Consider the following 286,618-nt stretch of genomic DNA (forward strand, 5'->3'; position numbering starts at 1 on the left):
CCTGGGTTCTAATTCTGTTCCACCACCTGTTTTAACAAATACAATTATCATTATTATCATTATTACCTAGTTGAAAGAACCCGGACAACCTGGGTTCTAATCCTGGCTCCACCACCTGTCTTAAAAAATGCCATCTTTATTATTATTATTGTGGCCTAGTTGACAGAGCCCAGACAACCTGGGTTCTAATTCTGTTCCACCACCTGTTTTAATAAATACCATTATTATTATTATTATGATTATGGACTAGTTGAAAGAGCCCGGACGACCCGGAGTTCTAATCCCGGCCTGCCACTTGGGAAAGGGCAATACCACAATACCCTGCCACCTGATTAATTAACATGATTAATCGGTAATCATGTTTACAGAGCGCCTATTTTTTTCCAAGAAACATCGTGCTTTAGTGGAAAGAGCCCGGGCTTGGGAGTCAGAGGTCATGGGTTCGAATCCCGACTCTACCACTTGTCAGCTGTGTCACTTCTGGGCGAGTCACTTCACTTCTCTGGGCCTCAGTTCCCTCATCTGGAAAATGGGGATGAAGACTGTGAGCCTCACGGGGGACAACCTGATGACCCTGGATCTCCCCCAGCGCTTAGAACAGTGCTCTGCACAGAGTAAGCGCTTAACAAATCCCAACATTATTATTATTATTATTACTTTTGCAAGTTATCTTTTTGGAAGCTTTACAGTTCTTCTTTGCGATGGCCTGCGTCGGGCCGGGTTAATTTTAGGAGTGATTAAGGGCCGGGAATCACTGCCGGTGTCTTCCACGTAGCGAAGAAGAGGTTTTATTCCAACTGTGTGTAGGATTCAGAGTGATCCATTCCCAGCCTCGTTAAAAATCCCTTCTCCTCCCAGTGACCCCCCCAACTAAACTAGAGAAGCAGCGTGGCTCAGTGGAAAGAGCCCGGGCTTTGGAGTCAGAGGTCATGAGTTCAAATCCCGGCTCTGCCACTTGCCAGCTGGGTGACTGTGGGCGAGTCGCTTCACTTCTCTGGGCCTCAGTGACCTCATCTGTAAAATGGGGATGAAGTCTGTGAGCCCCACGTGGGACAACCTGATTCCCCTGTATAATAATAATAATAATGATGGTATTTGTTAAGCGCTTACTATGTGCAGAGCACTGTTCTCAGGGTCATCTGGTTGTCCCACCTGAGGCTCACAGTCTTCATCCCCATTTTACAGATGAGGTCACTGAGGCCCAGAGAAGTGAAGTGACTTGCCCACAGTCACCCAGCTGGCAAGTGGCAGAGCTGGGATTTGAACTCATGACCTCTGACTCCAAAGCCCGGGCTCTTTCCACTGAGCCACGCTGCTTCTCTAGTTTAGTTGGGGGGGTCACTGGGAGGAGAAGGGATTTTTAACGAGGCTGGGGACAACCTGATGACCTTGTATCTCCCCCAGTGCTTAGAACAGTGCTTGGCACATAGTAAGCGCTTAACAAATGCCATCATTATTATTTATTTGTACTGATGGCTGTCTCCCGCCTTTGAGGCCGTGAGCTCGTTGTGCGCAGGGAATGTCACTGTTTATTGTTGCACTGTACTTTCCCCAGCGCTTAGTAATAATAATAATAATAATAATGTTGGTATGTGTTAAGCGCTTACTATGTGCAGCGCACTGTTCTAAGCGCTGGGGAAGACATAGGGGAATCGGGTTGTCCCACGTGGGGTTCACAGTCTTCATCCCCATTTTACAGATGTGGTCACTGAGGCCCAGAGAAGTGAAGTGACCTGCCCACAGTCACACAGCCTCAGCCTCAGAGGGCCTCAGTTCCCTCATCTGGAAAATGGGGATGGAGACCGGGAGCCCCACGGGGGACAGGGACCACGTCCAACCCGATTTGCTCGTATCTACCCCAGCGCTTAGTACTGCGCCTGGAATATAGAAAGCGCTTATTAAATACCATTAATAAATAAATAAATTGGGGCTACGGACATGAGTGGAAAGGCAGCATAGCCTAGTGGATAGAGCCTGGGCCAGGGAGTCAGAAGATCCCGTGTTCTAATCCTGGCTCTGCTGCTTGTCTGCTGGGTGACCTTGGGCAAGTCACTTCACTTCTCTGGGCCCGTTACCTCATCTGTAAAATGGGGATGGAGACTGTGAGCCCAGTGTGGGACAAGGACCGTGTCCAACCCATTTGCTTGTATCCACCCCAGCGCTTAGTACAGTGCCTGGCACCTAGTTTACTTGCCTGTATACTTGCTCTGTTTTGTTCTGTTATCTGCCTCCACCCCGTTTAATAATAATAATAGTAATAATAATAATAATGTTGGTATTTGTTAAATGCTTACTATGTGCCAAGCATTGTTCTAAGTCCTGGGATAGATACAAGCTTATCGCTTGTCATTCGTTCAATAGTATTTATCGAGCGCCTACTATGTGCAGAGCACTGGACTAAGCGCTTGGAATGAACAAGTCGGCAACAGATAGAGACGGTCCCTGCCCTTTGACGGGCTTACGGTCTAATCACAGGCTTACAGTCTAATCAGTCTAATCTAGTCTTGTCCCACGTGGGGCTCACAGTTTTCATCCCCATTTTACAAATGAGGTCACTGAGGCCCAGAGAAGTGAAGTGATTTTCCCCAAGTCATACAGCGGACAAGTGGCGGAGCCGGGATTAGAACCCACAACCTCTGACTCCCAGGCCTGTGCTCTTTCCACTGAGCCACGCCGCTTCTCTGGCACTGTTCTAAGCGCTGGGTAGACACAAGGTAATCAGGTTGTCCCCCGTGGAGCTCACCGTCTTCATCCCCATTTTCCAGATGAGGTCACTGAGGCCCAGAGAAGTGACGTGCCTTGTCCTGAGTCACACAGCTGACAAGCGGCGGAGGCGGGATTAGAACCCACGACCTCTGACTCCCAAGCCCGGGCTCTTTCCACTGAGCCACGCTGCTTTAGACCGCGATCCCGCTGTTGGTCTCTCTCTGTTGCCGAACTGTACTTTCCAAGCGCTCAGTCCAGTGTTCTGCGCACAGTAAGCGCTCGATAAACACCATTGAATGAATGAAGAGTAAGCACCTAACAAATACCATCACCGTAAGCGGCGTGGGGCTGAGGGAGGGGTAAATAAAGGGGGCGAATCCATGTGTCGGGGTGACCCAGAAGGGAGAGGGAGAAGAGGAAATGGGCGTTTAGATGATGATGATGATGATGATGGTATTTGTTAAGCGCTTACTATGTGCCGAGCACTGTTCTAAGCGCTGGGGTAGACACAGGGGAATCAGGTTGTCCCACGTGGGGCTCACAGACTTCATCCCCATTTTACAGATGAGGGAACCGAGGCCCAGAGAAGTGAAGTGACCTGCCTAAAATCACGCAGCCGACAAGTGGCAGAAGCGGGATTAGAACCCACGACCTCTGACTGCCAGCCCGGACTCTTTCCTCTGAGCCACCGTGGATATGAGCGGTGCGGGGCTGGGAGGGGGGGAAAGAGAAAGGGAGCGAGGCAGGGCCACTTTCATATTTCCTTGTATCCAAGCAAAGCGTTTCTCCAGTGATCAATACCTTTCGGGCCGGAGAAACAATGAATTCCGTGTGGGCAGTGGAAGTAAATGAGGGATGACGATCATTTGCCCTCGGATTTATAACTTTTATTAGCTGCTGTTCTGCTCCCAGATGGGTTAAGCATGATGGAGCGTGCTCGAAGGAGCTCTATTTTTCCCCAGACCTTCCTGGTTTTTCACGGCATCTGATGGGTAGCCTCCGAAACGGCGAGTACGCGGGATCAAATGGAGTAAGACGCGGCCGGGGGGGAAGAGGATAACGATAATGTTGGTATTTGTTAAGCGCTTACTACGTGCAGAGCACTGTTCTAAGCGCTGGGGTGATACAGGGTCATCGGGTCGGCCCACGTGAGGCTCCCAGTTAATCCCCATTTTACGGATGAGGTCACTGAGGCCCAGAGAAGCGAAGTGACTCGCCCACAGTCCCACAGCTGACGAGTGGCGGAGCCGGGACTCGAACCCAAGACCTCTGACTCCGAAGCCCAGGCTCTTTCCACTGAGCCGCGCCGACTGATAGGAAGAGTCGATCGTATTTATGGAGCGCTGGCCGGGTTTAGAGTATTCAATCGTTCGGTTGTATTTATTGAGCGCTTACTGTGCGCAGAGCACTGTAATAATGTTGGTATTTGTGAAGCGCTTACTATGTGCAGAGCACCGTTCTAAGCGCTGGGGGAGATTCAGGGTCATCGGATTGTCCCACATGAGGCTCACCGTCTTCATCCCCATTTTACAGATGAGGGAACTGAGGCCCAGAGAAGTGAAGTGACTTGCCCACAGTCACACAGCTGCCAAGTGGTGGAGCCGGGATTCGAACCCATGACCTCTAGTAAGCATTTGGGAGCATACACTGAACGGGCACATTCCCTGCCCATCACGAACTTACAGTCCAGAGGCGGGAAGAGAGACATTAATAGAAATAAATAAATGATGGATATGGACATAAATGCTGTGGGACTGGATTCTCGCCTCTCCCGCCGTCGACCCCTGGCCCACGTTCCACCTGGCCTGGAATGGCCCTCCCTCCTCCAATTCCCCAAACAATCCCAGTTTCCCCCTTCAAAGCCCTACTGAGGGCTCCCCCCCTCCGGGAGGCCTTCCCGGACCGAGCCCCCCTTTCCCTCCGCTCCTCCTTCCCTCCCCATCGCCCCGACTCCCTCCCTCCGCTCTGCCCCCCTCCCCGCCCCACACCACATATGGATATATATACAGATTTATAATTCTATTCATTTAATAATAATAAATAGTGTTGGTATTTGTGAAGCGCTTACTATGCGCAGAGCACTGTTCTAAGCGCTGGGGAGATCCAGGGTCATCCGGTCGTCCCACGTGAGGCTCACAGTCTTCATCCCCATTTTCCAGATGAGGTCACTGAGGCCCAGAGAAGTGAAGTGTCTTGCCCACAGTCACACAGCTGACAAGTGGCAGAGCCGGGATTCGAACCCATGACCTCCGACTCCCAAGCCCGGGCTCTTGCCACTGAGCCACGATTAATGATGTGTATATATATGTATATATCTATAATTCTATTGATATTGATACCGATGCTTGTTTACTTGTTTCGACGCCTGTCTCCCCCCTTCTAGACTGTGAGCCCTTTGTGGGCAGGGATTGTCTCTAATTGTCCCGATTTGTTGCTGAATTGTACTTTCCAAGGGCTTAGTACAGTGCTCTGCACACAGTAAGCGCTCAATAAAAATGAATGAATGAATGAATGAATCAATGAATGAATGAATGAATGAATGAAGCGCTTGGGAACGTACAACAAAACAGAGCTGGTAGACACATTCCCTGCCCACGGTGAGCTTATAGTCTAGAGGGAGAGACACAAATAATAATAATAATGTTGGTATTGGTTAAGCGCTTCCTATGTGCAGAGCCCCGTTCTAAGCGCTGGGGGAGATACAGGGTCATCGGGTTGTCCCACGGGAGGCTCACGGTCTTAATCCCCATTTTCCAGATGAGGTCACTGAGGCCCAGAGAAGTGAAGTGACTTCCCACAGTCAACCAGCTGACGAGTGGCAGAGCCGGGAGTCGAACTCATGACCTCTGAGTCCCAAGCCCGGGCTCTTTCCGCTGAGCCACGATTAGTGATGTGTCTATATATGTATATCTATCACTCTATTTAGATTGATGCTATTAATGCTTGTTTACTTGTTTCGACGCCTGTCTCTCCCCTTCTAGACTGTGAGCCCTTTGTGGGCAGGGATTGTCTCGAACTGTCCCGATTTGTTGCGGAATTGTACTTTCCAAGGGCTAAGTACAGTGCCCTGCACTCAGTAAGCGCTCAATAAATACGAATGATCGAATGAATGACTAGATTAAGCGCTTGGGAGAGTACAACAAAACAGAGCTGGTAGACACATTCCCTGCCCACAGTGAGCTTATAGTCTAGAGGGAGAGACACAAATAATAGTAATAATAATAACTGTGGTATTTAAGAGTCTACTATGTGCCGGGCACTGTTCTAAGCACTGGTGTAGATACGAGCTAATCAGGTTGGATACAGTCGCTGTCCCACGTGAGGCTCCCAGTCTTCATCCCCATTCTACAGATGAGGTCACTGAGGCCCAGAGAAGTGAAGTGACTTGGCCACGGTCACCCAGCAGACAAGTGGTGGAGGCAGGATGAGAACCCAGGTCCTTCTGATTCCCAGGGCCTTGCTCTAATCCACTAGGTCTTGCTGCTTCTCAAGCGGCTCGCTGCGTACGTTATCGACCGATCAATCGATCGATAGTATTTGTTGAGCGCTTCCTGCGTGCAGAGCACTGGACGAAGCGCTTGGGAGAGGACAGTTGAATAGAGTTGGAAGACAATTTCGCTCAGAAGGGAGTTAACAGTCTACAGGGAAAGACAGAGACTAAAATGAATCATTGCTATGTGAATTTCATTTTGTTTGCATGCCAGCGTGATGTTAAGAAGCAGCGTGGCTCAATGGAAAGAGCCCGGGCTTGGGAGTCAGAGGTCATGGGTTCGAATCCCGGCTCTGCCACTTGTCAGCTGGGTGACTGTGGGCAAGTCACTTCACTTCTCTGGGTCAAATGGGGATGAAGACTGTGAGGCTCACGTGGGACACCCTGTTGACCCTGTATCTATCCCAGCGCTTAGAACAGTGCTCTGCGCACAGTAAGTGCTTAACAAAATACATTATTAATCAATACATCACTGATATTAATTGAGGCCCTGTCGATTACAGAGCACTGCACTTCATGCTGGATACTGTATTAAAAGTTAGAAGGAGAGAGGTCAGGGCTGGAGAGGGAGATTTGGGAATCGTCCGCGGAGAGGTGGGAGTCGAAGCCGTGGGAGCGGACGAGTTCTCCGAGGGAGGGGGTGGAGACGGAGACTAGAAGGGGAGCCGGAACTGAGCCTTGAGGGACCCCCACGGTGAGGGGGCGGGAGGCCGAGGAGGAGCCCCCACGAAGGAGATGGAGGATGAGCGGCCGGAAAGGTAGGAGGAGAACTAGGAGAGGACAGTGTCCGGGAAGCCGAAGTTGGAAAACGTTTCCAGGAGAAGGGGATGGTCCACCGTGTTGAAGGTATCTGAGAGGTCGAGGAGCATTAGGATGGAGCTTGGTATTTGTTGAGTGCTCAATCCTCCTCTTCCTCCTCCTCTTCCTCCTCCTCTTCCTCCTCTTCTCCTCTTCTTCCTCCTCTTCCTCCTCTTCTCCTCCTCTTCCTCCTCCTCTCCTCCTCTTCTTCCTCCTCTTCTCCTCTTCTCCTCTCCTCCTCTTCCTCCTCCTCTTCTCCTCTTCCTCCTCTTCTCCTCCTCTTCCTCCTCTTCTCCTCCTCTTCCTCCTCTTCTCCCCTCTTCCTCCTCCTCTTCTCTTCTTCCTCCTCTTCTCCTCCTCAAGCTTCTATTCCACCCACCTCACCTCCTATTTCTTCTCCTCTTCCTCCTCTTCATCTTCCTCCTCCCCCTCTTTCTCCTCCTCCTCCTCTCGTATTCCACCCACTTTACTTCCTACCTCTTCTCCTCCTCCCCAACTCCTCCTCTCCGCCCTCGTCCTCCTTCTCTTCCTTCTCCAGTTCTAGCATTTTACAGGTCACCTTTACCTGAAGTAAAATTACTTGGCTTCTCTGTGCCTCAGTTTTCTCACTTTGCAGAGCACTGTACTAAATGCTTGGGAAGGTATAACACAACAGAGTTAGTAGACACGTTCCCGGCTCCCGACGAATTTACAGTCAGAGCGGGAAACGTACATGAAAATCAATCAGTCAATCGATGGTATTTATTGAGCACTTACTGTGTGCAGAGCACTGTACTAAGCACTTGGGAGAGGACAATACAAGAGTTGGTAGACTTGTTCCCTGCCCACAATGAGCTGACAGTCTCACTTACTCTGATCCTAGCAGCGTGGCGTCGTGGATAGGGCGTGGGCCTGGAAGTCAGAAGGTCATGAGTTCTAATCTAGCCTCTGCCACCGGTTTTGCTGTGTGTCCTCGGGCAAGTCACTTCACTTCTCTGGGCCTCAGTTACCTAATCTGTAAAATGGGGATTGAGCCCGTGAGCCCCACTTGGAACAGGGACTATGTCCAACCCGATTTGCTTGTACCCAGGGCTTGGCACATAGTAAACGCTTAACCGATACCATAATTATTAATATTTTATTGCTATTAGGAACACAATTTGATGCAGCACAAAACTCTCCTTCCTCCTTTTCCTCCTCTTCTTTTTTTTAAAATATGGTATTTGTTAAGCATTTATTATCTGTCACGTACTGTTCTAAGCACTGGGGTAGATACAAGATGATCAGGTTGGACATTCATTCATTCATTCATTCAATAGTATTTATTGAGTGCTTACTATGTGCAGAACACTGTACTAAGCCCTTGGAATGGACAATTCGGCAACAGATAGAGACAGTCCCTGCCCATTGACAGGCTCACGGTCTCATCGGGGGAGACAGACAGACAAAAACCAATAGCAATAAATAGAATCGAGGAGATGTACACCTCATTAACAAAATAAAATAAAATAACGCAGACCCTGTCCCATGGGGTTCACGGTCTAAGGAGGAAGGAGAACAAGTTTTGAATCCCCATTTTGCAGTTGAGGAAACTGAGGCACAGAGAAGTTATGTAACTTGCCCAAGATCACACAGCAGGCAACTGGCGGAGCCATGGTTAGAACCCAGATCCTTCTGACTCCCAGGCCTGCGATTGATTCTCTTTCATCCTTCTCCCCTTCCTCTCCTTCCTCCTCCTCTTCTTTCTCTTCCTACTTCTCCTTTCTTCCATCCACTTTATCTCCTACTTCTCCTCCTCCTCCTCTTCCTCCTTCTCTTAGTCCTCCTCCTCCTTTTCCTCCTCCTCTTCTTCCTCCCCCTCTCCTCCTCATGCTTGTCTTCCACCCACCTTACTTCCTACCACTTCTTCTCCTCCCCAACTCCTCCCCCTCTTCTTCTTCCTCTTCCTCACTTCCCTTCTCCCCCCTCTCCTCCCCTTTCTTCTTCCTCTCCTTCCTCCTCCTCCTCTTTCTCTTCCTACTTCTCCTTTCTTCCATCCACTTTGTCTCCTACTTCTCCTCCTCCACCCCTCCTCCTCCTCTCCTCTTCCTCCTCCTCCTCCTCTTCTTCCTCCTCCTCCTTCTCCTCTTCCTCTTCTTCCTCCTCCTCTCCTCCTCATGCTTGTATTCCACCCACCTTACCTCCTACCTCTTCTCCTCCTCCCCAACTCCTCCTCCTCTTCTTCTTCCTCCTCCTGCTCCTGACTTCCCTCCTCCTTTCTCTCCTCCCCCTTCTTCTCCTCCTCCTCTTCATCCTCCCTTTCACCTCCCTCCTCCTTCTCGTCCTTCTCCATCTGTAGCATTTTTACAGATCACCCTTACCCACTACGTAACTTTGGAAAAATCACTTCACTTCTCTATGCCTGTTTTCTCATCTATAAAGTGGGGATTCATTACCTGTTCTCCCGCTTCTTTACGCTTTGAGCCCCACGTGAGACAAGGTCTGGGTCTGACCTGATTAACTTCTATCTACCCCAGCGCTTAGAACAGTGCTTGGCCCACAGTAAGTGCTTAATAAACACCATAAAAAAGGTCAGGCCCTCTGCGGGTGATAGTGAAAAGCTCCAGCATACTTATCAATCAATCAATTTCATTCAGTGGTATTTATTGAATGGCTTAAAGGGTGCAGAGCACTGTACTAAGCGGTTGGGAGGGTATCCAATAGCTCCTCCAGCACTTGGTAGAGTGTTTGGTACATAGTTCCATGAGAAGCAGCAAGGCCTAGGGGAAAGAGCCCAGGCCTGGGGGTTAGAATCCCAGTTGTGCCACTTGTCTCCTGTGTGACCTCAGCCAAGCCACTTCACTTCTCTGAGCCTCAGTTTACCTCATCTGTAAAATGAGGATTAAGGCTGTGAACCCCATGTGGGACAGGGATTACGTCCAAACTGATTACCGTGAATCTAACCCGGCGATTAGGACAGTGCTTGGAATAGAGAAAGGGCTTAACAGTGACCACAATTACTATTATTGTTAAAAGTAGAAGGAATAATCCCCCTTCTAGTCTCTAAACCCGGTGTGGGCAAGGATTGTCTCTCTTTATTGCTGAATTGGACTTCCCAAGCGCTTAGCACAGCTCTCTGCAGAAAGTAAGTGCTCAATAAATACGACTGAATGGATAATAATAGTTATAGTAGTAAGTGGGTAACGCATACCATAATAATAATAACGTTGGTATTTGTAAAGCGCTTACTATGTGCCGAGCGCTGTTCTAAGCGCTGGGGGAGATACAGGGTAATCAGGTCATCCCACGTGAGGCTCACAGGTAGTCCCCATTTTCCAGATGAGGGAACTGAGGCACAGAGAAGTTAAGTGACTTGCCCACAGTCACACAGCTGACAAGTGGCAGAGCTGGGATTCGAACTCATGACCTCTGACTCCCAAGCCCGGGCTCTTTCCACTGAGCCACGCTGCTTCTACCATAATCGTCACTAAAGTAGGACATTCTGAGCAAATTCCTCTAGACTGGGAGCTCGTCATGAGGAGGGAACGTGTCCCCCAATTCTGTTATATTGTGCTCTCCCAAGTGCTTAGTATTTAAGATTAATAATTGCCTCCCTCTCTAGATTGTAAACTCCCTGAGGGCAGGGAACGTTTCTGCCAACTCTGTTATATTGGACTCTCCCGAGCGTTCAATACAGGAAACGCTCAAAAAACACGACTGAGTGATACGTAATCATCGTTATTATTAGATCGATGCTATTTGTTAAGCAGTTACTATGAATCTAGCACTGCTGGGGGAGGTACAAGTTAATCAGGGTGGACACAGTCCCTGTCCCACATGGGTTCACAGTCTTCGTCCCCATTTTACAGATGAGGGACCTGAGGCCCAGAGAAGTGAAGTGACTTGCCCAGGGTCACACAGCAGACAAGTGGCAGAGCCGGGATCAGACTCTCTCCTTCTCTATCCCAGCCGGCACACTGCGCTTCTCTGATGCCGCTCACCTCCTCCCTGGGCCTCCGGCTCGCCCGGCCCGCCCAAGACCCCCGGCCCACGTCCCGCCTCTGGCCCGGAACATCCTCCCTCTCACATCCTACGGACGACGACTCTTCCTCCCTTCAAAGCCCTACTGGAGGCTCGCCTCCTCCAGGAGGCCTTCCCAGACTAAGCCCCTCTTTTCCTCAGCTCCCCCTCCCGCGTCACCTCGACCTGCTCCCTTTGCTCTTCCTCCCTCCCCCACCCCAGAGCACTGCTGTATGAATCTGTAATTCCATTCATTTATATTGATGCCTGTTGCTTATATTAATTAATGTTGGTATTTGTTAAGCGCTTACTATGTGCAGAGCACTGTTCTAAGCGCTGGGGTAGATACAGGGTCATCAGGTTGTCCCACGTGAGGCTCACAGTTAATCCCCATTTTACAGATGAGGTCACTGAGGCACAGAGAAGTTAAGTGACTTGCCCACAGTCACACAGCTGACACGTGGCAGAGCGGGGATTCGAACCCATGACCTCTGACTCCGAAGCCCAGGCTCTTTCCACTGAGCCACGCTTCTTCATTGCTTTCTGTCTCCTCCCTTCTAGACTGTGAGCCTGGTGTGGGCTCTTTATTGCTCCCTCTTTATTGCTTTCCAACCTCTTAGTTCAGTGCTCTGCATATAGTAAGTGCTCAATAAATATTCATTCATTCATTCATTCAATAGTATTTATTGAGCGCTTCCTATGTGCAGAGCACTGTATTAAGCGCTTGGAATGGACAAAGCGGTTACAGATAGAGACAGTCCCTACCCTCTGACGGGTTTACGGTCTAATCGGGATTAGATTAAATACAATTGAATGATTGAACAAACCCTTTTGACTCCCATTCATTCAATCATACTTACTGAGCACTCACTGTGTGCAGAGCCCGTTGTTGGGCAGGGATTGTCTCTGTTACCGAATCGTACATTCCAAGCGCTTAGTACAGTGCTCTGCACTCAATAAATATGAATGAATGAGTGAAAGTACAGTGATAATAGTAATGATGATTTTTGTTAAGCGCTTACTAAGTGCCAACCACCGTCCTAAGCACCGGAGTAAATACAAGGTAGTCAGGTTGTCCCTCACAGTCTTCATCCCCATTTTACAGATGAGGCAACTGAGGCACAGAGAAGTGAAGGGGCTTGCACTAGGTCACACAGCAGACAAGTGGCGGAACCGGGATTAGAACCCACGTCCTCTGACTCCTACGACAGTACTCTTTCCACTAAGCCCCGCTGCTTCTCTCAACAATGCAATATAACAATAAATAGTGACAATCCCTGCCCAGAATAATAATAATAATAATGGCATTCGTTAAGCGCTTAACTATGTGCCAGGCACTGTACTAAGCGCTGGGGTGGATACAAGCAGATGGGGTTGGACGCAGTCCCTGTCCCACGTGGGCCTCACGGTTTCAAACCCCATTTTCCAGATGAGGTCACTGAGGCCCAGAGAAGTGGAATGACTTGCCCACGGTCACACAGCTGACAAGCGGCGGAACTGGGATTCGAACCCATGACCTCTGACTCCCAAGCCCAGTCTCTTTCCACTGAGCCACACAAGCTCGGAGTCTAGAGGGGAGGAGACAGACAGCAATACAAATGAATAAAACTGCAGCTATAAGGATGAGTGCTGTGGGACTGGGACGGGGGAGAAGAGCAAGTCAGGGTGACGCAGAACCGAGTGGGAGATGAGGAAAAGCGGGGCTTAGTCTGGGAAGGCCTCCTGGCAGAGGTGTGCTCTCAACAGGGCTTTGAAAGGGGGAGAGAGTAATTGTCGATTTGAGGAGGAAGGTGTTCCAGGCCAGAGAGAGGACGTGGGCCGGGGGTCTCCGGCGGGCCGGGCGAGCCGGAGGCCCGGGGTGGAGGCGGGCGGCGGCGGAGGAGCGGAGTGTGAGGCCCGGGACGGAGGAGGACGGAAGGGAGGGGAGGGAGGAAGGGGCCGGAGGATGGGGGGCTCTAAAGCCATCGGTGACCAATTTTTATTTGATACGGAGGTGGATGGGCAACCACTGGAGGTTTTTGCAGAGCGGAGTGACACATCCTGAACGTTTCTGTAGAAAAATGATCCGGTCAGCAGAATAATAATAATAATAATTTTGGTATTTGTTAAGCTCCTACTATGTGCAGAGCACCGTTCTAAGCGCTGGGGGAGATACGGGGTCATCCGGTCGTCCCACGTGAGGTTCGCAGTCTTAATCCCCCTTTTACAGATGAGGTCCCTGAGGCACAGAGGAGTTGAGTGACTCGCCCACAGTCCCACAGCTGAGAAGTGGCAGAGCTGGGATTTGAACCCATGACCTCTGACTCCCAAACCCGGACCCTTTCCACTGAGCCACGCTGCTTCTCGTCAAGGCAGGATAGGATACGTGATTGGATTAACGTGGAGGCAGTTTGGACGGAGAGGAAAGAGCGGATTTTAGCGGCGGCGTGAAAGTGGAACTGACAGGATTTAGTGAGGGATTGAATATGTACGTTGAAAGAGAGGAGTTCAGGGCAACTCCGAGGTCACGGGTTTGTGAGGCAGGAAGGGTGGTGGTGCTGTCTACAGGGATGGGAAAGTCGAGGGGAGGACGGGGTTTGAGCGGGAAGAGGAGGAGCTCTGCTTTGGACGTGTTACATTTGAGGTGATGGGGGGGAAATCCAGGTAGAATTATCTGGAAGGCAAGAGGAGAGGCGAGACTGCAGAGAGGGAGAGAGATCGGAGCCGGAGAGGGAGATTTGGGAATCATCTGCATAGAGGTGGGAGTTGAAGCCGTGGGAGAGGATGAGTTCTCCGAGGGATGGAGACTAGAAGGGAACTCAGAACTGAACCTTGAGGGACCCCCGCAGTCAGGGGGTGGGAGGTAGAGGAGAAGCCCGTGAAAAATACTGAGAATGAGAGGCCGGAGAGGTAGGAGCAGAACCGGGAGAGGACAGAGTCAGCGAAGGCCCGGTCGGATAATGTTTCCAGGAGCAGGGTTTGGGCCTCGGGGCCGAAGGCAGCCGAGAGGAGGAGGAGGAGGAGGAGGATGGAGTAGAGGCCGGCGGATCTGACGAGGAGGAGATCGTCGGTGACCTCTGAGAGGGCCGTTTCCGTGAAGCGAAGGGAACGGAGGCCAGATCAGAAGGGCGTCCGGGAGAGAATTAATAATAATGTTGGTATTTGTTAAGCGCTTCCTATGTGCCGAGCACGGTTCTAAGCGCTGGGGTGGACATAGGGGAATCAGGTTGTCCCACGTGGGGCTCCCGGTCTTCATCCCCATTGTACGGATGAGGGAAACTGAGGCACAGAGAAGTGAAGCGACTCGCCCACAGTCACACAGCCGACAAGTGGCAGAGCTGGGATTCGAACTCATGAGCCCTGACTCCAAAGCCCGTGCTCTTTCCACTGAGCCACGGGAATTGGAGGAGAAGAACTTGAGACAGTGGGTATGAGTAATTCTCTCGGGGATTAGAACTCAGATCTTTCTGACTCCCAGAGCCGGGCTCTAACCACTAGCCTGCGCTGCTTCTCCAAGGCTGTAAGGGGACGGGGGAGCATTAAGAAGGAATCTTTTTAATGTTGCTGAAATTATGTCGTATTGTACTCTCTCAAGTGCTGAGTACAGTCCTCCGTACAGAGTAAGTGCTCAATAAATACCATTGATTAATTAAGTGAAGCCAGTGGGGACAGAGAGGGTCATGGAATCAGAGAAGTCCACCAAAGTGATCACAGCACAGCCTTAATTACTCCAGGGTTTTTTTATGGCATTTAATAATAATAATAATAATGATGGCATTTGTAAAGTGCTTACCACGTTCAAAGCACTGTTCTAAGCGCTGGAGAGGATACAAGGTGATCAGGTTGTCCCACGTGGGGCTCACGTTCTTAATCCTCATTTTACAGATGAGGTAACTGAGGCACAGAGAAGTGAAGTGACCTGCCCAAAGTCACACAGCTGCCAAGCCGGGAAGTCAGGATGGTAAACACTTACTATGTGCCGGGCACTGTACTAAGCACTGGGGTACACACAAGCTAATCAGGTTGGACAGACCCTGTCCCACACTGGGCTCACAGTCTTAATCCCCATTCTACGGATGAGGGGATTGAGGCTCGGAGGAGTGAAGTGATTTGCCCGAAGTCACACAGCAGGCAGGTGGCGGTGCCAGGATTAGAACCCAGATCCTTGTACAGGTCCTTCTTCTTTAAGATGGGGGTTCAATCCCCGTTCTCTGTCCTCCACGGACTGTGAATCCCGTAGGAGAGACAGCACGTCTCAGCGGACAGAACCCAGGCCTGGGAATCAGAAGGAGCTGGGTTCTAATCCCGGCTCCGCCATATGTCTGCTGTATGACCTTGGGGAGTCACTTCACTTATCTGGGCCTCGGTTTCCTCATGCAAAATGGGGATTAAAACTATGAGCTCCGATCGCTTCACAAGTATTAGTGTTATTATTATTATTTGGGGCAGGGGCTGCATCCAACCTGATTACCTTGCATATAGAGGTCATGGGTTCGAATCCCAGCTCTGCCACTTGTCACCTGGGTGACTGTGGGCGAGTCACTTCACTTCTCTGTGCCTCAGTTCCCTCATCTGGAAAATGGGGATTAAGACTGTGAACCTCACGTGGGACAACCTGATGACCCTCTATCTCCCCCAGCGCTTAGAACAGTGCTCTGCACATAGTAAGCGCTTAACAAATACCAACATTATTAGATCCAAATGGCTCAGTGGGAAGAACTCGGGGTTGGGAGTCAGAGGACATGGGTTCGAATCCTAGATCTGCCACTGTCAGCTGTGTGACTTTGGGCAAGTCCCTTCACTTCTCGGTGCCTCAGTTCCCTCATCCGTAAAATGGGGATTAAGACTGGGAGCCTCACGTGGGACAATCCGATGACCCCGTATCTCCCCCAGCGCTTAGAACGGTGCTCGGCACATGGTAAGCGCTTAACAAATACCAACCTTATTATTATTTATCTCGGTGCTTAGAACAGTGCATGGTACATAGTAATCTACATCTGTGGCTCAGTGGAAAGAGCCCGGGCTTGGGAGTCAGAGGTCATGAGTTCGAATCCCAGCTCCGCCACTTAGCTGTGTGACCGTGGGCAAGTCACTTCACTTCTCTGTGCCTCAGTTCCCTCATCTGTAAAATGGGGATAAAGACTGTGAGCCCCACGTGGAACAACCTGATTCCCCTGTGTCTACCCCAGCGCTTAGAACAGTGCTCTGCACATAGTAAGCGCTTAACAAATACCAACGTTATTATTAGAGGAGCAGCGTGGCTCAGTGGAAAGAGCACGGGCTTTGGAGTCAGAGGTCATGGGTTCGAATCCCGGAAAGGCTACTTGTCAGCTGTGTGACTTTGGGCAAGTCACTTCACTTCTCGGTGCCTCAGTGACCTCATCTGTAAAATGGGGATGAAGACTGTGAGCCCCATGTGGGACCACCTGATTCCCCTGTATCTACTCCAGCGCTTAGAACAGTGCTCGGCACATAGTAAGCGCTTAACAAATACCAACATTAGTAATCACTTAACAAGTATTATAATAATAATAACGATATTTAAGCACATCAGAGGTAGTGTCTGGATGAGAGGTCGGCGATGAGAGAGACGAGCTGGAGGCCCAGGGAGAAGGTTGGCGTTAGAAGAGCGGAGCGTGCGGGCCGGGCTGGAGGAGGAGAGGAGGGAGGAGAAGGAGGAGGGGGAGAGGGGATTAAGTGCTTTAAAGCCGCTGGCGAGGAATTTTTGTTTGATGCGGAGGTGGATAGGCAACCACTAATAATAATAATGTTGGTATTTGTTAAGCCCTTACTATGTGCAGAGCACTGTTCTAAGCGCTGGGGGAGATACAGGGTCATCAGATTGTCCCACGTGAGACTCACATTTGATCCCCATTTTACAGATGAGGGAACTGAGGCACAGAGAAGTGAAGTGACTTGCCCACAGTCACACAGCTGCCAAGGGGCAGGGCCGGGATTCGAACCCATGAACTCTGACTCCCAAGCCCGGGCTCTTTCCACTGAGCCACGCTGCTTCTCTAGAGGTTCTTGCGGAGCGGGGAAACATGGATTAAACATTTTTGTAGAAAAATGACCCAGACAGCAAAGTGAACTTGGCCTGGAGTGGGGAGAGACGGGAGGCAGGGAGGTCAGCATGGAGGCTGTTACAATAATCAAGGCGGGAGAGGAGAAGTGCTCGCGTTAATTTGGGAGCAGTTTAGATGGAGAGGAAGGGGAGGATTTGAGTGATGCCGTGGAGATAGAACTGACAGGATTTAGCGATGGCTTGAATGCGCGGGTTGAACGAAAAGAGGAGTCAAGGGTAATGCCAAGGTTACGGGCTTGTGAGACAGGAAGGACGGTGGTGCCGTCAACAGCGACGGGAAAGTGAGTGGGAGGACAGGATTTGGGTGGGAAGATAAGAAGTTCAGTTATAGCCTTATTAAGTTTGAGGCGACGGGAGGACGTCCAAGTCAAGATGTCTTGAAGGCAGGAGGAGACGCGAGCCCGGAGAGAGGGAACGAGATCCGGGTCGGAGATGGAGATTGGGGAATCATCAGCAGAGAGGCGGGAGATGAAGCCGTGGGAGCGAATGAGTTCACATCCAAGAAGAGACATCTTGCTTTTATCCTTCTCCCTCCCCCGTTCCTTCATTTTCCACCTTTCTTTTAAAGGCATTTGCTAAACACCTACTATGTGACAAGCACTATTCTAAGAGCTAGTTAGGCGAGATGATCAGGCAGGTCACAACCCAGCCCACACGGGCTTCACAGTTTTAAGTAGGAGGGAGAGCGGGTATCGTATTTCCATTTTACAGATGAGGAAAGCGAAGCACGGAATAGTCAAATGACCAGAAAAGTGGTGGCACCGAGATTCACTTTTTAACATTTCTTGGTTCTATTTATGGCTCTTGTTCTCGTCTGTCCGTCTCCCCCGATTAGACCGTAAGCCCGTCGAAGGGCGGGGACGGTCTCTATCTGTTACCGATTTGTCCATTCCAAGCCCTTAGTACGGTGCTCTGCACATAGTAAGCGCTCAATAAATACTATTGAATGAATGAATGAAAGGAGGTGCACCTTCAGTAGAGTGGAGGGAGGGTGATTGTCTGGCAGATTTGAGGAGAGAGGGTGTTTCAGGCCAAAGGGAGGACGTGGGCCGGGGGTCGGCGGTGGGATGGGCGAGCGGGAGGCCCAGGGAGGAGGTGAGCGGCGACAGAGGAGCGGAGCGTGCGGGCCGGGACGGAGGAGGACAGGAGGGAGGGGAGGAAGGGGGGGGCCGGGGGGACGGGGGGCTTTATAAAGCCGATAGTGAGGAGCTTTAGTTGGATAAGGAGGTGGATAGACAACCACTGGAGATTTTTGAGGAGGGGGGTGACCTGTCCTCAATGTTTTTGTAGGAAGATGATCCGGGCAGCGGAGTGAATTATGGACTGGAGTGGGGAGAGGCAGGAGGTTGGGAGGTCAGAAAGGAGGCTGATGCCGTCATCCAGCGGGGACGGGACGAGTGATTGTACTAATCCGGTAGCGGTTTGGATGGAGAGGAAAGGGGGGATCTCGGCGATGTCGCCAAGGTGAGACCGGCCGGTTTTGGGGACGGATGGGATGGGTGGGGTGAATGAGAGAGCCGAGTCAAGGGTGATGCCAAGGTAACGAGCTTGTGAGACGGGAAGGATGGTGGTGTCGCCTACGGTGACGGCGAAGTTTGGGAGAGGGCAGGGTTTGGGAGGGAAGATGAGGAGCTCCGTTTTGGACATGTTGAGTTTGAGGTGGCGGGAGGGCATCCAAGTAGAGGTGTCCCGAAGGCAGGAGGAGATGCCGGCCTGGAAAGGGGGAAGGAGAACAGGGGAGGGGATGGAGATTTGAGTGTCATCCACATAGAGATGGGAGTCGAAGCCGTGGGAGTGAATGAGTCCTCCGAGGGAATGGGTGGAGATGGAGACTAGAAGGGGACCCAGAACTGAGCCTCGAGGGACCCCCACAGTGAGGGGGTGGGAGGCCGAGGAGGAGCCCGCCGAGGAGACGGAGAACGAGCGGCCGGAGAGCTGGGAGGAGAACCGGGAGAGGACGGGGGCCGGGAAGTCGAGGTTGGATAACGTCTCCAGGAGCAGGGGGTGGCCCCCAGTGTCAAAGGCGGCTGAGAGGTAGAGGAAGATGAGAGTGGAGTAGGAGCTGTTGGATTTGGCAAGAAGGAGGTCATCGGTGACCTTTGAGAGGTAGAGAAGCAGCGTGGCTCAGTAGAAAGAGCCCGGGCTTGGGAGTCAGAGGTCATGGGTTCGAATGCCGCCTCTGCCACTTGTCAGCCGTGTGACTGTGGCCAAGTCACTTAACCTCTCTGTGCCTCAGTGACCTCATCGGTAAAATGGGGATTTAGACTGTGAGCCTCATGTGGGACAACCTGATTACCCTGTATACCCCAGCGCTCAGAACAGTGCTCTGCACCTAGTAAGCGCTTACCAAATACCAACCTTAATTAATTAATTAGGTTTCGGAGGAGTGAAAGGGACGGAAGCCAAATTGGAGGAGGTCCAGGAGAGGGTTGGAGTAGATGATTCGTTCAAGGTGTTTGGAGAGGAAGGGTAGGAGGGAGATGGGGCCCTAACCAGAGGGAGCCGCGGTGGCACGGGAGGGTTTTTTTAGGATGGGGGGAGAAGTGGGCATCTTTGAAGGCTGTGGGGAAGAAGCCATTGGAGAGTGAGCGGTTGAAGATGGTAGTTAAGGAGGGAAGGAGGGAAGGGGCGAGCGTTTTTATAATAATAACCATGATGGCATCTGTTAAGCGCTTATTATGTGCAAAGCACCGTTCTAAGCGCTGGAGAGGATACAAGGTCATCGGGTTGTCCCACATGGGGCTCCCAGTCTTCATCCTCATTTTCCAGATGAGGTCACTGAGGCCCAGAGAAGTGAAGTGACTTGCCCAAAGTCGCACAGCTGACAAGCGGCTGAGCCGGGATTTGAACCCATGACCTCTGACTCCCAAGCCCGGGCTCTTTCAACTGAGCCAAGGTGTGAAGGAATGGGGTCCAGTGCGCATGTGGAGGGGGTGACAGTTGAGAGGCGGGAGGAGATTTCCTCTGGAGATACCCCCGGGAAGGATGGGAAAGTTGAAGAGGGGCCGGGAGGAAGGGGGATTGAGAAGGGGGAGGAGGGTTTGGGGGAGCTCACACCTGATGGAATTAATTGGAGAAGCAGCGTGGCTCAGTGGCAAGAGCCCGTCGGAGGGCGTGAGTTCTAATCCCGGCTCCGCCACTTATCAGCTGGGTGACTTTGGGCAAGTCGCTTCACTTCTCTGGGTCTAAAAGTTCCCTCTTCTGGAAAATGGGGATGAAGACTGTGGGACAACCTGATGACCTTGTATCTCCCCCAGCACTGGGAACAGCGCTTGGCACATAGTAAGCGCTTGACAAATACCATTATTATTATTAATTTTCTTAATTAAGTAGATGGCCAGATGGTTGGGGGACGAGGGATGGAGGAGGGGAGGGATGGCAGGGGGCCTGAGGGGGGAGATAAACGTCTGGAACAGCTGGTGAGGGGGCCGGGCCGGGGGGTCAATTAGGGAAGTGAAATGGTTTTGCCGAGCGGTGAAGAGGTCTGAGTTAAGGCTCTTAGTACAGTGGTCTGCACACAGTAAGCGCTCAATAAATACGGTGGAATGAACGAATGAATGAGGGCAAGAAAGGACAAACTTGAAGTGGACAAGGTGGGCCTGAGGTTGAGGTTTCAACCAGCCGTAGTCAGCGGCTCCAGCATAAGAGCGAAGGACCCTCCCAGCCCCACCCCACTTAATAATAATAATGTTGGTATCTGTTAAGCGCTTACTATGTGCCGAGCACTGTTCTAAGCGCCGGGGTAGACATAGGGGAATCAGGTTGTCCCACATGGGGCTCACAGTCTTCATCCCCATTTTACAGATGAGGGAACTGAGGCACAGAGAAGTTAAGTGACTTGCCCACAGTCACACAGCCGACAAGTGGCAGAGCTGGGATTCGAACTCACGAGCTCTGACTCCAAAGCACTTATGTCCACATCTGTCGTGTATTTATTCTATTTATTTATTATGGGAAGCAGCGTGGTTCAGTGGAAAGAACCCGGGCTTGGGAGTCGGAAGCCACGGGTTCGAATCTCGGCTCTGCCCCTTGTCAGCTGTGTGACTGAGGGCAAGTCACTTCACTTCTCTGGGCCTCAGTTACCCCTTGAGTCTATTTATCGCCATTGTTCTTGTCCATCCGTCTCCCCCGATTAGACCGTAAGCCCGTCATAGGGCAGGGACCGTCTCTATCTGTTACCGATTTGTCCATTCCAAGCGCTTAGTACGGTGCTCTGCACATAGTAAGCGCTCAATAAATACTATTGAATGAATGAATGAATGAATAAAATGGGGATTAAGACTGCGAGCCTCACGTGGGACAACCTGATGACCCTGTATCTACCCCAGCGCTTAGAACAGTGCTCTGCACATAGTAAGCGCTTAACAAATACCAATATTAATATTATTATTATTAAAATGGGGATTAAGACGGTGAGCCTCACGTGGGACAACCTGATGACCCTGTATCTACCCCAGCGCTTAGAACAGTGCTCTGCACATAGTAAGCGCTTAACACATACCAGCATTAATATTATTATTATTAAAATGAGGATTAAGACGGTGAGCCTCATGTGGGACATCCTGATTCCCCTGTGTCTACCCCAGCGCTTAGAACAGTGCTCTGCACATAGTAAGTGCTTAACAGATACCAGCATGATTATTATTATTATTAAAATGGGGATGAAGACGGTGAGCCTCACGTGGGACAACCTGATGACCCTGTATCTCCCCCAACGCTTAGAACAGTGCTCTGCACATAGTAAGCGCTTAACAGATACCAACATTATTATTCTATTAACGTCTGCCTCCCCCGTCTCTAGGCTGTCAGATCGTCGTGGTCAGGGAATGTGTCTGTTTATTGTTGCATTGGACTCTCCCAAGAGCTTAGCACAGTGCTCTGCACACAGTCAGCGCTCAGGAAGTATGACTGAATGAATAAGAGAGAGCCAGCCCGGTGAACCTGAGCAGGATTTAGCTTCTTGGTCCGGCGCCCGCACCTGCGACGGAAGTTACTGGAAATGGAAATTACCGTTTTTGAGGAGAAGGGAGGGGTAAAATGTCAATTAAGAGTCTTCAGGCTCAGAACCGGAGCCAAAGTCTCTGTCCTCTTTTTTTATTTCTTCAAGTACTTCCAAGCTCGTTGCGGGCATGGAATGGGTCTGTTATATTGTTGGATTGTACTCTTCCAAGTGCTTAGTACAGTGCTCTGCACCCAGTAAGCACTCACATGGTTGACCGCCTATGAAACGCTTACTATGTTCCAGGCACTGGGGGAGATACCAGCAAATCAGATTGGGCACAGACCCTGTCCCACACGGGGCTCACAGCTTTAATCCCCATTTTTGAGATGGGGGAACTGAGGCACAAGGAAGTAAAGTGACAGGCCCAAGGTCACACAGCTGCCAGGTGGAGGAGGCAGGATTAGAACCCAGCTCCTTCGGACTCCGAGGGTCAGGAATCTTTCCACTGGGCCGGGCTGCTGCTCCTCAGTCCAGGGTAGTCAGTCAGTCAGTAGTACTTACTGAGCACTTACTGAGTGCAGAGCACTGTCCTAAGCGCTTCGATTAGACCGTAAGCCCGTCAAAGGGCAGGGACCGTCTCTATCTGTTGCCGACTTGTTCATTCCAAGCGCTTAGTACAGTGCTCTGCACATAGTAAGCGCTCAATAAATACTATTGAATGAATGAATGAAAAGTTCAATATAACAATATAACACAGTCTCTGCCCACAGTGAGTTTACAGTCTAGAGGTGGGGTGACAGAAATCAATAGAAATGAAATTAATGAGAAGCCGGATGGCATAATGGATAGAGCCCTGGCCTGGAAGTCAGAAGGTCATGGGTTCTAATCCCAGCTCTGCCACTGGTCTGCTGTGTGACCTTGGGCAAATCGCCTCACTTCCCTGGGCGTCCGTGCCCTCATCTGGAAAATGGGAATGGAGACTTGTGAGCCCCACACGGAACAGGGACGGTGTCCAACCCGATCTCCTTCTAACCGCCCCAGTGCTTAGCCCGGTGCCCGGCACAGAGTTAAGTGCTTAGCAAATGCTAAAATTATTATTATCATTATTATTGGAAATCGATAAATGACAGATATGGACGTAAGCGCTGTGGGACTAGGGTGGGGGGAGCAAAGGGAGTGAAGGGAGCAGAAGGGAGTGGGAGAAGAGGAAAAGTGGGGCTTAATCTGGAAGGCCTCTCGGAGGAGAGGGGTCTTCAGTAAGGCTTTGAAGCGGGGGGAGAGGAATTGTCTGTGGGATGTGAGGAGGGAGGGCGTTCCGGGCCGGAGGCGGGCCGGGGGCCGGGGGTCGGCAGTGAGATAGACGATGTGGTGGGCCAGGGGGGAGGTTGGCATGAGAGGAGCGGAGCGTGCGGGCCGGGCCCTATTTATTTCGTTAATGAGATGTACATCACCCTGATTCTATTTATTTGCTATTGCTTTAATGAGTTGTTCTTCCCCTCGATTCTATTTATGGCCATTGTTCTCGTCCGTCCGTCTCCCCCGATTAGACCCTGAGCCCGTCAGACGGCGGGGACCGTCTCTATCTGTTACCGATCTGTCCATTCCAAGCGCTCAGTCCAGTGCTCTGCACCTAGTAAGCGCTCACTAAATACTACTGAATGAATGAACGAAGGCAAGGAGGAGAGCGGCCGGCGGAGGGAGGAGAGGGCGACCCCATGGACGCCTTGAAAGCCGACGCTGACGGGTTTCTGTCGCATGGGGTGGGGGACGGGCGACCCCGGGAGGGTCTTGAGGAGCGGGGGAGACGTGGACTGAACGTTTCGGTCGAAAAACGATGCGGGCGGCAGAGGGAAGTCAGGACCGGAGTGGGGAGAGACGGGGAGGCGGGGAGGTCGGCCGGGAGGCTGACCCCAAAAAATTAGAGGCCTAGCCAGCGCGCCCAGCTGGCCTTGGACTCAAAGAAAAGGGTCAAGCGGGGTCTGGGCCCTGGGATGGTTCACCCTGCCACTCATAACCTTCCCTCCTCTCTCCCTCCCTTCCTTCGCCGGGCTCCCCGAGCAGCGTGGCCTAGTGGGTAGAGCCCGGGCCTGAGAGTCGGAAGAAGGACCTGGGTTCTAATCCCAGCTCCGTCACTCGTCTGCTGTGGGCCCTTGGACGACGCTTCACTTCCCTGGACCTCAGGTTCTTCATCTGTAAAATGGGGTTTAAGAGCGTGAGCCCCATGGGGGACAGGGATTGGGTCTGACCTGATTAACTTCATTCATTGAATCGTATTTATTGATAATAATAATAATGTTGGTATTTGTTAAGCGCTTACTATGTGCAGAGCACTGTTCTAAGCGCTGGGGGAGACACAGGGGAATCGGGTTGTGCCACGTGGGGCTCACGGTCTTAATCCCCATTTTCCAGATGAGGGAACTGAGGCGCAGAGAGGTTAAGTGACGTGCCCACAGTCACCCAGCCGACAAGTGGCCGAGCCGGGATTCGAACCCATGACCTCTGACTCCAAAGCCCGTGCTCTTTCCACTGAGCCACGCTAAGTGCTTGCGACATGCAGAGCACTGTACTAAGCGCTTGATCCCTACCCAACAATGGGCTCACGGTCTAGAAGGGGGAGGATAATAATAATTATGGCATTTGTTAAACGCTTACTGTGTGCAGAGCACTGTTCTAAGCGCTGGGGAGGATACAAGGTGATCAGGTTGTCCCTCGGGGGGCTCACAGTCTTCATCCCCCTTTTACAGATGAGGTCACTGAGGCACAGAGAATAATAATGTTGGTATTTGTTAAGCGCTTACTATGTGCAGAGCACTGTTCTAAGCGCTGGGGGAGATACAAGGGGATCAGGTTCTCCCACGTGAGGCTCACAGTTTTAATCCCCATTTTACAGATGAGGGAACTGAGGCACAGAGAAGTGAAGTGACTCGCCCACAGTCACACAACTGATGTGTCAGAGCCGGGATTCGAACCTGTGACCTCTGACTCCCAAGCCCATGCTCGTTCCACTGAGCCACGCTGCTTCTAGTGAAGTGACTTGCCCACAGTCACACAGCTGACAAGCGGCTGAACCGGGATTTAATAATAATGATGTCGGTATCTGTTAAGCGCTTACTATGTGCAGAGCGCTGTTCTAAGCGCTGGGGGAGATACAGGGTCATCAGATTGTCCCACGTGGGGCTCACAGTTTTAATCCCCATTTTAGAGATGAGGTCAGTGAGGCCCAGAGAAGTGAAGTGACTCGCCCACGGTCACCCAGCTGACTAAGCGGCAGAGCCGGGATTAGAACCCATGACCTCTGACTCCCAAGCCCGGGCTCTTGCCACTGAGCCACGCTGCGGGACTGGGGGGCGGGGGGGGGGGGGGGAAGAAAGGGAGCGAGTCGGGGCGCCGCAGAAGGGAGGGGGAGAAGAGGAGAGGAGGGTGCAATCAGGGAGGGCTTCTTGGAGGAGACGGGCCTTCAGTAGGGCTTGGAGGTGGGGGGGAAAGCAATTATCAGTCTGATAAGAGAAGCAGCGTGGCTCAGTGGCAAGAGGCCGGGCTCGGGAGTCAGAGGTCGTGAGTTCTAATCCCGGCTCCGCCGCTTCTCAGCTGTGTGACCTTGGGCAAGTCACTTCACTCCTCTGGGCCTCTGTTACCTCATCTGGAAAATGGGGATGAAGACCGGGAGCCCCCCAGAGGACGAACCGATGACCTTGTATCCCCATAGTAAGCACTTAACGAATGCCATCATCATTATAATTATTATTAAATCAATGATATGTCTGATAATCAGTGGCGACGCTCGGTGTGGGGGCGGGGCCTGGGAAGGGATGATGTCGATGGTATCTGTTAGGCGTTTACTATGTGCTAAGCACCGTTCTAAGCGCTGGGGGGGAGGGAGGGAGGGATACGAGGTCACGTGGGGCTCCCAGTCTTCATGCCCATTTTCCAGATGAGGGCACTAAGGCCCAGACAAGTGAATTGACTGGCCCAAGGTCACACAGCTGGCAACTGGCGGAGGCGGGATTGGAACCCACGACCTCGGACTCCCCACCCTGGCTCTTGCCACTGAGACACGCTGCTTTCCTAATGTGTGGACGGGGCCCGGACGTCTATGGACCGGTCCTGGGAGTCTGCGGGTGGGGGCCTGTACGTAATAATAATGTTGGGATTTGTTAAGCGCTTACTAGGTGCCGAGCACTGTTCTAAGCGCTGGGGGAGATACAGGGTCATCGGGTTGTCCCACGTGAGGCTCGCAATCTTCATCCCCATTTGACAGATGAAGTCACTGAGGCATAGAGAAGTGAAGCGACTGGCCCACAGTCACAGAGCTGACACGTGGCAGAGTCGGAATTCGAACCCATGACCTCTGACTCCCAAGCCCGGGCTCTTGCCACTGAGGCACTTGTATGGGCGGGGCCTGGCAGTTTGTGGGCGGGGGCTTTGCCGGTGTGGGCGGGGCCTGGACGGAAGCAGCGCGGCTCGGCGGAAAGAGGCCGGGCTTGGGACTCAGAGGTCATGGGTTCGAATCCCGCCTCTGCCCCTTGTCAGCTGGGTGACCGTGGGCGAGTCACTTCACTTCTCTGGACCTCAGTTCCCTCATCTGGAAAATGGGGATTAACTGTGAGCCTCACGTGGGACAACCCGATGAACCTGTATCTCCCCCAGCGCTTAGAACAGCGCTCTGCACATAGGAAGCGCTTACCCATACCAATATTATTAGTAGAGAAGCAGCGTGGCTCAGTGGAAAGAGCCCGGGCTTAGGAGCCAAAAGTCATGGGTTCGAATCCCAGCTCTGCCTCTTGTCAGCTGTGTGACCGTGGGCAAGACCCTTCCCTTCTCTGGGCCTCAGTTCCCTCATCTGTAAAATAGGGATGAAGACTGGGAGCCCCACGTGGGCCAACCCGATGACCCCGTATCTCCCCCAGCGCTTAGAACGGTGCTCTGCACATAGTCAGCGCTTAACGAATACCGACATTATTAAAATGAGGATGAAGACTGGGAGCCTCACGTGGGACCACCTGATGACCCTGTATCAGTCCCAGCGCTTAGAACGGTGCTCTGCACATAGTAAGTGCTTACCCAACACCAATATTATTATTAGAGAAGCGGCGTGGCTCAGTGGAAAGAGCCCGGGCTTAGGAGCCAGAGGTCATGGGTTCGAATCCCAGCTCTGCCCCTTGTCAGCTGGGTGACTGTGGGCAAGACACTCCCCTTCTCTGGGCCTCAGTTCCCTCATCTGTAAAATGGGGATTAACTGTGAGCCTCACGTGGGACCGCCTGATGACCCTGTATCTCCCCCAGCGTTTAGAACGGTGTTGTGCACAGAGTAAGCGCTTAACAAATACCAACATTATTAAAATGGAGATGAAGACCGTGAGCCTCACGGGGACTCAGTGGAAAGAGCACGGGCTTTGGAGTCAGAGGTCATGGGTTCAAATCCCGGCTCGGCCATTTGTCAGCTGGGTGACTTTGGGCAAGTCACTTCACTTCTCGGTGCCTCAGTGACCTCATCTGGAAAATGGGGATGAAGACTGGGAGCCCCACGTGGGACAACCTGATTCCCTTGTGTCTCCCCCAGCGCTCAGAGCGGTGCTCGGCACATAGTAAGCGCTCAACAAATACCAACATTATTATCATTATTAACAAATACGAATATTATGAGGATGGTGTGGGCGGGGCCTGCGTTTTGGGGGGCGGGGCCTGTGCGGGTGTGGGCGGGGCCTGCTGCGGCGGTTCCTGCGCCCGCCGGTCCCCGGCCTCCCCGGACGCTTCTCCCCGCCGGAGGCGTCCACTAAGGAGCCTCCCCGCCGCCCTTAGCATCCTTCCCCATCCCCCTGCATCCCGCGCGCCGCCCTTAGCATCTCTCCCGTCCCCCCCGTCCCCAGGCGCCCCCCTCGACCCCCTCACCATCCCCGACCGCAGGCTGCGGGCCGCAGAGCGCCCCGGCGACCGCGGGCGGCGGGGGAGGGGGAGGGGGCGGGGGTCTGCAGCAGGGAAGGAGGCCGGAGAGTGGCGGAGCTGCCCCGGCCTCCTCCTCCTCCTCCTCCCGGTCCTCCTCCTCCCGGTCCTCCTCCTCCTCCCCCTCCTCCCGCCCCGAGCCCGGGTCATGCCGGAGGGAGGGGCTGAGGACCCGCCGACGGCCTGAGCCCGGCGCCCCCCGGCCCGCCCCCCCCCCAGGACCGCCCTCCCCCCCCCCCCCCGGCCGCCCCCCGGACCATGACGGCGATGAAGCCGGAGCCCCGGCCCGGACCCCCCGGACCCCCAGGACCGGCCGGTCCTTCCGCGCCATCCGCCAGATCCGGACAAGCCCCGCAGCAGGACCAGGTGAGGCACACACACACGCACACATAGCGGGACCCCCACCCCAGGAGGTTCTGCCCGCCGGGACCCCCCAGGGTCTGCCCGCCTGGACCCCCCCAGGGTCTGCCCATCGGGACCCCCATTCTGCCCACTGGACCCCCCAGGATCTGCCCACCGGCCCCCCCAGGGTCTGCTCATCGGGACCTCCGGGATCTGCCCACCGGACCCCCCCAGGGTTTGCTTTCCTGGACCCCCCCCAGGGTCTGCCCACCCCCCAGGGTCTGCCCATCGGGACCCCAAGGATCCGCCCACCGGGACCCCCATGATCTGCCCACCGTGGACCCCCCAGGGTCTGCCCACCCCCCAGGGTCTGCCCATCCGGACCCCCAGGATATGTCCACCGGGACCCCCCAGGGTCTTCCCGCCAGGACCCCCAGGGCCTGCCCACAGGCACCCCCCCACCAGGGTCTGCCCACCCCCCAGTGTCTGCCCACCGGGACCCCCAGGGTCTGCAGGTCGGGAGACGGGGAGGAGGTGCGGGGGTCAGGGCCCAGCTCAGGCGATGAGACCCCCTCCCCTTTCTGTGCCCTCCCCCTGCCCGCCCCTCCTCCGTCCTAATTGTCGAGGGGTCCGGGGGAGCTGGGCCGGGATCTCTCGGGGCCCGGGGATGGGAAGGGCCGCGGGGGGCGACAGCCTGGTGTTTTGGGGGAGGGGGCGGCGGGAAGTGCCCGGAATCCGGGGCCCGGGATATCGCTGGCCCACCCCCATCCTCTCCCCAATTTGCTCTTCCTCCCCCCTGCCCATTCCCTGCCCATTCCCTGCCCATTCCCTGCCCATTCCCTGCCCATCCCTGCTCCCTCTCCTTCCTCCCCCGGACTGGCCCTGCTGGAGGCGTCGGGTTTGGACCTCGTTTTCGGGGACCCTCCCCTCCCCCCCCCCACAGGTTGTAGGGGGGTGGTGGGGGGACTGTGAGGGCCTCCACCGGGGTCGGGAGCGAATCCCCAGACGCAGGGGTAAAGGGGTCGTCGTGCAATCGGGGGAGGTCTCCTGGATTCTCCTTCCCCCCACCCACCTGCCTGACATCGCCCCCCACCTGCCTGTCATTGCTCGCCCACCTGTCTGTCACTGCCCCCCCCCCCACCTGTCTGTCATTGTCTCCCACCTGCTTGTCATTGTCTCCCACCGGCCTGTCACTGTCTCCCACCTGTGCTTGTCACTGCCCCCACTTGTGCCTGTCATTGCTCACCCACCCCCTGTCACAGCCTCCCACCTGCCTGTCACAGCCTCCCACCTGCCTGTCACTGTCCCCCACCTGCCTGTCACTGTCCCCCACCTGCCTGTCACTGTCCCCCACCTGCTTGTCACAGCCCCCCACCTGCCTGTCACAGCCCCCCGCCTGCCTGTCACTGTCCCCCACCTGCCTGTCACCTCCCCCCACCTGCCTGTCACCTCCCCCCACCTGCCTGTCACCGTCTCCCACCTGCCAGTCACTGTCGCCCTCCCCGCCCCCCAGCCCTTGCTCCCGGCTTGCAGAGAAAAATTCCCGGGACAGTTCGGTCATTTCAGGGTTAAAGCGGAATCTGCTTTCAACGTTTCCTCTTCCTCCCCGGGAACTCTCTGCGCCACCATCTCACAAGCCTCTGTGTCTCTGTGTGCTTTGTGTGTGCTGTGGCCTGTGTATGTGTGGACTGTGTACTGTGTGTGTGTGTTTATGTGTGTGAAGCCTCCGCCGCCCCCAGCCCGGCAGCTCGGGGAGGGAGACAGGCCTCAGGCCAGTCCCTTCTCTTCCTCCTCCTCCTCCTCTTCCATCTCCCCTTCTCCTTCTGCTCTTCCTCCTCCTCCTCCTTTTCTTTCTCCCCTTCTCTTTCTCCTTTTCCTTCTCCCCTTCTCCTCCTCCTCCTCCTCCTCCTCCCCTTCTCCTCCTTTCTCCTTCTTCTGCTCTTTCTTCTCTTCCTCCTCCTTCTCCTATTCCTTCTCCCCTTCTTCTCCTCCTCTTCCTTCTCCTTTCTCCTTCTGCTCTTCCTTCTCCCCTTCTCCTTTATCCTGCTTTTCCTTCTCCTTTTCCTCCTCCCCTTATCTTCCGCCTCCTTCACCTTCTGCTCTTCCTTCTCCGCCCTCTCCTTTTCCTTCTTCCCCTCTCCTCCCCCTCTCCTTTCTCCTTCTGCTCTTCCTTCTCTTTTTCCTTCTCCTTCTCCTGCTCTTCCTTCTCTTTTTCCTTTTTCTTCTGCTCTTCCGTCTCCTCCTCCTCCTTTTCCTTCTCCCTCCCCCCTCGTTCTTCCCTCCTCCTCCTCCTCCTCCTGTTTCTCCTTTTCCTCGATCTTCTGCTCTTCCTTATCCTCCTCCTCCTCCTCCTTTTCCTCTCCTTTTTCTCCCTTTACTTCTTCTTCTCCCCATCTCCTCCTCTTTATCCTCCTCCTCCTTCTCCTACTCTTCCAGAAGCTCTCCTAGAAGCAGCGTGGCTCGGTGGCAAGAGCCCGGGCCTGGGAGTCAGAGGACAAGGGTTCCAACCCTGCCTCTGCCACTTGTCTGCTGTGTGACCTTGGGCAAGTCACTTCACTTCTCTGGGCCTCATTTACCTCATCTGTAAAATGGGCAATGAGACTGTGAGCCTCACATGGGAGGACAATCTGCTTACCTTGTATCTGCCCCAGAGCTTAGAACATTGCTTGGCAAATAGTAAGCACTTAACATGTACCAACATTATTATTATTATCATTCTCCTCCTCTCCCATCTCCCCCTTCTTCTCCTCTTCCTTCTCCTCCTCCTCCTCTTCCTTCTCCTCTTCCTCCTCCTCTCCTCCTTTTTCCCGTTCTCCTCATCCTCCTCCTTCTCCCCTTTTCCTCTTCTCCTCTTTCTCTTCCTTCTCCTTTCCTCTCCTCCTTCTCTTCTTCTTCTTCTTCTCCTTTTACTTCTCCCCTTCCCCTCCTCTTTCTCCTTCCCCTCCTTCTCTTTAAAAAAATTAAAAAAACAACTGCCCCCCAATCCTGGAGCTGTTTGAGCACCTCTTCTTTCACGCCGAGCTGTGGGTGGGAGCACAGGGCTTTGGGCCCAAGAAGCAAGATGCGTGTGAGTGTCTGTGTGTGTACGCTTGTGGGTTGTGGGATTGGGATCCCTGATCCAAACTGAAATGATTGCGACTTCTCAGTTTCTTTTGTCATGGTTTCCATGCCCAGTCAGAGACAATAAGGAAGGTCATAATAATGTTGGTATGGGTTAAGTGCTTACTAGGTGCAGAGCACTGTTCTAAGCGCTGGGGTGGATACAGGGTCATCAGGTTGTCCCACGTGAGGCTCACAGTCTTCATCCCCATTTGACAGATGAGGGAACTGAGGCACAGAGAAGTGAAGTGACTTGCCCACAGTCACACAGCTGCCAAGTGGCAGAGCCGGGATTCGAACTCATAATAATAATAATAATATTGGTATTTGTTAAGCGCTTACTATGTGCAGAGCACTGTTCTAAGTGCTGGGGGAGATACAGGGTCATCAGGTCGTCCCACGTGAGGCTCACAGTTAATCCCCATTTGACAGATGAGGGAACTGAGGCACAGAGGAAGTGAAGTGACTTGCCCACAGTCACACAGCTGCCAAGTGGCAGAGCCGGGATTCGAACTCATGACCTCTGACTCCCAAGCCCGGGCTCTTTCCACTGAGCCACGCCTCCTCCTCTGTCTCCCAGCCTTCCTAGGCCCCAATCAATCAATCAATCATCAATCATACGTATTGAGTGCTCTTCCTCTGTCTCTGCCTCTGTCTCCACTGCTTTCTCTCGCGCTCTCTCTCCGTCTCTTTCTGCCTTTGTCTCTGTCTCTCTGTTGCTCTCTCTGTCTCTGCATCTCTCTGTCTCTTGCTCTGTCTTGTTCTGAGTCAGTTCACTTCTCAGTGACCTCATCTGGAAAATGGGGATGAAGACCGTGAGCCCCACGTGGGACAAGTCGATGACCTTGTGTCTCCCCCAGCGCTTAGAACAGTGCTTGGCACATAGTAAGCGCTTAAATACCCTCATCATTATTATTATTTCTCTATGTCTCTCTGTCTCTCTTGCTCTTTCTGCCTCTGCTGCCTCTTTCATTCTGTAGCTCTCTGTCACTCTGTCTCGCTCTCTTTCTCTTGCTCTCTCGTCTCTCCATTACTCTCCGTCTCTGTCTTGCACTCTCTGTCTCTCTCACTCTCCGTTGCTCGCTGTCTCACTCCCTCTGTCTCGCTCTCTGTCTTTCTCCACCTCCATCTCTCAGTAGCTTTCTCTCCCTTTCTCCATCTCCCGGCTTCTGAAAAGCAGAGACGCAGCGTGACTCCGTGGAAAGAGCCGGGCTTGGGAGTCACAGGTTGTGGGTTCTAATCCCGGCTCCACCCCTTATCAGCTGTGTGACTAGAGGCAAGTCACTTTCTATATTGTTGGTATGTGTTAAGCGCTTACTGTGTGCAGAGCACTGTTCTAAGCGCTGGGGTAGATCCAGGGTAATCCGGTTGTCAATCCGGTTGTCCCACGTGAGGCTCACAGTCTTCATCCCCCTTTTCCAGATGAGGTAACTGAGGCCCAGAGAAGTGAAGTGACTCGCCCACGGTCACACAGCTGACAAGCGTCAGAGCCGGGATTTGAACCCGTGACCTCTGACTCCCAAGCTCGGGCTCTTTCCACTGAGCCACGCGGCCTCACTTACCTCATCCGTAAAATGGGGATGAAGACTGGGAGCCCCACGTGGGACCACCTGATGACCTTGTGTCTACCCCAGTGGGAAGAACAGGGCTTGGCACATAGTAAGCACTTCAAAAATACCATTATTCTTATTCTTATTATTCTGTCTCTCTGTTGCTCTGTCTCCTGCTGCCTCTGTCTCTCCACTGCTTTCTGTCGCATTCTCTCTGTCGTGCTCTCTCTTCCTCCGTCTCTCTGCCTCTGTCTCGGTTACTCTCTCCGTCTCTTCATTTCTCTCACTCACCCTCCGTCCCTTTGTCGCCCTTTCTTACCCCGCCTCACACTCTCTCTTTCTCTCTGTCTTTCAATATCTCTCTGCCTCTCCATTACTCTCTCTAATAATAATAACGTTGATATTTGTTAAGCGCTTACTAAGTGCCAAGCACTGTTCTAAGCGCTGGGGGAGATACAGGGTCATCAGGTTGTCCCACATGGGGCTCACACACTTTAATCCCCATTTTACAGATGAGGGAACTGAGGGCCGGAGAAGTGAAGTGACTCGCCCCCAGTCACACAGCTGACAAGTGGCAGAGCCGGGAGTCGAACTCGTGACCTCTGACTGCGAAGCCCAGGCTATTTCCACTGAGCCACGTTGCTTCTCCATCTCCCTATGGCTCTCTCTGTCTCTCAATCGCTCTCTCCGTTGCCCTGTCACTCTTTCTGTACCTGTCTCTCTCTCTGCCTGTCTCTCCGTGTCTCTGCCTGTCTCTACGACTGTCTGCCTGTCTCTCTCTGCCTCGCTCCAAATCTCTGATGACCCCCCCCAAATCGAGAACTGGCCGAAGGGGATGCTCAGATAATAATAATAGTGTTAGTTAAGCGCTTACCATGTGCCAGGCACTGTTCTAAGCGCTGGGGTAGATACAAATTAATCAGGTTGGACACAGTCCCGCATGGGGCTCACGGTCTGAATCCCCATTTTTCAGATGAAGTAAAATGAGGCCCGGGGGAGTGAAGTGACTTACCCAAGGTCACACAGCGGACAAGTGGCGGAGCCGGGATTAGAACCCAGGTCCCTTCTGACTCCCGGGCCCGGGTTCCAGCCATTAGGCCACGTTGCATATCACGGGGCTGCGTCTGAGCCTCTCTGGCCCTCGGACCTTGGACGTGACGGTGGCGGTCGAAGAAGCAGAAATGGTAGTTATGATGGGGCAGGCTGTTATCTCGTCGCTAGACTGTCAGCTCGGTGTGGGCAGGGACCGGGCCTGTTTACTGTTAATTAATTAATTGTGGTATTTGTTAAGCGCCTACCAGGCGCCAGGAGATGTACTAAGCGCCGGGGCGAATAGAAGCCAATCGGGTTGGACCCGGTCCTGGTCCCACGTGGGGCTCACGGTCTCAATCCCAGAGAATAATAATAATCATTATGATGATGGCATTTGTTAAGCGCTTACTATGTGCCAAGCACTGTTCTAAGCGCCGAGGTAGATACAAGGTCATCAGGTTGTCCAACGTGGGGCTCACGGTCTCAATCCCCAGTTTACGGATGAGGGAACTGAGGCCCACAGAGGGGAAGCGACTTGCCCAAGGTCACCCAGCGGGCAAGTGGGGGAGGCGGGATTAATAATAATGATGGTATTTGTTAAGCGCTTACTATGTGCACAGCACTGTTCTGAGCGCCGGGGGAGATACAGGATAATCAGATTGTCCCACGCGGGGCTCGCATTTTTGAATCCCCATTTTTGCAGATGAGGTAACTGAGGCCCAGAGAAGTGAACTGACTTGCCCAAGGTCACACAGTGGACAAGTGGCGGAGCCGGGATTAGAACCCATGACCTTCTGACTCCCAGGCCCGGGCTCTGTCCGCTACGCCACGCTGCTTCTATTGTCTTATTGCTTTCTCCCAAGTGCTTAGTACAACGTCCTGCCCACAGTAAGCGCTTAATAAATACGATTGAATAATTGAATGAATCTGTTGAGGGCTTTGTGCGTACCAAGCACTGTGCTAAGCACTGGAGAAAGTACAGTTGTCTTGTTGTTGGTTGGTTTGGTTTTGCTTTGCCGTCTGTCTCCCCCGCTTAGACTGTGAGCCCGTCACTGGGCCGGGATGGTCTCTATCGGTTGCCGAATTGTCCATTCCAAGCGCTTAGTACAGTGCTCTGCACATAGGAAGCGCTCAATAAATACTATTGAATGAAGGAATGAATACAAGGTAACCAGGTCAGACACAAGGAACTCACAGCCTGACTTGCTCCCTTTATTCATCCGCCCGCCCAACCCCACAGCACTTACCTATATCTCTAATATATTTAATAATAATGTCGGTATTTGTTAAGCGCTTACTATGTGCCGAGCACTGTTCTAAGCGCTGGGGTAGATAGAGGGTAATCAAGTTGTCCCATGTGAGGCTCACAGTCTTCATCCCCATTTTACAGATGAGGGAACTGAGGCACCGAGAAGTGAAGTGACTTGCCCAAAGTCACACAGCTGACAAGTGGCAGAGCCGGGATTCGAACTCATGACCTCTGACTCCCAAGCCCGGGCTCTTTTCGCTGAGCCACGCTGCTTCTCCATAAATAAATAATACTTATGTATGTCTGTTCCTGTCTGTCTCCCCCTCTAAGCTGTTAGCTCGTTGTGGGCTGAGAGTGTATCTATTGTTGTGCTGCACTCTTCCAGGCGCTTAGTACAGTGCTTTGACTCCCACCTGTCAGCCGTGTGACTTTGGGCCAGTCACTTGACTTCTCTGGGCCTCAGTTCCCTCATCTGGAAAATGGGGATGAAGACTGTGAGCCTCAAATGGGACAACCTCATTACCCTGTAAATCTCCCCCAGCGCTTAGAACAGTGCTCTGCACATAGTAAGCGCTTAACAAATACCAACATTATTATTATTATCGGAGAAGCAGCGTGGCTCAGTGGCTAGAGCCTGGGCTTGGGAGTAGTCAGAGGTCCTGGGTTCGAATCCCGGCTCTGCCACTTGTCAGCTGTGTGACTGTGGGCAAGTCGCTTCACTGCTCTGGGCCTCAGTTCTCTCGTGTGTAAAATGGGGCTGAAGACGGTGAGCCTCCCGTGGGACAAGCTGATGACCCTGTCTCTCCCCCAGCGCTTAGAACAGCGCTCTGCACATAGTAAGCGCTTAACAAATACCAACATTATTATTATTATTATCCCATCTTACAGATGGGGAAACGGAGGCCCGGCTCCTTCCCTCGTTCACTGAGTCGAATTTATTGAGTGTTTATTGCTTTAAAGCCGATGGTGAGGAGTTTTTGTTCGATTTGGAGGTGGCTGGGCAACCGCTGGAGTGTTTTGAGGAGGGGGGAAATAATTCCTTAATGGTTTGGGGAAAAATGATGCGAGCAAAGTGAAGTGTGGACGGGAGTGGGGAGAGACAGGAGGCAGGGAGGTCAGCAAGGAGGCTCATACGGTCATCAAGGCGGGATGGAGTAAGTGCTTGGATTAACTTGGCGCGGTTCGGATGGAGAGGGAAGGACGGATTTTAGCGACGTTGTGAAGGTGGGACCGACAGGATTTAGTGATGGATTGGAGAAGCAGCGTGGCTCAGTGGATAGAGCCCAGACTTGGGAGTCAGAGGTCATGGGTTCCAATCCCCGCTCTGCCACCTGTCGGCTGTGTGACTGTGGGCGAGTCGCTTCACTTCTCTGGGCCTCAGTTCCCTCATCTGTCAAATGGGGATGAAGACTGGGAGCGTGATTGCCCTGTATCCATCCCAGCGCTTAGAACAGTGCTCTGCACATAGTAAGCGCTTAACAAGTACCAACATTATTATATATTGATTCTGTTTACTGCTATTGTTCTCGTCCGTCCGTCTCCCCCGATTAGACCGTAAGCCCGTCAGAGGGCAGGGAGTGTATCTGTTACCGATTTGTCCATTCCAACCTCTTAGTACAGTGCTCTGCACATAGTAAGCGCTCAATAAATACTATTGAATGAATGAATATATACGAGGAGTCAAGGATAACATCAGGGTTGCGGGCCTGTGAGACGGGAAGGATGGTGGTGCCGTCTACAGGGAGGGGAAAATCCGGGAGAGGACAGGGTTTGGGTGGAAAGACGGGGAATTTCTGTTTTGGACGTGTTAAGCTTGAGGTGCAGCGTGCTTTAGTGGGTCGAGCCCGGGCCCGGGAGTCAGAAGGACCTGGGTTCCAATCCCGGCTAGCAGCGTGGCTCAGTGGAAAGAGCCTGGGCTTTGGAGTCAGAGCTCATGAGTTCGAATCCCAGCTCTGCCACCTGTCAGCTGTGGGACTGTGGGCGAGTCACTTCACTTCTCTGGGCCTCAGTTACCTCATCTGTAAAATGAGGATGAAGACTGTGAGCCCCACGTGGGGTAACCTGATTCCTCTGTGTCTACCCCAGCGCTTAGAACAGTGCTCTGCACATAGTAAGCGCTTAACAAATGCCAACATGATTATTACATATCTGCTGGATGACCTTGGCCAAATCACTTCCCTTCTCGGGGCCTCAGTTCCCTCATCTGTAAAATGAGGATTAAGACCGTGAGCCCCACGTGGGACAACCTGATGACCTTGTAGCTACACCCAGTGCTTAGAACAGTGCTTGGCACATAGTACACAGCCAGTAAGCACTGAACAAATTTTTCTAAAAAAGCATTTAAAGGGGACCGATTTACTTACAAGAACGACACAGAAGGGAGAAGAAGCAGGGGGGATGATGACTTAGGAAAGGCTTCCTGAAGGAGGTGTCTACTAACTCTACCGGACTCTCCCAAGTGCTCAGCACAGCGTCCTGCACACGGTAGGCCGGAAACTCCTTGAGGGCAGCAGAGATCCTGTCTCTTAACTCTAGTGGACTCTCCCAAGTGCTCGGCACAGCGTCCTGCACACGGTAGGCCGGAAACTCCTTGAGGGCAGCAGAGATCCTGGCTCTTTAGTGGACACTCCCAAGCGCTCAGTACAGTGCTCTGCACACAGTAGACTGTCGGCTGCTTGAGGGCAGAGCTCCTGTCTATTAACTCTAGTGGACTCTCCCAAGCGCTCAGTACAGTGCTCTGCACGCAGTAAGCAGAGCCCCATTCATTGACGAAAGTCCGATTCGGCAGGCCGAAGGACCGACCCCCCCAACCTTAGCGGCTTTTAGTCCCCTTCTCCGGCTTCGCCAAGCTTCATCCCGTTGCGATGTTAATGCGAAATATTACGCGCCGACAAAAGGAAACCCTGTTCGATTCAAATTATTTTGGCTCGGTCTGAGCTCGAGCAGATGCCATTAGCATTCCCCGAGCCCCGCTCGCCGAGGGCTCGGCAGAAATTAATTTTCTCCCGTCCGTTTCTTGCGACGGGGAGACAGAATGACATTTGTCAATCTCCTCGTGAAAACCTATTTTAATGTCTTCGATAATGGCTTTCCGTGTTCACGGAGGAAAGGAGAAATGAAATCCTTTAGCCGGTAGAGCCAAGCCGCCAAAACAACTGAAATTAAGCAAGTCCTGAGGAAACGTAGCAAGTCGCGAAGGGAGGTATTAAGCGACTGCTTTGGGCAAAGCCTGGAGGACGATAATAATGATTATGGGGTTTAAGTGCTTACTATGTGCCAGGCTCTGTACTAAGCGCCGGGGTGGATACGAGCTAAGCAGGTTGGACACGGTCCCTGTCCCACGTGGGTCTTCATCCCCATTTTACAGGTAAACCGAGGCACAGAAGTCATCCCTCAATTATTGTTTTAATGAGATGTTCATCCCCTTGATCCTATTTATTGCTATCGTTTTTGTCCCTCCGTCTCCCCCGATTAGACCGTGAGCCCGTCGTTGGGCGGGGATCGTCTCTATCTGTTGCCGATTTGTCCGTTCCAAGCGCTTAGTCCGGTGCTCTGCACATAGTAGGCGCTCAATAAATACTGTTGAATGAATGAATGGATTACCCACTCCTTCCGTGCGGAAGCGGCGTGGCCCAGTGGGTAGAGCCCGGGTCTGGGAGTCAGACGGACCTGGGTTCTAATTCCGGCCCTGCCGCTCGTCTCCTGGGCGACCCTGGGCAAGTCACTTCACTTCTCTGGGCCACAGTTCAAATGGGGATGAAGACCGGGGGTCCCAGGTGGGACGGGGACGGTGTCCAACCTGACTGGCTTGTATCCGCCCCGGCGATCAGTACAGTGCCTGACACGTAGTAAACACTATGTGACTTTGGGCAAGTCACTTAACTTCTCGGTGCCTCAGTTACTTCATCTGGAAAATGGGGATGCAGACTGTGAGCCCCACGTGGGACAGCCTGATTCCCCTCTGTCTACCCCAGCGCTTAGAACAGTGCTCGGCACATAGTAAGCGCTTAACAAATGCCAACGTTATTATTATTACTTCCCTTTTTTTTATGGTACCTTTTCAGTGACTTATCCAAGGCCACACAGCAGACGTGCGATGGAGCTGGTGGTGTAGATCTTGGGACGTATATATCTATAATTCTATTTATTTTGATGCTGATGATGCCTGTCTACTTGTTTTGCCGTCCGTCTCCTCCTTCTAGACCGTGAGCCTGGTGTCGGGCAGGGATGGTCTCTGTCTGTTGCCGAATTGGACTTTCCAAGCGCTTAGTCCAGTGCTCTGCACACAATAAGCGCTCAGTAAATACGATTGAACGAAAGAATGAGAAATTCCTTGGGTTTATTCATTGGTTCAATAGTATTTATTGAGCGCTTACTAGGTGCAGAGCACCGGACTAAGCGCTTGGAATGGACAAATCGGCAACAGATAGAGACGGTCCCCGCCCTCTGACGGGCTCACGGTCTAATCGGGGGAGACGGACGGACGAGAACGATGGCGATAGATAGAGTCGAGGGGAAGAACGGCTCGTTAAAACAATGGCAAATATTTATATTTATTTTATTTATGTATTTTTTTATGTTAGTTTATTGCAAGGAGGTGACTTTAGCGCATTTGGACTGCCCTGCTTGGGTCCGTGAAGACTCTGAGTTCCTTGTGGGCAGGGAACATGGTGACCAGCTCTGTTGTCCTCTCCCAAGTGCTTAGTACAGTGCTCTGCACGCAGTAAGCGGTCAGGTAATACCCCAGGACCGCCGGCATGGTGTAGTGGCTAGAGCTTGGGCCAGGGATCAGAAGAAGATCAGGGGTTCTAATCCCGGCTCCTCCAGAAAATAATGATAATAATAGTGGTGGTATTTATCAAGTGCTTACTATGTGCCAAGCACTGTTCTAAGCGCTGGGGGAGCTACAAGGTCATCAGTTTGTCCCACGTGGGGCTCACGGTCTCAATCCCCATCTTACAGAGGAGATCACTGAGACCCAGAGAAGTGAAGCGACTTGCCCAAGGTCACACAGCGGACAAGCGGCAGAGCCGGGATTAGAACCCACGACCTCTGACTCCCATGCCCGGGCTCCTGCCGCTGAGCTGTTTCTCCAACATCGGGTTGTCCCCTGTGCGGGTCCCAGTCTTCATCCCCATTTTCCAGATGAGGTCACTGAGGCCCAGAGGAGTGAAGTGACTTGCCCGAGATCACACAGCAGACAAGCGGCGGAGTCGGGATTAGAACCCAGGACCTCTGACTCCCAAGCCCGGGCTCTTTCTAAATTTCGGCCCGTCAGTCTGGGGTGTTGATTAAGTGCCTGCTGTAAGAATAATAATAATAATAATAATGTTGGTATTTGTTAAGCGCTTACTAGGTGCAGAGCACTGTTCTAAGCGCTGGGGTAGACACAGGGGAATCAGGTTGTCCCACGTGAGGCTCACAGTTAATCCCCATTTGACGGATGAGGGAACTGAGGCACCGAGAAGTGAAGTGACTTGCCCACAGTCACACAGCTGACAAGGGGCAGAGCTGGGATTCGAACTCATGACCTCTGACTCCCAAGCCCCTGCTCTTTCCACTGAGCCACGCTGCTTCTCTGTCCCTATCCAACAACAGACTCACGGTCTAGAAGGGGGGAGACGGACAACAAAACAAGTAGACGGGCATCAATAAGTAGTAATAATAATAATGATGATGCCATTCGTTAAGCGCTTACTATGTGCCAAGCACTGTTCTGAGCGCTGGGGGGGGATACAGGGTCATCAGGTTGTCCCACGTGGGGCTCACAGTCTTCGGCCCCATTTTCCAGAAGAGGGAATGAGGCCCAGAGAAGCGAAAGGATCTTCCCAGGGTATACAGCCGACCGGTGGCGGCGGCGGGATTAGAACCCACGACCCCCTCTCCTGTTGCCCCTGAGCAACTCTTTTATCTTCTTAAAGCAAGGAAGGATATTCCGACGGGGCCAGATGGATCCCGGGAGCCCGAAGAGAAAATAGCCCCGAGCATCGCCAACAGAAGGAGTTGGGTTGGCAGACCAGCCTTTCATTCACTCGATTTATTCTCACGGCTGCTCCCGTCCCAGTAAGGTGCTATTTCTTAAGCGCTTACTATGTGCCAGGCACTGTACTAAGCGCTGGGGTGGATACAAACCAATCGGGTTGGACCCAGGCCCTGTCCCACACTGGGCCCCCGCTCTTCACCCCCATTTTCCAGACGAGGGAACCGAGGCCCAGAGACCCGAAAGGACCTCCCCGAGGTCCCACGGCGGACCAGTAATAATAATGACGTTGGTATTTGTTAAGCGCTTACTATGTGCGGAGCACTGTTCTAAGCGCTGGGGTAGACACAGGGGAATCAGATCGTCCCACGTGGGGCTCACGGTCTTCATCCCCATTTTCCAGATGAGGTCACTGAGGCCCAGAGAAGTGAAGTGACTTGCCCACAGTCACCCAGCTGACAAGTGGCAGGGCTGGGATAGCCGGGATTAGAACCCACCACCCTCTATCCCGCTGCCCCCGATAACAACGCCTTTATTTTCTCCTGCGGAATTTCTCGTCGAGGCGGAGGCTGTCGAAGGGCAAGTGAATGACGACGGACCCTCTTAAAGACCCGTCATTTCAGGCCACTTAAAAGGAAAAAAAATCGTTCATTTGCCTTCAGAGGGCATTTCATTTTAGGAAGGGCCGAAGATAGATATTTAAGAGCCCAATTTCCCGTTTGTTTTCGGAGCTTTTCATTTTATTGAGCGGGCCCCGCTTTCATTACTTAGGAAAAGTCAGCTTAATGTCAAACGGGAAGACATATGGCATTAAAGATCTGGGGTGAGGGAGAGCCAGAATCCTTTAAGTGAACAGTTTGGATTTTCCCCGCAAAAAACGGAAAACAGAGAAATCAGTGCGGCTTGGGCCTTCCGGTCTAAATCGTGTAAACGGTTTTTATGGTGTTTGTTAAGCATTTAATACGTGCCAGGAACTGTACGAAGCGCTTGGGCGGGTACGGGGTAGTTGCACGGGGCTGCCATCACGTGCGTTGCTTGGACATTTTCGGCATCATCCATAGAGATCTAGGAGCTGGTTTGGCTTTCTTAAGCGCTTACTATGTCCCAGAAACTGTACTGAGCACTTGGGTGGATGCAAGGTAGATACACGGGGCTGCGATCACGTGCGTTGCTTGGACATTTCAGCATCGTCCCTAGAGACCTAGGAGCTGGTTTGGAAAATCTCCTTTTTTTTATGGTGTTTCTTAAGCGCTTACTATGTGCCAGAAACTGTACTGAGCGCTCGGGTGGATGCAAGGTAGTTACACGGGGCTGCGATCGTGTGCGTTGCTTGGACATTTTCAGCATCGTCCCTAGAGACCTAGGAGCTGGTTTGGAAAATCTCCTCTTTTTTAACGGTATTTCTCAAGCGCTTACTATCTGCCAGGAACTGTACTGAGCACTTGGACGGATACAAGGTAGTTACACGGGGCCGCGATCGTGTGCGTTGCTTGGACATTTTCAGCATCATCCATAGAGACCTACGAGCTGGTTTGGAAAATCTCCTCCTTTTTAATGGTATTTCTCAAGCACTTACTATGTGCCAGGAACTATACTGAGCGGTTCAGGTACAAGGTAGTTACACGGGGCTGCGTTCACGTGCGTTGCTTGGACATTTTCAGCATCATCCATAGAGACCTAAGAGCTGGTTTGGAAAATCTACTTTTTTTATGGTATTTCTTAAGCGCTTACTATGTGCCAGAAACTGTACTAAGGGCTTGGGCGGATACAAGGTAGTTACACGGGGCCGCGATCACGTGCGTTGCTTGGACATTTTCAGCATCATCCGTAGAGACCTAAGAGCTGGTTTGAAAAATCTCCTTTTTCAAAATGGTATTTCTTAAGCACTTACTATGTGCCAGGAACTGTACTGAGCGCTTGGGTGGATACAAGGTAGTTACACGGGGCCGCGATCACGTGCGCTGCTTGGACATTTTCAGCATCATCCACAGAGACCTAGGAGCTGGTTTGGAAAATCTTTTTTTTCTGGTATTTTTAAAGCGCTCACTCTGTGTCAGGAACTGTACTGACCGCTTGGGCGGATACAAGGTAGTTACACGGGACTGCGATCACGTGCGTTGCTTGGACATTTTCAGCATCATCCATAGAGACCTAAGAGCTGGTTTGAAAAATCTCCTTTTTTAAAACGGTAATTCTTAAGCACCTACTATGTGCCAGGAACTGTACTAAGCGCTTGGGTGGATACAAGGTAGTTGCACGGGGCCGCGATCAAGTGTGTTGCTTGGACATTTTCAGCATCATCCCTAGAGACCTAGGAGCTGGTTTGGAAAATCTCCTTTTTTTATTGGTATTTCTTAAGCGCTTAACCACTCCTGCTACTTCTACCACTAACAATAATAATAATAATAATAATAATGGTATTTGTTAAACACTTACCACTCCTGCTACTTCTACCACTAATAATAATAATGATACTAATTATGACATTTCTTAAGCGCCTACCGCTCCTGCTACTTCTACCTCTACTGCGACTTTCATTCATTTAATCAATCAGTGGTATTTATTGAGCGCTTACTTTGTTCGAAGCTCTGTACTGAGCGCTTGGGAGAGGACAATAGACTTCTACCGCTTCTGCTTCTTCAGCTACTATTCCTGCTACTTCTACCACTCATAATAATGATAGTAATAATAATAATAATAATGATATTTAAGCACTTACTACTCCTGTTACTTCTACCACTAATAATAATACTAATAATTATTATGGTATTTGTTAAGCGCTTACTACTCCTGCGACTTCTACCACTACTGCTCCTTCTGTGACGTTTATTCATTCATTCAATGGTATTTATTGAGCGCTTACTTTGTGCGAAGCACTGTATTGAGTGCTTGGGAGAGGACAATAGACTTCTACCGCTATTGCTTATTCTACCGCTAATAATAATGATAATACTAATAATAATTATGGTATTTAAGCGCTTACCACTCCTGCTACTTCTACCATTAATAATACTAATAATAATTATGGTATTTGTTAAGCGCTTACTACTCCTATTGCTTCCACCAGTAATACTAATAATAATTATGTTATTTGTTAAGCGCTTACTACTCCTGTTACTTCCACCGCTAATAACAATAATAATTATGGCATTTGTTAACCGCTTACTACTCCTGTTACTTCCACCACTAATAATAATAATAATTATGGTATTTGTTAAGCTCTTACTACTCCTGTTACTTCCACCGCTAATAATAATAATAATAATTATGGTATTTGTTAAGCGCTTACTACTCCTGCTACTTCCACCAGTAATAATAATTATGGTATTTGTTAAGCGCTTACTACTCCTGTTACTTCCACCACTAATAATAATAATAATTATGGTATTTGTTAAGCGCTTACTACTCCTGTTACTTCTACCGCTAATAATAATAATAATTATCGTATTTGTTAAGCGCTTACTGCTCCTGTTACTTCCACCACTAACAATAATAATAATAATTATGGTATTTGTTAAGTGCTTACTACTCCTGTTACTTCCACCACTAGTAATAATTATGGTATTTGTTAAGCTCTTACTACGCCTGTTACTTCCACCACTAATAACAATAATAATTATGGTATTTGTTAAGCGCTTACTACTCCTGTTACTTCCACCACTAATAATAATAATAATTATGGTATTTGTTAAGCGCTTACTACTCCTGCTACTTCCACCACTAATAATAATTATGGCATTTGTTAAGCGCTTACTACTCCTGTTACTTCCACCACTAATAATAATAATAATTATGGTATTTGTTAAGCGCTTACTACTCCTGTTACTTCTACCGCTAATAATAATAATAATTATCATATTTGTTAAGCGCTTACTGCTCCTGTTACTTCCACCACTAACAATAATAATAATAATTATGGTATTTAAGTGCTTACTACTCCTGTTACTTCCACCACTAACAATAATAATAATAATTATGGTATTAAGTGCTTACTACTCCTGTTACTTCCACCACTAGTAATAATTATGGTATTTGTTAAGCTCTTACTATGCCTGTTACTTCCACCACTAATAACAATAATAATTATGGTATTTGTTAAGCGCTTACTACTCTTGTTACTTCCACCACTAATAATAATAATAATTATGGTATTTGTTAAGCGCTTACTACTCCTGCTACTTCCACCACTAATAATAATTATGGCATTTGTTAAGCGCTTACTACTCCTGTTACTTCCACCACTAATAATAATAATAATTATAGTATTTGTTAAGCTCTTACACCTCCTGCTACTTTTACCTCTACTGCGACTTGCATTCATTCATTCAGTGGTATTTATTGAGCGCTTACTTTGTGCAGAGCTCTGTGCTGAGCGCTTGGGAGAGGACAGTAGACTTCTACCGCTACTGCTCCTTCTGTGACTTTTATTCATTCATTCAATCGTATTCATTGAGCGCTTACTTTGTGCAAAGCACTGTACTGAGTGCTTGGGAGAGACCTCTACCACTACTTAAAACTCATGATAATGATAATAATAATAATAATAATGGTATTTAAGTACTTACTACTCCTGCTACTTCTACCACTAATAATAATAATTATTATGATATTTGTTAAGCGCTTACCACTCCTGCTACTTCTATCGCTAATAATAATGATAATTATTGTATTTGTTAAGCGCTTACTATTCCTGCTATTTCTACCTCTACGGCGACTTTCATTCATTCAATAGTATTTATTGAGCGCTTACTTTGCGCGAAGCACTGTACTGAGTGCTTGGGAGAGGACAGTGTACTTCTGCGGCTTCTGCTTCTTCTACTATTCCTGCAACGTCTACCACTCGTAATAACGATAATAATACTAATAATAATTACGGGATTTAAGCGCTTACCACTCCTGCTACTTCTACCACTAGTGGAAAAGAGCCCGGCCTTGGGAGTCAGAGGTCATGAGTTCGAATTCCGGCTCTGCCACTTGTTCAGCTGTGTGACCGTGGGCAAGTCACCTCTCTGGGCCTCAGTTCCCTCATCTGTCAAATGGGGATGAAGACTGGGAGCCTCACGTGGGGCAATCTGATTACCCTGTCTCTCCCCCAGCGCTTAGAACAGGGCCCTGCACATAGTAAGTGCTTAACAAATACCAACATTATTATTATTATTACTAATAATAATCATGGCGCTTGTTAAACGCTTACTCCTGCGACTTCTACCTCTACTGCTCCGTCTGTGACTTTTATTCATTCATTCAATGGTATTCATTGAGCGCTTACTTTGCGCGAAGCACTGTACTGAGTGCTTGGGAGAGGACAATAGACTTCTACCGCTTCTGCTTCTTCTACCACAAAGAATACTAATAATACTTATGATATTTAAGCTCTTCCCACTCCTGTTATTTTTACCACTAATCATAATAGTAATTATGATATTTGTTAAGCGCTTACCACTCCTGCTACTTCCACCCCTAATAATAAGCGTGGCTCGGTGGAAAGAGCCCGGGCTTGGGAGTCAGAGGTCATGGGTTCAAATCCCGGCTCTGCCACTTGTCAGCTGTGTGACTGGGCGAGTCACTTCACTTCTCGGGGCCTCAGTTCCCTCATCTGTAAAATGGGGATGAAGACGGTGAGCCTCACGTGGGACAACCTGATGACCCTGTCTCTCCCCCAGCGCTTAGAACAGTTCTCTGCACATAGTGAGTGCTTAACAGTACCAACATTATTATTCAATAGTATTTATTTATTCAATAGTATTTATTGAGCGCTTACTATGTGCTGAGCACTGTACTAAGCGCTTGGAATGAACAAGTCGGCAACAGATAGAGACAGTCCCTGCCCTTCGACGGGCTTACGGTCTAATCAGGGGAGACAGACAGACAAGAACATTAATAATCATTAATAATAATGATTATGGTATTTGTAATCCTGCTTCTTCTACCACTCATAATAATAATAATGATGGTTCTGGTTAAGCGCTTACTAGGTGTCAGAACTTACTAGGTGTCAGACACTGTACTAAGCACTGGGGTGGATACAAGTTAACCAGGGTGGACCCGGTCCCTGTCCCACGTGGGGCTCACGGTCTCCATCCCCATTTTCCGGGTGAGGTAACTGAGGCACAGGGAAGTGAAGTGACTTGCCCAAGGTCACCCAGCTGGCAAGTAGCGGAGCCGGGATTAGAACCCACGACCTCTGACTCCCAAGCCCGGCCTCTTTCCCCTGAGCCACGCTGCTTCTCTACTCCTGCTACTACTATTCATTCAATCGTATTTATCGGGTGCTTACTGTGTGCTGAGCACTGTACCAAGCGCTTGGAAAGTACAATTCAGCATCAGAGAGAGACAATCCCTGCCCACAACGGGCTTACAGTCTAGAAGGGGGGAGGCAGGCGTCGAAACAAGTCAACAGGCAACTGTAGCTCCTCCTCCTCCTCCTCCTAAATGTATTTGATAAGCACTTACTATGTGCTATACGCTGGGGTAGAGTCAAGATAATCTGGTGGGACACAGTCCCTGTCCCACATGGGGCTTGCAGTAATAATAATGATGTTGGCATTTAAGCCCTTACTATGTGCCGAGCACTGTTCTAAGCACTGGGGGAGAAACAAGGTCCTCAGGTTGTCTCACGTGGGGCTCACAGTCTTCATCCCCATTTTACAGGTGAGGTGACTGAGGCCCAGAGAATAATAATAATAATAATAATAACGATGGTATTTGTTAAACTGTGCGCAAAGCACCGTTCTTAGCACCGGGGGAGATACAAGGTCCTCAGGTTGTCTCACGTGGGGCTCACAGACTTCATCCCCATTTTACGGATGAGGTGACTGAGGCCCAGAGAATAATAATAATAACGATGGTATTTGTTAAGCGCTTACTCTGTGCAAAGCACTGTTCTAAGCGGTGGGGGGGATACAAGGTGATCAAGTTGTCCCACGTGGGGCTCACAGTCTGCATCCCCATTTTCCAAATGAGGTAACCGAGGCACAGGGAAGTGAAGTGACTTGCCCAAAGTCATATAGCTGACAAGCGGCAGAGCCGGGATTTGAACCCATGACCTCTGACTCCCCAGCCCGGGCTCTTTCCACTGAGCCACGCTCGTTTTATAGATGAGGAAACCGAGGCACAGAGAAGTTAAGTGACTCATCTAAGGAATTACTTTGTTTTTTCATCTATTTATCTTACCCAGTCTTGTGCTAATTTTTCTGTCTCCCTCCTAAAACCGAAAGCTCCTGTGGTCAGGGAAAGGGCCTGTTCTTTATTCGGTATTTCCCAAGTGCCCAGTACAGTGCTCCGGATGGGGTGTCCAATAAATGCCTCTACTCCTAATTGGGGGATTGTGGAATTTGTTAAGCGCTCACTCTGTTCCGGGATGCGCTGGTACAAGGTTGGACCCAATCCCCATCCCCCGAGGAACTCATGGTCTCCATCCCCATTTAACAGATGAGGGAACTGAGGCGCAGAGAAGGTAAATGACTCGCCCAAGGTCACACAGCAGGGAAGCGGCAGAGTCGGGATTAGAATCCAGGTCCTTCTGACTCCCGGGGCCAGGCTCTACCCACTAGGCTACGCTGCTCCTCACTACGGTTGCAGAGGAGCAGCACGGTCTAGAGGAAAGAGCCTGGGGCCTGGGAGTCAGAGGTCCTGGGTTCTAATCCCACTCCACCGCTTGCTTGCTGCGGAGGACCTTGGGCAAGTGACTCCCCTTCTCTGGGCCTCAGTTTCCTCTCCTGCAAAAAGTGGATTTAATCCCTGTCCTCCCTCCTTTTTAATAATGTTGGTATTTGTTAAGCGCTTACTATGTGCAGAGCGCTGTTCTAAGCGCTGGGGGAGATACAGGGTCATCAAGTTGTCCCACGTGAGGCTCACAGTCTTCATCCCCATTTTACAGATGAGGGAACTGAGGCACCGAGAAGTGAAGTGACTTGCTCAAAGTAACACAGGTGACAGGTGGCACTTACTATGTGCAGAGTACTGTTCTAAGCGCTGGGGGAGATACAGGGTCATCAAGTTGTCCCACGTGAGGCTCACGGTCTTCGTCCCCATTTGACAGATGAGGGAACTGAGGCCCAGAGAAGTGAAGTGACTTGCCCACAGTCACACAGCTGACAAGTGGCAGAGTCGGAATTCGAACCCATGACCTATGACTCCCAAGCCCGGCCTCTTGCCACTGAGCCACGCTGCTTCGGAACCCCGTGTGGGACAGGGACTGTGCCCGCCTTGATAATTTTGAAGCTTCCCCAGCGCTTAGTACAGTGCTTGGCACCCAACAAACCCTTCCTCAAGTCCATCGTCGTTATGCCGGCTGTGCCACCTGTCCGCTGTGTGACCTTGGCCGAGTCACTTCACCTCTCTTTGCCTCATCTCGAAAATGGGGGTGGAGGCCGTGAGCCCCGGGCGGGACGGGAACCGGGTCCAACCCCGTCATCTCGTATCTACCCCAGCGCTTAGTACAGTGACCAGCACATAGTAAGCGCTTAACAGATACCCCGATTATTATTATTATTTTCGATTGCCGGCCCCTGCAGAACAGATCGTCTGGAAGAATTCTGCCCGAGAATTATAATAATAATAATAATAACGATAATGATAATAATAATAATAACGTTGGTATTTGTTAAGCGCTTACTACGTACTGAGCACTGTTCTGAGCGCTGGGGGAGATACAGGGTCATCAGGTTGTCCCCCGTGAGGCTTACAGTTAATCCCCATTTTACAGATGGGGGTCACTGAAGCACAGAGAAGCCCACAGTCACATAGCTGACAGGTGACCGGGTCTGGATCCGAACCCACGACCTCTGACTCCAAAGCCCAGGCTCTTTCCACTGAGCCACGCTGCTTCTCTAATATTCACGGGAAGGAAGAATGAAGGGATAATCAGTTATTTCTGACCACCCAGGCCGGGTTTCAATATTTTCATAAGCGACACCCCTCCCTATATAGAAAGATTTTGAAAGATTTTGCAATGTAACGTATTGTTGCATTCTCTAAATGACAGCAGGTTGCTTGAAATACTCGCAGCGAGTGGTGATTACCTAAGTAATCATCCAAGTAATGACGTTTTGAACGCCTAACACAGTAAAAAAATCGAGTTCCTGGCTTTTGTCGCGGCTTTGTGGATGGCAAGCTCCGTTGGAAGCGGGGTGGCCTAGCGGAAAGCTCCCGGAGGACACGGGTTCGAATTCCAGCTCTGGCCCACTCTGGCATATGGAGAAACAGGTGGCTCAGTGGAAAGAGCCCGGGCTCGGGAGCCAGAGGTCATGGGTTCAAATCCCGGCTCTGTCACCTGTCAGCTATGTGACTGTGGGCGTCACTTCACTTCTCTGGGCCTCAGTGACCTCATCTGGAAAATGGGGATGAAGACTGGGAGCCCCACGTGGGACGACCCGATGACCCTGTATCTCCCCCAGCGCTTAGAACAGTGCTCTGCACATAGTAAGCACTTACAAATACCAACATTATTATTATTATTATTATAGCCCTCTCCCCGGCGCTTAGTATAGTGCTCCGCGCACGGTCAGCGCCCGGCAGATGTGACGGATCGACCGCCGGCCGTGGGATTCGGGGCAGGTCTCTTCATGCGGGACAACTTCATTACTCAGTGGAAAGAGCCCGGGCTTGGGAGTCAGAGGTCATGAGTTTGAATTCCGGCTCTGCCCCTTATCAGCTGTGTAGCTGTGGGCAAGTCACGTAGCACTTCTCTGTGCCTCAGTGACCTCATCTGTAAAATGGGGATTAACTGTGAGCCTCACGTGGGACGACCTGATGACCCTGTATCTAGCACAGCGCTTAGAACAGTGCTCTGCACAGAGTAAGCGCTTAACAAATACCAACATTAATAACATTATTATTGTATCTACCCCGGCGCTTAGAGCAGTGCTTGGCACATAGGAACTGCTTAACGAATGCCATCAGTATTATTCACCCCTCCGCGCCTCAGTTTCCCCGTCTGTCAAATGGGGAGTTCATCCCTGTTCTCCAGCGCCTCAGAGCGTGAGCTCGGGGGAGTTTATGGCGGTCTCCCCGATTAGACCGTAAGCTTGTTGTGGGCTCGGAACGTGTCTTATGAAAGTCCCTTCACTTCTCTGGGCCTCAGTTTCCTCATCTGTCCAATGGGGATGAAGACTGTGAGCCCCATGGGGAACAGGGACTCCGTCCAAACTGTTGCTTGTAGTGATAATAATAATAATGATGGTGGTGTTTATTAAGCGCTTAACCTTGTGCCAGGCCGTGTACTAAGCGCTGGGGTGGATACCAGCAAATTGGGTCGATCACAGTCCCAAGGGGTGCTCACGGTCTCCATTTTCCAGATGAGGGAACTGAGGCCCGGAGAAGCGAAGTGACTTGCCCAAGGTCACGCAGCAGACAGCGCCCAAGCCGGAATTAGAACCCAGGTCCTTCTGAGCTCTAGCCGCGACGCCATGCTGCTTCTGCAATAATAATAATGATAGCATTTATTAAGCGCTCACTATGTGCCCAGCAGTGTTCTAAGCACTGCATCCACCCCAGCGCTTAGTACAGTTCCTGCCACGAAGGAAACGCTTAACAAATATTATTATGATATTAATAAGACCTCGTAGCCCCCTGAGAAGAGTCCCGCACTTTGCTCTTGTTTTTCCTGGACTTTTGGAGAACAGCGCAGAAGAGCTGTATAAAAGCCGTGTGGCTCAGCGGCAAAAGCCCGGGCTTGGGAGTCAGAGGTCGTGGGTTCTAATTCCGACTTCGCCACTTGTCAGCTGTGCGACTTTGGGCAAGTCGATTCACTTCTCTGGGCCTCAGTGACCTCCTCTGGAAAATGGGGATGAAGCCTCTGAGCCCCACATGGACCCCGGCGCCTAGAACAGTGCCGGGCACATAGTAAGCGCTTAACAAATATCATCTTCGTTATTATTATTATTATTGAGGAGTGGGGAGATGTGATAGATGTGATACAGTCTAATCCCCCGATTAGACCGTAAGCCCGTCAAAGGGCAGGGACCGTCTCTATCTGTTACCGATTTGTCCATTCCAAGCGCTTAGTCCAGTGCTCTGCACATAGTAAGCGCTCAATAAATACTATTGAATGAATGATAATTCGGCAACAAACCCTTCCTACGAGGGGCGAGAATGAACTTCCTCGAGCTCTGCCCTTTTCAGCGGATCCAATTCCATCCACAATTCCCAGCTTCCCACCCACCGTCGCCCACTTGGAAAGACGAGGGCATCGGGATCACGGAATTGTATCTGGCTCAGCCGATCCTGCAGCTTCGCTTAACGTCGCCCGGTGGAAAGAGCCGGGCCGGAGAGTCAGAGATCCCGGGTTCAAATCCCCACTCCGCCGCTTGTCAGCTGTGTGACTTGGGGCCAGTCGTTTCACCTCTCCGGCCTCAGTTTCCTCGGCTGCAAAATGGGGATGGAGACTGTGAGCCCCACGTGGGACAACCTGATGACCTTGTATCCTCCCCAGCCCTTGGAACAGTGCTTGGCACATAGTAAGCGCTTAACAAATGTCGTCATTATTATTATTTGCACCACGCTGTGGAAGATGAGACGAGCTGTTCTTCCCCTCGACTCTATTTATCGCCATCGTTCTCGTCCGCCCGTCTCCCCCGATCAGACCGTAGGCCCGTCAGACGGCAGGGACCGTCTCTATCTGTTGCCGACTTGTTCATTCCAAGCGCTTAGTCCAGTGCTCTGCACCTAGTAAGCGCTCAATAAATACTTTTGAATGAATGAATGAACGAGCACCGATCCTCCCCTCCAAAAAAAGTATTCTGCTAACCAACGCTGTAGCCAGTTGGTAATAATGATGATGATAATGAAAAGAATCGCCGTATCTCTGAAGCAGCACAGCGTAGGGCATAGAGCACGAGCCTGGCAATCGAAAGGTCATGGGTTCTAATCCCCGTTCCGCCGCGTGTCTGCTGGGTGACCTTGGATGAGTCGCGTCACTTCTCTGGCCTCACTGACCTCATCTGGAAAATGGGGATGAAGACCGCGAAACCCACGCGGGACAGGGACTGTGTCCGACCCGATTTGCTCGAATCCACCCCAGGCTTCGTACGGTGCCTGGCGCGCGGGAAGCGCTTAATAAATACCCTTATCATCATCTTCGTCGTCATCATCAAGGTGCGGAAGTCGAGTGACATGCAAAAAAGCCAGAAACAATCTGTCGCTAACCAACTCTGTAGCCAATCGGTAATGATTATTAATAATGGTAATAATAAGGAAAATGATCACGGTGTCTCGTAAACGCTTACTAGGCGTCAAGCACTGTACTAAGCATTGGGGTACATTAGAGAAGCAGTGTGGCGCAGTGGAAAGAGCAGGGGCTTAGGAGTCAGAGGTCATGGGTTCTAATCCCGCCTCCGCCACCTGACAGCTGGGTGACTTTGGGCAAGTCACTTCGCTTCTCGGTGCCTCAGTGACCTCATCTGTGAATTGGGGATGAAGACTGGGAGCCCCACGTGGGACAACCTGATTATCCTGTATCTACACCAGTGCTTACAGCAGCGCTCGGCACATAGTAAGCACTTAACAAATACCAACATTATTATTATTACTATTACATTATTAATCAAGATAATCAGGTCCCCTATGGGGCTCACAGTCTAAGTAGGAGGGAGAATAGGGATCGAATCCCCATTTTGCAGAGGAGGGAACTGAGGCCCAGAGAAGTGACTCGCCCAAAGTCACCCAGCTGGCAAAGAATAATAATAATGATGATGGTATTTGTTAAGCGCTTACTCTGTGCTTAGTATTATGTACCAAGCTGTTCAGAGTGCAGGGCACTGTACTAAGTGCTGGAAATGGTGGAGGCGGGATTAGAACCCAGGTCCTCCGACTTCCAGGCCCGGACTCTGTCCACTAGGCCGTGTTGCTTCTCAGTACGGAGAGTGGGTTGGCGTGAGAGGAACGGAGCGGACAAGTGAGGGAGGAAGGGGTGACTTGATGGACGCCTTTAAAGCCGACGGTGCCGGGTTTCTGTCCGATGCGGAGGGGGACGGGCGACCCCCGGAAGGTCTTGAGGAACGGTGAGACGCGGACTGAACGTTTTTGTCGAAAGACGACGCGGGAGGCAGAGCGAAACGTGGACCGGAGTGGGGAGAGGCCGGAGGCCGGGAGGTCAGCGGGGAGGCCGATCCAGGAGTCAAGGAGGGATGGGATGAGGGCTTGGATCAGCGTGGGAGCCGTTTGGACGGAGAGGAGAGGGAGGATTCCAGGAAGGATCTGGAGGAAGAACCGACAAGGGTTTGGCCACTGCATGAAGGTGTGGAGCTGCGATGCCCCGCGAGACCTAAACTCAGCCTGGCGAAGCCCACAGAGCACGGACTTGGGAGTCAGAAGGTCATGGGTTTGAATCCCGCATCCCCCACTCATCTGGTGTGTGACCTTGGATAAGTCACTCTCTGGGCCTCAGTTTCCTCATCCGTAAAATCCCATTGTTGCGCAGGGATGGTCTCTATCTGTTGCCGAATTGTACATTCCAATCGCTTAGTACAGTGCCCTGCACACAGTAAACGCACAAGAAATAAGATTGAATGAATGAAGAAAATGGGGATTGAGACCGTGAGCCCCGCTGGGACATAGGGACTGTGTCCAACTCGATTTGCTGGTATCTACCACAGGGCCTGGCACATAGTAAGGGCTGAACAAATACCATTATTATTATTATTATTATTATTATCAATGATAATGTCTGTTTACTATTAAATTGTCCTCTCCCAAGCATTTAGTACAGTGCCGAGTGACTCCCAGCCTCCAGGATTTTCTCCTTAGCCACATTGGCCTCCCTGAATTTCCTGAATTGGGAGTTTCAGGGAAATGAAGACAGCCCACATTAATTAATGTTATTTGTTAAGCGCTTCCTATGTGCAGAACACTGTTCTAAGAGCTGGGGGAGATACAGGGTGATCAGGTTGTCCCACGTGGGGCTCACAGTCTTCATCCCCATTTTGCAGATGAGGGAACTGAGGCCCAGAGAAGTGAAGTGACTTGCCCACAGTCACACAGCTGACAAGCGGCAGAGCCGGGATTCGAAGTTAGATTCACGTGTTAGAAGTGTTGGGTCCTGGACTAATCCCTCCGTGCTATTTATTGAGCGCTTATGGTGTAGTGAAGCGGCGGGACTTAGTGGGAAGAGCCCGGGCTTGGGAGTCAGAGGACGTGGGTTCTAATCCTGGCTCCGCCGCTTGTCTGCTGGGTGACCTTCACTTCTCTTCGCCTCAGTGACCTCATCCCTAAAATGGGGATGAAGACTGTGAGCCCCACGTGGGGCAACCTGATGAACTTGTATCTCCCCCAGGGCTTAGAACAGTGCTGGGCACATAGTAAGCGCTTAACACATACAATCATCATTATTATTGTTATTATTATTAAGTCTCTTAACTTCTCTTGTCCTCAGTTCCCTCATCTGTAAAATGGGGATTAAGACTGTGAGCCTCACGTGGGACTGGGACTGTGTCCAACCTGATGATATTGTATCTCGCCCGGTGCTTAAAACAGTGCTTGGCACTTAGGAAATACCATCATCATTGTTATTATAGTTATTATTATTATTATAATTATTATTATTTTGTCTCTTAACTTCTCTTTGCCTCAGTTCCCTCATCTGTAAAATGGCGATTTAAGACTGTGCGCCCCGTGTGGGGCAGAAACTATGTCCAACCTCATGACCTTGCGTGTACCCCAAGGCTTAGAGCAGTGCTTGGCACATAGTAAGCGCTTAACAAATACTATCATTATTATAATTACGGATTAAGCGCTTGGGAGAGGACAATACAAGGGACTGCGTAGACGTGTCCCCTGCCCCGAAGGAGTGCAGAGCACTGGACTGAACACTCGGGAGAATTCATTCATTCAGTCGTATTTATTGAGCGCTTACCGGGTGCGGGGCACTGTACTAAGCGCTTGGAAAGTCCAAACGGGCAACGGAGAGAGACGATCCCTACCCGACAACAGGGTCGCGGTCTAGATGTGGGGAGAACGGTCTAGAAGATGGGAGAATCCAATGGAGTGATTGGATCTAATAATAATAATAATAGTAATCTTGGTATTTGTTAAGCGCTTACTACGTGCCCAGCACCGTTCTAAGCGCTGGGGGAGACACAGGGTCATCGGGTTGTCCCACGTGAGGCTCCCAGTCTTCATCCCCATTTTCCAGATGAGGGAACTGAGGCCCAGAGAAGTGAAGTGACTCGCCCACAGCCACACAGCTGACAAGCGGCCGAGCTGGAATTCGAACTCATAACCTCTGACTCCCAAGCCCGGGCTCTTGCCACTGAGCCACGCTGCTTCTTTGATGTGAGCTCTGGCTTCATGGACCTTTCCGTCTACTGCGTGCAGAGCACCGTGCTGAGCGCCGGGGCGAGGAGAGGAGAGTTAGCAGAGACGATCCCTGCCTTCGAGGAGCCGACGGTCTAGTCAGGCGAGACGCAGAGGTGCCTTTCTACTGAAGAGCTGGTCTCGGGGAGTCAAAAACCAGAGGGAAAAAGGCTTGGGCCTGAATTTCTTTAGTCCCAGGGGAGTCTATGCAAATGTGGAGCAAATCTTTGCAAACGGTAGACGACTGAATTAAAAGTTGACAGAAGTGGTAATTGGCTCCATAAACATGATTTACTGCTGTCTCCTTTGGGCTGCCGCTAGATTCAGCCGCAGCGGGGCTCAGTGGCAAGAGCCCGGGCTTGGGAGTCAGAGGTCGTGGGTTCTAATCCCGGCTCCGCCGCTTGTCCGCTGGGTGACCTTGGGCACGTCGCTTCACTGCTCCGGGCCTCAGTGACCTCATCTGTCAAATGGGAATGAAGCCTGCGAGCCCCACGTGGACAACCTGATGATCTTGTATCTACCCGAGCGCTTAGAGCAGTGCTTGGCACGTAGTAAGCGCATAACCAATACCATCATTATTTACTTAACTTCTCTGGGCCTCAGTTTCCTCATCTGAGAAATGGGGATGAAGACCGTGGGCCCCACGGGGGACAACCTGATGACCTGGTATCTACCCCGGCGCTTAGAACAGTGCTTGGCACATAGTAAGTGCTTAACACATACCATCATCATCATCATTATTATTATTATTCAGCGTGGCCAGTGTTGAAGAGAGGTGCTCTCCTCAGGGGATCTTCAGGCCACTGTGTGCAGAGCGCTGTGCTGAGCACTTGGGAGAGGAGAATAGAGTCACTAGACAGGATCCCTGCCCTCAAGGAGCTGACAGACTACTGTGTGCAGAGCACTGTGCTGTGCATTTTGGGTTTTTTTTTTTACGTAGTATCTGTTAAGCGCCTGCTACGTTCCAGGCTCTGTACTAACCACTGGGGTAGAAATCAGATAATTAGATTGGACACAATCCACGTCCCCCCTTCGAGACCGTGAGCCCGGTGTGGGCGGGGATTGTCTCTCTTTGTGGCTGAATTGGACTTTCCAAGTGCTTAGTACAGCGCTCTGCACATAGTAAGCGCTCAATAAATACGATTGAAGGAATGAATGAATGAAAGTCCCACGCAGGGCACCCACTCTTCACCTCTATTTTACAGAGGAGGGAACTGAAGCCCAGAGAAGTGAAAGGACTAGGCCAAGGTCACACAGCAGACAAGTGGCGGGGCCGGGATTAGAACCCACGACCTTATGACTCCCAGGCCCTGCTTTAACCACCAGGCCTCAGTGCTTCTTTTGGGAGTACACTTGGGAGAGAATAACAGGAGTCAGCAGACACCAATCCTTAGCCCCCAATAATTTATAGTCTACTATGTACAGAGCACTGTACTGAGCACTTTGGAGAGTCCAATACAATTGGGAGACTATGAGCTCGATGTGGGCAGGAATCTTTCTATTGGTATATTGTAATAATAATAATAATTGTGGTATTTCATTCATTCATTCAATAATATTTATTGAGCGCTTACTCTGGGCAGGGCACTGTTCTAAGCGCTTGGAATATACAGTTTGGCAACAGACCCAACAACGGGGTCACAGTCTAGAAGGGGGAGACAGACAACAGAACAAGTCAACAGGCATCAGAAGCATCATTATAAATAAATAGAATTATAAATATATACACATCATTAATACACACAAATAGAATTATAAATATGCACATGGGTTCTCAAGTGCTGTGGGGCGGGGACGGGGGGTAAACGGAGGGAGTCGGGGCAAGATTGGGGGAGCGGAGGAAAAGGGGGGCTCGGTGTGGGAAGGCCTCCTGGAGGAGGTGACCTTTCAGTAGGGCTTGAAGGGGGAAAGTGGGATTATTTGGTGGATTTGAGGAGGGAGGGCGTCCAGGCCAGAGGCGGGACGTGGGCCGGGGGCCTTCGGCGGGCCGGGCGAGCCGGAGGCCCGGGGAGGAGGCGAGCGGCGGCGGAGGAGCGGAGTGCGAGGCCCGGGACGGAGGAGGACGGAAGGGAGGGGAGGGAGGACGGGGCCGGGCCTTGGGGGGCATTAAAGCCAATAGTGAGGAGATTTTGTCTGATGGGGAGGTGGAAGGGCAACCATTGGAGATTTTTGAGGAGGGGGGTGACATGTCCTCAATGTTTTTGTAGGAAGATGATAGGGGCAGCGGAGTGAAGTCTGCACTGGAGTGGGGAGAGGCAGGAGGTTGGGAGGTCAGAAAGGAGCCGTCATCCAGGAGGGACAGGATGAGTGATCGTACTAACGTGGTAGAGGTTTGGATGGAGAGGAAAGGATGGATCTTGGCGATGTTGTAAAGCTGAGACAGGCAGGTTTGGGGACAGATTGGACGTGTGGGGGGAATGAGAGAGCGGAGTCAAGGACGACACCGAGGTCGCGGGCCCAGGAGACGGGAAGGACGGCGGTGCCGGCCACGGGGATGGGAAAGTCTGGGAGAGGACGGGGTTGGGGAAGGAAGATGAGGAGCTCGGTCTGGGAAGTGCTGAGTTTTAGGTGGCGGGCGGACATCCGGGTGGAGACGTCCTGAAGGCAGGAGGGGATGCCGGCCTGGAGGGAGGGAGAGAGAACAGGGAGGAGATGTTGTTAAACGCTTCCTATGTGTCAAACACCGCACTAAGCCCCGGGGTAGAGTCACCCGTCGCCGGGGACGGGTTCGTTCGGAATCGGCGTGGCGAGAGAGAGACAGGCCGGGAACGGAAAGCCTGGGTTTTTGTATAAAATCTATTCCGTGGGGCGAATTGAATTATTTGCTTATTTAGACGCATCGGATCGGCCTTCCCTTTGAGGAGGAATACGGTGATAGAACTTCCCTAATGGAGGAATATACTCGTATGTTACCCGCGTGTGGCCGGACACCCGGGCCCAGCCAGGCGGAACCCACTTATGATTTACTCTGATTTAAATCTGTTACTGATTTGTCCATTCCAAGCGCTTAGTACAGTGCTCTGCACATAGTAAGCGCTCAATAAATACTACTGAATGAATGAACATTATTATGATCGTTATTATTATCCTATCCCACCTTCCCTCCCGGATCAGTCCAGATCCTCTCTCCAGCCTGGAATCCCCTCTCCCTTCATCCCCCCTAGATTGGAAGCTCGTTGTGAGCAGGGAGTGTGTCTGTTTATTGTTGTCCTCTCCCGAGTGCTTAGTACAGTGCTCTGCACACAGAAAGCCATCAATCAATACGATCGAACGAATAAATCCGACAAACCAGCTCTGTCCCCAGCCTTCTCCTTCTCCCCAGTGCCGAAGTCCTTAAATTCTCACAATCCCCATAGAAAATACAGATGTATCGTATGCTTTTTTTACATCTCTGTAATCCATCGATCATACGTTTTGAGCGCTTTCTGTGTGCAGAGCATCCATTCACTCCGTCGTATTTATCACAGCGTGCGGAGCACCGTACTAAACGCTTGGAAAGTACAATTCAGCATCAAAGAGAGACAGTCCCGGCCCACAGCGGGGTCACCGTCTAGAACGGGGGAGACAGATATCAAAACAAGTAAACAGGCCTCAGTAGCATCAATAGAAATAAATAGAATTAGAGATGTAGACACATCATTAATAAAATAAATAGAAGGAGGGAGGCGGGGCGACGGGGAGGGGAGGAGGAGCGGGGGGGTGGGGGGCTCGGTCCGGGAAGGCCTCCTGGAGGAGGGGACCTCTCGGGAGGGCTTGGAAGGGGGGAAGTGAGCTAGTTTGGCGGAGGTGAGGAGGGAGCACTGAACTTCGCTTTTGGGAGAGTACAGTGCAGCAGCGTTTTAAAAAAAATTGCATTATGATGATTGTTATCAGAGTTGATAAGCACTTCCCCTGCCCACTATTCATTCATTCATTCAATTGCATTGATTGTGCGCTTACTGTGTGCAGAGCACTGTCCTAAGCGCTTGGAGACTACAATTCCACAATAAATAGAGACAATCCCTGCCCACAGTGGGCTCACAGTCTAGAAGCAGCGTGGCTCCGTGGAAAGAGCCCGGGCTTGGGAGACCGAGGTCATGGGTTCGAATTCCGGCTCTGCCCCTTGTCAGCTGGGTGACTGTGGGCGAGTCACTTCACTTCTCTCTGCTTCCGTTCCCTCATCTGTAAAATGGGGATTAACTGTGAGCCTCACGTGGGCCGACCCGATGACCCTGTATCTCCCCCAGCGCTTAGAGCAGTGCTCTGCCCATAGTAAGCGCTTAACAAATACCAACATTGTTATTATTCTCTGGGCCTCAGTGACCTCATCTGTAAAATGGGGATTAACTGTGAGCCTCATGTGGGACAACCTGATGACCCTGTGTCTCCCCAGTGCTTAGAACAGTGCTAGGCACATAGTAAGCGCTTAACAAATACCAACATTTTTTTTTTTTAGAAGGTAGAGACAGACATCCAAAACGAGCCAACAGGCATCAGTAGCATCAATAGAAATAAAAGTCTAACGGGGGAGAGGGACATTAATAGAAATATATGAAGGACGGATACGGATATAAGCGCCGTGGGGATGGGGAGGGGGGTGAATAAAGGGAGCAAATCCAATCCAAAGGGCGACGCGGATGGGAATGGGAGAAGAGGAATCGAGGATTCAATTGGGGAAGGCCTCTTGGAGGAGGTGTGCTTGAGAAATCAGCCATTCATTCATTCAATAGTATTTATTGAGCGCTTCCTAGGTGCAGAGCACCGGACTAAGCGCTTGGAATGGACAATTCGGCAACAGATAGAGACCGTCCCTGCCCAGTGACGGGCTCACGGTCCCAAAGCGTTCCCGCTAGAAGGTGTCCAACGGCCTGATTACTGTGACTTTTTTTCTGAGTGGCATTTGTTGAGCGTTTACTATGTGCCGGGCACTGTTCGATTCCATCGTATTTACTGAGCGCTTACCGTGTGCTGTGTTCTACGCACCGGGATTGATGGTATCGATGCCCGTCTACTTGTTTTGTTTTGTTGCCTGTCTCCCCCTTCTAGACCGTGAGCCCGTTATCGGGCAGGGATCGTCTCTATCTGTCGCCCAGTTGGACTTTCCAAGCGTTTAGGACAGTGCTCTGCGCCCGGTAAGCGCTCAGTAAATACCACCGAACCAACGAATGAATACAAGGTAATTAGGTGGGACACAATCCAAGCCCCCGCATGGGGCTCACGGCCTTCAACCCCATTTTACAGATGAGGTGGCTGAGGCTCCAAGGAAGGGGGAGCCCAGGGTCACCCGGGAGACGGGTGGCCGGAGGCGGGATTAGAACCCAGGACCTTCCGACACCCAGGCCCGGGCTCTACCCGCCGGGCCTCGCCGCTTCTCCGAATCTCAGGCTCAGAGGGTGTTCGAAGAGGGAAGCGTGAAAGGATGTGAGGAAAAGAAGAGCGGAATGAAGATTGCCTCCGGAGTTCATTAAAACGAGAAAATGAAGGGGAAGGGCCACGGGGGATTTGAGGAGGCCTGTGGGATTGTTTGGAAAACTAAACATAGACGGTGAACTGGGTCAAAATCGGAATTAGATTCTTGGCCTTGATTTAATAATAATAATGGCATTTTCATAATAATAATAAATAACGATTTCTCCTGGCTTGAGCCAGTTTAAGAAGGGGACAGTCCGGGTCTTTCGGGGACAAGGTCTTCCGTATCTGACGATGTCGATTCATCCATCGGTGGTATTCACGATTTATTATTAGAGAAGCAGCGTGGCTCAGTGGCAAGAGCCCGGGCTTGGGAGGCAGAGCTCATGGGTTCAAATCCCGGCTCCGCCACTTGTCAGCTGGGTGTTTGTAGGCAAGTCACTGCACTTCTCTGGGCCTCAGTGACCTCATCTGTAAAATGGGGATCAACTGGGAGCCTCCCGTGGGACAACCTGATGACCCCGTATCTCCCCCAGAGCTTAGAACAGCGCTCGGCACATAGTAAGCGCTTGACAAATACCAACTTTATTATTATTATTTTTCGTATTTGTTAAGCGCTTGCCGTGTGCAGAGCACTCTACTGAGCGCTTGGGAAGTCCAATTCGGCAACAGATAGAGACCATCCTGGCCCGACAACGAGCTCCCGGTCTAGAAGAGGGGAGACCGACAACAAAACAGGGTTAAATAAATAAATGGTGGTATTTGTTAAGCGCTTACTATGTGCAAAGCACCGTTCTAAGCGCTGGGGGATACAAGGTGATCAGGGTGTCCCACGTGGGGCTCACAGTTTTAATCCCCATTTTACAGATGAGGTCACTGAGGCCCAGAGAAGTGAAGTGACTTGCCCAAAGTCACACAGCTGGCAAGTGGCGGAGCCGGGATTCGAACCCATGAACTCTGACTCCCAAGCCCACGCTCTTTCCACTGTACCACGCTGCTTCTCTAGGTCGACAGGCACCGATAGCATCAAAGCATTGAGCGCGTACCGCGGGCAGAGCACTGCGCTAAGCACTCGGCCCACGTCTCCCCGCCCCCCCGAGACCCTCCAGCGGTCGCCCGTCCACCTCGGCATCAAAGACGAACCCGTCACCGGAGCAGGGAGAGTCGGGAGGCAGGGAGGTCAGCGAGGAGGCTGATAGGGTCATCCGGGAAGGAGAGGATGAGGCGAGGCCTTGGAGCTTAGCACGGTTCTCGGCACACAGGGAGCGCTCAATAAAGCGATCGAATGAATCGGCGTCGGAGCGGTTAGGATGGAGAGGAAAGGATGGAGAGGAATCCTGGGACTGACAGGATTTGGTGACCGATGGGCTGTGTCGGTGGGATGAGTGACAGGAGTGGAGGCTGACACCAAGCCGCTATTTATTGAGCACCTACTATGCGCGGAGACCACTGTACTAAGCGCTTGGAATGGACAATTCGGCAACAGATAGAGGCCATCCCTGCCCAATGACGGGCTCACAGTCTTGGGCTTGTGAGGCGGGAAAGATGGTGGGGTTGTCTACTGTTTCCCCGACGTTGGAAGTCAGAGGTCGTGGGTTCTAATCCCGGCTCCGCCTCTTGTCAGCTGTGTGACTTTGGGCAGGTCACTTGACTTCTCTGTGCCTCAGTTCCCTCGTCTGTAAAATGGGGATGAAGACCGGGAGCCTCCCGTGGGACGACCTGATGACCCTGTATCTCCCCCAGCGCTTAGAACGGTGCTCGGCACATAGTGAGCGCTTCACAAATACCAACATTATTATGTTCTCGTTTAATGTCTGATCCCCCTCTAGACTGTTGGAGGAGCAGCATGGCATAGTGGACAGAGCCCGGGCCTGGGAGTCAGAGGTCGCGGGTTCTAATCCCGGCTCCGCCACTTGTCTGCTGTGTGACCTTGGGCAAGTCACTTGATTTCTCTGGGTCTCAGTTACCTCGTCTGTAAAATGGGGATTGAGACGGTGAGCCTCACATGGGACAACCTGATGACCCTGTAGCTCCCCCAGCGCTTAGAACAGTGCTCGGCACGTAGTAAGCGCTTAACAGATACCAACGTTATCATTATTATTATTCTCTGGGCCTCAGTTCCCTCATCTGTAACTTGGGGATGGAGACTGTGAGCCCCACGTGGGTCAGGGACTGGGTCCAATCCCAACTGCTTGTATCCACCCCAGCGCTTCGAACGGTGCCTGCCACATAGTAAGCGCTTAGCAAATACCATCTTCGTTATTATTATTATTATTGTTTTTATTATTAATTATTGTGGGGAGGGAACCCGTCTACTGATTTTGTTGTATTGTCCTCTCCCTAGCGCTCAGTACAGTGCTCTGCACACAGTATGCGCTCAGTAAACACCGCTGAAGGATTCTCTCTGCCTTGGTTTCCACATCTGTAAAATGGGGATCCAGTCCCTTTTCTCCTTCCCACTCTGAGCCCCGTGTGGGGCAGGGACTGTGTCCCACTTGATTATCTTGCGTCTCCCCCAGTGCATGTTATTCATTCAATCGTTTTTATCGAGCGCTTACCGTGTGCGGAGCACTGTACTAAGCGCTAGGAGAGTACAGTTCAGCAATAAAGAGAGACAATCCCTGCCCACACCGGGCTTACAGTCTAGAGACTATTATTAGTCTATCTTCATTCATTCCATCATATTTATTAAGCGTTATGGTGTGCAAAGCATTGCACTATTATTGCTATAGCTATTATTATTAATACTAATACTAATGTTAATTAATAATAATAATAATGTTGGTATCTGTTAAGCGCTTACTATGTGCCGAGCACCGTTCTCAGCGCTGGGGGAGATACAGGGTCATCAGGCGGTCCCACGTGAGGCTCCCGGTCTTCAGCCCCATTTGACAGATGAGGGAACTGAGGCCCAGAGAAGTGAAGTGACTTGCCCACAGTCACACAGCCGACAAGTGGCCGAGCGGGGATTCGAACTCATGACCTCTGACTCCCAAGCCCGGGCTCTTGCCACTGAGCCACCAATTATGGTATTGGATAAGTGCTTACTATGTGCCAGGCACTGTACTAAGCGCTGGGGTGGATACAAACCAATCGGGTTGGACACAGCCCCTGTCCCACGTGGAGCTCACAGTCTCACTCCCCATTTTACAGACGAGCTAACCGAGGCACATTCATCCATTCATTCGTTCATTCGTACCTATTGAGCGCTTACCGTGTGCGGAGCACTGTTCTAAGCGCTTGGAAAGTACAGTTCGGCAACAGATAGAGACAATCCCTACCCGACAACGGCCTCTCGGTCTAGAAGGGGGGAGGCACGGAGAAGTGAAGTGACTTGTCCGAGGTCACCCAGCAGACGAGCGGGGGAGCTGGGATTACTACTAATAATAATAACGTTCGAGCACGTTAGCGGGAATAGCCAGTGTGAAGAAGAGATTGAATCGATTTATCGGCATGAATATGGGCTCGTTGTGGGCAGGGAATGTGTCTACCACTCCTAATAATAATAATAATGGTATTTGTTAAGCGCTTACTATGTGCCAGGCACTGTTCTAAGCACTGGGGGAGATGCAATAATAATAATAATGTTGTTTTTTAGGTGCTTACTATGTGCAGAGCACTGTTGTAAGCCCTGGGGTAGATACAAGGTGATCAGGTTGTCCCATGTGGGGCTCCCAGTCTTCATCCCCATCTTACAGGTGAGGGAACTGAGGCACCGAGAAGTGAAGTGACTCGCCCACAGTCACCCAGCTGACAAGTGGCAGAGCCGGGATTTGAACCCATGATCTCTGACTCCCAAGCCCGGCCTCTTTCCACTCGGCCACGCTGCTTCCCTAGCTCGTAGGTTGTCCCAGGTGGGCCTCACAGTCATTCATTCATTCATTCATTCATTCAATAGTATTTATTGAGCGCTCACTATGTGCAGAGCACAGTCGGCAACAGATAGAGACGGTCCCTGCCGTTTGACGGGCTTACGGTCTGATCGGGGGAGACGGACGGACGGACGAGAACGATGGCGATAGATAGAGTCAATAGAGTCCATCCCCATTTTACAGGTGAGGTAACCGAGGCCCAGAGAAGTGAAGTGACTGGCCCCAAATCACACAGCTGACAAGTGGCGAAGCCGGGATTAGAACCCATGATCTCTGACTCCGCGTTCTTGCCACTAAGCCACGTCACCGATGGTGACGGGTTTCTGTCTGACGCGGAGAGGGACATAATAATAATAATAATAATGTTGGTATCTGTTAAGCGCTTACTATGTGCCGAGCACTGTTCTAAGCGCTGGGGTAGACATAGGGGAATCAGGTTGTCCCACGTGGGGCTCACAGTCTTAATCCCCATTTTACAGATGAGGGAACTGAGGCGCAGAGAAGTGAAGTGACTTGCCCACAGTCACACAGCCGACAAGTGGCAGAGCTGGGATTCGAACTCATGAGCCCTGACTCCAAAGCCCGTGCTCTTTCCACTGAGCCACGCTGTGAGGGACGGGCAACCCCAGGAGGGTCTTGAGGAGCGGGGAGACGTGGACTGAACGTTTCTGTCGAAAAATGACCCGGGCGGCAGAGCCAAGTGTGGACCGGAGCGGGGAGAGACGGGAGGTCGGCCGGGAGGCCCATCCGGTCATCCAGGCGGGAGGGGAGAAGGCCTTGGATCGGCATGGGAGCCGTGAGGATGGAGGGCGGATCTTAGCCACGTTGTGCAGGTCGAACCGGCCGGATTTGGCGGCAGGTCGGACGTGCGGGTTGAACGAGCGAGACGAGTGGAGGACGACGTTAGGGGCCTGTGGGACAGCGAGGAGGGCGGCGGTGACGGGAAAGTCGGAGGGAGGACGGGGTTCGGGTGGGAAGAGGAGGAACTCTGTTTTGGCCGTGTTTATCCGGGACATCCGAGGAGAGACGTCTCGAAGGCAGGTGGAGATGCGCGAGAGAGATCGGAGCCGGAGAGGGAGATTTGGGAATCGTCCCCATAGAGGCCGGAGTCGAAGCCGTGGGAGCGAAGGAGTTTTCCAAGGGAGCGGGGGTGGACGGAGACTAGGAGGGGACCCGGAATTGACCCTTGAGGGACCCCCTGACATTTAGGGGGTGGGAGGCGGAGGAGAAGAGAGTTTGGGCCCTTTCATTCTTAATAATGATAATGTTGGCATTTGTTAGGCGCCTACTATGTGCCGAGCACCGTTCTAAGCGCTGGGGGAGATCCGGGGTCATCGGGTTGGCCCACGTGAGGCTCCCGGTCTTCATCCCCATTTTCCAGATGAGAGAACTGAGGCCCAGAGAAGTGAAGTGCCTCGCCCACAGTCAGCTGACAAGTGGCGGAGCCGGGCGTCGAACCCGTGACCTCTGACTCCCAAGCCCGGGCTCTTTCCACTGAGCCCCGCCGCTTCCCCGATTCTTCCATTGAAACCGCAAAAAAGTGAAATCAGCATTGAAATATCTGGGTTTAATGAAAGCCCAACCCATCCTTCCTGCAGCTGCGGGGCCTTTCAAATCATCTTCCTTCCCGGATAATCCATATTTATGACGCTCTATCGCGTACCCTCTTAAGCGTATCTCCCCGCGTTATTTTGCGAGGGTTTCGCTCGGCCTTCTGATGAATAAGCGAAACGCCGGGGTTTAAATCACACGCCAGCCGCTCCTCATTTAATTTATATCCATTTACTCTTTCCCGTCACCGCGGGTGGGAAGAGTCGGTGTTTTATTTTGATCATAAAAGACCCGGGAAGAGAATCGTAACCGGTCCGAGTATCGACGAGCGTCAGGAAAATCTGACGGAGCGGTAGCTCTTCTTCAAATGAGTAGATATTTCAGCGGCGGCTGCTCCTTTTCCACAGATATTCTGACTTGCCGCCCGAGATAAATCGGCTTTAATCCTTCTACAACAGTCTGGGAAACGTTACGGCGGTGGGCGAAGGAAGATTTAGGCGGATTGGCCGAGGCTTCGCTCGCACACCTTCCGACGTTTCCCGTTGAAGATTCCGGCCCGGGGAGCCGTGGGTCGATCAGTGGGAGCGTGGCTCAGTGGAAAGAGCCCGGGCTTTGGGGTCCGAGATGGTGGGTTCGAATCCCGGCTCTGCCACTTGTCAGCCGGGTGACTGTGGGCGAGTCACTTCACTTCTCGGGGCCTCGGTTCCCTCATCTGGAAAATGGGGATGAAGACCGGGAGCCCCACGTGGGACAACCTGATTCCCTTGTGTCTCCCCCAGCGCTTAGAATGGTGCTCGGCACATAGTGAGCGCTTAACAAGGGCCAACCTTATTATTATTTACTGAGCGCTCACTGTGTGCGGAGCACCGGGCTGAGGATTTGGGAGAATCGAGGGGAGCAGCAACGTGAAATGGATAGAGCCCGGGGCTGGGAGGCAGAAGGCCATGGGTTCGAATCCCGGCTCCGCCACGTGTCTGCTGTGGGCAAGTCACTTCACTTCTCTGGGCCTCGGTGACCTCATCTGGAAAATGGGGATGGAGAGTGTGAGCCCCACGTGGGACAACCTGATGACCTTGTATTCTAGCCCAGCGCTTAGAACAGTGTTTGGCACAGAGTAAGAGGGAGAAGCAGCGTGGCTCAGTGGAAAGAGCCCGGGCTTGGAAGGCAGAGGTCGTGGGTTCGAATTCCAGCTCCCCCACCTGTCAGCTGTGTGACTTTGGGCGAGTCACTTCGCTTCTCGGTGCCTCAGTTCCCTCATCTGTCAAATGGGGATGAAGACTGTGAGCCTCATGTGGGACAACCTCATTACCTTGTATCTCCCCCAGCGCTTAGAACAGTGCTCGGCACATAGTAAGCGCTTAACAAATACCAACAATATTATCGATTAGACCGTAAGCCCGTCAGTGAGCAGGGATCGTCTCTATCTGTTGCCGATATGTACATTCCAAGCGCTTAGTACAGTGCTCTGCACATAGTAAGAGCAGCATGCTCAGCGGCAAGAGCCCGGGTTTGGGAGTCAGAGGTCATGGGTTCGAATCCTGACTCAATAAATACTATTGAATGAATGAATGATTATTAAATGGGGGAGGTGGATGGCAAAGCAAAACCGAACAAAACAACAAGACAACTGTACTTTCCCCAGTGCTTAGCACAGTGCTCGGTGCGCACAAAGCCCTTAACAGAGCCATTCAATTATTCAATCGTATTTATCAAGCGCTTACTGCGTGCAGGACACTGTACTGAGCACTTGGGAGAAAACGATTAAACTCTAAGTCTGTCACTGGGCAGAGATGGTCTCTATCTGTTATCGGATTGTCCATTCCAAGTGTTTAGTACAGTGCTCTGCACATAGTAACAGCAGCACGGCGCAGTGGCAAGAGCCCGGGCTTGGGAGTCAGAGCTCATGGGTTCGAATCCCGGCTCTGCCACTTATCAGCTGTGTGACCGTGGGCAAGTCACTTCATTTCTCTGGGCCTCAGTTCCCTCATCTGGAAAATGGGGATTAACCGTGAGCCTCACGTGGGACGACCTGATGACTCTGGATCCCCCCCAGCGCTTAGAACGGTGCTCTGCACATAGTAAGCGCTTAAAAAAACGCCAACATCATCATTAATACGATTGAATGAATGAATAAGACGAGAGAAGCAACGTGGTGAGGAGTTTTTGTCGGATGCAGAGGTGGATGGGCCACCCCCGGAGTTACTGAGTCGGGGGGAACAAATCCTGAGGGGATCGGGGACGGGATTAGGCCCGCTCTCCCTCCCCCGGAGACGGCGAGGCCAGTCGTTCATTCAATAGTATTTCTTGAGCGCTTACTATGTGCAGAGCACTGTACTGAGCGCTTGGAACGGACAAATCGGTAACAGATCGAGACGGTCCCCGCCCTCCGACGGGCGCACGGTCCGATCGGGGGAGACGGACGGACGAGAACGACGGCGATAGATGGAATCGAGGGGATGAACGTCTCATTAAAACAATAGCAAATAAATGGAATCAAGGCGATGTACATTTCATTAACAAAATAATAATTAGGCCAAAGTGGGGCAGGGATCGCGTCCCATCCAGCCTCGCGTCCCTCCCCCGGGCGTCGAATCCAGCCCCGGCTACAGCATCGGGGAGCATCGGGGCAGACCCAGACGGGTGGCACCACCAGGCCTTCTACCCCAGCGCTTAGAACAGTGCTTGGCACATAATAATGTTGGCATTTGTTAAGCGCCTACTATGTGCCGAGCACCGTTCTAAGCGCTGGGGGAGATACAGGGTCAGCGGGTTGTCCCACGTGAGGCTCCCAGTCTTCAGCCCCATTTTACAGATGAGGTCACTGAGGCCCAGAGAAGTGAAGTGACTTGTCCACAGTCACACGGCTGACAGGTGGCAGAGTCGGGATTCGAACCCGTGACCTCTGACTCCCAAGCCCAGCTTCTTTCCACTGAGCCACGCTGCTTCTTTAGTAAGCGCTAAACACATATCATCACTATTATTATTATTATTATTATTATTCACCGTGACCAATGTTGAAGAGAGGTGCTCTCCTCAGGGGATCTTCGGTCGACTGTGTGCAGAGCGCTGTGCTGAGCACTTGGGAGAGGAGAATAGAGTCATTAGACAGGATCCCTGCCCTCAAGGAGCTGACAGTCTACTGTGTGCAGACCATTGTGCTGTGCATTTTGGGGTTTTTTTTAAGTGGTATAGCGGGGCTCAGTGGAAAGAGCCTGGGCTTGGGAGTCAGAGGTCACGGGTTCGAATCCCGGCTCTGCCACTTGTCAGCTGTGTGGCTGGGGGCGAGTCACTTCACCTCTCTGTGCCTCAGTGACCTCATCTGGAAAATGGGGATTAAGGTTGCGAGCCTCTCGTGGGATAATCTGATACTCCGTATCTCCCCCAGCGCTCAGAACAGTGCTCTGCACATAGTAAGCATTTAACAAATACCAACATTATTAAACGCTTGCTACGTTCCAGGCTCTGTACTAACCACTGGGGTAGCAACCAGATAATTAGGTTGGCCACAATCCAAGTCCCCCCTTCTAGACTGTGAGCCCGGTGTGGGCAGGGACTGTCCCTCTTTATGGCTGAATTGGACTTCCCAAGCGCTTAGTACAGTGCTCTGCACATAGTAAGCGCTCAATAAATACGATTGAAGGAAGAGGGAAGGCCTTGTCTCCTCCGAGGGAGCAGCACGGCATAGGGGCCGCGGTCCGGGTCTGGCAAGTCAGGATGTCCTGGGTTCTAATCCCGGCTGTGTCACACGTCTGCTGTGTGACCTTGGGCGGGTCACGGCACTTCTCCATCCCTCAGTTCCCTCATCTGCGAAAGGGGGAGAAGAGTGCGGGACCGGGACGGTGTCCAGTGTGATTAGTTTGTATCTACCCCAGCGCTTAGAACAGTGCTTGGCACAGGGTACGCGCCTAAAGAGCCTGGGCTTCGGAGTCAGAGGTCATGAGTTCGACTCCCGGCTCTGCCACTTGTCAGCTGTGGGACTGTGGGCGAGTCACTTCACTTCTCTGGGCCTCAGTTCCCTCATCTGGAAAATGGGGATGAAGACTGTGAGCCTCACGGGGGACAACCTGATGACCCTGTATTTACCCCAGCGCTTGGAACAGTGCTCTGCACCTAGTAAGCGCTTAACAAATACCAACGTTATTATTATTGATAATTGCTCTTATTTTGTCTCTCTACTCGTTCTGTCTTGTTGTCGGTCTCCCCCTTCTAGACTGTGACCCCGTTGTTGGGGAGGGATCGTCTCTATCTGTTACGTAGAGAAGCAGCGGGGCTTAGCGGCAAGAGCCCGGGGGTGGGAGTCAGAGGTCATGGGTTCTAATCCTGACTCCACCACTTGGTAAAAATAATGATAATGATGGTATTTGTTAAGCATTTACGATGCGCAAAACACTGGGCCTCCCAGTCTTCATCCCCATTTTACAGGTGAGGTCACTGAGGCACAGAGAAGTGAAGGCACTTGCCCAAAGTCACACAGCTGCCAAGTGGCAGAGCCGGGATTCAAACCCACGACCTCTGACTCCCAAGCCCGGGCTCCTGCCACTGAGCCGCGCTGCTTTCTTACCTGTCGGCCGTGTAACCTTGGGCAAGTCGCTTCGCTTCTCAGGGCCTCAGTTCCCTCGTCTGTCAAATGGGGATGAAGGCCGTGAGCCCCACGTGGGACGACCCGATTCCCCTGCGTCTCCCCCGGCGCTTAGAACGGTGCTGGGCACATAGTAAGCGCTTAACAAATACAAATACCAAATAGGGGTGACTCCGTGGCTCAGCGGAAAGAGCACGGGCTTTGGAGTCAGAGGTCACGAGTTCGAATCCCAGCTCTGCCACTTGTCAGCTGGGTGACTGTGGGCAAGTCACTTCCCTTCTCTGGGCCTCAGTCCCCTCGTCTGTCAAATGGGGATGAAGACCGTGAGCCCCACGTGGGACGACCCGACTCCCCTGCGTCTCCCCCGGCGCTGAGAACGGTGCTCGGCACATAGTGAGCGCTTAACAGATACAAATACCCCATAGAGGTGACTGATGACTGAACGATGGGCCGGCGAGGGCCCCGACGGGCAGGGACGGCGACTCCGGGCGTGGGGCCCGGGGCCCGGGTTCGAATGAGGCGGGTCGAAGCGCCGGGCCTCGTCGCTTACTGTGGTCTTTGTCTCTCCCGGCAGGAGCTGGGGGGCCGCGGTCCGCCCCAGAGGAACTGGAGAGGGATCGCCATCGCCCTTCTGGTCATCCTGGTGGTCTGCTCCCTCATCAGCGTGTCCGTCATCCTCCTCACCCCAGGTCTGCCCCCCTCGCCCGCCTCCCCCGTGCTAGCGGTCGTCTGCTCTCTGCCGATACACCTATCATTTAGAATAATCATAATAATAACAATGCCGGTATTTGTTAAGCGCTTACTACGGGCCCAACGCCGTTCTAAGCGCTGGGGGAGATACAGGGCCATCAGGTCGTCCCACGGGAGGCTCACGGTCTTCAGCCCCAGTCTACAGACGAGGGAACGGAGGCGCAGAGAAGTCAAGTGACCTGCCCAAAGTCACACAGCTGACAGGTGGCGGAGCCGGGATTAGAACCCATGACCTCCGACTCCCAAGCCCGGGCTCTTGCCACTGAGCCACGCTGCTCCTCGTAATAACAATGCTGGTATGTGTTAAGCGCTTACTACGGGCCGAGCACCGTTCTAAGCGCTGGGGGAGATCCGGGGTCATCGGGTTGTCCCGCGTGGGGCTCCCGGTCTTCATCCTCATTTTCCAGATGAGGTCACAGAGGGACGAGAAGTGACTTGCCCGAGGTCACACAGCTGACGAGGGGCGGAGCCGGGATTAGAACCCAAGACCTCTGATTCCCAGGCCCGGGCTCTTTAATAATGATAATGTTGGTATTTGTGAAGCGCTTACTATGTGCAGAGCACTGTTCTAAGCGCTGGGGGAGAGACAGGATAATCAGGTTCTCGGTTAATCCCCATTTTCCAGATGAGGTCACTGAGGCCCAGAGAAGTGAAGTGACTCGCCCACAGTCACCCAGCTGACAAGCGGCGGAGCAGGGATTCGAACCCATGACCTCTGACTCCCTTGCCCGGGCTCTTTCCACCGAGCCGCGCTGCTTCCCTACACTAAGCCACGCAGGTGGATACAAGCAGATCAGGTTGGACACGGTCCCTGTCCCACGTGGGGCTCACGGGCTCCCTCCCCATTTTCCAGATGAGGGAACTGAGGCCCAGAGAAGTGAAGCGATTTGCCCAAAGTCACACAGCAGCCAAGCGGCAGAGCCGGGATTAGAACCCATGACCTACTGACTCCCAGGCCCGGGCTCTACCCACTACACCAATCTGCTTCTCAGGGACCGTCTGCTATCTGCTAATGCGGCCATGGTTTAGGGACTATCCGCTATCCACTACGCGCGTAGTACAGTGTGGTTCAGTGGAAAGAGCCCGGGCTTGGGAAGCCGAGGTCACGGGTTCGAATGCCGGCTCTGCCACCTGTCAGTTGGGTGACTGTGGGCCGGTCACTTCACTGCTCTGGGCCTCAGTTCCCTCATCTGGAAAACGGGGATGAATATTGTGAGCCTCACGTGGGACGACCTGATGACCCCGTATCTCCTCCAGCGCTTAGAACAGTGCTCGGCCCCTAGTAAGCGCTTAACAAATACCAGCATTGTTATTACGATGCCGGGATTAGAACCCAGGACCTTCTGGGTTGAGATGAGATGTACATCACCTCGATTCTATTTATTTGCTATTGTTTTATTGAGATGTTCTTCCCCTCGATTCTATTTATCGCCCCTGTTCTTGTCTGTCCGTCTCCCCCGATGAGCCCGTGAGCCCGTCAGAGGGCAGGGACTGTCTCTATCTGTTGCCGACTTGTCCGTTCCAAGCGCTTAGTACAGTGCTCTGCACAAGGTAAGCGCTCAGTGAATACGATTGAATGAAGGAATGGTTCAGAGACTGCCATCAGCTCACGTGAGCTTGGTTTAGACTTGGTTTAGGCTAATAGTTCGCCACTTTAGGGATCAACTGCTCTCTGCTGATTCATTCAGTCGTATTTATTGAGCGCTCACTGTGTGCAGAGCACTGTACTAAGCGCTCGGAAAGTGCAATTCGGCAGCAGATAGAGACAGTCCCTGCCCAGCAACGGGCTCACGGTCTAAAAGGACTGCTAATGTGTGCTTGGTGTAATGATGATAATAATTATTATTATGATGATGATGAGAAGCAGCGTGGCTCTGTGGAAAGAGCCCGGGCTTGGGAGTCAGAGGTCAGGGGTTCTAATCCCGGCTCCGCCGCTTGTCAGCTGTGTGACCTTGGGCGAGTCATTTCACTTCTCTGGGCCTCAGTTCCCTCATCAGGAAAATGGGGATGAAGAGTGGGAGCCCCACGTGGGACCACCTGCTTACCTTGTATCTACCCCAGTGCTTAGAACAGTGCTTGGCACATAGTGAGCGCTCAACAAATACCATAAATATCATTATTGTTAATCCCCATTTTCCAGATGAGGTCACTGAGGCCCAGAGAAGCGAAGTGACTCACCCAAGGTCACACAGAAGACAAGTGGCGGAGTCAGGATTAGAACCCATGACCTTCTGACTCCCAGGCCCGGGGTTCTAGCCACAACGCCAGACTGCTTCTCTTATTGCTTAATTGCTAATTAATCAATTAATTACTAATGTGTCTGGGGTTTAGGGACCGTCCACCTCTGCTGATGTTTGCTTGGGAACCATCTGTCATTGTTCATCCATCCATTCATTCATTCCATCGTATTTCTTGAGCGCTTACCGTGTGCAGTGCACTGTACCAGTGCTTAGAACAGTGCTTGGCACATAGTAAGCACTCAAATACTGTCATCATTATCGTTATTATCATTATTATTATTATTACTACTGAGAACTTGGGAGAGGACAATAAAACATGTTCCTGCCTACAACGAGCTCACAGTGTAGAGGGGAAGATGGGCATTTATATGAATAATCTTAGAACAATGCTTGGCACATAGTAAGCGCTTAACAAATACCATCATCGTTATAATAATAATAATGATGGTATTTGTTAAGAGGCTTCTATGTGCAGAGCACTGTTCTAAGCGCTGGGGTAGATACAGGGTCATCAGATTGTCCCACGTGAGGCTCCCAGTTTTTAATTCCCATTTTTACATTTGAGGGAACTGAGGCACAGAGAAGTGAAGTGACTTGCCCAAGGTCACACAGCATACGAGCGGCGGAGCCGGGATTAGAACCCGTGACCTCTGACTCCCAAACCCGGGCTCTCTCCACTGAGCCACGCTGCTTCTCTAAATAGACAAACTACAGATCTGTACAGATGCATTCACTCGGTCGTATTTATTGAGCATTTCCTGTGTGCGGAGCCCTGTGGTAAGCGCTTGGAAAGTCCAGTTGGGCAACAGATAGAGACCATCCCTGCCCCACAACGGGCTCACGGTCTAGAAGCGGCGTGGCTTAGCGGAGGGAGGCCGGGCTTGGGAGTCCGAGGTCATGGGTTCGAATCCCGGCCCTGCCCCTTGTCAGCTGGGTGACTGTGGGCGAGTCACTTCACTTCTCTGGGCCTCAGCGACTCCATCTGTAAAATGGAGATTGCCAGTGAGCCCCACGTGGGACAACCTCCATCACCTTGTATCCTCCCCAGCGCTTAGAACAGTGCTTTGCCCATAGGAAGCGCTTAACAAATACCATCCTTATCATTAGAAGGGGGGAGACGGACAACGAAATAAAACAAAATGAGTGGACAGGCATCGGTGGCGTACAGATCTATAGAGGGGTGTTGTGGGGCTGAGGGAGGGGGGGACGAAGAAAGGGAGCGAGTCGGGGCGACGCGGAAGGGAGCGGGAGGAGAGGGGAGGAGGGTGCGGTCGGGGAAGGCCTCCTGGAGGAGGAGGAGGAGGAGGAGGAGGAGGAGGAGGAGGAGGGCCTTCGGTAAGGCTTTGGAGTGGGGGAGAGTCATCGTCGGTGGGATTAGAGGAAGGAGGGCCTTCCGGGCCAGAGGCGGGACGTGGGCCGGGGGTCGGCGGTGGGATGGGCGAACTGGAGGCCCAGGGAGAAGGTTCGTCCCATCGTCTTTACTGAGTGCTTACTTTGTGCAGAGCACTGTACTAAGCGCTTGAATAATAATGGTGGTATTTGTTAAGCGCTTGCTACGTGGCAAGCACTGCTCCAAGCGCTGGGCGTGATACATTTGTCCCATGTGGGGCTCCCAGTCTTCATCCCTGTATTCTAGACGAAGTGACGTGACGTGCCCAAAGTCGCACAGCTGACAAGCGGCGGAGTCGGGATTAGAACCCACGACCTCGGACTCCCAAACCCGGGCTCTTTCCACTGAGCCGCGCTGTTTCTATACGATTGAATGAATGAATGAATGAATGAATGAATAATGCAAGAGAAGAGACTGTGAGCTTGCTGTGGGCAGTGAATGTGTCTTTTGTTCTGTTGTCCTCTCCCAAGCGCTTAGTACAGTGCTTTGCTCAGAGTAAGCACTCAATAAATACGAATGAATGAATGAATGAATGAATGAATGAATGAATGAATGAATGAATGAATGAAGAGGCATGACTTGTCCCGGAGGGTGGGAGAGAAGGTTTGTTCTGACTCAGTGGGGCTTCGGAGAGACCCTGCCCCCTCCCCCCACCCTGGGAAGGATTAAAGAACTATACTGAACGCTTGGGAGAGGACGATAGTGTTAATAATGATGATATTTGTTAAGCGCTTACTATGTGCCGAGCGCTGTCTGAGCGCTGGCTTAGATATAAGGTGATCAGATTGTCTCACGTGGGGTTCACGGTCTTAAATCCCCATTTGACAGATGAGGTCACTGAGGCCCAGAGAAGTGAAGTGACTTGCCCAAAGTCACACAGCTGACAGCTGGGGGAGCCGGGATTAGAACCCATGACCTGTGACTCCCAAGCAGGGGCTCTTGCCGCTGAGCCGCGCTGCTTCCGTTCTAAGTTGAGAAGCAGTGTGGCTCAGTGGAGAGAGCACGGGCTTTGGAGTCAGAGGTCGTGGGTTCGAATCCCAGCTCGGCCACTTGTCAGCTGCGTGACTGTGGGTAAGTCACTTCACTTCTCTGGGCCTCAGTGACCTCATCTGGAAAATGGGGATGAAGACCGGGAGCCCCACGTGGGACGACCTGATTCCCCTATGTCTACCCCAGCGCTTAGAACAGTGCTCTGCACATAGTAAGCGCTTAACAGATACCAACATTATTAAGTGCTGGGGTAGATGAAAGGTCATCAGTTTAGCGTCTAAGCCAGAAGGAGAATGGGTACTGCATCCCCATTTTACAAGATGAGGAGACCGAGGCACAGAGAAGCGAAGGGACTTGTCCAAGGTCACACCTCTTCCATCACTGTCTCTGATAATGATGATGACGATGGTATCTGTTAAACGCTTACTATGCATCAGGCTCTGTACTAAACGCTGGGGTAGATAGAAGGTAACGAAGTTGGACACGGTCCCTGTCCCGCATGGGGCTCACGATCTTAAGCTCATGAGAAGCAGCGTGGCTCAGTGGAAAGAGTTCGGGCTGGGAGTCAGAAGGTCGTGGGTTCTGATCCCGACTCTGCTACTTCTCCGCTTTGTGACCTTGGGCAAGTCGCTTCCCTTCTCCGGGCCTCAGTTCCAACTGTAAAACAGGGATTGAGACTGTGAGCCCCACGTGGGACGGGGACCGTGCCCTACTCGATTTGCTTGTATCCGCCCCAGCTGTTAGTACAGTTCCTGGCACATAAGAAGCACTCAATAAATACTGTAATTATTATTATCATTATTATTATGACGGTACCTGGCACAGAGTAAGTGCTGAACAAATGCCGTTATCATCGTTATCATTATTATTATTAATCCTCATTTGAAAGATGAGGTCACTGAGGCACAGAGAAGTGGAGTCACTTGCTCAAGGTCACACAGAGGACAAGTGGAGCCGGGATTAGAACCCATGACCTTCTGACTCCCAGGCCCGGGCTCTATCCACGAGGCCACACAGTCACCTCCGCAGGCAGACCCTTCGCATCGTTCTGCTCCCAAGGGGAGAGTAACACAGTAAGCCCTCGATGAATACGATTGATTGATTGAAAAATCATTATTACTATCATTAATATTACCTGGAGACTCTCAGCTCGTTGTGGGCAGGGAATGTGTCTTCTTATTATTGTCCTCTCCCGAGCTCCAAGTGCTTAGTACGGTGCTCTGCGCACAGTAAGCGCTCACTGAATACGACTGAATGAATAATAATGTTGGTATCTGTTAAGCGCTTACTAGGTGCAGAGCACCGTTCTAAGCGCTGGGGGAGATGCAGGGTCATCGGGTGGTCCCACGTGGGGCTCCCGGTCTTCATCCCCATTTTCCAGATGAGGGAACTGAGGCCCGGAGAAGTGAAGTGACTCGCCCACAGTCACACAGCTGCCAAGTGGCAGAGCCGGGATTCGAACCCATGACCTCTGACTCCCAAGCCCCGGCTCTTTCCACCGAGACATGCTGCTTCTCTATTCTCATTACATCATATCATTATCTACATAACATTCTATTATAATATATTATATTCTAGACTGTGAGCCCCTTGTTGGGCAGAGACTGTCTCTATTTGTTGCCAAACTGTACTTTCCAAGCGCTTAGTACAGTGCTCGGCACATAGTAAGCGCTCAATAAATACGATTGAATGAATAACAGTAATAATGATGGCATTTGATAAGTGCTTACTGTGCGCCAAGCACTGTTCTAAGTGCCGGGGTAGATACACACTGGTGTAGTCCTACGGGGGGCTCACACTTTTAACCCCCATTTTCCAAATGAGGTCACTGAGGCCCAGAGAAGTGAAGTGACTTACCCAAAGTCACACAGCAGACAAGCGGCGGAGCCGGGATTAGAACCCACGGCCTCTGACTCCCAAGGCCGGGCTCTTGCCCCCAAGTCACGCTGTTATGATGATGTTGGTATTTGTTAAGCGCTCACTATGTGCAGAGCACCGTTCTAAGCGCTGGGGGAGATCCAGGGTCATCAGACTGTCTCACGTGAGGCTCACAGTTAATCCCCATTTTAATGTTTGTAGGCGTTAAGCGCTTACTAGGTGCAGAGCACCGTTCTAAGCGCTGGGGGAGATCCAGGGTCATCGGGTTGTCCCACGTGAGGCTCCCGGTCTTCATCCCCATTTGACAGATGAGGGGACTGAGGCACAGAGAAGTGAAGTGACTCGCCCACGGTCACCCAGCTGCGAAGTGGCGGGGCCGGGATTCGAACTCATGGCCTCTGACTCCCAAGCCCGGGCTTTTCCCACTGAGCCGCGCTGCTTCTCTAAACCTTTACCGTCGCTCCATTTTCCTTGAAGGTAGCCGGCCTCCGCCACCTTTAGGGAAGAAGAGAAAGAGATGAGACGAATGCCACCTGCACCTTGATTAGGAGGATTAACATTTATTTAGGGTCTTCGTTGCCTAAAATGTCTGCCCGTCTCGCAGGTGAGAACCATCAGTTGCCAAGATCTTAATGAGGAAAAGAAGCTTTTCCTTCTCTGATGCTCCTAATTACAAGTTAATGACAGATAAAGCCACCCAGGAGTTGATGTTTCCAGGAATATCCATCAGTCTCCTCCCCCCACCTCCCCGGCTCCTATTTCTGCTCCTAATAATAATAATAATAATGTTGGTATTTGTTAAGCGCTTACTATGCGCAGAGCACTGTTCTAAGCGCTGGGGGAGATACAGGGTGATCGGGTTGTCCCACGGGAGGCTCCCAGTTTTCATCCCCATTTTACAGATGAGGGAACTGAGGCCCAGAGAAGTGAAGTGACTTGCCCACAGTCACCCAGCTGACAAGTGGCAGAGCTGGGATTTGAACCCATGACCTCTGACTCCCAAGCCCGGGCTCTTTCCGTCGAGCCACGCTGCTAATAATGATGGTGTTTGTTAAGCGCTTACTATGTGCCAAGCACTGTCCTAAGCACTGGGGTAGATACCCGGTCACCAGGTTGTCCCACGTGGGGCTCTCAGTCTTCATCCCCATTTTCCAGATGAGGGAACTGAGGCCCAGAGAAGTGAAGTGACTCGCCCAGAGTCACACAGCTGCCAAGTGGCAGAGGGGGATTAGAACCCACGTGCTCTGACTCCCAACCCCGGCGCTTTCCACTAAGCCACGCTGCTTCTCACGGCCCAGCGAATGGAGCCCAGGTCTGGGAGTCAGAAGGTCGTGGGTTCTAATCCCTGCTCCGCCACCCATCTGCTGGGTGACCTCAGGCGAGTCGCTTCACTTCTCTGGGCCTCGGTTCCCTCATCTGTCAAATGGGGATGGAGGCTTGTGAGCTCCCCGGGAGACCGGGACTGGGTCTGACCCGATCTGCTTGCATCCACCCTGACGTTTAGTACGGTGCCTGGAACACCGTAAGTACTTAACAAATATTTTTATTATTATTATGCTCTCAGCCTCAGTTTCCTCATCTGTAAAATGGGGAATCAATTAGCTTGTTCTAGCTAGTCTGTGAACTCTATGGGGGACAGGGCCCGTGTCTCGCATTATCTCCAGCTCTCTGTCTCTCTTTCTCTCACCTCCTTTCTCTCTGTCTCTTTCTCCTTCTCTCTCCCTTTCACTGTCTCTCTCCCTCTGTCTCTCCCTCTTGCTCTGTCTCTCTCTGTCTCCCTTGTTCCCGCTCCCTTTCAATCTCTGTCTCTCGCACCCTTTCTTCCTCTCCTTGTCCTCTCTCTCTGCTCCATCTTTAATAATAATTATGGTATTTGTTAAGCGCATACTATGTGCAGAGCACTGCTCTGAGCACTGGGGGAGTTACAGGGTAATCAGACTGTCCCACCTGGGGCTCACATTTTTTTTTTAATTCCCATTTTTACAGATGAGGTAACTGAGGGCCCAGAGAAGTTAAGTGATTTGCCCACGGTCTGCAGACAAGCGGCAGAGTCGGAATTAGAACCCATGACCTCCGACTCCCAAGCCCCTGCTCTTTCCACTGAGTCACGCTGCTTCTCATTCTCTCTTTCTGTCTCTAACTCTCCCTTCTCCTCACCCTCTCTCTTTTTCTCTTTGTCTCATTCTTCCTCTGATTTTCTCCCTCTCTCTCGTTTTCATTCTGTCTCTCCCTGTCATTCTATCTCTTTTGGGGTCTCGCTGTCTCTCCTGTATCTCCTTTGGCTTTGTCTCTTTCCCTCTCCTTTTCAATCTCTGTCTCTCACACTCTTTCTCCCTCTCCTTCTGTCTCTCTCTATCTCTCCTTCACCCTTTTCGTCTATTTTTCTCTCTCTCCTTCTCCTCCTGACCCTTTCTCTCTTTCTCTGTCTCTCTCTCCCCTTCTCTCCCTTTCACAGTGTCTCTCTCCCTCTCCCTCTCTTGCTCTATCTCTTTCTGTCTCTCTGTCTGTCTCTCTCCCTCTCCTTCTTTTGCTCTCTTTCTGCCTCTGTGTCTTTCTCTCTTTCTCTCCTTCTCTGGCTCTATCTCTTTCTGTCTCTGGCTGTCTCTTTTCCTCCCCCTTTCAGTCGCCATCTCTCTCCCTCTCCCGCTCTATCTCTGTTCCTTTCTTTTTCTCTCTCCCTCTCTTGCTCTATCTCTGTCTCTGTGTCTTTGGCTGTCTCTTTTCCTCCCCCTTTCGTTCGCGCTCTCCCTCTCTTGCTCTATCTCTTTCTGTCTCTGTGTCTTTCTCTGTCTCTCTCCCTCTCTTGCTCTATGTCTCTGTGTCTCTGGCTGTCTCTTTTCCTCCCCCTTTCAGCCACTGTCTGTCTCCCTCTCTTGCTCTATCTCTTTCTGTCTCTGTGTCTTTCCCTGTCTTTCTCCCTCTCTTGCTCTACCTCTTTCTATCTCTGTGTCTTTGGCTGTCTCTTTTCCTCCATTTTAGTCACTATCTCTGTCTCTCTCCCTCTCTTGCTCTATCTCTTTCTGTCTCTGTGTCTTTGGCTGTCTCTTTTCCTCCATTTCAGTCACTATCTCTCTCCTCCCTCTCTTGATCTATCTCTTTCTTTCTCTGTCTTTCTCTCTCTCCCTCTCTTGCTCTATCTCTGTCTCTGTGTCTTTGGCTGTCTCTCTCCCTCTCTTGCTCTGTGTCTCTGTGTCTTTGGCTGTCTCTTTTCCTCCCCCTTTCAGCCACTGTCTCTCTCCCTCTCTTGCTCTATCTCTTTCTGTCTCTGAGTCTTTCCCTTTCTCCCTCTCTTGTTCTATCTCTTTCTGTCTCTGTGTCTTTGGCTGTCTCTTTTCCTCCATTTCAGTCACTATCTCTCTCCCTCTCTCTCTCTTGCTCTATCTCTTTCTGTCTCTGAGTCTTTCCCTTTCTCCCTCTCTTGCTCTATCTCTTTCTGTCTCTGTGTCTTTCCCTTTCTCCCTCTCTTGCTCTATCTCTTTCTGTCTCTGTGTCTTTCTCTGTCTCTCTCCCTCTCTTGCTCCATTTCTTTCTGTCTCTGTGTCTCTGGCTGTCTCTTTTCCTCCCCCTTTCATTCGCTATCTCTCTCCCTCTCCCGCTCTATCTCTTTCTGTCTCTGTGTCTTTCTCTGTCTCCCTCTCTTGCTCCATCTCTGTGTCTTTGGCTGTCTCTTTTCCTCCATTTCACCCACTGTCTCCACCTGGCAAATGAGGAAGCCGAGGCCCAGAGTGGTTAAGTAAATAGCAGGAGCACTGCTATGTATTAAGCGCCTATTATTAAGCCCAGGCCCCGGCTCTTCCACTAGGCCAAGATACTTGTATCCGACAGGCCTCTCTCCCGACCTGGTCACATCGCCTTCAAAAGGCCTTCCCCCATTAACCTTTATTTTCCCCTTCTCCTGCTCTCTTTTGCCCTTATAAACCTGGATCTTTGACCAATCAATCAATCGATCGATCGATAGTGTTCATTGAGGGCTTATTATATGCAGGACACTGTACTAAGCAGCGAGAAAGTCCAATATGAAAGAGTTGGCAGGCGCGTTCTCTCCCCGTTGCCAGCTCTGATCATTTGATTTTCAGGCCACAACACTTACGTCATTAGAGGAGCAGCGCGGCTCGGTGGGAAGAGGCCGGGCTCGGGAGTCCGAGGTCGTGGGTTCTAATCCCGCCTCCGCCACCTGTCAGCTGGGTGACCTTGGGCAAGTCACTTCGCTTCTCTGGGCCTCAGTTCCCTCCTCTGTAAAATGGGGATGAAGACTGGGAGCCCCACGGGGGACAGCCCGATTATCTTGTATCCCCGCCAGCGCTTAGAACAGTGGTTGGCTCAGAGTAAGTGCTAAACAGAGTAAACGCTTAGTAAGCAGCAGGGGTAGAGAGGCAGCATGGTGTAGTGGATAGAGCCTGGGCGTCAGAAGGTCGTGGGTTCTAATCCTGGCTCTGCCACTTCTCTGCCTTGATTCTATTTATTTGCTGTTGGTTTCATGAGATGTTCAACCCCTCGATTCTATTTATCGCTATCGTTCTCGTCCGTCCGTCTCCCCCGAGTAGACCGTGAGCCCGTCAGAGGGCAGGGGCGCTCTCTATCTGTTACCGATTTGTCCATTCCAAACGCTCAGTACAGTGCTCTGCACATAGTAAGCGCTCAATAAATCCTATTGAATGAATGAATGAAAAGTCACTTCGCTCCTCTAGGCCTCAGTTCCCTCATCTGGAAAATGGGGATGGAGACTGTGAGCCCCACGTGGGACAGGCACGATTTGCGTGTATCTCCCCAGTGCTTAGTACAGTGCCTGGCACATAGTAAGTGCTTAACAAATACCATCATTATTATCATTATTATTACATACCAGTATTCCTACTACTATTTAACCACAGTGGGCCTCAGTTTCCTCATCTTTCAAATAATAAAAATAATAATAATAGTAAGGATGGTATGTGTAAAGCACTTACTATGTGTCAAGCACTGTTAATAATAATAATGTTGGTATTTGTTAAGCGCTTACTATGTGCAGAGCACTGTTCTGAGCACTGGGGTAAATACAAGGTAATCAGGTTGTCCCACGTGGCGCTCACAGTCTCAATCCCCAGTTTACAGATGAGGAAACTGAGGCATAGAGAAGTTAAGTGACTTGCCCACAGTCACACAGCTGATAAATGGCAGAGCTGGGATTAGAACCCACGACCTCTGACTCCCAAGCCCGGCCTCTTGCCACTGAGCCGCGCTGCTTCCTATGATGTTCATGATGTTGGTATTTGTTAAGCGCTTACTATGTGCAGAGCACCGTTCTAAGCGCTGGGGGAGATCCGGGGTCATCAGGTTGTACCACGTGAAGCTCCCGGTCTTCATCCCCATTTGATAGATGACGGAACTGAGGCCCAGAGAAGTGAAGTGACTCGCCCACAGTCCCACAGCTGACAAGCGGCAGAGCTGGGATTTGAACCCACGACCTCCGACTCCCAAGCCCGGCCTCTTGCCACTGAGCTGCGCTGCTTCCTATCGGGACCCAAATTCCAACCGCTTACTACAGTGCTCTGCACACAGTAAATTCTTAATGCAAACCAGATTCCTGTTACTCCTTCGTGGCTTTGGGCCTCAGTTTCCACATGAGCCCCACGTGGGACAACCTGACTACCCTGTATCTCCCCCAGCGCTTAGTAAGCGCTCAACAAATACATTCATTATTATTATTATTATTATTATTAGCAGGAGTACTGGTATGTATTAAGCCCTTACTGAAGCAGCGTGGCTCAGTGGAAAGAGCCCGGGCTTGGGAGCCAGAGGTCATGGGTTCGAATCCGGGCTCTGCCCCTTGTCAGCTGGGTGACTGTGGGCGAGTCACTTCACTTCTCTGGGCCTCAGTGACCTCAACTGTAAAATGGGGATTAACAAATACCAACGTTATTATATCATATATTGAGAGAAGCAGCATTGCCCCGTGGATAGAGCCCCGGCCTGTGTGTCAGAAGGTCATGGGTTCTAATTCCGGCTCCGCCACTTGTCAGCTGGGTGACCTTGGGCGAGTCGCTTCGCTTCTCTGGGCCTCAGTCACCTCATCTCTAAAATGGGGCCGAAGGCTGCGAGCCCCACGTGGGACAGGAATGGTGTCCGATCTGATTAGCTCGTGTCTATCCCGGTGCTTAGGACAGTGCCTGGCACATAATAAGCACTTAACATCTACCCTTAAAAAAAAAATCAAGTATAGATATGACCCAAATCCCAAGTGCTAATTCCAGGGCTATGCACACAGTAATAACAATGTTGGTATTTGTTAAGCGCTTAAGTATGTGCAGAGCACTGTTCTAAGCGCTGGGGGAGATACAGGGTCATCGGGTCGGCCCACGTGAGGCTCACAGTTAATCCCCGTTTTCCAGATGAGGGAACTGAGGCCCCGAGAAGTGAAGTGACTCGCCCACAGTCACCCAGCTGACAAGTGGTGAGCCGGGATTCGAACCCGTGACCTCTGACTCCCAAGCCCGGGCTCTTTCTTTCTCTTAGAGAAGCGGCGTGGTACAGTGGAAAGAGCGCGGGCTTGGGAGTCAGAGTTCATGGGTTCGAATCCCGGCTCTGCCACTTGCCAGCAGTGTGACTTTGGGCGAGTCACTTCGCTTCTCTGTGCCTCAGTGACCTCATCTGGAAAATGGGGATTAAAACTGAAAACCCCACGTGGGACAACCTGATTACCTTGTATCTGCTCCAGTGCTTAGAACGGTGCTTTGCCCATAGTAAGCGCTTAGCCAATACCACTATTTATCCATTTAATTTTTCTGCTGAGCCACGTTGTGGTGGTCCGGGGGATGTGAGGCGGGAGGGCCTTCCGGGCCAGAGGCGGGACGGGGGTCGGAGGCGAGACGGAGGAGCTGGAGGGGCAGGGAGGAGGTCGGCACGAGAGGAGCGGAGCGTGCGGCCCAGGGTGGAGGAGGAGGAGGAGGAGAGCGGCCGGGGCGGGGAGGACGGGGCGACTCGATGGACGCCTTGAAAGCCGACGGTGACGGGAAACCCCTGGAGGGTCTTGAGGAGCGGGGAGACGTGGACTGAACGTTTTTGTCGAAAAATGATGCGGTTGGCAGAGTGAAGTGTGGACCGGCAAGGGGAGAGGCGGGAGGCGGGGAGGTCGGCCGGGAGGCCGATGCAGGAGCCTCATTAGGTTGCGTCCGTTCAAAGGCATCTTTCCATTCGTTCATTCAATAGTATTTATTGAGCGCTTACTATGCGCAGAGCACTGGACTAAGCGCTCGGAATGGATCCACGGGTTCTAAATCCCGGCTCCGCCGCTCGTCTGCCGTGTGACCTCGGGCGAGTCGCTTCACTTCTCTGGGCCTCGGTTCCCTCATCTGTGAAATGAGAAGCAGCGTGGCTCGCTGGATAGAGGTCAGGCCTGGGAGTCAGAGGTCGTGGGTTCTAATCCCGGCTCCGTCGCCTGTCAGCTGTGTGACCTTGGGCGAGTCGCTTCACTTCTCTGGGCCTCAGTGACCTCATCTGGAAAATGGGGATTGAGACTGTGAGCCCCACGGGGCACAAGCTGATGACCTTGTATTTACCCCAGCGTTTAGAACGCATAGTAAGCGCTTAGCAATACTATCATCATTATTGTTAAGCGCTTAGTAGAGAGCTCTGCACACAGTAAGCGCGCAATAAATACGATTGAATGAATGAATGAATAAAATAAGGATGGAGACTGTGAGCCCCACGTGGAACAGGGACTGTGTCCAACCCCATTTGCTTGGACCCACCCCAGCGCTTAGAACAGTGCCTGGCGCATAGTAAGCGCTTAATAATAATGGCGTATGTTAAGCGCTCATTAGTCATTCATTCAATAGCATTTATTGAGCGCTTACTATGTGCAGAGCACTGTACTCAGCGCTTGGAATGGACAAATGGGTAACAGATAGAGACGGTCCCCGCCCTCTGACGGGCTCACGGTCTGATCGGGGGAGACGGACGGACGAGAACGATGGCGATAGATAGAATCAAGAATAGCAATAAATAAGCACCGGGGAGGACCCAAGGTGATCAGGTTGACCCACGTGGGGCTCACAGATTCCAGATGAGGGAACCGAGGCCCAGAGAAGTGAAGTGACTTGGCCAAAGTCACGCAGCTGACGGGTGGCGGAGCCGGGATTCGAACCCACGACCTCTGACTCCCCAGCCCGGCCTCTTTCCGCTGAGCCGCGCTGCCTCTCTATCAAATGCCATCATCATTATGGTTATTATCACCCATCGAGCGTTAAGCGGAAAGAGCCCAAGCTTGGGAATCGGAGGTCATGAGTTTGAATCCCGGCTCTGCCACTTGTGAGCCGTGTGACTGTGGGCGAGTCACTTCACTTCTCGGGGGCCTCAGTTCCCGCATCTGTAAAACGGGGATTAACTGTGAGCCTCCCGTGGGCCGACCCGATGACCCTGTATCTCCCCCAGCGCTTAGAACAGTGCTCTGCACGTAGTAAGCGCTTAACGAATACCAACGTTATTATAGAGAATATTATAGCAGCATGGCTCAGTGGAAGGAGGCCGGGCTTGGGAGTCCGAGGTCGTGGGTTCGAATCCCAGCTCTGCCACTTGTCAGCTGAGTGACTGCGGGCGAGTCACTTCACTTCTCCGGGCCTCAGTTCCCTCATCTGTAAAATGGGGATTCAGACTGTGAACCTCACGTGGGACAACCTGATGACCCTGTATCCAACCCAGCGCTTAGAACAGCGCTTGGCACTTAGTAAGCGCTTAACAAATACCCACATTAATATTATTATTTAGGATCCTGCGCGGGGCCCACAGCGGCAGCCCTCTGATGCTCCCGTCTTGCTTCCGTTACAGACGATCTCACCAGTTCCTCGGAAACCCGATTGTCCCTGGAAGATCTTTTCAGGAAAGACTTTGCCGTCCACAACCCGGAAGCCTGGTGGGTCAACGGTGAGTGCTGCACTAACCGTTGGCCTTCGCGGCCCCCTCCCCGATCCGTCCTTTTCTCCCGTCCCCTTCACGTCTCCGGGGCCCACATTCCCGGAGGAACGGCGGGGCCTCGTGCTTAGAGCCGGGCCTGGGAGTCAGAAGGTCTTGGGTTCTGATCCCAGCTCTGCCACTTTTCATTCATTCAATAGTATTTATTGAGCGCTTCCTATGTGCAGAGCACTGGACCAAGCGCTTGGAATGGACAAATCGACAACAGGTAGAGACGGTCCCTGCCCTTCGACGGGCTCGCGGTCGGACAGACAAGGACGGTAGCAATAAATAAATAGCAATAGTAGATAGTAGATTGAGAACGGATTGAGAAGCGGCGTGGCTCAGTGGAAAGAGCCCGGGCTTTGGAGTCAGAGGTCATGGGTTCGAATCCCGGCTCTGCCACTTCTCGGCTGTGTGACCGCGGGCGAGTCACTTCACTTCTCTGGGCCTCAGTTACCTCATCTGGAAAATGGGGATGAAGACAGTGAGCCCCACGTGGGACAACCTGATTCCCCTGTGTCTACCCCAGCGCTTAGAACAGTGCTCGGCACATAGTAAGCGCTCAACAAATACCAACATCATTATTATTATTATTTAACTTCTCTGTGCCTCAGTTCCCTCATCTGTAAAATAGGGATTAACTGTAAGGCTCACATGGGACCACCTGATTACCCTGTATCGACCCCAGCGCTTAGAACGGTGCTCGGCACATAGTAAGCGCTTAACAAATACCAACATTATTAACATTATTATAGTACTTATCTACTGAGTGACCTTGGCCAAGTCACTTCACTCCTCTGGGCCTCAGTTCCCTCATCTGGAAAATGGGGATTTTCCACAGGGACCGTGTCCAACCCGATTTGCTTGGATTCCCCCCAGCTCTTAGTACAGTGCCTGGCACAGAGTAAGCGCCTGACAAATACCACAATTATTATTATTAAATGAATAAAAGGTATTTCACTAACTTTTTGCTAAGGGCAGAGCACTGTTTGAAGCAGCTGGGAGAGAAGAAGAAGAGCAAAAGACTCATTCTCTCCCCTCAGTGAACTCGCAGTGTGGCCTAGTGGAAAAAGCCTGGGCTTGGGAGTCAGAGGTCGTGGGTGTGAATCCCGGCTCCACCTCTTGTCTGCTGGGTGACTTTGGGCAAGTCACTTCTCTTCTCTGGGCCTCAGTTTCCTCACCGGCAAAATGGGGATGGAGACCGTGAGCCCTACATGGGACGGGGACTGGGTCCAACCCGATTTGCTTGGATCCACCCCGGTGCTTAGCACATAGTAAGCACTTAACCAATGCCATAATGATTATTAATAATAATAATAATAATAATAATGTTGGTATTTGTTAAGCGCTTACTACGTGCAGAGCACCGTTCTAAGCGCTGGAGGAGATACAGGGTGATCGGGTCATCCCACGTGAGGCTCCCAGTCTTCATCCCCATTTTACAGATGAGGGAACCGAGGCCCAGAGAAGTGAAGTGACTTGCCCACGGTCACACAGCTGACAAGGGGCAGAGTTGGGATTATTATTATTATTAACAATAAACAGATATATTCCTTGCCCACAAGGAGGTTACAGTCTAGAGGGGGAATCAGATGTTAATAATAACGATGGTGTTTGTTAAGCGCTTACTATGTACCGAGCAGTGTTCTAAGCGCTGGGGGAGATACAAGGTCATCAGGTTGTCATTCATTCATTCAATAGTATTTATTGAGCGCTTACGATATGCAGAGCACTGTACTAAGCGCTTGGAATGGACAGGTCGGCAACAGATAGAGACAATCCCCGCCCAACGACGGGCTCACGGTCTAAACGCCCCGTGGGGCTCCCGGTCTTCATCCCCATTTGACAGATGAGGGAACTGAGGCCCAGAGAAGTGAGGTGACTTGCTCAAGGTCACCCGGCAGACAGGTGGCGGAGCCGGGATTAGAACCCGGGTCCTCCTGACCCCCAGGCCCGGCTCTGCCCACTAGCCCAGGATAGCCACACTGTGGTGGTAGCGTATTTCCTCGCTCGCGTCTCCAGCTTCGCCAGGAGGATTTCCTCCGCTCGCGTTTAATATTTAATCCGTTTCCTTCGAGGAAAGATCTGTGCTCTTTCCTTGCCGTTTCTCATCCGCCTCCCGGCTTCCCCTTGCTCTGCTCGAGGGCCGCAGATGGCTCTGAAGTGGGGGTGGGATTTGAAGAACAATGATGGTATTCGTTAAGCGCTTACTATGTGCCGAGCACTGTTCTAAGCGCTGCGGGAGATACAAGGTCGTTGAGTTGTACCATGTGGGGCTCGCGGGCTTCATCCCCGTTTGAAAAAGGAGGTCACTGAGGCCCAGAGAAGCGAAGTGACTTGCCCAAGGTCACACAGGTGACGGGGGGCGGAGGGGGGGATTAGAACCCACGTCCTCCGACTCCCAAGCCCGGCCACCAAGCCGCTAAGTGGTGTCGATCCCAGCGCTTAGTACAGTGCTTGGTGCAGAGTAAGCGCTTAATGAATACTGTTATTATTATGATTACTATTAGTAATAAGCTAGTCAGTCATTTGAATTTATTGAGCACTTAATGGTGTGTAGAGCACCGTTCTAAGCGGTTGGGAGTAATAGACACCTCCTCTGCCCACGGCGAGTTTCCAGTCGAGAGGGGAGACAGGCATCGATAGGAGACAATCGATAAGTAATCATTATAATCCACTGGCTTGTCGTATCCTCCGTCGATCAACTGAGCACTTACTGAGTGCCGGGCACTCTACTGAACGCTTGGGAGAGTAATAATGTATTTGTTAAGCGCTTACGATGTGCCAGGCACTGTACTAAGCGCTGGGGATGGATAGAAGCAAATTGGGTTGGACGCAGTCCCTGTCCCACGTGGGGCTCCCACTCTCCATCCCCAGCGTGACTCAGTGGAAAGAACGCGGGCTTAGGAGTCGAAGGTCATGGGTTCTAATCCCGGCTTCGCCACCTGTCAGCTGTGTGATTTTGGGTAAGTCATTTAACTTCTCTGTGCCTCAGTGACCTCATCTGTAAAACGGGGATGAAGACCGTGAGCCCCACGGGGGACAACCTGATTATCCTGTATCTTCCTCCAGCGCTTAGAACAGTGCTCGGCACGTAGTAAGCGCTTAACAAATACCAACAGTATTCTCCTTATTATCGTTATTTTCCAGATGAGATAATTGGGGCCCAGAGGAGCGAAGTGACTTGTCCAAGGTCACACAGCAGACAAGTGGCAGAGCCGGGATTCATTCATTCAGTCGTATTTATTGAGCGCTGTACCGAGGACTTTGAAAGTACAATTCGGCAACAAATAGAGACGATCCCTGCCCAGCAACAGGATTGGAACCCAGGTCCTTCCGACTCCCAGACCCGGGCTCTACCTACTAGGCGACAATAAAACACTGGTGGTAGACAAATTCCCGGCCCACAGCGACCTTACATTCTGAGGGGGTGGAGACGCACGTGATTCCCAATAAATGAGGGAAATGGACATTCATTCAATCATTCATTCGATCGTATTTATTGAGCGCTTACTGTGTGCAGAGCGCTCTACCGAGCGCTTGGAAATCCAAGCGTTTAAGGCGGAAGGGAGTGGGAGAAGAGGAAAGGAGGGCTTAGTCAGGGAAGGCCTCCCGGAGGAGGTGAGCTTTTCCATAAGGCTTTGAAGGAAGGGAGAGGGGTGGGATGGGAGGAGGGAGGGCGTTCCGGGGCCCAGGCGGGACGGGCGAGCCGGACGCCCAGGGAGGAGGTCGGCACGAGAGGAGCGGAGCGTGCGGCCCAGGGTGGAGGAGGAGGAGGAGGAGGAGGAGAGCGGCCGGGGCGGGGAGGAGGAAAAGCTAAAGGCCCAACAGCTTGGCCTGATGGAAAGAGCCCGGGCCTGGGAGTCAGAGGTCCTGGGTTCTAATCCCAACTCGGCCCCTCGTCTGCTGTGTGACCTCGGACAAGTCACTTCACTCAGGGGAAAGAGCCCGGGCTTGGGAGTCAGAGGTCATGAGTTCGAATCCCAGCTCTGCCACTTGTCAGCTGGGTGACTGTGGGCGGGTCACTTCACTTCTCTGGGCCTCAGTGACCTCATCTGTAAATGGGGATTAACTGTGAGCCTCCCGTGGGACCACCCGATGACCCTGTCTCTCCCCCAGCGCTTAGAACGGTGCTCGGCACATAGTGAGCGCTTAACAGATACCAACATTATCGTTATCATCATTCTCTGGACCTCAGTGACCTCATCCGTAAAATGGGGCTGAGGACTGTGAGCCCCACGTGGTGCGACCTGATGACCTTGTATCTCCCCCAGCGCTTAGAACAGCCTTTGGCACATAGTAAGCGCTGTACAAATCCCATGGTTATGATTATTAGTACAGCGCCTGGCACAAAGACCGGATTGCCTAACTGTAGAAGCAGCGTGGCTCAGTGGAAAGAGCCCGGGCTTGGGAGTCAGAGGTCGTGGGTTCAAATCCCGGCTCGGCCACTTGTCCGCTATGTGACCTTGGGCAAGTCACCTAACTCCTCTGTGCCTCAGTTCCCTCATCTGTAAAAATGGGGATTAAAAACTGTGAGCCCCATGTGGGACAATCTGATTACCCTGTATCTATCCCAGTGCTTAGAACAGTGCTCTGCACAGAGTAAGCGCTTAACAAATACCATAATTATTATCGTTATTATTAATTGTACCTCCCAAGGGCTTAGTCCAGTGCTCTGCACACAGTAAGCGCTCAATAAATACGATCAAGTGGATGAATGAATGAAAGACCATTGAAAAAGCGGAGAGTGCTTTAAAGCCGATGGTCAGGAGTATCCGTTGGTTGTGGAAGGGGATGAAACGGCGGGGGTAATAATAATAATGTTGGTATTTGTTAAGCTCTTACTCTGTGCCGAGCACTGTTCTAAGCGCTGGGGGAGACACAGGGCCATCAGGTCGTCCCACGTGAGGCTCACAGTCTTCATCCCCATTTTACAGATGAGGTAACTGAGGCCCAGAGAAGTGAAGCGACTCGCCCACAGTCACACAGCTGACAGGCGGCAGGGCCGGGATTCTAACCCATGAGTGAAGTGTGGACCAGAGCGAGGAGGCAGGGAGGTCAGAGGGGAGGCCGATGCAGTCATCCAGGCGGGAGAGGAGAAGCGCTTGGATCGGCGTGGGAGCCGTTTGGTTGGAGAGGAAAGGGCGGATTTTCAGTGAGGCCGCCAAGGTCGGACTGGCGGGATTTGGTGACAGATTGAACGTGTGGGTTGAATGCGAGAGAGGACTCAAGGATCTCGTCATGGTTACGGGCTCGTCAGGCAGAGAGGCCGGTGGTGATGGGAAAATCAGGGTGTGGATAGGGTCTGTGGAGGAAGATAATAATAATAATAATGTTGGTATCTGTTAAGCACTTACTATGTGCAGAGCACTGTTGTGAGCGCTGGGGTAGATACAGGGTCATCGGTTCGTCCCACGTGAGGCTCACAGTTAATCCCCATTTTCCAGATGAGGTCACTGAGGCCCAGAGAAGTCAAGTGACTCGCCCGCGGTCACACAGCTGACAAGTGGCAGAGCCGGGAGTCGAACCCATGACCTCCGACTCCCAAGCCCAGCTCCGTCTTGGACGCGGTCGGTTTGAGGTGGCGGGAGGACGTCGTGCGGGTAGAGACGTCCCGAAGGCCGGAGGAGATGCGAGATCGGAGAGAGGGAGACAGATCGGGGCTGGAGAGATCTGGGAATCATCCATTTATTCATTTATTCATTCAGTCGTATTTATTAAGCGCTTAACCGCACGCAGAGCCGCTTGGGAAGTCCGAATCGGCAGCAAAGAGAGACAATCCCTGCCCACAGTGGGCTCGTGGTCTTGAAGGGGGCAGAGAGACATCAAAACCAGTCAACGGCCATCAGTAGTATCATTAGAAATAAATAATAATAATAATAATGGTATTTGTTAAGCGCTTACTATGTATAAAGCACAGTTCTAAGCACTGGGGGAGATACAAGGTGATCAGGTGGTCCCACCTGGGGCTCATAGTCAGAATTCTAGATACATACACATCACTAATAAGCAGCGTGGCTCAGTGGAAAGAGCCCGGGCTTTGGAGTCAGGGGTCATGGGTTCGAATCCCGGCTCGGCCACTTGTCAGCCGGGTGACTTTGGGCAAGTCACTTCACTTCTCGGTGCCTCAGTGACCTCATCTGTAAAGTGGGGATTAAGACCGTGAGCCCCACGTGGGACAACCTGATTCCCCTGTGTCTCCCCCAGCGCTTAGAACAGTGTTTGGCATATGGTAAGCGCTTAACAAATATCAACATTATTAATAAATGGAATTATAATTATAAATATGAACATATGCAGACAAGTGTGGGGTGGGGCGGGGGGTAGAGCAGAGGGAGGGAGTGGGGGTGATGGGGAAGGGAGGAGGAGGAGAGGAAAAGGGGCTCAGTCCGAGAAGGCCTCCTGGAAGAGGTGAGCTCTCAGTAGGGCTTTGAAGAGGGGAAGAGAGTTAGTTTGGGGGATTTGAGGAGGGAGGGCGTCCGGGACAGCGGCGGGACGTGGGCCGGGGGTCGGCGGCGGGCCGGGCGGGCCGGAGGCCCGGGGTGGAGGCGAGCGGCGGCGGAGGAGCGGAGCGTGCGGCCCGGGCCGGAGGAGGACGGAAGGGAGGCGAGGGAGGAGGGGGCCGGGGCGTGGGGGGCTTGGAAGCCCATGGTGAGGTGATTCTGCTTGATACGAAGGTGGCTGGGCAACCACTGGAGATTTTTGAGGAGGGGGCTGACGTGCCCTGTGCCTTTCTGTAGAAAAGTAATCCGGGCAGCGGAGTGAAGTATGGACTGAAGTGGGGAGAGGCAGGAGGTTGGAGGTCAGAAAGGAATCGTAGAGGTGGGAGTCGAAGCCGTGGGAGCGAATGAGTTCTGCCAGGGAGGGGGTGGAGACGGAGATTAGAGAGGGACCCAGACCTGACCCTCGAGGGACCCCCACGGTGAGGGGGCGGGAGGCGGAGGGGGAACCCGCCGAGGAGACGGAGATGGAGAGGCCGGAGAGCGACGAGGAGGACCCGGTGTCGATGAAGCCGAGCGGTGCCGGGCCTCAGTTCCCTCATCTGGGCCTCTCGGGAGCTCTGGGCCGATAAAAAGAGAGGGTGAAAATTCTTCGGGATAGCTACCGGCGTTCTGTCCGCAGAGGCCGTCATCGCTGACCTGATCGGTTCTCTCCACCAGCGGCTTGGTTGGGAGATTCCGTGATCGAACGAGGGACCCATTTAGTACCCACCCCCGCGCTTACTACGGTGCCCGGTCCATAGTAAGCGCCGAACAGATGCCGTCATCATCATTATTATTATTGTCTGCTGCGGGACCTAAGGCAAATCACTTCGCTGGGCCTCGGTTCCCTCATCTCTAAAATGGGGATTGAGACTGTGTGGGAGCCCCGCGTGGGACAGGGACCGGGTCCAACTCAATCTGTCTCCACCCCAGCGCTTAGTACAGCGCCTGACGCATAATAAGCGCTTAACAAATACCGTTATTCCCGTTATGAGGACGGCTCACAGCATCCCTGCCTAATTAGGGGTCTCCGGCGACCCAGTTTGAGGGTTTGCAAGCCACGAGAGGATGAAAATCCGCAAAATCAAGTTTTAACGAGTGGATTTGGCGACTGGGTTTCTTGATATGAGCGAGTGTAATTCGAGGATGATTTAAATTGATCGACCCCCCTTCCCTTTCACCTTAGAAAGGAACATTATGCCTCTAGGTGCATCCTTTTTCTCAATCGATTAATCCATCAGTCATAGTGATTGGTAAGTGATTTCTACACGCCAAGCGCTCTAGCGTAATAATAATAATGAAGGTATTCGTTAAGCGCTTACTGTGTGCCAGGAACTGTACTAAGCATTGGTGCTTAGTGGAAATAATGATAATAAAGTTGGTATTTGTTAAGCGCTTACTCTGTGCAGAGCACTGTTCTAAGCGCTGGGGCAGATACGGGGTCATCGGGTCATCCCACGTGAGGCTCCCGGTCTTCATCCCCATTTTCCAGATGAGGGAACTGAGGCCCAGAGAAGTGAAGTGACTCGCCCGCAGTCGCACAGCTGACAGGTGGCGGAGCCGGGATTCGAACCCGTGGCCTCTGACTCCCCAGCCCGGGCTCTTTCCACTGAGCTACGCTGCTCCTCTGTAAATACACGTTGACGTTTCTTACAGGGGACAGCTGATGATGAATTTATCATTTCCCCCTCCCCGAAGCAAATACATTTTTAATTAGCTGAAAAAGGCACCGGGTTTCCGCGCCCCAGGGGAAGAAAGCTGTGAAAATAAAAAAACCCAGCCACCGGGTTAATCTGTTTTCCCGAGAGATGAATTATTTGATTCTTGTAATCACTGTTCTCATTGAATATCGGGATTCACCAGGTGGAAAAAACCAACCACCCCCTTGGAAGCGAGCCGACGTGCTGCGCTTTCAAGTCAAGCGTATTTGAGTTTGGAACAATCGCTCAATTTTCAAAGCCCGGGAGTGAAACCGGGAGTGGATTTAAGGTTTTCCAGACAGGTTTGGAGTCTCTCGAACCTGTCGTTCATTCAATCGTATTTATTGAGCGCTTACTATGTGCAGAGCACTGGACTGAGCGCTTGGAATGGACAGATCGGCAACAGACAGAGGCAGGCCCTGCCCACTGAGGGGCTTATGGTCTAGTCGGGGGAGACGGACGGACAGAAACAATAGCAATAAATGTCAGGCCCTGGAGGGTAGAGATTCATTCATTCGATCGTACTGACTGAGCGCTTACTGTGTGCAGAGCGCTGGACTAAGAGTTTATAATAATAATGCCGGCTTTTGGTAAACGCATATTATAATAATGATAATTATGAGCCAAGCACCGTCCTAAGCGCTGGAGTAGATACAAAGTCATCAGGTTGTCCCACGTGAGGCTCACAGTCATCCCCATTTTCCAGATGAGGGAACTGAGGCACAGAGAGGTCAAGTGACTGCCCAAAGTCACACAGCTGACAATAATAATAATAATGCTGGTATTTGTTAAGCGCTTACTATGTGCAGAGCACTGTTCTAAGCGCTGGGGGAGACACAGGGTCATCAGCTTGCCCCACGTGAGGCTCCCAGTCTTCATCCCTATTTTATAGATGCGGTAACTGAGGCCCAGAGAAGTGAAGTGACTTGCCCACAGTCACACAGCTGACAAGTGGCAGAGTTGGGATTCGAACTCATGACCTCCAAAGTCCAGGCTCTTTCCACTGAGCCATGCTGCTTCTCTCAAAACCACTAAACCACGGTTCCTGTTCCAATAGGATAGGGTCTACTATCTCTATTGTCTTCTCCTAAACGCTCAGTACAGTGCTCTGCACACGGTAGATTATTAGCGCCTGGAGGGATGGTGTCTGCTAACTTTACTGTCTTCTCCTCAGCGTTCAGTCCAGTGCTCTGCACCCATAGTAGACTAGTAGCGCTCCCATATGGTCTAGCGGTTAGGATTCCTGGTTTTCACCCAGGCGGCCCCGGGTTCGACTCCCGGCATGGGAACGGTTATACGTTGAGAAGCAGCGCGGCTCAATGGAGAGAGCCCGGGCTTGGGAGTCCGAGGTCATGGGTTCGAATTCCGGCTCTGCCCCTTGGCAGCTGGGTGACTGTGGGCGAGTCACTTCACTTCTCTGGGCCTCAGTGACCTCATCGGGAAAATGGGGATGAAGACTGGGAGCCCCACGTGGGACGACCCGATCACCCTGTATCTCCCCCAGCGCTTAGAACAGTGCTCTGCACCTAGTAAGCGCTTAACAAATACCAACATTATTATCATTATTATTACCAGCTCCTCGAGGACAGGGATGGGATCTACTCCCTGCACTGTGCTCTCCCCAGTGCTCAGTACAGTGCTCTGCACACAGTAGACGGGCGGCTCTGCGAGGGCAGGTTTTCTATCTACTAATTCGCTCGTCCTCGCCCAAGTGTTCGGCACAGCGCTTCACGCACTAGACTGTCAGGTCCTTGAGGGCAGGGATCGTGTCTGCAGAGTCTCTCGTGCTCTCCCAAGCGCTCAGTACAGTGTTCCGCACACAGTAAGGGTCCAGTGAGCACCACTGAGTAATTTCCTGCTAAAACACTCCTTTTTCCCAGAAGAAAAATCAGACACGCTGGAATCCATTTTACCTCCTCACGCGACAGATCTGCCCCGACTCCCCTTTCCATTTTTCATTCATTCCTTCGTATTTATTGAGCGCTTACTGTGTGCAGAGCGCTGTACTAAGCGCTTGGAAAGAAAGAGCTTTATTTTTTTATTTTTTATTTATTATTTTTTAAAGTTTTATCTCTATTGTTCTTGTCTGTCCATCTCCCCCGATTAGACTGTAAGTCCATCAAAGGGCATGGACCGTCTCCGTTACCGATTTGTCCATTCCAAGCGCTTAGTACAGCGCTCTGCACATAGTAAGCGCTCAATAAATACTACTGACTGAAAGAGCCCGGGCTTGGGAGGCAGAGGTTGTGGGTTCTAATCCCGACTCCGCCACTTGTCAGCTGTGGGACTTTGGACAAGTCACTTCACTTCTCTGGGCCCCAGTTCCCTCATCTGTAAAATGGGGATTAATAATAATATTAATAATAATAATGTTGGTATTTGTTAAGCGCTTACTAGGTGCTGAGCACTGTTCTAAGCGCTGGGGGAGATACAGGGTCATCAGGTTGTCCCACGTGAAGCTCACAGTCTCAATGCCCATTTTCCAGATTAGGTAACTGAGGCACCGAAAAGTTAGGTGACTTGGATTAAGACCGTGAGCCCCGCGTGGGACAACCTGATAACTTTGTTCTTCCCCAGTGCTTAGAACAGTGCTCGGCACGTAGTAAGTGCTTAGAGAAGCAGCGTGGCTCAGTGGAAAGAGCACAAGTTTAGGAGGCAGAGGTGATGGGTTCTACTCCCGGCTCCACCTCCTGTCAGCTGTGTGACTGTGGGCAAGTCACTTCACTTCTCGGTGCCTCAGTGACCTCATCTGGAAAATGGGGATCGAGACTGGGAGCCTCACGTGGGACACCCTGATGACCCCGTATCTCCCCCAGCGCTTAGAACAGTGCTCAGCACCTAATAAGTGCTTAACAAATACCAACATTATTATAAATACCCTCATTATTATTATTATAATTATTGTTACAATTGGGCAACAAATAGAGACCATCCCTACCCCACAACCGGCTCTAATTCAAGTGTTTTGAAGTGTATCTATTTTCATGGTATCGATGCCTGTCCTCTTTTAAGAGAAGCAGCGTGGCTCAGTGGAAAGAGTCCGGACTCGGGAGTCAGAGGTCATGGGTTCAAATCCCGGCTCTTCCACTTGTCAGCTGGGTGACCGTGGGCAAGTCACTTCGCTTCTCTGGGCCTCAGTTCCCTCATCTGTAAAATGGAGATGAAGACTGGGAGCCTCCCGTGGGACGACCCGGTGACCCTGTCTCTCCCCCAGGGCTTAGAACGGTGCTCTGCACAGAGTAAGCGCTGAACAAATACCAACGTTATTATTATTGTCTTGTCTTGCTGTCTGTCTGTGAGCCCGTCGTTGGGCAGGGACGGTCTCTATCTGTTGCCGAATTGTCCATTCCAAGCGCTTAGTACAGTGCTCTGCACACAGTAAGCGCTCAATAAATACCATTGAATGAATGAAGTGTTAATGGGGGGTTTTTTTGGAAGAACAAACTAAAGGGTCATTGTCCCGAGCCGAAGAGGGGCTTCGGAGTCGTGGAGAATCCTCTTTAGCAGCCTAGTGGTTAGAGCCCGGGCCTGGGCGTCGGAAGGACCTGGGTTCTGATCCCGGCTCCGCCACTTGTCCGCTGTGTGACCTCGGCCAGGTCACTTAACTTCTCTGGGCCTCAGTGACCTCATCTGTAAAAAATGGGGATCCATTCATATCTTCAACCATATTTATTGAACGTTTTCTGCGAGCAGAGCACTGTACTAAGCGCTTGGAAAGTACAATTCGACAACAAAGAGAGACGACCCCTGCCCACACCGGGCTCAAGGTCTAGAAGGGGGGAGACGGACATCGAAACTAGTAACAGCTGGGGAAGCAGCGTGGCTCAGTGGAAAGACCCTGGGCTTCGGAGTCAGAGGTCATGGGTTCGACTCCCGGCTCTGCCACTTGTCAGCTGTGTGACTTGGGGCAAGTCACTTCTCTGTGCCTCAGTTCCCTCATCTGTCAAATTGGGGATTAACTGTGAGCCTCACGTGGGACGACCTGATGACCCTGGATCTCCCCCAGCGCTTAGAACAGTGCTCGGCACATAGTAAGCGCTTAACAAAGACCAACATTATTAAACAGGCATCAGTAGCGTTAATCAATAGGATTAAGCCTGAGAGCCCCATGTGGGACAGGGACCGTGTCCGATGTGCTGATATCTCCCCAGTCGCTTGGCACAGTGCCCGGCACATAGTAAGCGCTTAAGAAATGCCACCGTAATTATTACGACAGTAAGCGCTCAATTATTAGCATCGATCGACGACTGTTTAAGACGCCGTCTGCCTTTAGCTGGCATTCCGGGATGTCGTCTCTGGAAAAACGAAGTTTTGTTTGGCAAAGTTTAATCTCCTTTCCAAGGAAAATGTTGACGCAGAAGAGGGTTTGGTTTGGTTTTTTTTTCTCCGTTGAAATCCGGTGACGCTGGGAGAGATTGAAGCACGGAAATGCTAATATAGATCTGTCAGCGAAACAATTGTGTCCTTGGAAACATCTCACTGGGCCAGGATTTTCTCCTGCACGTGCATCTCGATAATAATAATGGTACTTGTTAAGCATTTATTACATGCCAAACTCTGTTGGCTCAGTGGAAAGAGCACAGGCTTGGGAGTCAGAGTTCATGGGTTCGATTCCCGCCTCTGCCACTTGTCAGCTGTGTGACTGTGGGCGAGTCACTTCACTTCTCTGGGCCTCAGTGACCTCCTCTGTCAAATGGGGATTAACTGGGAGCCTCACGTGGGCCAACCTGATTCCCCTGTATCTACCCCAGCGCTTAGAACAGTGCTCGGCACATAGTAAGCGCTTAACAGATACCAACATCATTATTATTATTATTATTCTCTGAGCCTCAGTTCCCTCATCTGAAAAATGGGGCTGAAGACCGTGAGCCTCACGTGGGACAACCTGATGACTCTGTCCCTCCCCCGGTGCTTAGAACAGTGCTCTGCACAATAGTAAGCGCTTAACAGATACCAACATTATTATTAATATGGTCCGAGGGGCGGGGACGGGAGATGAATAAAGGAATAATAATGATGCTTTTTGTTAAGCGTTTACTCTGTGTCAAGACACCGTTCTAAACCCTGGAGAAAGTACAAGATAATCCGGTCTGGCGATGGGGAGGAGAACGGGGATTGAATTCCCATTTGACAGATGAGGTCACTGAGGCACAGAGAAGTGAAGCGACCTGCCCAAGGTCACACAGCGGACAGGTGGCAGAGCCGGGAGTTGAACCCACGACCCCTGACTCCGAAGCCCAGGCTCTTTCCACTGAGCCACGTTGCTTCCCCCATGATGACAGCATTTAATAATGTGGGTATTTGTTAAGCGCTTACTATGTGCAGAGCACTCTTCTAAGCGCTGGGGTAGGCACAGCGGAATCAGGTCGTCCCACGTGGGGCTCACAGTCTTCATCCCCATTTTACAGATGAGGTCACTGAGGCCCAGAGAAGTGAAGTGACTTGCCCACGGTCCCACAGCTGACAAGTGGCAGAGCGGGGATTCGAACTCGTGACCTCTGACTCCAAAGCCCGTGCTCTTTCCACTGAGCCACGCAGCATTTGTTAAGCACTCACTATGTGCCAAGGACCGTTCTATTCTAAGTATGTACACATTAATAAAAATAAATAGAATTATAAATTTGCACGTCTCTACAAATATGGGGAGAGGGGGGTAGAGCAGAGGGAGGGAGTCGGGGCGACGGGGAGAGGAAGAGGAGCGGAGGGAAAGGGGGGCTCGGTGTGGGAAGGCCTCCCGGAGGAGGTGAGCGCTCAGTAGGGTTTCGAAGAGGGATTATTCGGCGGATTTGAGGAGGGAGGGCGTCCGGGACAGCGGCGGGACGTGGGCCGCGGGTCTCGGGCGGGCCGGGCGAGCCGCAGGCCCGGGGAGGAGGCGGGCGGCCCGGGCCGGAGGAGGACGGAAGGGAGGGGAGGGAAGAGTGGGCATAGTGATGGACGGCTTTGAACAGAGGTCGTGGGTTCTAATCCCGGCTCCACCACTTGTCCGCTGGGTGACCTCGGACAAGTCACTTCACTTCTCTGGGCCTCATTTCCCTCATCGGTTAACCGGGGATGAAGACCGTGAGCCCCACGTGGGACACCTGATGACCCTGTATCTCCCCCCCCAGCGCTTAGAACAGCGCTCGGCAGCGTGGCTCAGTGGAAAGAGCCCGGGCTTGGGAGTCAGAGGTCATGCGTTCGAATCCCGGCTCCGCCACTTGTCAGCTGGGTGACCGTGGGCCAGTCACTTCACTTCTCTGCGCCTCATCTGTCAAATGGGGATGAAGACCGGGAGCCTCCCGTGGGCCAACCCGATGACCCCGGATCTCCCCCAGCGCTTAGAACGGTGCTCTGCCCATAGTAAGCGCTTAACAGATACCAACATTATCATTATTATTATGGAAGCCGCTGGTGAGGGGCTTCGGGTCGCTCTGTGGGGCTAAGGCGCCGATCTCACTACACAGGTTTGGCTTCCTCCCGGAGGTCCAGCGCTGCGCTCAACGTGGCCTCGTCTCTGTTGTCGTTGCAGATAGCGCGGTGGTGTATAAAACGAGAAGCGGACACGTCCTCCAACTGAACGTCGAGACAAACGTCACCAGGCTACTCTTGGAAAACACAACTTTTGTAAGTCACCGCCCCGCCGCTCCTTCCTTTCGTCTCGGGGCTGTCGGCATCGCAGGGAGCGGAATGAGCCCGGGCTAGAGCCCGGGCCTGCGAGTCACGAGGACCTGGGTTCTAATTCATTCATTCATTCAATAGTATTTATTGAGCGCTTACTATGTGCAGAGCACTGTACTAAGCGCTTGGGATGAACAAGTCGGCAACAGATAGAGACAGTCCCTGCCGTTTGACGGGCTTACAGTCTAATCGGGGGAGACGGACAGACGAGAACGATGGCACTAAACAGCGTCAAGGGGAAGAACATCTCGTAAAAACCGATGGCAACTAAATAGAATCAAGGCGATGTACAATTCATTAACAAAATAAATAGGGTAACGAAAATATATACAGTCGAGCGGACGGGTACAGTGCTGTGGGGATGGGAAGGGAGAGGGGGGAGGAGCGGAGGGAAAAGGGGAAAATGAGGCTTTAGCTGCGGAGAGGTAAAGGGGGGATGGCAGAGGGAGTAGAGGGGGAAGAGGAGCTCAGTCTGGGAAGGCCTCTTGGAGGAGGTGATTTTTAAGTAAGGTTTTGAAGAGGGAAAGAGAATCGGTTTGGCGGAGGTGAGGAGGGAGGGCGTTCCGGGACCGCGGGAGGACGTGACCCGGGGGTCGACGGCGGGATAGGTGAGACCGAGGGACGGCGAGGAGGCGGGCGGCGGAGGAGCGGAGCGTGCGGGGTGGGCGGGAGAAAGAGAGAAGGGAGGAGAGGTAGGAAGGGGCGAGGTGACGGAGAGCCTCGAAGCCTAGAGTGAGGAGTTTTTGTTTGGAGCGGAGGTCGATAGGCCACCGCCGGAGTTGTTTAAGAAGGGGAGTGACATGCCCGGATCGTTTCTGCGGGAAGATGAGCCGGGCAGCGGAGTGAAGGATAGACCGGAGCGGGGCGAGAGAGGAGGAAGGGAGGTCAGAGAGAAGGCCGACACAGTAGTCTAGCCGGGATATAACGAGAGCCCGTAATAGTAAGGTAGCCGTTTGGGTGGAGAGGAAAGGGCGGATCTTGGCGATATTGTAATTCCTGGCACCTCCACTTAATAATAATGTTGGTATGGGTTAAGCGCTTACTATGTGCAGAGCACTGTTCTAAGCGCTGGGGGGAGATCCAGGGGCATCAGGTGGTCCCACGTGAGGCTCACAGTTAATCCCCATTTGCCAGATGAGGGAACTGAGGCCCAGCGAAGTGAAGTGACTTAACCACAGCCACAAAGCTGACAGGTGGCAGAGGCGGGATTCGAACCCGTGACCTCCGACTCCCAAGCCGGGGCTCTTTTCACCGAGCCACGCTGCTCACTTGTCAGCTGTGTGACTTTAGGCGAGTTGCTTCACTTCCCTGAGCCTCGCTGACCTCATCTGTCAAATGAGGATGAAGACTGGGAGCCCCACGTGGGACAGCCTGATTCCCCCGTATCTCCCCCAGCGCTTAGAACGGTGCTCGGCACATAGTAAGCGCTTAACAAATACCAACGTTATTGTTATTATCTTCCTCTGGGCCTCAGTTCCCTCATCTGGAAAACGGGGGTGAAGACTGTGAGCCTCAGGTGGGACGACCCGATGACCCCGTATCTCCCCCAGCGCTTAGAACAGTGCTTGGCACATAGTAAGCACTTAACATATACCGACGTTATTATTAGTAGTAGTAGGAAGCGCTCAACAAATACGATCATCATTTAAAAAGGCTCCGTCTCTCTCCGCCTTCAAATCCCTCGTCTGTGCCCCCTGCTCCCAGCGCTAATTGTTTAATACGATTCATTCGGTCATATTTATTGAGCGCTTACTGTGTGCAGAGCACTGGACTAAGCGCTTGGCCTCTGATAACCTCCCACTTCCTTAACTCCCTCCAGCATCTGTGTAATTGAGCCCTCTTCACCATTTATGGGTGTCGGTAGATTCTGTTGCACATTCTTTGTTTATCAGTTATGTCAAGCAGCGTGGTTCAGTGGAAAAAGCACGGGCTTGGGAGTCAGAGGTCATGGGTTCGAATCCCGCCTCGGCCACTTGTCAGCTGTTGGACTGTGGGCAAGTCACTTCACTTCTCTGGGCTTCAGTTACCCCATCTGTCAAATGGGGGTGAAGACTGTGAGCCTCCCGTGGGACGACCTGATGACCCTGCATCTCCCCCAGCGCTTAGAACGGTGCTCTGCACATAGTAAGCGCTTAACACATACCAACATTATTATTATTATTATTAACTGGGATCTACCCCAGCGCTTAGAACAGGGCTTGACGCGCAGAAAGTGTTTAACAAATGCCAATAAAAAAATTAAAATGGAGGGCTCTGTCTGGGACGGTGAAGAAAGGGAGCGAGTCGGGGCGACGCGGAAGGGAGCGGGAGAAGAGGAGAGGAGGGCGCGGTCGGGGAAGGCCTCCGGGTGGAGGTGTGATTTAGGAGGGTTCCGAAGGGGGCGAGAGGGCTCGTCTGAAGCAGCGTGGCTCGGTGGCAAGAGCCCGGGCTTGGGAGTCAGAGGTCGTGGGTTCTAATCCCGGCTCCGCCACTTGTCAGCTGTGTGACCTTGGGCAAGTCGCTTCACTTCTCTGGGCCTCAGTGACCTCATCTGGAAAATGGGGATGAAGACCGGGAGCCTCAAGTGGGGCAACCTGATCACCTTGTATCCCCCCCCGCCAGCGCTTAGAACAGTGTTTTTTGCACATAGTAAGCGCTTAACAAATGCCATCATTATTATCATTATTAGTGGAACGTTCCCGGGCTTGGGAGTCAGAGGTCGTGGGTTCTAATCCCGGCTCCGCCACTTGTCGGCTGTGGGACTTTGGGCAAGTCGCTTCACTTCTCGGTGCCAGGGTTCCCTCATCTGGAAAATGGGGAGGAAGACCGTGAGCCTCACATGGGACAACCTGATGACCCTGTTTCTCCCCCAGCGCTTAGAACAGTGCTCGGCACGTAGTAAGCGCTTAACCAATACCATCATTATTATTATTATTATTATTATCTAGTCTTTCTCCTGACAAAAGGAAGGTCCTCTTCCGTAGACAAGTGAAATTGGGTCAAGGGTTAAGCGGTCCTGGTGGCTAGGACCCGGGCCTGGGCATCAGAAGGTCATGGGTTCTAAATCCGCCCCCGCCACTTGTCTGCTGTGTGGCTTTGGACGAGTCGGCTCACTTGTCTGTGCCCCAGTGACCTCATCTGGAAAATGGGATTAGGAGTGGGAGCCCCACGTGGGACAGGGACTGTGTCCAACCCAGTGCTTAATACAGTGCCTGGCACATAGTAAGCACTTAAATCCCACAGTTACTACATTAGTATTAAATCGGTGGTATTTCCCTAACTTTTTGCTAAGGACGGAGCACTGTTCGGAGCACCTGGGAGAGAAGAAGAAGAGTAAAAGACTCATTCTCTCACCATCAGGTTTAAGGCTTTCAAATCAAGTGGCCCCGGCCGCTCTCCTCCTCCTCCTCCTCCACCCTGGGCCGCACGCTCCGCTCCTCTCGTGCCGACCTCCTCCCTGCCCCTCCACATCGTCTATCTCAGTGCCGACCCCCGGCCCTCGTCCCGCCTCTGGCCTGGACGCCCTCCCTCCTCAAATCCCACGGACAATCACACTTCACCCCCTTCAAAGCCTTAATGAAGGCTCATTCATTCAATCATACTTCTTGAGCGCTTCCTGTGTGCAAAGCACTGTACTGAGCACTTGGGAGAGGACGATACAACAATAAACAGTGACATTCCCTGCCCACAACAGGTTTCCAGTCTACAGAAGCGGCGTGGTTCAATGGGAAGAGTCCGGGCTTGGGAGTCAGAGGTTGTGGGTTCTAATCCCGACTCCGCCGCCTGTCCTCTGGGTGACCTTGGGCAAATCTCTATGCCTCAGTTCCCTCATCTGGAAAATGGGGATGAAGACTGTGAGTCCCACATGTGACGACCTGATTATTCTATCTATTGCCATTGTTCTTGTCCGTCCGTCTCCCCCGTTAAGACCGTAAGCCCGTCAAATGGCAGGGACCGTCCCTATCTGTTACCGATTTGTCCATTCCAAGCGCTTAGTACAGTGCTCTGCACATAGTAAGAGCTCAATCAATACTATTGAATGAATGAATGAATGTTGTATCTCCCCCAGCGCTTAGAACAGTGCGTGGCACATAGTAAACGCTTAAACAAATACCATTATTATTATTAATGTTAGTGGGGGGGGAGACAGACATCGATACAAATAAATAAAATTGCATCTCCTCCAAGAGGCCTTCCCTGACTGCGCCCTCCTTTCCTCTTCTCCCGCTCCCTTCTTCGTCGCCCTGATTTGCTCCCTTTCTTCATCCCCCCTCCCACACCCGCTTATAATAATAATAATAATAATAATAATGATGGCATTCGTTAAGCACTTACTATGTGCAGAGCCCTGTTCTAAGCGCTGGGGAGGATACAAGGTGATCAGGTTGTCCCCGCTGGGGCTCACAGTCTTCATCCCCATTTTCCAGATGAGAGAACCGAGGCCCACAGGAGTGAAGTGACTCGCCCACAGTCACACAGCTGACAAGGGGCAGAGCCGGGATTCGAACGCATGACCTCTGACTCCCAAGCCCGGGCTCTTTCCACTGAGCCACGCTGCTTCTCTATGTCCTTAGATGTTATTTTATTTATTTCTATTAAGGCTTATCCACCGGTCTAGACTGTCAGGAGATGCAATTTTATTTATTTGTATCGATGTCTGTCTCCCCCCCCCCCACTAACATTAATAATAATAATGGTATTTGTTTAAGCGTTTACTATGTGCCACGCACTGTTCTAAGCGCTGGGGGAGATACAACATTCATTCATTCATTCAATAGTATTGATTGAGCTCTTATGGGCAGGGAATGTTGTCTACCAGCTCTGTTATATTGGACTCCTCCGACCACTCGGGCCAGCGCTCTACACCCAGTAAGCGCTCCATAAATACGATTGATTGATTGACTCATTCCTTCAGTGAATAGTATTTATTGAGCGCTTACTAATAATAATGTTGGTATTTGTTAAGCGCTTACTATGTGCCGAGCACTGTTGTAAGCGCTGGGGGAGATACAGGGGAATCAGGTTGTCCCCCCGTGGGGCTCCCAGTCTTCATCCCCATTTTACAGATGAGGGAACTGAGGCACCGAGAAGTTAAGTGACTTGCCCGAAGTCACACAGCTGACAGGCGGCAGAGTGGGGATTCGAACCCATGACCTCTGACTCCAAAGCCCGGGCTCTTTCCACTGAGTCACGCTGTTACTGTGTGCAGAGCACTGTCCTAAGCGCTTGGAATGGGCGAATCGGCAACAGATAGAGACAATCCCCGCCCAATGACGGGCTACGATCTAATGGGGGAAGCAGACTGACGAAAATTATGGAAAAACATGGGACTGGACATCAGGAGACCTGGGTTCTAATCCTGTTTCCTCCCCTTGCCTGCTGTGTGACCTTGGGCAAGTCACTCTGCATGACGGGGTGGCACCAACCCGGGCCTGGGAGTCAGGGGACGTGGGTTCTAATCTCGCCTCCGCCACTTGACTGCTTTGTGACCCAGGGCAAGTCACTTTGCTTCTCCGTGCCTCGGTTCCCTCATCTGTAAAATGGGGATTGAGACTGGGACCCCCACGTGGGACAGGGATCGGGTCCAACCTGATTTACCTGTGCCTCAGTTCCCTCGTCTGTAAAATGGGGATTAAGACTGTGAGCCCCACGTGGGACAACCTGATTCCCCTATGTCTACCCCAGCGCTTAGAACAGTGCTCGGCACATAGTAAGCGCTTAACAGATACCAACATTATTATTATAATTATTTACTTGTGTCCAGCCCAGCGCTTAGTTCAGTGCCTGGAACATAATAAGTGCTTAAAAATACCCTAATTATTCCAGCGCTTAGTACTGTGTCTGGCACACAGTAAGTGCTTAACAAATACCGTCATTATTATTATTCATTCAGTTGCACTTATCAAGCACTTACTGTGTGCAGATCGCTGCGCTAAGCACTTGGGAGAATAGAGAAGCAGCATGGTTTAGTGGCAAGAGCCCGGGCTCGAGAGTCAGAGGACGTGGGTTCTAATCCCGGCTCCGCCACCTGTCTGCTGTGTGACCTTGGGCCGGTCACTTCCCTTCTCTGTGTCTTAGTGACCCCAAATGTAAAATGAAGACTGTGAGCCCCACGTGGGACAACCTGATCTCCTTGTATCTCCCCCAGTGCTTAGAACAGTGCTTGGCACGTAGTAAGCTCTTAACAGATACCGTCATTATTATTCCGCACTTAGAAAGGGTTCGGCACCTAGTAAGCGTTTAACAAATACCATTATTATTATTTTTACAATGCGACAGTAGACACATTCCCTGCCCACGACAAGCTTACGGTCTGGTGGCAGAGTCCCGGCTCTACCACTTTTCTGCTGTGTGACCTTGGGCAAGTCACTTTACTTCTCTGTGCCTCAGTTCCCTCATCTGTAAAGTGGGGATTGAGACTGTGAGCCCCACGGGGGACAACCTGATGACCCTGTCTCTACCCCAGCGCTTAGAACAGCGCTCGGCACATGTTAAACGCTTAACGACTACCAACGTTATTCTTAGTAATAGTAGAGGGGACCCGGGCCTCACTTTCCTCATCCGTAAAATGCTCCCTCTCCCGCTGAGGCTGAGGGACGGGCATCGTGTTCGTCCTGATCGTCTTGTATCTACCGCAGCGCTTCGCACAGCACTTGGAAAAGAGTGGGCGCCGAGCGAACGCCGCCGTCATCCTTATTCATCTTTGACCTTTCCCCTCTCCCCCCAGGTCACCTTCAAAGCGACGAGGCACTGGGTCTCCCCGGATCTACGATTCGTCCTCCTCGCCTACGACGTCCAGCGGGTAAGAGCCGTCCGGGCTTCGCGTCTCACAAGGCCGGATCCTCGGCCTTCTCCTTGACTCCTCTCTCTCATATCCTTCCCTAAATCCCACCTTCACCACCTTGCTAAAATCCGGCCTTTCCTCTCCATCCAAACGGCTCCCACGTTAATGCAGTCGCTCATCCTCTCCCTCCTGGACGACGGCATCGGCCTCCTTTCCGACCTCCGCATCTCCTGTCTCTCCCCACTCCAGTCCACACTTCACTCTGCTGCCCGGCTTCTCTTTCTAGAGAAAGGCTCAGGACACGTCACCCCCCCCCGCAAAAGTCTCCAGTGGTTGCCCACCCACCTCCGCGTCAAACAGAAACCCCTCACCCATTGGCTTCCGAGCCCCCCATCCCCCGACCCCGTCCTCCCTCCCCTCCCTTCCGTCCTCCTCCGTCCCGGGCCTCGCACTCCGCTCCTCCGCCGCCGCTCGCCTCCTCCCCGGGCCTCCGGCTCGCCAGGCCCGCCAAAGACCCCCGGCCCACGTCCCGCCTCTGGCCCGGACGCCCTCCCTCCTCAAATCCCACAGATGACGACTCTCCCCACCTTCAAAACCTTCCTGAAGGCCCACCTCCTCCCGGAGGCCTTCCCCGACCGCGCCCTCCTCTCCTCTCCTCCCGCTCCCTTCCGCGTCGCCCCGCCTCGCTCCCTTTCTTCATCCCCCCCGTCCCTCAGCCCCGCACCCCTTCCGTCCACCTCCCTCATTTATTCATTTCTATTCGTGCCTATCTCCCCACCTCTAGACTGTAAGCTTGTTGTGGGCAGGGAATGCGTCTGTTTATTGTTGTCCTCTTCCAAGCGCTTAGGACAGTGCTCTGCACAGTGTAAGTGCTCAATAAATAGGATTGAATGAATGAATCAACGAATGAGGGCCTATTCCCGGCTCTGCCACTTGGCAGCTGTGCGACTGTGGGCAAGTCACTTCACTTCTCTGGGCCTCAGTTCCCTCATCTGGAAAATGGGGATGAAGACTGGGAGCCTCACGTGGGACAACCCGATGACCCCGTATCTCCCCCAGTGCTTAGAACGGTGCTCGGCACATAGTAAGCGCTTAACAAATACCAACATTATTATTGTTATCCTTGGCCTCACTGTGGGATCTAGAATGAGAAGCAGCGTGGCCTAGTGGGTAGAGCCCGGGCCAGGGAGTCGGAAGGTCGTGGGTTCTAATCCCGCCTCCGCCACTTGTCCGCTGTGTGGCCTTGGGCGAGTCACTTCACTTCTCTGGGCCTCAGTTCCCTCAACTGGAAAATGGGGATGAAGGCGGTGAGCCCTCTGTGGGATGGGGATTGTGTCCAACCCCATTAATTTGCATCTAACCCAGCGCTTAGTACAGTGCCTGACACATAGTAAGTGCTAAAGGGCAGGGACCGTCTCTATCTGTTACCGATCTGTCCATTCCAAGCGCTTAGTCCAGTGCTCTGCACGTAGTAAGCGCTCAATAAATACGATCGAATGAATGAACAAATACCATCCACAGTTTTCCTGTAACATTTCCTCTCTGCACCTTGCTGACGGTTTCCCAAATGATCGTTGTTATCGTTTTTGTTCTTAGTGTTTCAGTAGTTGTTAAGCAGCAAGAGAAGCGGCGTGACTAAACGGCAAGAGCCCGGGCTTGGGAGTCAGGGGTCGTGGGTTCTAATCCCGGCTCCGCCGCTTCTCAGTTGTGTGACTTTGGGCGAGTCACTTCACTTCTTTGTGCCTCATTTGCCTCATCTGTAAAATGGGGATGAAGCTTGTGAGCCCCACGTGGGACAGCCTGATGACGTACTATCCTCCCCGGCGCTTAGGACAGTGCTCTGCACACCGTAAGCGCTTAACAATGTCATCATCATCATTATCATTATTATTATTAAAGAGAAACGCTCTCGCTCTCACTCGGGCCGATTCGGTGCAATAAACGCAGTAATGGACGTCTTTGCTCTTTAACGTCACTGTCTTGGGTGATAAATAAGTGCGGAGATGTTCCGGCCACCGGTGTCTTTTATGGTTCTCGTAAACCGTCGGCGATAAAAAGCCCCTAAAAAATAAAAATTGCTGAAATGTGGTTTCCCCTTTCGTTGCCTTGAACAGTTCCGTCTTTGGCTTGCGGTTTGGCTTGGGATTTTATGAACTGGGAAAGATTGGTTTTCATAGACTCATTAAAGCGGTTGTTTGCCTTTGACCTCACCCTAGATTTCGGTTTTCGTCGGGAACGTTGTTGTTTTTTATTTGTGACATTTCCCACCCTGTTGATGATAATCGTGGAATTTGTTTTGTGCTCACTAGGTGCCCGGCACTATGCTAAGTACCGGGGCTGATCCAAGCACGTAGTAAGCGCTTCACAAATGGGCACGGAATGTGTCTGTTTTTTGACAATGATGGTATTTAAGTGCTTACCACTACTACTAATAATAATAATAATCACTACTACTACTACTAATAATAGTTATAATAAGTCAGTTAGACCGTAAGCCCGTCAAAGGGCAGGGACCGTCTCTATCTGTTGCCGACTCGTGCATTCCAAGCGCTTAGTACAGTGGTCTGCACATAGTAAGCGCTCAATAAATACTATTGAATGAATAATAATAATGTTGGTATCTGTTAAGCGCTTACTATGTGCAGAGCACCGTTCTAAGCGCTGGGGGAGATCCGGGGTCATCGGGTCGGCCCACGTGAGGCTCCCGGTCTTCATCCCCATTTTCCAGATGAGGTCACTGAGGCCCAGAGAAGTGAAGTGACTTGCCCACAGTCACCCAGCTGACACGTGGCGGAGCTGGGATTCGAACCCGTGAGCTCTGACTCCCAAGCCCGGGCTCTTTCCACTGAGCCACGCTGCTGGTCATTACTATGTGCTAAACACCGTTCTAAGCGCTGGGGGGGGATACAAGGCCATCGGGTTGTCCCACGAGGGGCTCACAGTCTTCACCCCCATTTTCCAGATGAGGGAACTGAGGCCCAGAGAAGTGATGTGACTCGCCCAGGGTCACCCAGCAGACGAGTGGCGGAGCCGGGATTAGAACCCGGGTCCTTCTGACTCCCAGGCCCGGGCTCTACCCACTAGGCTACACTGCTTCTCCAGGTGGGACAGGGACTGTGTCCAAGCCGATTGAGCTTGAATCTAGTTCAACGCTTAGTACAGTGCCTGGCACAGAGTAAGCGATTGAGAAATATCATTTTTCAAAGTCTGCATTAATCATGCATCTCTTGATTCGTTCGATCGAGTTTATTGAGAGCATACTGTGTGCAGGGCACTGTACTAAGCGCTTGGAAGGTCCAACTGGGCAACGGATAGAGACCATCCCTGCCCAACAACGGGCTCACGGTCTAGAAAGGGGGAGACGGACGACAGACAAGACAAGGCAGCAGGCATCGATACCATCGGTAGAAATAAATAGAATAATTGCTATATAGACATCATTAGAGAAGCAGCGCGGCTCAGTGGCAAGAGCCCGGGCTTGGGAGTCAGCGGTCGTGGGTTCGAATCCCGGCTCTGCCACTTGTCAGCTGGGTGACTGTGGGCGAGTCCCTTCACTTCTCTGGGCCTCAGTGACCTCATCTGGAAAATGGGGATTAACTGTGAGCCTCACGTGGGACGACCTGAGGACCCTGAATCTCCCCCAGCGCTTAGACAGTGCTCTGCACATAGTAAGCGCTTAACAAATACCAACATCATTATCAGTAGAATATAAATAGAATAATAGATCTGTATCTTCTAGACCGCTAGCCTAGGGATGGTCTCTATCTGTTGCCCAATTGTCCATTCCAACCGCTTAGTCCAGTGCTCTGCACACAGTAAGCGCTCAATAAATACGATTGAGTGAATGTACCTATACAGACAAGTGGTGTGGGGCGGGGGGGGGGGGGGTAAAGCAGAGGGAGGGAGTGGGGGCGACGGGGAGGGGAGGAGGAGCGGAGGGAAAGGGGGGCTCGGAGTGGGAAGGCCTCCCGGAGGAGGTGAGCGTTCAGTAGGGCTTTGAAGGAGGGAAGTGACGGATTATTTGGCGGATTAGAGGAGGGAGGGCGTCCGGGACAGCGGCGGGACGTGGGCCGGGGGTCTCCGGCGGGCCGGACGAGCGGCGGCGGAGGAGCGGAGTGTGCGGCCCAGCACGGAGGAGGACGGAAGGGAGGGGAGGCAGGAGGGGGCCGGGGGATGCGGCCTCCAAAGCCGATGTGACAAGTTTTTGTTTGAGTCCTTGCCTCCGCAACAGGGCTCTTATTAGCTGGAAAACTGAAAAAGCAAGTATTTATCAGATTAAGTTATTCCAAATGGAAATTTCGACCCACACGTTTAAAACTTTTTAAAAACAATTCTGATGACAAATTGAGAATTTTCGGTATGTGGATTCGAAATAAATGCTAAAGGAATGGAGTCGGCGATGCATCTGACCGTTCGTTTCATCCTCGATATGTTTCTTCTGTTTGCCATAGTCAACTTGAATTCCATTTATTGTTGTTTCAGCACAATTAAGAACGTCTGTTTTTGCAAGATGGCTCATTCGTCTTCATGAGAATAAGCCATCTCTAGGTGATAAAGCGATGAGAAAATCATTTCAGTTGAGAAGCAGCCCAGCCTAGCCGAAGGAGCCCAGCCCTGGGGGTCAGGAGGACTTGGGGTTCGAATCCCGGCTCCGCCACCTTTCCGCTGTGCGTCCTTGGACCGGTCACTTCACTACTCTGGGCCTCAGTTTCCTCATCTCCAAAATGGGGATTCAATCCTCCTACTTAGATCGGGACTCCCACGTGGGATCTGATTGTCTTGTGTCATGGTATGGCGGGGAGAGCACGGGGATTTGGAATCAGAAGGTCATGGGTTCTAATCCCGCTCCGCTACTTGTCTGCTGCGTGACCTTGGGCAGGTCACTTGACTTCTCTGTGCCTCAGTTCCCTCATCAATAAAATGGGGATGAAGACTGTGAAACCCACGTGGGACAGGGGCTGGGTCCAACCTAATTTGCCTGTATAATAACGATAACATTTGTTAAGCGCTTACTATGTGCCAAACACTGTCCTAAGCGCTGGGGTAGATACGAGGTCATCAGGTTGTGCCACGCGGGGCTCCCGGTCTTCATCCCCATTTTCCAGATGAGGGAACTGAGGCCCAGAGAAGTGAAGTGATTTACCCAAAGTCACCCAGCTGACAAGTGGCGGAGTCGGGGTTAGAACCCAGGTCTTCCGACTTGCAGCCTTGTGGGAGGGGAGGAGAAGAACCGGCAAATTATGGGAAACCAAATGGTTGCCCCATCTTCCAGACCCGATAGCTCAGATTGGCTCCCTAAGAATGACTGAACGATGCTATTATTTCCTTCGGTCATTCGTCCGTATATGTTGAGCGCTTACTGTGTGCGAAGCGCTGTACTAAGCGCTTGGGGGATGTGTTAAACACAGTTCAAAGCGCTGGGGTCGCTACAGGCTAATGGGACTGGACACAGACCCGGTCCCACGGGGGGCTCACGGTCTTCATCCCCATTTCACAGAGGAGGGAACTGAGGCCCAGAGAAGTGAAGCGACTCGCCCAAGGTCACCCAGCCGACAAGTGGCGGAGCCGGGATTCGAACCCACGACCTCGGACTCCCAGGTCCTCGCTCCGTCCGCTAGGCCTTGCCGATTCCCCGAGAAGCCCCGTCCGCGCCTGCCCCGAGAGCTCCCGACCGATAAGATCCCTAATTGGAGATTCCACCCGCCTCGTCTCGCCCGCCAATAAAATCAGAACAACTGAAGCGCGGATGTGCGCAAATTAATTCAAATTGAGCTTGCGCTGTTTTCTGTTTTTTAATTACACAAACGGAAATAAGCTGACTTGTTTTATCTGGTCGGGGGGGTGGGTTCTATCGTCAGAAAAGTAGGAGAGGCCCTTCAGACTCTAGAAATGAAAAATCAGAGCTGGCTTCGGTGAAGCGCGGTAATCTTTTCATTTCTAAAATCACTTGACTCCCTCTGTTGCCAAATTGTCCGTTCCAAGCGCTTAGTACAGTGCTCTGCACGTAGTGAGCGCTCAACAAATACTGTTGAATGAATGAATGTTAGATTTCTGTTATACGCCTACTACTAAAAATAATAATACTTGTAAAGCGCTTACTATGTGCCAAGCACTGTTCTAAGCACTGGGGTGTATCCAAGTCGATCAGGTTAGACACAGTCCCTGTCCCACGTGGGACTCACTCTCTTCACCCCCATTTTCCAGACGAGGTCGGTGAGGCCCAGAGAAGGAAGCGACTGGCCCAAGGTCACCCAGCAGCAGCGTGACTCAGTGGAAAGAGCCCGGGCTTGGGAGACAGGGGTCATGGGTTCGAATTCCAGCGCTGCCACTTGTCAGCTGTGGGACTGTGGGCGAGTCACTTCTCTGGGCCTCAGTGACCTCATCTGGAAAATGGGGAGGAAGACTGGGAGCCTCACGCGGGACGACCCGATGACCCTGGATCTCCCCCAGCGCTTAGAACGGTGCTCGGCACATAGTAAGCGCTGAACAGATACCAACGTTATTATTATTGGGAGACAGAGGGCGTGGGTTCCAATCCTGGCTCCGCCACGTGTCCACTGTGTGACCTCAGGCAAGTCACTTCGCTTCTGTGGACCTCAGTGACCTCATCTGGAAAATGGGGATGAAGACTGTGAGCCTCACGTGGGACAACCTGATCACCTTGAATCTCCCCCAGCGCTTAGAACGGTGCTCGGCACACAGTAAGCGCTTAACAAAGACCATCGTTATTATTATTATTATGTGGCAGAGATGGGATTAGCACCTGAGTCTTTCTGACTCCCAGGCCCGGGCTCTATCCAGTAAGAATAATAATAATAATAATGTTGGTATTTGTTAAGCGCTTACTACGTGCCGAGCGCCGTTCTAAGCGCCGGGGGAGATACGGGGTCATCGGGTTGTCCCACGTGAGGCTCACGGTCTTAATCCGCTAAGCAACGCTGCTTCTGTACGAATTATTACTTAGCCTGTGAAGCCCTTGTTCATTCAATAGTATTTATTGAGCGCTTACTATGTGCAGAGCACTGTACGAAGCGCTTGGAATGGACAAATCGGTTACAGAGACAGTCCCTGCCCTTCGATGGGCTCACAGGACTGTGTCCCACCTGATTATCTTTTATCCACCCCAGCGATTAGGACGGTGCTTGGCAAGTAGTAACTGCTTACCAAAGATAATTTGAAAAAATGATTACTGTTAATATTATCCGCAGTGCTATTAGTAATGATTTAATAATATTAGTAATATTATTACTACTAATGGACATTGAGTCCTCATTCATTCAGTCGCATTTGTTGAACATTTTTTTTATGGTATCTGTTGAGCGCTTACTAGGTGCCGAGCACTGTTCTAAGCGCTGGGGGAGATACAAGGTTGTCCCCCTTGGGGCTCACAGGCTCCATCCCCATTTGACAGATGAGGGAACTGAGGCCCAGAGAATAATAATAATAATAATAATAATGATATTTTGTTAAGCGCTTACTATGTACCGAGCACTGTTCTAAGCGCTGGGGGAGATACAAGGTTGCTCCCCTTGGGGCTCACAGGCTTCATCCCCATTTGACAGATGAGGGAACTGAGGCCCAGATAATAATAATAATGATAATGATAATAATAATAATGTTGATATTTTGTTAAGCGCTTACTATGTGCCGAGCACTGTTCTAAGCGTTGGGGGAGATACAAGGTTGTCCCCCTTGGGGCTCACAGGCTTCATCCCCATTTGACAGATGAGGGAACTGAGGCCCGGAGAATAATAACAATAATGATAACGTTGATATTTTGTTAAGCGCTTACTAGGTGCCGAGCACCGTTCTAAGCGCTGGGGGAGACACGGGGTCATCGGGTCGGCCCACGTGAGGCTCACAGGCTTCATCCCCATTTGACGGATGAGGGAACTGAGGCCCAGAGAGGTGAAGTGACTTGCCCGCAGTCACAAAGCCGACAAGCGGCGGAGCCGGGATTAGAACCCGCACCTTCTGCCTCCCAAGCCCGGGCTTTTGCCGCTGAGCGACTCTGCTTCTAACGTATCTGCTAACCCTGTTGTATCGTCCTCTCCCAAGCGCTTAGGCCAGTGCTCTGCACACAGTAAGCGCTCAGTAAATATGACCGATGATTGACTGATCGGATGCTGCTGCTCCATCTTCCCACCACCGAGGTAAAGCCACCAGATCCCCAGACCTGAGAGTCTTTCACTCATTTTATGATGTTTCTTAAGCGCTTACTCTGTGCCAAGCACTGCGCGAAGTCCTGGGGCAGATAGACGATCATCGGGGGGTACACGGTCCCTGTCCCACATGGGGCTCAGAGTCACTTGGCAGCTGTGTGACCGTGGGCAAGTCGCTTCACTTCTCTGGGCCTCAGTTGCCTCATCTGTAAAATGGGGATTAACCGGGAGCCTCGCGCGGGACCACCCGATGACCCCGGATCTCCCCCAGCGCTTAGGACAGTGCTCTGCACATAGTAAGCGCTGAACAGATACCGACGTTATTATTATTATGTGTGAAGGGGAACAGGGATTGAAACCCCATTTTACAGAGGAGGAAACTAAGGCACAAAGAAGCCAAGTGTCTCTGTTGCCATCTTGTATATCCCAAGCGCTTAGTCCAGTGCTCTGCACACAGTAAGCGCTCGATAAATACTAGTGAATGAATGAATGGAAGTGACTTACCCGGGGTCAAACGACAAGCAAGTAGTGTAATCGGGATTAGAACCCAGGTTCTTGGATTCCCAGGCCGGGGTCTTAAAGCTCACATAATAATAATAATAATAATGATAATAATAATAATGGCAACAGGGTTGCTCAGTGGAAAGAGGCCGGGCTTGGGAGTCAGAGGTCATGGGTTCGAATCCCAGCTCTGTCAGCTGTGTGACTGTGGGCAAGTCACTTCACTTCTCTGGGCCTCAGTTCCCTCACCGGTAAAATGGGGATTAAGACCGTGAGCCTCACGGGGGACAACCCTGCATCTCCCCCAGCGCTTAGAACAGTGCTCAGCACACAGTAAGCGCTTAACAGATACCGACATCATCATTATCGTTATTATTTTTATTATTAAGCACTTACCGTGTACGCCAGGCCCTGTACTCCAAGCAAATCAGGTTGGACGCGGTCCCCGTCCCGCGGGAGACGCCCGGTCTTCATCCCCGTTTTCCAGCTGAGGTCGCTGAGGCCCAGAGAAGCGAAGCGCCCTGCCCCAGGTCACACGGCGGACAAGCGGCGGAGCCGGGATTAGAACCCACCACCTTCTGACTCCCAGGCCCCCGTTCCAGCCACCGCGCGCTGCTGCTTCCAAGGCACGTGCTTTTTCCGCCAAGCCGTTCTCTCTCTTCTCAAATGACGAACTCCATGAGGTTATGCAAAAAGAGACTTTTTAAAGTGAGCGTCCTGCCGCGCCCGACGTGTCGAGGTCCCATTATAAGCTTCCGTCTGAAGATCTGTCGAGCCAGCCCGGAGAAGAAGAATGAGAAATTCAGCCCCCACCCCACCCCCCGTGATATTTTCATTCATCTTTTCCCCCTGGCGATACCGGAAATCAATTCAAATCGCCGTTTTAGCCTTGTAGGTGGTGAATTACTCCTGAGGGCGGGAGCGGGAGCCTTCTGCTTCCGTAGTTTGGGGTTTTGAATAATGTTGGTATCCGTTAAGCGCTCACTACGTGCCGAGCACCGTTCTAAGCGCTGGGGGAGACACAGGGGAATCAGGTTGTCCCGTGTGAGCCTCACAGTCTTCATCCCCATTTCACAGATGAGGGAACTGAGGCCCAGAGAAGTGAATTGACTCGCCCACAGTCCCACAGCTGACAAGCGGCAGCGCCGGGTTTCGAACCCATGACCTTTGACTCTTTCCACTGAGCCACGCCGCTTCTCATTGAATGGCATTTGTTGTGCCCAGCGCTTAGAACAGTGCTTTGCACCTAGGAAGCGCTCAAGGAATGCCATCGTTCATTTATTTATTTATTCATTTGTGTGCCAGGCACTGTACTAAGCGCTGGGATAGATACAAGTTCATTTATTCATTCAGTAGTATTTATTGAGCGCTTACTACCTGCAGAGCACCGGACTAAGCGCTTGGAAAGTTTATCAGGTTGGACCCCCCTCCCCGTGCCACGTGGGAGCTCACGGTCTTCATCCCCATTTTCCAGAGGAGGTAACGGGGGCGCAGCGAAGGGAAGTGACTCGCCTAAGGTCACACAAGAGGCAAGCGGCGGAGCCCGGATTAGAACCCAGTCCTGTGTGACTGTGGGCGAGTCACTTCCCTTCTCTGGGCCTCAATTCCCTCATCTGTCAAATGGGGATGAAGACCAGGAGCCCCACGGCGGACAACCTGATGGCCTCCTATCTCCTCCAGCGCTTAGAACAGCGTTTGTCACGTAGTAAGCAGTTGCCAGAGACCATCAGTATCATTTTTAGGATTAATTCTGAGTCCCAGGCCTGGGTTCTAGGCGCCAGGCCACGTCGCTTTCTCTTGTCTTGGAAGCACCGTGTGCGATGTGGGCCGCGCCCGGCGCTGTTTTCTCCGCGGCCTCCTCGTCCGTCTGTCCGGGAGCGGATTTTGGAGGCGGAGAGCGGCCTCCCGGTTGGCGTCGGCGGCCCCGACCCGCTCCGTCCTCGGCCGCGGGTCCCGGAATCCATCCGGGCCGCGGCCCTGGCTGACCTCGGTGCCCCCGCGGCCTTAATAATTTTGGTATTTTTCATCCAGCCGAATTAATTGAGGGCTTATTCTGTGCAGAGCACTGTACTGAACACTTGGGAGAGTACCATACAACTGTAAACCCATTCCCTGCCCACGACGAGGTTACGGCCTAGAGAAGAGCTTAGAGGAGCAGCGTGGCTCAGTGGCAAGAGCCCGGGCTTGGGAGTCAGAGGTCGTGGGTTCTAATCCCGGCTCCGCCACTTCTCTGCTGGGTGATCCTGGGCAAGTCACTACACTTCTCTGGGCCTCAGTGACCTCATCTGGAAAATGGGGATTAGGACTGTGAGCCCCACGTGGGACAGGGACCGAGTCCAACCCCGTTTGCCTGGATCCACCCCAGCGCTTACCACAGTGTCTGGCAGATAGGAAGCACTTAGCGAATCCCGTAATCAATCAGTCGGCGTGGGTCAGTTGAAAGAGCCCGGGCTTGGGCGTCAGAGGTCATGGGTTCTAATCCCACCTCCGCCACTTGTCAGCTGCGTGACTTTGGGCAAGTCGCTTCACTTCTCTGTGCCTCAGCTTCCTCATCTATAAAGTGGGGATGAAGACTGTGAGTCCCACGTGGGACGACCTGATCACCTTATATCCCCCCAGCGCCTAGAACAGTGCTTGGCACGTAGTAGACGCTTAACAAATGTCAGCATTATTATTATTATTGAACAGGAGGAGATGCGGGGGGGTGAGAAGGACTCATTTAAGCCCCAAGGAATTGTCTGGAGTTCAACACCTGTTTTGGGGGGGGATTTTTTTTATGGTATCTGTTAAGCACTTACCGTGTGTCAAACACTGTTCTAAACTCTGGGGTAGATACGAGTGAGATATGAGTGAGGTAGGTTGGACCCAACCCCCATCCCGGATTGATTGAGAAGCAGCGTGGCTCAGTGGCAAGAGCCCGGGCTTGGGAGTCAGAGGTCATGGGTTCGAATCCCGGCTCCGCCACTTGTCAGCTGGGTGACTGTGGGCGAGTCACTTCACTTCTCTGGGCCTCGGTGACCTCATCTGGAAAATGGGGATGAAGACCGTGAGCCTCACGCGGGACAACCCGATCACCCCGTATCTCCCCCAGCGCTTAGAACGGTGCTCTGCACATAGTAAGCGCTTAACGAATACCAACATTATTATCATTATCATTATCCCGCATGGGATAATACTCAGTTTAAGTAGCGGGGAGAACAGGGATTGACTCTCCATTTTACAGATGAGGGAACTGAGTCACAGAGAAGGGAAGAGACTTACCCAAGGTCACCCCAGGGTATCCATCAATTAATAGTATTGATTGGTTTATTGACCTCTTTATTTTATTAGCCTATTTATTTTGTTAATGAGGCGTGCATCCCCTTGATTCTATTTATTGTGCTTAAGTTGTCTTGTTTTCGTCCGTCTGTCTCCCCGAATTAGACCGTCAGCCCGTCAGTGGGCAGGGATGGTCTCTATATTGCCCAGTTGTCCATTCCAAGTGCTTAGTACAGTGCCCTGCACATAGTAAGCGCTCAATAAATGCTACTGAATGAATGAATGAACTTACCGTGTGCAGAGCACGCTGTATTAAGTGCTCGGGAGAGGACGACGATGATGATGGTATTTGTTAATAATAATGATTATCGCGGGATCTGTTAAACGCTCACCGTGCGCTGGGTACTGTACTAAACGCCGGGGTGGATACAAGAAAATCGGGTTGGACCCAGTCCCCGTCCCCCTTGGGGCTCACGGTCTCCATCCCCATTTTCCAGATGAGGGAACCGAAGCCCAGAGAAGTGAAGTGATGACGATGGTATTTGTTAAGCGCTGCCTATGTGCCAAGCACTGTTCTGAGCGCTGGGATAGATGCAAGGTTATCAGGTGGTCCCACGTGGGGCTCACAGTCTTAATCCCCGTTTTCCAGATGAGGGAAATGAGGCACAGAGGTCACCCAGCAGACAAGTGGCGGAGCCGGGATTAGAACCCACGACCTCGGACTCCCGAGCCCGGCCTCTTCCCGCTGAGCCATGCTGCTTCCCATAATGACTTCTCCAAGGTCACCCAGCTGACAAGTGGCCGAGCCAGGATTAGAACCCATGACCTCTGCCTCCCAGGCCCGGGCTCTTCCCACTAGGCTACTTGGTTTCTTTTGGGGACTTTGTCTAGTTCTCATCCGGGCCTCATTTCCCAGGGTTTAATTGGCTGCTCCGCCCAAAGCAGGCGCCTAATTGGAATTCTCACCCCCACCGGGATGGGTAACGACCGATAATAATAATGTTGGTATCTGTTAAGCGCTCAGTATGTGCAGAGCACCGCTCTAAGCGCCGGGGGAGATACAGGGTCATCGGGTCGTCCCGCGGGAGGCTCCCGGTCTTCATCCCCATTTGACAGATGAGGGAAGGATCCTCTGCTGTCCTGAAGTTCAGAGTTAAAGAAAAGTACCGTTTTGCAATGGCAGGCCTCCTGAAAATGACGGAAAAGGCAAAATAGTCTAATTACCATCAGTGCTCTTGCGCCGGGGAGATTTTCCTGCTGAGGACGAGCCGGGGCTTGGGAGTCAGAGGCCGTGGGTTCTAATCCCGGCTCCGCTTCTTGTCAGATGGGTGACTTTGGACGAGTTGCTTCATTCATTCAGTCATCCAATAGTATTTATTGAGCGCTCGCTATGTGCAGAGCACCGGACTAAGCGCTCGGAACGAGCAGGTCAGCGACAGATAGAGACAGGCTCACGGTCCCATCGGGGGAGACGGACGGACGAGAACGAAGGCGATAGATGGAGTCGAGGGGAAGGACGGCTCATTGAAACAATAGCAAATGAATAGAATCGGGGTGACGTACATCTCATTAAACGAAATAAATAGGGTGATGAAGATACAGACCGTCGAGCGGCCGAGTACGGCGCCGAGGGGATGGGACGGGAGAGGGAGAGGAGCGGAGGGAGATGGGGGGAAAAGAGGGTTTAGCTGCGGAGAGGCGAAGGGGGGTGGCAGAGGGAGCAGAGGGAGAAGGGGAGCTCGGTCCGGGAAGGCCTCTCGGAGGAGGTGAGCTGTAAGTAGGGTTTCGAAGAGGGGAAGAGAACGAGTCCGGCGGAGGCGAGGCGGGAGGGCCTTCCGGGACCGCGGGAGGACGCGGGCCGGGGGTCGACGGCGGGACGGGCGAGACCTGGGGACGGCGAGGAGGCGGGCGGCGGAGGAGCGGAGCGTGCGGGGCGGCCGGTGGAAAGAGGGAAGGGAGGAGAGGTAGGAAGGGGCGAGGTGACGGACGGCCTCGAAGTCCAGGGTGAGAAGTTGTGCCTCGGTGTCCTCAGGTGGAAAATGGGGATGAAGACTGGGAGCCCCATGTGGGACAACCTGATCATCTTGCATCTATCCCAGCGCTCAGAATAGTGCTTGGCACATAGTAGCGCTTAACGAATCATAATAATACTAATAATAATTATGGTATTTGTTAAACACTTACTCCTCTGATTCCCAAGCCCGTGCTCTTGCCACTAGGCCGTGCGGCCTCTCATATGCCATATAACAAATACCGTGATAATAATAATAATAATATAATGTTGGTATTTGTTAAGCGCTTCCTATGTGGAGAGCGCCGTTCTAAGCGCCGGGGGAGATACAGGGTCATCGGGTTGGCCCACGGGAGGCTCACAGTGTTCACCCCCATTTGACAGATGAGGCAACTGAGGCACAGAGAAGTGAAGCGACTCGCCCACAGTCACACAGCTGATAAGCGGCAGAGGCGGCGTTTGAACCCATGACCTCTGACTCCCAAGCCCGGGCTCTTTCCACTGAGCCACGCTGCTTCTCTACTGATAATAACGGTATTTGTTAAGTGCTTGCTATGTGCGAAGCACCGTTCTAAGCAGTGGAGGGGTACAAGGGGATCGGGTTGTCCCCTGTAGGGCTCACAGTCTTAATCCCCATTTTCCAGATGAGGAAACTGAGGCTCAGAGAAGTGAAGTGACTTGCCCCAAGTCACACAGCTGACAAGCGGCAGAGCTGGAATTAGAACCCATGACCTCTGACTCCCAAGCCCGGCCTCTTTCCACTGAGCCATGCTGCTTCCCCTAATAACAATAATAATAATAATAATACTATTCCTACTATTCATTCATTCATTCAATAGTATTTATTGAGCGCTTACTATGTGCAGAGTGCAAGATTCAATAGTATTTATTGAGCGCTTACTATGTGCAGAGTGCAAGACAGCAGAAAAATGATAATAATAGTAATTGAGGTATGTGTTTAGAACCTACTAGGTGCCAGGCACTGTACTAAGCGCTGGGGTAATGCAAGTAAATCGGGTCGGACCCAGTCCCCGTCCCCCGGGGGGTCACGGTCTCCATCCCCATTTTCCAGATGAGGAAACTGAGGCCCAGAGAAGTGAAGCGACTGGCCCGAGGTCACCCAGCAGACAGATGGCGGAGCCGGGATTAATAACGTTGGTATTTGTTAAGCGCTTACTATGTGCAGAGCACCGTTCTAAGCGCTGGGGTAGACACAGGGGAATCAGGTCGTCCCACGTGGGGCTCCCGGTCTTCATCCCCATTTTACAGATGAGGGAACTGAGGCACAGAGAAGTTAATTGACTCGCCCACAGTCACACAGCTTACAAGTGGCAGAGCTGGGATTCGAACTCATGACCCCTGACTCCAGAGCCCGTGCTCTTTCCACTGAGCCACGCTGCTTCTCTAATAATGATAATGTTGGTATCTGTTAAGCGCTTACTTTGTGCAGAGCACCGTTCTAAGCGCTGGGGGAGACACAGGGGAATCGGGTCGTCCCCCGTGGGGCTCCCGGTCTTCATCCCCATTTTACAGATGAGGTCACTGAGGCCCAGAGAAGTGAAGCGACTCGCCCACAGTCACACGGCTGACAAGGGGCGGAGCCGGCATTCGAACCCATGACCTCTGACTCCAAAGCCCGGGCTCTTTCCGCTGAGCCACGCTGCTTCCAGGTTAGAACCCGGGTCCTTCCGACTCCCAGGCCCGGGCTCCGTCCGCTAGGCCGCACTGCTCCTCGGCAGAATCGGTGGCGGGGGAACCGGGTACTGACGTGCAAACAGCCGTCGCCCCGAGTTTCAAACCCAGCTCCCCTTCTCTCCCTGAGATCCATAACCCCTCTCTGGCCCGTGAGCCCGTCGGTGGGCAGGGATGGTCTCTATCTGTTCCCGAATTGGACTTTCCAAGCGCTTAGTCCAGTGCTCTGCACACAGTGAGCGCTCAATAAATACCACTGGGTCAATGAATTCCCCGAGACCTCTTTGTTGGCCGTCGGTTTCCCGAGAGAAAATCCGGAGGGGCATCCCTAAGGTGGGCGGATCTTCGTTTTTCAATCTGATTTATGAGATCGTCCGCTCTACTGGGGAAGAGTCTCTCTCACCGTTACACCGGAATCAATCCAGGACGGCCGAATTCCCTAAATCTCCGGGCCCGGAAAACCGGAGTTTTCCGGCCGGCTCCTCGAAGGCTTTGTCTGTATCTAAGAGGCGCTGGCAGTGAGAAGGGGAGGGGAGTGATGTGGATAGGAAGGGCGATATTTTGCGCTATTTATTAATCACGATGGTATCTGGTAAGCGCTCACTGTGCGCCGAGCCCCGTTCTAAGCGCTGGGGGAGATACGGGGTCATCGGGTGGTCCCGCGGTGGGGCTCGGGCTCTTCATCCCCGTTTTCCAGATGAGGTCACTGAGGCCAAGGGAAGTGAGGTGACTTGCCCAGGGTCATTCAGCAGCGCGGCTCAGTGGAAAGAGCCCGGGCTTGGGAGTCAGAGGTCATGGGTCCGAATCCCGGCTCGGCCACTTGGCAGCTGGGTGACCTTGGCCAAGTCCCCTCACTTCTCTGTGCCTCAGTGACCTCATCTGTAAAATGGGGATGAAGACCGGGAGCCCCACGTGGGACAACCTAATAATAATAATAATAATAATAATGATGGTATTTGTTAAGGGCTTACTATGTGCAGAGCACCGTTCTAAGCGCTGGGGTAGACACAGGGGAATCAGGTCGTCCCACGTGGGGCTCACGGACTTCATCCCCATTTTGCAGATGAGGTCACTGAGGCACCGAGAAGTGAAGCGACTCGCCCACGGTCACACGGCTGGCAAGTGGCAGAGCCGGGATTCGAACCCATGACCTCTGACTCCAAAGCCCGGGCTCTTTCCGCTGAGCCACGCTGCTTCTCTACGACCTGATCCCCTTGTGTCTGCCCCAGCGCTTAGAACAGTGGTCTGCACATAGTAAGCGCTTAACAAATACGAGTGGTGGAGTCGGGATTAGAACCCACGTCCTCTGACTCCCAGGCCCGGCCTCCTTTCGCTAAGCCACACTGCTTCCCCGATGATCATAATGCTAATGGTCTTTGTTAAGTGCTTACTGTGTGCGAAGCCCTGTTTTAAGCGCCGGGGGATGCAAGGTGATCAGGTCGTCCCAGGTGGGGCTCCCGGTCTTCATCCCCGTTTTCCAGATGAGGTCACTGAGGCGCAGAGAAGTGAGGTGGCTTGCCCGAGGTGGCGGAGCCGGGATCCGAACCCGCGACTTCCAAGCCCGGGCTCTTGCCACCGAGCCCCGCTGCTTCCCTAATAACAATAACCATGGTATTTGTTCATCGCTGACTACGTGCCAGGCACTGGGCCGAGCGCTGGGGTGGATTCCAAGACGCGGTCGCTATGCTTCAACTCATTCGTTCGATCCTATTTATTGAGCGCTTAGTTGCGCAAACGACCGTAGTAAGCGCACTGTACCTTCGATTACTGTGCTAAGCCCTGAGACAGACGCTCTACAGTCAGATTGAGTCCAGGCCCTGCCCCACGCGAGGATCACAATTTTAAGGGGCCGAGCGAGCTCCTTCACAGCAGTTACTAACTCTGTCGGACTCTCCCGAGCGCTCAGTACAGTCCTCGGCACCCAGGAGGCCGGAAACTCCTGGAGGGTGGGGCTCCCGTCTACTAACTGCGTTGGACCCTCCCCAGCGCTCAGTACGGTGCTCTGCACACAGTAGATCAGGTGGTCAGCGATTCATTCATTCATTCGCCCATTCAATCGTATCTATCGCGTGGCTCCGTGGAAAGAGGCCGGGCTTGGGAGTCAGAGGTCATGGGTTCCAATCCCGGCTCGGCCACTTGGCAGCCGGGTGACCGCGGGCGAGTCGCTTCACTTCTCCGGGCCTCAGTTCCCTCATCTGGAAAAGGGGGATGAAGACCGGGAGCCCCTCGTGGGACAACCGGATCCCCCCGGATCTCCCCCAGCGCTTAGAACAGTGCTCGGCCCATAGTGAGCGTTCAACAAATACCAACATTATTATTATTATTGAGCGCTTACCATGGGCAGAGCACTGTACTAAGCGCTTGGAAAGTCCGATCCGGCAACAGATAGAGACGATCCCTACCCGACAACGGGCTCACGGTCTAGAAGCGGGGGAGACAGACCACGAAACCAAACAAGTAGCTAGGCGTCAATAGCAAGAAAAGAAAAGAAATCAAATTATAGATGTGTGCACGTCATTAATAAAATAAATAGAATAATAAAAAGATACCTCTAGAGACGAGCGGTGGGGGGCGGGGAGGGGGGGAGAGCAGAGGGAGGGAGTCGGGGCGACGGGGAGGGGAGGGGGAGCGGAGGGAAAGGGGGGGGGCTCGGTCTGGAAGGCCTCCTGGAGGAGGTGACCTCTCGGGAGGGCTTTGAATAAATAATACTAATAACAACGTTGGTATTTGTTAAGCGCTTACTACGTGCAGAGCACCGTTGTAAGCGCCGGGGGAGACACGGGGGAATCGGGTCGTCCCCCGTGGGGCTCCCGGTCTTCATCCCCATTTGACAGATGAGGGAACTGAGGCCCAGAGAAGTGAAGTGACTCGCCCACAGTCACGCAGCTGACAAGGGGCAGAGGCGGGAGTACTCACTGTTGGTATTTGTTAAACGCTTACTATGTGCAGAGCCCTGTTCTAAGCGCTGGGGGAGATCCAGGGTCATCGGGTCGTCCCCCGGGAGGCTCCCGGTCTTCAGCCCCATTTTCCAGATGAGGGAACTGAGGCCCGGAGAAGTGAAGCGACTGGCCCACGGTCACACGGCTGCCAAGGGGCCGAGCCGGGATTGGAACCCATGACCTCTGACTCCCAAGCCCGGACTCTTGCCACTGAGCCACGCTGCTTCCCTGCAGCGTGTCCTCTCCCAAGCACTCAGCACAGTGCTCTTCACACAGTAGACTGTCAGCCCTTCGAGGGCCGGGATCCCGGCTATTAGAGAAGCAGCGTGGCTCGGTGGAAAGAGCACGGGCTTTGGAGTCGGGGCTCATGAGTTCGAATCCCAGCTCTGCCACCTGTCGGCTGGGTGACCGTGGGCGAGTCGCTTCACTTCTCTGCGCCTCGGTTCCCTCATCTGGAAAATGGGGATGAAGACCGGGAGCCCCACGGGGGCCGGCCCGATTCCCCCGTGTCTACCCCGGCGCTTAGAACGGTGCTCGGCACATAGTGAGCGCTTAACAGTTACCAACAAATACCAACATTATTAACCCTGTTGTCCTCTCCCAGGTTCCAGCACGGTGCTTTGCCCACGGTAGACGGTCAGTTTCTTGAGGGCAGGGATCGTGTCCACCGACTCCACCGTCCTCGCCCCAGCGCTCAGCACAGTGTCCCGCTTCGGGGAGGCCCTCGATAAGTTCTTCTGACGGAGGGGAGACGGTCGCGCGGTGTAACTTCGGCTTTTCCTTGTCGTTGCAGGTTTTTCACTCCTCGTTCACGGCGTCCTACGTGATTTATAACATCTACACCAGGTCAGTCCTTTCCTACCTCCGGGACCTCACGGCGCCTGCTTAGTACAGTGCCTGGCACGTAGTAAGCGCTTCACAGATACCCGAAGTATTATCATTCTTCACTCCACATCTCCCGCTCCTTTATAAATAGCAATATCGGTGGTATGTGTTAAGCGCTTACTGTGTTGTGTCAAGCACTTGAATAATAATAATAATAATAATAACGTGGGTATTTGTTAAGCGCTTACTCTGTGCCGTGCACTGTTCTAAGCGCTGGGGTAAATACGAGGACATCAGATTGTCCCCCCCCCGGGGCTCACAGTCTCTCGATCCCCATTTTCCAGACGAGGTAGCTGAGGCACCGAGAAGTGAAGCGACTTGCCCACGGTCACCCAGCTGACAGGTGGTGGAGCCGGGATTCGAACCCATGACCCCCGACTCCTAAGCCCGGGCTCTTTCCACCGAGCCCCGCTGCTTCTCTACTTTCCTAAGCCCTGGGGTGGATACAAAGCCGATCGGGATGGACCCAGTCCCCGTCCCACGTGGGGCCCACGGTCTTAGTCCCCATTTTACAGATGAGGGAACCGAGGCCCAGAGAATGCTAACGGTGGTATCTGTTAAGCGCTTACTATGTGCAGAGCACCGTTCTAAGCGCCGGGGTTGACACAGGGAAATCAGGTCGTCCCCCGTGGGGCTCCCGGTCTTCATCCCCTTTTTCCAGGTGAGGGAACCGAGGCCCAGAGAGGTGAAGTGACTCGCCCACGGTCACCCGGCTGCCGAGTGGCATAGCCGGGATTGGAACCCATGACCTCTGACTCCCAAGCTGCCCCCCATTTTACAGATGAGGTAACTGGGGCAGAGAGAAGTGAAGTGACTTACCCAGGGTCACCCAGCGGACGCGCGGCGGAGCCGGGATTAGAACCCACGACCTTCCGACTCCCAGGCTGCGGCCGCTAAAGCCACACTGCTTCTCGCCATCCCTCGGGCCCTTTAACAGTAATAATGATAATAACGATGGTATTGATTAAGCACTCCCTTCGTCTCCCTCGATTAGACCGGGAGCCCGTCACTGGGCCGGGATGGTCTCTGTCTGTTGCCAAACCGTCCCTTCCCAGGGCTTAGTCCAGTGCTCCGCACATAGGAAGCGCTCAGTAAAGACTATTGAATGAATGCCTATGCGCCAAGCGCTGTTCTAAGTGCTCCGCAAGTATTAACCGATGGATCGATCGATCGGTGTGGGTGTTTTCCAGGGAGGTGTGGGAGCTGAACCCGCCGGAGGTCGAAGACTCGGTCTTGCAATACGCTGCCTGGGGAGTGCGAGGGCAGCAGCTGGTAAGGGACCCAGGTGCTCGACGGGGGAGCCTTCCCCATCACCCCGGGCCCAGACACCCGCCCTCTTTTCATAATAACAACATCGGCGGTATTGGTTAAGCGCTCACTCCGCGCCGAGCACTGTTCTAAGCGCCGACGGAGATCCAGGGTCGTCGGGCCGTCCCACGTGCGGCTCCCGGTCTTCATCCCCATTTTGCGGGTGAGGGAACTGAGACCCGGAGAAGCGAAGCGACTCGCCCACAGTCCCACAGCTGACCGGTGGAGGAGCCGGGAGTCGAACCCGTGACCTCGGACTCCCGAGCCCGGGCTCTTGCCACGGAGCCACGCTGCTTCCGTAACAATAATAAGGTGGTATTTGTTAAGCACTTACTATGTGCAGAGCGCTGTTCTAAGCGCTGGGGGAGATACAGGGAAGTCAGGTCAGCGTGGCTCAGTGGAAAGAGCACGGGCTTTGGAGTCAGAGATCGTGGGTTCAAATCCCGGCCCGGCCGTTTGTCAGCCGTGTGGCTTTGGGCGAGTCGCTTCACTTCTCGGGGCCTCGGTTCCCTCATCTGTAAAATGGGGATGAAGACTGTGAGCCCCACGTGGGACGACCTGATTCCCTTGTGTCTCCCCCAGCGCTCAGAACAGTGCTCGGCACGTAGTAAGCGCTTAACAGATACCAACATTATTATTATTAGGTCGTCCCACGTGAGGCTCACGGTTAATCCCTATTTTACGGATGAGGTCACTGAGGCACAGAGAAGTGAAACGACTCGCCCACAGTCACCCAAGCTGACAAGGGGCAGAGCCGGGAATCGAACCCACGACCTCTGCCTCCCAAGCCCGGGCTCTTTCCACTGAGCCACGCTGCTATAATCGTGAGGGTATTTGTTAAGCGCTTACTGTGGGCCAAGCGCTGTACTGAGCGCTGGCGGGGATACAAGCAAACGCCTACTAATAATCGTAATGCTCAACGTGATGGTATTTGCTAAGCGCTTACCATGTGCCAAGCACTCTACTGAGCGCCGGGGTGGAGACAAGCAAACGCTTACTACTAATGATAATATTCAACGTGATGGTATTTGCTAAGCGCTTACCATGGGCCAAGCACCGTACTGAGCGCCGGGGTGGATACAAGCAAACGCTTACTACTACTAATAATACTAAACACGATGGTATTTGTTAAGTGCCTACCATGTGCTAGGCACTGTAGCGAGCGCTGAGGTGGATACAAGCAAATGCTTACTAGTACTAATAATACTAATCATGATAGTATACGTTAAGCGCTTACTTTGTGCCAGGCACTGTACTGAGCGCCGGGGTGGATACGAGAAACGCTTACTAGTACTAATGCTACTAATCAGGATGGTATCTGTTAAGCGCTTACTCTGTGCCAAGCACTGTTCTGAGCGCTGCAGGAGATACAAGGTCATCAGGTTGTCCCAGGTGGGGTTCACAGTCATTCATTCATTCAATAGTATTTATTGAGCGCTTACTAGGTGCAGAGCACTGGACTAAGCGCTTGGAATGGACAAATCGGCGACAGATAGAGACGGTCCCCGCCCTCCGACGGGCTCACGGTCTGATCGGGGGAGACGGGCGGACGAGAACGATGGCAATAAATCCCCATTTTCCAGATGAGGGAACTGAGGCCCTGAGAAGTGACTTGTCCAAAGTCACACAGCAGAGAAGGGGCAGAGCCGGCATTGGAACCCACGACCTCTGCCTCCCAAGCCCGGGCTCTTTCCACTGAGCCACGCTGCTTCAATAACAGTAATGATGAGGGTATTTGTTAAGCGCTTACTATGTGCCGGGCACTGTACCGAGCGCCGGGGTGGATACAAGCAAATGCTCACTAATAATAATAATATTAAACATGCTGGTATTTGCTAAGCCCTTACCATGGGCCAGGCACTGTACTGAGCGCCGGGGTGGATACATTAATAATAATAACGTTGGTATTTGTTAAGCGCTTACTATGTGCCGAGCACCGTTCTAAGCGCTGGGGAGATACAGGGTCATCAGGTGGTTCACAGTTAATCCCCATTTTCCAGATGAGGGAACCGAGGCCCAGAGAAGCGAAGCGACTCGCCCACAGTCCCACAGCTGACAAGTGGCAGAGCCGGGATTCGAACTCATGACCTCTGACTCCCAAGCCCGGGCTCTTGCCACTGAGCCACGCTGTTTCTCTAAGCGCTTACTAATGATAATGAGACTAAACATGATGGTATTTGATAAGCCCTTACCTTGGGCCAAGCACTGTACTGAGCGCCGGGGTGGATACAGGCAAACGCTTACTAATAAGAAGAATACTAAGCCTGATGGTATTTGTTAAGCGCTTACCGTGTGCCAGGCACTGTACTGAGCGCCGGGGTGGATACAAGCAAACGCTTACTAATAATAAGAATACTAAGCCTGATGGTATTTGTTAAGCGCTTACCGTGTGCCAGGCACTGTAGTGAGCGCAGAGGTGGATACAAGCAAACGCTTACTAGTACTAATAATACTAATGGTGATGGTATTTGTTAAGCGCTTACCGTGTGCCAGGTACTGTTCTGAGCGCCGCAGGAGATACGAGGTCATCAGGTCGTCCCACGTGGGGCTCACGATCTTCATCCCCATTTGACAGATGAGGTCACTGAGGCCCAGAGAAGTGAAGGGACTCGTCCAAAGTCACACAGCCGATAGGGGGCGGGGCCGGGATTAGAACCCACGACCTCCGACTCCCAAGTCTGGGCTCTTGCTACCGAGCCACACTGCTTCTTACTACGTGACCGGCACCGTACTAAGCGCCGAGGAGATAAAAGACTATCGGATTGGACACTGGCCACGTTCCACGTGGGGCTCACGGTCTTTTTTTTATTTTTCGGGGAGGGTATCTGTTAAGCGCTCACTACGTGGCAGGCACCGGGGGGGGGGGAGACAAGCTAATCGGGTTGGACACGGTCCCTGTCCCCCGCGGGGCTCACAGTCTCCAGCCCCATTTTCCAGATGAGGTCACTGAGGCCCAGAGAAGTGAAGTGACTCGCCCAAGGTCACACGGCAGACGAGGGGCGGAGCCGGGATTAGAACCGAGGGCGAGTCACTTCACTTCTCTGGGCCTCAGTGACCTCATCTGGAAAATGGGGATTAAGATTGTGAGCCTCACGTGGGACAACCTGATTCCCCCGTGTCTCCCCCAGCGCTTAGAACGGTGCTCGGCACATAGTAAGCGCTTAATAAATACCAACATTATTATTATTATGACCATCGTCTGACTCATAGGAATATTGAATCTGATTGCCATCTTGCTCCTGGGCCGCTTTTCTATCAACGTCCGTCTCCCCGCCCCTAGACTGTAAGCTCCTTGTGGGCAGGGAGTGTGTTGTCCTCTCCCAAGCGCTTAGTACAGTGCTTTGCACATAGTAAGCGCTCGATAAGTATGACTGAATGAATGCACTACAGGTCCGGTAAAAGACCACGAGTCTATTGGGCAAGAATCGGGAGACCGGTTACACAGTTTAGAAGGAAAGTGTTGCCATTTTTAGAGTTCAGGCTCCTGGGAAGCAGCGTGGCTCGGTGGAAAGAGCCCGGCCTTGGGAGTCAGAGGTCACGGGTTCGACTCCCGGCTCCGCCACCTGTCAGCTGGGTGACTGTGGGCGAGTCCCTTCGCTTCTCTGGGCCTCGGTGACCTCATCTGTCAAATGGGGATGAAGACCGGGAGCCCCACGGGGGACAACCTGATTCCCTTGTGTCTACCCCGGCGCTTAGAACAGTGCTCCGCACATAGTAAGCGCTCAACAAATACCAACATCGTTATCCTTCTTATTGTGTGTGTGTGGCGTCACCTTCAGACCCAGAAAATTTCACAGTGATGATGATGATGGCATTTGCGAAGCGCTTACTATGTGCAGAGCACTGTTCTAAGCGCTGGGGAGCTACGAGGTCATCAGGTTGTCTCGCGTGGGGCTCCCAGTCTTCATCCCCATTTTCCAGATGAGGTCACCGAGGCCCGGAGAAGTGAGGCGACTTGCCCGAGGTCACACAGCTGACGAGCGGCGGAGCCGCGATTAGAACCCACGACCTCCGACGCCCAAGCCCGGCCTCTTCCCACTGATCCGCGCTGCTTCTATATCAATATGAATATCCTAATAAATACAATATCAACTAGTAGGGTGAGAAGCAGTGTAGCCTAGGGGGTAGAGCACGGGCACCAGGACCTCGGCTCCGCCGCTTGTCTGCTGTGTGACCTTGGGCAAGTCTTTTCGCTTCTCTGTGCCTCAGTTACCTCATCTGAAAATGGGGATTAAGATTGTGAGCCCCACGTGGGACATTCCAAGCGCTTAGTCCAGTGCTCTGCACACAGGAAGCGCTCAATAGATGCTATCGAATGAATGAATGAATGAATACACGCCAGCGTTTAGAACAGTGCCTGGCACATGATGAGCGACCTCGTGATGGGCAGGGACCATTGGAGAAGCAGCGTGGCTCAGTGGAAAGAGCCCGGGCTTGGGAGTCAGAGGTCATGGGTTCGAAACCCTGCTCGGCCACTTGTCAGCTGGGTGACCGTGGGCCAGTCACTTCACTTACTCTGGGCCTCAGTGACCTCATCTGGAAAATGGGGATTAACTGTGAGCCTCACGTGGGACCACCTGATTCCCCTGTATCCACCCCAGCGCTTAGAACAGTGCTCTGCACGTAGTAAGCGCTTAACAAATACCAACGTTATTATGATGTTATGATAGAGTTCTTTCCAAAGCGCTTGGTATCCCATCTCCGCCACTTGTCTGCTGCGTGACCTTGGGCACCTCTCTGGGCCTCAGTTCCCTCATCTGGAAAATGGGGATGAAGACCGGGAGCCCCACGTGGGACGACCTGATGACCCTGTGTCTCCCCCAGCGCTTAAAACAGTGCTCGGCACATAGTAAGCGCTTAACGAATACCATCAGCAGCATCATTATTATTATTACAGGGCTCTGCCCACAGTAAGCGCTCAATAAATATAATAATAATAATGGCATTTGCTAAGCGCTTACTACTACTACTACTAATAATTACTACGGTATTTGTTAAGCGCTTACTCTGTGCCGAGCACCGTCCTAAGCGCTGGGGTGGATACAGGGTCATCAGATTGTCCCACGTGGGGCTCACATTTTTTAATCCCCATTTTTCCAGATGAGGTAACCGAGGCCCAGAGAAGTGAGGTGACTTGCCCCCGGTCACACGGCAGACTAGTGGCGGAGGCAGGATTAGAACCCACGACCTCCGACTCCCAAGCCCGGGCTCTTTCCACCGAGCCACGCTGCTTCTCTACGTGCCCAGCACTGTTCTAAGCGCTGGGGGGGGGGAGATACAAGGTAATGAGGTCGTCCCCCGTGGGGCTCAGGGTCTCGGTCCCCATTTTCCAGATGAGGCCCAGAGAAGGGAAGCGACTGGCCCAAAGTCACCCAGCGGAGAAGCGGCGGAGCCGGGATTAGAACCCACACCCCGCGACTCCCAAGCCCGGGCTCTTTCCGCGGGGGCCGGGCCGCTGATCCACCGGTGGACTTACCGAATGCCGTTCTCCCCCCAGAGAGCCATTTCCGTTCAACCCCGTGAGATGCCAGTTGTGTTTGATCTGTTTTCCCTTCCAGATCTATATATTTGAAAATAATATTTACTACCAGCCCGACGTGAAGAGCAGCTCCCTCAGACTGACCTCGTCGGGAAAAGAAGGCTTCATCTTCAACGGAATCGCGGACTGGTTATACGAACGTGAGTCACTCGTTGGGGTTTCGGACGGACACGGCGGGGAGGTCGAGAGGCGGCCTAGAGGTTAGAGAAGCAGCGGGGCTCAGTGGCAAGAGGCCGGGCTTGGGAGTCAGAGGTCGTGGGTTCGAATCCCAGCCCCGCCGCTTGTCAGCTGGGTGACTGTGGGCAAGTCCTTTCACTTCCCCGGGCCTCAGTTACCGCATCTATAAAATGGGGATGAAGACCGGGAGCCTCACGCGGGGCGAGCCGATGACCCCGTGTCTCCCCCAGCGCTTAGAACGGTGCTCTGCGCATCGTAAGCGCTTAACAATTCCAACATATTACTATTACCCCAGGGCTTGGCACATAGTAAGTGCCGGATTGCCACTGGATAGAGCACAGGCCGGGGAATCACAAGGATCTGGGTTCTAGCCCTGCCTCCGCCACCCGTCTCCTGCGTGACCGTGGGCGAGTCATTTCACTTCTCTGGGCCTCAGTTCCCTCATCTGGAAAATGGGGATGAAGACCGGGAGCCCCACGTGGGACAAACACTGTGTCCAACCCGATGAGCTTGTAGCTACCTCAGAAATTAGAACAGCTCATGGCACATGGCAAGCGCTTAACGAGCACCCTAATTATTTTTCATTCATGTGCTAGTTCGGTCCATCCTATTTATTGAGCGCTTACTGTGGGCAAGCACTGTACAAAGCGATGTGTCACTTTGTCACTGTACAAAGCGATCCGGCACTTACTAGGTGCCAAGCCCCGGGGGTGATGATGATGATGGTAATATCGATATTTGTTAAGCGCTTACTACGTGTCAAGCAGCAAGCAGGCACGTCCCCTGCCCACATCGAGCTCACAGTCTAGGGAGGGGGGAGGGAGACATGAATAGAAAGAAATCAGTGAAGGAGGTGGACATAAGCGGTGCGGGACTGGGACGGGGGGAATGAAGAAAGGGAGCGAGTCGGGGCGACGCGGGAGGGAGCGGGAGGAGAGGAGAGGAGGGTGCGGTCGGGGAAGGCTTCCTGGAGGAAGTGGGCCTGCCTTCATTCATTCAATAGTATTTATTGAGCACTTACTATGTGCAGAGCACTGGACCGAGCGCTTGGAATGGACAATTCGGCAACAGATAGAGACAGTCCCTGCCCATTGGTGAGCTTACAGTCTAAGCGGGGGAGACGGACGGACAAAAACGATAGCCATAAATAGAATCGGGGGGATGGACATCTCATTAACAAAATAAATAGGGTAATAAAAAATAGAGAGAGTTGAGCGGACGAGCAGAGTGCCGAGGGGAGGGAAGGGAGAGGGGGAGGAGCGGAGGGAAAGGGGGGGAAAGGGGGCTTAGCTGAGGGGAGGGGAAGGGGCGGGTAGAGGGGCAGCAGAGGGAGCAGAGGGAAAAGGGGAAGCTCGGTGTGGGAAGGCCTCCCGGAGGAGGTGAGCTCTCGGTAGGGCTTTGAAGAGGAGAAGAGAATGAGTTTGGCGGAGGCGAGGAGGGAGGGCTTCCGGGACGGCGGGGAGGACGCGGGCCGGGGGTCGACGGCGGGACGGGCGAGACCGGGGGACGGCGAGGAGGTGGGTGTGAAGGGGGGAAGAGCCGTCGTCCGTGGGATATGAAGAGGGAGGACGTTCCGGGCCGGAGGCAGGATGGGGGCCGGGGGTCGGCCATGAGACGGAGAAGCTGGAGGGGCAGGGAGGAGGTCGGCACGAGAGGAGCGGAGCGTGAGGGCCGGGCCGGAGGAGGAGGAGAGCGGCCGGGGCGGGGAGGACGGGACCACCCCGTGGACGCCTTTAAAGCCGACGGTGAGGGGCTTCTGTCTGAGGCGGAGGGGGACGGGCAACCCCTGGAGTTTTTTGAGGAGCGGGGAGACGTGGACCGAACACTGCTGGAGAAAAATGAGCCGGACAGCGGAGTGAAGCATGGACTGAAGTGGGGAGAGGCAGGAGGCTTGGGAGGTCGACAAGGAGGCCGATGCTGTCATCCAGGTGGGACAGGGCCCGTGGTTGGATTAAAGCGGTAGGAGTTCGGATGGAGAGCACAGGGTGGATTTAGGGACCTTGCGAAGGTAGAATTAACAGCTTTTATTCATTCATTCATTCAGTGGTATTTATTGAGCGCTCACTATGTGCAGAGCACTGGACTGAGCGCTCGGAATGGACAGATCGGCAACGGATAGAGACGGTCCCCGCCCTTCGACGGGCTCGCGGTCTAATCGGGGGAGACGGACGAGAACGACGGCGATAGATAGAATCGAGTGATGGCTTGAGTGTATGGGTTGAATGAGAGAGAGGAGTCAAGGATAACGCCAAGGTTATGGGCCTGTGAGACGGGAAGGACAGTGGTTCCATCCTGAAGGGTGAAGGGAAAGTGAGCGAGAAGACATGGTTTGGGTGGGAAGAAAGTTCAACCTTAATAAGAATAATAATAGTTTTGGTATTTGTTAAGCGCTTACTATGTGCCAAGCACCGTTCTAAACACTGGGGTAGATACAAGGTATTCAGGTCGTCCCACGTGGGGCTCACAGTCTTAATCCCCATTTTACAGACGAGATACCTGAGGCCCAGAGAAGCGAAGCGACTTGCCCGGAGTCACACGGCTGATCAGCGGCAGAGCCGGGATTAGAACCCACGGCCTCTGACTCCCAAGCCCGGGCTCCACCCGCTGAGCCACGCTGCTTCTCAGCCTCGTTAATAGACCGTGAGCCCGTCAGACGGCAGGGACCGTCTCTATCTGTTGCCGGCTTGTTCATCCCAAGCGCTTAGTCCAGTGCTCTGCACATAGTGAGCGCTCAATAAATACTATTGAATGAATGAAATGAATTGGAGTTGAAATGACGGAGAGACAAGCCAAGAAGAGACGTCTTGAAGGCAGAGGGAAGTGTGAGACCGGAGAGAGGAGAGAGAGCGGGGCCGGAGAGGGAGGTTCGGGGAATCGTCCGCGGAGAGGTGGGGGTCGAAGCCGGGGGCGGACGGAGTTCTCCCAGGGAGCGGGTGGAGACGGAGACCAGAAGGGACCCGGAACCTTGAGGGACCCCCACGGCGAGAGGGCGGGAGGCGGACGAGGAGCCCCCCGAGGAGACGGAGAAGGAGAGGCCGGAGAGGTAGGAGGAGAACCGGGAGAGGACAGGGGCCGTGAGGCTTGAGTAGAATAAAGCGTTTCTAGGAGAAGGGGGTGGTCCACGGGCCGAAGGCAGCCGAGAGGTGGAGGGGGATGAGGATGGAGTGGTCGCCGTCGGTTTTTACGCGACGTCCTTCCCCTCGACTCTATCTATCGCCGTCGTTCCCGTCCGCCCGTCTCCCCCGATCGGACCGCGAGCCCGTCGGACGGCGGGGACCGTCTCTGTCCGTCGCCGACCCGTGCGTCCCGAGCGCTCGGTCCGGTGCTCTGCGCCTCGTGAGCGCTCGGTAAATACTACTGAATGAACGAGAGGCCGGAGGATTTGGCGAGGAGGAGATCGTCGGTGGCTTTGAGGGGACGGTTTCTGTGGAGCGAAGGGGACGGAAGCCAGACGGGAGGAAGCCGGGAGGGAATTGGAGGACGTAAACCCGAGACGGCGGGTGTCTCGAAGAGTCTGGAGAGGAAGGGTAGGAGGGGGACGGGGCCGTAACGGGAGGGAGCCGTGGGGTCGAGGGAGGGTTTTTTTTTTAGGACGGGGCAACGTGGGCGTGTTCGAAAGCCAGCGGCGCGTGAGCAATCGAAAATGGCGGTTAGGGAGGGAATAATGATATCGGTGGTATTTGTTAGGCGCTCACTATGTGCCAAGCACTGTTCTGAGCGCTGGAGTAGATACAGGCTAATCAGGGTGTCCCACATGGGGCTCGCAGTCATAATCCCCACTTTCCAGATGAGCTAACTGAGGCCTAGAGAAGGGAAGTGACTTTCCCAGTGTCACGCAGCCGATAAGCGGCGGAGCCGGGATTAGAACTCACAGCCTCTGACTCCCAAGCCTGGCCTCTTGCCGCTGAGCCACGCCGCTTCGCTACTAAGCCACGCGAGAAGGGAGGAGGCTGCCGGTGTTTTGATAAGGTGTGAAGGAAAGGGGTCGGACTCACAGGAGGAGGGGGTGGATTTTGAGAGGAGGCAGGAGATTTCCCCCTAGAGATACTGCCGGGAAGGATGAAGAAGGGGCAGGAGAGGGGAGGGACTGGAGAGGGGCAGGGAAGATTTTCGAGGGATCACGCCTGATAGGGTCAATTTTCTTATTAATTCGTATATTCGATCGTGTTTACGGAGCCCTTACTGGGTGCAGAGCGCCGGACTAAGCGCTTGGAAAGTCCAATGCAGCAACAGAGAGACGATCCCTGCCCCCGATGGACTCAGAGTCTAGCGGCTGGGAGACGGACAGCAAAACAAGTAAACGGGCATCGGTATAAATCCACAGAATTAAAGATATATACGTAAGGGCCGTGGGGCGGGCGGGGGAAGAGCAGAGGGAGAGGGTGGAGGGGATTGAGAAGCAGCGCGGCTCAGTGGGAAGAGCCCGGGCTTGGGAGTCAGAGGTCATGGGTTCGACTCCCGGCTCGGCCACTCGTCAGCTGTGGGACTGTGGGCGAGTCACTTCGCTTCTCTGGGCCTCGGTTCCCTCATCTGTATAATGGGGATTAATACTGTGAACCCCACGTGGGACGACCTGATTCCCCCGTGTCTACCCCAGCGCTTAGAACGGTGCTCGGCACATAATAAGCGCTTAACAGATACCAACATATATCTATGTGGAAGGGAGGGGGAGTTGAGGTAAAGGGGGGCTCAGTCCGGGAAGGCCTCTTGGAGGAGGTGAGCGTCCAGTAGGGCTTTGAAGGAGGGAAGGGGGGTTATTTGGCGGATTAGAGGAGGGAGGGCGTCCGGGACAGCGGCGGGCCGCGGGCCGGGGGTCTCCGGCGGGCCGGCCGAGCCGGAGGCCCGGGGAGGAGGCGAGCGGCCCAGGAGGAGCCGGGCGCGCGGCCCGGGCCGGAGGAGGACGGAAGGGAGGGGAGGGAGGACGGGGCCGGGGCGTGGGGGGCCTGGAAGCCGACGGGTGAGGGGTTTCTAGTTGATGCGGAGGTGGGTGGGCAACCCCTGGAGATTTTTGAGGAGTGGGGTGACACGCCCCGAACGTTTCTGTAGAAAGATAATCGGGGCAGCGGAGTCAGGTCTGGACTGAAGTGGGGAGAGGCAGGAGGTTGGGAGGTCAGAAAGGAGACTGAGCCAATCATCCAGTCAGGATAGGATGAGTGATCGTACCAGCTTAATAATAATAATAATAATAATAACGTCGGTATTTGTTAAGCACTTCCTATGTGCAGAACACCGTTCTAAGCGCTGGGGGAGATACAGGGTCATCGGGCCGTCCCCCGTGAGGCTCCCGGTTAATCCCCATTTTACAGGTGAGGTCACTGAGGCACGGAGAAGTGAAGTGACTCGCCCACAGTCACCCAGCTGACCAGGGGCGGAGCTGGGATTCGAACCCATGTCCTCTGACTCCCAAGCCCGGGCTCTTGCCGCCGAGCCACGAGTAGGTGGCCGGGTCACTGGGGGCAAGGGATGGGGGAGGCGGGGGGACAGGGGATTTAAGGAGGGAGCTAAATGTCTGGAACAACCGGAAAGGGCGAGGGGCTTAGGGGTCAATAAGGATGGCGAATCGATTTTGCCGGGGAAAGAGAGGGCAGATGAGAAACCTGGCGGTGGACAAAATCAGCCCGATACCTAGACCTCCGCCAACCACGCTCTACGGCTCACGTCCAAGAGCGAAGAGGGAGGACCCTGGAGGTGATCCGGGGCCGTGGGTTAGTGGCCCGGGATCGGCGGAGGGACAGGGGAGCGAGCGAGTTGAGTTCCGTAGAGAGGGTGGTGATGAGAGCGTCAGTTTGGCCGTCCGGGGAAGGCGGTTTGGCTACGGAGGCTCATTCGTTCATTCGGCAGTATTTATGGAGCGCTTACTATGGGCAGAGCCCTGGACTAAGCGCTTGGAATGGACAGATAGAGACGGTCCCTGCCCTCTGACGGGCTTCCGGTCCCATCGCGGGAGACGGACGGACGACAGCGGGTGGCGAGTTGAGAGAGTTGGATGGGAGGTGTCTGGGGGGGAACGGTACGGATTTACGGGGAGGGGGGCTTCGGCGGGAGAAGGCCGCCGCGGAGACGGTCGTCCGCTAGAAGGATCTCGGGGTGGGTGAGGGTAGAGATTGGGCAGCGGCTAGAGATGGTGAGTCCAGGTCGGTGAGCGGGTGAGATGGGGTGGAACCGGGGGTCAGTGGAGGGGTTAATAATAATAATCATGCTGGTATCTGTTAAGCGCCCACTATGTGCCGAGCACCCTTCTAAGCGCCGGGGTAGACACGGGGGAATCGGGTCGTCCCGCGTGGGGCTCCCGGTCTTCATCCCCATTTGACGGATGAGGGAACTGAGGCCCAGAGAGGTTAAGTGACCCGCCCACGGCCACGCAGCCGACGAGCGGCAGAGCTGGGATTCGAACTCACGAGCCCCGACTCCCAAGCCCGTGCTCTTTCCACTGAGCCACGCTGCTTCCCGGGTTGAGGCGCCATCCAAGGCAGACGGTCGGGAACACCTAGGTGGACCCCCCCCCCTTCACCTCCCCTCGGCTGAGCCCCCTTTCCCTCTGCTCCTCCCCAACTCCCCTTCCCCTCCCCTCGACGCCGTGCTCGTTTGTATATGTTATTTATTACCCTCCTCATTTTGTTAACGAGGTGTCCATCGCCCCGATTCTATTTACCGCGATAATGTCGTCCCGCTTTGTTCCGTCCCGTGGCGCTCTACCGTCCGTCTCCCCCGATTAGACCGTGAGCCCGTCCCGGGGCGGGGACGGTCCCTCTCCGTTGCCGAGCTGTATATTCCAAGCGCTTGGGACAGCGCTCCGCACATAGTAAGCGCTCAGTAGATACTGTTGAATGAATGAATGGGTATTGAAGGACCCGAGGATCCATGTGGTCAAGGAGGAAGAGAGAATAATAATGATGGTATCTGTTAAATGTTTACAGTGTACCAAGCACTGTTCTAAACGCTGGGCTAGGTAAAAGGTCATCGGGTTGTCCCCCGTGGGGCTCGCGGTCTCCATCCCCATTTTCCAGATGAGGTCACTGAGGCCCAGCGAAGCGGCTCGCGTGGCGCGGTGGCAAGAGCCCGGGCTTGGGAGTCAGAGGTCACGGGTTCGACTCCCGGCCCCGCCCCTCGTCAGCTGGGTGACCGTGGGCGAGTCACCTCCCTTCTCTGGGCCCTCGGCAACCTCATCTGGAAAATGGGGACGAAGACCGGGAGCCTCACGCGGGACGACCCGACGACCCCGTCTCTCCCCCGGCGCTTAGAACGGTGCTCGGCGCGTGGTGAGCGCCTAACAAACCCCGACATCATTAAGTCACCCGGCGGAGTCGGGATTAGAACCCAGGACCTCGGACCCCGACGGCTTTCCGCTGAGCCAGGCCGCTTGGCGGGGCGCTCCACCCGCGGCGTCACGCCGCGGAGGAGGAGGTGGCGGGTTCGGGGGCGGGAGGGAGGGAAGGGGTGTCCCTTGGGCAGACCCTGTCCCCCAATGGCGTCCCCCCCCCCCCGTCTCCTTCGCAGAGGAAATCCTGCACACCCACGTGGCCCACTGGTGGTCCCAGGACGGAGAGCGTCTGGCCTTCCTCGCCCTCAACGACTCGCTCGTGCCCCGCATGCTCCTCCCGCGCTACACGGGGGGCGTCTACCCCAAGGCCAAGGACTACCCCTATCCTAAGGTAAGGGGCTTCCTTCCGTCCTACTTATTGAGCGCTTCCTGGGCGCAGAGCACTGGACCGAGCCCTTGGGAGAAGACAGTGTAATAATCAGAGAAGCAGCGTGATTCAGTGGAAAGGGTCCGGGCTTGGGAGTCGGAGGTCGCGGGTTCGAATCCCGGCTCCGCCACTCGGCGGCCCGGTGACTTGGGGCAAGTCACCTCACTTCTCTGGGCCTCAGGGACCTCATCTGGAAACCGGGGATGGAGACGGGGACCGTGTCCAACCCGATTTGCTTGCATCCACCTCGGTGCTTAGTACAGGGCCTGGCACACGGTGAGCACTCCACAGATTCACGCAATCGAATGTACTGAGCGCTTACCGTGTGCAGAGCACTGTCCTAAGCGTTAACGACCAAATGATGCTCTGTCATAAACTGCGTGTATGACTTTGGGCGAGTCACTTCACTTCTCCGGGCCCCAGTTCCCTCATCTCTAAAATGGGGATGAAGACTGGGAGCCCCCCGTGGGACGGGGACTGTGTCCCCCACGATTATCTCGTATCTCCCCCGGCGCTTAGCACAGTGCCTGGTACACAGTAAGCACTTGACGGATACCCCAGTCGTCATCATTACTCCGCCTGTGACACTGTTGGTATCGGTCAAGCGCTTACTCTGTGCAGGGCACCGTTCTAAGCGCTGGGGGAGATCCGGGGTCATCGGCTTGTCCCACGTGAGGCTCACGGTCTAAATGCCCATGTTCCAGATGAGGGAACTGAGGCACAGAGAAGTGACCTGCCCGCGGTCACCCAGCTGGCAAGGGGCGGAGCCGGGATTCGAACCCATGACCTCGGACTCCCAAGCCCGGGCTCTTTCCACTGAGCCACGCTGCTTCTCTGCCGAGGAGTTGTGAGCTACACGTGGGACGGGGACTGCGTCCAACCCGATTTGCTCGTATCCTCCACCCCGGCGCTTAATACAGTGCTTGGCACATAGTAAGCGCTGAACGAATACCCCAGTGATTATCATCACCCTGCACGTGAGTGGCATGGCAATACCGTAATAATGGCATTTATTAAGCACTTACTACGTGCCAAGCACTGTTCTAAGCACCGGCGGGGGATCCGAGGTCATCAGCTTGTCCCTCATGGGGCTCCCGGGCTTCATCCCCATTTTCCAGATGAGGGGACTGAGGCCCAGAGGAGTGAAGTGACTGGCCCAAGGCCACCCAGCAGACAACTAACCAACACTATAATTATTATCATTTCTCTGCGTGTGAGTGGCAAACCCCACGTGGGACGGGGCCGGCGTCCCTCCCGATCTCCTCGTCTCCACCCCGGCGCCTGGTACAGTGCCTGGCACCTAGTAAGCGCTCAGTAAATACCCCAATCATCATTACTGCCCTGCCTGTGAGCGCCGAGCCCCACGTGGGACGGGGACAAGCGTCCAGTTCGATCTGCTCATCTCCACCCCAGCGTTTAGCATGGCGCCTAGTAAGCGCTTAAGCGCGGGCTTGGGAGTCAGAGGTCACGGGTTCTAATCCCGGCTCCGCCGCGCGTCAGCTGTGCGACCTTGGGCAAGTCACTTATCTCCTCTGCGCCTCAGTGACCTCATCTGTCAAATGGGGCTTAAAACTGTGAGCCCCACGTGGGACAACCTGATCACCTTGTATCCCCCCGCGCTTAGTACAGCGCTTTGCGCGTAGTAAGCGCTTAACAAAGACCACAGTTTATTTCTTTTATTTAATGAATACCCAAAACATTATCATTACCCTGCACGCGAGTGGAAAACCCCACATGGGACGGGGACGGCGTCCCACCCGATCCCCTCGCCTCCACCCCGGGACGTAGTCCGGGGCCCATCGCCTAGGAAGCGCTCAGCAAATAGCCCAACTGTTGTACCGACTCTCTCCCCCCCCCCCCCCCCCAGGCAGGCCAGGCGAACCCCACGGTGAGGTTATTCGTGGTGAACCTCTACGGACCCACCCACACTCTGGAGCTGGTGCCCCCCGACGCCTTGAAATCGAGGTAGGCCGGTTCGGGAATCCGCCTTCCCCCAACGGGCCGGTCCTCGCCCCGGGGGGTTTCCACGCCCCCCCCAAGAAAGGGTTCCGGTGGGGCGAGGGACCCCCGCGAAACCCAGCGAAGCCTCCCCTCGTCCGCTCATTCGTCCGATCGTATTTCTCGAGCGCTTACTCTGTACTGAGCGCCTGGAAAGGCCGTTTCGGCAACAGATGGAGACCATCCCTGCCCGACGACGGGCTCACGGTCTAGAAGAAGAATAATGACGTTGGCCCAGAGAAGTGAAGTGACTTGCCCGCAGTCACCCAGCTGACAAGTGGCGGAGCCGGGATTCGAACCCAAGACCCCTGACTCCCCAGCCCGGCCTCTTTCCTCGGAGCCGCGCTACTTCTCCCTTAACAAATACCATTATAATTATTATTATTATTATTATTATAAATCCCATTGATTGATTGACTGATGTCCCAGGGGGATGGAAACAAAACAAGTAGACGGGCATCGATAGCATCCAAATAATTGGTTCAGTGGAAAGAGCCCGGGCTTGGGAGTCAGGGGTCATGGGTTCGAATCCCCGCTCTGCCACTTGTCGGCCGGGTGACCGTGGGCGAGTCACTTCACTTCTCTGGGCCTCGGTTCCCTCATCTGGAAAAGGGGGATGAAGACCGGGAGCCTCACGCGGGACGACCCGATGGCCCCGTCTCTCCCCCAGCGCTTAGAACGGTGCTCTGCACAGAGTCAGCGCTTAACGAGTACCAACATTAATACATAGAATTATAGAGCTGGACACATCATCAATAAAATTAATGGAGTAATAAATAATATTTACAAATATACACAAGCGCTGGGGGGAGGGGAAGGGGGAAGAATAGAGGGAAAGGGAGGGCCCCGTCTGGGAAGGCCTCCTGGAGGAGGTGAGCTCGCAGGAGGGCTGTGAAGCGGGGAGGAGTTGATGCTCTGTGCTTAGTGATAAGTCCGCCCAGCGCTTAGAACAGTGCTTAGCACAGAGCGAGCGCTTAACAAAGACCAATCCTATCATTATTAATAATAATAAAATGGAGATGAAGACTGGGAGCCCCCCGTGGGACAGGGTCCGTGTCCAACCTCATCAGCTTGTATCCATCCCAGCGCTTAGTCCGGTGCCTGGCACATAGTAAGCGCTTAACAAATACCAATATCACTGCTGTTATTATTGTTAATTACTATTATCAACGATACTAATAAAATGGAGTGGAAGACCGCGAGCCCCACGTGGGACGGGGACCGTGTCTAACCTCACTAGCCTGTATCTCCCCCAACGCTCAGAACGGTGCCCGACACCTAATAAGCGCTCAACCAATACCATTACTATTATAATCAATAATTAATGATAATAATGTTGGTATTTGTGAAGCGCTTACTACGTGCAGAGCGCTGTTCTAAGCGCCGGGGGAGATCCGGGGTCATCGGGTCGTCCCTCGTGAGGCTCCCGGTCTTCATCCCCATTTTCCAGATGAGGTCACCGAGGCCCAGAGGAGTGAAGCGACTCGCCCACAGTCCCCCGGCTGACGAGTGGCAGAGCCGGGATTCGAACCCATGACCTCTGACTCCAAAACCCGTGCTCTTTCCACTGAGCCACGCTGCTTCTCATAATCATAATCAATGATGCTAAAATGGGGTGAAGCCCATGAGCCCCACCTGGGCCAGGGGCTGTTCCAACGTCGATTAGCTTGTATCCACCCAGCGCTCAGTACGGTGCCCGGCACATAGTAAGCGCTTAACAAATACCATTACTGCTATTATTATTAATGATCGTAAAATGGAATGAAGACCGTGAGCCCCGCGTGGGACGGGGACCGTGTCCAACCTGATGAGCTTGTTTTATAATAATAATAGCGATGATGACGGCATGTGTTAAGCGCTTACTACACGCCGAGCACTGTTTTAAACGCCGGGGGAGATCCGAGGTCATCACGCTGTCCCCCGTGGGGCTCCCGGTCTTCATCCCCATTTGACAGATGAGGGAACTGAGGCCCGGAGAAGTGACTCGCCCCCGGTCACCCGGCTGGCAGGCGACAGAGGCGGGATGAGAACCCGGGATCGTCTCTCTCTATTCCTTGCCTGGTACTTTCCCAGCGCTTCGCACAGTGCTCCGCGCCCGCTCGAGAGCTCCCTTCGTTCGGCGGTATTTAATAATAATGTTGGTATCTGTTAAGCGCTTACTATGTGCCGAGCACCGTTCCAAGCGCTGGGGGAGATACGGGGTCGTCGGGTCGTCCCCCGTGAGGCTCTCGGTCTTCGTCCCCATTTGACAGTCGAGGTCACTGAGGCGCAGAGAAGGTAAGTGACTTGCCCAAAGTCACACAGCTGACAAGCGGCGGAGCCGGGATCAGAACCCGTGACCTCTGACTCCTAAGCCCGTGCTCTTTAACAATAATAATAATGTCGGTATTCGTTAAGCCCTTACTAGGTGCCGAGCACCGTTCTAAGCGCCGGGGGAGAGACGGGGTCATCGGGGCGTCCCACGTGAGGCTCCCAGTCTTCATCCCCATTTGACAGATGAGGGAACCGAGGCCCAGAGAAGGGAAGCGACTCGCCCACGGTCACCCGGCCGACAGGTGGCGGAGCCGGGATTCGAACTCATGACCTCTGACTCCCAAGCCGGGGCTCTTTCCACTGAGCCACGCTGCTGCTATTTACTCATTCGTTCGATCGTATTCAATTGAGCGCTTCCTATGCGCAGAGCACTGTACTAAGCGCTCGGAATGGACAAATCGGTAACAGAGGGAGACGGTCCCTGCCCTCCGACGGGTTTACGGTCCGATCGGGGGAGACGGACGGACGGGAACGATGGCGATCGACAGAGTCGAGGGGAAGAACAGCTCGTAAAAACCGATGGCGACTTAATAGAATCGAGGCGATGTACATCTTATTAACAAAATAAATAGGGTAATGAAAATATATAATGTTGGTACTTGTTAAGCGCTTCCTAGGTGCAGAGCACCGTTCTAAGCGCTGGGGGAGAGACGGGGTCATCGGGTCGTCCCCCGTGAGGCTCACGGTTAATCCCCGTTTTCCAGATGAGGGAACCGAGGCCCGGAGAAGGGAAGCGACTCGCCCACGGTCACCCGGCCGACAGGTGGCGGAGCCGGCATTCGAACCCATGACCTCTGACTCCCAAGCCCGGGCTCTTTCCACTGAGCCGCGCCGCTCCTCTATTCAGTCGAGCGGACGAGCAGTTGAGCGGACGAGTAAGTCGAGCGGACGAGTAGTTGAGCAGACGAGTACTGAGTATTTACTGAGCGCTCACCGTGTGCAGAGCACTGGAGCAAGCGCTCGGAATGGACGATTCGGGCCCCGATAGGGACCGTCCCCGCCCTCCTCCCGGCCTCAAAGAAACTCGGCCGAACGAATGGACCCCGCGCCCTCCGACTCCCAAGCCTCGCCGGCGCTCACGACGGTGCCGGCCGCGTAGCGAGCGCTTAACGGAGAGTCGGCGCTCCGTCGGTCCCGTCGGTGGTGATCGGCAGCGTGAATTGGCACGGGGAAGCAGCGCGGCGCGGCGGGATAGAGCCCGGGCTTCGGAGTCGGAGGTCACGGGTTCGACCCCCGGCCCTGCCGCTTGTCGGCCGGGGGACCGTGGGCGCGTCGCTTCGCTTCTCTGGGCCTCGGTTCCCTCATCTGGAAAATAGGGATTAAAAGTGTGTGAGCTCGGCACCTGGTGAGCGCTTAACAAATACCAACGTTATCATTATTATCATTATCGTCATTATTATTGGCCACCCTCCGCCCAGGGAATATTACATCACCATGGTGAAGTGGGTCAACAACACGAAAACTCTGGTGCGGTGGCTGAACCGGGCCCAGAACCTCTCGATTCTCACCCTCTGCGAGACCACCACGGGAGCCTGTACCAAGGTAAGCGACGCCTCCGCCCCTCCCGATCTTCAGTCGTCGTCGCGTCGGTGTTCGCTAAGCGCCCACTCTGTGCCGGGCACTGTTCTGAGCGCTGGGGGGAGATCGGAAGGTACATCGCCTCGACCCTATTTAGTTGCCATTGTTTTTACGAGATGTTCTTCCCCTCGACTCCGTTGATTGCCATCGTTCTTTCGTTCGTTCGTTCATTCAGTCGCGCTCATTGAGCGCTTACTACGCGCAGAGCACCGGACCGAGCGCTCGGACGGACGGTGTCGGCGACGGACAGGACGGTCCCCGCCGTCCGACGGGCTCGCGGTCCGATCCGGGGAGACGGACGGACGGGAACGACGGCGATAGATGGGGTCGAGGGGAAGGACGTCGCGTGGAGACGATGGCGACCAAATGGAATCGAGGCGATGTACGTTTCATTAACAAAATAAATAGGGTGATGAAAATATCGTTCTCGTCCGTCCGTCTCCCCCGATTAGACCGGGAGCCCCGTCAGACGGCGGGGACGGTCTCTATCTGTCGCCGACCTGTTCGTTCCGAGCGCTTAGTACGGTGCTCTGCACGTAGCAAGCGCTCAATAAATACTATTGAATGAAGGGTCATCAGGTCGTCCCCCGTGGGGCTCCCGGTCTCCAGCCCCATTTTCCAGATGAGGGAACTGAGGCCCAGAGAAGTGAAGCGACTGGCCCACGGTCCCCACGGCTGACACGTGGCGGAGCCGGGATTCGAACCCGTGACCTCGGACTCCCAAGCCCGGGCTCTTGCCACTGAGCCGCGCTGCTCCTCTAGTACAGTGCCTGGCACAGAGGAAGCGCTTAAAAAATACAATTATCATCATCAATTATTATTAAACGACCCCAGGCCTGGGACCTGGGTTCTAATCCCCGCGCTGCCATTGGTCTGCTGTGTGACCTTGGGCAAGTCACTTCACTTCTCTGGGCCTCAGTGACCTCATCTGGAAAATGGGGATTGAGCCCGTGAGCCCGACGGGGGACCGGGATTGGGTCCAACTTGATTTCCCCCGAATCTGTTCCGGTACAGTGCCTGGCACGTGATACTAATAATAATAATAATGATGATGATGATGATGTTGGTATTTGTTAAGCGCTTACTATGTGCCGAGCCCCGTTCTGAGCGCTGGAGTAGACGGAGGGGAATCACGTCGTCCCATGTGGGGCTCGCGGTCTTCGTCCCCGTTTTCCAGACGAGGTCGCTGAGGCCCGGAGAAGTGAAGTGACTCGTCCAAAGGCGCCCGGCTGACAGGCGGCGGAGCCCGGATTAGAACCCGCGCCCTCGGACTCCCGAGCCCGGGCTCTTTCCGCTGAGCCGCGCTGCTTCGCTGTCGGCGCTTCACAAATACCGTCATCCTCAAGTGGGGGAATCGGGATTAAATGACGTCGGTATCCGTTAAGCGCCCACTACGTGCCGACCACCGTTCCGAGCGCCGGGGGAGCCACGGGGGAATCGGGCCGTCCGCCGTGGGGCTCCCGCTCTTCAGCCCCATTTTCCAGATGAGGGAACTGAGGCCCAGAGAAGGGAAGTGACTCGCCCGAAGTCACGCAGCTGATCCCAGGTCCTCCTGCCTCGCAGGCCCGGGCTCGAGCCACAGTAAACGTGTCCCTCTTATTGCGTTTTAGAAATACGAGATGACGTCGGACTCGTGGCTGACCAGACAGGTGAGCGTCCAACCCGCTCGGCTGCCCGGGCCGGGGATGCCGAGGCCGACCCGCCCCCCCCCTTTCTCCGTCCCCCGCGTTTTCCCGGAATTCACGGCCCATCGATAGCTTCCGCCAGGTCGCGGGAAAACCTTGGGCTCGGGGGTCCGAGGGCGTGGGTTCTAATCCCGGCTCCGCCTCCTTGTCTGCCGGGTGACTTGGGGCCAGTCGCTTCACTTCTCCGGCCCTCGGTTCCCTCCTCCGGAAAATGGGGACGAAGCCGGTGAGCCCCAGGTGGGACAACCCGATGACCTCGTATCCCCCCCCCCCCCCCCCCCGGCGCTTAGTACGGCGCTTGGCACCTAGCGAGCGCTTACCGAATACTGTCACCATCATCATCATTGCCGCTCGGATGTCGTGAGCCGGAGTTTGGAATCTACCGGTGGTATGCAGAAGCGGCCTGGCTCAGTGGAAAGAGCGTGGGCTTTGGAGTCGGAGGTCATGAGTTCGAATCCCAGCTCCGCTACTTGTCAACTGTGGGACTGTGGGCGAGTCACTTCACTTCTCTGGGCCTCAGGTCCCTCATCTGGAAAATGGGGACTAAGACTAAGTTGTCCCCCATGCGGGACGACCTGATTCCCCCGGGTCTACCCCAGCGCTTAGAACAGTGCTCTGCACATAGTCAGCGCTTAACAAACACCAACGTTATCATTATTATTATTCATTGCCCGTTTTCTACGGCGGTCGGTCCATCGATCGTATTTATCGAGCGCTTACTGTGTGCAGAGCACCGTGCTAAGCGCTTGGGAGAGGACCGCGGAACAATATAACGGACACGTCCCCCGCCCACAGCGAGCTTCCAATCTAGAAGGGGAGAGACCAAGCGGTTTTAATGGAGGCCATGAGTTCGAATCCCGGCTCGGCCACCCGTCAGCTGGGTGACCGTGGGCGAGTCACGTCACTTCTCTGGGCCTCGGTTCCCTCATCTGGAAAATGGGGATGAAGACCGGGAGCCCCACGGGGGACGACCCGATTCCCCCGTGTCTCCCCCGGCGCTTAGAACGGTGCTCGGCACATGGTGAGCGCTCGACAGGTACCAACATCATTAGGACGGGCCGTCTCCCAGGTCTGAAACGTTGGCCTTCTCCTCGACTCCTCTCTCTCGTCCGACCCGCGTCTTCGACCCGTCACCGGATCCCGTCGGTCCCACCTTCCACTCATCCATTCGTATTTATTGAGCGCCTACCGGGCGCAGAGCGCCGTCCTGAGCGCTTGGAAAGTACAACGCAGCAATAAAGAGGGACGATCCCTGCCCACGCCGGGTTTACCGCGCGACATCGCTACGATCCGCCCTTTCCTCTCCCGCCGGGATGTCGGCCTCGGCCTCCCCGTTGACCTCCCGGCCTCCGGCCTCTCCCCGCTCCGGTCCACACCCGGCTCTGCCGACCGCGTCGTCTTTCGACGAAAACGTTCGGTCCGCGTGTCCCCGCTCCTCAAGACCCCCCGGGGGTCGCCCGGCCCCCTCCGCATCCGACAGGAGCCCGTCGCCGTCGGCTTTCAAGGCGTCCATCGAGTCGCCCCGTCCTCCCCGCCCCGGCCGCTCTCCTCCTCCTCCTCCTCCACCCTGGGCCGCACGCTCCGCTCCTGTCGTGCCGACCTCCTCCCCGCCCCTCCAGCTCCTCCGTCTCCCCGCCGACCCCCGGCCCCCGTCCCGCCCTGGCCTGGACCTCCCTCCCCCTCTATATCCGACGGCCCCCCGCTCTCCCCACCTTCAGAACCCTCCTAAAAAAAAAAAAAACCCCACCTCCTCCCAGAGGCCTTCCCTGACTACGCCCCCCTTTCCCCTGCCCCTTCTCCTTTCCATCTCACCTCTTCCCAGGGAGGAATCCCCGCTCTGCCACGTGTCAGCTGTGAGACTGTGGGCAAGTCATTTCACTTCCTCTATGCCTCAGTTCCCTCATCTGGAAAATGGGGACGGAGACCGGGAGCCCCACGCGGGACAACCCGACGACCCTGTATCTCCCCCAGCGCTTAGAACGGTGCTCTGCACGTAGTGAGCGCTGAACAGATACCCCCATGATTGTCTGTCGCCTTTAAATATTTGACACGCACCCCCATCGCCAGCCCCCCTCCGTTCCAGTGTGCCTACAGTCATTCGGGGGTATTTATTGAGCGCTCACCGAGTGCAGAGCACTGTACTAAGCGCTTGGAATGGACAGTTCGGCAACAGATAGATTCCGTCCCTGCCCGACGACGGGCTCACCCTTTTACCCCGTCATTTGCCCCGTCTGAAATGTAGGTTGTTGTCTGGGTCCCCGTCCACTCCGTAAGCTCCTCGTGGGCAGGGGCCGGGTCTACCAACTCTGTTGCAGTTGAATAATACTAATAATGATATTCGTTAAGCGCTCTGTCAAGCAAAACCTCCTTTCGGCTTCGATGATAAAGAGAATGGCGACGGTATTTGTTAAGCGCCTACTATGCGCCAAGCACTGAGGGGGGATGCGAAGACATCGGGTCGTCCCACGCGGGGCTCACGGTCTTCATCCCCATTTTACAGACGGAGGAACTGAGGCCCGGAGAAGCGATGCGACTTGCCCGAGGTCACCCGGCAGACGAGTGGCAGCGCCGGGATCAGAACCCACCACCTTCTGACTCCCGGGCCCGGGCTCTTTCCACTAAGCCGCGCTGCTTCTATTCGCTCAGTCAGGCAGTCGTAGTTACTGAGCGCTTACCGTATGCGGAGCGCTGTACTAAGCGCTTGGAATGGACAGTTCGGCAACAGATAGAGACGATAGTAATAACAACGTGGGTATCTGTTAAGCGCTCACTATGTGCAGAGCACTGTTCTGAGCGCTGGGGGGATACTAGGTGATCGGGTTGTCCCTCGTGGGGCTCCCGGTCTTCATCCCCATTTTACAGAGGAGGGAACTGAGGCACAGAGCAGTGAAGCGACTGGCCCAAAGTCACCCAGCCGACAAGTGGCGGAGCCGGGATCAGAACCCACGACCTCCGACTCCCAAACCCGGCCTCTTTCCGCTGAGCCACGCTGATCCCCGCCCAGCGGTGGGCTCGCGGTCTAAAAGGGGGAGAGGTGCTTAGCACAGTGCTGCGCACGCAGAGAGCGCTCCGGAAATATCACTGCCGGACTGACCCGTCGGTCCAGTGAAAGCAGGATGGGGTGGGAGGCCGGAGTTCGAGCTCGGCCCGGCTCCGCTCCGAGACCCCGGGCGAGTCGGAGAAACGGGTAGCGGGTAGAACCCGGGCCTGGGAGGCGGGAGGTCGTGGGTTCTAATCCCGGCCCCCGCCGCTCGTCCGCTGTCTGGCCTTGGGTGAGTCACGTCACTCCTCCGTGCCTCGGTTCCCTCGCCTGAAAAATGGGGAGGGAGACTGTGAGCCCCATGTGGGACGGGGACTGTGTCCAACCTGATGACCTCGTGGCGGCGTGGCTCAGTGGCAGGAGCCCGGGCTTCGGAGTCAGAGGTCGTGGGTTCGACTCCCGGCTCTGCCACTTGGCAGCTGGGTGACTGTGGGCGAGTCGCTTCACTTCTCTGGGCCTCATCTGTCAAATGGGGATTAACTGGGAGCCCCGCGGGGGGCAACCCGGTGACCCCGTCTCTCCCCCAGCGCTTAGAGCGGTGCTCGGCACATAGTAGGCGCTGAACGAATGCCAATATCGTTCTTACTATCTACCCCGGCGTTCAGAACAGGGCGTGGCGCATAATAAGCGCTTAACAAACGCCGTTACTAGTCTCCGTGCCTTCTCCGTGCCTCGGTTTTCTCATCGGGCAAGCGGGGATACGATACCTCTGCCAGGATGGAGTGGCGCCATTGGCACGAGGAAAGAGGAAGACCCGTTGAATTCAGGGTCGGGCGGTCAGTGCTCTGGGGCTGGTGGCCGGCCAGCGGGGGCGGGAGGCGACGGGGGCGGAGGGCAACGCCCCGAGGCCGGCGGGCCACAGATGGAGGGGTCGGGTCAAGGGTCGGCGTCCCGAGGCCGGCGGGCGGTCCGCCCGGAGATGGAGGGGCCGGGGTCGGGGGTCAACGCCCCGAGGCCGGCGGGCCGTCCGCCCGGACATGGAGGGGTCGGGTCAAGGGTCAGCATACTGAGGCCGGCGGGCGGCCCGCCCGGAGATGGAGGGACCGGGGTCGGGGGTCAACACCCCGAGGCCGGGGCGGCCCGCCCAGGGTCCAGGGGGACGGAGGGGCCTGTCTACCGCCCCCAGGCCGGTCCCCGACCCTCGGTGTCCCCCCGCCGTGGCCCGCCCCGGGCCGGGAGGGTCCCTCCGGCGGGTCGGGGAACACGGGCCCGAAGCTCTCGCCGCGTGTGACGTTTGCGTGTGCAGAACGAAGAGCCGGTGTTCTCCGGGGACGGACGCACGTTCTTCATGACGGTGCCGGTGAAGCAAGGCGGGAGAGGGGAGTTTCATCACATCGCCATGTTCCGGGTTCAGGTCAGGCTTCGCCCTCCCCCCCCGGCCCCTTACCACCCTCCGCCAACCCGTGTCCGCACCTCCGATTCGGTTGATTTCGATTCGTGTCTGTCTCCCCTCGGGCAGGGAATCTATCATTATCGTTCTTCTGCCCTCTCCCAAGCGCTTAGGACAGTGCTCTGCACTCAGTAAGTGCTCAATAAATACGATTGAATGAATGAATGAGTGCCAGCTCCTTAATAATGTTGGTATCTGTTAAGCGCTTACTATGTGCCGAGCACTGTTCTAAGCGCTGGGGCGGACACCTGGGAATCGGGTCGTCCCACGTGGGGCTCACAGTCTTCAACCCCATTTTACAGATGAGGGAACTGAGGCCCGGAGAAGTGAAGTGACTCGCCCACGGTCACCCAGCTGCCAGTGGCAGAGCTGGGATTCGAACTCCTGACCTCTGACTCCCAAGCCCGGGCTCTTTCCACTGAGACACGCTCCTTGCAGGCAGGGAATGCGTCAGATTATTATTCTGTTGTCCTCTCCCCAGGGCTCGGAACAATGCTTTGCACTCAGTAAGCACCCAGAAAATGATTGAATGAATAAATGAATGAATGAATCAATGAATTAACTAATTCATTGATTCATGTCAGCTTCTGGTGGGCAGGGAATGTGTTGTTTTATTGTTCTACCGTCCTCTCCTAAGCGCTTAGAACAATGCTTTGCGCTCAGTGAGTGCTCAATAAATGCTGTTTCATGAATGAATGAATGGCAGCTCCTTGCAGGCAGGGAATGTGTCAGATTATTGTTCTATCGTCCTCTCCCAAGCGCTTAGAACAGTGCTCTGCACTCATTCATTCAGTAGTATTTATCGAGCGCTTACTATGTGCAGGGCACTGGACTAAGCGCTTGGAATGGACGATTCCGCAACAGATAGAGACCGTCCCCGCCCATCGACGGGCTTACACTGAGGAAGCCCTCAGTAAATATGATTGAATGAATGAATGAATGAATGAATGAATGGCTGGCTGGCAGCATGTTGTGGGCACAGCATGTGTCTGTTGTTCTGTTGTCCTCTCCCAAGCGCTTAGTACAGTGCTTTGCACACAGTAAATGCTTAATAAATACGAATGGGTGAATGAATGAATGAATGTCAGCTCCTTGCAAGCAGAGAATGTGTTGGTTTATTGTTCTATTGTCCTCTCCCAAGTGCTTAGAACAAGGCTTTGTGCTCGATAAATACGGATGGATGGATGGATGGATGGATGGATGGACGGACGGACGGACGGACGGACGGACGGACGGACGGACGGACGGACGGATGAATGAATGTCAGCTCCTTGCACGCAGAGAATGTGTTGGTTTATTGTTCTATTGTCCTCTCCCAAGTAATGATAATAATAATAACGTTGGTATTTGTTAAGCGCTTACTAGGTGCAGAGCACCGTTCTGAGCGCCGGGGGAGATACGGGGTCATCGGGTCGTCCCACGTGAGGCTCACAGTTAATCCCCATTTGACAGATGAGGGAACTGAGGCCCGGAGAAGCGAAGTGACCGGCCCACAGTCCCACAGCTGACAGGAGGCAGAGCCGGAATTCGAACCCATGACCTCTGACTCCCAAGCCCGGGCTCTTTCCAGTGAGCCCCGCTGCTTCCCCAAACGCTTAGAACAATGCTTTGCGCTCAATAAATACGGATGAATGAATGAATGAGTGAATGTCACCTCCTTGTGGGCCGAGAATGGATCGGTTTATTGTTCTTTTGCCCTCTCCCGAGCGCTTAGTACAGTGCTTTGCACTCAGTAAATACGATTGATCGAATGAATGAATATAAGCTCACTGTGGGCAGGGAATGTGTCGGTTTATTGTTGTATCGTCCTCTCCAAGCGCTTAGTACAGTGCTCTGCACACAGTAAGCGCTCAATAAATAAAATGGAATGAATGAATGAATGACTGTCTGAATGGATGCAGCCCTCCCCCCCCTCCACCCCCTCCCCCAGGGACCCCCAGGGACCCCCTTCCTTTGCTTTGGGACAGGGACCAGATGTCACCTAGCGCTTAGCCTAGGGAAGCGGCGCGGCTCAGTGGAAAGAGCCCGGGCTTGGGAGTCAGAGGTCGTGGATTCGAATCCCGGCTCCTGCCGCTTGTCAGCTGTGGGACTGTGGGCGAGTCGCTTCACTTCTCGGCGCGGGGCCTCAGTTCCCTCATCTGTCCAAATGGGGACGAAGACGGGGAGCCCCACGGGGGACGACCCGATTCCCCTGTGTCTCCCCCAGCGCTTAGAACGGTGCTCGGCACGTAGTGAGCGCTTAACAGATACCAACATTAGTATTATCATAGTGCTTGGCACACCATGAGAAGCGGCATGGCTTAGGGGAGAGAGAGCCCGGGCCTGGGAGTCAGAGGAGCTGGGTTCTAATCCCGGCTCCGCCACTTGTCTGCTGTGTGACCTTGGGCGAGCCGCTCCACTTCTCTGGACCTCATCTGGAAAATGGGGATGAAGACGGTGAGCCCCGCGTGGGACAGGGACTGTGTCCAACCTGATTGTCCGGTATCCGCCCCACCGCTTAGTACAGTGCCTGGCATAGTAATTATAATGACATTTGTTAAGCACTTACTGTGTGCCAGACACTGTACTAAGCGCTGGGGTGGATGCAAGCAGATTAGGTTGGACACAGTCCCTGTCCCAGACGGAGCTCACGGTCTTAATCGTCATCTTACAAATGAGGTCACTGAGGCCCAGAGAAGTGAAGCGGCTTGTCCGAGGTCCCAAGGCAGACGTGGTAAGCGCTTAATAAATACCATCATTACTGCTGTTATTATAGTACAGCGTCTGGCACGTGGTCAGCTCTTGACAAATGCCGTAAAATAAATGAATAAATAGATGAGTGAATAAATAAAATCATAATCCTCCTTAGCGACAAGTCACAGCTTAGGGAGATGCAGCGCGGCTCAGCGGCGAGAGCCCGGGCTTGGGAGTGGGAGGTCGTGGGTTCGAATCCCAGTTCTGCCCCTTGTCAGCTGTGTGACTTTGGGCGAGTCACTGCACTTCTCTGGGGCTCAGTGACCTCATCTGGAAAATGGGGGAGGAAGACTGGGAGGCCCACCTGGGGCGACCTGATCACCTCGTGTCCCCCCAGCGCTTAGGATGGTGCTTGGCACACAGGAAGCGCTTAAACAAATATCGCAGTTATCATTATTATTAGCGGCTCAGTTGGCTTTCTCCTCGGTGGCCTCAAGAAATCTCCGTTCCCCGTAGAGCTGGGATTCCTGGGTCAGTACCATGGGCGGGAACACCTCCGGGAGATTTAGAATCATTCCTTAATAATAATAATAACAATTATGTTGGTGTTTGTTAAGCGCTTACTCTGGGCCGAGCACCGTTCTAAGCGCCGGGGTAGATACGGGGTCATCGGGTCGTCCCACGGGAGGCTCACGGTTAATCCCCATTTTCCAGGTGAGGTCACCGAGGCCCGGGGAAGTGAAGTGACTCGCCCGCAGTCACCCAGCCGACAAGGGGCGGGGCCGGGATTCGAACCCATGACCTCTGCCTCCCAAGCCCGGCCTCTTTCCACTGAGCCGCGCTGCTTCTCGTTCAAACCTATTTATTGAGCGCTTACTGTGTGCAGAGCACTGTACTAAACGCTTGGAAAGTCCACTTGGGCAACAGATAGGGAAGCGGCGCGGCTCGGTGGAAAGAGCCCGGGCTTGGGAGTCAGAGGTCATGGGTTCGACTCCCGGCTCCGCCCCTTGTCGGCTGGGGGACTGTGGGCGAGTCACTTGACTTCTCTGGGCCTCGGTTCCCTCACCTGGAAAATGGGGATGGAGACCGGGAGCCTCACGGGGGACCACCTGATGACCCTGTATCCCCCCCCGGCGCTTACGACGGTGCTCTGCACAGAGTAAGCGCTTAACAAATACCAATATTATTAGATAGAGACGATGCCCGCCCAGCAATGGGCTCACGGTCTAGAAGGGGGAGAAAAATCAGACGGAAATGATCCCCCCCGCTCACGGGATGGCACCTGGAGAGTTTCCGGGACGGTCCCGGCGTCGGCTGCGGGACGGAGGGTGAGGCAGAGGGCTTGTCCTTGCCATTCCCGGCCGGGGCGGTGGCTAGCGAGCGGCAGGCCGGGGCTACCGCTCCAAACTCCCCCGTGCCGGGCCGCGGCGGACACTCGAGTTGACCCCGCGGAAGGCGATGGCCAACTGGATTTTTCCCAAGGAAAGCCTGTGGATCCGCTCCCGGGAGGACGGCGGACGGCCGCCCTTCATTCATTCGCCTTTAGTTGGGTGCGGAGCGCCGTACCGAGCGCTTGGGAGAGCGACGTGCAGAGCACTGTACTGAGCACTGGGAACGTACAGTTCAGCAGCAGGTAAAGACGATCCCTGCCCAATGAGGGGCTCGCGTGACCGCAGCGTTGGTTAGAGGAGCAGCGCGGCTCAGCGGAAAGAGGCCGGGCTCGGGAGCCAGAGGTCATGGGTTCGAATGCCGGCTCTGCCACCCGTCAGCTGGGTGACCGTGGGCGGGTCCCTTCACTTCTCTGGGCCTCAGTTCCCTCATTTGGAAAATGGGGGTGAAGACCGGGAGCCTCAGGTGGGAGGACCTGGTTACCCCGTAAGTACTCCACCGCTTAGAACAGTGCTCTGCACACAGTAGGCGCTTAACAAATACCAACCTTAATATTACTGTACAATTCCAGCGTGGCACAGTGGAAAGAGCCCGGGCTTGGGAGTCAGAGGTCATGGGTTCGAATCCCGGCTCTGCCACTTGTCCGCTGGGTGACCGTGGGCGAGTCACTTCACTTCTCTGGGCCTCAGTGACCTCATCTGTAAAATGGGGATCAACGGTGAGCCTCACGTGGGACGACCTGATCACCCTGTATCTCCCCCAGTGCTTAGAAAAGTGCTCTGCACATTCATTCAATAGTATTTATTGAGCGCCTACTATGTGCAGAGCACTGGACTGAGCGCTTGGAATGAACAAGTCGGCAACAGATAGAGACGGTCCCTGCCCTTGGACGGGCTTATAGTAAGCGCTTAACAAATACCAACATTATTATTATTACGCAAGCACTCACTACAGTGCTTGTCACATAGTAAGTGCTTAACAAATACCAACTTTATTATCATCATTATTATTATTATTATTATTAATTGGAGCGGATGAGAAACTGACCACAGAAATGGGCTTGGGATTTCGGCTAATTCGGAAATCTGGGCAAACCAGATTTGTAATAATGTTTAATGTTGGTATCTGTTAAGCGCTTACTATGTGCCGAGCACCGTTCTAAGCGCTGGGGTAGACACAGGGGAATCGGATCGTCCCACGTGGGGCTCACGGTCTTAATCCCCATTTTCCAGATGAGGGAACCGAGGCCCAGAGAAGTGAAGTGACCTGCCCACGGTCACACAGCCGACAAGTGGCAGAGCTGGGATTCGAACTCATGACCTCTGACTCCAAAGCCCGTGCTCTTTTCACTGAGCCACGCTGCTGCTTTGTAATAACAACAACAATAACAATAATAATAATGGTATTTGTTAAGCGCTTACTCTGTGCCAAGCCCTATGCCAAGCACTGGGGTGGATACAAGCAAATCGGGTTAGATGCTGTCCGTCCCCCACGAGGCTCCCAGTCTTCATCCCCATTTTCCAGATGAGGTCACTGAGGCCCAGAGAAGTGAAGTCACTCGCCCACTGCTCTACACGCAGCAGCCTGTAGGCTCCTTGAAGGCGTAATAACAACCGTGGTGGGATTCGTCACGTCCCTACCATCTTATTATTATTACCGTTGCATTTGTTAAGCGCTTACTACGTGCCAGGCACCCTACTAAGCGCTGGGCTGGATACAAGCAAAGCGGGTTGGACAGAGTCCCTGTCCCTCGTGGGGCTCGCCGTCTCATTCCCATTTGACAGATGAGGGAACTGAGGCCCGGAGAAGTGAAGTGACTTGCCCCAGGTCACACAGCAGACCAAGTGGCGGAGGCGGGATTAGAACCCATGACTTTCTGATTCCCAAACCCAGGCTCTAATAAGAATAATGATAATGTCGGTGTTTGTTAAGCGCTCACTACGTGCCGAGCGCCGTTCTAAGCGCTGGGGGAGATCCGGGGTCATCCGGTCGTCCCCCGGGAGGCTCTCGGTCTTCATCCCCATTTTCCAGATGAGGGAACTGAGGCCCGGAGAAGTGAAGTGACTTGCCCACGGTCACACAGCTGACAGGTGGCAGAGCCGGGCCATGCTGTTAGGTGCCAAGGACTGGGGTAGAGCCAACATAATGCCAATAATGGCAATTGTTAAGTGCTTACTATGTGCCAGGCACTGTACTAAGCGCTGGGGTGGATACAAGCGACTCGGGTTGGACTCAGTCCCTGTCCCGCACGGGGGAGAGGTCACGCCTACTAACTCAACCGCGCTCTTGTCTTTGAAGAGAAACAGGAGGGTCTAGCGGGTAGAGACCGGGCCTTGGTATTCGGAAGACCTGGGTTCGAATCCGGCTCCGCCACTTGTCTGCTGGGTGACCTTGGGTCAGTCACTTCACTTCCTTCTTAAGCACTTATTCATTCATTCATTCATTCAATAGTATTTATTGAGCGCTCACTATGTGCAGAGCACCGGACCGAGCGCTCGGGACGAACGAGTCGGCGACAGATAGAGACGGTCCCCGCCGTCCGACGGGCTCACGGTCCGATCGGGGGAGACGGACGGACGAGAACGACGGCGATAGATAGAGTCGAGGGGAAGGACGTCTCGTAAAAACCGATGGTGACTAAATAGAATCGAGGCGACGTACATTTCATTAACAAAATAAATAGGGCGACGGGAATATATACAGTCGAGCGGACGAGTACGGTGCCGTGGGGATGGGAAGGCAGAGGTGGAGGAGCGGAGGGAGAAGGGGAAAAAGAGGGTTTAGCTGCGGAGAGATAAAGGGGGGATGGCGGAGGGAGTAGAGGGAGAAGAGGAGCTCGGTCTGGGAAGGCCTCTCGGAGGACGTGAGTTTTAAGTAGGGTTTCGAAGAGGGGAAGAGAATCGGTTTGGCGGAGGTGAGGAGGGAGCGTTCCGGGACCGCGGGAGGACGCGACCCGGGGGTCGACGGCGGGACGGGCGAGACCGGGGGACGGCGAGGAGGCGGGCGGCGGAGGAGCGGAGCGGGCGGGGTGGGCGGGAGAAAGAGAGAAGGGAGGAGAGGTAGGAAGGGGCGAGGTGACGGAGAGCCTCGAAGCCTAGAGTGAGGAGTTTCTGTTTGGAGCGGAGGTCGACGGGCCACCACCGGAGGTGTTTAAGAAGGGAAGTGACGGGCCCAGAGCGTTTCTGCGGGAAGACGAGCCGGGCGGCGGAGCGAAGGATAGACCGGAGCGGGGCGAGAGAGGACGGAGGGAGGTCGGAGAGGAGGCCGACACGGTAGTCTAGCCGGGATATCACGAGAGCCCGTAGCGGTAAGGTAGCCGTCCGGGTGGAGAGGAGAGGGCGGATCTCGGCGATATCGGAAAGGTGAGACCGGCGGGTCTCGGTAACGGATAGGACGCGTGGGGTGAACGAGAGGGACGAGTCGAGGACGACGCCGAGATCGCGGGCCCGAGAGACGGGAAGGACGGTCGCGCCGTCCACGGCGATAGAGAAGTCCGGGAGAGGACCGGGTTCGGGAGGGAAGACGAGGGGCTCGGTCTCGCTCACGTCGAGTTTCAGGCGGCGGGCCGACGTCCGGGCGGAGACGTCCCGGAGGCGGGAGGAGACGCGAGCCCGAAGGGAGGGGGAGAGGACGGGGGCGGAGATGCAGAACCGCGTGTCATCTGCGTAGGGACGGTAGGCGAAGCCGTGAGAGCGGATGAGTTCACCGAGGGAGTCACTTCACTTCTCCGGGCCTCAGTTCCCTCATCTGTAAAATGGGGGTGAAGCCTGTGAGCCCCACGTGGGACAACCTGATCCCCTTGTATCCCCCGGCGCTCAGAACAGTGCTCTGCACATAGTAAGCGCTTAACAAATACAGATACTACCATTTTCCTTGGGTCTCAGCTACCTCACCTGTAAGATGGGGACGAAGACTGTGAGCCCCAAGTGGGCAGGGATTGTGTCCAACCCGATTTGCTTGTAATAATAATGATAATAATAATCATCATCCATTCATTCAATAGTATTTATTGAGCGCTTACTATGTGCAGAGCACTGGACTAAGCGCTTGGAATGGACAAGTCGGCAACAGATAGAGACGGTCCAGTAATGGTATTTGTTAAGCACTTACTATGTGCCAAGCACCGGGTATTCACCCCGGAGCTTGGTGATAATAATAATAACGTTGGTATTTGTTAAGCGCTTCCTACGTGCAGAACACTGTTCTAAGCGCTGGGGGAGAGACAGGGTCATCGGGTCGTCCCACGTGAGGCTCCCGGTCTTCATCCCCATTTGACAGATGAGGTCACTGAGGCCCAGAGAAGTGAAGTGACTCGCCCACAGTCACCCAGCTGACCAGCGGCAGAGCCGGGATTCGAACCCATGACTTCTGACTCCCAAGCCCGGGCTCTTTCCATTGAGCGAATATGACAGTTATCATTATGTGGTCTGCGCACGGTAGTTTCTCGCTGGGTATGTCCGATCGGTTGATTGAGCAATCCTTGGTATTAACTGAGCACTTACTGTGTGCAGAACACTGTACTGAGCGCTTGGGAGAGTAAAGTCTAACAATATAACAGACACGTTCCCTGCCCACAACACGCTTACAGTCTAGAGAGAAGCTTACAGTCACGAGAAGCAGCGTGGCTCAGCGGCAAGAGCCCCGGCTTGGGAGTCAGAGGGTCCTGGGTTCGAATCCCGGCTCCGCCACTTGTCTGCTGTGTGACCTTGGCCAAGTCACTTCATTTCTCTGGGCTTCAGTTGCCTCATCTGCAAAATGGGGTTGAAGGCTGTGAGCCCCACGGGGCACAACCCGATGACCCTCTGTCTACCTCAGCGCTTAGAATAGCGCTTGGCACACAGTAAGCGCTTATCAAATACCATAACGAAAACCGTAATTATTGTGGGGGGCGGGGGGGGTTGATGGATGGATTGATGGGGGGGGTCGGGGGTGGAAACCCAGTAGAGTCACGGACCTGGAATGGGGGGTACCGGGCGGAGGAGTGGGGGAAGAAAACCCCCACCCCGTCAGCGGCCGTCTGAGCTGGCTGCCGAAACCTCATGTTTTTTTTAAAAAATGGTATCTGTTGAGCGCTTACTATGCGCGAGGCACTGTACTAAGCGCTGGGGTGGATACGAGCTAATCGGGTTGGACGCAGTCCCCGTCCCACGTGGGGCTCCCGGTCTTCATCCCCGTTTTCCAGATGAGGGAACTGAGGCCCAGAGGAGTGAAGTGACTTGTTAAGGAGCAGACAAACTGTGGAACCGGGATTAGAACCCGGGTCCTTCTGTCTCCCGGGCCCGAGCCTTTTCACCACCCTAGGTGGAGATACCGCGCTAGGGGAGGAGCAGCGAGGCCTAGTGGGTAGAGCCCGATCTGGGAGTCGGAAGGACCTGGGTTCTGATCCCGGCTCTACCACTTGTCCGCTGGGTGACCTTGGGCGAGCCGCTTCACTTCTCTGGGCCTCAGTGACCTCGTCTGGAAAATGGGGGTGGAGACTGGGGGCCCCACGGGGGACGGGGACTGGGTCCAACCTGATGAACTCAGATCTATCCCAGTCCTTGGTTCGGGACTTAACGAACCTTCCCTCATCTGTAAAATGGGGACGGAGACCGCGAGGCCCACGTGGGACAGCCTGGTGACCCCGGATCTCCCCCGGCGCTTAGAACGGTGCCCCGCACGTAGTGAGCGCTTAACGGATACCACCGTAAATCCCCAAATCAAAAAACCGAATAGACCACCGGAAGGCGCAGAGCGAGAAGGGGTCTGCTGTCCGTGCCGCTTTCAGGGCAAGGCCGAGCGGGCGAGCGTCCGGCACCTGACGTCCGGAAGCTGGGAGGTTCTGAGGATCCTGGCCTACGACGAGGACGCCCAGAAGATGTGAGTGCCCGGGCCGCCCCGCCGTGGCCGCCCCGGGCCCCCTGACCCCGGACCCCGCCGCCAAGCTGCCCCGCGACCCCCGACCCCGCCTCCTTCCGACGGGGGTCGTGACCCGGCGGCCTCGACGTGACCGACCCGTGCCCTCCTCCCTCCGCGTCTGTGACGTCGCCTTCCGACGGGGGTGGTGACCCCGGGCACCCTGACGTCGCTGACCTGTGCCCCCGACCCGGCCTCCTCCCTTCGGAGGGCCGGGGCCCCGTGTCTGGGATGTCTCTGACCTGTGACCCCCCGACCCCGCCTCCTCCCGACGGGGGCCGTGACCCGGCGGCCTTGACGTGACACCGGCCCGAGCCCCCGGCCCGGCCTCCTCCCTCCGGGGCCCCCGTGTCTGGGATGACGTTGGCCTGTGACCCCAGACCGCGCCTCCTCCCGACGGGGGGGGGGCCGCGACCCGGGGACCTGGACGTCGCCGACCTGTGCCCCTGACCCAGCCACCTCCCTTCGGGGGGGCCGCGGCCCCGCGTCTGTGACGTCGCTGACCTCTGACCCCCGACACGACCTCCTCTCATGGGGGGCCGCGGCCCCGGGTCCGGGATGTCGCCGGGCTGTGACCCCTGACCCCTCCTCCCTTAGTAGGGGGGCCACGGCCCCGGGCCCGCGAGGACCCTGGCCTGCCCCCCGACTCCATCCGGTCCCCTCGGAGGTCCGTGACGGGGGGGAGGGTGGCGTGGGTGACGTTGGCCCCCTGACCCCGGCGGTTCCCTCGGGGGTCCGTGACCCGGGGGTCACGTCGTGCCGAGCGGGGTGGCCACGGGGGGGGTCCGGGCGGGGTCGGGCGGGGGGTCCACCGCCTCCGGCCCTCATCCCGGCGCCGTCTCCTTCCTCCCCGCAGCTTCTTCCTGAGCACCGAGGCCTCGCCCCAGGGCCGGCAGCTCCACAGGTGAGCCGGGCCGACGGCGCCCCGGGGTCACCCGGGCCAGCCCCCTGCCTCCGCGCCCGCGTCCTTCCCAACCGGCCCGGGGACGGGATCCTTCCGGAGGAGATCTCCGGTTCTTCTTCCAGGACGCGGGGGACCCTCGGGCGTTTCCGCCCGGGGCTAATAATAATGATTCTGCTATTAGTTAAGCGCTTACCGTTGGTTCGGTCGTATGGATTGAGCGCCTACCGTGTGCAGAGCAGCGGACTGAGCGCTGGGAATGGACAGTTGGGCAACGGATAGAGACCGTCCCCGCCCGGTGACGGGCCCGCGGTCTAAAGCGGCGTGGCTCGGTGGAAAGAGCCCGGGCTCAGGAGTCGGAGGTCGTGGGTTCTAATCCCGGCTCCGCCACCCGTCTGCTGTGTGACCTCGGGCAAGTCACTTAACCTCTCGGTGCCTCGGTGACCTCATCTGGAAAAATGGGGATTTAAAAAGGCGAGCCCCACGTGGGACAATCTGATTCCCCTGTCTCTACCCCGGCGCTTAGAACAGTGCTCTGCGCATAGTAAGCGCTTAACAGGTACCACCATTATTATGATTATTAAATGGGGGAGACGGACAACGAAAGAAAAGAAATAGACACGCACTACTTACTACTCACTACGTACTACTCTCCCCAGCACTTAGAACGGTGCGCTGCGCACGGTAAGCGCTCAGTAAATACCACCGACTAAATGAATCTGGGGCCCGGGTGGCGGGAGGCCCGGTGGCCCCTTCTACACCCGAAGCCCGCAGCGGGCGGGGATCGTCCCTTTCCGTTGCTGATTTGGACTCTCCCCAGCGCTTGGAACAGTGTCCCGCACACGGTAAGCGCGCGGTACGTACTACGTGCCAGACACTGTATTGATCACTGGGGTGGATACAGGTCGATGGGGTTGGACGCATTCCCTGTCCCCCGTGGGGCTCACGGTCTCCATCCCCATTTTCCAGATGAGGAAACCGAGGCCCGGAGAAGAGGGGCGACCTGCCCGGGGTCGCGCAGCAGGCAAGTGGGGAAGCCGGGATTAGAACCCATGACCTTCTGACTCCCGGGCCTGTGCTCTAGCCGTCGCACCGTGCCGCTTCTCAGCCTAGTGGAAAGAACCCGGGCCTGGGAGTCAGAGGACCTGGGTTCTAATCCCACTTTTCTGCCGGGGGACCTCGGGCAAGTCACGTCACTTCTCTGGGCCTCGGTTTCCCTCATCTGGAAAATGGGGATGAAGACCGTGAGCCTCCCGGGGGACGACCCGATGACCCGGTATCTCCCCCGGCGCTTAGAACGGTGCTCGGCACAGAGGAGGCGCTTAACAGATACCAACATTTATTTCTATTAATACCCGTCTCCCCCTCTAGACCGTCAGCTCTTTGCGGGCAAGGGAACGTGTCTCCCAAGTCCACTATATTGTCCCCTCCTCAGCGTTCAGTCCAGTGCTCTGCACACAGTCGGGGCCAAATAAATACCTTCGATCGACGGATTTTAATGTCTGTCTCCCCTTCTAACTGTAAGCTCGACATGGGCGGGGTACCCGTCCACCAAGGTGGCAGAGCCCGGGCCTGGGAGTCAGAGGTCGTGGGTTCTAATTCCGGCTCCGCCCCCTCGTCGGCTGTGTGACCTTGGGCGAGTCACTTCACTGCCCTGGGCCTCAGTTCCCTCATCTGTAAAGTGGGGATTGAGACCGTGAGCCCCACGGGGGCACAACCCGTCAGCGTGGCCTAGTGGAAAGAGGCCGGGCTTGGGAGTCGGAGGTCGTGGGTTCTAATTCCGGCTCCGCCGCTTGTCTGCTGGGTGACCTTGGGCAAGTCGCTTTGCTTCTCTGGGCCTCGGTCACCTCATCTGGAAAATGGGGATGAAGACCGTGAGCCCCATGGGGGGGACAACCTGGTCGCCTTGTATCTCCCCCAGCGCTTATATCAGTGCTCGGCACACAGTGGGCGCTTAACACATACCGTCGTTATCGTTATTACTCTCCCAAGAGCCCAGTCCGGTGTTCTGCACTTAAGAAATGCTCACTAAATCCTATTATTATTATTACAGTAAGCACTTAACAAATACCAGAATTATCATTATTACTGTCCCAAGAGCCCAGCCCAGTGTTCTGCACTTAATAGGTGCTCAATAAATACTAGAATTATTATGGTAAGCACTTAACAAATACCATAATTATTATTATTATTACTCTCCCAAGAGCTCAGTCCAGTGTTCCGCACTTAATAGGTGCTCAATAAATCCTACTATTATTATAGTAAGCACTTAACGAATACCATGATTATTATTACTCTCCCATTCAATCACTTAATGCATTCTCAATAAATACTATTATTATCATAGTAAATGTTTATCGTTATTACTCTCCCAAGAGCACGGTCCAGTTTTCTGCCCTTAGTAAGTGCTCAATAAACGCTATTATTATAGTAAACACTTAACAGATACCACAGTTATCGTTATTACTGTCCCAAGAGCACAGTCCGGTGTTCTGCACTTAATCAGCGCTCAATAAATGCTATTATTATTATGGTAAACGTTTAACAAATACCATAATTATCACTATCATTCCTCTCCCAAGAGCTCGAGCCGATGTTCTGCACTTAATGCGTGCTCAATAAATACCATTATTATTACAGTAAATGCTTAACAAATACTACAATTATCATTATTACTCTCCCAAGAGCACAGTCCAGTGTTCTACACTTAGTAAGTGCTCAATAAATCTGTCACTATCATTATAATTATTATAGTAAGCACTTAGCAAATGCCATAATTATTATTATTATTCTCCCAAGAGTTCAGTCCAGTGATCTGCACTTACTTGTGCTCAATAAATGCTATCATTATTATCGTAAACGCTTAACAAATATCGTAATTATCACTGTATCGCGATTATCATTGTTTTTACTCTCCCAAGAGCTCAGTCCAGTGTGCTGTACTTAATAAGTGCTCAAGAAATGCTACGACTATTATAGTAAGCGCTTATAAATACTGTAACTATCATTGTTATTACTCTCCCAAGAGCTCAGTCCAGCGTCCTGCACTTAATAAGTGCTCAATAGAAGTGTGGCTCAGTGGAAAGAGCCCGGGCTTGGGAGTCAAAAGTCATGGGTTCGAATCCCAGCTCGGCCACTCGTCAGCTGTGTGACTGTGGACAAGTCACTTCACTTCTCTGGGCCTCAGTTCCCTCATCTGTAAAATGGGGATTAAAAGTGTGAGCCCCACGTGGGACCACCTGATTACCCTGTATCTTCCCCAGTGCTTAGAACAGTGCTTTGCACTTAGTAAGCACTTAACAAATACCAACATTATTATTATAGTAAGTGCTTAACAAATCCCATGATCATTATTATTGTCATCACCCTCCCTAGAGCTCAGTCCAGTGTTCTGTACTTAATACGTGCTCAATAAATACTGTCATTATTATAGTAAGCGCTTAACAAATACCGTAATTATCATTGTGCTTAACAAATACCGTAATTATCATTGTGCTTACTCTCCCAAGAGCTCAGTCCAGTGTTCTGTACTTAATAAGCGCTCCAGAAATATTCTGATTATTATAGTAAGCGCTTATAAATACCGTAATTATCATTGTCCTTACTCTCCCAAGAGCTCAGTCCAGTGTTCTGCACTTAATAAGCGCTCCAGAAATACTCTGATTATTACAGTAAGCGCTTATAAATACCGTAATTATCATTGTCCTTACTCTCCCAAGAGCTCAGTCCAGTGTTCTGCACTTAATAAGCGCTCCAGAAATACTCTGATTATTACAGTAAGCGCTTATAAATACCGTAATTATCATTGTCCTTACTCTCCCAAGAGCTCAGTCCAGTGTTCTGCACTTAATAAGCGCTCCAGAAATACTCTGATTATTACAGTAAGCGCTTATAAATACCGTAATTATCATTGTCCTTAATCTCCCAAGAGCTCAGTCCAGTGTTTTGCACTTACTAGGCACTCAATAAATACTACTGACTGCGCTCAGGAAGCGCTCAATAAATACACCCGATGGATCGATTGATTGTCTTTATCTTGCAGCGTATCTACAGATGGGCTCTTGAATCGGCAGTGTCTTTCCTGCGGGTTTATGAAGGAACGCTGCACCTACTTTGGCGCTCAGTTCAGTCCCAAGAACCGCCATTTTCTATTACACTGTAAAGGTAGGAAAAAACCCCGGTTCCTGTTCAAAACGGTTTTCAGGGCCTGACCCACCGAATGGGTCTCAGTATTCATTCAGTAGTATTTACTGAGCGCTCGCTATGTGCAGAGCACCGTACTAAGCGCTTGGAATGGACAAATCGGCGATGAATCCGTGACTACGTGGCTCAGTGGAAAGAGCATGGGCTTTGGAGTCAGGGCTCATGAGTTCAAATCCCAGCTCTGCCACTTGTCGGCTGTGTGACCGTGGGCAAGTCACTTAACTTCTCTGTGCCTCAGTTCCCTCATCTGTAAAATGGGGATTAAGACTGTGAGCCCCACGTGGGACAACCTGATTCCCCTATGTCTACCCCAGCGCTTAGAACAGTGCTCGGCACATAGTAAGCGCTTAACAAATACCAACATTATTATTATTATTATTATTAACACGCACCTTCTAGGCCGTGAGCCCGCTGTCGGGCAGGCGTCGTCTCTCTCCGTTGCCGAATTCTACTTTCCAAGCGCCCGGCACAGCGCTCTGCACACAGTAGGCGCTCAATAAATACCGCTGAATGAATGAATTTAACGCACGGTGGGGACAACGTGGTCTGGTGGGAAGAGCCCGGGCCTAGGAGCCGGAGGAAGCTGGGTTCTAATCCCTTCTCCACCCCTAGGCTGCTGCGTGACCTTGGGCGGGTCACTGGGCTTCTCTGGGCCTCTGTTACTTCATCTGTGGAACGGGGATTAAGACCACAAGCGAAGCAGCGTGGCTCAGTGGCAAGAGCCCGGGCTTGGGAGTCAGAGGTCATGGGTTCGAATCCCAGCTCCGCCCCTTGTCAGCTGGGTGACCGTGGGCGAGTCACTTCACTTCTCTGGGCCTCAGTTCCCTCATCCGGAAAATGGGGATGAAGACCGGGAGCCTCACGTGGGACGACCCGATGACCCTGGATCTCCCCCAGCGCTTAGAACAGGGCTCTGCACATAGTAAGCGCTCAATAAATACTATTGAATGAATGAATGACCGGTGATTAGACAGTAGCTGTGGGGCCAGACAGTGACCGGAGACCAGACGGTGACCGGCGATTGGACGGTGACCTTGGGGCCTCGCGCTCACCAGCGACTGAATGTTGACTGTGGGGACTGACCGCCGGTCCGCTCGTTCATTCATTCAGTGGCATTTATTGAGCGCTTCCTGTGTGCAGAGCACTGTACTAAGCGCTTGGGAGAGGACAACAGAACAACAAACAGACACATTCATTCGATAGTTTTCATTGAGCACTTACTATGTGCAGAGCGCTGGACAAAGCGCTTGGAATGTACAGTATTTATTAAGCGCTTCCTGTGAGCAGAGCAATAATGTTAATAACGTTGGTATTTGTTAAGCGCTTACTATGTGCAGAGCACTGTTCTAAGCGCCGAGGTAGATACAGGGTAATCAAGCCCCCACTGAGCTGACCGTCTAACGGATGGAGACCGGGACTGTTTGGTGACCTCGGAGCGGATGGCATGGGTTGGACAGTCATCCAAGCGCTCAGTACAGTGCTCTGCACATAGTAAGCGCTCAATAAATCCTATTGAATGAATCCTGGCGGCCGGACGGCGACCGGGGAGTGGACAGTGACCGGGGCCAAGCTGCTACGATTTCCGGGGTGTCCAGAGCGGGATGGCATCCCCGGCGAGGTGGACCGGGCTAAGGGGTGGACGGGGGTCCTCAAGCTGGAGTGAGTGGCCGAGGATCCCGGAGGTCGCCTAAAATCACCCGAAAGCCAAAGGCCCCGGGTTCGAGTCCCGTCTCTGACACCCGATCCCTCTGTGGCATTGGGGTTGAACCTCCCCCGCCTCAGTTTCCCCAACTGTCAACTGGGAACAATAACAATAACGTTGGTATCTGTTAAGCGCTTACTATGTGCGGAGCACCGTTCTAAGCCCTGGGGCGGATACGGGGCCATCAGGTCGTCCCACGTGAGGCTCACAGTTAATCCCCATTTGACAGATGAGGGAACTGAGGCCCAGAGGAGTGAAGCGACTTGCCCTCAGTCACCCAGCTGACAAGTGGCGGAGCCGGGATTCGAACCCATGACCTCGGACTCCCAAGCCCGGGCTCTTGCCACTGAGCCACGCTGCTTCTCTAATACCAACCCTATCTCTCGAGGGGTTCGGGAGGACTAAATAACTAGCTAGTGTACGGTGCTCTGGTCATAAAGGAACCACAACGATGCGCAGGTCAGCGCTCAGTACGGGGCCTGATACATAGTCAGCGCTTACAAATGCCATAATAATAATTATCATTATTAATATTATCCAGGGCCTGGAGTCCCCATGGTCAGCATCCATAGAACCGGTCAACCCGGAGGTGAGTATCCGTTGCTGAGCGGAGATTCCCGCTCTCAGACACGTCAGGGGGAGGGAGGGGAGGGTTTGTCTCTGGGCTCCACATTTGGGGGGCGGGGGGGGGTCGGTGAGGGAGGTCACTTGGGGGGCCGGGAGAATAATAATAATAATAATGTTGGTATCCGTTAAGCACTTACTATGTGCAGAGCACCGTTCTAAGCGCTGGGGGAGATCCGGGGTCATCGGGTCGGCCCCCGTGAGGCTCACGGTTAATCCCCGTTTTCCAGACGAGGGAACCGAGGCCCGGAGAAGGGAAGCGACTCGCCCACGGTCACCCGGCCGACAGGTGGCGGAGCCGGGAGTCGAACTCATGACCTCTGACTCCGAAGCCCGGGCTCTTGCCACTGAGCCACGCTGCTGGGAGAAGGAAGGGGAGTGTAATACGCCCCCCTTTTCCTCTTCTCCCACCCCCTTCTGCATCGCCCCGACTCGCTCCCTTTCTTCATCTCCCCCCAACCCATCCCCACTTAGGCCCACCTCCCTCATTTATTTAATTCCATTCACGTCTCTCTCTCCCCCCATTTAGTCTCTAAGCTCGTTGTGGACAGGGACTGTGTCCGTCTAGGGTTCTGTCGGCCTCCCCCAAGCGCTTAGTACAGTGCGCTGCCCGCAGTAGGCGCTCCAAAAATGCAACTGATTGAATGAACGAATGAACATGGGGCAGGACCGGTGGGAGAGAGGTCGGAGAAGTGGAGGGGTGAAATGATAATGTAATAATAAGCACTTATTAAGTGCCGAGCACCGTTCTAAGCGCTGGGGGAGATACGAGGTCATCGGGTTGTCCCGCGTGGGGCTCGCCGTCTCAGTCCCCGTTTTCCAGATGAGGGAACCGAGGCCCGGAGAAGCGAAGTGACTCGCCCAGAGTCACCCAGATGACAGGCGGCGGAACCGGGATTGGAACCCACGACCCCTGACTCCCAAGCCCGGGCTCTTGCCACTAAGCCACGCTTAGTGCTTCTCAGAGCACTGTGCTGAGCGCTTGGGAGAGGGCAGTGAAGTTAGTTCATTCATCCATTCATTCGATCGTATTTATTGAGCGCTCACTATGTGCAGAGCGCTGGACTAAGCGCTTGGAAGGGACAATTCGGCAACAGATAGAGACCGTCCCTGCCCGACGACGGGCTCACGTTCTAAAGTCTAGTCCAGTACATACAGTACATACAGTACATACAGTACATACATACATATATAGTACAGTACATACAGTACATATGGTTAGTACATACGATCCCGGCCCTCAAGAATCTTCCACCGTACCATGGGCAGAGCACTGTACTGAGCGCTTGGCACGGGGAAATAGAGTTAGCAGACACAATCCCTGCCTTCAAAAAGCCGACAGTCTACTGTCTACTGTCGCTAGTAAGCGCTCAACAAATGCCATCATTACTAGCCATCATCGTCATCATCGTTATTATTATTATTACCCCAGGGTTTAGCACAGAGCTTGGCCCATAGTGAGCGCTTAATAATAATAATAATAATGTCGGTATTTGTTAAGCGCTTACTATGGGCAGAGCACCGTTCTAAGCGCCGGGGGAGATACGGGGTCATCGGATTGTCCCACGTGGGGCTCCCAGTCTTCATCCCCCATTTGACAGATGAGGGAACCGAGGCCCGGAGAAGCGAAGTGACTCGCCCACGGTCCCACAGCTGACGGGTGGCAGAGCCTGTTTCGAACCCACGACCTCTGCCTCCCAAGCCCGGCCTCTTTCCACTGAGCCACCCTGCTTCTCTTCCAAATGCTCTCTCCATGTGAGCCCCTCACTGGGCAGGGACGGCCTCTATCTGTGGCCGAATTGTCCCTTCCAAGCGCTCAGTACAGCGCTCCGCGCCCGGTCGGCGCTCAATAATACGATTGAACGAATCACGGTACTTATTAGGCTCGTCCTCTCCCCCGCTCGCCGTAGAGTTCTCCATTCTGGAGAGCAACGCCCCGCTGAGCGCCGCCCTGCAGAGGAAGAAGATGCCCAGGCCGGAAATCCGAACGGTTTCCATCGAGGACTACGGTAAGGGGTCTCCGGGCCCCCCGAGGGTCCCTGTGCGGGCGTCGGCCCCGGGCCCGCCGGGCGCCGAGGGGACGGGAGAGGGGAGGCCTCACCGCGTGCCCTCGCCCTGTCGCCCCCCCAGACCTCCCGCTGCAGGTCGTCTTCCCCATCGGCTTCTCGGAGCGGAACCGCTACGCGGCCCTGCTCATCGTGTGAGTATTTTTCCCGCCAACTTGGGTCGAAGGCTCGCTCCCGTCCCCCGGGGGCCTCGGGTTCGAGCCGCGGGCGTCGGAACCGGCCACCGGGCGATGGGGTGGGAGACCCCCCTCCCCTTCTGTCCCTTCCCCCGCCCCCCACTCTTTCCCCTCCCTCCCCTTCGCCCCCGTCCCCTCCCCGACACCTTCACGGCGATCGGAAGGACGGTGCCTGTCGGGCGCTTACTACGTGCCAGGCACTGTACTGAGCTCGGAGATTGGTCCGGACGCGGTCCCCGTCTCAACGAGGGGCCCGCGGTCCCGGGTCCCCGTTTCCGGGTGAGGTGGCTGAAGTACCGAGAAGTGAGGTGACTTGTCCAGGGTCACACGGCGGGCGGGTGGAGGACCCGGGATTAGAACTCATGACGGGATTAGAAGCCAGGAGGGGATTAGAACCCATGACCTTATGACCTCCGGGCCCGGGCTCTGGCCATTACGCCGTGCCGCTTCTTTAACCCCTTCCCCTCCCTTTCCTCCTCTTATTCATTCATTCGGTGATTCATTCATTCAGTCATATTTACTGAGTGCCCACCGTGTGCTTAACCGTACTGAGCGCTCGGGAGGCCGCGGTCCTTCCACCTCCACTCTCCTCTCCTGCCACCTTCTCCTCTTTATTAACGATTATGATAATAGTTATGGTATTTGTTAAGCACTTCCCCTATGTCAAGCACTGTACTAAAGGCTGGGCTAGACGAAAGATCATTATCATTATTATTATTATAGTATTTATTAAGCGCTTACTATGTGCCAAGCACTGTTCTAAGCGCTGGGGTAGGTCCAGGATAATCAGATTGTGCTGCTTGGGGCTCCCAGTTTGAATCCCCATTTTCCGGATGAGGGAACTGAGGCCCAGAGAAGTGAAGGGACTTGCCCAAGGTCACCCAGCAGACGAGTGGCAGCAGAGAAGCAGCAGAAAAGCAGCCTGGCCTAGTGGGTAGAGCCCAGACCCGGGAGTCGGAAGGTCACGGGTTCTAATCCCGGCTCCGCCGCCTGTCCGCTGGGTGACCTGGGGCGAGTCACCTCGTGGCTCAGTGGAGAGAGCCCGGGCTTTGGAGTCAGAGGTCATGGGTTCGAATCCCGGCTCGGCCACCCGTCAGCCGGGTGACTGTGGGCGAGTCACTTCACTTCTCTGGGCCTCAGTGACCTCATCTGGAAAATGGGGATGAAGACCGGGAGCCCCACGTGGGACGACCCGATTCCCCTGTGTCTACCCCAGCGCTTAGAACGGTGCTCGGCCCACGGTGAGCGCTTAACGGATACCAACATCATTATCATTATTACCTCACTTCTCTGGGCCTCGGTCACCTCATCTGGAAAACGAGCCCTTGAGCCCCACGGGGGACGAGGACCGCGTCCAGTCCCATCAGCTTGCGTGCACCGCAGCGCTTAGTACAGCGCCTGGCACGTAGTAAGGACTCAACGAACAGCACAGTGATTAAGTGGCGGAGCTGGGGTGAAAACCCGGGTTCGTTCATTTGCATCGAGCGCTTACTCTGTGCAAAGCGCCGCACTAAGTGCTCGGGAGAGGACGATATAACAGACAGACACATTCCCTGCCCACGGTGAGCTCACAGTCCAGACCGGGACAGAGACATGAAGAGAAACAGATAAATCAATTAAAGATCTTTACGGATTTATAAATATGGGCCGTGGGGCCGGGAGGGAGGATCAGTGAAGGAGGGAGTCAGAGCGGCGCAGAAGGGAGGGGGAGAAGAGGAGAGGAGGGCGCAGTCCGGGAGGGCTTCTTGGAGGAGGTGGGCCTTCGATAAGGCTGTGGAGGGCGGGGAGAGTCATCGTCGGCGGGATTTGAGGAGGAAGGGCCTGCCGGGCCAGAGGCGGGCCGGGGGCCGGGGTCGGTGGCTCACTATTTTTTGTTGTCTGTCTCCCCCCTTCTAGACTGTGAGCCCGTCGTCCGGCAGGGATTCATTCGGTAGTATTTATTGGGCGCTCACTCTGTGCAGAGCACTGGACTGAGCGCTTGGAAGGGACAATTCGGCAACGGATAGGGACGCTCCCCGCCCGTTGACGGGCGCACGGTCTAATCGGGGGAGACGGACGGACGAGAACAGTAGCAATAAATAGAATCGAGGGGATGAACACCTCATTAAAACGAGAGCAAATCAATAGAATCAAGGGGCCGTACAGCTCATTAGGAAAATCAATAGGGTGATGAAAATGTAGAGAGTTGAGCGGACGAGCAGAGTGCCGAGGGGAGGGAAGGGAGAGGGGGAGGAGCGGAGGGAAAGGGGGAAAAGGGGGCTTAGCTGAGGGGAGGGGAAGGCGGGGTAGAGGGAGCAGAGGGAAAAGAGGAGCTCAGTCTGGGAAGGCCTCTTGGAGGAGGTGACCTCTCAGTAGGGATTGTCTCTCTCTGTTGCCCAATTGTCCTTTCCAAGCGCTTAGTACGGTGCTCTGCACGTAGTAAGCGCTCAATAAGCACGACTGAATGAATGGATGAATGAGACAGGCGAGTTGTCCGTCCTCCGACTTGCAGGCCCAGGCCCTCTCTTTCCACGAGGCCACGTTGCCTCCTTCCCCTCGCCGTCCCCTTCCCTTCCTCTCTCCGTCGTCCCCCCGACCCCTTCCCCTCTTTTTCCCTCCTCGCCCCTCACTTGCGGCGTGGCTCAGTGGAAAGAGGCCGGGCTTAGGAGTCAGAGGGCATGGGTTCGAATCCCGGCTCCGCTGTGTGACTTTGGCCAAGTCATTTGACTTCTAGGTGCCTCGGGGATCTCATCTGGAAAATGGCGATAAAGCCCGTGAGCCCCACGTGGGACAACCCGATGACCTTGTGTCTACCCAGCGCTTAGAACAGTGCTCGGCACATAGCAAGCGCTTAACAAATACCAAAATTATTAGTATCATTAAAATGGGGATGAAGACGGTGAGCCTCACGGGGGACAACCCGATGACCCTGTATCTCCCCCACCGCTTAGAACAGTGCTCTGCACATAGTAAGCGCTTAACAAATACCAATGTTGTTGTTATTATTCTTCTCTGGGCCTCGGTGACCTCATCTGTAAAATGGGGTTGAAGACTTCGAGCCCCACGTGGGACAACCCGATGACCCTGTATCTCCCCCAGCGCTTAGAACAGAACTTGGCATGTAGTAAGCGCTTAACAAAGACCAACATTATCCTCCCTTCCCGTCCTCCCCTCCCTCTCCTTTTCCATCCCTTCCTCCCCTTCCTGGTCCTCCTGCCTCCAAAATAGATTCTGTTGGTGCCACGGTAGGAAGTGACATCACAATTTTTTTTTAATTTAATATCATTTGTTAAGCACTTGGGCCGAGCGAGCCACTGTGCTGAGCGCTGGGGTGGATACGGGCTACTCAGCTTGGACACGGTCCCTGGCCCGCTCTTAGCCCCCATTTTACAGATGAGGTGACTGAGGCCCAGAGAAGCCAAGTGACTTGCCCGAGGTCTCCCGGCAGATGAGTGGTGGAACGGGGATTAGAACTCGAGTCCTCCTGCTTTCCGGGCCTGGGTTCTGCCCGCTGGGCCGCGCCGCTTCTCCCTGCAGCCGGTCGATCGTATTAATTGAGCGCTTACTGGGTGCAGAGCACTGTACTAAGCATTTGGGAGACTAATGTTGGTATTTGGTATTTGTTCATTCATTCATTCATTCAAAAGTATTTATTGAGCGCTTAGTATATGCAGAGCACTGGACTAAGCGCTTGGAACGGACAAGTCGGCAACAGATAGAGACGGTCCCCGCCGTTTGACGGGCGCACGGTCTGATCGGGGGAGACGGGCGGACGAGAACGATGGCGATAGATGGAGTCGAGGGGAAGAACGTCGCATAATAACAGTGGCAACTAAATAGAATCAGGGTGATGCACATCTCATTAAATGAAATAAACAAAATAAATTTGTTAAGCACTTGCGGAAAGAGCCCGGGCTCTTGGGAGTCAGAGGTCGTGGGTTCGAATTCCGGCTTTGCCACTTGTCGGCTGTGTGACTGTGGGCAAGTCACTTCCCTTCTCTGGCCCTGAGTGACCTCATCTGTAAAATGGGAATTAAATGTGAGCCTCACGTGGGACAACCTGATTACCCTTTATCCTTTAGAATCCTTCATTACCCTTTAGAACAGTGCTTGCACATAGTAAGCGCTTAACAAATATCAACATTATTATTATTATTTGGGAGAGAGCATTCTAACCATATAACTGACACGTACCCCGCCCGCAGTGAGCTTACAGTCTACTAATTCATTCGTCCATCATATTTACTGAGCACTTCCTGGGTGCAGAGCACTGTACTAAGCGCCTGGGAGACTAATGTTGGTATTTGGTATTTGTTAAATGCTTACTATGTGCAGAGCACCGTTCTAAGCGCTGGAGTAGATACAGGGTGATCAGGTCGTTCCACATGAGGCTCCCAGTCTTCATCCCCATTTGACAGATGAGGGAATTGAGGCCCCGAGCAGTGAAGTGACTCGCCCACGGTCCCACAGCTGACAAGGGGCAGAGGCGGCATTCGAACCCATGACCTCTGACTCCCAAGCCCGGGCTCTTTCCACTGAGCCACGCTGCTTCTCTAGACTAGAGGAGCAGCACGGCGTAGGGAATAGAGTCCAGGCCTGGGAGTCAGGAGGTTATGGGTTCTAATCCCGGCTCTGCCATTTGTCTGCTGTGGGACCTCGGGCAAGTCACTTCACTACCCTGGGCCTCAGTTCCCTCATCTGGAAAATGGGGGTGAAGACTGCGAGCCCCACGTGGGCCAGGGACTGTGTCCAACCTGATCAGCTCGTACCCGCCCCAGTGCTTAGCACAGTGCCTGGCATGTAGTCAGTGCTTAAGAAATACCATGGTTATTATTATTAGGAAAGCAGCGGGGCTCAGTGGCAAGAGCCCGGGCTTGGGAGTCAGAGGTCATGGGTTCTAATCCCGCCTCCGCCACTTGTCACCTGGGTGACCTTGGGCAAGTCACTTCACTTCTCTGGGCCTCTGTTACCTCATCTGGAAAATGAGGAAGAAGACTGTGAGCCCCACTTGGGACAACCCGATGATCTTGTATCCCCCCAGTGCTTAGAGCAGTGCTTGGCACATCGTACAAAATACCATCATTATTAAATACCACCGGATTCCGCAAATGTATTAAATGGATTAAATACATTCATTCATTCATTCAATAGTATTTATTGAGCGCTTACTATGTGCAGAGCACTGTACTAAGCGCTTGGGATGAACAAGTCGGCAACAGATAGAGACGGTCCCTGCCGTTTGACGGGCTTACAGTCTGATCGGGGGAGACGGACAGACAAGAACAATGGCACTAAACAGCGTCAAGGGGAAGAACATCTCGTAAAAACAATGGTCGTTAGCGCAGTGCTCATACCATCGAATGAATGAATGAGCGAATGAAAGAGCCGGGATGTGAATCCAGGTCCTTCTGGCTCCCAGGTCTGGACTCGATAATAATAATGATGATGATAATGGTATTTGTTAAGCGCTTACTCTGTTCCAGGCACTGTGCTAAGCACTGGGGTGGATACAAGGTTATCAGGTTGGACACAGTCCCTGTCCCCCCTGGAGCTCCTAGTCTTAATCCCCATTTTGCAGGTGAGGAAACTGAGGCCCAGAGATGCGAAAGGACTTGTCCAAGGTCACACAGCAGACATGGGTCGGAGCTGGGACGGGAACCCAGGCCCTTCTGACCCCCAGGTCCGAGCAGCGTGGCTTAGTGGTAAACCGTACGGGCTTGGGAGTCAGAGGTCTTGGGTTCTAATCTTGTCTCCGCCACTTGTCTGCTGGGTGACCTTGGGCAAGTCACTTCACTTCTCTGGGCCTCAGTGACCTCATCTGGAAAATGGGGATTAAAAGCGTGAGCCCCACGGGGGACAGCCTGATTACCCTATATCTACCCCAGCGCTTAGAACAGTGCTTCAGTCATTCATTCAATAGTATTTACTGGGCGCTTACTATGTGCAGAGCACTGAACTAAGCGCTTGAAATGGACAATTGGGCAACCGATAGAGACAGTCCCTGCCCAGTGATGGGCTCACAGTCTAATCGGAGGAGACAGACAGCAGGGCAAAACAGAACGAAACAAAAACCAGACAACATTATCAAGAGAAATAGAATCAAGGGGATGTACACCTCACTAACAAAATAAATAGGGTAATGAATAATATATACAAATGAGCACATAGCACTCTGACATAGTAAGCGTTTAGATTTTATTTCCAGTGCTTGGGACAGTGCTTGACACGTAGTAAGCGCTGAACAAATACCATAATAATAACAATACATAATAATAATAGTAATGGTATTTTTTAAGCAATTACTATGTGCCAGGCACTGTACTAAGCACTGGGGTGGATAGACGAAAATCGAATTGGACACAGTCCTTGTCCCGCGTGGGGCTTCCGGTCTCAATTCCCCATTTTCCCGATGAGGGGACCGAGGCCCAGAAACATGAAATGACTTGCCCGAGGTCTCTCAGCAGGCCCGTGGCAGAGCCAGGTTTCGAACGCAGGTCCTTCTGACTCCTAGGCCCGGGCTCCATCGACTAGGCCACGTTGCTTCTCTCCTTTTGCTCCCCCGGCTGCCCTAGAGGTGAAATTTCGAAATTATCTCTCAGAATTCAAGTCTCACTTCAAGTTGGTCTGGGATAAAGCGTCTTTCTGCTTCAAAGGTGGAAGAAATGGAAATTATTCAGGGCCGGAGGGATGAGGGACGCTCGAAAGGGCGGCTTTTAATGTAGCCTGGATGAAAGGAGACGAGGGTGATGATTTCAGGAAGGACACAGTCACACTTTTCTCTCTGCCAAGGAGAAAATCAGCCAAGTGAGAGGAGGAAGGGGAAAGGAGGAGGAGGAGGAGGAGGAGGAGGAGGAGGAGAAAAAGGAGGAGGAGGAGGAGGAGGAAGAGAAGAAGGAGGAGGAAGGAGAGGAGGAAGAAGGGAGAGGAGGAGAAGGATGAAGAGGAGGAGGAGGAGGAAGAGGGGAAGGAGAATGAGAGGAGGTAGGGAAGGAGGAGGAGGAAAAGAAGGTGGAGGAGGAAGGAGAGGAAGAGAAGGAGGAGGAAGAGGGGAAAGAGAATGAGAGGAGGTAGGGAAGGAGGAGGAGGAAAAGAAGGTGGAGGAGGAAGGAGAGGAAGAGAAGGAGGAGGAAGAGGGGAAGGAGAATGAGAGGAGGTAGGGAAGAAGGAGGAGGAAGGGAGTGGAGAAGGAGAGGAAGAGGTGGAGGAGGAAGAGGGGAAGGAGAATGAGAGGAGGCAGGAAAGGAGGAGGAGGAAGAGAAGAAGGAGGAGGAAGGAGAGGAGGAAGGAGAGGAGGAAGAAGGGAGAGGAGGAGAAGGATGAAGAGGAGGAGGAGGAGGAAGAGGGGAAGAAGAATGAGAGGAGGTAGGGAAGAAGGAGGAGGAAGGGAGTGGAGAAGGAGAGGAAGAGGTGGAGGAGGAAGAGGGGAAGGAGAATGAGAGGAGGCAGGAAAGGAGGAGGAGGAAGAGAAGAAGGAGGAGGAAGGAGAGGAGGAAGAAGGGAGAGGAGGAGAAGGATGAAGAGGAGGAGGAGGAGGAAGAGGGGAAGGAGAATGAGAGGAGGTAGGGAAGAAGGAGGAGGAAGGGAGAGGAGAAGGAGAGGAAGAGGTGGAGGAGGAAGAGGGGAAGGAGAATGAGAGGAGGCAGGAAAGGAGGAGGAGGAAGAGAAGAAGGAGGAGGAAGGAGAGGAGGAAGGAGAGGAGGAAGAAGGGAGAGGAGGAGAAGGATGAAGAGGAGGAGGAGGAGGAAGAGGGGAAGGAGAATGAGAGGAGGTAGGGAAGGAGGAGGAGGAAAAGAAGGTGAAGGAGGAAGGAGAGGAAGAGAAGGAGGAGGAGGAAGAAGGGAGAGGAGGAGAAGGATGAAGAGGAAGAGGTGGAGGAGGAGGAGAGGGGAAGAAGGAAGACATAAGGGGAAGGATGAGGAGGAGGAGGCAACCCACTGGCCGTCTTTAAAGCTGACGGTCATGGGTTTCTGTTCGATGGGGAGGGGGGCGGGCAACCCCTGGAGGGTCTTGAGGAGCGGGGAGACGTGGACCGAACGTTTTTGTCGGTAAATGATGCGGGCGGCGGAGGGAAGCGTGGAGCGGAGCGGGGCGAGGCCGGAGGCGGGGAGGTCAGCCGGGAGGCCGATGCAGGAGACGGGGCGGGGAAAGGCCGAGGGCTCGGCTCAGCTTGGGAGCCGTTTGGACGGAGAGGAGAGGGCAGGTCGTGGCGACGCTCTGAAGGTGGGACTGATGCCGTTTGGTGACGGATCGAATACGTGGGTTGAATGAGAGATGAGTTGAGGAGAATGCCAAGGTTGTGGACTGGGGACACGGGAAGGATTCATTCACTCATTCGATCGTATTTCTTGAGCACTTACTGTGTGCGGACCACTGGACTGAGCGCTGGGAAAGTCCAGTTCGGCGACGGAGAGGGACGATCCCTACCCGACGACGGGCTCACGGTCTAGAAGGGGGGAGACGGACAACGAAACAAAACAAGTAGACAGGTATCAATAGAAATAAATCGAATTAAAGATCTGTTCACATCATTAATCAAATAAATAGAAAAAGGGATATATCCACATCATTCATAAAATTAATAGAATCAGAGATATGTCCACATCATTAATAAAATAAATAGAATGATAGATGTGTACATCTATAGACAAGCGGTGTGGGGCGGGGAAGGGGGTAGAGCAGAGGGAGGGAGTGGGGGAGACGGGGAGGGGAGGAGGAGCGGAGGAAAAGGGGGGCTCGGTGTGGGAAGGCCTCTTGGAGGAGGGGACCTCTCGGGAGGGCTTGGAAGGGGAGAAGGGGGGAAGGATGGTGGTGCTGCCTACGGGGATGCGAAAGTCACCAGGGGGACAGGGTTTGGGTGGGAAGATGGAGAGCTCCGTTTTGGACACTGTAAGTTTGAGGTGTCGGTGGGACATCCAAGTAGAGATGTCCTGAAGGCGGTAGGCCCACGTCCTACCACCGTCCCGGAAGGCCCTCCCTCCTCACCCCCGCCAAACTCACTCTCTTCCCCTCTTCAGAGCCCTACAGCGTGGCTCAGTGGAAAGAGCCTGGGCTTTAGAGTCAGAGCTCATGAGTTCGAATCCCAGCTCTGCCACCTGTCAGCTGTGGGACTGTGGGCGCGTCACTTAACTTCTCGGTGCCTCAGTTACCTCATCTGTCAAATGGGGATGAAGACTGTGAGCCCCACGTGGGACAACCCGATTCCCCTGTGTCTACCCCAGCGCTTAGAACGGTGCTCGGCACGTAGTAAGCGCTTAACAGATACCAACATTATTATTATTATTATTGTTACCTTGTGTCATGGTCCCCCTTGTCTCTGCTCCCGCTGCTCGCTCTCTACCCCCCCTTCACCTCCCCTCAGCTAAGCCCCCTTTTCCCCCCTTTCCCTCTGCTCCTCCCCCTCTCCCTTCCCCTCCCCTCGGCACTCTGCTCATTTGGATAGATTTTTATTCCCCTGTTTATTTTGTTAATGAGGTGTCCATCCCCTTCATTCTAGTTATCATGATTACATTATGTTGTTTTGGTCCGTCTCCCCCGATTAGACGGTGAGCCCGTCAGTGGGCAGGGATGGTCTCCGTCTGTTGCCCGATTGTCCATTCCGAGTGCTTAGTACGGTGCTCTGCACTCAGTAAGCGCTCAATAAATACGAATTAATGAATGAATGGATAATGAATGAATGAATGAGGAGATGCGAGACCGCAGAGAGGGAGAGAGAGCGGGGCCGGAGAGGGGGGTGTGGGAATCGTCCGCGAGAGGTGGTGGTCGAAGCCGTGGGAGCGAATGAGTCCTCCGAGGGAGGGGGTGTGGATGGAGGATAGAAGGAGAATAAGAACGATAGGAAGATAAACGGACCGGATTTGGCGACAGATCGAAAATGTGGGTGGAATGAGAAAGACGAGTCGAAGGGGACGCCAAGGTTACGGGCCTGTGAGATCGGGGGGGGGGGGGGGGGGGGGGGGGGGGGGGACGGTGGTGTTGGTGAGAATCCGCCCGGCCGCGCGACTCCACTCCCGTGGGTCAGTCGATCCGTGGGATTTATAATAATGGTAATGGTATTTGTTAATAATAATGATGATGATGGTATTTGTTAAGCACATATTATGTGCCAAGCACTGTTCTAAAGGCTGGAGTAGATACAAGATAGACTTGTCTCCCCCTTCTAGACTGAACGCGTCGTTGGGTTGGGATGGTCTCTATTTGTTGCCGAACTGGACTTTCCAAGCGCTTAGTACAGTGCTCTGCACACAGTAAGCACTTGATAAATACGACTGAATCCATGAATGCAAGGTTGTCCCACGTGGAGTTCACAGTCTTAATCCCCATTTTGCAGATGAGGTCACCGAGGCCCAGAGAAGTGAAGCGGCTCGATCCGAGTCACCCAGCCGACAGGTGGCGGAGCCGGAATTGGAACCCAGGACCTCTGACTCCCAAGCCCGGGCTCTTGCCGCCGAGCCACGCTGCTGAGCGCTTACTGGGTGCCGAGCATTTCATTAAGTCAGTCGAATTTATTGAGCGCCTACTGTGTGCAGAGCACTTACTATGTGGTTGGGAGAATACGCTAGAACAGGGTTGGTAGACACGTTTCCCGGCCCACGATAGCTTAGATTCCAGAGGGGGAGACGGACGTTATCGTGGCTTAGCGGGAAGAGGCCGGGCTTGGGAGGCGGAGGAGGACGTGGGTTCTAATCCCGGCTCCGCCATTTGCCCTGCTTTGTCACCTCGGGCAAGCCGCTTCACTTCTCTGGGCCTCAGTGACCTCATCTGTCAAGTGGGGATGAAGACCGGGAGCCCCACGGGGGACGACCTGATGACCTTGTGTCTACCCCAGGGCTTAGAACACTGCTTGGCACTTAGTAAGCGCTTCACAGATACCATTATTATTAGTATTATTAGGAATAAACAAATGACAGATAGGGACATAGATGTTGTGGGGCAGAGGGTAGGGTGAATACCAACTGGGCAAGTCATTTCACGGCTCCGTGCCTCAGTTGCCTCGTCCGTAAAAATGGGGCATGGCAGAGTGGATAGAGTCCGGACCCGGGAATCAGAAGGTCGTGGGTTCCAATCTGGGCTCCGCCGCTTGTCAGCTGTGTGACTTTGGGCAAGTCACTTCACTGGGCCTCAGTTCCCTCATCTGGAAAATGGGGATGAAGACTGTGAGCCCCACCTGGGACGACCCGATTAGGTCGTATCTACCCTAGCGCTTAGAACAGTGCTTGACACATACTGGGCGCTTAACAAGTACCGTCATTATTAAGACTGTGAGTCCCATATGGGACAGGGATTGTCCAATCTGCGTAACTCATGTCTACCCCAGTGCTTAGAACGGTGCTTGGCACCTAATACGTGCTTAATGCTTAATTAAGTGCTTAATAATAACAATAATTGGGGTACTTATTAAGCACTTACTAGCATGGCTTAGTGGCAAGACCCCGGGCTTGGGAGTCAGAGGTCGTGGGTTCTAATCCTGGCTCCACCACTTGTCTGCTGTGTGACCTTGGGCTAGCGACTTCACTTTGGCACACAGTGAGCACTTAACAAATACCATCATTATTATTCCAGCTCTTAGAACAGTGTTTGGCACCTAGTAAGTGCTTAACAAATACCCACATTATGATGATTATTTTCTGTGCCTCAGTTCCCTCATCTGTAAAATGGGGATAAAGATTGTGAGCCCCATGTGGGAAAACCTGCTGACCTTGTATCTTCCCCAGGGCTTGGCACATAGTAAGTGCTTAACAAATACCCCAATTATTATTATTATTATTATGTGGCAGGCACTCTACTAAGCTTGCCAAGCAGACCAAGTTGGACACAGTCCCGCTCCCACGTGGGGCTCACAGTCTCGATCCCCATTTTCCAGATGAGGTAACTGAGGCCTAGAGAAGTGAAGTGACTTGCCCAAGGTCACACAGCAGACAAGTGGCAGAGTCAGGATTAGAACCCATGACCTTCTGACTCCCAGGCCCGGGCTCGAGCCACTAGGCCACGCTGCTTCCATTCCTCTCCCAAACTCTTAGTACGGTGCTCTGCACATAATAACAATGATAATAATAATAATGTTGGTATTTGTTAAGCGCTTACTATGTGCAGAGCACTGTTCTAAGCCCCGGAGTAGACCCGGGGGAATCAGGTTGTCCCACGTGGGGCTCCCAGTCTTCATCCCCATTTGACAGATGAGGTAACTGAGGCACAGGGAAGTGAAGTGACTTGCCCAGAGTCCCACAGCTGACAAGGGGCAGAGCGGGGATTCGAACCCATAACCTCTGACTCCAAAGCCCGGCCTCTTTTCACTGAGCCACGCTGCTTCTCATTTCCAGATGAGGCAACTGAGGCCTAGAGAAGTGAAGTGACTTGCCCAAGGTCACCCACCGGACAAGTGGTGGAGTCAGGATTAGAACCCATGGCCTCCTGACTCCCAGGCCACACATAATAATTAGAGAGGCAGCGTGGCTCGGTGGAAAGAGCATGGGCTTTGGAGTCAGAGATCATGGGTTCGAATCCCGGGCCACACATAATATACTTGCATAATAAGCCCTTAATAAATACCATTTATCCACTGAGACAAGGACCCTACCCTCGTGGAAGAAGGTTTTCACAGAAGCTCCCCTGGGCTGCACGTCTCCTCCAGGAAGCCTTCCCCGACCGCGCCCTCCTCCCCTCTCCTCCCGCTCCCTTCCGCGTCGCCCCGAACTCGCTCCCCTTCTTCATCCCCCCCTCCCTCAACCCCTCACCGCTTACGTCCACATCCCTCATTCATTTATTTCTATTCATGTCCGTCTCCCCCTCTAGGCTCTCCTCTCTCTGCGAGAGGGAATGTGTCCATTTATTGTTAATAATGTTGGTATTTGTTAAGCGCTTAACTATGTGCAGAGCAGCTTTCTAAGCGCTGGGGGAGATACAGGGTCATCCGATCGTCCCCTGTGAAGCTCACCGTCTTAATCCCCATTTCACAGATGAGGTCACTGAGGCACAGAGAAGTGACTCCCCCCCAGTCCCACAGCTGACAAGTGGCATAGCCGGGAGTCGGACCCGTGACCTCCGACTCCGAAGCCCAGGCTCTTTCCACTGAGCCGCGCTGCTTCCCGTTCTATCGGCCTCTCCCGGGCGCTCAGTACGGTGCCCCCGCACCCGGTAAGCGCTCGACAAATACGATTAAGGGAACGAGTGAGCGAAGCTCCGGCCGAGGGCCCGCTTCCCAGACTCGTCCCTTTCCCGGTCCCCGTCTCCTCCGGGGCACGACGTGAAAAATCGAATCCGACGTTCAGTGCCCGATTCGTAGACGGCGAACGCATTTCCCACCCTGTCTCTCACGGACCTAGAGAGCACGTCGTAACGTAGAGAGGGAAGATGTATCGCAGAAGGCCCCCGGGGAAAATGATGGATATCTCCCTTTTCCAGACGATTAGGGTCAAAGCATCGATTTCAGCTCATTTTTCCACCGCTTGCCTTCGCCTGCCTCCTCTGAATGAGCGGGGAGATGCGGCCGCTGGAAATACGGGGAGGGTTTGCTGAGGGGACGACAGATGGTCTGGGGAATAAGAAGGATTTTCTGCTAATTCGGTCGCGTCGGACGCTCATGATGACTGTAACAATAACAGTGACGATAACGAGAAGAAGAATGGTATTTGTCGAGCGCTTACTATGGGCCAGGCACTGTACTGAGCGCCGGGGGCTCGTCTTTGGCCGTCGAGTCGTTTCCGACTCCGTGGACACGTCTCTCCCCCCAGCTCCGTCTGCATCCGCTCTGGTAGCACTGGGCTAGATGACGATGATGATCATTCATTCAGTAGTATCTATTGAGCGCTTACTATGTGCAGAGCGCTGTACTGAGCGCTTGGAATGGACAGATCGGTAACAGAGACAGTCCCTGCCCTTTGACGGGCTTACGGTCCAATCGGGGAGACAGACAAGAATAATAGCAATACATAATAATAGTAATGATGATGACGATGGTATTTGTTAAGCGCTGACTACGTGCCAAGCACTGTTCTGAGCACCGAGCAAATCAGATTGGACACAATCCCTGTCCCCCGTGGGGCTCACCGTCTTAATCCCCATTTTACAGCTGAGGGAACTGAGGCCCAGAGAAGTGACCTGCCCAAGCTCACCCGGCGGACAGTTGGAGAAGCCGGGATTAGAACCCGGGTCCTTCTGACTCCCAGGCCCGGGCTGTAGCCATTAGGCGATTCTGCTTCATCCAACCTGAGCGGGTAGCACAGTGTTCTGCACCTATGAAGCGCTCAACAAATACCTCTAGGGATCACCGTTTCTGGATTGTCGTTGACCTGCTCCTTGGAATTAATAATGATGGTATTTGTTCAGCGCCGACTAGGTGCCAAGCCCTCTTCTAATCATAATAACGTTGGACTTCGTTAAGCGCTTACTATGTGCAGAGCACCGTTCTCAGCGCTGGGGGAGATACAGGGTCATCGGGTCGTCCCACGTGGGGCTCACCGTCTTCATCCCCATTTTACAGATGAGGGAACTGAGGCACAGAGAAGTGACTCGCCCCCAGTCACCCGGCTGACAAGTGGCGGAGCCGGGAGTCGAACTCGTGACCTCTGACTCCGAAGCCCAGGTTCTTTCCACTGAGCCACACTGCTATCCCAGTGCTCTTCTAAGCACTGGAGTAGATAGAAAGAAATGAGGTGGTCTCCCGTGGGGCTGGCGGTCTTCAGCCCCCATTTTACAGATGAGGGAACTGAGGCCCAGAGAAGTGAACTGACCTCCCCAAGGTCACCCAGCTGATAAGCGGTTGAGCCGGGATTAGAACCCACGACCTCTGACTCCCCAGCCTGGGCTCTTTCCACGGAGCCACGCTGACACATCATCATTAGGGGAAGCAGCGCGGCTCAGTGGAAAGAGCCCGGGCTTCGGAGTCAGAGGTCGTGGGTTCGACTGCCGGCTCCGCCCCTTGTCAGCTGGGTGACTGTGGGCGAGTCACTTCTCTGGGCCTCAGCGACCTCATCTGTCAAATGGGGATGAAGACCGGGAGCCTCCCGCGGGACAACCCGATGACGCCCGTATCTCCCCCAGCGCTCAGAACGGTGCTCTGCGCATAGTAAGCGCTTAACAGATACCAACATTATTATCATTTAATGTTCTCTGGGCCTGGTCAAACCTTCAGTTCCTCCAGGGTCCAGAAAGACCAGCTTGAGGGGAAACTCCAGGTATCGATCAGTCATGGTATTTATTGAGCATTTACTGCGTACAGAGCACCCTCAAAGGCACTTAATAATAACAGTAGTATTTGTTAAGCGCTTACCATGTGCCAAGCACTGCTCTGAGCGTTGGAGGAGATACAAGGTGATCAGGTTGTCCCCCGTGGGGCTCCCGGTCTTCGGCCCCATTTTCCAGACGAGGCAACCGAGGCCCAGAGAAGTGAAGTGACTCGCCCAAAGTCACACAGCTGCCAAGTGGCGGAGTGACTCGGTGCGCGATCCAATGGAGGTGGCAGACATGATCCCCGCCGGCAAGGATCCGAGAGTCAGCTGTGTGCAGAGCACTGTGCTGAATGCTCGGGAGAATAATAATAACGACGTTGGTATCTGTTAAGCGCTTACTACGTGCAGAGCACCGTTCTGAGCGCTGGGGTAGATACAGGGGAATGAGGTTGTCCCACGTGAGTCTCCCAGTCTTCATCCCCATTTTCCAGATGAGGGAACTGAGGCCCAGAGAAGCGAAGTGACTCGGCCACAGTCACCCAGCTGACAAGGGGCGGAGCCGGGATTCGAACCCATGACCTCTGACTCCCAAGCCCGGGCTCTTGCCACTGAGCCGCGCTGCTTCTCTAGACTAAGATGAATATACACAATCCCGCCCTCCAGCGCCGACGGTCTGCTGTGTGCGGAGCACTCTGCTGAGCGCTCGGGAGAGGACCAGTAGAGTTAGTAAAGCAAATCTCTGCCCTCGATCAATCGACCATATTGATTGGGCACTTACTGGGGTGCAGAGCACTGTGCTAAGCACTTGGGAGAGTATAACATAACAGTATAACAGAGGTGGTAGAAGGCTTCCCTGCCCTCAGCGAGGCCACGGTCTAGAGGGGGGAAGCAGACGTTAATAAATATAAATAAATGACGGAGGTGGACATGAGTGGTTTGGGGCTGAGGGAGGGAGAAACAACGAGGAAATCTGCGCGCGAGGCCGACGCAGAAGGGAGTGGGAGAAGAGGAGAGGAGGGCGCAGTCTGGGAAGGCCTCCGGGAGGAGGTGGGTCTTCAATAAGGCTTCGAAAGGGGGAAGAGTCGTCGTCTGTGGGATTTGAGGAGGGAGGGCGTCCCGGGCCAAAGGCGGGACGCGGGCCGGGGGTCGGCGGGGAGATAGAGGAGGTGGCGGGGCAGGGAGGAGGTCGGCTCGAGAGGAGCGGGGCGTGCGGGCCGGGCCGGAGGAGGAGGAGGAGAGGGGCCGGGGGAGGGAGGACGGGGCCACTCGATGGACGCCTTGAAAGCCGACGGTGACGGGCTTCTGTCGGATGCGGAGGGGGCTTGAGGAGCGGGGAGACGTGGCCTGAACGTTTCTGTCGCAAAATGACCCGCGGCAGAGCGAAGCGTGGACCGGAGCGGGGCAGAGACAGGAGGCAGGGAGGTCAGCCGGGACACCCATCCGCTCATCCAGGAGGAAGAGGAGAAGGACTCTGTTAACCCTATTTATTTTGTTAATGAAATGGCCATCGCCTCGATTCGATTTGCTATCGTTTTAATGAGATGTTCATCCCCTCGATTCTATTCGTCGCTACTGTTCTCGTCCGTCTCCCCCGATCAGACCGTGAGCCCGGCGGAGGGCAGGGACCGTCTCTGTCTGTGACCCATTTGTCCATTCCGAGCGCTTAGTACGGTGCTCTGCACATAGGAAGCGCTCAATAAATGCTATGGAATGAATGAATTGAATGAGAGGGCTTGGATCAGCGTGGGGGCCGTTTGGATGGAGAGGGAAGGGCAGATCTTAGCCCTGTTAGCCCATCATTGTTATCGAGAGCTAACCGTGTGCAGAGCGCTGGACTGAGCGCTTGGGAGAGGAGAGTATAACGGAGTCGGTAAACACATTCCCTACCCACAGTGAGCTGACGGGCTAAAAGGGGAGCTCCCAACATCCTTTCTGCAATGAGGATTTCAGATCCCAAAGTAATAATAATAATAACGTTGGTATTCGTTAAGCGCTTACTATGTGCCGAGCACCGTTCTGAGCGCTGGGGGAGATACAGGGGCATCAGGTTGTCCCCCGTGAGGCTCACCGTCTTCATCCCCATTTTCCAGATCAGGTCACTGAGGCCCTGAGAAGTGACTTGCCCCAAATCACAGAGCTGACAGGTGGCGGAGGAGGGATTAGAACCCACGACCTCTGACTCCCAAGCCGGGCTCTATCCACTGAGCCACGCTGCTCCGGAACCATAGGGTTCATTCATTCATTCAATAGTATCTATTGAGCGCTCACTATGTGCAGAGCACCGGACTAAGCGCTTGGGATGAACAAGTCGGCAACAGATAGAGACGGTCCCTGCCCTTTGACGGGCTCACGGTCTGATCGGGGGACACGGACAGACAAGGTTGTGCAGAGCACCTGGCAGGCGCTCAATAAATGCTATTTCCGCTCTTGCCACCTCCGCCACCTACTAGAGAAGCAGCGTGGCTCAGTGGAAAGAGACTGGGCTTGGGGCTCAGAGGTCGTGGGTTCGAATCCCGGCTCTGCCACTTGTCAGCTGTGTGACTGTGGGCGAGTCACTCCGCTTCTCTGTGCCTCAGTTCCCTCCTCTGTAAAATGGGGGTGAAGACTGCGAGCCTCCCGTGGGACAACCTGATGACCCCGTATCCCCCCCAGAGCTTGGAACGGTGCTCGGCACACAGTGAGCGCTTAACGAATACCGACGTTATTATTATTATTATTATCTTTACCACCTCGGTGGCTACCGCCTACCCCTAGGGCTATTACGATTTCTACGGCACATAAGGCCATCCTCCAGACCGGAAGCAGACACCGCCGAGGGTGCCGTTGGCCCCGGAGCGCGGGAGTGACCGAGGAGGCCCCCGTGGGACCCGCGGTCCCGGCCACACTGGCCACACGAAATGGCCGCCCTCTCGTCGTGGCACCGTGTGCGATGTGGGCCGCGCCCGGCGCCGTTTGCTCTCCGGCCTCCTCGTCCGTCGGTCCGGGAGCGGATTTTGGAGGCGGAGAGCGGCCTCCCGGTTGGCGACGGTGGCCCCGGGATGCTCCGTCCTCGGCCACGGGCTCCCACCGTCCGGCTGGGCCGCGGTCCTGTCCGAGCTCGGTGTCCCCGTGTCCCCAGAACGCTCCCTCTGCCTCCCGATCCCGTGGCCCTGTGCGTGCCCGGCTCTTGGAGGCACAGGGCGGCCTCCTGGATGGCCGCAGTGACCCCGGGCCGCTCCGTCCTCATCCACGGCTCCAGAATCCATCCGGGCCGCGGCCCTGTCTGACCTCGGTGTCCCCGTGTCCCCAGAACGCTCCCTCTGCCTCCCGATCCCGTCTCCCTGTGCGTGCCCGGCTCTTGGAGGCACAGGGCGGCCTCCGGGTCGGCACCGGTGCCACGGGCCGCTCCGTCCTCATCCACGGGCTCCCGGAATCCATCCGGGCCTCGGCCCCGTCTGACCTCGGTTTTACCCCATTCCTACCGTGAGCCAACGTGACACCCTTCTAAGAGGGATATTGGCTGATGAGCCCGTCCAAGGGCAGGGACCGTCTCTATCTGTGACCGATTTGTCCATTCCAAGCGCTTAGTCCGGTGCTCTGCACCTAGGAAGCGCTCAGTAAATACGATCGAATGAACGAATGAATAAATTACCCTTGGAATCGGCTCTGCTCTCGATTCCACGCCTTCCGCCCTGTGAAATGGCTCCAAAACAACAGTGTCTGGAGCAAAATCAAAACATTTAGGCACGATGCCTGTTACTCGAGCATTTTCCTGTGGAAATATCTTTGGAAAAAGCCATTTGGATTTGATTTGATTTTTATCTTCTTCCCCTCCTCACCAAGGTTTCCCACAGAGGATCGTTCCAGGAGAGCTTTATTCGGGTCATAATTTTTTTTGGGGATGGTATTCGTTCAGTCGTATTTATTGAGTGCTGACTCTGTGCAGAGTACTGTACTAAGGGCTTGGAAAAGTAATAATAATCGTAATGATAATGTTGGTATCGGTTAAGCGCTTACTATGTGCCGAGCCCTGTTCTAAGCGCTGGGGGAGATACAGGGTCATCGGGTTGTCCCACGGGAGGCTCACAGTCTTCATCCCCATTTCACAGTTGAGGTCACTGAGGCACCGAGAAGTCAAACGACTGGCCCACAGTCACACCGCTGATAAGTGGCGGAGCCGGGATTAGAACCCACATCTTCTGACTCCTAATAATGATGATAATAATGGTGGTATTTGTTAATAATGATGTTGGTATTTGTTAAGCACTTACTATGTGCAGAGCACCGTTCTAAGCGCTGGGGGAGATACAGGGTCATCCGGTTGTCCCACGTGAGGCTCACGGTTAATCCCCATTTTCCAGATGAGGTAAATGAGGCACAGAGAAGTGAAGTGACTTGCCCACAGTCACCCAGCTGACAGAGCCGGGATTCGAACCCATGACCTCTGACTCCCAAGCCCGGGCTCTTTCCACTGAGCCACGCTGCTTCTCTACGACAGGGTTTACTATGTGCCAGGCACTGTACTAAGCACTGCGGTAGATACAAGCTAATCAGTTTGTATCCCCATCCCCGTCCCCCGTGGGGGTCCCAGTCTTCATCCCCATTTTCCAGATGAGGGAACTGAGGCCCAGAGAAGCGAAGCGACTTGCCCAAGGTCACCCAGCGGACAGGTGGTGGAGCCGGGATTCGAACCCAGGTCCTTCTAACTCCCAGGCCCGGACTCTACCCATTAAGCCACGCTGCTTCTCACGCATCAGTTTTGAAATCGATGAGCGCAAAAGCGAAGGGAAGGATCGTTATAAACGCGGTCTATGTAAAGTGCCTAACTGTACGCTAAGCTCTGTGCTGCAGCACTAGAGGTGACCCAGCGTGAGCTAATGGAGAGAGCCCAGCCCTGAGAGTCAGGGGACCTGGGTTCTAATCCCGACTCCACCTATTCGTCGGCTGTGCGACTTGGGCAAGTCGCTTCACTGTACATAGGCAGCGTGGCTCAGTGGAAAGAGCCCGGGCTTTGGAGTCAGAGGTCATGGGTTCGAATCCCGGCTCTGTCACTTGGCAGCTGTGTGACCTTGGGCAAGTCACTCAACTTCTCTGTGCCTCAGTTCCCTCATCTGTAAGATGGGAAGACTGTGAGCCTCACGTGGGACGACCTGATTTCCCTGTATCTACCCCAGCGCTTAGAACAGTGCTCTGCACATAGTAAGCGCTTAACAAATACCAACTTCACTTCTCAGGCCTCAGTTCCCTCATCTGGAAAATGGGGATGAAGACTGGGAGCCCCACGGGGGACAACCTGATTACCTTGTAATAATCATAATCATACTGTTGGTGTTTGCTAAGCATTTACTACATGCAGAGCACTGTTCTAAGCGCTGGGGTAGATACAGGGTCATCGGGTCGTCCCACGTGAGGCTCCCAGTCTTCAGCCCCATTTTCCAGATGAGGGAACTGAGGCCTGAGAAGCGAAGTGACTCGCCCACAGTCCCCCAGCTGACGAGCGGTGGAGCCAGGATTCGTCCCCATGACCTCTGACTCCCAAGCCCGGGCTCTTTCCACTGAGCCACGCTGCTTCTCAACCCCTGCTTGTCATCGACCCCAGTGCTTAGAACGGTGCTTGGCACATAATACACACTTAACGAATACCGACATCATCATCATCATCATCATCATAATTATTATATCCAGGGTTTAGCACAGTGAGCGCTTAACCAATTCCACAAGATGATCAGATTAGATCCGCTTTCCAGATCCCCCTCTAGACCGTGAGCTCGTGGTGGGCGGGGAATGTCGCTGTTTATTGCTGTATTGTCCTCTCCCGAGCGTTCAGTACAGTGCTCTGCACACAGTAAGTACTGAATGACTATGATTGAATGAATGCAGAGGGGGAAACCGAGGCAGAGAGCGGCCCAAAGCCTCCCGCGTCGCAGCCTGGGGCTCTGTCCTCCCGGCTAGGCCGGGGTCCCGACTTTCAGCTCTGGGGGGTGGGGGGGGCATCGGGGGGCAGCCGGAGGGGGGCGTTGCCTGAGGGGAGGAGCTGAGCTCATTCAATCCTTCGTTCAGTGGTATCTATTGAGCGGCTACCACGTGCAGAACACTGTACGAAGCGCTCGGGAGAGGACAGTGGCACGATGGAACGGACGCATTCCCTGCTCACGGTGAGCTTAATAACAGTACTAATAATAACGATGGTGTTTGATCGGCACTTACCGGGTGCCAGGCCCCGTACTAAGCGCTGGGATGGATACAGGCAAATCGGGTCGTCCCCCGTGGGGCTCACCGTCTCCATTCCCATTTTCCAGAGGAGGGAACTGAGGCCCAGAGAAGTGAAGCGACTTGCCCAGGGTCACACAGCAGACAAGTGGCGGGGCTGGAATTAGAGTGATTTAGTGGGAAGAGGCCGGGCTTGGGAGTCCGAGGCCGGGGATTCTAATCCCGGCTCTACCTCTTGTCGGTTGTGTGACTTTGGGCAAGCGACTTCACTTCTCTGGGCCTCAGTGACCTCATCTGTGCAATGGGGATAATAAGGGTGGTATCTGTTAAGCGCTTACTATGCGCAGAGCACCGTTCTAAGCGCTGGGGGAGATACAGGGTCATCGGGCCGTCCCACGTGGGGCTCACCGTCTAAATCCCCATTGCACAGAGGAGGGAACCGAGGCCCAGAGAAGTGAAGCGACTCGCCCGCAGTCACCCAGCTGACAAGCGGCAGAGCCGGGAGTCGAACCCATGACCTCTGACTCCCAAGCCCGGCCTCTTTCCACTGAGCCACGCTGCTTGAAGACTGGGACAGCCTGATGACCCTGCATCTACCCCAGTGCTTAAAACAGTGCTTGGCACATAGTAAGTGCTTAACAATAATCAGGTTGTCCCACGTGAGGCTCACAGTCTCAATCCCCATTTTCCAGATGAGGGAACTGAGGCCCAGAGAAGTGAAGCGACTCGCCCGCAGTCACCCAGCTGACAAGTGGCGAGTGCCCCGTGTGGGACAGGGGCTGGGTCTCCAACCTGATGAGCTGGTATCTATCCCAGCGCTTAGAATAGTGCTTGGTACCTAGTAAGCGCCTAACAAATGCTGCAACTATAATAATAATAGTGATGGTGTTTGTTAAGGGCTTCGAGAAGCAGCGTGGCTCAGTAGAAAGCGCACGGGCTCTGGAGTCAGAGATCATGGGTTCAAATCCCGGCTCGGCCACTCGTCGGCCGTGTGACTGTGGGCGAGTCACTTCACTTCTCTGCGCCTCAGTTACGTCATCTGTAAAATGGGGATTAAGACTGTGAGCCCCACGAGGGACAACCTGATTCCCCCGTGTCTACCCCAGCGCTTAGAACAGTGCTCTGCGCATAGGAAGCGCTTAACAAATGCCAACATTATTAATATTATTATTATTACTAGGTGCCAAGCACTGTTCTAAGCGCTGGGGGAGATACAAGGTCATCAGGTTGCCCCACGTGGGGCTCACCGTCTCAATCCCCATTTTCCAGATGAGGGAACTGAGGCCCAGAGAAGTGAAGCGGCTTGCCCAAGGTTACCCGGCAGACGTAAGCCCGTCAAACGGCAGGGACCGTCTCTATCTGTTGCCGACTCGTTCATTCCAAGCGCTTAGTACGGTGCTCTGCACATAGTAAGCGCTCAATAAATACTATTGACTGAATGAATGAATGAAAGGTGGGATTAGACCCCACGACCACTGATTCCCAAGCCCGGGCTCTGGCCACTGAGCCGTGCTGCTTCAGAGGGAGAGAAAGATGGAGAAATAGAGACAGAGAGGGACAGACAGAGAGAACTCGAGTGAAAGACAGAAACCTATGAAGACAGAGAGAAATAATAATAATAATGGTATTTGTTAAGCGCTTACTAATAATAATGTTGGTATTTAAGCGCTTACTCTGTACAGAGCACTGTTCTAAGCGCTGGGGGTAGATACAAGGTGATCAGGTCGTCCCACGTGAGGCTCACAGTCTTCATCCCCATTTTACAGATGAGGGAAACTGAGGCCCAGAGGAGCAAAACGGCTCACCCAAGGTCACACAGCAGACAAGTGCCGATGATGAGGGTGTTTCTTAAGCGCTTACTATGTGCCAAGCCCTGTTCTAAGCACTGAGGTAGATACAGTGAAATCGGGTTGTCCCCCGTGGGGCTCCCAGTCTCCATCCCCATTTGACAGACGAGGTCACTGAGGCCCAGAGGAGTGAAGCGGCTGGCCCAAGGTCACAGGGCGGACGAGGGGCGGAGGCGGAATTAGAACCCACGTCCTCTGCCTCCCCAGCCTGGGCTCCGGTCACTAATAATAATAATAATAATGTTGGTATTTGTGGAGGAAGCAGCGTGGCTCAGTGGAAAGAGCCCGGGCTTGGGAGTCAGAGGTCACGGGTTCGACTCCCGGCTCTGCCGCTTGTCAGCTGTGGGACCGTGGGCGAGTCGCTTCACTTCTCTGGGCCTCATCTGTAAAACGGGGATGAAGATTGTGAGCCTCACATAGGACAAGCTGATGACCTTGTATCTACCCCAGCACTTAGAACAGTGCTTGGCATATCGTAAGTGCTTAACAAATACCAACGTCATCATTATCATCATTATTATTATTATTATTAAGTACTGGGGTAGATACAGGGTCATCAGGTGGTCCCACGTGAGGCTCCCGGTCTTCATCGTCATTTGACACATGAGGTCACCGAGGCCCAGAGAAGCGAAGTGACCCGCCCCCAGTCACCCAGCCGGGATTCGAACCCATGACCTCGGACTCCCCAGCCCGGCCTCTTTCCGCTGAGCCCCGCTGCTTCTGTTGTTCTTCAGGGGCGAAGGTCCGGGGTGTGAGGCGGTGAGCGAGCGGTTCGAGGCGGACTGGTCGTCGGTGCTGGGCCAGGCCGGGGGCGTCATCGTGGCCCGCTTCGCCGGCCGGGGCAGCGGCGCCCGCGGGCTCAGCCTCCTCCGCGGCGTCCACCGGGCCCTCGGCGTCGTCGACGCCAACGACCAGATGGCCGCCGTCAGGTGAGCCCCTCCGCCCCCCGCTGCCCCGCCAGACCCCCCCCGACCCCAAGGCCGCCCGCCCCGGGACCCGACGGCGGCGCGGCCTAGGGGGAGAGCCCGGGCCCGGGGGCCAGGAGGTCCCGGGTTCTGATCCCGCCTCGGCCCCTCGTCGGCTGCGTGACCTCGGGTGAGTCGCTTGGCTTCTCGGGGCCTCGGTTCCCTCAGCTGGGAAATGGGGATGAAGACTGTCAGTCCCATGTGGGACCACCCGATGACCTTCTGTCTCCCCCAGCGCTTAGAACGGTGCCTGGCACATAGTAAGCGCCTAACGAACACCCTCGTCATCGGCACTTGTCTGCTGTGTGACCTCGGGTGAGTCACTTTGCTTCTCGGGGCCTCGGTTCCCTCAGCTGGATAATGGGGATGAAGACTGTCGGTCCCATGTGGGACCACCCGATGACCTTGTATCTACCCCAGCGCTTAGTACGGTGCCCGGAACATAGTAAGCACTTAAATACCATCGTCATTATTATTATTATCATCATTATTATTATTATTATTATCTCCCACCCTAGGACCCCCCCGTCCCGAGACCCTCCCACCCCAGAATCCCTCCTCTGAATCCCCCCACTCCCCTCACCCAGGCAGTAAACTCATAGGAGCAGGGACCCTGCTAACGTCCCAGGTATTATTGTGTTCCACGCTTGCTCTGTGCCAAGCACCGGAGAAGGAGAAGAAGACGATAATGGTATTTATTAAGCGCTTACTATGTGCCAAGCACTGTTCTAAGCACTGGGGGGGAATACAAGCTAATCAGATTGTCCCACATGGGGCTCCCAGCCTCAATTCCCATTTTACAGATGAGGTCAGTGAGGCCCAGGGAAGCGAAGTGACTTGGCCAAAGTCTCCATCCCCATTTTTCAGATGAGGGAACTGAGGCCCAGAGAAGCGAAGTGACTTGGCCAAAGTCTCCATCCCCATTTGGCGGATGAGGGAACTGAGGCCCAGAGAAGCGAAGTGACTTGGCCAAAGTCTCCATCCCCATTTTCCGGATGAGGGAACTGAGGCCCAGAGAAGCGAAGTGACTTGGCCAAAGTCTCCATCCCCATTTTCCGGATGAGGGAACTGAGGCCCAGAGAAGCGAAGTGACTTGGCCAAAGTCTCCATCCCCATTTTCCGGATGAGGGAACTGAGGCCCAGAGAAGCTAAATGACTCGCCCAAGGTCACCCAGCTGACAGGCGGCGGAGCCGGGACGAGAACCCACCACCTCTGACTCCCAAGCCCGGCCTCTTGCCCCTGAGCCACAGCTGCTTCCCTGAGCGCTGTACTAAGCGCCGGGGCAGATAGGAGGCAATGAGGCCAGCCCCGGGCCCCGTCCCCCACGGGGCTCCCGGTCTAAGGGGGAGGGAGAACAGGGGTCGGATCCCCCCGCCACCCGCCCCGTTTCCCAAAGGGGGAAACCGAGGCCGGGAGAAGGGAAATGACTCGACCTGGTTGACGCAGAGGAAATCAACGCCGGGTTCTCCACCGCAGGTCGCTTCTGAAACAGCCGTTTGTCGACTCCAAGAGGCTGAGCATTTTCGGAAAGGTAAAGGGGGAAGGGGACCGACCCCGTCCTGCCCTCGCCCCTCTCCCCCGGCCCGGGCTCCGCTTGGCACGTTGGGGATCCCCTCCTGTCACCCCTTCTCCAGCCCCCCCTTGCTCTGTTTTCTTTTTCTTCGTGGTATTTGTTAAGCGCTCGCTATGTGTCAGACACTCCCCTAAGCGCTGCGGTAGACCCAGGTCAGTTAGGCCTGACGCAGTCCCCGTCCCGCGTGTCTAAGCGGGAGGGAGACCAGGTAAAGAAGCAGCGCGGCCCAGTGGGTGGAACCCGGGCCTGGGTGTCGGAAGGTCGTGGGTTCTAATCCCGGCTCCGCCGCCTGTCGGCTGGGTGACCTCGGGCCAGTCACCGCACTTCTCTGGGTCTCGGTTCCCTCATCCGTTAAATGGGGATGAAGACCGGGAGCCCCACGGGGGACCAGCTGATGACCTTGTATCTACCCCAGCGCTTAGGACGGTGCTTGGCACATAGTAAGCGCTTAACAAACACCATAATTATCATTATTATTCCCTGCGCCTCAGTTCCCTCCTCTGTCACTGGGGATGGAGACCGTGAACCCCACGTGAGACAGGGACTGGGCCCAGCCCGATTAGCTCGTCTCCGCCCCAGCGCCTCGTACGGTGCCTGGCACACGGTAAGCGCTTAACCAATACCACAGCTATTATCATTTTTAGTAGGTATCGAATCCCCATTTCACCATTAAGGAGACTGAGGCACAGAGAAGTCAAATGACTGGCCCGAGGTCACACGGCGAGCAAGTGGCAGAGCCGGGATTCGAACCCAGGTCCTCTGACGCCAAGGCACTAGCGTCCTCGCCGGAGTCTTTTATGGGGTGCCCAAAATGGGGTCCGCACGGCCCGGATTGTCTCCCTTTGAGTCTTAAAACTGCCCCGACCCAATCAATCAGTGCTATTTATTGAGCACTTCCTGCGTGCGGAGCACTATGCCGAGCATTTGGGAGAGTTCAGTTCAGCAGAGGCAGAAGACATGCTCTTTTCCCCGTCAATCAATGCTTTCCAAGCGCTTAGTACAGTGCTCTGCACGCGGTAAGCGCTCAATAAATACCACCGATTGACTGAATGAATGAATATTTAAGCTTGTCGTGGGCAGGGAACACGCTACCTACTCTGCTGTAGTGGACTCTCCCAAGTGCTCAGCACAGTACACTCAGGAAGCGGTCAGCGTAGGGCACAGGCTGGGGATCACAAATAATAATAATGTTGGTATTTGTTAAGCGCTTACTATGTGCAGAGAGCTGTTCTAAGCGCTGGGGGAGATACAGCTGGGGGAGATATATCTGTAAAAGTAGGGATTAACTGTGAGCCTCACGTGGGACGACCCGATGACCCCGTATCTCCCCCAGCGCTTAGAACAGTGCTCGGCACATAGTAAGCGCTTGACAGATACCAACATTATCATTATTATGACAGGGTCATCGGGTTGTCCCAGGGAGGCTCACAGTCTTCATTCCCATTTTCCAGATGAGGGAACCGAGGCCCAGAGAAGTGAAGTGACTCGCCCACGGTCACCCAGCTGACGAGTGGCAGAGCCGGGAGTCGAACCCATGACTTCTGACTCCCAAGCCCGGGCTCTTTCCACTGAGCCACGCTGCTTCTCTAAGTCCTGGGTTCTAAACCTACCTCTGCCTCTTGTCTGCTGTGGGATCCTGGGCAAGTCACATCACTTGTCTGGACCTCAGTTTCCGCATCTGTCAAATGGGGATGAAGACCGTGAGCCCCATGCGGGACGGGGACTGTGTCCAACTTGATTTTATTAATGATAATAATAATAAATAATTATGGTGTTTGGTAAGCGCTTACTATGTGCCAGGCACTGTACTAAGCACTGGGGTGGATACAAGCAAATGGGGTTGGACCAAATCCCCCTCCCCTGTGGGGCTCCCAGTCTCCATCCCCCTTTTCCAGATGAGGGAACTGAGGCCCGGAGAAGTGAAGTGATTCCACCCAAGGTCACACAGCAGACAAGTGGCGGAGCCGGGATTGGAACCCATGACCTTCTAGAGCATGAGCTGGGGAGTCAGAAGGACCTGGGTTCTGATCCTACATCTGCCACTTGCCTGCTGTGTGACCTTGGGCAAGTCACTTCACTTCTCCGTGCCTCAGTTCCCTCATCTGTCAAATGGGGATGGAGACTGTGAGCCCCACGTGGGACAGGGACTGTGTCCAACCTGATCAGCTTGTATCTCCCCCAACGCTTAGAACAGTGCCTGGCACCTAGTAAGCGCTTAACAAATACTATTATTATTATTATTATTATTACAGTGGTCTGACACAGTAAGTGCTTTGGAGAAGCAGCGCGGGTTCGTGGGTAGAGCCCGGCCTTGGGAGTCAGAGGTCGTGGGTTCGAATCCCGGCCTCGCCACTTGTCAGCTGTGTGACTTTGGGCGAGCCACTTCACTTCTCTGGGCCTCAGTTCCCTCATCTGTCAAATGGGGATGAAGCCTGTGAGCCCCACGCGGGACGACCCGATGACCCTGTATCTCCCCCAGCGCTTAGAACAGTGCTCTGCACCTAGTGAGCGCTTAACAGATACCAACATTATTATTACAACCTGATTGCCCTGTATGTACCCCAGTGCTTAGAACGGTGCTCGGGCACATAGTAAGCGCTTAACAAATACCGTCGTTATTATTGAATACGACAGATTGATCGATCGATCGATTCTCCCGTCCGCAGGGCTACGGGGGCTACGTCGCGTCGATGATCCTGAAGTCCGACGAGCATCTCTTCAAATGCGCATCCGTCTTCGCTCCCATTACGGACCTGCGGTTGTACGGTGAGCGCTTCATACGTTCGGCGGTAATAATGTTGGTATTTGTTAAGCGCTTACTATGTGCGGAGCACCCTTCTAAGCGCTGGGGGAGATACAGGGTCATCGGGTCGTCCCACCCGAGGCTCACGGTTAATCCCCATTTTCCAGATGAGGTCACTGAGGCCCAGAGAAGTGAAGTGACTCGCCCACGGTCACCCAGCTGACAAGGGGCAGAGCCGGGACTCGAACTCATGACCTCTGACTCCCAAGCCCGGGCTCTTGCCACTGAGCCATGCTGCTTCCAAGACTAAGCGCTTGGGAAGTACAACTCAGCAACAAATAGAGACCGTCCCCGCCCACAACGGGCTCGCAGTGGCGGAGACACGTCAAAAGAAGTGCTTAGAACAGTGCTTGGCGCAGAGTCAGCGCCGCTTAACAAATACCCCAATTATTACATCATTATTATTATTATTATTATTATTATTAACCCAACCTACGTTTCTGGTCCCAGCTCTGCCACCTGTCAGCTGTGTGACCGTGGGCGAGTCACTTCACTTCTCTGACCTTGGGAGTCAGAGGTCGTGGGTTCTAATCCCGGCCTCACCACTTATCAGCCGTGTGACTTCGAGCAAGTCACTTCACTTCTCCGCGCCTCAGTTCCCTCATCTGTCAAATGGGGATGAAGCCTGTGAGCCTCCCGCGGGACAACCTGATGACCCTGTATCCACCCCAGCGCTTAGAACAGTGCTCGGCACATAGTAAGCGCTTAACAAATACCAACATATATTTTTCCAAGTGCTTAATACAGTACTTTTTACCCGGCCGATGCTGGACAAGCAGGGCGGCCTAGCGGGTAGGCCGCCGGCCCGGGAGTCAGAGGTCCTGGGTTCTAATCCCGGCCCGGCCGCTTGTCCTCCGGGTGACCTCGGCGTGACATCCCGATGTGGCCGGTCGGGGACGCGGGGCGCTCGGCTTCGCCGGCGGAACGAACCGCGGGATTCGGGGTGACGACGAGGAAACTTTTCCTCCCACCCCCAAATCCTTAATCGTGGAGGATCCCGCTGCCGTTAGAAGCCCTCCACCCCGGGGGCCGTGAGATTTCAGACCCCGTTCGACCCTCAACCAAGAAATAATACGACCGATACTGATAATGATGGTATTTATGCGGCGTGGCTTAGTGGAAAGAGCCCGGGCTTGGGAGTCAGAGGTCATGGGTTCGAATCCCGGCTCTGCCACTTGTCAGCAGTGTGACTGTGGACGAGTCACTTCTCCGTGCCTCAGTTCCCTCATCTGGAAAAGAGGGTTGGAGACCGTGAGCCCCACGTGGGACAATCCGATGACCTCGTATCTCCCCCAGCGCTTAGAACAGTGCTTGGCACATAGGAAGCGCTTAACAGATACCATCGTTATTATTATTATTAAGTCTTCCTGACATTAATCTTCGGCATATAAATAACGATAATAAGAATAATAATGATTGTGGTATTTGTTAAGCACTCACTATGTGTCAAACACTGTCCTAAGCGCTGGGGGAGATACGAGATAATCAGGTCAGACTTTATCTAGCCCTAACCTTAACCATAACCCTAAAAAATAAGAAGAAGAAGAAGAATGATTATGGCTTTTGTTAAACAGTTGCTATGTGCCAAACACCGTTCTAAGCGCTGGGGTAGCTACAAGATAATAATAAGAATGATGATGGTATTTGTTAAACGCTTACTGTGTGCCCAGCACTGTTCTAAGCGCTGGGGGAGATACGAGGTCATCGGGTTGTCCCACGTGGGGCTCACAGGCTTCATTCCCATTTTCCAGATGAGGAAACCGAGGCCCAGAGAAGTGAAGTGGCTTGCCCACGGTCACCCAGCTGACAGGTGGCGGAGAGGTGGGATTAGAACCCACGACCTCTGACTCCCAAGCCCGGCCTCTTGCCACTGAGCCACGATGAGATAATCGGGTCAGGCTAAATCTAACCCTAACCGTACCCCTAGTAATAATAATAATGTTGGTATCTGTTAAGCGCTCACTAGGTGCCGAGCACCGTTCTGAGCGCTGGGGTAGACACAGGGGAATCAGGTTGTCCCACGTGGGGCTCACAGTCTTCATCCCCATTTTCCAGATGAGGTGACTGAGGCACAGAGAAGTGAAGTGACTCGCCCACAGTCACACAGTTGACAAGTGGCAGAGCCGGGATTCGAACTCATGACCTCTGACTCCAAATCCCGTGCTCTTTCCACTGAGCCACGCTGTCTTAACCCTCCTCTAGCCCTAACCTGAACCCTACCCCTAAAAGATAGTGATAATAAGAATAATAATAATCGTGGTATTTTTAAGCACTTACTCCCTCATCCGTCAAACGGGGACGAAGCCCGCGAGCCCCACGCGGGCCAACCTGATGACCCCGTATCTCCCCCAGCGCTTAGAGCGGTGCTCGGCACATAGGAAGCGCCTAGCGAATACCGGCGTTACGAAGCAGCGTGGCTCAGTGGAAAGAGCCCGGGCTTTGGAGTCCGAGGTCGCGGGTTCGAATCCCGGCTCCGCCACTTGTCAGCTGGGTGACTGTGGGCGAGTCGCTTCACTTCTCTGGGCCTCAGTTCCCTCATCTGTCAAATGGGGATGAAGACTGGGAGCCCCACGTGGGACGACCTGATTCTCCCGTGTCTCCCCCAGCGCTTAGAACAGTGCCCTGCACGTAGTAAGCGCTTAACAAATACCAACATTATTATTATTAGACCGAGAGCCCGTCAGACGGCAGGGGCCGTCTCTCTCTGTTGCCGGCTTGTTCATTCCAAGCGCTTAGGCCAGTGCTCTGCACGTAGTAAGCGCTCAATCAATACTATTGACTAAATACTATTGAATATTATTATTGTTATTATTATTACTCGGCACCAAACTCAGTTCTAAGCCCCGGGGTAGGAACGAGATAATTGGGTCAGACTCAATCTAACCCTCGCCCTGGGCCGAGGCCTAGTCCCAGTGATAAACCCTAAGAAACGCCGTGAGAAGGGGGGGGGGGGTCCCGAGAAGATGGGGCGCCCGGCTCCCCCAACCCCACCCTCTCTGTTCTGTTTTTTTTGGGGTGCAGCTTCGGCTTTCTCGGAGCGATACTTGGGCAGACCCACCAAGGACGACAGCACTTATCAGGTAACGCCGGGGTCCCCCACGCTGAGTTTGGGGGGCGGCGGGAGCCTGGGGGGCTGGGGGTTGGGGAGGGGGAGCCCGCCACCGGCCCGGAAAACAGACCCCACCCCCCCCAACCCCCGCTCAGCAGGCCCTCCTTCCTCGCAGGCGGCCAGTGTGCTGCACAACCTGCACAACATGAGAGACGAAAACTTGCTCATCATCCACGGGACGGCCGACGGTAGGTGTCCGGCCGACGGCTTGGAGCGGGGGTGGGGGAGTCTCGGCCGACCCCGGGGACGGGGAGGTCTCTGGCCGACCGCCCGGATGGGGGGGCTCCGGTTGACCCCTGGGATGGTAGGTCTCTGGCTGACCCCTGGGATGAGGGTGGTCTCTGGCTGACCCCTGGGATGGTAGGTCTCTGACTGACCGCTGAGATGGATGGTCTCTGGCTGACCCCTGGGATGAGGGTGGTCTCTGGCTGACCACCGGGATGGTAGGTCTCTGGCTGACCGCCGAGATGGGTGGTCTCTGGCTGACCACTGGGCTGGGGGTGGTCTCTGGCTGACCCCTGGGATGAGGGTGGTCTCTGGCTGACTACTGGGATGGTAGGTCTCTGACTGACCGCTGAGATGGATGGTCTCTGGCTGACCACTGGGATGGGGGTGGTCTCCGGTTGACCCCTGGGATGGTAGGTCTCTGACCAGTGGGATGGGGGCATCTGGCTGATCGCTGGGTTGGGGGGGGGGGGGGGCTCTGACTGACTGCAGGAATGGGTGGTCTCTGGCTGACCACTGGGATGGTAGGTCTCTGACTGACCGCTGATATGGATGGTCTCTGGCTGACCCCTGGGATGGGGGTGGTCTCTGGATGACCACTGGGATGGTAGGACTCTGGCTGACCGCTGGGATGGGGGTGGTATATGGCCGACCACTGGGATGGGGGTGGTCTCTGGTTGAACCCTGGGATGGTAGGTCTCTGACCAGTGGGATGGGGGCATCAGGCTGACCGCTGGGATGGCAGGGGGGGCTCTGACTGCAGGAATGGGTGGTCTGTGGCTGCCCACTGGGAAAGGGGTGGTCTCTGACCACCGGGATGGTAGGTCTCCGACTGACCACTACGATGGTAGATCTCTGGCTGACTCCTGGGATTGGGGGTGTCTCTGACTGACCGCCGAGAGGGGTGGTCTCTGGCTGACCGCGGGGATGGGGGGCGGCCTGTGGCCGACCCCTGGGACGGGGGACATCCGCCGACCGCCGGGACGGGGGGCAGTGGGGCGGGAGACCCGTGGACCGAGGTGGTCAGCTTGGGACGGGTTGGAGCACCGGGGGAGAAGCTGGGGTCACCGAGCCTGGATGGGGAAGAGAAGGGACGGGGAGGACACTGGAAATAATAATGTTGGTATTTGTTAAGCGCTTACTAGGTGCAGAGCACTGTTCTAAGCGCTGGGGCAATCCATCCGTCAAGGGGATATCCCCTTGATTCTATTTATATCCCCTTGATGTATTTATATCCCAGCTCTGCCACTTATCAGTTGTGTGACTGTGGGCAAGTCACTTCACTTCTCTGTGCCTCAGTTACCTCGTCTGTAAAATGGGGATTAAGACTGTGAACCCCACGTGGGACAACCTGATTCCCCTGTGTCTACCCCAGCGCTTGGAACAGTGCTCTGCACATAGTAAGCGCTTAACAGATACTAACATTATTATTTATATCCCCTCGATTCTATTTATACCCCCTTGATTCTATTTATTGCTATCGTTCTTGTCCGTCCGTCTCCCCCGATTAGACCGGGAGCCCGTCAGAGGTCAGGGACTGTCTCTATCTGTTACCCATTTGTCCATTCCAAGCGCTTAGTCCAGTGCTCTGCACAGAGTAAGCGCTCAATAAATACTATTGAATGAATGATTGAATGATTATTGAGTCCTTACGGAGTGCAAAGCCCCGCACGGAGCACTGGGGAGAGGACGATAGAGCTGGTTGACGAGATCCCTGTCCTCAAGTAGCTGACGGCCTACTGTGTGCACAGCACTGTGCTGAGCGCTTGGGAGAGGAGAATAGAATCGGTAATAATAATGAAGAGGGTAATTGTTAAGCGCTTACTATGTGCCAAGCACTGTTCTGAGCCCTGGGGGAGATACAAGGTGATCAGGTTGTCCCACGTGGGGCTCACAATCTTCATCCCCGTTTGACAGATGAGGTCACTGAGGCCCAGAGCAGTTAATAATAATGATAATAGTATTTGTTAAGCGCTTACTATGTGCCCAGCACTGTTCTAAGCACTAGGGTAGACACGAGATCATCAGGTTGTCCCCCATGGGGCTCCCAGCCTTCATCCCCATTTTCCAGATGAGGTCCCTGAGGCCCAGAGCAGTTAATAATAATGATAACAGTATTTGTTAAGCGCTTACTGTGTGCCCAGCACTGTTCTAAGCGCTGGGGTAGATCCAAGGTCATCGAGTTGCCCCCCCGTGGGGCTCCCAGTCTTCATCCCCATTTTCCAGATGAGGTCACCGAGGCCCCGAGAAGTGAGTAATAATGACGACGGCGTTTGTTACGCGCTTACTATGTGCCGAGCGCTGACCTTTCATTCAATAGTATTTATTGAGCGCTTACTATGTGCAGAGCACCGTACTAAGCGCTTGGAATGAACAAGTCGGCAACAGATCGAGACGGTCCCTGCCGTTGGACGGGCTTACAGACCTAAGCGCCGGGAGTAGATACCAGGTCATCGGGTTGTCCCACGCGGGGCTCGCGGGCTTCGGCCCCATTTTCCGGCCGAGGCCACTGAGGCCCGGCGAAGCGACCGGCCCAAGGTCACGCGCCATTCGGTCGTACTTGGTTGGAGCGGTGGAAAAGGGAGATGGCTCCGCGGTGGGCGGGAAGAGGAGCCGGAGGAGGTTTCCAGGGAGCGACGGGGTTTTCCCGCCCGGGCCGCGGGCGTCTGTCTCTCTTGCAGCCGACGTTCATTTCCAGCATTCGGCGGAATTCATCAAGCACCTGATTAAAGCCGGCGTCAATTATACCGTGCAGGTACAGATGGCTACAGTCGCTCCTCTCGCTTTGGGAACCGTCTCGGTGGAATCCGATCCATCCGGGACAGGCCCAGCCTTCCGGGGTTGGTCACCCGGGCGTCCAGTCATCCGGTGGTATTTATTGAGCGCTTACTGAGTGCAGAGCACCGGACCGAGCGCTTGGAATGGACGATTGGGCAACAGATAATAATGTCGGTATCTGTTAAGCGCTTACTATGTGCAGAGCACTGTTCTAAGCGCTGGGGGAGATCCAGGGTCATCGGGTTGTCCCACGTGGGGCTCACAGTTTTAAGATGAGGGAACTGAGGCACAGAGAAGTGAAGTGACTCGCCCACAGTCCCACAGCTGACAAGTGGCGGAGCGGGGATTCGAACCCTTGACCTCTGACTCCCAAGCCCGGGCTCTTTCCACTGAGCCGCGCTGAGAATCCCTGCCCAACACCGGGCTCACAGTCTAATCGGGGGAGACAGACAACAAAGCGAGTAGTCTGGCGTCGATATCGTCAAGATAAATAGAATCATAGATACACAGGTCCATATTTTCGTTCAGTGGCATCTATTGAATAATGTTGGTATTTGTTAAGCGCTTACTCTGTGCCGAGCACTGTTCTAAGCGCTGGGGGAGACACAGGGTCATCAGGTTGTCCCACGTGGGGCTCACAGTTAATCCCCATTTTCCAGTTGAGGTTACTGAGGCCCAGAGAAGCGAAGTGACTCGCCCACAGTCACACGGCTGACAAGTGGCAGAGCCGGGATTCGAACTCATGACCTCTGACTCCCAAGCCCGGGCTCTTTCCACTGAGCCACGCTGCTTCTCTATTGAGCGCCTACTGTGCGCATAGCGCTGTACTGAGCCCCCGGGAGAGGACGACACGATGATAAACGGACACATTCCCAGCCCACGGTCAGTGGTTGTTTCCGAACGGAGAAGCGGCGTGGAGAGAGCCCGGGCCTGGGAGGCGGAAGGACCTGGGTTCTAATCCCGGCTCCGCCACCTGTCTGCTGGGTGACCTTGGGGAGGTCACGTCACTTCTCCGTGCCTCAGTTCCCTCATCTAAAGAATGGGGATTAAGCCTGCGAGCCCCGCGTGGGACGGGGACCGGGTCCAACCCGATTACCCCAGAGTTCAGTACAGAGCCTGAATTATTATTATTAGTAATAATAATAGTAACGATGATGATGGTATTTGTTAAGCGCTTACTATGTGCAGAGCACTGTTCTAAGCGCCGGGGGAGATACAGGGTCATCGGCTTGTCCCACCTGGGGCTCACAGTCTTCATCCCATTTTCCAGATGAGGGAACTGAGGCCCAGAGAATAATAATAATGTTGGTATTTGTTAAGCGCTGACTATGTGCTGAGCACTGTTCTAGCGCTGGGGGAGATACAGGGTCATCGGGTCGTCCCACGTGAGGCTCACGGTTAATCCCCATTTTCCAGATGAGGTCACTCAGGCCCAGAGAAGTAAAGTGACTTGCCCAAAGTCCCACAGCTGACAAGTGGCGGAGGCAGGATTAGAACCCATGACCTCTGACTCCCCAGCCCGGCCTCTTGCCCCTGAGCCCCGCCGCTTCTCTAAGCAGATCATCAAACAAGATCGAGATCATCAGTGAGACCGAGACTGTGTCCAACCGCATTTGGTTGAACCCACCCCAGCGCTTAGCAGAGGAGCAGCGTGGCGCGGTGGAAAGAGCCCGAGCTTGGGCGTCGGAGGTCGTGGGTTCTAATCCCGGCTCCGCCGCTTGTCGACCGTGTGACTCTGGGCGAGTCCCTTCACTTCCCTGGGCCTCAGTTCCCTCATCTGTCAAATGGGGATGAAGACCGTCAGCCGCACGCGGGACAACCTCGTGACCCCGCACCCCCGCAGCGCTTAGAACAGCGCTCGGCACATAGTAAGCGCGGAACGAATACCGTCACCATTAGAATTATTATTACAGTGCCCGGCGCTTGGGAAGCGCTGATCGATTACGCCCGTTTTTATCGTTATTGTTGATCCCTCTAGTGTAATAATAATGTTGGTATTTGTCAAGCGCTTCCTAGGTGCAGAGCACCGTTCTAAGCGCCGGGGGAGATACGGGGTCATGGGGTCGTCCCACGTGAGGCCCACGGTTAATCCCCATTTTCCAGATGAGGTCACTGAGGCCCAGAGAAGTGAAGCGACTCGCCCGCGGTCACCCGGCTGCCGAGGGGCAGAGCCGGGAGCCGAACCCATGACCTCTGCCTCCGAAGCCCGGGCTCTTTCCGCTGAGCCACAGCGTAGAGGAGGGGAGGGTAAGGAAAGAAATCGGGAAGGGTCTTGCCAAGGATTTCCACGTCCCCCTTCCCCACCCCCGATCCCTCTTCCCTCCTCCCCGCCAGATCTACCCGGACGAAGGTCACCACATCGCGTCGGGGCCGAGCAGATTCCACCTTTACAGCACAATCCTCCGATTCTTCAGCTCTTGCCTGAAGGAAGACGCCCCGCTCTCATCCGGGGACCCCGAAGAGGACGAGTGAGGCTCTCCCCGCCGGAAAAGGGACGGCAGGTTTTCCCGAGCCTCCGACCCGCCCGGCGCGACGGACGCAAGACGGCGGGTCGTCGGAGTCCAAGAACACGCGGGCCGGGGAAGGGCGCGGTGGCCCGACGGCATTAAAAATAGGGGTAGTGCATGTTTCCTTCCGTCCCCGCTCCCCGTTCTCCCTCCGAAGTAATCGCTCCGATTTTGATCTCCACCGAGGCTTTCGGATTCCCTCCGTCCGGCCGGGAGAAGCTCACGGGACTTCTTGGCGGCGAGCGACGAGGCGACCCTTGCCTGTAAAAACGTTTCGCTGGGTGCGGTCCCTTCTCTGTCTACTCAAAGCCCAAGGAAAACTTCCAGTGAATAAAGGACGCGGTATTTTGTCTAGTCTCCGTTGAGAGGGGAGATGTGCGGTTGAGCGGATGGCGGCAACGGGGCCTAGCGGGTAGGGCCCCGACCTGGGGGGGCGGAAGGGCGTGGGTTCCGATCCCGGCGCCGCCGCTTGTCCGCTGGGTCACCTCGGGAAAGTCGCTTGGCTCCTCTGGGCCTCGGGGACCTCGGCCGTGAAATGGAAATCCCGCTGGACTGCGTCCAGCTCAACTTGGGAGAAGCGGCTTGGCATATTGGATAGAGCCCGGGCCCGGGAGTCAGAAGGTCCTGGGTTCTAATCCCGGCTCCGCGGCTTGTCTGCTGGGTGACCCTGGACAAGTCATTCTCTGGGCCTCAGTTCCCTCATCGGGAAAATGGGGACGGAGACCGGGAGCCCCACGTGGGACAGGGACAGTGTCCAACCCGATTTGCTTGGCTCCACCCCAGCGCTTAGTACAGTGCCTGGCGCATAGTAAGCGCTTAACAAGTATCATAATTATTATTATTATTATTATTATGAACTCGATTTGCCCGTATCCACCCCAGCGCTTAGTATCCCAGCTCTGCCACTCGTCAGCTGTGTGACTGTGGGCGAGTCACTTTACTTCTCTGTGCCTCAGTGACCTCATCTGCAAAATGGGGATTAAGACCGTGAGCCTCACGTGGGACAACCCGATGACCCTGTATCTCCCCCAGCGCTTAGAACAGTGCTCTGCACCTAGTAAGCGCTTAACAGATACCAACATTATTATTACATGGCCCGGCACATAGTTAGCGCTTAACAAATGCCATTATTATTATTATTAGAGTTGAGGTGGACCAGAAATTTTTCTCCTGAGATTTCAGTCGTTTACGGGTCTGAGGTGAAACAGGACGGAACACACGATGATACGGATGATGATGATAGTATTTGTTGAGCGCTTACTATGCGCCGGGCACTGATTTAAACCTTTCCCTATTTAAACAAACAGTCAAGAAGTTTATCGATCAGTCTGTCAATCAATAGCATCTATTGAGCGCCGACCGTGTGCAGAGCACTGTACTAAACGCTTGGGAGAAGACAATACAACAGAGTTGGAAAATAATACTTACTATGGTGCTCGTTAAGCATTTGCTACGTGTCAAAGACTGGGATAGATGCAAAGCAGCGGGGCTTAGTGGATAGAGCCCAGGCCTGGAAATCAGAAGGTCGCGGGTTCTAATCCCGGCTCCGCCACAAGTCTGCGGTGTGACCTTGGGCAAGTCACTTCACTTCTCTGGGCCTCAGTGACCTCATCTGGAAACTGGGGATTAAGAGCGTGAGTCCCATGTAGGACAGGGACCGTGTCCAGTCTGAGTTGTACTAACCGCAGCGCTTAGTACAGTGCTTGACACGTAAGTAAGTGTTTAACAAGCCCCGTGATTATTACTAATAATTAATGAATAATAACAGATCCTTCATTTAATCATTCAACCGTATTTATTGAGTGCTTGCTGCGTGCGGAGCGCTGTGCTGAGCGCTCGGAAAGTCCAATTCAGTCATAAAGAGGGACAATCCCCGCCCACACCGGGCTCGCGGTCTAGAAGGGGGCAGGCAGTCAACAACACAAGTAATCAGATTGCTCAAAAAAGAGGGCTCAAAAAAAATTAATCAGATTGGACACAGTCCCTGTCCCCGCCCCCCCATGAAGCTCGCAGTCTTAATCCCCTATTTTTCCAACTGAGGTAACTGAGGCCCAGAGAAATGAAGTGACTCGCCCAAGGTCACACAGCAGACAAGGGGCGGAGCCGGGAATAGAACCCGCCACCTTCAGACTCCCGGGCCCGGCCTCTCTCCGCTCACCCCCTGCGGCTTCTCTTTCGGCCCATAAGGCGCTTACAGGCTAGAGAGATCAGACTGAAAGATGATTTCTTTAGCAACACGTGGGGCTCAGTGGAAAGAGCCTGGGCTTTGGAGTCAGAGGTCACGGGTTCGAATCCCGGCTCTGCCACGTGTCAGCTGTGTGACTGTGGGCAAGTCACCTAACTTCTCTGTGCCTCAGTGACCTCATCTGTAAAATGGGGATTAAAACTGTGAGCCCCACGTGGGACAACCTGATTCCCCTGTGTCTCCCCCAGCGCTTAGAACAGTGCTCTGCACCTAGTAAGCGCTTAACAAATACCAACATTATCATTATTATTATTATTACTCCCCATTTCCCAGATGAGGGAACTGAGGCCCCGAGAAGTGAAGTGACTTGCCCAAAGTCACCCAGCTGACAAGTGGCGGAAGCGGGATTAGAACCCGTGACCTCTGACTCCAAAGCCTGGGCTCTTTCCTCTATTTGTTGCTGAATTGTAATTTCCAAGGGCTTAGTACAGTGCTCTGCATATCGTAAGCGCTCGATCAATACGATTGAATGAATGGCACAAAATAAGTGCTTAACAAATACAATCATTCTCATTAGTAATACTAGCAGTATTGGTGGGTGTCGGGTAGGGATCGTCTCTGTTACCACGCTGAGAAGCAGCGTGGCTCAGTGGAAAGAGCCCGGGCTTGGGAGTCAGAGGTCATGAGTTCGAACCCCCGCTCTGCCACTTGTCAGCTGGGTGACTGTGGGCGAGTCACTTCACTTCTCTGGGCCTCAGTGACTGTTCTAAGCGCTGGGGTAGACACAGGGGAATCAGGTCGTCCCACGTGGGGCTCACAGACTTCATCCCCATTTTACAGATGAGGTCACTGAGGCACAGAGAAGTGAAGCGACTTGCCCACAGTCACACAGCTGGCGAGTGGCCGAGCCGGCATTTGAACTCATGACCTCTGACTCCGAGGCCCGGGCTCTTTCCACTGAGCCACGCTTTCTATGTGCCGAGCACTGTACCGAGCGCTTGGAAAGTACAATTCGGCACCGGATAAAGACAATCCCTGTCCACGACGGGCTCACGGTCCATCTTAAACCACCTTAGTTTATTTTACGCTACAAATGATGAAGCTGGGCAGACGGTACCGTTTTAGTGAAAGTGGGTCTGAAGACTATTTCCAAGCACTTTCCCTTTATTGCCGAGCCTTCCTCTCATTTTAACCTTATTGGTGTTCATCGATTTTTCCATGAATGTCGTACGGTTTCTAGTGGGCAGTAAGGTCACCGTCAACTGTGGTGATGCTCTCTGTGATCCCGATGTCAAGTCCACCACCTGGCTAAAATCCACCCTTTCCTCTCCGTCCAAACTGCTCCCACATTAATCCAAGGCTTTTTTTCCCGCCTGGATGACGGGATGGGCCTCCCGGCTGACCCCCCGCCTCCTGTCTCTCCCCGCTGCGGTCCACACTTGACTCCGCTGCTTGCGTAGTTTTTCTACAATAACGTTCAGGCCCTGTTTGTCCGCTCCTCGAGATCCTCCAGCGGTTGCCCATCCACCTCCGCATCAAACAGAAACCCCTCACCCATCGGCTTCCGAGCCCCCCACGCCCCGGCCCCCTCCTCCCTCCCCTCCCTTCCGTCCTCCTCCGGCCCGGGCCGCACGCTCCGCTCCTCCGCCGCCGCTCGCCTCCTCCCCGGGCCTCCTTCTCGCCCGTCCCGCCGCCGACCCCCGGCCCACGTCCCGCCTCCGGCCCGGAAGGCCCTCCCTCCTCAAATCCCACCGACGATGACTCTCCTCACCTTCAAATCCTTATCGAAAGCCCATCTCCTCCAAGAGGCCTTCCCCGACCGCACCCTCCTCTCCTCTCCTCCCGCTCCCTTCCGCGTCGCCCCGATTCGCTCCCTTTCTTCATCCCCCCTCCCGGCCCCACGTCACTTATGTCCATCTTCGTCTTTTATTCATTTCTATCATCATCCGTCTCCGCCTCTAGACTTGTGGGCAGGGAATGTGTCCGTTCTGTTTCTCTACTGGACTCTCCCAAGCGCTTAATCCACCACTCCGCACCCAGTAAGTGATCAATAAATACGACTGATTGATTGAAGACTGAGCTCAAAAGCGACCGGCTGATCGATCAATCCATCAATCGAATTTATTGAGTGTTTACCATGTGCAGAGCCCTGGATTAAGCGCTTGGAAGAGTTTCAGATAACGGAGTTGGTTATCAGATAGGAATCCATCCTGCCCACAGACAGTTTACGGTCTAAAAGAGGGAGACAGACGATAATAATAATGGTATTTGTTAAGCGCTTACTATGTGCCAGGCTCTGTTCTAAGTGCTGGGATGGGTCCAAACAAATATATTAATAATTAATATAAATACATAGATGAGGGATGGGACATAAGCAGTGCGGGGCTGAGGGAGGGGGGGATAAAAGAGGGCAAATTCAAGTTCAAGGAGGACACAGAAGGGAGCGGGTGGAGCTTTTGCAAATGATTCAGTTTTGCCCCAGTGAGATTAAGAAGCAGCGTGGCTCCGTGGCGAGAGGCCGGTCTTGGGAGTCGGAGGTCGTGAGTTCCAGTCCCGGCTCCGCCGCTTGTCAGCTGGGTGACCTTGGGCGAGTCACTTCACTTCTCTGGGCCTCAGTCACCTCATCTGGAAAATAGGGATGAAGACCATGAGCCCTACATGGGACAGCCTGATGACCTTGTAGCTACCCCAGCGCTTAGAACAGTGCTTGGCACATAGTAAGCGCTTAACAAATACCACCATTATTGCTGTTACTATCACTACTAAGATCTCTGCTCCTGACTCTCTAGACTGTCAGCTCTCTAGTGGCAAGAGGCTGGATTGGGGAGTCAGAGGTCGTGGGTTCTAATCCCGCCTCCTCCACTCGTCTGCTGTGTGACCTTGGGCAAGCCACTTCACTTCTCTGTGCTTCAGTGACCTCCTCCGGAAAAAGGGGATGAAGACCGTGAGCCTCACGTGGGACAACCTGATGACCCTGTATCCAACCCAGAGCTTAGAACAGTGCTCGGCACATAGTAAGTGCTTAACAGATACCAACATCATTATTATTATTATGGTCAGGGACGTGTCTCTGCTAATTCTGAGAAATTGAGAAAGCAGCGTGGCGCAGTGGAAAGAGCATGGGCTTTGGAGTCAGGGCTCATGAGTTCGAATCCCAGCTCTGCCACTCGTCAGCTGTGTGACTGTGGGCGAGTCACTTCACTTCTCTGGGCCTCAGTTCCCTCATCTGTAAAATGGGGATGAAGACTGTGAGCCCCACGTGGGACGACCTGATTCCCCTGTGTCTACCCCAGCACTTAGAACAGTGCTCTGCACATAGTAAGCACTTAACAAATACCAACATTATTATAGTTATTATTATTAATTCTGTTGTATTGGACTCTCCCTTGCGCTTAGTACAGTGTTTAGGAGGTTAGAGGTAGCCAAGAGTTCAGGGATAATGTAGTCTAGTGGGGATTTCAACACGAGGGCTGAAGGGGCACTAAATAATAAAATAATAATAATGTTGGTATCTGTTAAGCGCTTACTATCTGCCGAGCACTGTTCTAAGCGCTGGGGTAGACACAGGGGGAATCAGGTCGTCCCACGTGGGGCTCACAGTCTTAATCCCCATTTTACAGATGAGGGAACTGAGGCCCCGAGAAGTTAAGTGACTCGCCCAAAGTCACACAGCTGACAAGTGGCCGAGCTGGGATTCGATCCCATGCCCTCTGACTCCAAAGCCCATGCTCTTTCCACTGAGCCACGCTGCTTCTCTAGCAGATGGGGAAATGAGTGTCAGTCAGGGAAGGCTTCCTGGAGGAGACGGGGCTCATGGGAGGGTTTTGAAGGTGGGGAGAGCCGGGGTCTGACGGAGACGAAGCGGGAGGGAGTTCAGGACCAGAGGCAGGTTGTGGGTAAGGGGTCAGCGGCGACATAGACGAGATCGAGGGACGGACTGGAAAACCCGAAGCAGCGTGGCCTAACGGCAAGAGCACCGGTTTAGGACTCGGAGGACGCGGGTTCTAATCCCGGCTCCGCCCCTCCTCTGCGGTGTGACCTTGGACAAGTCGTTTCACTTCCCTGTGCCTCAGTTCCCTCGTCTGTAAAATGGGGATGAAGACTGTGACCCTCACGTGGGACGGCCCGGTGACCTCGTATCTGCCCCAGAGCTTAGAACAGTGCTTGGCACGTTGTAAGCGCTTCACAAATGCCATTATTATGATTATTAGTATTATTTGAAGGGGGAGGGAGTCCCGGGCCAGAGGGAGGTTGTGGGTGAGGGGTCAGTGGTGAACTAGACGAGATCGAGGGACAGACTGTAAAACCCTACGTCCTAGGGGGGATGCCCCTGGGATGTTGGCGGTCGATGAGGGAGGACTTCCTGGAGGAGGTGGAGCTTTGAAGATTGAGGGGGCGGGCGCTGGATTTGTCGGGTTTGGGGAGGAGGCGGTTGGAGGTTGGGGTGAGACCCCGAGCTAGGGTTTGGAACACTGACACCCACCCGCTCAACGCCCTTCCATCCCGTCCTACCCACCTCCCCCGGTCTCTCTCCTCCTCCAGCCCGGCCCGCACGCTCCGCTCCTCCAGAACCAACCTACTCACCGCCCCGCCGTCTCATCTATCTATCTAATAATAACAATAATAATAATGTTGGTATTTGTTAAGCGCTTACTATGTGCAGAGCACTGTTCTAAGCACTGGGGGGATACAAGGTGATCGGGTTGTCCCACGTGAGGCTCGCAGTTAATCCCCATTTTACAGATGAGGTCACTGAGGCCCAGAGAGGTTAAATGACTTGCCCACAGTCACCCAGCTGACAAGTGGCAGAGCCAGGATTCGAACCCATGAGCTCTGACTCCCAAGCCCGGGTTCTTTCCACTGAGTCACACTGCTCCTCATTATCGACCCCCGGCCCCCGTCCTGCCTCTGGCCCGGAACGCCCTCCCCCTTCATATCTAACATTCTCCCCATTTTCAAATAACAATAATCATAATTACTGTAGTTTTTGTTAAGCGCTTACTATGCGCCCGGCACTCTACTAAGCTCTGGGGTAGATATGAGTAAATCAGGTTGAACACAGTCTTTGTCCCACATGGGGCTCCCAGTCTTCATCCCCATTTGACAGATGAGGGAACTGAGACACAGAGAAGTGAAGTGACTTGCCCAAAGTCACACGGCTGGCAAGTGGCGGAGGTGGGATTAGAACCCAGGTCTTTCTGACTCCCAGGCCTGGGCTGTAGCCACTAGACCGCACCGCTGCCTTTCCTGATTAATAATAATGTTGGTATTTGTTAAGCGCTTACTCTGTGCAGAGCACTGTTCTAAGCGCTGGGGGAGATACAGGGTCATCGGGTCGTCCCACGTGAGGCTCGCAGTTAATCCCCATTTTACAGATGAGGTCACTGAGGCCCAGAGAAGATAAGTGACTCGCCCACAGTCACACAGCTGACAAGTGGCAGAGCCGGGAGTCGAACCCATGACCTCTGACTCCGAAGCCCAGGCTCTTTCCACTGAGCCACGCTGCTTACCCGTTTCCTCTTTCCCTGGAGAAGCAGCATGGCTTAGTGGCAAGAGGCCAGGCTTGGGAGTCAGAGGTCGTGGGTTCTAATCCCTCCTCCGCCATTATCGACCCCCGGCCCCCGTCCTGCCTCTGGCCCGGAATGCCTTCCCCCTTCATATCTAACATTCTCCCCACTTCTCTGTGTCTCAGTTCCCTAATCTGTCAAATGGAGATGAAGCCTGTGAGCCCCACGTGGGACAACCTGATGACCTTGCATCTACCCCAGCGCTTAGAACAGTGCATGGCACATAGTAAGCGCTTGACAAAGCCCAACATTATCATTCCTCCCTTCTGCGTTGACCTTGAAGTTGGATTTGCTAGCTTTACTCACCCCTCCCTCAGCCCCACACCACTTATGCCCAAACCCATAACTAACATTCATTTATTTCAATATCTGTCTCCCCCACTAGATTGTAAGCTAGTTGTGGATAGGGAATGTGTCTACCAACTATGTTATATTGGACTCTCCCAACCTCTCAGTACAGTGCTCTAATAATAATGATGATGATGGTATTTATTAAGCGCTTACTATGTGCCAAGCCCTGTTCTGGGCACTGGGATAGATACAAGGTCATCAGCTTGTCCCACGTGGGGCTCCCAGTCTTGTTCACCATTTTACAGATGAGGTAGCTGAGACACAGGGAAGTGAAGTCACTGGCCCAAAGTCACACAGCTGACAAGTGGCGGAGGCAGGATTAGAACCCACGACCTCTGACTCCCAAGCCCGGGCTCTTTCCACTAAGCCACGCTCTATGCACAGTAAGTGCTCAATAAATACCACTGATCTATTGACTGAAAAGACTTTTACACTCAGTCCAAAGTGTCTGGGGATTTAAAGATAGTAATAGTAATAATAATGATGGCATTTGTTAAACACTGTGTGCCAAGCACTGTTCTAAGCCCTGGAGTAGTTACGAGATAATCAAGTCATTCATTCAATCCTATCTATTGAGCGCTTACTGCGTACAGAGCACCGTATTAAGCGCTTGGGAAGGTACAATTCAGCAATAAAGACAGACAATCCCTGCTCACAACGAGCTCACAGTTCAGAGCGGGAGAGAAGTCTTACACAGTCCCTGTTCCACATAGGGAGGGAGAAGAGGGATTGAATCCCAATTTCACAGGTGAAGAAACTGAGGCACAAAAGAGGGAAGTGACTTACCCAAGGTCACACAGCAGGTAAGTGGCAGAGCCGGGATGCATCCCCTGCTCCTCTCCCTCCTGGGCCTGGACTCTCTCCACTAGGCCATGTGAAAGGCGGTTGAGGAGAAAATGGGGAATGTGTATTTTTCTCAACCCGGCGAGAGAAATCGCCTCATTTTAATTAAAGGCAGGGGAGGAAAGCAGACTTTAATTAAACTCATGCGAAAGAGTAGAAGAAGAATCAACGTTATGAAATATCGTCTGGTGTCTTGACTCATTTGATTCCTTTATCGATCTCCCCGGAGTGATGCATTGTCTAAACAGCCCTGGCCCGGAGCCACAGGAAGTTAATCTAACATTAAATTATGGGGAATATTTCTCAATTCCCGAGAGCCAGGTGAAGGATGGAGTTTTCATCCGATCATCCATCCTGCATTTAGACCGCGTGTTTCTCTACGCTGTGGAGAGAAGCAAAGACGTCTTCTCGGCCGTGTTATTAAGCACCATCACGGAGGCGCTGGTTGTTGGATAACTGTAAATCATTCCGTGACGGGATGAGAGCTTTGGTGGAAGCGGGGTGGGAGGGGGAGGGAGGAAAAGAAAGTAAAGTCTTCAGGATTCTTTCAGGAGGACTTGGCAACAGGATGAGCGCACAGAGCAGAGCACAGAGCAGAAGATGTCTTCTCGGCCTCATTATTAAGCGCCATCTTGGAGGGGCTGGTTTCTGGAAACTGAAGTCGACTCACTCGCTCCCTTCTCCCTTCGTCTTTCTCGTACGGCTAACCCACGGCCCTGGATCACCTCCGCACTCAGCTTCCTTCCCTACTGTACGCGAGCTACAGGAGAAATTCAGATATCAGGCTCACCTCATCAACCCAAACTTCATCCTCGCCTGCTTTAGCTCTTCCCTCTCCTCCGCCCGGCAAACATAATTTCTCCATCCTTATTGACACCCATAATCATGGCCCTCGCTGGTCGTTCCAGACATTTAACTCCCTCCTCAAGCCCCTATCCCCCCGACCGCCACCCCCATCTCTTGACCCTAATGACCTGGACACCTACCCACTTGATTGAGAGAATCTAATCCATCAGGCGTCATCTCCCTAAAATCTCCCCGGCTCCTCTCCGGGCCTTCTTTCTTCCTGCCCCTCCTTCAGCTCTCCCATCTTTCCCAGCAGTATCTCCAGAGGAGATCTCCGGCCTTCTCTCAAATCCATCCCCTCCTCCTGTGAGTCTGACCCCTTTCCTTTAGACCATATCAAAGCACTTGACCCCTCCCTTCTTCCCTCCCTGACTGCCATCTTCAACCGTTCGCTCCCCAATGTCTTCTTCCGCACTGCTTTCAAACACATTCACGTCTCCCCTATCCTAAAAAAACCCTCCCTCGACCCCACGGCTCCTTCCAGTTATGGCCCCGTCTCCCTCCTACCCTTCCTCTCCAAACTTCCTGAGTGAGTGATCTACACCCGCTGCCTCCAATTCCTCTCCTCCAACTCCCTCCTGGATCCCCTCCCATCTGGCTTCCATCCCCTTCGGTCCACAGAAATCTCCCTCTCAAAGGGCAACAATGATCTCCTTCTTGCCAAATCCCGCGGCCTCTACTCCATCCCGATCCTCCTCGACCTCTCAGCTGCTTTCGGCACCGTGGACCTCCCCCTTCTCCTGGAAACGTTATCCAACCTCGGCTTCCCAGACGCTGTCCTCTCCCGGTTCTCCTCCTAGCTCCGACTGCTCATTCTCCGTCTCCTCGGCGGGCTCCTCTTCCGCCTCCCACCCCCTCACTGTGGGGGTCCCTCAAGGCTCAGTTCTGGGTCCCCTTCTGGTCTCCATCCTCACCCCCTCCCTCGGAGAACTCGTCCGCTCCCCCGGCTTCGACTCCCACCTCTCTGCTGATGATTCCCAAATCTCCCTCCCCAACCCCGCTCTCTCTCCCTCTCCACAGGCTCACATCTCCTGCCTTCAAGCCATCTCTACTTGGATGTCCTCCCATCGCCTCAACCTTAATATGTCCAAAACTGAGCTCCTTATCTTCCCACCCAAACCCAGTCCCCTCACTTACTTTCCCATCACTGTAGTCAGAACCACCATCCTCCGTCTCACAAGCCCGTGACCTTGGGGACGTCCTTGACTCATCTCTCGTTCAACTCACATATTCCATGTCACCAAATCCTGTCTCGACATCACTAAAATCCACCCCTTCCTCTCCATCCAACCTATTCCCAATATACATTTTTATTATTCTACTTATTTTATTAATAATGCATATATATCTATAATTCTATTTATATTGATGCTATTGACACCTGTCTACTTGTTTTGTGTCTGTCTCCCCTCTTCTAGCCTGTGGATCAGTTGTTGGGCAGGGATTGTCAGTATCTGTTGCGAATTGTACTTTCCAAATGCTTAGAACAGTGCTCTGCACACAGTAAGCACTCAATAAATACGATTGAATGAATATCCCCAAGCTGATCAAAGCCCCCTTCTTCTCTCCCACCTCGACTCCTGCTCCGGCCTCCTCGCCGGCCTCCCTGCCTCCTGTCTCTCCCCACTCCGCCTGTCCTGACTTCACTCTTCCGCCTACATCATTTTTCTACAAAAACGTTCAGGCCACGTCTCCCCGCTCCTCAAGACCCACAGGCAGTTGCCCTTCCCCCTCCGCATCAGACAGAAGGCTCTAAAAACGTCCATGTGATGGCCTCCTCTTCCCTCCCCCGGCCGCTCTCCTCCTCCTCCGGCCCGGCCCGCACGCTCCGCTCCTCTCGTGCCGACCTCCTCACCGGGCCTCCAGCTCGTCTATCTCGCCGCCAACCCCTCACCCTCGTCCTGCCTGTGGCCCGGAACGCCCTCCCTCCTCAAATCCCACAGAGAGTGACTCTCCCCGCCTTCAAAGCCTTAGTGAATGCCCATCTCCTCCAAGAGGCCTTCCCGGACTAAGCCCCCTCCTTTCCTCTTCTCCCGCTCCCTTCTGCGTCATCCTGGCACTTGAATTTGCTCCCTTTATTCCCCCCTCCCTCAGCCCCACAGCCTTTATGTCCATATCCATAATATATTTATTTTCATTCATATCTGCCTCCCCTCTAGACTCTTAATTCTAATAATAATTAATAATTATGGTATTTGTTAAGCGCTTACTATGTGCCCAACACTGTTCTAAGCGCTGGGGGAGATACAGGGTAATCAGATTGTCCCACGTGGGGCTCACATTTTTTAATCCCCATTTTTACAGATGAGGTAACTGAGGCACAGAGAAGTTAAGTGACTTGCCCGAGGTCACACAGCAGACAGTGGCGGAGCTGAGATTAGAACCCATGACCTCTGACTCCCAGGCCCACGCTCTTTCCACTAAGCCACGCTGCTTCTCTCTAAGCCACGCTGCCTCTCTACTCTGAATGTGTCTGAATTCTACTCTGAATTCTACTCTGAATGTGTCTATCAACTCTGTTACATTATACTCTCCCAAGCTCATAGAACGGAGCTCTACACCAGAGAAGCAGCGTGGCTCAGTGGAAAGAGCACGGGCTATGGAGTCAGAGGTCATGGGTTCGAATCCCAGCTCTGCCACTTGTCAGCTGTGTGACTGTGGGCAAGTCACTTCGCTTCTCTGCGCCTCAGTTCCCTCATCTGTAAAATGGGGATGAAGACTGTGAGCCCCACGTGGGACAACCTGATTTCCCTGTGTCTACCCCAGCGCTTAGAACAGTGCTCGACACATAGTAAGCGCTTCACAAATACCAACATTATTATTCTTTGATTGATTGATTGGATGATCATTGTTCTAAGCATCTGAAAGAGAATAGGAGATTTTCTAGACATGATCCCTGCCAGCACGGAGCTAAGAGAAGCAGCGTGGCCCAGTGGATAGAACCAAGGCCTGGGAGTCAGAAGGACCTGGGTTCTAATCCCGGCTCCTCCACTCGTCTGCTATGGGAACTTGGGAAGGTGACCTCACTTCTCCGGGCCTCAGTTCCCTCCTCTGTAAAATGGGGATTAAGACTGTGAGCCCTAAGTGAGACAGGGACATTGTCCAACCTGATTTTCTTGTATCTACCCCAGGGCTTAGTACAGTTTCTGGCACATTGGAAGCATTTAATGGATACATGACATAGTGAATAGAACACAGGCCTGGGAGGCCAAAGGCCATGGGTTCTAATCCCATCTCTGCCTCTTGTTTGCTGTGTGAACTTAATAATGTTGGTATTTGTTAAGCGCTTGCTATGTGCAGAGTACTGTTCTGAGCGCTGGGGTAGATACAGAGTAATCAGATTGTCCCACGTGAGGCTCACAGTTAATCCCCAATTTACAGATGAGGTAACTGAGGCCCAGAGAAGTGAAGTGACTTGCCCACAGTCACACAGCTGACAAGTGGCAGAGCCGGGAATCGAACCCATGACCTCTGACTCCGAAGCCCAGGCTCTTTCCACTGAGCCACACTGCTTCCCACTTGGCCCAACTTGGGCAAGTCACTTCATTTCTCTGTTCTTCTGTTCCGTCTTTTGTAAAATGGGGATTGAAACTGTGAGGCCCACGTGGGACAAGGACTGTGTCTAACCCGAGTTGCTGAACTGTACTTTCCAAACGCTTAGTACAGTGCTCTGCATACAGTAAGTGCTCAATAAATACGATTGAATGAATGAATGAATGAATGAATGAATATGAGGAGTTGTTTAGCCCAATCAATCAATCAGTCAGTCGGTGTCATTATAGAGGATTAATTGTGTGCAGAACCCTGTTAAAATGCTCAGAAGAGGGCATTAGTCAGTCAATATAATTTAATGATAATAATAATGGTATTTGCTAAGTAATAATACTAATGATGGTATTTGTTAGGCACTTACGATGTGCCAAGCAGTGTTCTAAGCGCTGGGGGGAGGTACAAGGTAATCAGATTGTCCCACATGGGGCTCACAGTCTTAATCCCCATTTTACAGTAAAGCGAACCGAGGCCCAGAGTAGTGAAGTGATCTGCCCAAAGTCACACAGCTGTCAAGTGGCAGAGCCAGGATTAGAACCCACGACCTCCGACTCCCAAACCCGTACTTTTTCCACCTAGCCACGCCGCTTCTCACTATGTGCTTACTCTGTGCCAGACACTGGACTAAGCGCTGGGTTAGATACAAGCAAATCGGTTTGGACACAATCCCTGTCCCACATGGGGCTCATAGTCTCCATGCCCATTTTCCAGATGAGGGAACTGAGGCCCAGAGAAGTGAAGTGATTTGCCCAAGATCACACAGTGATAAGTGGCAGAGCCGGGATTAAAGCCCAGGTCCACGCTCTCTCCACTACACCATGCTTCTTCTGTTTATTGAGCACTTACTCTGTGCAAAACACTGTACTACATAAGCAGTACTAAGTAAGGAGCTGATGGAGAGGTAGAGGATTAATAATAATAATAATACTTAATAATGGTATCTGTTAAGCGGCTTACTATGTGTCCCGCACTGTTGGTATTTGTTAAGCGCTTACTATGTGCAGAGCACTGTTCTAAGCGCTGGGGTAGATACAGGGAAATCAGGTTGTCCCACGTGAGGCTCACAGTCTTCATCCCCATTTGACAGATGAGGTCACTGAGGCCCAGAGAAGTGAAGCGACTCGCCCACAGTCACCCAGCTGACAAGTGGTGGAGCCGGGATACGAACCCATGATCTCTGACTCCCAAGCCCGGGCTCTTTCCACTGAGCCACACTGCTTCTGTTCTAAGTGTTCACATAGATGCAGGATAACTGAGGCCCAGAACTGAGCCTCGAGGGACCCCCACAGTGAGGGGGTGGGAGGCAGAGGAGGAGCCCCCCGAGGAGACGGAGAAGGAGCGGCCGGAGAGCTGGGAGGAGAACCGGGAGAGGACGTTGTCTGGAAAACAACGGTGACCTCATCTGTAAAATGGGGGTGAAGACTGAGCCCCACGAGGGACAACCTGATGACCTTGCCTCTCCCCCAGTGCTTAGAACAGTGCGTGGCACACAGTAAGCGCTCAACGAATCCCATCATCATCAGTATTATTGTGATATAAAGATACAGCGTGGTGTAGTATATACAGCTGGGGCCTGGGAGTCAGAAGGTCGTGGGTTCTAATCCTGGCTCCGTCACTTGTGGGTTGTGCGGCCTTGGGCAAGTCACTTCACTTCTCTGTGTCTCAGAGAAGTCAAGTGTAAAATGGGAAATGAGACTGTGAACCCCGCATGCGACAGGGACTGTATCCAGCCCGATCGTCTCGTGTCTACCCCAGGGCCCAGAACAGTGCCTGGCATGTAGTAAGTGGTTAACAAATGCCATTATCATTATTAAATCCAGAAAGAGGGATGGTACGTTAAACGCCGGCCTTGGTAAATCAATTAAGGGAGTTGGAAGGGATTTCAGAGGATTCCACCTCATTGATTTCCTCTAAGAAATGGCTCTCGAGAGTAGTTTGGTGGGTTCTAGGCAGCGTCCTCGGCCACGGGAACCATTTCCCTTCCCTGCTATATAAAGCTCCAGGAAGACCAACGGGCAGAAGAATATCTTTCACTTTGATGTGTAATGCAGCGGGAAAATGGCCCCTAAGGCTTGATTAGATTTTCAAAGATTAGGAGGTGAAGGAAGATGGAAATAGGACAGGCTAATTCGCTTTGAAAAACCCTGGAGGGGAAAGGCGTCTTTCCTGTTAAAATTCTAATTTGAAATTAGTGAGAAGTTTCATCTGGAAGAGGAGTGTAATTGAAAGGCCCTGACCTTTGAACTGAGAGATGGCTAAGAAGATTTCTTGGCTGTTAGAATGGAGGTTTCTGCAAGCAGCACATCTGTTCTGTGATGGTCGCCCTTGTCTGATTTCTCTTATTTCTCCTAAATATTCAGTCTGTCCTACAATAATAATAATAATAATAATGTTGGTATTTGTTAAGCCCTTACTCTGTGCCGAGCACTGTTCTAAGCGCTGGGGGAGATACAGGGGAATGAGGTTGTCCCACGTGAGGCTCACGGTCTCCATCCCCATTTTACAGATGAGGTAACTGAGGCACCGAGAAGTTAAGTGAGTTGCCCAAAGTCACACAGCTGACGGAGCCGGGATTAGAACCCGTGACCTCTGACTCCAAAGCCCGGGCTCTTTCCACTGAGCCACGCTGCCTATCGATTCGACCTCCTCATCCTGGCTGCAATGGGCCCTTTCCTCTCCATCCAAACTGCTCCGGTGCTGATCCGAGCCCTTCTCCTCTCTCGTCTCGACGACTCCACCAGGTTCCTCGCTGACCTCCCCGCCTCCCGTCTCTCCCCACTGCAGTCCACACTTCACTCTGCCGCCTGCCTCATTTTTCGACACAACCATTCGGTCCGTTTTTCCCCCTCCTCGAGACCCACCCGTGGTTGCCCACCCTCTCTGTACCAAACAAAACTCCCTCACTGTCGGCTTTCAAGCCAGCTGGTTCCCTCCTACCTCACCTCGCTACTCACTACAGCCCAGCCCACGCACTCCGCTCTTCTGCTACCAACCTAATAATAATGTTGCTATTTTTTAAGCACTTACTATGCGCAGAGCACTGTTTTAAGCGCTGGGGTAGATACAGGGTAATCAGGTTGTTCCTCGTGAGGCTCACAGTCTTCATTCCCATTTTACAGATGAGGTCACTGAGGCCCAGAGAAGCGAAGTGACTTGCCTACAGTCCCGCAGCTGACAAGTGGCAGAACTGGGATTCGAACCCATGATCTCTGACTCCCAAGCCCGGGCTCTTTCCACTGAGCCATGCTGCTTCTACAGTAATAATTATGGCATTTGTGAAACGCTTATTATGTGCACGGGACTGGTCTAAACCCTAAGGTAGATTCTCTTATACTCTTAGTTTTTACTGTTTTCTCTGATGTAATGAGCTCCAGGAAAATACTGCTGTGATTCTGCTTTGAACTTCTAAAATGCCTTTCATTTGGGGATCATTGTCTTCCAGTAAAGGAGAATTTCTCCTTCGAACAGTTGGGAGAATTTGAAGTCCTGGTGATAGAATATCTTGGTAATTAGGTTGGACACAGTCCCTGTCCCACATAATAATAATAATGGTATTTGTTAAGCGCTTTCTATGTGCCAGACTTTGTATTAAGCGCTGGGTAGGTACAACCAAATCGAGTGGAACCCAGTCCCTGTCCCACGTGGGGGCTCACAGTCTTCATCCCCATTTTACAGATGAGGTCACCGAGGCCCAGAGAAGTGAAGTGGCTTGCCCAAAGTCACACCACTGACAAGCGGCAGAGCTGGGATTAGAACCCACAACCTCTGACTCCCCAGCCGGGCTCTTTCCACTAAGCCATGCTTCTACATCTACATAATAATAATAACAATGATAGGATTTGTTAAATGCTTACTATGTACCAAGCACTGTTCTAAGCGCTGGGAGAGATGCAAGGTCATCAGGTTGTCCCTCGCGGGGCTCAGTCTTCATCCCCATTTTACAGATGAGGGAACTGAGGCACAGAGAAGTGAAGTGGCTTGCCCGAGGTCACACAGCAGACAATATCTATTGCGGTGCTTTCGGGAGCTGCTTCGGGGCATCCCATTTCTATAAGTTCGGCCTCCGCGCGTTAGCAGTCGTCACCACATCACTCCAGAAAACCCAACTGCAGGTGTGATCCTCCCCACAAAATAGTTTATTTCTCCGCTGCTGGAGTTCAGCAGACATTTCTGGGTTCCTGTAGTAAGAATCCCTGACATTTATCCCAACGCCACTTAATTCTCACTAAGGGGGGGAGGAGGATTGGATCAACAGACCTTCCCAGTGGAAAATAACTTGGAATCACAGAGGATGAATAGATGGAAGAGGCTTTTTGTATGCCTCGGTTCTGTTTTCTTATTTAGTTAATGACTCCTCTGAAGATAACCTATTCCTTCCCTCTCGTGAAGTTCAAGAAATAGCGTCTTAGCTTCCGACGGTTTTCTCAGGTGGCAGATCACTCTGGAAATGGATTTGAATCCAGATATTATCTAGTTGGTTCCATCTGTTGCTGAATTGTACTTTCCAAGTGCTTAGTATAGTGCTCTACACAGAGTAAGCGCTCAATAAATACAATTGAATACATGAATATTTATTTTTCGGCCCATCGGCAGCAAAACTGCCTTCCGGATCACTGGGTTTCCACTTTTAACTTTAATTATAATAAAATCATACCATTGTGTCGTCTTGCCCACATCTTGCCTCCGGCCCGGAATTCCCTCCCCCTTCATGTCTGATACACCACTCTCTCCCCGCCTTAATAATAATAATAATGTCAGTATTTGTTAAGCACTCACTATGTGCAGACCACTGTTCTAAGCGCTGGGGGAGATACAGGGTAATCAGGTTGTCCCACGTGAGGCTCACAGTTAATCCCCATTTTACAGATGAGCTCACTGAAGCACAGAGAGGTGAAGGGACTCGCCCACAGTCACACAGCTGACAAGTAGCAGAGCCGGGATTCAAACCCATGACCTCTGACTCCCAAGCCCGGGCTCTTTCCGCTGAGCCACGCTCCTTCTCAGCTTCAAAAGTTTCCTAAAATCCCACCTACTCCAAGAGGCCTTCCCGGACTAAGCCCTTATTTCCTCACTGGGGACTTTTGCATCATTTAAGCATATAGTCACTCACCCATTCCGATGTAATTATTTTCATTCTTAAACGCCGTTCCATTCTCCCGTCGACCTAATTTTAATATCTGTCTCCCCCTCTGGACAGTCAGCTGGTTGTGGGCAGGGAATATGTGGATATAGCTATAATTCTATTTATTTCTACTGATGCCTGTCTACTTGTTTTGTTGTCTGTCTCCCCCCTTCTAGACCGTGAGCCCGTTGTTGGGTGGGGATCGTCTCGATCTGTTGCCCAATTGTACTTTCCAAGGGCTTAGTACAGTGCTCTGCACTCAGTAAGCGCTCAGTAAATACAATCGAATGAATGAAGGTGACTACCAGTTCTGTTGGAGTATCCTCTCCCAAGCTCTCAGTACAGTAGCAGTAAGTTCCTTTAGAGCAGGGACTGTGTCTAAAACTCCACTGTATTGGACTCTCCCAAGTGCTCAGGGAAATTGCTCTGCCCACAGAAAGCGCTCAATCCACGCCAGGGATTGATCGAGCGATTAAATACTGCCGATGTATCATCTCCGGTCTCAGAAGCCGCGAAAATGCGGCTCACCGGTTGTTGACCGAGGGTCACTCAGCGCAAAACTGAAATTCCACCAGTATTTTCCTCCCCCGCCCATAACTCCTGCCCCTTTCTTCTCTCCGCTGGGCCTTCTCAGCCTCGGTTGTTAGGACTTTCTGGACCAGCCTGTGCTGAGGGTGAGACTGCAAACTGGGAGTCGGGAGATCTGGATCATGAGAATGATGACAATGATATTTAATAATAATAATAATAATGATTTGTTGAGCACTTACTCTGTGCCAGGCACTGTTCTAAGCGCTGGGGTGGATACAAGGAAATCGGGTTGGACACAGTCCCTGTCCCACGTGGGGCTCACGGTCTCCATCCCCATTTTACAGAGGAAGGAACTGAGGCCCACAGAAGTGAAGTGATTTGTCCAAGGTCACACGGCAGACAAACGATAGAGTCAGGATTAGAACCCACGGCCTTCTGACTCCTGGGCCCGGGCTCTATCCGCTACGCCACGTTGCTTCTCACTATGCGGTGCTGCTTTGTTAAGCACTTACTATGTGCTAAGCACTGTACCAAGTTCTGGGTCAACTACTGATCAATTGTATCTATTGAGCGCTTAGTGTGGGTGGAGCACATGGGAGAGTCCAATACAACAGAGTTGGTAAGCACGTTCCCTGCCCACCATGAGCTCACAGTCTAGAGGAGGAGGCAGACATTAATACGAATAAATAAAGTCACTTTTATTGAGAGCGTCTGTGTGCAGAGCATTGAACTAAATGCTTGGGAGAGTAAAATACAACAGACTTGGTAGACATGTTCCCTGCCCTCAAGGTGCTTAGGGTCTAGAGAGAAAGTTAGACAATAATATAAATGAATAAAATCATTGTTTTGTTGTCTGCTTGTTTTGTTTTGTTGTCTGTCTCCCCCCTTCTAGACCGTGAGCCCATTGCTGGGCAGGGATTGTCTCTCTCTGTTGCCCAGTTGGACTTTCCAAACGCTCAGTACAGTGCCCTGCACACAGTAAGCACTCAATAAATATGATTGAATGAATATTTATTGAGCGTTTTTGTAGGCAGAGCACTATACTGAAAGCTTGGGAAAGTACAATATGGCAGAAGTGGTAAACCGTATCCTGCCAACAATGAAGTTACAGTCTAGAGGGGAAGACAAACATTAATATAAATGAATAAAATCACATTTATTGAGAATTTTGTACGTAGAACATTGTCCTGAATGCTTGGAAAAGTATAATATGGCAGAGTTGGTAGACAGATTTCCTGCCCAAAACGATGCTACAGCCTAGAGGGGAAGACAGACATTAATATAAATGAATAAAATCATATTTATTGAGAGTTTTGTAGGCAGAAAACTGTACTGAATGCTTGGGAGAGTATAATATTGCAGAGTTGGTAGACACATTTCCTGCCAAAAGCGATGTTACAGTCTAGAGGGGAAGACAGACATTAATATAAATGAATGAAATCACATCAACTGAGAGTTTTTATAGGCAGAACACTGTACTGAATGCTGGAGAAAGTACAATACAGCAGAGTTGGTAGATACATTTCCTGCCCGAAACGATGTTATAGTCTAGAGGGGAGGGAGACATTAATATAGATACATGAATTATGGATATGGACCTAAATGCTGCAGGGCTGAAGGAGGGGAGAATATCAAGTCCTTAAAGGGCACAGATCGAAAAGCATAGAAGATGCAGAAGGGAGAAAGAGGGGAGGAAATGAGGGTTTAGTCGGAGAAGGCCTCTTGGAGGAGGTGTGCTTTTAGGAGCATTATGAAGGTGGGGAGAGTGGGGGGTTGGTGTATATGAAGAGGGAGGGTGTTTCGGGCCAGAGGCAGGACGTGGACCCGGGGTCGGTGGTGAGATAGAGAAGATGGAGGGGCAGGGAGGAGGTTGGCACGAGAGGAGCGGAGCGTGCTGGCTGGGCGGGAGGAGGAGGAGAGCGGTCGGGGGAGGAGGAGGGGGCGACCCGATGGACGACTTTAACCCCGATGGTGACGGGTTTCTGTCTGAGGCAGAGGGGGCCGGGCAACCCCTGGTTGTTCTTGAGGAGCGGGGAGGCGTGGACCGAACGTTTTTGTCGAAAAATGATGCGGGCGGCAGAGTGAAGTCCGAACCTGAGTGGGGAGAGACAGGAGGGAGCTCAACCAGGAGGCCCAGGTATCTCCCAGAGCTTTTATCAGGTTAAAAATTAGGCAGTCGACGTGAAAGGGCTCTGGAAGACATTCTACAAATTCCCTGGATCATTCTGTCTTCGGTGGGCCACGGCTGTCGTAAGGATCGTTTTTCCCTCACCAGCGTGTCTGCGGTTTGCAGTTTATCCTGGTTCCCAGATGAGGTCTTCATTCATAATTAATTTGGTCTCTGCGTGTTTCATTAAGCCGCAAGTAGCGTGTTTACTTGACAGACTGAACCGCACCAGAATAAATATCCCCCTGTTCCTCAGCGCTGCTTCTCTCACCACAGCCAGTAGCAATTCATTCAGTCAATAGTGGTTATTGAGCGCTCAGTGTGTGAAGAGCACTGTATTCATTCGTTCAATCGAATTTATTGAGCGTTTACTGTGTGCAGACCACTGTACTAAGCGCTTGGAAAGTACAATAGGGCAACAGATAGAGACCATCCCTACCCTTCTCACAGGCTAGAAGGGACGAGACAGACAACAAAACAAAGCAAGCAGACAGCATCAATAGCGTCAGTGTAAAGAAACAAAATTATAGATAGTTACACATCATTAATAAAATGAATAGGACAATAAAATAATAAATATGCTCATATATAGGCAAGTGGTGAGGGGCAGGGAGGGGGGAAGAGCAGAGGGAGGGAGTCGGGGCCATGGGGAGGGGGAGCAGAGGAAAAGGAGGGCTCAGTCTGGGAAGGTCTCCTGGAGGAGGTGAGCTCTCAGGAAGGCTTTGAAGGGGGAATGTGTGATTGTTTGGCAGATGTGAGGAGGGAGGGCGTTCCAGGTCAGAGGCAGGACATGGGCCGGGGGACGGCGGCGGGACGGGAGAGCTGGAGTCTCAGGGAGAAGGTGAACGGCGGCAGAGGAGCGGAGTGTGTCGGCTGGGCCGGAGAAGGAGAGAAAGGAGGTGAGGTATGAGGGGGCAAGGGGATGGAGAGCTTTAAAACCAATAGTGAGGAGTTTTTGCATCATGTGAAGTTGATAGGCAACCACTGGAGGTTTTTAAGGAGGGGGGTGACATGCCCAGAGTCTTTCCGTAGAAAGAGAATCCGGGCAGCAGAGTGAAATATGGACTGCAGTGGGGAGAGACAGGAGGTTGGGAGGTCAGAAAGGAGGCTGATGCCATCATCCAGTCCGGAGAGGCTGAGAGACTGTACCAAGATGGTAGCAGTTTGGCTGGAGAGGAAAGGGCGGATCTTGGTGAAGGTGAGACCGGCAGATTTTGGTGGCAGATTGGATGTGTGGGGTGAAAGAGAGATCGGAGTCAAGGATGACACCGAGGTTGCGGGCCCATGAGACAGGAAGGATGGCGGTGCCGGCCACAGTGACGGGAAAGTCAGAGAGAGGACTGCGTTTGGGAGGGAAGAGAAGGAGCTCCGTCTTGGACGTGTTGAGTTTGAGGTGTCGGGCGGACATCCAGGTAGAGACCTCCTGAAGGCAGGAGGAGATAAGAGCCTGAAGGGACAGGGAGAGAACAGGGGAGGAGATGGAAATTTGGAATCATCTGCGTAAGAGATGATAGTTGAAGCCATGGATGCAAATGAGTTCACCAAGTGAGTATGGATGGAGAACAGAAGGGGACCAAGAACTGACCCTTGAGAAACCCCTAAAGTTAGGGGATGGGAGGGCGAGGAGGAGCCCGCGAAGGAGACTGAGAATGAAAGTGTGTGGGGCTGGGAGGGGGGAAGAACCAAGGGAGCAAGTTAGGGTGAAGCAGAAGAGAGTGGGAGAAGAGGAAAGGGAGGCTTAGTCAGGGAAGGCCTCTTGGTGGAGGTGAACCTTCGATAAGACTTGGAAAGAGAGTCATCGTCTGCGGGAGCTGAGGAGGAAGGGCGACGAGTAGGCAGTGTGGTAAACGAGGTGGAGGCCCATGAGAAGGTTGGCATCGGGTTAGGAAAGTGTGCGGGTTGGGCTGGAGGAGGAAAGTAGCAAGAGGAAATAGGAGGGGCTGAGGGGTTCGAGTGCGGATAGGGGCGAGGGGTGGATCCCCAGAAATGGGCTGCTGATATTAATTCATTCATTCATTCATTCAATAATATTTATAGAGCGCTTACTATGTGCAGAGCACCGTACTAAGCGTTTGGAATGTACAATTCGGCAACAGATAGAGACAATCCCTGCCCAGTGATGGGCTCACAGTTGAAAAGGGGGATTTTCCCCTCAAAAGCACCAACCTCCCGGACTCTCTGGGTCTCACCTCCCTCACCTGCGAAATGGGGATTCAATCCCTGTTCTCCCTCCTACTTGGACTGTGAGCCCCGTGTGGGAACCTGATGATCTTCTATCTACCCCTGAGCCTAGTACACTGCTGGGAGTCAGAAGGTAATGGGTTCTAATCCTCACTCTGCCGCTTGCCTGCTGGGTGACCTTGAATGAGTCGCTTCTCTTCTCTGTGCCTCAGTCACCTCACTTGTAAAATGGGGATTGAGACTGTGAGCGCCCCGTGGGACAGGGACTGCGTCCAACCCGATTTGCATGGATCTATCCCAGCGCTTAGTACGGTGCCTGGCACATAGTAAGCGCCTAACAAATACCCCAGCTATTATCATCACGTGTAGAGCAGCTAGTACAATCATCATCATCATTATGATAGTTAGAAAAGTATTTTCACTCAGGCTATTTTTTTCTCACTTTTTAAATCTTTATTTTTTTAAAATGTGTACCGTACAAAGTTTTTTTCACAGCCTTCACTCATTCCTTCACTCATGATGGGTGTGTTCAGGGGAAGGGGACTCTGTGAGAAAATATTTCCTGAAACTTGGCATTTCCGGGGCTGGGCTTCCATGTTTCTCACCCCTGATAAGTTTAGAGCACCCCGGGAAAGGCAGAAGGTGGGCTCGGAGAGTCCGGTGTCCAGAGTCTGGAGAGCTGGCCGGGAGCCCGGGACCCGAGCCGATCCTCCCCAGGACGGACGAGCGGGTAGCCAGCCGCCCCACACAGCTGCATTTGGGGGCTCGGGGGCTTGCGGCTGCAGAGAGGTTTTAGGGTTCATGGCTGCAGGGAGCGTTCAGGATTTGTGGCTGCATGGAGCATTAGGGGTTCGCAGCTGGGGGAATGTTTAGGGTTCGAGGCTGCAGGGAACATTTAGGGTTGGCCCCTGCAAAGGAGCGATGAGGTTTGGCGGCTCAGAGAGCGTCGGGATGGGCCCCCATGGAGAGCATTTAGGGTTTGTGGCTTCTGGGAGCATTCGAGGTTGCGGGACTACGGGGCAGGCAGCTGGTCAAGGCCCTCGAGAGAAAGCATTCGGGGAGGGGCGCGAGAGGGGTCCTCAGCAGCAGTCAGCGAGAGCCGGGGCGATGAGAACAGCAGCTCAGGGCACGCGGGGTGGGTGGCGACGCGAGCCCGGGGCGGGGTCGGCCTGGGACCGTCTTTTGGAGCGGCGTAGGGATCCTGCGGCGAGGTCACAGGTGCGGATGTGGCCAGCAAAGGTCGAAGGAGAGGAGCAACGCAGACGTGGCCTGCAGAAGGTAAAGGAGGGGGATGATTCAGACGAGGCTGGCGGGGGTTGAAGGGATGAGGTGATGGGTTGGCAGACATTAAATTCATTCAATAGTATTTATTGAGCGCTTACTATGTGCACAGCACTGTACTAAGTGCTTGGAATGGACAATTCGGCAACAGATAGAGACAATCCCTGCCCAGTGATGGGCTCACAGTCTAATCCGGGAGACAGATGGACAAAAACAAGACAACACAGTCACGATAAATAGAATGAAGGGGACGGACACCTCATTAAAAAAATAAATAGGGTAATAAAAACATATACAAATATATACAAATGAGCACAGTACTGAGGGGAGGGGAAGGAGAGGGGGAGGAGCAGAGGGAAAGCGAGCTTAGCTGAGGGGAGGTGAAGGGGGGAAGAGAGAGGGAGCAGAGGGCGGAGGGGGAGCAGAGAGGGAGCAGAGGGAAAAGGGGAAGCGCTCAGTGTGGGAAGGCCTCTCGGAGGAGGTGAGCTCTCAGTAAGGCTTTGAAGAAGGGAAGAGAATTAGTTTGGCGGAGGTGAGGAGGGAGGGCGTTCCGGGACAGTGGTAGGACGAGGGCCGGGGGACGACGGCAGGACGGGCATGAATGGGGGACGGTGAGGAGGTGAGCGGCAGAGGAGCGGAGCGTGTCGGGTGAGATGGAGAAAGAGAGAAGGGAGGTGAGGTAGGAGGGGGCAAGGGGACGGAAAATCTTGAATCACTCTTGGATTCAGAGAGTTTCTGCAGGAAGATGATCCGGGCAGCAGAATGAAGAATAGACTGGAGTGGAGAGAGACAGGAGGAAGGGAGATCAGAGAGAAGGCTGACACAGTAATCCAGCCGGGATATTGTGAGAGCTTGTACCGGCACCATAACAGTTTGGATGAAGAGGAAAGGGCGGATCTTGGGGTTATCGTAAAGGTGAGACCGGCAGGCGTCGGTGACGGATTGGATGTGTGGGGTGAATGAGAGAGCGGACTCAAGGATGACACCGAGGTTGTGGGATTGAGAGACGGGAAGGATGGTCGTACCGTCCACAGTGATGGGGAAGTCAGGAAGAGGACAGGGCTTGGGAGGGAAGATAAAAAGCTCAGTTTTGGACATGTTGAGTTTTAGGTGGCGGGCAGACATCCAGGTGGAGACGTCCTGGAGGTAGGAGGAGATTAGAGCCTGAAGAGAGAGGGAGAGAACAGGGGAGAAGATGGAGATTTTGGGTGTCATCTCCATAGAGATGATAGTTGAAGCCACGGGAGCGAAAGAGTTCTCCAAGGGAGTGAGTGTAGATGGAGAACAGAAGAGGGCCAAGAACTGACCCTTGAGGAACCCCTACAGTTAGTGGATGGGAGGGGGAGGAGGAGTTCGTGGTGAAGGAGACCGAGAATGAACGGCCAGAGACATAAGACGAGAACCGGGAGAGGACGGAGTCCGTGAAACCAAGGTGAGATAAGGTGTGGAGGAGAAGTGGACGGTCGGCAGCCGAGAGGTCGAGGAGGATTAGGATAGAGGAGGAGCCATTGGATTTGGCAAGAAGGAGGTCACGGGTGACCTTTGAGAGGGCAGTCTCGGTAGAGTGGAGCGGACGGAAGCCAGATCGGAGGGGGTCCGGGAGACAGTTGGAGTTGAGGAATTCAAGGCGGCGAGGGTAGACGGGAATGGGGTCCGAGGCACAGGTGGAGGGGGTGGCACTTGCAAGGAGGGAGATCTCCTCTGAGGATACTGCAGGGAAGGATGGGAAAGTTGAGGGGGAGGGAGGAGGGAGGCAGAAGGGGGAGGTGACTTTGGGGAGCTCAGACCTGATTGTGTTAATTTTTGTGATGAAGTAGGTGGCCAGATCGTTGGGGGTGAGGAATGGGGGAGGGGGAGGGACGGGGGCCTGAGGAGAGAGATAAAAGTCCAGAACAATTGGAGGGGGTGAGGGGCACGGGCGTCAGTGAGGGAAGAAAAGTAGTTTTGCCTGGAAGAGGAGAGGGCAGAGTTAAGGTAGAGTTAAATGTGGGGTTGGGGGGGCGACGTCGAGGTTCGCAGATGGGGACGACATACACGTGGCTGACAGGCGTTAAAAGATGCGGGGACAGGGACGTGGCCAACAGCCTTCGAAAGAACTGGGCGACCCCTGCGTGGCCGGCAGATGTCGAAGGACGGGGGTTAGGGGCCTTGGCCGGTAGACGTCCAAGGTCCAGAGAGGTCTGGACACGGCCACCTGATTTCTCGAGTGACGCGGACCTGACACGGGGAGGGTTTCCGCTAGGCCTAGGGGAGGCCGGATCCCCGGGCCGAGGGCGGGGCTGGACTTCCCGAGGCGGACGGAGGTGGGGAAGGACGGGAACCCGGGGTTCCGGTCGGACATCGGGGAGACGCCGGCGTCATATGCAGTAGGCGTCCTGGGGGTGCACCCTGGTCTTGTTCTTCAGGGAATGCCGTATCCAGATCCGGGCCCGCGTCACCCAGCCCACCACTCCTCTCTTCTCCTTCTGCCGGACACCGTCTCCCTCCTCCGGCAAATCTTCCCGGATCTTGGAAACCGGATCTCCAGCCCCCCAAACGTCAACCCTCGCGGCGGGCTCTGGGGACGGAACGTGTCGGGTCCCTTAAGTTTCCTGTCATCCTGCTCCTCTTCCCCTTCCATCCTTTCCTCCACCACCTCCACCTTCACGTCTTCCACGTCCCCCTCCTTGTTGTCCTCATTCTCCCGCTTGTCCTTGTCTTCCTTCTCCTTGTCCTCGTCGTCCTCGTCGTCTTCCTCCTCGTCGTCATGGTCGTCCTCCTCCTCGTCCTTATCCTCCTCTTCCTCCTCCTCTTCCAATTTCTCCTTCTTCTCTGGTTTTTCCAGCTCCTCTCCCTTCTCCTCCCTCGTCGGCTCGACGCGGATCTGCCAGTACTCCTTGGACTTGCTGATGTAGGCCAGGTGTTTCAAGCTGTGGCGACAGGAAGGATGGAGACTTAGGGTCCGAGGCTCCTCCCGCCCCCCGTCTCCAGCCTGACCCCGATGGGGTCTCTACTTCCACCCCCTGCCCCCGGTCGTCAAAAAGCCTGCTCGGACCGCTCCTCCGCCCCCTGCCCCCCAACCATCGCCCCGTCTTGTCCTTCCTCTATCCCCATCCCCGGCCCCTCCCCAGCTTCCCTCCTCTCTGGGTCGTCACCCTCGGCGGGGAAGAGGAGGTGGCAAGACGCCGTGGTCCCCCGGGGAAGGGTCTGCCGGCCCACACCGGATGGGCGATTTTTAGGGGGCGGGAACTTAGAGTAGGGCTTGGCTTGGAGTGGGCAGGGCCCACCCTGTGTCTGACCCTCCCCCCAACTGACCCTCCCCGTGGCTTAGTGGAAAGAGCCCGGGCCTGGGAGTTAGAGGACATGAGTTCTAATCCCCTCCCCTCGTCTTGTCAGCTGGGTGACTTCGGGCAAGTCACTTCACTTCTCTGGGCCTCAGTGACCTCATCTGTCAAAGGGGGATGAAGATTGTGAGCCCCACATGGAACAACCCGATGACCTTGTATCTCCCCCAGCACTCGGAACAGTGCTTGGCACATAGTAAGAGCTTAACATCATCGTTATTATTATTATCATTATCTGTTCCTCCCCCCATCTGACCCTCCTCCCATCTGACTGTCTGCTGGGCCTAACCCTTCCTTCAGGTTGACTCTCCCCAGGATCCCTGTCAGCTGAGGGGGTCCTGGGTGGGCTGGGGAAGCGCTTCATAATAATCATAATAATAATATTGATAATAATGCTTGTATTTGTTAAGCGCATACTGTGTGCCAGGCACTGTACTAAGCCCTGGGGTAGAGACGAGCAAATGGGTAGGACACAGTCCCTTGTCCCTAGGCTAGAGGAGGGAACTGAGGCCAAGAGAAGCGAAGTGACTTGCCCAAGGTCACACAGGCAGACAAGTGGTGGAGCAGGGATTAGAACCCACGACCCTCTGACTCCCAGGCCCAGGATCTTGACATTCCACTGCCCGGCACACAGTAAACACTCAGTAAAGACCTCCCCGGATTAAAGTGGACCTTTGGGCAAACTGAGCCCCCATCCTCACTTGGTCTCTCCCTCCCTCCTGTTTTTTTTTTTAGAGGTATTTGTTAAGCTCTTACTACCTGCCAGGAACTGAACTAAGCGCTGGGGTAGATCAAGTCAGTCGGGTTAGACACAGCCCACAGCCCACACGGAGCTCAGTGTTTTAATCCCTGTTTTACAGATGAGGTACAAGAGGCACGGAGAAGAGCGGTGACCCACCCAAGGTCACGCAGCAGACAAATGGCAGAGCCGGGACGAGAACCCAGGGTCTTCTGACTCCCAGGCCCGCCTTCTATCCACCAGGCACGCCGCTTCTCTTTGAAGTGAACGGCCCAAGGTCACCCAGCACACAAGGAGAAGAACCGGGCCGAGAACCCAGGTTCTTCCGACCCCCAGGCCCTCCTTCGATCCACCGGCCACGCTGCGTCTTTTTGTCTGCTGTGTGCCAGCCATCGTACCGAGCCCCCAGGCACGGAGGGCACATTCCCTCTCCCACGTGGGGCCTTTTCTTCCCCCCCCGGACTCACCACCTTCCCTGTCGACACCTACAGAACCGCTGCTGGCTCCAGACCTGCCAGGCCCACTCCGACATGGCGGATCTGCAAAGAAAGGGACCGGCGGGGAAATCTGTCACCAGTCGGGATGGGCAATGGCCCCTCTCTCGCCGCCACTTTTCTCTCTCCCTCCACCGCGTCGGCCCCCACCGGGCCCGACACTGCATCCTGCTCAATGGATCCGTCGCTCCCGACGGGTCTGCCCTAGCCCTCTCCCCCAACTGGTAGCCCAGGAGACCCCAAGGTGGTGAGGACTGGGTTGATTCCCAGCTGGGAATGGTCTGGCAGCGCTCAGTACAGTGCTCTTCCCACAGGAAGCTCTCCGTCGATGCCCTCCCAGCCCTGACCCTCCTGCACAGGGAACTCTGGCCTTTGGATAACAGGTCCCAGAGAGGCCTGGAACGAGACCCTCCCGCTCCTCGCCGGCCTGGAACCCCATCCCAGCTTTGGGATCCCAATTTCCAGACCCCCCCCCGGCCCCCAAACCCACAGACACTCCGCACCAGGGCGGATCACAGACTCTGTATCGGATACAGAGAAATCATTTAACGAAGATTTGCCGATCAAAACCAGTCTCGACTTGAGCCTAATAGCCGCACAGTTCCCTGCTGGGCACTGGAGTCGGACAAGGTCTGGGCGGCTATTAGGCTCAAGTCGAGACTGGTTTGGATTGGACTGGATTGCCATGGACACCATTGTTGAGCGAGGGGCTTGATGAGGAAGGAGATGGGGCATGGGGGGGAGATGTTCTAAATGGGGGGGAGGGTTGTCACGAGTGGGAGGGCCATCACCTGACCTCGGGCCCGGACACGTGGCCAGAGTCAATGGGGCCTAGAGGCCACCGGCTAGCGCATCCAGGGGAGGTGGCCGTGGGCATCTCCTGCCCAGAGTCTGTGAGGGCATTCTTGATTTCCTGATGTCTCCGGGAGCAGGGGATGGGCCACGGGGTCGAAGGCAGCCGAGAGGTGGAGGAGGATGAGGATGGAGTAGAGGCCGGCGGATTTGGCGAGGAGGAGATCGTTAGTAACTTTAGAGAGGGCGACTCCCGTGGAGCGAAGGGGACGGAAGCCAGACCGGAGGGGGGCCGGGACAGAACTGGAGGAGAGGAACTCCAGACGGCGGGTGTAGACGACTCACTCGAGGAGTTTGGAGAGGAAGGATAGGAGGGAGATGGGGAGATCGCTGGAGGGAGCTTTGGGGTCAAAGATAGAGGAGAGTTTTTTTTTTAATCTAGGGGAGACAAGAGCATGTTTGAAAGCGGTGAGGCAGAAGCCATCGGAGAGCCAACAGATGGAGATGGAGGCCAAGGAGGAAGAAGGGAGCGGGCAAATGTTCTGACAAGCTGAGAAAGTTAGGGGTCGGAGGCCCAGGTGGAGAGGGGATGGATTTTGAGAGGAGATGGGAGATCGTTTTTTGAGATCCTGCTGAGAAAGATGGGAGAACTGACAAAAGGGTGAGAGAAGGAAGCGGACCGGAGGGGATCCGGGGAGATTTTAGGGAGATCACACCTGGTCACCAAAGATCTCCTTCTTACCAAATCTGCTGGTCTTTACTCCATCCTCATCCTCCTCCTCCTCTCAGCTGCCATGGACACTGTGACCGAACCCCTTCTCCTGGAAACGTTATCCAACCTCGGGTTCCCGGACGCTGTCCTCTCCCGGTTCTCCTCTCATCTCTCCGGCCACTCATTCTCCATCTCCTCGGCGGGCTCCTCCTCTGCCTCCCACCCCCTCACTGTGGGGGTCCCTCGAGGCTCAGTTCTGGGACCTCTGCTATTCTCCATCTACACCCACACCTTCGGAGAGCTCGTGCACTCTCATGGCTTCAAGTCATTCATTCAATCGTATTTATTGAGTGCTTCCTGGGTGCCGAACACTGTACTAAGCGCTTGTCCAAGGGGATGATTCCCAAATCTCCCTCTCCAGCCTTGATCTCCCTCCCTCTCTGAAGTCTCGCATTTCCTCCTGCCTTCAGGGAGGTCTTCTGATGCCTCAAGATGGGGAAGCAGCATAGCTCAGTGGAAAGAGCCTGGGCTTCAGAGTCAGAGGTCCTGGGTTTGACTCCCGGCTCTGCCACTCATCAGCTGTGTGACCGTGGGCAAGTCACTTCACTTCTCTGTGCCTCAGTGACCTCATCTGTAAAATGGGGATGAAGACCGTGAGCCTCACGTGGGACAACCCGATGACCCTGTATCTCCCTCAGCGCTTAGAACGGTGCTCTGAACCTAGTAAGCGCTTAACAAATACCAACATTATTATTATTATTTTCTATGTCCAAACCAGAGCTCCTCATCTTCCCACCCCAACCCTGTCCTCCCACCGGTTTCTCTGTCACTGTAGACGTCTCCACCATCCTCCCTGCCTCCCGAGCCCATAACCTTAGCTTTCTCGGCCACTCCTCTCTCTCAGTCAACCCACGTATTCAATCTGTCACCAAATCCTAACAGTTCAACCTTCACAACATCGTGGAAAATCTGCCCTTTCACCTCCATCCAAACTGCTCCCTCATAAATCCAAGCGCTTAATCTATCCCACCCCGATGACCGTATGAGCCTCCTGGCTGACGTCCCTGACTCCTGCCTCTCCCCACTCCAGTTCTGAATTCACTCTGCTGCCCACATCATTTTTCTACAGAAATGTTCAGTCTACGTTTCCACTCTCCTGGAGACCCTCCGGACCTGTCCTGAGCCTTTCTGTAGGAAGAGAATCCGGGCAGCAGAGTGAAATATGGACTGCAGTGGGGAGAGAAAGGAGGTTGGGAGGTCAGAGAGGAGGCTGACGTTGTCATCCAGTCGGGAGAGGATGAGAGATTGTACCAACTGAACTAAGCCCTTGGGAGAGGACGATGCAACAATTTCCGGACACATTCCCCGCCCACAGTGAGCTTACGGCCTAGAGAAGCAGGATGGTGTAGCGGCTAGAGCCCGGGCCTGGGAGTCAGAGGGTCATGGGTTCTAATTCCTGCTCTGCTATTTGTCCTCTGTGTGATCTTAGGTTGAGAAGCAGCGTGGCTCAGTGGAAAGAGCCCGGGCTTGGGAATCAGAGGTCATGGGTTTAAATCCCGGCTCTGCCACTTGTCAGCTGGGTGACTGTGGGCAAGTCACTTCGGTTCTCTGGGCCTCAGTGACCTCATCTGGAAAATGGGGATGAAGACTGTGAGCCTCACGTGGGACGACCTGATGACCCTGTATCTCCCCCTGCGCTTAGAACAGTGCTCTGCACCTAGTAAGCGCTTAACAAATACCAACATTATTACTTCACTTTTCTGTGCCTTAGTTACCTCACCTGTAAAATGGGGAATAAGACAAAGTCATATGTGGGACAGGGACTGTATCTAACTCAATTTCCTTGTTTCCACCCCAGCGCTTAGTACGATGCCTGGCATATAGTAAGTGCTTAACAAATACAATAATAATAATAATAATAACTAGAGGTGACTAGATCCATTCCCAAACACTTTAGGGAAGCAACACGGCCTAGTGGAAAAAGCCCGGGCCTGGGAGTCAGAGGACATTCCTTCATTCATGTATTCATTCAATCTTGTGTACTGAGCACTTCCTGTGTGCAAAGCACTGTTCAAAGCACTTGGAGAGTAAACTATAACAACAAACAGACACACTCCCTGCCCACAAGGAGGTCACGGGATGCGAGTTCTAACCCCGGCTCCGCCACGTGTCTACTGCATTCCCTTGGATAAGTCACTTCACTTTTCTATGCCTCAGTTCCCTCACCTATAAAACGGGGAGGAAGACTGCGAGTCCCACATGGGACAGAGACTCTGTCCAACCCGATTATCTTGGATCTACCCCATCATTTAGTACAGTGCCTGGCACATAGTAAGCGCTGAACAAATATAATTTTAAAAAATCAATTCTGCCTTCAGAAAGTAACTGCCCTTGCAGTTTTCATTAATTTCCACCCACCGCCCGCCATGCCCGAGGTCTTATCTATAATTACCACGTCAACTCTCATTTCCTCATTCAAGGCTTCCTTTCATCTGTAAGCTTCTAGTTTATTATTTTAATTAATTATTATGTTATCTAAGCACTTACTATGTGCCAAACTCCGTTCTAAGCGCTAGGGTAGATACAGGGTCAACAGACTGTCCCACGTGGGGCTCACGGTCTTCGTCCCCATTTTCCAGATGAGGTAACTGAGACACAGAGAAGTTAAGCGGCTCCCCAAAGGTCTCAGAGCCACAAGTGGCAGAGCCGGGATTAGAACCCACATCCCCTGACTCCCAAGCCCGGGCTCTTGCCACTAAGCCAAGCTGCTTCTAGTTTATATAGTCATGAAAAGCAGCGTTTCTCAGTGGAAAGAGCCCGGGTTTGGGAGTCAGAGGTCAAGGGTTCTAATCTTGGCTCCGCCGCTTGTCAGCCGTGTGACTTTGGGCAGGTCACTTCACTTCTCTGTGCCTCAGTTACCTCATCTGTACAATGGGGATTAAAACTGTGAGCCCCATGTGGGACAACCTGATGACCTTGTATCTCCCCAGTGCTTAGAACAGTGCTTTACGCATAGTAAGCGCTTAACAAATGCCATCGTTATTATTATTATATACATGGGGCTTCTGCAGCCTCTATTAGTCTCTCAGAAGGAAACTGTCCCCAGTAAAACAGGCAAACACTCTGGAATGATAAAAACCTGCAAGGAGAGGAGTTTAAAGTAATATGAACCATGACAGAATGGACCCGGGAGAACTCTGCGAAATTCCCTGTAATTTATGACTATCATTTATTGAGCAATAAAGAGATTTAGGCATATTCATTCATTCATCCACTCGTATATATTGAGCACTTACTGCGGGCGCAGAGCCAGCGTGGCTTAGTGGAAGGAGCCCGGCCTGGGGAGTCGGAAGTGGTGGGTTCTAATCCCGGCTCCGCCGCTTGTCAGCTGGGTGACTGTGGGCCAGTCGCTTCACTTCTCTGGGCCTCAGTGACCTCCTCTGGAAAATGGGGATGAAGACTGGGAGCCCCACGTGGGACAACCTGATGACCTTGTATCTATCTCAGCGCTTTGAACGGTGCTTGGCACCTAGTAAGCGCTTAATAAATGCCATCATTATTATTATTACTAAGTGCTTGGGAGAGGACGATACACAATAAACAGACACATTCCCTTCCCACAACGAGCTGAGAGAGGAGAGATGGGAGAGACAGACATTAATATCAATAATTCAATGACAGATAAGGACATAAGTGGTGTGGGGCTGGGAGAGGGGCTAAGCGTGGCTTATTGGAAAGAGCTCAGGCTTGGGAGTCAGAGGTTGTGAGTTCTAAACCCAGCTCCGCCACTTGTCAGCTGTGTGACTTTGGGCGAGACACTTCACTTCGCAGTGCCTCAGTGACCTCATCAGGAAAATGGGGATGAATAATAGTGTTGCTATTTGTTAAGCGCTTACTATGTGCCGAGCACCGTTCTAAGCGCTGGGGTAGACACAGGGGAATCAGGTTGTCCCCCGTGGGGCTCACAGTCTTCATCCCCATTTTACAGATGAGGTAACTGAGGCACAGAGAAGTGCAGTGACTTGCCCACAGTCACACAGCTGACAAGTGGCAGATCTGGGATTTGAACTCATGATCTCTGACTCCAAAGGCCGTACTCTTTCCACTGAGCCACGGTGCTCACGTGGGACAACCTGCTTACCTTGTACCTACCCCAGCACTTTGAACAGTGCTTGGCACATAGTAAGCACTTAACAAATACCATAATCATTATTATTATTGTCATCATTAATATATTATTGAAGAGAGCAAGTCAGGGATGTGCAGAAGAGAATGGGAGAAGAGGAAAAGAGGGCTTGGAGGAGATGGGCCTTCAATAAGGCTTTGAAGAGGAGGGAGAGGAATAGGTTTTGAAGATACTGCTAGTTAAACCAGGTCACCTAAAGTGTACAATTTGACTTTTTCTTTAGATGTAGTCACACCAATCACCCTTAACAACAACAAAAAAATAGCATTTACAGCTTCCTCACACATTCAAGCAATAAAAAGTAATGAAAACCATAGAAAAAACCCTAAGGAAAAGGATTAGATGCATAGACAGAGTCAATGTCTGTGGGTTGTGAGGAGGGAGGGCATTCCGGCCCAGAGGCAGGACGTGGGCTGGGGGTCGGCGGCGAGACGGGCGAGATCGAGGCCCAGTGAGAAGGTTAGCACTAGAGTCCACACACTCCGCTCCTCTAATGTTGGTATTTGGTATTTGTTAAGCGCTTACTATGTGCCGAGCACCGTTCTAAGCGCTGGGGTAGATACAGGGTCATCAGGTTGTCCCACGTGAGGCTCACAGTTAATCCCCATTTTACAGATGAGGTAACTGAGGCACAGAGAAGTGAAGTGACTTGCCCATAGTCACACAGCTGACAAGTGGCAGAGCTGGGATTCGAACTCATGACCTCTGACTCTCAAGCCCGTGCTCTTTCCACTGAGCCACGCTGCTTCTCAGCCACGCTGATGCCAACCAGCTCACTGTCCCTCGGTCTCCCAGCTCTGCCACCTGTCAGCTGTGTGACTTTGGGCAAGTCAGTTGTCTTCTCTGTGCCTCAGTTCTCTCACCTGTAAAATGGGGATGAAGACTGGGAGCCCCACGTGGGGACAACCTGTTCACCTTGTATCTCTCCCAGTGCTTAGCAAATAGTAAGCACCTAACACATACCAACATCATCATCATCATCTATTTTTCCACCGAACCCTCGCCCATGTCTTGCCTCTGGCCTGGAACTCCCTTCCCTCTCATGTCCCTTTCCCTTCCCTTTGCCTTTCCTGACAAAGCCCTCATTTCCTCTTCTCCCACTCGGTCCTGTGTCACCCTTGCACTTTCCTCCCTTTTCCCTCCTTCAGCCCCACGGAATTGAAGTCCACATCCCTCATTTATTTATTTACTTTGAGGCCTGTCTCCCCTTCTTGACTGTAAACTCGATGTGGGTAGAAAAAGTTTCTACCGACTCTGTAATACTGTATTCTCCCAAGCGTTCACTGCAGTGCTGTAAACACAGCAAGTGCTCAATAAATTATTGTTCTATTGTCCCCTCCCAAGCGATTAGTCCCGTGATTAATTGGACTAATTGATAGTTGGTAGACATGTTCCCTGCCCACAACGAGCTTACTGTCACAATAACGACGAATAGTCAACTAGAAGGCAAGAGTCCTCCTGAGAAGCAATAAGTCAATCATATTTACTGAGCGCAGAGCACTGTACTAAGCGTTTGGGAGAGGACACTACAACTACATAACCGACACATCCCCTGCCCACAACGAGCTGACGGTCTAGAGGAGGAGACAGGCATTAATATAAATAAATAAAATGAGACATCTGGATATAAGTGGTGTGGGGCCGGGTCGGGGGATGAATGAAGGGAGCCAGTCAGGGCGACGCAGAGGGAGCGGGAGAAGAGGAAAGGAGGGCGCAGTCCGGGAAGGCCTCCTGGAGGAGATGGGCCGTCTAGTGGATAGAGCCCAGGCCCGTGAGTCAGAAAGACCTGGGTTCTAATCCTGGGGCAATTCACCTCGAATCACTTCTCTGGGCCTCAGTTCCCTCATCGGGAAAATGGGGATTCAACACCTCTTTTCTCTCCTATTTAGACTGTGAGCCCCAGGTGGGAACGGAAATACCACAATTAATTAATTCATTATATCTCCCCAAGTGGTTGGCACATAGTAAGTGCTTAACAAATACCATAATCGTTATCGTTATTATTATCCTGAAATTTACCTCTTCCGGGCAGTCTTCCTTGATTAATAATGTCTGCAATTTCTTGTTCATCCCATCCTATCCACCTCTAGTGGATTTATCTATATCGTTTTGATTCATTAACTTTGTCCCATTTTATATTTCCCTTCTCTCAATCCGAGGTATTTATTGAGCGCTTACTGGGCGCAGAGCACTGTACTAAGCTCTTGGGAAAAAATAATACAACGAAGTTGGTAGATGATGGTAGATGGTGGATGGTAGTTGGAAGTTGGTAGAACCACAGAGTGGCCCAGTGGCAAGAGCCCGGGCTTGGGTGTCCAAGGACGTGGGTTCTAATCCTGCTTCTACCTCTTGTCTGCTGTGTGACCTTGGGCAAACCACTTCACTCTTCGGGGCCTCAGTTCCCTCACCTGCAAAATGGGGATGAAGCCTGTGAGCCCCACATGGGACAACCTGATAACCTTGTCTCTCCCCCAGCGCTTAGAACAGTGCTTGGCACAGAGTAAGCGCTTAAAAAATACCAACATATTACTATTATTATCTCCTTAGTCCCAGCCTCTACCTGTTTCCACAGTGGCTCTTTGCCAGCACAGAGACATTAATTGATGTTTAGAGGCTGGATCTTTGTTCAAAGTTTTAGGTGGAATTTAATAGCAATTATGGGTGGTTATTACTTTTGATTAAAATTCAATTAAATTGCACTTGTCAACTAAAGGGAGATTTAATTATGCCATAAAAGCTGTCAGCCTCTCGTTTTGAACATCCACAGTCTATGCATCCAAAATCCTCTCGTTGGGAGGATTTTCCAATTATAATAATAATAATGTTGGTAATTGTTAAGCGCTTACTATGTGCAGAGCACTGTTCTAAGTGCTGGGGTAGATACAGGGTCATCAGATTGTCCCATGTGAAGCTCACAGTCTTAATCTCCCTTTTGCAGATGAAGTAACTGAGGCACAGAGAAGTGAAGTGACTTGCCCACAGTCACACAGCTGACAAGTGGCAGAGCCAGGATTCGAACCCATGACCTCTGGATCGAACACGCCCATCTTGGCCAGGGATTGAGACCCTATAACTTCCAATATTATAGTAGGAGGGGAAACAGAGTGGCCTAGAAGAAAAAAGCTGGGCCTGGGAGTCAGGGGACCTGGGAATCTAATCCCACTCTGCCGCTTTTCTGCTGCGTGACCTTGGCGAAGTCATTTCTCTCTCTGTGCCTCGGTTCCCTCATCTGTTAAATGGGGATATAGACAGTGAGCCCCATGAGAGACAGGGACTGGGTCCAAAGTAATGAAGTTGTATCTACCCCAGTGCTTAAAAAAAAACCTGTGGTATTTGTTACTGTGTGTCAGGTCTTGTATTAAGTGCAGAGGTGGATTCGTTCATTCATTCACTCAGTCGTATTTATTGAGCTCTTACTGTGTGCAGAGCACTGTACTAAGCGCTTGGAAAGTACAATTCGGCAACAGATAGAGAGAGTCCCTATTCAACAACGGGCTTGCAAATCGGGTTGGACACAGTCCCTGTCCCACATGGGGCTCACAGTCTCACTCCCCATTCATGTATTCATTCAATCATATTTATTGAGCACTTAATAATAATAATAATAATGGCATTTGTTAAGCACTTACTATGTGCCATGCACTGTTCTAAGTTCTGGGGGGACAGGAATACAAGGCAATCATGTTGTCCCACGTGGGGCTCACGGTCTTCATCCCCATTTACCAGATGAGGGAACTGAGGCACAGAGAAGTGAAGTGACTTGTCCAAAGTCACACACCTGACAAGTAGTGGAATCAGGATTAGAACCCATGACCTCTGACACCCAAGCCTGGCCTCTTTCCACCGACCCACGCTGCTTACTGTGTGCAAAGCACTGTACTAAGTGCTTGGGAGAGTACAATACAACACAGACACATTCCTTTTCCTCAGCTTCCCCTCCCCTCCCCATCTCCTCGACTCACTCCTTTTACTCTACCCCCTTCCCCACCCCACAGCACTTGTGTCTATATGTACATATTTATTATTCTATTTATTTATATTAATGCCTGTATACTTGTTTTGATGTATATATATCTATAATTCTATTTATTTCTACTAATGCTATTGATGCCTGTTTACCTGTTTTGACATCTGTCTCCCCCTTTCTTGACTGTGAGCCTGGTGTAGGCAGGGATTGTATCTATTGCTGAATTGTAGTTTCCAAGCACTTAGTACAGTGCTTTGCACACAGCAAGCGCTCAATAAAAATGATCGAATGAATGAATGAATTCCTGCCCACAGCAAACTCACAGTCTCCGTTTTCCAGATGAGGGAAACTATAGGTTAGATTGAATTTTTAATTTATGGGGAGGAAAGAGGCCCGGTTGTCATGGCAACCATGCTGGGTGCTGGTTTTGTTTTAATCAAGCAGCATATAATCAACCGGGTCTTGCCAGGAAGCACATTACTTATGCATAACCTGTAAATAAATTTAAAAAAATCTTTTGAGCAGAGGATTTTTATTTGATTTTATTGTATTTTATTTTAATGACGTTTGTCAGGCACTCACTCTGTGGCAGGCACTGTGCTAAGTGCTGAGGTAGATACAAGGACATCAGGTGGACACAGTTTCTGTCTGTCTCACATGGGGCTCGCAGTCTTAATCCCCATTTTATACACAGGGCAACTAAGGCCCAGAGAAGTGAAGTGACTTGCCCAGAGTCTCTCAGCAGGCAAGTGACGGAGCCGGGATTAGAATCAGTCAATCGATCAATCAATGGCATTTGTTGAGTGCTTGCTATGTGCGGACCACTGTAATAACAATAATAATAATAATAATAATAATAATAACAGTGGTATTTGTTAAGCGCTTACCATGTGCCTAGCACTGTTCTAAGCACTGGGGGAGATCCAAGGTCATCAAGTTGTTCCTCGTGGGGCTCACAGTCTTAATCCCCATTTTCCAGATGAGGGAACTGAGGCCCAGAGAAGTGAAGTGATTTAACCAAGGTCACACGGCAGACAGTGGTGGAACTGAGATTATTCATTCAATCATATTTATTGAGTGCTTACTGTGTGCAGGACACTGTACTAAGCACTTGGGAGAGGACGATACAATGGCAGAGCATAATACAACAATAAGCAGACATATTCCCTGACCACAAATGAGAATTTACAGCTTAGAGTAGGGGAGGCAGGCCTGAATAGAAATGAATAAATGACAGATATGGAAATTAGTGCTGTGGGGTGGCGAGGTGGGAGGGATAAAGGGAGCAAGTCCAGTGATAGGAAAATCGGTGGGTGGACAGGGTTTGGGTGGGAAGATGAAGAGCTCTGGTTAGGACACGTCCATCTTGAGGCATCAAGCTGACAATCCAGGTAGACACTCCCTGGAGGGAGGAGGAAAGGCGAGACTGCAGAGAAGGAGGGAGATCAGGGCTGGAGAGGGAGATTTGGGAATCATCCCCTTGGACAAGCCCTTGGCACGGTATTCTGTACCCGATAAATACAATTGATTGAATAAATGATTGTGAGTAAATGAGTTCTCCAAAGGCGTAGGTTTAGATGGAGGCTAGAAGGGGACCCAGAACTGAGCCTCGAGGGATCCCCACAGTGAGGGGGTGGGAGGCAGAGGAGGAGCCCGCCGAGGAGACGGAGAATGTGAGGGCAGAGAGCTGAGAGGAGAACCAAAAGAGGACAATGTCCGGGTAGCCGAGGTTGGAAAACGTTCCCAGGAGAAGGGGGTGGCCCACAGTGTCAAAGGCCATGGAGAGGCGGAGAAAGAAGAGGATGGAGTGGAGGCCAGAGGACTTGGCAAGAAGGAGATCTTTGGTGACCAGATGTGATCTCCCTAAAATCTCCCCGGATCCCCTCCGCTCCCTTCCTTCTCTCACTCTTTCATCAGTTTTCCCATCTTTCCCAGCAGGATCTCAAAAAGCGATCTCCCATCTCCTCTCAAAATCCATTTCCTCTCCACCTCGGCCTCCGACCCGCAACGTTCTCAGCTTGTCAGAACCCTTGCCCTCTCCCTTCTTCCTCCTTGGCAGCCATCTTCATCTGTTGGCTCTCCGATGGCTTCTGCCTCACTGCTTTCAAACATGCTCTTGTTTGAAAGATTAAAAAAAAACCCCTCCTTTATCTTTGACCCCAAAGCTCCCTCCAGTGATCTCCCCATCTCCCTCCTAGCCTTCCTCTCCAAACTCCTCGAGTGAGTCATCTACACCCGCCGTCTCGAGTTCCTCTCCTCCAGTTCTCTCCCGGTCCCCCTCCGGTCTGGCTTCCCTCCCCTTCGCTCCACGGGAGCCGCCCTCTCTAAAGTTACTAACGATCTCCTCCTCGCCAAATCCGCCGGCCTCTACTCCATCCTCATCCTCCTCCACCTCTCGGCTGCCTTCGACCCCGTGGCCCACCCCCTGCTCCCGGAGACATCAGGAAATCAAGAATGCCCTCACAGACTCTGGGCAGGAGATGCCCATGGCCACCTCCCCTGGATGCGCTAGCCGGTGGCCTCTAGGCCCCATTGACTCTGGCCACGTATCTGGGCCCAAGGTCAGATGACAACCCCCCCATTTAGAATATCTCCCCCCCCACCCCACCTCCTTCCTCACCAAGCCCCTCGCTCAACAATGGTGTCCATGGCAATGGAGCCCCATCACTCCACTCCCCGCCGGACCCTGTCCGTATCCGAGCGCCCAGCGGGGAACTGTGTGGCTATTAGGGGCAAGTTGGGACTCATTTTGATCGGCAAAAGATTCGTTAATTGATTTCTCTGTGTCCATTACAGAGTCTGTGATCCACCTCAGCCCTGGTGCAGAGTGTCTGTGGGTTTGGGGGTGGGGGGGGGTCTGGAAATTGGGACCCCAAAGCCAGGGTGGGGTCCCAGGCCAGCGAGAATGGGGGAGGGTCTCGCTCTGGGCCTCTCTGGGACTTGTTATCCAAAGGCCAGTGGCTGTGAGGGCATCGATGGAGGGCTTCCTGTGGGTAGACCACTGAACTCAGCGCTGCCTGGTCATTCCCGGCTGAGAATCAGGCCCGGTCCTCGCCCCCCAGGGTGTCCCGAGCTAACAGCTGGGGAAGGGGGCTGGGGCAGACCCGTTGGGAGCGACGAAACCATTAAGCACGAAGCAGTGTCGGGAGAGAGAAAAGTGGCAGCGAACAAGGGGCCACCGCCCGTCCCGACTGGCGACAGATTTCCTCTCCGGTCGCTTTCTTTGCAGATCCGCCATGTCGGAGTGGGCCTGGCAGGTCTGGAGCCAGCAGCGGTTCTGTAGGTGTCGACAGGGAAGGTGGTGAGTCCGGAGGGGAAGAAAAGGCCCCACGTGGGAGAGGGAATGTGCCCTCCGTGCCTGGGGGCTCGGTGCGATGGCTGGCACACAGCAGACAAAAAGACGCAGCGTGGCCGGTGGATCGAAGGAGGGCCTGGGGGTCGGAAGAACTTGGGTTCTCGGCCCGGTTCTTCTCCTTGTGTGCTGGGTGACCTTGGGCCGGTCACTTCAAAGAGAAGCCGCGTGGCCGGTGGATAGAAGGCGGGCCTGGGTGTCAGAAGACCCTTAGTTCTCGTCCCGGCTCTGCCATTTGTCTGCTGCGTGACCTTGGGTGGGTCACCGCTCTTCTCCGTGCCTCTTTTACCTCATCTGTAAAACAGGGATTAAAACTCTGATCTCCGTGTGGGATGTGGGCTCTGTCTAACCCGACGGACTTGATCTGCCCCAGAGCTTAGTTCAGTTCCTGGCATGTAGTAAGAGCTTAACAAATGCCTCTAAAAAAAAAAAACAGGAGGGAGGGAGAGACCAAGTGAGGATGGGGGCTCAGTTTGCCCAAACGTCCACTTTAACCAATCCAGCAAAGTCTTTACTGAGCGTAGACGGTGTGCAGAGCAGTGGAGAGGCAAGACTCTGGGCCAGAACGTCGTGGGTTCTAATCCTGGCTCCACCACTTGTCTGTTAAGCGACCTTAGGCAAGTCACTTCCTTTCTTTTGACCTCATTTCCTTCATCTGGAAAATGGGGACTGAGACCGTGAGCCACATTCATTCATTCAATCATATTTATTGAGCGCTTACTGTGTGCAGAGCACTGTACTACGGGCTTGGAAAGTAGAATTCAGCAACAAACAGACACATTCCCTGCCCACAAGGAGTTCACAGTCTAGAGGGGGAGACAGACATTAATATAAATAGATAAAGAAATAAATAATCATCATAATAATGGTATTTGTTAAGTGCTTACTACGTGTCAGGCACTGTACTAGGCACGGAGGTGGATACAAGCAAATCGGGTTGGTCGCAGACCCTGTCCCACGTGGGGCTCAAAGTCTCGATCCCAATTTTACAGATGAGGTCACTGAGGCAAGGAGAAATAAAGTGACTTGCCCAAGATCACACAGCCAACAGAAGACAGATCGGGATAGCAACTCATGACCTTCTGACTCTCAGGCTTGGGTTCTACTCGCCCCTTCATGCTGCTTCCCTACTCCACGTGACGGAGGCCATCCTCCCTTCCCCTCACGCCGCAGCGTGGTCCGGTCGGGACCCCCGGGTCCCCTCAGGCACCCACCCATCTGATGTGGGCCGGCAGACCCTTCCCCGGGGGACCACGGGGTCTTCCCACCTCCCCTTCCCCGCCAAGGGCGACGACCCAAAGAGCAGGAGAGCTGAGGAATGGCCAGGAACGGGGATAGAGGAAGGACAAGTCAGAGTGATCGCTGGAGGACGGGGGCGGAGGAATGGTCCCAGCAAGCTTTTTGACGGCCGGGGGCAGGGGTGGAAGCGGAGACCCCTTCGGGGTCAGGCTGGAGAAGGGGGGCCGGAGGAGGCCTCGGGCCCTAATTCTCCATCCTTCCTGTCGCCACAGTTTGAAACACCTGGCCTACATCAGCACGACCGAGGAGTCCCGGCAGATCTTCCGCGTCGAGCAGACGAGGGAGAAGGGAGAGGAGCTGGAGCATCTGGAGAAGAAGGTGAAATTGGAAGAGGAAGAGGAGGACGACAGCGACGATGACGAGGACGAGGAGGAGGATGACGAGGAGGAGGACAACGACGAGGAGGAGGACGACGAGGAGGAGGACGAGGAAGTGGTGGAGGTGGAGGAAAAGATGAACTGGGAAGAGGAGCAGGATGACAAGAAACTTAAGGGACCCGACACGTTCCGTCCCCAGAGCCCGCCGCGAGGGTTGACGTTCGGGGAGCTGGAGATCCGGTTTCCAAGATCCGGGAAGATTTGGCCGGAGGAGGGAGACGGCGTCCGGCAGAAGGAGAAGAGAGGAGTGGTGGGCTGGGTGACCCGGGCCCGGATCTGGATATGGCATTCCCTGAAGAACAAGACCAGGGTGCACCCCCAGGACGCCGAATGAAAATGACGCCGGCGTCTCCCCGATGTCCGACCGGAGCCCCGGGCTCCCGTCCTCCCCCACCTCCGCCCGCCTCGGGAAGTCCAGCCCCGCCCTCGGCCCGGGGATCCGGCCTCCCCCAGGCCCAGCGGAAACCCTCCCCGTGTCAGGTCCGCGTCACTCGAGAACTTCAAAATCAGGTGGCAGAGTCCAGACGGCTCTGGACCTTGACGTCTGCCGGCCACGGCCCCTCACCCCCGTCCTTCAACATCCACTGGCCACGCAGGGGTCATCTCGTTCCTTCGAAGTCGGCCGGTCATGTCCCCGTCCGCCCATCTTTTAACGCCTGTCAGCCACATAATAATAATGTTGGTATTTGTTAAGCGCTTACTATGTGCAGAGCACTCTTCCAAGCACTGGGGTAGATACGGGGTAAACAGGCTGTCCCACGTGAGGCTCACAGTTAATCCCCATTTTACAGATGAGGTAACTGAGGCACAGAGAAGTGAAGTAACTTGCCCGCAGTGAAGCAGCGTGGCTCAATGGATAGAGCACGGGCTTGGGAGTCAGAGGTCATGGGTTTGAATCCCGGCTCTGCCACTTGTCAGCTGTGTGACTGTGGGCAAGTCACTTCACCTCTCTGTGCCTCAGTTACCTCATCTGTAAAATGGGGATTAAGACTGTGAGCCTCATGTGGGACAACCTGATTACCTTGTATACCCCAGTGCTTAGAACAGTGCTCTGCACAGAGTAAGCGCTTAACAAATACCAACAAGTGGCAGATTCGGGATTCAAACCCATGGCCCAGATCTGACTCCCAAGCCCGGGCTCTTTCCACCGAGCCACGCTGCTTCCCATGTGTATTGCCCCCATCTGCGAACTTCTGCCGGCCACATCCACGTCTCCCCCCGCCCCACATTTAATGTCCGCCGCCCCATCACCCAACGCCCGCCGGCCTCGGCCGAATCGTCCCCCTTCTTTAGCATGTACAGGCCACGTCTGCCTTGCCCCTCTCCTTCGACTTTGTCCGCACTTCTGTCCTCGCCCCGACGCCACTCCGAAAGACGGTCCCAAGCTGACCCCGGCCCGGGGTTACGTCGCCACCCCCCACTTGCCCTGAGCTGCCGTTCTCATCGCCCCGGCTCCCGCTGACCCCTGCTGAGGACCCCTCCCGCACCCCTCCCGAATGCGTTCTCTCGGGGGCCTTGACCAGCTGCCTGCCCCATAGTCCCGCACCCTTAAATCCTCCCAGAAGCCACAAACCCTAAATGTTCCCTGCCGAGGCACATCCTGACGCTCTCTGAGCCCCCAGACCTCATTGCTCCTTTGCAGGGGCCAACCCTAAACGTTCCCAGCAGCCTCGAACCCTGATCTTTCCCCAAGGCTGCAAACCCCAAACATTCCCCCAGCTGAGAACCCCAAATGCTCCCTGCAGCCATGAACCCTGAAACTTCTCTGCAGCCACGAGCCCCCAAGCCCCCAAATGCAGCTGTGGGGGGCGGCTGGCTACCCGCTCGTCCGTCCTGGGGAGGATCGGGTCAGGTCATTCATTCATTCATTCATTCAATAGTATTTATTGAGCGCTCACTATGTGCAGAGCACTGGACTAAGCGCTTGGAATGAACAAGTCGGCAACAGATAGAGACGGTCCCTGCCGTTCGACGGGCTCACGGTCCGATCGGGGGAGACGGACGGACGAGAACGATGGCGATAGATAGAGTCGAGGGGAAGGACGTCTCGTAAAAACCGATGGTGACTAAATAGAATCGAGGCGATGTACATTTCATTAACAAAGTAAATAGGGTGATGAAAATATAGACAGTCGAGCGGACGAGTACGGTGCCGAGGGGAGGGGAAGGGAGAGGGGGAGGAACGGAGGGAGATGGGGGGAAAAGAGGGTTAAGCTGCGGAGAGGCGAAGGGGGAGTGGTAGATGGAGTAGAGGGAGAAGGGGAGCTCGGTCTGGGAAGGCCTCTCGGAGGACGTGAGTTTTAAGTAGGGTTTTGAAGAGGGGAAGAGAATCAGTTTAGCGGAGGTGAGGAGGGAGGGCGTTCCGGGACCGCGGGAGGACGTGGGCTGGGGGGTCGACGGCGGGACGGGCGAGACCGAGGGACGGCGAGGAGGTGGGTGGCGGAGGAGCGGAGCGTGCGGGGTGGGCGGTGGAAAGAGAGAAGGGAGGAGAGGTAGGAAGGGGCAAGGTGACGTAGAGCCTCGAAGCCTAGAGTGAGGAGTTTCTGTTTGGAGCAGAGGTCGACGGGCAACCACTGGAAGTGTTTAAGAAGGGGAGTGACAGGCCCAGATCGTTTCTGCGGGAAGATGAGCCGGGCGGCAGAGCAAAGGATAGACCGGAGCGGGGCGAGAGAGGAGAGGAGGCCGACACGGTAGTCTAGCCGGGATATCACGAGAGCCCGTAGCGGTAAGGTAGCCGTTCGGGTGGAGAGGAGAGGGCGGATCTCGGCGATATTGGAAAGGTGAAACCGACAGCTCTCGTTAACGGATAGGATGCGTGGGGGGAACGAGAGAGACGAGTCAAAGATGACACCGAGATCGCGGGCCCGAGAGACGGGAAGGACGGTCGTGCCGTCCACGGTGATGGGGAAGTCCGGGAGAGGACCGGGCTCGGGAGGGAAGACGAGGGGCTCGGTCTCTCTCATGTCGAGTTTCAGGCGGCGGGCCGACATCCAGGCGGAGACATCCCGGAGGCGGGAGGAGATGCGAGCCCGAAGGGAGGGGGAGAGGACGGGGGCGGAGATGCAGATCTGCGTGTCATCTGCGTAGAGATGGTAGGCGAAGCCGTGAGAGCGGATGAGTTCACCGAGAGAGTGAGTGTAAATGGAGAACAGAAGAGGGCCGAGAACTGACCCTGAGGAACCCCAACAGTTAGAGGATGGGAGGGGGAGGAGACGCCCTCAAAGGAGACCGAGAATGACCGGCCAGAGAAATGAGAGGAGAACCGGGAGAGGACGGAATCCATGAAGCCAAGGTGTGGAGGAGGAGGGGGTGGTCGACGGTGTCAAAGGCAGCAGAGAGGTCGAGGAGGATCAGAATGGAGTAGGAGCCATCGGATTTGGCAAGAAGGAGGTCACGGGTGACCTTAGAGAGAGCAGTCTCGGTACAGCGGAGGGGACGAAAGCCAGATCGGAGGGGGTCCGGGAGAGAATGGGAGTTAAGGAATTCTAAGCGGCGATTGTAGACGACTCATTCTAGGATTTTGGAAAGGAAGGGTAGCAGGGAGATAGGGCGATAACTGGAAGGGGAAGTGGGGTCGAGAGCGGGTTTTTTTTAGGATGGGGGAGACGTGGACATGTTTGAAGGCAGAGGGGAAGGAGCCATTGGAGATTGAGTGGTTAAAAATAGAAGTTAAGGAAGGGAGGAGGGCAGGGGCGATGTCCCGGGCTCCCGGCCAGCTCTCCAGACTCTGGACACCGGACGCTCCGAGCCCACCTTCTGCCTTTCCCGGGGAAGCCCGGACCCCTGCCCCGAAAATTCCAGACCCGGACTCTATTTCCTCTAGGCCCTGCTCTAAACTTCTCATGGGTGAGAAACATCAAAGCCCAGCCCTGGAAATGCCAAGTTTCAGGAAATATTTTCTCACAGAGCCCCTTCCCTTGAACACACCCATCATGAGCGAAGGAATGAGTCAAGGCTGTGAAAAAAACTTTGTACAGTACACATTCTAAAAAAATAAAGATTTAAAACTTCAGAAAAAAATAGCCTGAGTGAAAATACTTTTCTATCATAATGATGATGGTAGTAGCTGCTCAGCACGTGAAAATAATAATAGCTGGTATTTTTTAAGCGCTTACTATGTGCCAAGCATTGTATTAAGTGCTGGGGTGGATACAAGAAAATTGGGTTGGATGCAGTCCCTTGTCATTCATTCAATAGTATTTATTGAGCGCTTACTATGTGCAGAGCACTGTACTAAGCGCTTGGGATGAACAAGTCGGCAACAGATCCCAAGGTGGGCTCGCAGTCTTATTCCTCATTTTACAAGTGAAGTGACTGAGGTACAGTGAAGTGACTTGCTCAAGATCACACAGCAGACAAGTGGCGGAGTCAGGATTAGAACCCATGACCTTTTGACTCCCAGCAGTGTACTAGGGTCAGGGGTAGATAGAAGATGCTATTGATGCCCATCTACTTGTTTTGTTTTGGGGTCTGTCTCCCTCTTCTAGACTGTGAGCCCATTGTTGGATAGGGATTATCTCTATCTGTGGCCAAATTGTACTTTCTAAGCGCTTAGCACAGTGCTCTGCACCCAGTAAGCGCTCAATAAATATGATTGAATGTAAGATCATCATGTTCCCACCTGGGGCTCACAGTCCAACTAGGAGGGAGAACAGGAATTGAATTCCCATTTCACAGGTGAAGTAGGGAGGCCCAGAGAAGCGCAGTGACTTATCCCAGGTCACACCGCAGATGAGAGGTGGAGCCGGGATTAGAACCCAGGTCCTCCATCTCCCAGGCCTGGGCTCTACCCAGTAGGCCACACTGCTTCCATAAGAAGCCGATCTAATGGAATCCTTGAAGGGTCAGAGTTCGCCCTACCCTCGGAAATAAAGATGGAGGTGGGCCATGTGGGGGATTTCATTTTGCTGTTGATGCTGATTCCTCCTCTGTCTCCCCAGAGATGGAGCTTCCCACGCTCCCGCAGAGAATTAGGGACAAACCTGAAATCAAATGGAATCTATGGCCCCTCAAACCAGCGTATTCCTTTCGATCGATAATGCTAGTGGAACTCGATTCGATCGATCGATCAATAAAACAATATTATTTATTAAGCACTTGCTGTGTACAGAGCACTGTACTGAGCGCTTGGGTGAGTACAATATAACAAAGTAAGAGATTTGGAACACACGCCCTGTCCACAAGGAGCTTCCAGTCTCGAGAGGGAAACAGGCATTAATAGAAATAAATAAATGAGGGATTTGGACATAAGGGGTGTGGGGCTGGGACGGGGGATGAAGAAAGGGAAGAAAGTCGGGTGATGCAGAAGGGAGCGGGAGAAGAGGAAAGGGGGGCGCAGTCAGGGAAGGCTTCTTGGAGGAGAGAGGCCTTCAATAAATATTTGCAGGTAGGGAGAATGATGGTCTACTGGCTATGAAGAGGAAGAGAGTGTGACTCTCAGTGACTGTATCAAGCCTCTTCGCTGACCTCCCAGCCCTTGTCTCTCCCCACTCCTGACCATCCTTCACGCTGCTGCCCGGATCATTTTCCTTCAGTTCACATCTCCCCATTCCTCAAAAAACTCCAGCAGTTGCCCGTCCATCTCCACATCAAACAAAACCCATCACCATGGGCTTTAAAGCCGTCCAACAGGTCGCCCCCTCCTTCCTCCCCTGGCTGCTCTCCTACTCCAACCCGGCCCGCACGCTCCTCTCCTCTAATGTCAACCTTCTCACTGTACCTAAAGCTCGTCTATCTCGCCACCGACCTCTCTCCCACATCCTTCTTCTGGCCTGGAACGTCCTCCCTCCTCCTAACCCACAGATAATTGTTCTCTCCCACTTCAAAGCCGTATTGAAGGCCCATCTCCTCCAAGAAACCCTCTCTGACTGCACCCTCCTCTTCTCCCCCTCCCTTCTGCGCCTCTCTGACTTGCTCTTTCATTCATCCTCCATCCCAGCTCCACAACCCATCTGCCCAGATCTGTCATTTATTTATCTATTTATATTAATCTCTGTCTCCCCCTCTAGTTGTGAGCTCACTGTGGGCAGGAATGTGTCTGTTGTTGTATTGTCCTCTCCTAAGGGCTTAGTACAGTGCTTTGCACCCAGTAAGCGCTCAATAAATATGATTGAATGAATGAATGAGGGAGGTTGAGGCCAGAGGCCGGACTTGGGTGAGAGGTCAAGGGCGAGATAGATGAGATCGAGGAGTAGGTTGGCATTAGAGGAGGAGAAAAGCCAGGTGAGGGAGGAGGGGGCGACGCGATGGCCGGCTTTAAAGCCGACAGTGCCGGATTTCTGTCTGATGCGGAGAGGGATGGGAAATCCCCGGAGGATCTTGAGGAGTGGGGAGACCGGTACCGAACATTTTCATAGAAAAATGATGCGGGCAGCAGAGTGAAGTCTGGACCGGAGTGGGGAGAGATAGGAGGCAGGGAGGTCAGTGAGGAGGCTGATGCAGGAGTCAAGGGGGGAGAGGAGAAATTCTTGGATGGGCATGGGAGCCGTTTGAACGGAGAGGAAAGGGCAGATTTTAATGACGATGTGAAGGTGGGACGGACAGGGTTTGGTGATGGATTGAGTGTGTGGGTTGAGTTAGAGAGGTGAGTTGAGGAACAGGTCAAGATTGTGGGCTTGTGAGTCCGAGAGGTTGGTGGTTTTGAGGGGGAAATCTTGAGTATCAGCAGCCCGTTTCTGGGGATCCCCCTCCTCCTCACATCAGGCATTCGATCCCCTCGGTCCCTCCTATTTCCCCTTGCTACTTTCCTCTTCCAGCCCAGCCCGCACACTTTGCTCCTCTGACGCCAACCTTCTCACTGGGCCTCCACCTCGTCTACCTCACAGTCTTCATCGTGCTTCAGAGAATCGGCGTGGCTCAGTGGACAGAGCCCGGGCTTGGGAGACAGAGGTCATGCGTTCTAATCCCGCCTCCACCACTTGTCAGCTGTGGGACTTTGGACAAGTCACAACTTCTCTGGGCCTCAGTTATCTCATCTGAAAAATGGGGAGTAAGACCGTGAGCCCCACGTGGGACAACCTGATCACTTTGTATCCCCCCCAGCGCTTAGAAGCGTGCTTTGCACGTAGGAAGCGCTTAACAAATCCCATCATTATTATTATTATCCCCGTTTTACAGGTGAGATAACTGAGACCCAGAGAAGTGAAGTGACTTGCCCAAAGTCACACAGCTGATAAGTGGTGGGGATTGGCACCTATGACCTCTGAATCCCAAGCCCAGGGTCTGTCCACTAAGCCAAGCTGCTTCTCACTAATCCTCGCGGCTTATAAATAAGACCTTGGGAAGACCTAGGGAGTTGAGCCTCATTTATTCAGTCAGTCATATTTATTCAATCGTATTTATTGAGTGCTTATTGTGTGCAAAGCACTGTACTAAACACTCAGGAGAGTACAATAGAACATCAAACTGACACATTCCCTGCCCACAACAGACTCACAGTCTAGAGGGGGAGACAGACATCAAGATGAATACATAGATAAATAAATAAATTACAGATCTATACGGACATATACATAAGCGGTGTGGGTCTGGAAGGCCGGGGATGAAGAAAGGGAGCGAGTCAGGGTGACGGAGAAGGGAGTGGGAGAAGAGGAGAGGAGGGCTCAGTTAGGAGAGGCCTCCGCCTTGGGTTTAAAAGGATAGAAGCAGCGTGGTTCAGTGGAAAGAGCCCCGGCTTGGGAGTCAGAGGGCCTGGGTTCTAATCCCGGCTCTGCCACTTGTCGGTTGTGTGACATTGGGCAAGTCACTTCACTTCTCCGTGCCTCAGGTCTCTCATCTGTAAAATGGGGATTAAGACTGTGAGCCACATGTGGGACAATCTGATGACCTTGTATCTACCCCAGCATTTAGAACAGTGTTTAGCACATAGCAAGTGCTTAACAAATACCACTATTATTATTATTATTATTATTATTTTATTAATAAAATGCTGCAGCTGACACCCTGAATAGAGAGAGAGCAGAATGTCCAAGTTGCAAACCTGGGGCTCCCTCCAGCCAGAAGGACACCACTATGGCATTATTCCTATTATTCCTCCTTCTCAGCGATCTCTTTACGACGTATTCTCCTAAGTGTATAGGGGTTGACTGCAGTTACCCGAATGAATCCCTCTTGCATCTTTATAGCAGTAATATTACACTCTCTTAACCCTATTACGCATATCATGATCTTTGCTTCTCCATCTCCCAGGCATGGTACTTCAGAACCCAAGACAAGAATTCAAGACAGCCGAAGAGGTAACCGAGGCACAGAGAAGTGAAGCGACTTGCCCATAGTCACACAGCACACAAGAGGCAGAGTGAGGATTAAAACCCAGGTCCTCTGACTCCCGGGACCGGGCATCTGCCTCTAGTTGTCTCACCGGAATGCTTCATTCATTCATTCAATCCTATTTATTGAGCGCTTACTGTGTGGAAAGTACTGGACTAAGCACTCGGAATGTACGATTCGGCAACAGATAGAGGCAAGATACAGATAGAGGCTAAAGGTGGGTGTAATAATACCGGTGACATTCTTCAGGGGAAGAGGGTCATAATCATCTGATTATGCAAGATTCTGAGGCAAGATTTTACCCATCGGAAATCCGGAAAATTAGAGGAGTCTCTGAGAGAGAGACAATCGATCCTTGCTGTTTTCACCTCCTCATTGTGCTGCTCTGTCTCTCCTGAATAGCGTTGACTTTCAAAGCCTTCCTGAGGTCACATCTCCTCCGAGAGGCCTTCCCTGATTAAGCCCTCTCTCCCCCTACTCCCTCTCCCCTCTGCGTCACCTCTACACTTACAGATCTTTAACCGCTTGATGTTCGCCCCATCCTCTGTTCCACAGCCCTTATGTCCAGAAGTGAGGGCTTAGTCAGGGAAGGCCTCTTGGAGGAGGTGTGCTTTTAAGGAGGGTTTGAAGGGAGGGAGAGTCATCGTCTGTGGGATATGAAGAGGGAGGGAACTCCAGGCCAGAGGGGGGATGTGGGCGAGAGGTCGGCAGTGAGATGGAGGTACAAGCCCGCCCACTTCACGCCCCTAATGTTGACCTTCTCACTGCGCCTCCATCTCCTCTCTTCATTCAATAGTATTTATTGAGGGCTTACTATGTGCAGAGCACTGTACTAAGCGCTTGGAATGTACAATTCGGTAACAGATAGAGACAATCCCTGCCCAATAACGGGCTCACTGTCAAAAACTGCGACAACAAAACAAAACGACATCATCAAGCTAAATAGAATCATAGAGATATACACATCATTAACAAAATAAATAGGGTAATAAATAATATATACAAATATGCAAAGTGCTGATGGGAGGAGAAGGGGGAAGTGCGGAGGGGGGGGGGGAATGGGGAGGAGAGGAGGAGCAGAGGGAAGGGGGGGACTCAGTCTGGGAAGGTCTCTCGGAGGAGGTGAGCTCTCAGGAGGGCTTTGAAGAGGGGAAGAGAGTTAGTTTGGTGGAGGTGAGGAGGGAGGACATTCTAGGACAGTGGTAATAATAATAACGTTGGTATTTGTTAAGCGCTTACTATGTGCCGAGCACTGTTCTAAGCGCTGGGGTAGACACAGGGGAATCAGGTTGTCCCATGTGGGGCTCACAGTCTTCATCCCCATTTTACAGATGAGGTCACTGAGGCACCGAGAAGTGAAGTGACTTGCCCAAAGTCACACAGCTGACGAGTGGCCGAGCCGGGATTCGAACCCGTGACCTCTGACTCCAAAGCCCGTGCTCTTTCCACTGAACCATGCTTCTTAGGACGTGGACCAGGGGTCGATGGCGGGATGGGCGCGAATGGGGGATGGTGAGGAGGTGAGCGGCGGCAGAGGAGCGGAGCGTGCGGGGTGGGCAGGAGAAAGAGAGAAGAGAGGTGAGGTAGGAGGGGGCAAGGGGATGGACAGCCTCGAAGCCTAGAGTGAGGAGTTTTTGTTTTGTGCGAAGGTTGGTAGGCAACCCCTGGAGGTTTTGAGGAGGGGAGTGACAGGCCCAGAGCCTTTCTTCAGGAAGATGAGCTGGGCAGAGGAATGAAGAATAGACTGGAGCGGGGAGAGACGGGAGGAAGGGAGATCAGAGAGCAGGCTGACACAGTCATCCAGTCGGGATATCATGAGAGCTTGTACCAGCAAGATAACAGTTTGGATGGAGAGGAAAGGGCGGATCTTGGCGATATCGTGAAGGTGAGACCGGCAGGTTTTGGTGACAGATTGGATGTGTGGGGTGAATGAGAGAGCAGAGGCAAGGATGACATCGAGGTCGCGGGCCTGAGAGATGGGAAGGATGGTGTTGCCGTCCACAGTGACGGGGAAGTCAGGGAGAAGACAGGGTTCGGGAGGGAGGATAAGGAGCTCGGTCTTGGACACGTTGAGTTTTAGGTGGCGGGCGGACGTCCAGGTAGAGACGTCCTGCAGGCAGGAGGAGATACAAGCTTGAAGGGAGGGGGAGAGAATAGGGGAGGAGATGGAGATTTGGGTGTCATCTACAGATGGGGATGGGAGGGGGAGGAGGAGCCCGCGAAAGAGACCGAGAATGAACAGCCAGAAGGATAAGAGGAGAACCGGGAGAAGACAGAGTCCGAAGCCAAGGCCAGACAAAGTGTGGAGGAGAAGGGGATGGTCAACAGTGGTAAAGGCAGCTGAGAGGTCGAGAAGGATTAGGATAGAGTAGGAGCTATTAGATTTGGCAAGAAGGAGGTCACGGGTGACCTTTGAGAGGGCAGTTTCGGTGGAGTGGAGAGGATGGAAGCCAGATCGGAGGGGGTCCGGGAGAGAGTTGGAGTTGAGGAATTCAAGGTAGCGAGGGTGGACGACTCGTTCTAGGAGTTTGGAAAGGAGGGGTAGGAGGGAGATGGGATGATAACTGGAAGGGGAGGTGGGATTGAGAGAGGGTTTTTTTAGGATGGCGGAGACCTGGGCATGCTTGAAGGCACAGGGGAAGAGGCCGTTGGAGAGTGAGTGGTTAAAGATAGAAGTTAAGGAGGGGAGGAGAGAAGGGGCGATAGTTTTTATAATGTGAGCGGGAATGGGGTCGAAACACAGGTGGAGGAGGTGGCACTTGCAAAGAGGGAGGAAATCTCCTCCATCTCACCGCCGACCCCTGGTCCACGTCCTGCCTCTGGCCTGGAATGCCCTCCCTCTTCAAATCCACAGATCATCCCTCTCCCCCTCTTCAAAGCCTTATTGGAAATCTATCTCCTCCAAGAGGCCTTCCCTGACTAAGCCCTCTTTTCCAATCCCACAACCCTTTCGCACATATCTGTAATTTATTTATATTAATGTCTGCTCCTCCTCTAGACTGTCAACTCGTTGTGGGCAGGGAATGAGTCTGTTTATTGTTGAGTTGTACTCTCCCAAGCGCTTAGTACAGCCAATGCACACAGTAATCGCTCAAAAAATACAACTACGTAGGCCGGGCTGTAGTAGGAAATTAGCGAGGTGAGGTAGGAGGGGGCGACCCGATGGACGGCTTTAAAGCCGACGGTGACGGCTTTCTGTCTGATGCGGAAGTGGATGGGCGTCCGCTAGAAGGTCTTGAGGAGCGAGAAACGTGGACTGAACACTTGTGTAGAAAAATGAGGCGGGCAGCAGAGTGAAGTCTGGACTGGAGTGGGGAGAGACAAGAGGCAGGGAGGTCAGGGAGGAGGCTGGTGCTTATTATGGTAGGTTAGAGAAGCAGCGTGGCGCAGTGGAAAGAGCAAGGGCTTTGGAGTCAGGGCTCATGAGTTCGAATCCCAGCTCTGCCACTTGTCAGCTGTGTGACTGTGGGCAAGTCACTTCACTTCTCCGTGCCTCAGTTCCCTCATCTGTAAAATGGGGATTAAGACCGTGAGCCCCACGTGGGACGACCTGATTCCCCTGTGTCTACCCCAGCGCTTAGAACAGTGCTCTGCACATAGTAAGCGCTTAACAAGTACCAACATTATTATTATTATTAAACACTCGAGAGAGTGAACTACAACAGGGTTGGTAGGTACGTTCCCTGCCCACAACAACTTTACAGTCTAGAGAGAAAGAGACCCACAGTGGTGTAAATAAATCTTTCATAATATATAATTTAGAGATGTGTACCTAAAATGCTGTGGGGCTGAGGGTGGGGCGAATATCAAATGCCCCATCGTTTGCTCAACTGTATATATTTTCATTACCCTATTTATTTTGTTAGTGAGATGTACATCATCTTGATTCTATTTATTTGGTATCGTTTTAATGAGATGTTCATCCCCTTGATTCTATTTATCGCTATTGTTTTTGTCTGTCCGTCTCCCCCCATTAGACTGTAAGCCCGTCAGAGGGCAGGGACTGTATCTGTTACCGATTTGTCCATTCCAAGTGCTTAGTCCAGTGCTCTGCACATAGTAAGTGCTCAATAAATACTATTGAATGAATGAATGAATGAAAAAGTAAAGAGGTCACAGATCCACAGCTTTTAGGCACTTGTCAGGTCCCTAGGCCTGGAGGCTGCCCTTTCTACTCATGGCAAAGCCCTCCCCCTCGAGAACATCTCCCCCACCTCACCCCTCCCCTCCCTCAACAGTGGTTTCCATGGCAACGGAACCCCCCAACCCGCTCCACCGGACCCTACCTGTCTGAGAGAGCCAACCGGGCCACTGTGAGGCTACTCAGCTCCAGAAGGGACCCATTTGGCTCAGCGAAACCAGCGCCAACTGACCGCTCATAGTCCAGCACAGAGTCCGAAACCTGCCCCGGCCCCAGTAAGGAGCGTCTGGGGTTCGGGGGCTGGGGGCATCCCGTTGAGGAAGGCTGGAAATGGGGGCTACAAGGCCGGAGGAGAGGGAGGGTCTCGCCCCGGGCCTCTCTGGGGCCTGTTCTCCAAAGGCCAGCGTTCCCCATGCGGGAGCGGCAGGGCCGGGAGGTCATCGATGGAGCGCTTCCTGTGGGCAGAGCACTGTACTGAGCGCTGGGAATCAGGCCCGGTCCCTCCCCCTCGGGGGTCTCCCGGCCTAACAGTGTCAGAGGAGGGAGGGGAACTGGGGCAGACACACAGAGAGCGATGAAACGATAAATCGCGACACAGCGTCGGCCCCGGAGGGGGGAGAGAGGAAAGAGGTGGAGAGAGAGGGCCCACCGCCCGTCCCCACTGACCACAGGTTTTTCCGCCCGTCGGTTTCTTTCCAGAGCCGCCATGGCGGAGCCGAACTGGCAGCCCCCAAACCAGTGGCGACTGGGCCATTTTCTCAGGAGAGAACAGTGAGTCGGAGCGGGAGGCAAGGCCTGGGAAGGCTTCCGGGATGGGCAACCGCGACGGGGGGAGCGAGGGACGGGTCCGGCCTGCCCTACCTCCCCTTTAACCAATCCAGGGAAGCCTTTATTGAGCGCTTACTGTGTACAGGGCACAGTTCTAAGTCCTTCCCCAGATCCCAGGATGGAGAGTGGGCCAGTGGGGGAAGGGGAGAAGCAGCGTGACTCAGTGGTGGAAAGAGCCCGGGCTTTGGAGTCAGAGGTCGTGGGTTCTAATCCCGGCTCTGCCACTTCTCAGCTGTGTGACTTTGGGCAAGTCAATTCACTTCTCTGGGCCTCAGTTCCCTCATCTGTAAAATAGGGATTAAGACTGCGAGCCCCACGGGGGACAACCTAATTATCTTGTATCCACCCAGCGCTTAGAACAGTGCTTCGCACATAGTAAGCACTTGACAAATACCAAAATTATTTTTATTATTAAGGGGGAGTGGGCCGGGAAGGGGAAGGGGTCTGAGGGGAAGTGGGCCAGAGAGGAAGTGGACCCGAGGGGAAGTGGGCCCGGGTGGGAGTGGGCCAGTGAGAGGAAGGGGGCCAACGAGGAAGTGGACCCGAGGGAGAGTAGGTGTGAGAGGAAGTAGGCCGGAGTAGGAGAGGGCCGGGCCGGGAGAATAATAATAATAATAATAATAATAATAATAATAATAATGTTGGTATTGGTTAAGCGCTTACTATGTGCAGAGCACTGTTTTAAGTGCTGGTGTAGATAGAAGGTAATCAGGTTGTCCCATGTGAGGCTCACAGTCTTGAGAAGCAGCTCAGTGGAAAGAGCCCGGGTTTGGGAGTCAGAGGTCATGCGTTCTAATCCCGGCTCCGCCGCCTGTCAGCTGTGTGACTTTGGGCAAGTCACTTCACTTCTCCGACCCTCAGTTCCCTCATCTGTAAAATGGGGATGAAGACTGTGAGTCCCCTGTGGGACAACCTGATCACCTTGTATCCCCCCAGCGCTTAGAACAGTGCTTTGCACATAGTAAGCGCTTAACAAGTACCACCATTATTATTATTATTATTAATCCCCATTTTACAGATGAGGGAACTGAGGCCCAGAGAAGTGAAGTGACTAGCCCACAGTCACACAGCTGCCAAGCGGCAGAGCCGGGATTCGAACCCTTGACCTCTGACTCCCAAGGCCGGGCTCTTTCCGCCGAGCCCCGCTGCTTCTCAGAATCAATGGGAATCCATGAGAATCAACGGGACGTCTGGACTCGGGGCTCTCAGGGAGCCAGACGGGGCCGAGCCTGGGGGAGCGGCTGTGGGGGAGCGATTTCGTCCAACCCCTTCCCGCCTCCTTCCGGTCGGAGAGAGGGACCCACTGCCCCGGCGGGCACTCGGGTGCGACTCCCACTCTGAGCCCTGCACCTTCCGTACCCTACCTGAGCCCCCCTCAATCCAAGCTCCCCCTCTGGGCTCCACCCCCGGACCCCTTCCCCTTCAAACCCACCCCCTCCCCTCCTGACGGACATCGCCACTGGTCCGGCTCCGTGGCGTCAGTTTCACGTGGGACCTCAGGCAGTCGATGGAGTTTACTGAGGGCTTACTATGTGCAGAGCACTGTACTAAGCGCTTGGGAGAGTCCAATAGAACAGTAACAGACATTTCTTGCCCACAACAAGCCAGAGCCCAGGCTGCCGGGCCTGGCTCTTAACAAGGAGGAGGCCCTTTCCACGACAGGATGTGGGCCCGGATTGACTGGGGCGGAAAGTCCGGCAGAGGAAGCACGGTCGGAGCGGTCCCCGGGTCGGGCCGGGGCCGGGGGTGGCCGGGGGCGGTGGGGAGGCGGCCCGGGGGTCCCGCGACCCTAATTCTCCATCCTTCCGGCAGCTACAGTTCACGCTCCATGCTCCTCGAGAGGCAATACTGGAAAGACATCTGGCCCATGGAGGAGGATGACAAAGAGGAGGAAGAGAGTGAAGAAGAGGAGAAACCAAAGGAGGAGAAGGAAGAGAAGGAGGAGAAGGAAGAGAGGGAGGAGGGGGAGGAGGAGGAAGAGTGGGAGGAGGAAGAGGAGGAAGAAAAAGAGGAGGAGGGAGAAGAGGAGAGAGAGGCAGAGGAGGTCAAGGAAGCCAGCAGGTGCTCACACAGTTCCTCGCCGCTGGTAGTGATGTTCTACAGGCTGAAGGCTTTGACCCTGGGGTCCGGGAAAATAGGGTCCGAGGAGGCCGAGGGCGGGATGCTGGGCTGGGTGGCCCGGGCCCGGAGCTGGGTGCGAAACACCATGTGGGGAAAGGCCAGGGTGCACCCCCAAAATCGGGAGTGAGCAAGACGCCGGCGACGCCCGACGCCGGAACCCAGTGCCCCGGCCCTCCCCGACCCTCGACGGCCGCAGGAAGCCCGGCCCTGCCCTCCCGCCCCGGGGATCTGGATTCAAATCAACTCCACCCCCATCCCTACTAGCCTACCATTAGTCTACACTGTCAGCCGGGGACGTGTCGACGGTTCTGTTCTCCTGGATTCTCCCAAGCTCTGACTACAGTGCTCTGCCCATACTAAGTGCTCAATAAACACCAGTGATGATGATGGCGATGATTGCTCCGACCTCTTGTCTTATGCCGCCGAGTCGTCTCCGGATGCCAGGGACGCATCTCTCCCAGAAGGTCCCGCTCTCCATCTGCCATCGATCCAGTAGTGGATCCGCAGAGTTTTCTTGGGAAAATTCCGGCAGTGGTTGACCATCGCCTCTTTCCACGCAGTCAACCTGAGTCTCCGCCCTGGACTCTCTCCCTGGGTCGCCGTTGCCCGGCACGGGGAAATTTTGACGTGTAGCACATGGCCTGCCCCTCGCTAGCCACTGCCCAAGCTTAGAGAAGCAGCGTGTCTTAGAGGAAAGAGTCCGGTCTTGGGAGTCAGGGGTCATGGATTCTAATCCTGGCTCCACCACTTGTCTGCTGCGTGACCTTGAGCAAGTCACTTCACTTCTCTGGGCCTCAGTTATCTCATCTGTAAAAATGGGGATTAAAAAATGTGAGCCCCAAATGGGACAATCTGATGACCCTGTATCTACCCCAGCGCTTAGAACAGTGCTCAGCAATAGTAAGCACTTAAAAAATACCAACATTATTATTATTATTAGGAATGAAAGGGGTCTGCCTCTGCTTCATTCTCCCTCCCCTAGTCGAGACTGGCTCCGCCACTTGTCTGCTGGGTGACCTTGGGGAAGCCGTCGCTTAACTTCTCTGTGCCTCAGCGACCTCATCTGTAAAATGGGGATTAAGACTGTGAGCCCACGGGGGACAATCTGATTACCCTATATCTACCCCAGTGCTTAGAACAGTGCTTGGCACATGGTAAGAGCTTAACAAATACCACTATTATTATTATTAGAGGACTGGAAACTCTCCAGGTGTAGTTTATTTTATATTTTGGCTCCCTAACCCTAGACTGTAAGCTCTTTGTGGGCAGGGACTGTGTCTACCAGAGTGGTCTGGCGGAAAGGGCACAGGCTTGGGAGTCAGAAGGACCCGAGTTCTAATCCCAGCTCTGCCACTTGTCTGTCGTGTGACTTTGGGCAAGTCGCTTCACTTCTCTGGGCCTCAGTCTCCTCTGCAAAACAGGGATTGATTGATGTGGGACAGGGAGTGCGTCCAACCGAATTAGCCTGTGTCTACCCCAGTGCCGAGTTCAGTACCTGGCACAGAGTAAGCGCCTAATGAATCCCATTAATAGAAAAACTCTTATACTTTCTCAGGCACTTATTCCATTGCTCAATAAATATGTCTGATTCATTGATCCATTGGCCTCTGAGCCACAGCGTTTATGGTGGGGGAGATAGGGAGGGAAGGAGACTCTAGGGGAGGAAGGTGTCAGAGGAGGGGGAGCAGAGAGATGCCTGGGGGTGGGGCTCGCCATCGGCTTTAAAGGCGACCATGGGGTGGCCCCGTCCTCCCTCCCCCGGTCGCTCTCCTCCTCCTCCGGCCCGGCCCGCACGCTCCGCTCCTCCCGTGCCGACCTCCTCCCTGGCCCTCCAGCTCCTCTATCTCACCGCCGACCCCCGGCCCACGTCCCGCCTCTGGCCCGGAACGCCCTCCCACCTCAAATCCCACAGACGGTTCCTCTCCCCCACTTCAAAGCTTTATCGAAGGCCCATCTCCTCCAAGAGGCCTTCCCAGACTGCGCCCTCCTCTTCTCCCTTCCACGTCTCTCTGACTTGCTCTTTCATTCAGCCTCCCTCCCACCCCCCCCAGTCCAGAAGTATAGATCTGTAATTTATTTATTTATTCATCTATTCCTTTCTATTAATGTCTGTCTCCCCCTCTAGACTGTGAGCTCGATGTGGGCAGGAATGTGTCTCTTGTTATATTGTACTCTCCCAAGCGCTTAATACCGTACTTTGTACACAGGAAGGGCTCGGTAAATCGATAATCCTATTTATCTATTTTCATGCTATTGATGCCTGCCTCCTTGTTTTGTTTTGCTGTGTGTCTCCCCCTCTAGATCGTGAGCTCGTTGTGGGCAGGAATGTGTCTGTTTGTTGTTATATTGTACTCTCCCAAGCGCTTAGTACAGTGTTTTGCACACAGTAAGGGCTCAATAAATCGATAATCCTATTTATCTATTTTGATGTCATTGATGCCCGCCTCCTTAATTTCTTTTGCTGTCTGTCTCCCCGCTTCTAGACCGTGAGCCCGTTGTTGGGCAAGGATCGTCTCTGTTGTTGAATTGTACTTTCCAAGCGCTTAGTACAGTGCCCCGCACACAGGAAGCGCTCAATAAAGACGATTAAATGAATGAATAAGTACGATTGAATGGATGAATAAGGGATGGAAGCAGGGCTGATTGGAATATCCCTCCTCCCTCTTCTCCATTTCTACCCTCTCGTTGCTAGGATGGTGTTGTCTAACACAGTCCAAACTGCTTAGACAATGGATGAGGCAGAAAGGATGTTTTTTGGTCTTTGCTAAGCACTCACTGTAACAACAGAAATGATAATAATAATAATGGTACTTTTTAAGCACTTACTAAGTGCCAAGCACTGTTCTAAGCACTGGGGTAGATACGAGGTCATCAGGTTGTCCCACGTGGGGCTTCCAGTCTTCATCTCCATTTTCCAGATGAGGTCACTGAGGACCAGAGAATTTAAGTAATGATAATGATAATAATGTTGGTGTTTGTTAAGCGCTCACTACGTGCAGAGCACTGTTCTAAGCACTGGGAGAGATACAGGGTCATCAGGTTGTCCCATGTGGGGCTCACGGTCTTCATCCCCATTTTACAGATGAGGTAATTGAGGCACAGAGAAGTGAAGTGACTTGCCCAAAGTCGCACAGCTGACAGGTGGTGGAACCAGGATTTGAACCCACGACCCCTGACTCCCAAACCCGGGTTCTTTCCACTAAACCACGCTGCTTCCAGTCACTTTACTGAGCGCTGGGAGAAATACAAGATAATCAGGTGGGGGACAGTCCCTGTCCCACGCAGGGCTCACAGTCTTAATCCTCATACTACAGATGAGGTGACTGAGGCACAGAAAAGTGAAGTGACTCGCCCAAGGTCACTCAGCAGGCAAGCGGCGGAGCCGGCATTAGAACCCAGGTCCTTCTGCCTCTAAATGATGTCTGCGTTGGTGGAAAAACCACGAGGAAATGAAGAGTTTTATGTCTGCAGGCTGGTGCGATACCGGAGACGCAAAAGACAGTCTGTATTCGAGTTTAATTGCCCTCTATGGCAGACGATTGAAATATATCAGCGTTCATTTTCATTATCATCCTGTGAGAGAAGGTCAAGTCGGGGCTGAATCGGCTGCAGAAAGTCGTTTAATAAGACGGCTTCATTTTCTCGCTTTCGCTGATGCCACGGAATCGGGTCTGACTGTTTCCATGCTTTGCCTCTTAACCGACAAATGCAATATCACCGTTAGGAAAATAGAAACTCACACAGACCCTGGCGGGGTCTTCCATCTGGCCACCTGCAAGGACAGAGAGAGAGTAAAGAAAATGCGATTTCCGGGGATATACCAGGACCTCAGGGTTCGACCCCATTTTTTTCTAAAATGTACTGGTTAACAATAATAATAATAATAATAATAATAATAATAATGTTGGTATTTGTTAAGCGCTTCCTATGGAAAGAGCCCGGGCTTGGGAGTCAGAGGTCATGGATTCGAATCCCGGCTCTGCCACTTGGCAGCTGGGTGACTGTGGGCAAGTCACTTCACTTCTCTGGGCCTCAGTCACCTCATCTGTAAAACGGGGATTAAGACTGTGAACCTCACGTGGGAAAATCTGATGTCCCTGTATCTCCCCCAGCGCTTAGAATAGTGCTCTGCACATAGTAAGCGCTTAACAAATACAAGCATTATTATTATGTGCCAGGCACTGTACTAAGCGCTGGGGAAGACACAAGAGAATCGGACTGGACACGGGCCCTGTCCCATATGGGGTTCATCTTTAGTTTTAATTGCTCATTTTTACTGGACACAAATACCAGCAAAGACCTTTGGGTGAGCTCGTCGTGGCCAAGGACTATGTCTATTTTGTAGTTATAATGTCCTCTCCCAAGCGCTTAGTACAGTGCTCTGTACACAGTAAGTGCTCAATGAATATAATTGAATGAATGAATTAATCAATTAATTAATGGCAGAGTGGCCCTTTTTTTCCTAAAGGTACTTATTAAGCGCTGACTATGTTCCAGGCACTGTATTAAACGCTGAGAGAGATACAAGCCAGTCGGGTTAGTCCCAGCCCCCGTCCCTCGTGGGACTCACAGTCTTAATCTCCATTTTACAGATGAGGGAACTGAGGCCCAGAGAAATGAAGTCAATCTATTAATCAGTGGTATTTTTTGAACACTTGCTTTGTGCAGGGCACTTTGGGAGAGTACAGTATAACAGAGTTGGTAATAATAATAATAATTATGCTATTTGGTAAGTGCTTACTATGTGCCAAGCACTGATTAGACTGTAAGCCCGTCAAACGGCAGGGACTGTCTCTATCTGTTGCCGACTTGTTCATCTCAAGCGCTTAGTACAGTGCTCTGCACATAGTAAGTGCTCAATAAATACTATTGAATGAATTAATGAATTCTAAACCCTGAGCTAGAAACAAGGCGATCAGATTATCCCACGTGGGGCTCACAGTCTTAATCCCCATTTTCCAGATGAGGAAACTGAGGCCCAGAGAAGTGAAGTGACTCGCCCACAGTCACATAGCTGACAAGGGGCCGAGCCGGGATTCGAACCCGTGACCTCTGACTCCCAAGCCCGGGCTCTTTTCATTGAGCCACGCTGCTTCTCAGTAAGAGCTCAGCATGGCATGAGAAGCAGCATGGATAGTGGATAGACCTGGGAGTCGGAAGGACCTGAGCTCTAATCCCGGCTCCGCCACTTGTCTGCTGTGGGTCCTTGGGCAAGTCACTTCACTTCTCTGTGCCTCAGTTCCCTCATCTGGAAAATGGGGATGAAGACCGCGAGCCCCACGTAGTCAACCTGATCACCTTGTATCTCCCCCAGCACTTAGAACAGTGCTTGGCACATAGTAAGCGCTTAACAAATACTATCATCATCATTATTATTAATAATTATAATAATAAATACGAATGAATGAATAAATGAATGAATGAATGAATGAATGAATGAATGAGTCGGGACCTCCTTTTTTCCCGGGTGGATTCCCAAATCCAGGTCTAACATCCCCACCTGCTGGTCCATCCATCCAGCTCTTCTTCAGCTTTCAGGACATACAGGAATTTTCCTTCTGTCAGTCTGTCAGTAAGTGCTTAACAAATACCATCATCATTATTATTTATTGAGCGCTTACCAGGGTATTGTTAAGCCCTTACTATGTGCCAGGCACTGCAGTAAGCCCTGGGGGAGATTCAGTGCAATGGGGTTGGACCCAGTCCCTGTCCCCCGTGGGGCTCGCAGTCTCCATCCCCATTTTACAGATGAGGTAACTGAGGCCCTGAGAAGTGAAGTGACTCACCCAAGGTCACACAGCAGACAAGTGGCAGAGGACTGTACTAACCACTTGGGAGAGTACATTTCAACAATAAAAAGACACATTCCTAAGTCTTCCTAAGTCCTGTTTCTATCCATCCGTCAATCGCTCATCCTCCCCGTCCTGGATGACTGCATCAGCCTCCTCTCTGACCTCCCTTCCTCCTCCTGTCTCTCCCTGCTTCAGTCTATTCTTCACTCCGCTGCTCGGATTCGAACCCATGACCTCTGGCTCCCAAGCCCAGGCTCTTTCCACTGAGCACATAGTAAGCGCTTAACAAATGCCATCATTATTATGATGTCCATATCCCAAAGTTATTTATTTCTATTCATGTCCGTCTCTCCCTCTAGACTGTGAGCTCGCTGCGGGCAGGAATACGTCTACTGACGCTGTTGCATTGTCCTCTCCCAAGAGCTTAGTACAGTGCTCTGCACTCGGTAAGTGCTCAATAAATACCACTGATCGATTGATTTAGCGACTACCCATCCCTAAAATCCGGCGTCTCCTCTCCACCCGAGCCGGTACCACATTAATCCAACCAATCAATCATCCCTCTCCCGCCTGGATGACCGGACGGGCCTCCCGGCTGACCTCCCGGCCTCCCGTCTCTCCCCGCTCCAGTCCACGCTTCACTCTGCCGCCCAGATCGGTTTTCTATAGAAACGTTCAGGCCCTGTTTGACCCTCCGGTGGTTGCCCGCCCACCTCCACTTCAAACAGAAACTCCCCACCATTGGCTTTAAAGCCCCCCATGCCCCGGCGCCGTCCTCCCTCCCCTCCCTCCTGTCCTCCTCCATCCTGGGCCGCACACTCCGCTCCTCTGCCTCCGCTCGCCTCCTCCCCGGGCCTCCGGCTCGCCCGTCCCGCCGCCACCCCCCGCCCCACGTCCTCCTGCTGTCCTGGACGCCCTCCCTCCTCAGATCCCACCGACAATGACTCTCCCCTCTTTCAAAGCCTTATCCAAGGCCCACCTCCTCCAGGAGGCCTTCCCTGACCGCGCCCTCCTCTCCTCTTCTCCCGCTCCCTTCTGCGTCGCCCTTGCCCCTGGATTTCCTCCCTTTATTCCCCCCTCCCTCAGCCCCACAGCACTTACATTTATATCCGGAGTTTACTTCTATTAATGTCTGTCTGCCCCTCTAGACTGAAAATTCACTGTGGGTAGGGAACCTGTTTGTCTGGCCCAGTGGAAAGAGCCCAGGCTTGGGAGTCCGAGGTCATGGGTTTGAATCCCAGCTCTGCCACTTGTCAGCTGTGGGACTGTGGGCGGGTCACTTCATTTCTCGGGGCCTCAGTTCCCTCATCTGTAAAATGGGATTAACTGTGAGCCTCACATGGGACAACCTGATGACCCTGTATCTACCCCAGCGCTTAAAACAGTGCTCTGCACATAGTAAGCGCTTAACAAATACCAACATTATTATTATTATTAATCCCCTAAGTGCTTAGTACAGTCCTCTGCACACAGTAAGCGCTCAATATTCATTCGTTCGTTCATTCACTTGTATTTTTTGAGTGCTTACCGTGTGCAGATCACTGTCCTAAGAGCTTGGAATGGACAATTCGGCCACAATTATCATTATTGTCAGAAGTAGTAATAGTAATAATTGTAGGAGCAGCACACAGGTAGAGCTCGAGCCTGGGGGGTAGAAGGACTTGTGCTACAATGTGGCAGACACTGTGCTGAGCGCTGGGGTAGATAGAAAGGTCATCGGGTTGGACACAGTCCCTGTCCCACGCGGGGCTCGCCGTTTCCAGTTGAGGTAACTAAGACCCAGAAAAGCGAAGCGCCTCACCCGAGGTCACCCAGCAGACAAGTGGGGGAGTCGGGATTAGAACCCAGGGCTTTCTGACTCCCAGGCCTGGGCTCCAGCCACTGGCCACTTTCCTTGGGCCCTGCCATCCGCCAGCGTTCAGAAACTCTTTAATCCTTCCCGTAAATATTTAAGAATGACGGGGTGGCCCCCCGAGCCCTGCCCAAGGAAGAAAACAAAAAGGGAAGCCCGGAGAAACCACCTTAATAACCCACCGAAGCCAAACGAAACGAGAGCAGAATCAGGCCTTTCGTCCCCGGGAACGGGGCGGCCACTACAGCGCAGACCCGGGAGTGAGGAGGGGGCTCCCCTTAAGTCTCTCCCTCCCCGACCGGCTTCCGGACCCCCCAAATCAGCAGGTGGGATAAAGGAGGGTCTCGCCCAGCGTCCCTCGTGCTACTTGAGGGGAGACCCCACGGGTCGTCATAGCAACCTGGAAGGTTGGTAGCATAAGCTTGAGGAAAGAGCTCAGGACTGGGAGTGGGGAAAGTCTGGCTCTGTTAGTAATAATAACGTTGGTATTTGTTAAGCGCTTACTATGTGCAGAGCTCTGTTCTAAGCGCTGGGGGAGATACAGGGTCATCAGGTTGTCCCACGTGAGGCTCCCAGTCTTCATCCCCATTTTCCAGATGAGGGAAGTGAGGCCCAGAGAAGTGAAGTGACTTGCCCACGGTCACATAGCCGATGAGAGGCAGAGCTGGGATTCGAACCCACGACCTCTGACTCCCAAGCCCGGGCTCTTTCCACTGAACCAGGCTGCTTCTCTAACCAGGACAGTGTCCGGCAAAGCCGTTGTTGGAAAACATCGCAAGTAACGAGATGGGTTAGGCCAGACTTTTATTCATTTTGTGGCGACCAAAGGTCCGGGGCTGTTTGGTAGCCAAAAGATAAAGAAGTGAGGATGAGCCCATCTTTTTATTTCCCGCTGGTCCCCCCCCTCCCCGGGTGATGCAGCACCAAGTTCCTCCCTCTAGTCCGACCCCTCTCTTCGAGTCCCGTTTCTTCGTGTGTTGGATGGGCACATCACCTGCCGCTCCGCCCGTTCGGTCTTGTCTTCATTAGCCTCTCGTTAAATAAATAAAAATCAATTGGGGTATTTGTTAAGCGCTTTCTACGTGCCCAGCACTGTTCGAAGCGCTGGGGGTTACAAGGTCAACAGGTCGTCCCACGTGGGGCTCACAGTTTTCTGGGGCTGCAGAAGTCTTCGGCGAGAAGGCTTCAGCAAAGGTAGGTGTTGGGTTTCAAGGCTATGCGTTTAGGGCCGGGAATTCACTACTGTCAGGTTTGTTGATAATTTCATTCACTCAATAATATTTATTGAGCGCTTACTATGTGCAGAGCACTGGACTAAGCGCTTGGAATGGACAATTGGGCACCAGATAGAGACCATCCCCGCCCACTGACGGGCTCACAGTCTAATCGGGTGAGACGGACGGACAAAAACAAGACAACAGAATCACGCTAAGTAGAATGAAGGGGGTGGACACCTCATTAACAAAATAGAACTGTCCATTCCAAGCGCTTAGTACAGTGCTCTGCACATAGTAAGTGCTCAATAGATATTATTGAATGAATGAAAATAAATAGGGGAATAAAAATATATCCAGAGTGCTGAGGGGAGGGGAAGGGAGAGGAGGAGGAGCAGAGGGAAAGGGGGCTTAGCTGAGGGGAGGTGAAGGGGGGGGCAGAGAGGGAGCAGAGGGAGCAGAGGGAAAAGGGGAAGTTCAGTCCGGGAAGGCCTCCCGGAGGAGGAGAGCTCTCAGGAGGGGATCAATTTGGGGTCTCGAGGTTGCAGGCGGTAATTCACTGTCGCCAGGGTTGCTGATAACCCTGAAACCCTCTTTTCCCCCCTTTCCCTCTGCTCCTCCCCCTCTCCCTTCCCCTCCCCTCGGCGCCGTACTCATCCGCTCAACTGTATATATTTTCATTACCCTATTTATTTTGTTAATGAGATGTACATCCCCTTGATTCTATTTATGTGCTAATGTTTTAATGAGATGTTCTTCCCCTTGATTCTATTTATTGCCATTGTGCTTGTCTGACCGTCTCCCCCGATTAATAATGGTGGTATTTGTTAAGCGCTTACTATGTGCAAAGCACCGTTCTAAGCGCTGGGGGATACAAGGTGATCAGGTTGTCCCACGTGGGGCTCACAGTTTTAATCCCCCTTTTACAGATGAGGTAACTGAGGCCCAGGGAAGTGAAGTGACTTGCCCAAAGTCCCACAGCTGACAAGCGGCGGAGCTGGGATTCGAACCCATGACCTCTGACTCCCATGCCCGGGCTCTTGCCACTGATCCAAGCTGCTTCCCGATTAGACCGTAAGCCCGTCAAAGGGCGGGGATTCTCTCTATCTGTTACCGATTTGTATATTCCAAGCGCTTAGTACAGTGCTCTGCACATACCGTGGCTTAGTGGAAAGAGCCTGGGCTTGGGAGTCAGAGGTCATGAGTTCGAGTCCCAGCTCTGCCACTTGTCAGCTGGGTGACTGTGGGCCAGTCACTTCACTTCTCCGGGCCTCAGTTCCCTCATCTGGAAAATGGGGATCGACTGTGAGCCTCACGGGGGACGACCCGATGACCCTGTATCTCCCCCAGCGCTTAGAACAGAGCTCGGCACATAGTAAGCGCTTAACAAATAACAACATTATTATAGTAAGCGCTCAATAAATACGAATGAATGAATGAGTGAATGAATGAATGAACGAATGAATGAATGAATGATAATCTGGGGTCTCAGGACGACGGAGGGCGGTCGGCGTTTGGTTGTTGCTAAGGGTGCTGATAAAGTGGATCCTGGCCTGATCAGTCATGTCTTCCTAGGTGGGACTCGATGCAACTAATAAGTGTACATATTCGGTGACCCTAACGCAGATACATGAGCTAATCGCTATAGTCAGTGACAATAATGTTGGTATTTGTTAAGCGCTTACTATGTGCAGAGCACCGTGCTAAGCGCTAGGGTAGATACAGGGTCATCAGGTCGTCCCACGTGAGGCTCACAGTTAATCCCCATTTTCCAGATGAGGTCACTGAGGCCCAGAGAATAATAATAATAATAATAATGTTGGTATTTGTTAAGCGCTTACTATGTGCCAAGCACTGTTCTAAGCACTGGGGTAGACATAGGGGAATCAGGTTGTCCCACGTGGGGCTCACGGTCTTAATCCCCATTTTACAGATGAGGGAACTGAGGCACGGAGAAGTGAAGTGACTTGCCCACAGTCACCCAGAGAAGCAGCGTGGCTCATGGAAAGAGCCCGGGCTTGGGAGTCAGAGGTCACGGGTTCGAATTCCGGCTCGGCCACTTGTCGGCTGGGTGACTTTGGGCAAGTCACTTCACTTCTCGGTGCCTCAGTTCCCTCATCTGTAAAATGGGGATTAAGACTGTGAGGCCCCACGTGGGACAACCTGATTCCCCTGTGTCTACCCCAGCGCTTAGAACAGTGCTCGGCACATAGTAAGCGCTTAACAAATACCAACATTAAGTGGCAGAGCCAGGAGTCGAACTCATGACCTCTGACTCCCAAGCCCGGCCTGTTGCCGCCGAGCCACGCTGCTTCTCAATAATACTACTACTAATAATATTTGCTAAGCACCTATACGCGTGAACAGGGTTAAGGCTTGAGCCCACCGAGGCTGGACAACGTTTCCAGGAGAAGGGGGAGGTTCAGCGTCCAAGGTGGCCGAGGAGGTTTAGGAGAGACAGTTAAAATAACATAATATTTGTTAAAATGCCATCTCCTCCAAGAGGCCTTCCCTGACTAAGCCCTCATTTCCTCTTTTCCCTCTCCCTTCTGCGTCCCCCTAGCACTTGGATGGCTCCTGTAGAGAAGCGGCGTGGCTCACTGGAAGAGCCCGGGCTTGGGAGTCAGGGGTCATGGGTTCGAATCCCAGCTCTGCCACTTGTCAGCTGTGGGACCGTGGGCAAGTCACTTAGAACAAAAGGTCACGGGTTCTAATTCCGGCTCCACCACTCGTCTGCTGTGTGACCTCGGACAGGCAGCCCGGTGCAGCGGGCAGAGCCCGGGGCTGGGAGTCAGAAGGACCTGGGTTCTAGTCCCGCTGTGCAGCTTGTCTGCTGCGAGACCTTGGGCGAGTCACTTAACTTCTCGGTGCCTCGGTTACCTCATCTGTAAAACGGGGATTAACCGTGAGCCTCATGTGGGACAACCTGATGACCCTGTATCTCCCCCAGTGCTTAGAAAAGTGCTCTGCACATAGTAAGTGCTTAATACCAACATTATTATTCATTTCTCTGGGCCTCAGTTTCCTCATCTGGAAAATGGGGATGAAGACTGGGAGCCTCATCTATCTGTTGCTGAACTGTACACTCCAAACGCTTAGTCCGGTGCTCTGCACGTAGTAAGCGCTCAATAAATACTATTGAATCAATGAATGTGGGACCACCTGATGACCCTGTGTCTCCCCCAGCGCTTAGAACAGTGCTCTGCACATAGTAAGCGCTTAACAAATACCATCATTATTATTATTCTGATTCTGATTAAGTGGCAGAGGTGGAATTCGAAGCCAGGCCCCTCCATCGCCCAGGCCCAGGCCCCGACCGGTAGGTAGAAGTCCCGCCCCCCGTCGCCCGGGGTGACCGCTCCCGGAAGTCCCGCCCCCGTCGCCCGGGTGACCGCTCCCGGAAGTCCCGCCCCTCCGTCGCCCGAGTGACGGCCCCAGGCCGGGCTCGCCCCGGAAGCGCTTGCCGGCGGGCGGGGTCAGGCGCGCGGCAGCTTCCGGTCCGACGCGCCCATCGGCCGCGTGAGGGAGGCCGTGAGGGGGAGCCCGCCCGTCCGGAGCCGCCGTCATGTCTCACCTGCCCATGAAGCTGCTGCGCAAGAAGATCGAGAAGCGGAACGAGAAGCAGCGGGAGCGGAACCTCCGCAAGCGGCAGCAGGAGCAGCAGCAGGACCCGCCGGGTCAGCGGCCGGGGCCCGGTTATCGGGGGCGCGCCCCGATTATCCGCGCGCGTCGCGCGCCCCGATTATCCGCACCCCCGTCGGCGCGCGTGGATTCCTCGGTCCCGATTATCCGTGCGGGGGGACCCGAGAGCGATTATCCGCGCGCGGGCGCGGAGGCCCCATTATCCGGGGGGTGGGGGGCGCTGGGCCGATGTATTGAGCGCCTCCCGGGTGCGCGCAGGGCACTGGACGGAGCGCCCGTGGCTCAGTGGAACGAGCCCGGGCTTTGGAGTCAGGGTTCATGGGTTCGAATCCCGGCTCGGCCACTTGTCGGCTGTGTGACTTTGGGCAAGTCACTTCCCTTCCTCTGTGCCTCAGTCACCTCATCTGTAAAATGGGGATGAAGACCGGGAGCCCCACGTGGGACAACCCGATTCCCCTGTGTCTACCCCAGCGCTTAGAACAGTGCTCGGCACACAGTGAGCGCTTAACAGATACCAACATTATTATAAGGTGGTCATGGGGTTCCTTAAGTACCAACCATGTGCTAAGCACTGGGGGAGACAAGGTGGTCGAGTTGAGAAGCAGCGCGGCTCATTGCCAAGAGCCCGGGCTGGGGTCGTGGGTTCTAATCCCGGCTGCGCCACTTGTCAGTTGGGTGACTTTGAGCGAGGCACTTCTCTGTACCTCAGTTTCCCCCTCTGTCAAAGGGGGATGAAGACTGGGAGCCCCACGTGGGACAACCCGATCACCTTGTATCCGCCCCCGGCGCTTAGAACGGTGCCTGGCACATAGCAAGCGCTTAATACCACCACAATTATTAACCCAAGCCCAGTCCCGCGTGGGCCGCAGGGTTTTTAATCCCCATGTGACAGAGGAGGTCACCGAGGCCCAGAGAAGTGAAGGGACTCGCCCAAGGCCGCACGGCAGACATGGGGCAGAGACCGGGGTTAGAACCCATAACCTGAGGGCAGAGACCGGGACTAGAACCCATGACCTGAGGGTAGAGACCGGGATTAGAACCCATGACCTTCCGACGCCCGGGCTCTATCCGTGCTGCTGCTTATTGTGGGCAGCGAGCGTGTCACCTCTCTACCAATTTAATAATAATGATGAGGTTGGTATTTGTTAAGCGCTCACGATGTGCCGAGCACCGTTCTAAGCGCCGGGGGAAGAGACGGGGTCCTCGGGTCGTCCCCCGTGAGGCTCCCGGTCTTCGTCCCCATTTTCCAGATGAGGTCACGGAGGCCCAGAGAAGGGAAGTGACTCGCCCAGAGTCCCACAGCTGCCAAGTGACAGAGCCGGGATTCGAACCCATGACCTCTGACTCCCAAGCCCGGGCTCTTGCCACTGAGCCGCGCTGCTTCTTGTCTCGCCCTCTCCTAAGCGCTCTGCATGTAGTGAGCCTCGATAAATACGATCCGTTCATTCAGTTGTATTTCTTGAGCACCTACCGCGTGCCAGAGCACTGTCCTAAGCGCTTGGGAGAGTCCCGTAGGACAACCAACAGACCTATTCCCTGCCCCCAGGAATAGAATAGAAATCAATAAGTTAGAGATTTATCGATGGATGGCCCAGAACCGTGCCGCTGCGGGGTGGTTGGGGTCTTGACCGCCGGCCCCCCCCCCCCCCGCGTCTCCCCACAGAGGCCGACGGGCCGGAGCCGGACCCCGCCCCGCCCGCGCCGGCCGCCGCCCGCACCCGGGACCACGGCCCCGGCGACCCCGGGAAGAAGAAGAGGAAGAAGAAGAAGAGGAAGGCGGCGGCCGACGAGGAGCCAGGTGGGCGGCCGGACCCCCCCCCCCCCCCCAACGTGACCCCCGGCCCGCTGGGCGGCCACCGCCTCCCCCGGCCCGCCGGGGGAGACCGAGGCGGGCCCACACGCCCCGGAGAACCCCCCTCCCGGAGGGGGAGACCGAGGCCCGGGATGGTCAAGAGCAACTCTGGGGCGGCGGGGGGCCGGGAGCGGGACGCGGCGGCGCCGAGAACGGCGTTTGGAGCGTAGTGAACGCTCAACGGGTACGGTCGTTATTGTGATTATCATCTCCCCCGCCCCTCTCAGAAACCAAGAGGGCCAAGCCCGGGGAGGACGAGGAGGACGGGCCCCGGGAGCAGCCCGAGATGGAGGCCGAAGAGGAGGGAGAGCGAGACCAGAATCCGGCAGAGGCCCCCGAAGTTCCCGGTCTGCCCCTGGGCCAGACGGGTAACGGCCAGGTTCCCCCGGGGGCGGGAAGTCACGGGTCACGGGTTCTAATCCCGGCTCCGCCGCCCTACGGGGCCTGACGCGTAGTGAGCGCTTAGCAGATACCATCGAAAT

General features: G+C 53.4%; 2 protein-coding genes, 1 long non-coding RNA gene and 1 other non-coding gene across 5 annotated transcripts in view; all 4 read left to right on the forward strand.

Moving 5' to 3' along the window:
- Positions 1–28,175: 28,175 nt before the first annotated feature.
- DPP10 (dipeptidyl peptidase like 10) lies at positions 28,176–212,920 on the forward strand. 2 transcript variants are annotated; one of them, XM_029073455.2, is made up of 26 exons: positions 28,176–28,284; positions 72,426–72,540; positions 87,902–87,997; positions 102,718–102,812; positions 109,573–109,647; positions 128,986–129,038; positions 130,268–130,349; positions 135,944–136,064; positions 143,599–143,753; positions 145,657–145,754; positions 149,519–149,642; positions 151,289–151,327; positions 155,650–155,757; positions 165,623–165,714; positions 166,607–166,654; positions 170,694–170,815; positions 173,098–173,145; positions 175,091–175,189; positions 175,311–175,380; positions 199,336–199,530; positions 201,044–201,098; positions 203,807–203,906; positions 206,965–207,023; positions 207,168–207,240; positions 209,959–210,032; positions 212,390–212,920. In XM_029073455.2, the coding sequence occupies exons 1-26, from the start codon at positions 28,177–28,179 to the stop codon at positions 212,525–212,527; spliced, it is 2,442 nt and encodes an 813-aa protein (XP_028929288.1). In that variant the 5' UTR covers position 28,176; the 3' UTR covers positions 212,528–212,920. The 2 variants fall into 2 exon arrangements, with proteins under 2 accessions (XP_028929288.1, XP_028929297.1); XM_029073464.2 differs by lacking the exon at positions 199,336–199,530.
- Positions 97,426–97,498, forward strand: TRNAE-UUC. The gene has a single exon. It is a non-coding gene; the product is annotated as a tRNA-Glu (tRNA).
- Positions 212,921–268,957: 56,037 nt separating the features above from the next.
- LOC114813256 lies at positions 268,958–271,604 on the forward strand. The gene is made up of 3 exons (XR_003760959.2): positions 268,958–269,110; positions 269,535–269,606; positions 271,476–271,604. It is a non-coding gene; the product is annotated as an uncharacterized LOC114813256 (long non-coding RNA).
- A 12,603-nt stretch (positions 271,605–284,207) lies between these two features.
- Positions 284,208–286,618, forward strand: part of DDX18 (DEAD-box helicase 18) — an 11,706-nt gene continuing 9,295 nt past the window's right edge. Inside the window, exons 1-3 of the mRNA XM_029059523.2 lie at positions 284,208–284,319; positions 285,948–286,082; positions 286,364–286,504. Of these exons, the coding sequence (XP_028915356.1) occupies positions 284,208–284,319; positions 285,948–286,082; positions 286,364–286,504 (388 nt within the window). The remainder of the gene's footprint in view (positions 284,320–285,947; positions 286,083–286,363; positions 286,505–286,618) is intronic.

Source organism: Ornithorhynchus anatinus, chromosome 1 (genome assembly GCF_004115215.2).
Source record: "Ornithorhynchus anatinus isolate Pmale09 chromosome 1, mOrnAna1.pri.v4, whole genome shotgun sequence".
Taxonomy (NCBI): domain Eukaryota; kingdom Metazoa; phylum Chordata; class Mammalia; order Monotremata; family Ornithorhynchidae; genus Ornithorhynchus; species Ornithorhynchus anatinus.

Coding starts and splice junctions, on each gene's coding strand:
- DPP10 (XM_029073455.2), top strand. CDS start 28,177: ATGACGGCGATGAAGCCGGAGCCCCGGCCCGGACCCCCCGGACCCCCA. Junction 151,328..155,649: donor ACTCGTGGCTGACCAGACAG/GTGAGCGTCCAA, acceptor TTGCGTGTGCAG/AACGAAGAGCCGGTGTTCTC. Junction 170,816..173,097: donor TTTTCTATTACACTGTAAAG/GTAGGAAAAAAC, acceptor AATATTATCCAG/GGCCTGGAGTCCCCATGGTC.